A 288358-nucleotide genomic window follows, 5' to 3' on the forward strand; every position below is an offset into this window, starting at 1 on the left:
GCAGAAAGTCAGTTTATTGTACACAATCGGTCAATTGCAGCTTGCCGTTGGCTGGAAACTGTACGTTTGTGTCACTGGAATGCACTAATCACCCAAAAAATATTACCGCCACCCGGCGTGTAAATGGATTTAACTCTTTGAACGTACAATAGTGGTTGTGAAGCAGAAAGTCAGTTTATTGTACACAATCGGTCAATTGCAGCTTGCCGTTGGCTGGAAACTGTACGTTTCTGTCACTGGAATGCACTAATCACCCAAAAAATATTACCGCCAGCCGGCGTGTAAATGGATTTAACTCTTTGAACGTACAATAGTGGTTGTGAAGCAGAAATCAGTTTATTTAGCACAATCGGTCAATTGCAGCTTGCCGTTGGCTGGAAACTGTACGTTTATGTCACTGGAATGCACTAATCACCCAAAAAATATTACCGCCACCCGGCGTGTAAATGGATTTAACTCTTTGAACGTACAATAGTGGTTGTGAAGCAGAAAGTCAGTTTATTTAGCACAATCGGTCAATTGCAGCTTGCCGTTGGCTGGAAACTGTACGTTTATGTCACTGGAATGCACTAATCACCCAAAAAATATTACCGCCACCCGGCGTGTAAATGGATCTAACTCTTTGAACGTACAATAGTGGTTGTGAAGCAGAAAGTCAGTTTATTTAGCACAATCGGTCAATTGCAGCTTGTCGTTGGCTGTAAACTGTACGTTTATGTCACTGGAATGCACTAATCACCCAAAAAATATTACCGCCAGCCGGCGTGTAAATGGATTTAACTCTCTGAACGTACAATAGTGGTTGTGAAGCAGAAAGTCAGTTTATTTAGCACAATCGGTCAATTGCAGCTTGCCGTTGGCTGGAAACTGTACGTTTCTGTCACTGGAATGCACTAATCACCCAAAAAATATTACCGCCAGCCGGCGTGTAAATGGATTTAACTCTTTGAACGTACAATAGTGGTTGTGAAGCAGAAAGTCAGTTTATTTAGCACAATCGGTCAATTGCAGCTTGCCGTTGGCTGGAAACTGTACGTTTATGTCACTGGAATGCACTAATCACCCAAAAAATATTACCGCCAGCCGGCGTGTAAATGGATTTAACTCTTTGAACGTACAATAGTGGTTGTGAAGCAGAAAGTCAGTTTATTTAGCACAATCGGTCAATTGCAGCTTGACGTTGGCTGGAAACTGTACGTTTATGTCACTGGAATGCACTAATCACCCAAAAAATATTACCGCCACCCGGCGTGTAAATGGATCTAACTCTTTGAACGTACAATAGTGGTTGTGAAGCAGAAAGTCAGTTTATTTAGCACAATCGGTCAATTGCAGCTTGTCGTTGGCTGTAAACTGTACGTTTCTGTCACTGGAATGCACTAATCACCCAAAAAATATTACTGCCAGCCGGCGTGTAAATGGATTTAACTCTTTGAACGTACAATAGTGGTTGTGAAGCAGAAAGTCAGTTTATTTAGCACAATCGGTCAATTGCAGCTTGCCGTTGGCTGGAAACTGTACGTTTATGTCACTGGAATGCACTAATCACCCAAAAAATATTACCGCCAGCCGGCGTGTAAATGGATTTAACTCTTTGAACGTACAATAGTGGTTGTGAAGCAGAAAGTCAGTTTATTTAGCACAATCGGTCAATTGCAGCTTGACGTTGGCTGGAAACTGTACGTTTATGTCACTGGAATGCACTAATCACCCAAAAAATATTACCGCCACCCGGCGTGTAAATGGATCTAACTCTTTGAACGTACAATAGTGGTTGTGAAGCAGAAAGTCAGTTTATTTAGCATAATCAATCGGTCAATTGCAGCTTGCCGTTGGCTGGAAACTGTACGTTTATGTCACTGGAATGCACTAATCACCCAAAAAATATTACCGCCACCCGGCGTGTAAATGGATCTAACTCTTTGAACGTACAATAGTGGTTGTGAAGCAGAAAGTCAGTTTATTTAGCACAATCGGTCAATTGCAGCTTGCCGTTGGCTGGAAACTGTACGTTTATGTCACTGGAATGCACTAATCACCCAAAAAATATTACCGCCACCCGGCGTGTATATGGATTTAACTCTTTGAACGTACAATAGTGGTTGTGAAGCAGAAAGTCAGTTTATTTAGCACAATCGGTCAATTGCAGCGTGCCGTTGGCTGGAAACTGTACGTTTCTGTCACTGGAATGCACTAATCACCCAAAAAATATTACCGCCAGCCGGCGTGTAAATGGATTTAACTCTTTGAACGTACAATAGTGGTTGTGAAGCAGAAAGTCAGTTTATTTAGCACAATCGATCAATTGCAGCTTGCCGTTGGCTGGAAACTGTACGTTTCTGTCACTGGAATGCACTAATCATCCAAAAAATATTACCGCCACCCGGCGTGTAAATGGATCTAACTCTTTGAACGTACAATAGTGGTTGTGAAGCAGAAAGTCAGTTTATTTAGCACAATCGGTCAATTGCAGCTTGCCGTTGGCTGGAAACTGTACGTTTATGTCACTGGAATGCACTAATCACCCAAAAAATATTACCGCCAGCCGGCGTGTAAATGGATCTAACTCTTTGAACGTACAATAGTGGTTGTGAAGCAGAAAGTCAGTTTATTGTACACAATCGGTCAATTGCAGCTTGCCGTTGGCTGGAAACTGTACGTTTGTGTCACTGGAATGCACTAATCACCCAAAAAATATTACCGCCACCCGGCGTGTAAATGGATTTAACTCTTTGAACGTACAATAGTGGTTGTGAAGCAGAAAGTCCGTTTATTGTACACAATCGGTCAATTGCAGCTTGCCGTTGGCTGGAAACTGTACGTTTCTGTCACTGGAATGCACTAATCACCCAAAAAATATTACCGCCAGCCGGCGTGTAAATGGATTTAACTCTTTGAATGTACAATAGTGGTTGTGAAGCAGAAATCAGTTTATTTAGCACAATCGGTCAATTGCAGCTTGCCGTTGGCTGGAAACTGTACGTTTATGTCACTGGAATGCACTAATCACCCAAAAAATATTACCGCCAGCCGGCGTGTAAATGGAATTAACTCTTTGAACGTACAATAGTGGTTGTGAAGCAGAAAGTCAGTTTATTTAGCACAATTGGTCAATTGCAGCTTGCCGTTGGCTGGAAACTGTACGTTTATGTCACTGGAATGCACTAATCACCCAAAAAATATTACCGCCACCCGGCGTGTAAATGGATCTAACTCTTTGAACGTACAATAGTGGTTGTGAAGCAGAAAGTCAGTTTATTGTACACAATCGGTCAATTGCAGCTTGCCGTTGGCTGGAAACTGTACGTTTATGTCACTGGAATGCACTAATCACCCAAAAAATATTACCGCCAGCCGGCGTGTAAATGGATTTAACTCTTTGAACGTACAATAGTGGTTGTGAAGCAGAAAGTCAGTTTATTTAGCACAATCGGTCAATTGCAGCTTGCCGTTGGCTGGAAACTGTACGTTTCTGTCACTGGAATGCACTAATCACCCAAAAAATATTACCGCCAGCCGGCGTGTAAATGGATTTAACTCTTTGAACGTACAATAGTGGTTGTGAAGCAGAAAGTCAGTTTATTTAGCACAATCGGTCAATTGCAGCTTGCCGTTGGCTGGAAACTGTACGTTTATGTCACTGGAATGCACTAATCACCCAAAAAATATTACCGCCAGCCGGCGTGTAAATGGATTTAACTCTTTGAACGTACAATAGTGGTTGTGAAGCAGAAAGTCAGTTTATTTAGCACAATCGGTCAATTGCAGCTTGACCTTGGCTGGAAACTGTACGTTTATGTCACTGGAATGCACTAATCACCCAAAAAATATTACCGCCACCCGGCGTGTAAATGGATCTAACTCTTTGAACGTACAATAGTGGTTGTGAAGCAGAAAGTCAGTTTATTTAGCACAATCGGTCAATTGCAGCTTGTCGTTGGCTGTAAACTGTACGTTTATGTCACTGGAATGCACTAATCACCCAAAAAATATTACCGCCAGCCGGCGTGTAAATGGATTTAACTCTTTGAACGTACAATAGTGGTTGTGAAGCAGAAAGTCAGTTTATTTAGCACAATCGGTCAATTGCAGCTTGCCGTTGGCTGGAAACTGTACGTTTCTGTCACTGGAATGCACTAATCACCCAAAAAATATTACCGCCACCCGGCGTGTAAATGGATTTAACTCTTTGAACGTACAATAGTGGTTGTGAAGCAGAAAGTCAGTTTATTTAGCACAATCGGTCAATTGCAGCTTGCCGTTGGCTGGAAACTGTACGTTTATGTCACTGGAATGCACTAATCACCCAAAAAATATTACCGCCAGCCGGCGTGTAAATGGATTTAACTCTTTGAACGTACAATAGTGGTTGTGAAGCAGAAAGTCAGTTTATTTAGCACAATCGGTCAATTGCAGCTTGACGTTGGCTGGAAACTGTACGTTTATGTCACTGGAATGCAGTAATCACCCAAAAAATATTACCGCCACCCGGCGTGTAAATGGATCTAACTCTTTGAACGTACAATAGTGGTTGTGAAGCAGAAAGTCAGCTTATTTAGCATAATCAATCGGTCAATTGCAGCTTGCCGTTGGCTGGAAACTGTACGTTTATGTCACTGGAATGCACTAATCACCCAAAAAATATTACCGCCAGCCGGCGTGTAAATGGATCTAACTCTTTGAACGTACAATAGTGGTTGTGAAGCAGAAAGTCAGTTTATTTAGCACAATCGGTCAATTGCAGCTTGCCGTTGGCTGGAAACTGTACGTTTCTGTCACTGGAATGCACTAATCACCCAAAAAATATTACCGCCAGCCGGCGTGTAAATGGATTTAACTCTTTGAACGTACAATAGTGGTTGTGAAGCAGAAAGTCAGTTTATTTAGCACAATCGGTCAATTGCAGCTTGCCGTTGGCTGGAAACTGTACGCTTATGTCACTGGAATGCACTAATCACCCAAAAAATATTACCGCCAGCCGGCGTGTAAATGGATTTAACTCTTTGAACGTACAATAGTGGTTGTGAAGCAGAAAGTCAGTTTATTTAGCACAATCGGTCAATTGCAGCTTGACGTTGGCTGGAAACTGTACGTTTATGTCACTGGAATGCACTAATCACCCAAAAAATATTACCGCCACCCGGCGTGTAAATGGATCTAACTCTTTGAACGTACAATAGTGGTTGTGAAGCAGAAAGTCAGTTTATTTAGCATAATCAATCGGTCAATTGCAGCTTGCCGTTGGCTGGAAACTGTACGTTTATGTCACTGGAATGCACTAATCACCCAAAAAATATTACCGCCAGCCGGCGTGTAAATGGATCTAACTCTTTGAACGTACAGTAGTGGTTGTGAAGCAGAAAGTCAGTTTATTTAGCACAATCGGTCAATTGCAGCTTGCCGTTGGCTGGAAACTGTACGTTTCTGTCACTGGAATGCACTAATCACCCAAAAAATATTACCGCCAGCCGGCGTGTAAATGGATTTAACTCTTTGAACATACAATAGTGGTTGTGAAGCAGAAAGTCAGTTTATTTAGCACAATCGGTCAATTGCAGCTTGCCGTTGGCTGGAAACTGTACGTTTATGTCACTGGAATGCACTAATCACCCAAAAAATATTACCGCCACCCGGCGTGTAAATGGATCTAACTCTTTGAACGTACAATAGTGGTTGTGAAGCAGAAAGTCAGTTTATTTAGCACAATCGGTCAATTGCAGCTTGACGTTGGCTGAAAACTGTACGTTTATGTCACTGGAATGCACTAATCACCCAAAAAATATTACCGCCACCCGGCGTGTAAATGGATCTAACTCTTTGAACGTACAATAGTGGTTGTGAAGCAGAAAGTCAGTTTATTTAGCATAATCAATCGGTCAATTGCAGCTTGCCGTTGGCTGGAAACTGTACGTTTATGTCACTGGAATGCACTAATCACCCAAAAAATATTACCGCCAGCCGGCGTGTAAATGGATCTAACTCTTTGAACGTACAATAGTGGTTGTGAAGCAGAAAGTCAGTTTATTTAGCACAATCGGTCAATTGCAGCTTGCCGTTGGCTGGAAACTGTACGTTTCTGTCACTGGAATGCACTAATCACCCAAAAAATATTACCGCCAGCCGGCGTGTAAATGGATTTAACTCTTTGAACATACAATAGTGGTTGTGAAGCAGAAAGTCAGTTTATTTAGCACAATCGGTCAATTGCAGCTTGCCGTTGGCTGGAAACTGTACGTTTATGTCACTGGAATGCACTAATCACCCAAAAAATATTACCGCCACCCGGCGTGTAAATGGATCTAACTCTTTGAACGTACAATAGTGGTTGTGAAGCAGAAAGTCAGTTTATTTAGCACAACCGGTCAATTGCAGCTTGCCGTTGGCTGGAAACTGTACGTTTATGTCACTGGAATGCACTAATCACCCAAAAAATATTACCGCCACCCGGCGTGTAAATGGATCTAACTCTTTGAACGTACAATAGTGGTTGTGAAGCAGAAAGTCAGTTTATTTAGCACAATCGGTCAATTGCAGCTTGCCGTTGGCTGGAAACTGTACGTTTATGTCACTGGAATGCACTAATCACCCAAAAAATATTACCGCCAGCCGGCGTGTAAATGGATCTAACTCTTTGAACGTACAATAGTGGTTGTGAAGCAGAAAGTCAGTTTATTGTACACAATCGGTCAATTGCAGCTTGCCGTTGGCTGGAAACTGTACGTTTGTGTCACTGGAATGCACTAATCACCCAAAAAATATTACCGCCACCCGGCGTGTAAATGGATTTAACTCTTTGAACGTACAATAGTGGTTGTGAAGCAGAAAGTCAGTTTATTGTACACAATCGGTCAATTGCAGCTTGCCGTTGGCTGGAAACTGTACGTTTCTGTCACTGGAATGCACTAATCACCCAAAAAATATTACCGCCAGCCGGCGTGTAAATGGATTTAACTCTTTGAACGTACAATAGTGGTTGTGAAGCAGAAATCAGTTTATTTAGCACAATCGGTCAATTGCAGCTTGCCGTTGGCTGGAAACTGTACGTTTATGTCACTGGAATGCACTAATCACCCAAAAAATATTACCGCCACCCGGCGTGTAAATGGATTTAACTCTTTGAACGTACAATAGTGGTTGTGAAGCAGAAAGTCAGTTTATTTAGCACAATCGGTCAATTGCAGCTTGCCGTTGGCTGGAAACTGTACGTTTATGTCACTGGAATGCACTAATCACCCAAAAAATATTACCGCCACCCGGCGTGTAAATGGATCTAACTCTTTGAACGTACAATAATGGTTGTGAAGCAGAAAGTCAGTTTATTTAGCACAATCGGTCAATTGCAGCTTGTCGTTGGCTGTAAACTGTACGTTTATGTCACTGGAATGCACTAATCACCCAAAAAATATTACCGCCAGCCGGCGTGTAAATGGATTTAACTCTCTGAACGTACAATAGTGGTTGTGAAGCAGAAAGCCAGTTTATTTAGCACAATCGGTCAATTGCAGCTTGCCGTTGGCTGGAAACTGTACGTTTCTGTCACTGGAATGCACTAATCACCCAAAAAATATTACCGCCAGCCGGCGTGTAAATGGATTTAACTCTTTGAACGTACAATAGTGGTTGTGAAGCAGAAAGTCAGTTTATTTAGCACAATCGGTCAATTGCAGCTTGCCGTTGGCTGGAAACTGTACGTTTATGTCACTGGAATGCACTAATCACCCAAAAAATATTACCGCCAGCCGGCGTGTAAATGGATTTAACTCTTTGAACGTACAATAGTGGTTGTGAAGCAGAAAGTCAGTTTATTTAGCACAATCGGTCAATTGCAGCTTGACGTTGGCTGGAAACTGTACGTTTATGTCACTGGAATGCACTAATCACCCAAAAAATATTACCGCCACCCGGCGTGTAAATGGATCTAACTCTTTGAACGTACAATAGTGGTTGTGAAGCAGAAAGTCAGTTTATTTAGCACAATCGGTCAATTGCAGCTTGTCGTTGGCTGTAAACTGTACGTTTCTGTCACTGGAATGCACTAATCACCCAAAAAATATTACTGCCAGCCGGCGTGTAAATGGATTTAACTCTTTGAACGTACAATAGTGGTTGTGAAGCAGAAAGTCAGTTTATTTAGCACAATCGGTCAATTGCAGCTTGCCGTTGGCTGGAAACTGTACGTTTATGTCACTGGAATGCACTAATCACCCAAAAAATATTACTGCCAGCCGGCGTGTAAATGGATTTAACTCTTTGAACGTACAATAGTGGTTGTGAAGCAGAAAGTCAGTTTATTTAGCACAATCGGTCAATTGCAGCTTGACGTTGGCTGGAAACTGTACGTTTATGTCACTGGAATGCACTAATCACCCAAAAAATATTACCGCCACCCGGCGTGTAAATGGATCTAACTCTTTGAACGTACAATAGTGGTTGTGAAGCAGAAAGTCAGTTTATTTAGCATAATCAATCGGTCAATTGCAGCTTGCCGTTGGCTGGAAACTGTACGTTTATGTCACTGGAATGCACTAATCACCCAAAAAATATTACCGCCACCCGGCGTGTAAATGGATCTAACTCTTTGAACGTACAATAGTGGTTGTGAAGCAGAAAGTCAGTTTATTTAGCACAATCGGTCAATTGCAGCTTGCAGTTGGCTGGAAACTGTACGTTTATGTCACTGGAATGCACTAATCACCCAAAAAATATTACCGCCACCCGGCGTGTATATGGATTTAACTCTTTGAACGTACAATAGTGGTTGTGAAGCAGAAAGTCAGTTTATTTAGCACAATCGGTCAATTGCAGCTTGCCGTTGGCTGGAAACTGTACGTTTCTGTCACTGTAATGCACTAATCACCCAAAAAATATTACCGCCAGCCGGCGTGTAAATGGATTTAACTCTTTGAACGTACAATAGTGGTTGTGAAGCAGAAAGTCAGTTTATTGTACACAATCGGTCAATTGCAGCTTGCCGTTGGCTGGAAACTGTACGTTTCTGTCACTGGAATGCACTAATCACCCAAAAAATATTACCGCCAGCCGGCGTGTAAATGGATTTAACTCTTTGAACGTACAATAGTGGTTGTGAAGCAGAAAGTCAGTTTATTTAGCACAATCGATCAATTGCAGCTTGCCGTTGGCTGGAAACTGTACGTTTCTGTCACTGGAATGCACTAATCATCCAAAAAATATTACCGCCACCCGGCGTGTAAATGGATCTAACTCTTTGAACGTACAATAGTTGTTGTGAAGCAGAAAGTCAGTTTATTTAGCACAATCGGTCAATTGCAGCTTGCCGTTGGCTGGAAACTGTACGTTTATGTCACTGGAATGCACTAATCACCCAAAAAATATTACCGCCACCCGGCGTGTAAATGGATCTAACTCTTTGAACGTACAATAGTGGTTGTGAAGCAGAAAGTCAGTTTATTGTACACAATCGGTCAATTGCAGCTTGCCGTTGGCTGGAAACTGTACGTTTGTGTCACTGGAATGCACTAATCACCCAAAAAATATTACCGCCACCCGGCGTGTAAATGGATTTAACTCTTTGAACGTACAATAGTGGTTGTGAAGCAGAAAGTCCGTTTATTGTACACAATCGGTCAATTGCAGCTTGCCGTTGGCTGGAAACTGTACGTTTCTGTCACTGGAATGCACTAATCACCCAAAAAATATTACCGCCAGCCGGCGTGTAAATGGATTTAACTCTTTGAATGTACAATAGTGGTTGTGAAGCAGAAATCAGTTTATTTAGCACAATCGGTCAATTGCAGCTTGCCGTTGGCTGGAAACTGTACGTTTATGTCACTGGAATGCACTAATCACCCAAAAAATATTACCGCCAGCCGGCGTGTAAATGGAATTAACTCTTTGAACGTACAATAGTGGTTGTGAAGCAGAAAGTCAGTTTATTTAGCACAATTGGTCAATTGCAGCTTGCCGTTGGCTGGAAACTGTACGTTTATGTCACTGGAATGCACTAATCACCCAAAAAATATTACCGCCACCCGGCGTGTAAATGGATCTAACTCTTTGAACGTACAATAGTGGTTGTGAAGCAGAAAGTCAGTTTATTGTACACAATCGGTCAATTGCAGCTTGCCGTTGGCTGGAAACTGTACGTTTATGTCACTGGAATGCACTAATCACCCAAAAAATATTACCGCCAGCCGGCGTGTAAATGGATTTAACTCTTTGAACGTACAATAGTGGTTGTGAAGCAGAAAGTCAGTTTATTTAGCACAATCGGTCAATTGCAGCTTGCCGTTGGCTGGAAACTGTACGTTTATGTCACTGGAATGCACTAATCACCCAAAAAATATTACCGCCAGCCGGCGTGTAAATGGATTTAACTCTTTGAACGTACAATAGTGGTTGTGAAGCAGAAAGTCAGTTTATTTAGCACAATCGGTCAATTGCAGCTTGCCGTTGGCTGGAAACTGTACGTTTATGTCACTGGAATGCACTAATCACCCAAAAAATATTACCGCCAGCCGGCGTGTAAATGGATTTAACTCTTTGAACGTACAATAGTGGTTGTGAAGCAGAAAGTCAGTTTATTTAGCACAATCGGTCAATTGCAGCTTGATGTTGGCTGGAAACTGTACGTTTATGTCACTGGAATGCACTAATCACCCAAAAAATATTACCGCCACCCGGCGTGTAAATGGATCTAACTCTTTGAACGTACAATAGTGGTTGTGAAGCAGAAAGTCAGTTTATTTAGCATAATCAATCGGTCAATTGCAGCTTGCCGTTGGCTGGAAACTGTACGTTTATGTCACTGGAATGCACTAATCACCCAAAAAATATTACCGCCACCCGGCGTGTAAATGGATCTAACTCTTTGAACGTACAATAGTGGTTGTGAAGCAGAAAGTCAGTTTATTTAGCACAATCGGTCAATTGCAGCTTGCCGTTGGCTGGAAACTGTACGTTTATGTCACTGGAATGCACTAATCACCCAAAAAATATTACCGCCACCCGGCGTGTATATGGATTTAACTCTTTGAATGTACAATAGTGGTTGTGAAGCAGAAAGTCAGTTTATTTAGCACAATCGGTCAATTGCAGCTTGCCGTTGGCTGGAAACTGTACGTTTATGTCACTGGAATGCACTAATCACCCAAAAAATATTACCGCCAGCCGGCGTGTAAATGGATCTAACTCTTTGAACGTACAATAGTGGTTGTGAAGCAGAAAGTCAGTTTATTGTACACAATCGGTCAATTGCAGCTTGCCGTTGGCTGGAAACTGTACGTTTGTGTCACTGGAATGCACTAATCACCCAAAAAATATTACCGCCACCCGGCGTGTAAATGGATTTAACTCTTTGAACGTATAATAGTGGTTGTGAAGCAGAAAGTCAGTTTATTGTACACAATCGGTCAATTGCAGCTTGCCGTTGGCTGGAAACTGTACGTTTCTGTCACTGGAATGCACTAATCACCCAAAAAATATTACCGCCAGCCGGCGTGTAAATGGATTTAACTCTTTGAACGTACAATAGTGGTTGTGAAGCAGAAATCAGTTTATTTAGCACAATCGGTCAATTGCAGCTTGCCGTTGGCTGGAAACTGTACGTTTATGTCACTGGAATGCACTAATCACCCAAAAAATATTACCGCCACCCGGCGTGTAAATGGATTTAACTCTTTGAACGTACAATAGTGGTTGTGAAGCAGAAAGTCAGTTTATTTAGCACAATCGGTCAATTGCAGCTTGCCGTTGGCTGGAAACTGTACGTTTATGTCACTGGAATGCACTAATCACCCAAAAAATATTACCGCCACCCGGCGTGTAAATGGATCTAACTCTTTGAACGTACAATAATGGTTGTGAAGCAGAAAGTCAGTTTATTTAGCACAATCGGTCAATTGCAGCTTGTCGTTGGCTGTAAACTGTACGTTTATGTCACTGGAATGCACTAATCACCCAAAAAATATTACCGCCAGCCGGCGTGTAAATGGATTTAACTCTCTGAACGTACAATAGTGGTTGTGAAGCAGAAAGTCAGTTTATTTAGCACAATCGGTCAATTGCAGCTTGCCGTTGGCTGGAAACTGTACGTTTATGTCACTGGAATGCACTAATCACCCAAAAAATATTACCGCCACCCGGCGTGTAAATGGATCTAACTCTTTGAACGTACAATAGTGGTTGTGAAGCAGAAAGTCAGTTTATTTAGCACAATCGGTCAATTGCAGCTTGTCGTTGGCTGTAAACTGTACGTTTATGTCACTGGAATGCACTAATCACCCAAAAAATATTACCGCCAGCCGGCGTGTAAATGGATTTAACTCTCTGAACGTACAATAGTGGTTGTGAAGCAGAAAGTCAGTTTATTTAGCACAATCGGTCAATTGCAGCTTGCCGTTGGCTGGAAACTGTACGTTTCTGTCACTGGAATGCACTAATCACCCAAAAAATATTACCGCCAGCCGGCGTGTAAATGGATTTAACTCTTTGAACGTACAATAGTGGTTGTGAAGCAGAAAGTCAGTTTATTTAGCACAATCGGTCAATTGCAGCTTGCCGTTGGCTGGAAACTGTACGTTTATGTCACTGGAATGCACTAATCACCCAAAAAATATTACCGCCAGCCGGCGTGTAAATGGATTTAACTCTTTGAACGTACAATAGTGGTTGTGAAGCAGAAAGTCAGTTTATTTAGCACAATCGGTCAATTGCAGCTTGACGTTGGCTGGAAACTGTACGTTTATGTCACTGGAATGCACTAATCACCCAAAAAATATTACCGCCACCCGGCGTGTAAATGGATCTAACTCTTTGAACGTACAATAGTGGTTGTGAAGCAGAAAGTCAGTTTATTTAGCACAATCGGTCAATTGCAGCTTGTCGTTGGCTGTAAACTGTACGTTTCTGTCACTGGAATGCACTAATCACCCAAAAAATATTACTGCCAGCCGGCGTGTAAATGGATTTAACTCTTTGAACGTACAATAGTGGTTGTGAAGCAGAAAGTCAGTTTATTTAGCACAATCGGTCAATTGCAGCTTGCCGTTGGCTGGAAACTGTACGTTTATGTCACTGGAATGCACTAATCACCCAAAAAATATTACCGCCAGCCGGCGTGTAAATGGATTTAACTCTTTGAACGTACAATAGTGGTTGTGAAGCAGAAAGTCAGTTTATTTAGCACAATCGGTCAATTGCAGCTTGACGTTGGCTGGAAACTGTACGTTTATGTCACTGGAATGCACTAATCACCCAAAAAATATTACCGCCACCCGGCGTGTAAATGGATCTAACTCTTTGAACGTACAATAGTGGTTGTGAAGCAGAAAGTCAGTTTATTTAGCATAATCAATCGGTCAATTGCAGCTTGCCGTTGGCTGGAAACTGTACGTTTATGTCACTGGAATGCACTAATCACCCAAAAAATATTACCGCCACCCGGCGTGTAAATGGATCTAACTCTTTGAACGTACAATAGTGGTTGTGAAGCAGAAAGTCAGTTTATTTAGCACAATCGGTCAATTGCAGCTTGCCGTTGGCTGGAAACTGTACGTTTATGTCACTGGAATGCACTAATCACCCAAAAAATATTACCGCCACCCGGCGTGTATATGGATTTAACTCTTTGAACGTACAATAGTGGTTGTGAAGCAGAAAGTCAGTTTATTTAGCACAATCGGTCAATTGCAGCGTGCCGTTGGCTGGAAACTGTACGTTTCTGTCACTGGAATGCACTAATCACCCAAAAAATATTACCGCCAGCCGGCGTGTAAATGGATTTAACTCTTTGAACGTACAATAGTGGTTGTGAAGCAGAAAGTCAGTTTATTTAGCACAATCGATCAATTGCAGCTTGCCGTTGGCTGGAAACTGTACGTTTCTGTCACTGGAATGCACTAATCATCCAAAAAATATTACCGCCACCCGGCGTGTAAATGGATCTAACTCTTTGAACGTACAATAGTGGTTGTGAAGCAGAAAGTCAGTTTATTTAGCACAATCGGTCAATTGCAGCTTGCCGTTGGCTGGAAACTGTACGTTTATGTCACTGGAATGCACTAATCACCCAAAAAATATTACCGCCAGCCGGCGTGTAAATGGATCTAACTCTTTGAACGTACAATAGTGGTTGTGAAGCAGAAAGTCAGTTTATTGTACACAATCGGTCAATTGCAGCTTGCCGTTGGCTGGAAACTGTACGTTTGTGTCACTGGAATGCACTAATCACCCAAAAAATATTACCGCCACCCGGCGTGTAAATGGATTTAACTCTTTGAACGTACAATAGTGGTTGTGAAGCAGAAAGTCCGTTTATTGTACACAATCGGTCAATTGCAGCTTGCCGTTGGCTGGAAACTGTACGTTTCTGTCACTGGAATGCACTAATCACCCAAAAAATATTACCGCCAGCCGGCGTGTAAATGGATTTAACTCTTTGAATGTACAATAGTGGTTGTGAAGCAGAAATCAGTTTATTTAGCACAATCGGTCAATTGCAGCTTGCCGTTGGCTGGAAACTGTACGTTTATGTCACTGGAATGCACTAATCACCCAAAAAATATTACCGCCAGCCGGCGTGTAAATGGAATTAACTCTTTGAACGTACAATAGTGGTTGTGAAGCAGAAAGTCAGTTTATTTAGCACAATTGGTCAATTGCAGCTTGCCGTTGGCTGGAAACTGTACGTTTATGTCACTGGAATGCACTAATCACCCAAAAAATATTACCGCCACCCGGCGTGTAAATGGATCTAACTCTTTGAACGTACAATAGTGGTTGTGAAGCAGAAAGTCAGTTTATTGTACACAATCGGTCAATTGCAGCTTGCCGTTGGCTGGAAACTGTACGTTTATGTCACTGGAATGCACTAATCACCCAAAAAATATTACCGCCAGCCGGCGTGTAAATGGATTTAACTCTTTGAACGTACAATAGTGGTTGTGAAGCAGAAAGTCAGTTTATTTAGCACAATCGGTCAATTGCAGCTTGCCGTTGGCTGGAAACTGTACGTTTCTGTCACTGGAATGCACTAATCACCCAAAAAATATTACCGCCAGCCGGCGTGTAAATGGATTTAACTCTTTGAACGTACAATAGTGGTTGTGAAGCAGAAAGTCAGTTTATTTAGCACAATCGGTCAATTGCAGCTTGCCGTTGGCTGGAAACTGTACGTTTATGTCACTGGAATGCACTAATCACCCAAAAAATATTACCGCCAGCCGGCGTGTAAATGGATTTAACTCTTTGAACGTACAATAGTGGTTGTGAAGCAGAAAGTCAGTTTATTTAGCACAATCGGTCAATTGCAGCTTGACCTTGGCTGGAAACTGTACGTTTATGTCACTGGAATGCACTAATCACCCAAAAAATATTACCGCCACCCGGCGTGTAAATGGATCTAACTCTTTGAACGTACAATAGTGGTTGTGAAGCAGAAAGTCAGTTTATTTAGCACAATCGGTCAATTGCAGCTTGTCGTTGGCTGTAAACTGTACGTTTATGTCACTGGAATGCACTAATCACCCAAAAAATATTACCGCCAGCCGGCGTGTAAATGGATTTAACTCTTTGAACGTACAATAGTGGTTGTGAAGCAGAAAGTCAGTTTATTTAGCACAATCGGTCAATTGCAGCTTGCCGTTGGCTGGAAACTGTACGTTTCTGTCACTGGAATGCACTAATCACCCAAAAAATATTACCGCCACCCGGCGTGTAAATGGATTTAACTCTTTGAACGTACAATAGTGGTTGTGAAGCAGAAAGTCAGTTTATTTAGCACAATCGGTCAATTGCAGCTTGCCGTTGGCTGGAAACTGTACGTTTATGTCACTGGAATGCACTAATCACCCAAAAAATATTACCGCCAGCCGGCGTGTAAATGGATTTAACTCTTTGAACGTACAATAGTGGTTGTGAAGCAGAAAGTCAGTTTATTTAGCACAATCGGTCAATTGCAGCTTGACGTTGGCTGGAAACTGTACGTTTATGTCACTGGAATGCAGTAATCACCCAAAAAATATTACCGCCACCCGGCGTGTAAATGGATCTAACTCTTTGAACGTACAATAGTGGTTGTGAAGCAGAAAGTCAGCTTATTTAGCATAATCAATCGGTCAATTGCAGCTTGCCGTTGGCTGGAAACTGTACGTTTATGTCACTGGAATGCACTAATCACCCAAAAAATATTACCGCCAGCCGGCGTGTAAATGGATCTAACTCTTTGAACGTACAATAGTGGTTGTGAAGCAGAAAGTCAGTTTATTTAGCACAATCGGTCAATTGCAGCTTGCCGTTGGCTGGAAACTGTACGTTTCTGTCACTGGAATGCACTAATCACCCAAAAAATATTACCGCCAGCCGGCGTGTAAATGGATTTAACTCTTTGAACGTACAATAGTGGTTGTGAAGCAGAAAGTCAGTTTATTTAGCACAATCGGTCAATTGCAGCTTGCCGTTGGCTGGAAACTGTACGCTTATGTCACTGGAATGCACTAATCACCCAAAAAATATTACCGCCAGCCGGCGTGTAAATGGATTTAACTCTTTGAACGTACAATAGTGGTTGTGAAGCAGAAAGTCAGTTTATTTAGCACAATCGGTCAATTGCAGCTTGACGTTGGCTGGAAACTGTACGTTTATGTCACTGGAATGCACTAATCACCCAAAAAATATTACCGCCACCCGGCGTGTAAATGGATCTAACTCTTTGAACGTACAATAGTGGTTGTGAAGCAGAAAGTCAGTTTATTTAGCATAATCAATCGGTCAATTGCAGCTTGCCGTTGGCTGGAAACTGTACGTTTATGTCACTGGAATGCACTAATCACCCAAAAAATATTACCGCCAGCCGGCGTGTAAATGGATCTAACTCTTTGAACGTACAGTAGTGGTTGTGAAGCAGAAAGTCAGTTTATTTAGCACAATCGGTCAATTGCAGCTTGCCGTTGGCTGGAAACTGTACGTTTCTGTCACTGGAATGCACTAATCACCCAAAAAATATTACCGCCAGCCGGCGTGTAAATGGATTTAACTCTTTGAACATACAATAGTGGTTGTGAAGCAGAAAGTCAGTTTATTTAGCACAATCGGTCAATTGCAGCTTGCCGTTGGCTGGAAACTGTACGTTTATGTCACTGGAATGCACTAATCACCCAAAAAATATTACCGCCACCCGGCGTGTAAATGGATCTAACTCTTTGAACGTACAATAGTGGTTGTGAAGCAGAAAGTCAGTTTATTTAGCACAATCGGTCAATTGCAGCTTGACGTTGGCTGAAAACTGTACGTTTATGTCACTGGAATGCACTAATCACCCAAAAAATATTACCGCCACCCGGCGTGTAAATGGATCTAACTCTTTGAACGTACAATAGTGGTTGTGAAGCAGAAAGTCAGTTTATTTAGCATAATCAATCGGTCAATTGCAGCTTGCCGTTGGCTGGAAACTGTACGTTTATGTCACTGGAATGCACTAATCACCCAAAAAATATTACCGCCAGCCGGCGTGTAAATGGATCTAACTCTTTGAACGTACAATAGTGGTTGTGAAGCAGAAAGTCAGTTTATTTAGCACAATCGGTCAATTGCAGCTTGCCGTTGGCTGGAAACTGTACGTTTCTGTCACTGGAATGCACTAATCACCCAAAAAATATTACCGCCAGCCGGCGTGTAAATGGATTTAACTCTTTGAACATACAATAGTGGTTGTGAAGCAGAAAGTCAGTTTATTTAGCACAATCGGTCAATTGCAGCTTGCCGTTGGCTGGAAACTGTACGTTTATGTCACTGGAATGCACTAATCACCCAAAAAATATTACCGCCACCCGGCGTGTAAATGGATCTAACTCTTTGAACGTACAATAGTGGTTGTGAAGCAGAAAGTCAGTTTATTTAGCACAACCGGTCAATTGCAGCTTGCCGTTGGCTGGAAACTGTACGTTTATGTCACTGGAATGCACTAATCACCCAAAAAATATTACCGCCACCCGGCGTGTAAATGGATCTAACTCTTTGAACGTACAATAGTGGTTGTGAAGCAGAAAGTCAGTTTATTTAGCACAATCGGTCAATTGCAGCTTGCCGTTGGCTGGAAACTGTACGTTTATGTCACTGGAATGCACTAATCACCCAAAAAATATTACCGCCAGCCGGCGTGTAAATGGATCTAACTCTTTGAACGTACAATAGTGGTTGTGAAGCAGAAAGTCAGTTTATTGTACACAATCGGTCAATTGCAGCTTGCCGTTGGCTGGAAACTGTACGTTTGTGTCACTGGAATGCACTAATCACCCAAAAAATATTACCGCCACCCGGCGTGTAAATGGATTTAACTCTTTGAACGTACAATAGTGGTTGTGAAGCAGAAAGTCAGTTTATTGTACACAATCGGTCAATTGCAGCTTGCCGTTGGCTGGAAACTGTACGTTTCTGTCACTGGAATGCACTAATCACCCAAAAAATATTACCGCCAGCCGGCGTGTAAATGGATTTAACTCTTTGAACGTACAATAGTGGTTGTGAAGCAGAAATCAGTTTATTTAGCACAATCGGTCAATTGCAGCTTGCCGTTGGCTGGAAACTGTACGTTTATGTCACTGGAATGCACTAATCACCCAAAAAATATTACCGCCACCCGGCGTGTAAATGGATTTAACTCTTTGAACGTACAATAGTGGTTGTGAAGCAGAAAGTCAGTTTATTTAGCACAATCGGTCAATTGCAGCTTGCCGTTGGCTGGAAACTGTACGTTTATGTCACTGGAATGCACTAATCACCCAAAAAATATTACCGCCACCCGGCGTGTAAATGGATCTAACTCTTTGAACGTACAATAATGGTTGTGAAGCAGAAAGTCAGTTTATTTAGCACAATCGGTCAATTGCAGCTTGTCGTTGGCTGTAAACTGTACGTTTATGTCACTGGAATGCACTAATCACCCAAAAAATATTACCGCCAGCCGGCGTGTAAATGGATTTAACTCTCTGAACGTACAATAGTGGTTGTGAAGCAGAAAGCCAGTTTATTTAGCACAATCGGTCAATTGCAGCTTGCCGTTGGCTGGAAACTGTACGTTTCTGTCACTGGAATGCACTAATCACCCAAAAAATATTACCGCCAGCCGGCGTGTAAATGGATTTAACTCTTTGAACGTACAATAGTGGTTGTGAAGCAGAAAGTCAGTTTATTTAGCACAATCGGTCAATTGCAGCTTGCCGTTGGCTGGAAACTGTACGTTTATGTCACTGGAATGCACTAATCACCCAAAAAATATTACCGCCAGCCGGCGTGTAAATGGATTTAACTCTTTGAACGTACAATAGTGGTTGTGAAGCAGAAAGTCAGTTTATTTAGCACAATCGGTCAATTGCAGCTTGACGTTGGCTGGAAACTGTACGTTTATGTCACTGGAATGCACTAATCACCCAAAAAATATTACCGCCACCCGGCGTGTAAATGGATCTAACTCTTTGAACGTACAATAGTGGTTGTGAAGCAGAAAGTCAGTTTATTTAGCACAATCGGTCAATTGCAGCTTGTCGTTGGCTGTAAACTGTACGTTTCTGTCACTGGAATGCACTAATCACCCAAAAAATATTACTGCCAGCCGGCGTGTAAATGGATTTAACTCTTTGAACGTACAATAGTGGTTGTGAAGCAGAAAGTCAGTTTATTTAGCACAATCGGTCAATTGCAGCTTGCCGTTGGCTGGAAACTGTACGTTTATGTCACTGGAATGCACTAATCACCCAAAAAATATTACTGCCAGCCGGCGTGTAAATGGATTTAACTCTTTGAACGTACAATAGTGGTTGTGAAGCAGAAAGTCAGTTTATTTAGCACAATCGGTCAATTGCAGCTTGACGTTGGCTGGAAACTGTACGTTTATGTCACTGGAATGCACTAATCACCCAAAAAATATTACCGCCACCCGGCGTGTAAATGGATCTAACTCTTTGAACGTACAATAGTGGTTGTGAAGCAGAAAGTCAGTTTATTTAGCATAATCAATCGGTCAATTGCAGCTTGCCGTTGGCTGGAAACTGTACGTTTATGTCACTGGAATGCACTAATCACCCAAAAAATATTACCGCCACCCGGCGTGTAAATGGATCTAACTCTTTGAACGTACAATAGTGGTTGTGAAGCAGAAAGTCAGTTTATTTAGCACAATCGGTCAATTGCAGCTTGCAGTTGGCTGGAAACTGTACGTTTATGTCACTGGAATGCACTAATCACCCAAAAAATATTACCGCCACCCGGCGTGTATATGGATTTAACTCTTTGAACGTACAATAGTGGTTGTGAAGCAGAAAGTCAGTTTATTTAGCACAATCGGTCAATTGCAGCTTGCCGTTGGCTGGAAACTGTACGTTTCTGTCACTGTAATGCACTAATCACCCAAAAAATATTACCGCCAGCCGGCGTGTAAATGGATTTAACTCTTTGAACGTACAATAGTGGTTGTGAAGCAGAAAGTCAGTTTATTGTACACAATCGGTCAATTGCAGCTTGCCGTTGGCTGGAAACTGTACGTTTCTGTCACTGGAATGCACTAATCACCCAAAAAATATTACCGCCAGCCGGCGTGTAAATGGATTTAACTCTTTGAACGTACAATAGTGGTTGTGAAGCAGAAAGTCAGTTTATTTAGCACAATCGATCAATTGCAGCTTGCCGTTGGCTGGAAACTGTACGTTTCTGTCACTGGAATGCACTAATCATCCAAAAAATATTACCGCCACCCGGCGTGTAAATGGATCTAACTCTTTGAACGTACAATAGTTGTTGTGAAGCAGAAAGTCAGTTTATTTAGCACAATCGGTCAATTGCAGCTTGCCGTTGGCTGGAAACTGTACGTTTATGTCACTGGAATGCACTAATCACCCAAAAAATATTACCGCCACCCGGCGTGTAAATGGATCTAACTCTTTGAACGTACAATAGTGGTTGTGAAGCAGAAAGTCAGTTTATTGTACACAATCGGTCAATTGCAGCTTGCCGTTGGCTGGAAACTGTACGTTTGTGTCACTGGAATGCACTAATCACCCAAAAAATATTACCGCCACCCGGCGTGTAAATGGATTTAACTCTTTGAACGTACAATAGTGGTTGTGAAGCAGAAAGTCCGTTTATTGTACACAATCGGTCAATTGCAGCTTGCCGTTGGCTGGAAACTGTACGTTTCTGTCACTGGAATGCACTAATCACCCAAAAAATATTACCGCCAGCCGGCGTGTAAATGGATTTAACTCTTTGAATGTACAATAGTGGTTGTGAAGCAGAAATCAGTTTATTTAGCACAATCGGTCAATTGCAGCTTGCCGTTGGCTGGAAACTGTACGTTTATGTCACTGGAATGCACTAATCACCCAAAAAATATTACCGCCAGCCGGCGTGTAAATGGAATTAACTCTTTGAACGTACAATAGTGGTTGTGAAGCAGAAAGTCAGTTTATTTAGCACAATTGGTCAATTGCAGCTTGCCGTTGGCTGGAAACTGTACGTTTATGTCACTGGAATGCACTAATCACCCAAAAAATATTACCGCCACCCGGCGTGTAAATGGATCTAACTCTTTGAACGTACAATAGTGGTTGTGAAGCAGAAAGTCAGTTTATTGTACACAATCGGTCAATTGCAGCTTGCCGTTGGCTGGAAACTGTACGTTTATGTCACTGGAATGCACTAATCACCCAAAAAATATTACCGCCAGCCGGCGTGTAAATGGATTTAACTCTTTGAACGTACAATAGTGGTTGTGAAGCAGAAAGTCAGTTTATTTAGCACAATCGGTCAATTGCAGCTTGCCGTTGGCTGGAAACTGTACGTTTATGTCACTGGAATGCACTAATCACCCAAAAAATATTACCGCCAGCCGGCGTGTAAATGGATTTAACTCTTTGAACGTACAATAGTGGTTGTGAAGCAGAAAGTCAGTTTATTTAGCACAATCGGTCAATTGCAGCTTGCCGTTGGCTGGAAACTGTACGTTTATGTCACTGGAATGCACTAATCACCCAAAAAATATTACCGCCAGCCGGCGTGTAAATGGATTTAACTCTTTGAACGTACAATAGTGGTTGTGAAGCAGAAAGTCAGTTTATTTAGCACAATCGGTCAATTGCAGCTTGATGTTGGCTGGAAACTGTACGTTTATGTCACTGGAATGCACTAATCACCCAAAAAATATTACCGCCACCCGGCGTGTAAATGGATCTAACTCTTTGAACGTACAATAGTGGTTGTGAAGCAGAAAGTCAGTTTATTTAGCATAATCAATCGGTCAATTGCAGCTTGCCGTTGGCTGGAAACTGTACGTTTATGTCACTGGAATGCACTAATCACCCAAAAAATATTACCGCCACCCGGCGTGTAAATGGATCTAACTCTTTGAACGTACAATAGTGGTTGTGAAGCAGAAAGTCAGTTTATTTAGCACAATCGGTCAATTGCAGCTTGCCGTTGGCTGGAAACTGTACGTTTATGTCACTGGAATGCACTAATCACCCAAAAAATATTACCGCCACCCGGCGTGTATATGGATTTAACTCTTTGAATGTACAATAGTGGTTGTGAAGCAGAAAGTCAGTTTATTTAGCACAATCGGTCAATTGCAGCTTGCCGTTGGCTGGAAACTGTACGTTTATGTCACTGGAATGCACTAATCACCCAAAAAATATTACCGCCAGCCGGCGTGTAAATGGATCTAACTCTTTGAACGTACAATAGTGGTTGTGAAGCAGAAAGTCAGTTTATTGTACACAATCGGTCAATTGCAGCTTGCCGTTGGCTGGAAACTGTACGTTTGTGTCACTGGAATGCACTAATCACCCAAAAAATATTACCGCCACCCGGCGTGTAAATGGATTTAACTCTTTGAACGTATAATAGTGGTTGTGAAGCAGAAAGTCAGTTTATTGTACACAATCGGTCAATTGCAGCTTGCCGTTGGCTGGAAACTGTACGTTTCTGTCACTGGAATGCACTAATCACCCAAAAAATATTACCGCCAGCCGGCGTGTAAATGGATTTAACTCTTTGAACGTACAATAGTGGTTGTGAAGCAGAAATCAGTTTATTTAGCACAATCGGTCAATTGCAGCTTGCCGTTGGCTGGAAACTGTACGTTTATGTCACTGGAATGCACTAATCACCCAAAAAATATTACCGCCACCCGGCGTGTAAATGGATTTAACTCTTTGAACGTACAATAGTGGTTGTGAAGCAGAAAGTCAGTTTATTTAGCACAATCGGTCAATTGCAGCTTGCCGTTGGCTGGAAACTGTACGTTTATGTCACTGGAATGCACTAATCACCCAAAAAATATTACCGCCACCCGGCGTGTAAATGGATCTAACTCTTTGAACGTACAATAATGGTTGTGAAGCAGAAAGTCAGTTTATTTAGCACAATCGGTCAATTGCAGCTTGTCGTTGGCTGTAAACTGTACGTTTATGTCACTGGAATGCACTAATCACCCAAAAAATATTACCGCCAGCCGGCGTGTAAATGGATTTAACTCTCTGAACGTACAATAGTGGTTGTGAAGCAGAAAGTCAGTTTATTTAGCACAATCGGTCAATTGCAGCTTGCCGTTGGCTGGAAACTGTACGTTTCTGTCACTGGAATGCACTAATCACCCAAAAAATATTACCGCCAGCCGGCGTGTAAATGGATTTAACTCTTTGAACGTACAATAGTGGTTGTGAAGCAGAAAGTCAGTTTATTTAGCACAATCGGTCAATTGCAGCTTGCCGTTGGCTGGAAACTGTACGTTTATGTCACTGGAATGCACTAATCACCCAAAAAATATTACCGCCAGCCGGCGTGTAAATGGATTTAACTCTTTGAACGTACAATAGTGGTTGTGAAGCAGAAAGTCAGTTTATTTAGCACAATCGGTCAATTGCAGCTTGACGTTGGCTGGAAACTGTACGTTTATGTCACTGGAATGCACTAATCACCCAAAAAATATTACCGCCACCCGGCGTGTAAATGGATCTAACTCTTTGAACGTACAATAGTGGTTGTGAAGCAGAAAGTCAGTTTATTTAGCACAATCGGTCAATTGCAGCTTGTCGTTGGCTGTAAACTGTACGTTTCTGTCACTGGAATGCACTAATCACCCAAAAAATATTACTGCCAGCCGGCGTGTAAATGGATTTAACTCTTTGAACGTACAATAGTGGTTGTGAAGCAGAAAGTCAGTTTATTTAGCACAATCGGTCAATTGCAGCTTGCCGTTGGCTGGAAACTGTACGTTTATGTCACTGGAATGCACTAATCACCCAAAAAATATTACCGCCAGCCGGCGTGTAAATGGATTTAACTCTTTGAACGTACAATAGTGGTTGTGAAGCAGAAAGTCAGTTTATTTAGCACAATCGGTCAATTGCAGCTTGACGTTGGCTGGAAACTGTACGTTTATGCCACTGGAATGCACTAATCACCCAAAAAATATTACCGCCACCCGGCGTGTAAATGGATCTAACTCTTTGAACGTACAATAGTGGTTGTGAAGCAGAAAGTCAGTTTATTTAGCATAATCAATCGGTCAATTGCAGCTTGCCGTTGGCTGGAAACTGTACGTTTATGTCACTGGAATGCACTAATCACCCAAAAAATATTACCGCCACCCGGCGTGTAAATGGATCTAACTCTTTGAACGTACAATAGTGGTTGTGAAGCAGAAAGTCAGTTTATTTAGCACAATCGGTCAATTGCAGCTTGCCGTTGGCTGGAAACTGTACGTTTATGTCACTGGAATGCACTAATCACCCAAAAAATATTACCGCCACCCGGCGTGTATATGGATTTAACTCTTTGAACGTACAATAGTGGTTGTGAAGCAGAAAGTCAGTTTATTTAGCACAATCGGTCAATTGCAGCTTGCCGTTGGCTGGAAACTGTACGTTTATGTCACTGGAATGCACTAATCACCCAAAAAATATTACCGCCAGCCGGCGTGTAAATGGATTTAACTCTTTGAACGTACAATAGTGGTTGTGAAGCAGAAAGTCAGTTTATTGTACACAATCGGTCAATTGCAGCTTGCCGTTGGCTGGAAACTGTACGTTTCTGTCACTGGAATGCACTAATCACCCAAAAAATATTACCGCCAGCCGGCGTGTAAATGGATTTAACTCTTTGAACGTACAATAGTGGTTGTGAAGCAGAAAGTCAGTTTATTTAGCACAATCGATCAATTGCAGCTTGCCGTTGGCTGGAAACTGTACGTTTCTGTCACTGGAATGCACTAATCATCCAAAAAATATTACCGCCACCCGGCGTGTAAATGGATCTAACTCTTTGAACGTACAATAGTGGTTGTGAAGCAGAAAGTCAGTTTATTTAGCACAATCGGTCAATTGCAGCTTGCCGTTGGCTGGAAACTGTACGTTTATGTCACTGGAATGCACTAATCACCCAAAAAATATTACCGCCAGCCGGCGTGTAAATGGATCTAACTCTTTGAACGTACAATAGTGGTTGTGAAGCAGAAAGTCAGTTTATTGTACACAATCGGTCAATTGCAGCTTGCCGTTGGCTGGAAACTGTACGTTTGTGTCACTGGAATGCACTAATCACCCAAAAAATATTACCGCCACCCGGCGTGTAAATGGATTTAACTCTTTGAACGTACAATAGTGGTTGTGAAGCAGAAAGTCCGTTTATTGTACACAATCGGTCAATTGCAGCTTGCCGTTGGCTGGAAACTGTACGTTTCTGTCACTGGAATGCACTAATCACCCAAAAAATATTACCGCCAGCCGGCGTGTAAATGGATTTAACTCTTTGAATGTATAATAGTGGTTGTGAAGCAGAAATCAGTTTATTTAGCACAATCGGTCAATTGCAGCTTGCCGTTGGCTGGAAACTGTACGTTTATGTCACTGGAATGCACTAATCACCCAAAAAATATTACCGCCAGCCGGCGTGTAAATGGAATTAACTCTTTGAACGTACAATAGTGGTTGTGAAGCAGAAAGTCAGTTTATTTAGCACAATTGGTCAATTGCAGCTTGCCGTTGGCTGGAAACTGTACGTTTATGTCACTGGAATGCACTAATCACCCAAAAAATATTACCGCCACCCGGCGTGTAAATGGATCTAACTCTTTGAACGTACAATAGTGGTTGTGAAGCAGAAAGTCAGTTTATTGTACACAATCGGTCAATTGCAGCTTGCCGTTGGCTGGAAACTGTACGTTTATGTCACTGGAATGCACTAATCACCCAAAAAATATTACCGCCAGCCGGCGTGTAAATGGATTTAACTCTTTGAACGTACAATAGTGGTTGTGAAGCAGAAAGTCAGTTTATTTAGCACAATCGGTCAATTGCAGCTTGCCGTTGGCTGGAAACTGTACGTTTCTGTCACTGGAATGCACTAATCACCCAAAAAATATTACCGCCAGCCGGCGTGTAAATGGATTTAACTCTTTGAACGTACAATAGTGGTTGTGAAGCAGAAAGTCAGTTTATTTAGCACAATCGGTCAATTGCAGCTTGCCGTTGGCTGGAAACTGTACGTTTATGTCACTGGAATGCACTAATCACCCAAAAAATATTACCGCCAGCCGGCGTGTAAATGGATTTAACTCTTTGAACGTACAATAGTGGTTGTGAAGCAGAAAGTCAGTTTATTTAGCACAATCGGTCAATTGCAGCTTGACCTTGGCTGGAAACTGTACGTTTATGTCACTGGAATGCACTAATCACCCAAAAAATATTACCGCCACCCGGCGTGTAAATGGATCTAACTCTTTGAACGTACAATAGTGGTTGTGAAGCAGAAAGTCAGTTTATTTAGCACAATCGGTCAATTGCAGCTTGTCGTTGGCTGTAAACTGTACGTTTATGTCACTGGAATGCACTAATCACCCAAAAAATATTACCGCCAGCCGGCGTGTAAATGGATTTAACTCTTTGAACGTACAATAGTGGTTGTGAAGCAGAAAGTCAGTTTATTTAGCACAATCGGTCAATTGCAGCTTGCCGTTGGCTGGAAACTGTACGTTTCTGTCACTGGAATGCACTAATCACCCAATAAATATTACCGCCACCCGGCGTGTAAATGGATTTAACTCTTTGAACGTACAATAGTGGTTGTGAAGCAGAAAGTCAGTTTATTTAGCACAATCGGTCAATTGCAGCTTGCCGTTGGCTGGAAACTGTACGTTTATGTCACTGGAATGCACTAATCACCCAAAAAATATTACCGCCAGCCGGCGTGTAAATGGATTTAACTCTTTGAACGTACAATAGTGGTTGTGAAGCAGAAAGTCAGTTTATTTAGCACAATCGGTCAATTGCAGCTTGACGTTGGCTGGAAACTGTACGTTTATGTCACTGGAATGCAGTAATCACCCAAAAAATATTACCGCCACCCGGCGTGTAAATGGATCTAACTCTTTGAACGTACAATAGTGGTTGTGAAGCAGAAAGTCAGCTTATTTAGCATAATCAATCGGTCAATTGCAGCTTGCCGTTGGCTGGAAACTGTACGTTTATGTCACTGGAATGCACTAATCACCCAAAAAATATTACCGCCAGCCGGCGTGTAAATGGATCTAACTCTTTGAACGTACAATAGTGGTTGTGAAGCAGAAAGTCAGTTTATTTAGCACAATCGGTCAATTGCAGCTTGCCGTTGGCTGGAAACTGTACGTTTCTGTCACTGGAATGCACTAATCACCCAAAAAATATTACCGCCAGCCGGCGTGTAAATGGATTTAACTCTTTGAACGTACAATAGTGGTTGTGAAGCAGAAAGTCAGTTTATTTAGCACAATCGGTCAATTGCAGCTTGCCGTTGGCTGGAAACTGTACGTTTATGTCACTGGAATGCACTAATCACCCAAAAAATATTACCGCCAGCCGGCGTGTAAATGGATTTAACTCTTTGAACGTACAATAGTGGTTGTGAAGCAGAAAGTCAGTTTATTTAGCACAATCGGTCAATTGCAGCTTGACGTTGGCTGGAAACTGTACGTTTCTGTCACTGGAATGCACTAATCACCCAAAAAATATTACCGCCACCCGGCGTGTAAATGGATCTAACTCTTTGAACGTACAATAGTGGTTGTGAAGCAGAAAGTCAGTTTATTTAGCATAATCAATCGGTCAATTGCAGCTTGCCGTTGGCTGGAAACTGTACGTTTATGTCACTGGAATGCACTAATCACCCAAAAAATATTACCGCCAGCCGGCGTGTAAATGGATCTAACTCTTTGAACGTACAGTAGTGGTTGTGAAGCAGAAAGTCAGTTTATTTAGCACAATCGGTCAATTGCAGCTTGCCGTTGGCTGGAAACTGTACGTTTCTGTCACTGGAATGCACTAATCACCCAAAAAATATTACCGCCAGCCGGCGTGTAAATGGATTTAACTCTTTGAACATACAATAGTGGTTGTGAAGCAGAAAGTCAGTTTATTTAGCACAATCGGTCAATTGCAGCTTGCCGTTGGCTGGAAACTGTACGTTTATGTCACTGGAATGCACTAATCACCCAAAAAATATTACCGCCACCCGGCGTGTAAATGGATCTAACTCTTTGAACGTACAATAGTGGTTGTGAAGCAGAAAGTCAGTTTATTTAGCACAATCGGTCAATTGCAGCTTGACGTTGGCTGGAAACTGTACGTTTATGTCACTGGAATGCACTAATCACCCAAAAAATATTACCGCCACCCGGCGTGTAAATGGATCTAACTCTTTGAACGTACAATAGTGGTTGTGAAGCAGAAAGTCAGTTTATTTAGCATAATCAATCGGTCAATTGCAGCTTGCCGTTGGCTGGAAACTGTACGTTTATGTCACTGGAATGCACTAATCACCCAAAAAATATTACCGCCAGCCGGCGTGTAAATGGATCTAACTCTTTGAACGTACAATAGTGGTTGTGAAGCAGAAAGTCAGTTTATTTAGCACAATCGGTCAATTGCAGCTTGCCGTTGGCTGGAAACTGTACGTTTCTGTCACTGGAATGCACTAATCACCCAAAAAATATTACCGCCAGCCGGCGTGTAAATGGATTTAACTCTTTGAACATACAATAGTGGTTGTGAAGCAGAAAGTCAGTTTATTTAGCACAATCGGTCAATTGCAGCTTGCCGTTGGCTGGAAACTGTACGTTTATGTCACTGGAATGCACTAATCACCCAAAAAATATTACCGCCACCCGGCGTGTAAATGGATCTAACTCTTTGAACGTACAATAGTGGTTGTGAAGCAGAAAGTCAGTTTATTTAGCACAACCGGTCAATTGCAGCTTGCCGTTGGCTGGAAACTGTACGTTTATGTCACTGGAATGCACTAATCACCCAAAAAATATTACCGCCACCCGGCGTGTAAATGGATCTAACTCTTTGAACGTACAATAGTGGTTGTGAAGCAGAAAGTCAGTTTATTTAGCACAATCGGTCAATTGCAGCTTGCCGTTGGCTGGAAACTGTACGTTTATGTCACTGGAATGCACTAATCACCCAAAAAATATTACCGCCAGCCGGCGTGTAAATGGATCTAACTCTTTGAACGTACAATAGTGGTTGTGAAGCAGAAAGTCAGTTTATTGTACACAATCGGTCAATTGCAGCTTGCCGTTGGCTGGAAACTGTACGTTTGTGTCACTGGAATGCACTAATCACCCAAAAAATATTACCGCCACCCGGCGTGTAAATGGATTTAACTCTTTGAACGTACAATAGTGGTTGTGAAGCAGAAAGTCAGTTTATTGTACACAATCGGTCAATTGCAGCTTGCCGTTGGCTGGAAACTGTACGTTTCTGTCACTGGAATGCACTAATCACCCAAAAAATATTACCGCCAGCCGGCGTGTAAATGGATTTAACTCTTTGAACGTACAATAGTGGTTGTGAAGCAGAAATCAGTTTATTTAGCACAATCGGTCAATTGCAGCTTGCCGTTGGCTGGAAACTGTACGTTTATGTCACTGGAATGCACTAATCACCCAAAAAATATTACCGCCACCCGGCGTGTAAATGGATTTAACTCTTTGAACGTACAATAGTGGTTGTGAAGCAGAAAGTCAGTTTATTTAGCACAATCGGTCAATTGCAGCTTGCCGTTGGCTGGAAACTGTACGTTTATGTCACTGGAATGCACTAATCACCCAAAAAATATTACCGCCACCCGGCGTGTAAATGGATCTAACTCTTTGAACGTACAATAATGGTTGTGAAGCAGAAAGTCAGTTTATTTAGCACAATCGGTCAATTGCAGCTTGTCGTTGGCTGTAAACTGTACGTTTATGTCACTGGAATGCACTAATCACCCAAAAAATATTACCGCCAGCCGGCGTGTAAATGGATTTAACTCTCTGAACGTACAATAGTGGTTGTGAAGCAGAAAGCCAGTTTATTTAGCACAATCGGTCAATTGCAGCTTGCCGTTGGCTGGAAACTGTACGTTTCTGTCACTGGAATGCACTAATCACCCAAAAAATATTACCGCCAGCCGGCGTGTAAATGGATTTAACTCTTTGAACGTACAATAGTGGTTGTGAAGCAGAAAGTCAGTTTATTTAGCACAATCGGTCAATTGCAGCTTGCCGTTGGCTGGAAACTGTACGTTTATGTCACTGGAATGCACTAATCACCCAAAAAATATTACCGCCAGCCGGCGTGTAAATGGATTTAACTCTTTGAACGTACAATAGTGGTTGTGAAGCAGAAAGTCAGTTTATTTAGCACAATCGGTCAATTGCAGCTTGACGTTGGCTGGAAACTGTACGTTTATGTCACTGGAATGCACTAATCACCCAAAAAATATTACCGCCACCCGGCGTGTAAATGGATCTAACTCTTTGAACGTACAATAGTGGTTGTGAAGCAGAAAGTCAGTTTATTTAGCACAATCGGTCAATTGCAGCTTGTCGTTGGCTGTAAACTGTACGTTTCTGTCACTGGAATGCACTAATCACCCAAAAAATATTACTGCCAGCCGGCGTGTAAATGGATTTAACTCTTTGAACGTACAATAGTGGTTGTGAAGCAGAAAGTCAGTTTATTTAGCACAATCGGTCAATTGCAGCTTGCCGTTGGCTGGAAACTGTACGTTTATGTCACTGGAATGCACTAATCACCCAAAAAATATTACTGCCAGCCGGCGTGTAAATGGATTTAACTCTTTGAACGTACAATAGTGGTTGTGAAGCAGAAAGTCAGTTTATTTAGCACAATCGGTCAATTGCAGCTTGACGTTGGCTGGAAACTGTACGTTTATGTCACTGGAATGCACTAATCACCCAAAAAATATTACCGCCACCCGGCGTGTAAATGGATCTAACTCTTTGAACGTACAATAGTGGTTGTGAAGCAGAAAGTCAGTTTATTTAGCATAATCAATCGGTCAATTGCAGCTTGCCGTTGGCTGGAAACTGTACGTTTATGTCACTGGAATGCACTAATCACCCAAAAAATATTACCGCCACCCGGCGTGTAAATGGATCTAACTCTTTGAACGTACAATAGTGGTTGTGAAGCAGAAAGTCAGTTTATTTAGCACAATCGGTCAATTGCAGCTTGCCGTTGGCTGGAAACTGTACGTTTATGTCACTGGAATGCACTAATCACCCAAAAAATATTACCGCCACCCGGCGTGTATATGGATTTAACTCTTTGAACGTACAATAGTGGTTGTGAAGCAGAAAGTCAGTTTATTTAGCACAATCGGTCAATTGCAGCTTGCCGTTGGCTGGAAACTGTACGTTTATGTCACTGGAATGCACTAATCACCCAAAAAATATTACCGCCAGCCGGCGTGTAAATGGATTTAACTCTTTGAACGTACAATAGTGGTTGTGAAGCAGAAAGTCAGTTTATTGTACACAATCGGTCAATTGCAGCTTGCCGTTGGCTGGAAACTGTACGTTTCTGTCACTGGAATGCACTAATCACCCAAAAAATATTACCGCCAGCCGGCGTGTAAATGGATTTAACTCTTTGAACGTACAATAGTGGTTGTGAAGCAGAAAGTCAGTTTATTTAGCACAATCGATCAATTGCAGCTTGCCGTTGGCTGGAAACTGTACGTTTCTGTAACTGGAATGCACTAATCATCCAAAAAATATTACCGCCACCCGGCGTGTAAATGGATCTAACTCTTTGAACGTACAATAGTTGTTGTGAAGCAGAAAGTCAGTTTATTTAGCACAATCGGTCAATTGCAGCTTGCCGTTGGCTGGAAACTGTACGTTTATGTCACTGGAATGCACTAATCACCCAAAAAATATTACCGCCAGCCGGCGTGTAAATGGATCTAACTCTTTGAACGTACAATAGTGGTTGTGAAGCAGAAAGTCAGTTTATTGTACACAATCGGTCAATTGCAGCTTGCCGTTGGCTGGAAACTGTACGTTTGTGTCACTGGAATGCACTAATCACCCAAAAAATATTACCGCCACCCGGCGTGTAAATGGATTTAACTCTTTGAACGTACAATAGTGGTTGTGAAGCAGAAAGTCCGTTTATTGTACACAATCGGTCAATTGCAGCTTGCCGTTGGCTGGAAACTGTACGTTTCTGTCACTGGAATGCACTAATCACCCAAAAAATATTACCGCCAGCCGGCGTGTAAATGGATTTAACTCTTTGAATGTACAATAGTGGTTGTGAAGCAGAAATCAGTTTATTTAGCACAATCGGTCAATTGCAGCTTGCCGTTGGCTGGAAACTGTACGTTTATGTCACTGGAATGCACTAATCACCCAAAAAATATTACCGCCAGCCGGCGTGTAAATGGAATTAACTCTTTGAACGTACAATAGTGGTTGTGAAGCAGAAAGTCAGTTTATTTAGCACAATTGGTCAATTGCAGCTTGCCGTTGGCTGGAAACTGTACGTTTATGTCACTGGAATGCACTAATCACCCAAAAAATATTACCGCCACCCGGCGTGTAAATGGATCTAACTCTTTGAACGTACAATAGTGGTTGTGAAGCAGAAAGTCAGTTTATTGTACACAATCGGTCAATTGCAGCTTGCCGTTGGCTGGAAACTGTACGTTTATGTCACTGGAATGCACTAATCACCCAAAAAATATTACCGCCAGCCGGCGTGTAAATGGATTTAACTCTTTGAACGTACAATAGTGGTTGTGAAGCAGAAAGTCAGTTTATTTAGCACAATCGGTCAATTGCAGCTTGCCGTTGGCTGGAAACTGTACGTTTCTGTCACTGGAATGCACTAATCACCCAAAAAATATTACCGCCAGCCGGCGTGTAAATGGATTTAACTCTTTGAACGTACAATAGTGGTTGTGAAGCAGAAAGTCAGTTTATTTAGCACAATCGGTCAATTGCAGCTTGCCGTTGGCTGGAAACTGTACGTTTATGTCACTGGAATGCACTAATCACCCAAAAAATATTACCGCCAGCCGGCGTGTAAATGGATTTAACTCTTTGAACGTACAATAGTGGTTGTGAAGCAGAAAGTCAGTTTATTTAGCACAATCGGTCAATTGCAGCTTGATGTTGGCTGGAAACTGTACGTTTATGTCACTGGAATGCACTAATCACCCAAAAAATATTACCGCCACCCGGCGTGTAAATGGATCTAACTCTTTGAACGTACAATAGTGGTTGTGAAGCAGAAAGTCAGTTTATTTAGCATAATCAATCGGTCAATTGCAGCTTGCCGTTGGCTGGAAACTGTACGTTTATGTCACTGGAATGCACTAATCACCCAAAAAATATTACCGCCACCCGGCGTGTAAATGGATCTAACTCTTTGAACGTACAATAGTGGTTGTGAAGCAGAAAGTCAGTTTATTTAGCACAATCGGTCAATTGCAGCTTGCCGTTGGCTGGAAACTGTACGTTTATGTCACTGGAATGCACTAATCACCCAAAAAATATTACCGCCACCCGGCGTGTATATGGATTTAACTCTTTGAACGTACAATAGTGGTTGTGAAGCAGAAAGTCAGTTTATTTAGCACAATCGGTCAATTGCAGCTTGCCGTTGGCTGGAAACTGTACGTTTATGTCACTGGAATGCACTAATCACCCAAAAAATATTACCGCCAGCCGGCGTGTAAATGGATTTAACTCTTTGAACGTACAATAGTGGTTGTGAAGCAGAAAGTCAGTTTATTGTACACAACCGGTCAATTGCAGCTTGCCGTTGGCTGGAAACTGTACGTTTCTGTCACTGGAATGCACTAATCACCCAAAAAATATTACCGCCAGCCGGCGTGTAAATGGATTTAACTCTTTGAACGTACAATAGTGGTTGTGAAGCAGAAAGTCAGTTTATTTAGCACAATCGATCAATTGCAGCTTGCCGTTGGCTGGAAACTGTACGTTTATGTCACTGGAATGCACTAATCAACGAAAAAATATTACCGCCAGCCGGCGTGTAAATGGATCTAACTCTTTGAACGTACAATAGTGGTTGTGAAGCAGAAAGTCAGTTTATTGTACACAATTGGTCAATTGCAGCTTGCCGTTGGCTGGAAACTGTACGTTTCTGTCACTGGAATGCATTAATCACCAAAAAAATATTACCGCCAGCCGGCGTGTAAATGGATTTAACTCTTTGAACGTACAATAGTGGTTGTGAAGCAGAAAGTCAGTTTATTTAGCACAATCGGTCAATTGCAGCTTGCCGTTGGCTGGAAACTGTACGTTTATGTCACTGGAATGCACTAATCACCCAAAAAATATTACCGCCACCCGGCGTGTAAATGGATCTAACTCTTTGAACGTACAATAGTGGTTGTGAAGCAGAAAGTCAGTTTATTTAGCATAATCAATCGGTCAATTGCAGCTTGCCGTTGGCTGGAAACTGTACGTTTATGTCACTGGAATGCACTAATCACCCAAAAAATATTACCGCCACCCGGCGTGTAAATGGATCTAACTCTTTGAACGTACAATAGTGGTCGTGAAGCAGAAAGTCAGTTTATTTAGCACAATCGGTCAATTGCAGCTTGCCGTTGGCTGGAAACTGTACGTTTATGTCACTGGAATGCACTAATCACCCAAAAAATATTACCGCCACCCGGCGTGTATATGGATTTAACTCTTTGAACGTACAATAGTGGTTGTGAAGCAGAAAGTCAGTTTATTTAGCACAATCGGTCAATTGCAGCTTGCCGTTGGCTGGAAACTGTACGTTTATGTCACTGGAATGCACTAATCACCCAAAAAATATTACCGCCAGCCGGCGTGTAAATGGATTTAACTCTTTGAACGTACAATAGTGGTTGTGAAGCAGAAAGTCAGTTTATTGTACACAACCGGTCAATTGCAGCTTGCCGTTGGCTGGAAACTGTACGTTTCTGTCACTGGAATGCACTAATCACCCAAAAAATATTACCGCCAGCCGGCGTGTAAATGGATTTAACTCTTTGAACGTACAATAGTGGTTGTGAAGCAGAAAGTCAGTTTATTTAGCACAATCGATCAATTGCAGCTTGCCGTTGGCTGGAAACTGTACGTTTATGTCACTGGAATGCACTAATCAACGAAAAAATATTACCGCCAGCCGGCGTGTAAATGGATCTAACTCTTTGAACGTACAATAGTGGTTGTGAAGCAGAAAGTCAGTTTATTGTACACAATTGGTCAATTGCAGCTTGCCGTTGGCTGGAAACTGTACGTTTCTGTCACTGGAATGCATTAATCACCAAAAAAATATTACCGCCAGCCGGCGTGTAAATGGATTTAACTCTTTGAACGTACAATAGTGGTTGTGAAGCAGAAAGTCAGTTTATTTAGCACAATCGGTCAATTGCAGCTTGCCGTTGGCTGGAAACTGTACGTTTGTGTCACTGGAATGCACTAATCACCCAAAAAATATTACCGCCAGCCGGCGTGTAAATGGATTTAACTCTTTGAACGTACAATAGTGGTTGTGAAGCAGAAAGTCAGTTTATTTAGCACAATCGGTCAATTGCAGCTTGCCGTTGGCTGGAAACTGTACGTTTATGTCACTGGAATGCACTAATCACCCAAAAAATATTACCGCCAGCCGGCGTGTAAATGGATCTAACTCTTTGAACGTACAATAGTGGTTGTGAAGCAGAAAGTCAGTTTATTGTACACAATCGGTCAATTGCAGCTTGCCGTTGGCTGGAAACTGTACGTTTGTGTCACTGGAATGCACTAATCACCCAAAAAATATTACCGCCAGCCGGCGTGTAAATGGATTTAACTCTTTGAACGTACAATAGTGGTTGTGAAGCAGAAAGTCAGTTTATTGTACACAATCGGTCAATTGCAGCTTGCCGTTGGCTGGAAACTGTACGTTTCTGTCACTGGAATGCACTAATCACCCAAAAAATATTACCGCCAGCCGGCGTGTAAATGCATTTAACTCTTTGAACGTACAATAGTGGTTGTGAAGCAGAAAGTCAGTTTATTTAGCACAATCGATCAATTGCAGTTTGCCGTTGGCTGGAAACTGTACGTTTATGTCACTGGAATGCACTAATCACCCAAAAAATATTACCGCCAGCCGGTGTGTAAATGGATCTAACTTTTTGAACGTACAATAGTGGTTGTGAAGCAGAAAGTCAGTTTATTGTACACAATCGGTCAATTGCAGCTTGCCGTTGGCTGGAAACTGTACGTTTGTGTCACTGGAATGCACTAATCACCCAAAAAATATTACCGCCAGCCGGCGTGTAAATGGATTTAACTCTTTGAACGTACAATAGTGGTTGTGAAGCAGAAAGTCAGTTTATTTAGCACAATCGGTCAATTGCAGCTTGCCGTTGGCTTTAAACTGTACGTTTATGTCACTGGAATGCACTAATCATCCAAAAAATATTACCGCCACCCGGCGTGTAAATGGATCTAACTCTTTGAACGTACAATAGTGGTTGTGAAGCAGAAAGTCAGTTTATTTAGCACAATCGGTCAATTGCAGCTTGCCGTTGGCTGGAAACTGTACGTTTATGTAACTGGAATGCACTAATCACCTAAAAAATATTACCGCCAGCCGGCGTGTAAATGGATCTAACTCTTTGAACGTACAATAGTGGTTGTGAAGCAGAAAGTCAGTTTATTGTACACAATCGGTCAATTGCAGCTTGCCGTTGGCTGGAAACTGTACGTTTGTGTCACTGGAATGCACTAATCACCCAAAACATATTACCGCCACCCGGCGTGTAAATGGATTTAACTCTTTGAACGTACAATAGTGGTTGTGAAGCAGAAAGTCAGTTTATTGTACACAATCGGTCAATTGCAGCTTGCCGTTGGCTGGAAACTGTACGTTTCTGTCACTGGAATGCACTAATCACCCAAAAAATATTACCGCCAGCCGGCGTGTAAATGGATTTAACTCTTTGAATGTACAATAGTGGTTGTGAAGCAGAAATCAGTTTATTTAGCACAATCGGTCAATTGCAGCTTGCCGTTGGCTGGAAACTGTACGTTTATGTCACTGGAATGCACTAATCACCCAAAAAATATTACTGCCAGCCGGCGTGTAAATGGATTTAACTCTTTGAACGTACAATAGTGGTTGTGAAGCAGAAAGTCAGTTTATTTAGCACAATCGGTCAATTGCAGCTTGCCGTTGGCTGGAAACTGTACGTTTCTGTCACTGGAATGCACTAATCACCCAAAAAATATTACCGCCAGCCGGCGTGTAAATGGATTTAACTCTTTGAACGTACAATAGTGGTTGTGAAGCAGAAAGTCAGTTTATTTAGCACAATCGGTCAATTGCAGCTTGACGTTGGCTGGAAACTGTACGTTTATGTCACTGGAATGCACTAATCACCCAAAAAATATTACCGCCACCCGGCGTGTAAATGGATCTAACTCTTTGAACGTACAATAGTGGTTGTGAAGCAGAAAGTCAGTTTATTTAGCATAATCAATCGGTCAATTGCAGCTTGCCGTTGGCTGGAAACTGTACGTTTATGTCACTGGAATGCACTAATCACCCAAAAAATATTACCGCCACCCGGCGTGTAAATGGATCTAACTCTTTGAACGTACAATAGTGGTTGTGAAGCAGAAAGTCAGTTTATTTAGCACAATCGGTCAATTGCAGCTTGCCGTTGGCTGGAAACTGTACGTTTATGTCACTGGAATGCACTAATCACCCAAAAAATATTACCGCCACCCGGCGTGTATATGGATTTAACTCTTTGAACGTACAATAGTGGTTGTGAAGCAGAAAGTCAGTTTATTTAGCACAATCGGTCAATTGCAGCTTGCCGTTGGCTGGAAACTGTACGTTTATGTCACTGGAATGCACTAATCACCCAAAAAATATTACCGCCAGCCGGCGTGTAAATGGATTTAACTCTTTGAACGTACAATAGTGGTTGTGAAGCAGAAAGTCAGTTTATTGTACACAATCGGTCAATTGCAGCTTGCCGTTGGCTGGAAACTGTACGTTTCTGTCACTGGAATGCACTAATCACCCAAAAAATATTACCGCCAGCCGGCGTGTAAATGGATTTAACTCTTTGAACGTACAATAGTGGTTGTGAAGCAGAAAGTCAGTTTATTTAGCACAATCGATCAATTGCAGCTTGCCGTTGGCTGGAAACTGTACGTTTCTGTCACTGGAATGCACTAATCATCCAAAAAATATTACCGCCACCCGGCGTGTAAATGGATCTAACTCTTTGAACGTACAATAGTGGTTGTGAAGCAGAAAGTCAGTTTATTTAGCACAATCGGTCAATTGCAGCTTGCCGTTGGCTGGAAACTGTACGTTTATGTCACTGGAATGCACTAATCACCCAAAAAATATTACCGCCAGCCGACGTGTAAATGGATCTAACTCTTTGAACGTACAATAGTGGTTGTGAAGCAGAAAGTCAGTTTATTGTACACAATCGGTCAATTGCAGCTTGCCGTTGGCTGGAAACTGTACGTTTGTGTCACTGGAATGCACTAATCACCCAAAAAATATTACCGCCACCCGGCGTGTAAATGGATTTAACTCTTTGAACGTACAATAGTGGTTGTGAAGCAGAAAGTCCGTTTATTGTACACAATCGGTCAATTGCAGCTTGCCGTTGGCTGGAAACTGTACGTTTCTGTCACTGGAATGCACTAATCACCCAAAAAATATTACCGCCAGCCGGCGTGTAAATGGATTTAACTCTTTGAATGTACAATAGTGGTTGTGAAGCAGAAATCAGTTTATTTAGCACAATCGGTCAATTGCAGCTTGCCGTTGGCTGGAAACTGTACGTTTATGTCACTGGAATGCACTAATCACCCAAAAAATATTACCGCCAGCCGGCGTGTAAATGGAATTAACTCTTTGAACGTACAATAGTGGTTGTGAAGCAGAAAGTCAGTTTATTTAGCACAATTGGTCAATTGCAGCTTGCCGTTGGCTGGAAACTGTACGTTTATGTCACTGGAATGCACTAATCACCCAAAAAATATTACCGCCACCCGGCGTGTAAATGGATCTAACTCTTTGAACGTACAATAGTGGTTGTGAAGCAGAAAGTCAGTTTATTGTACACAATCGGTCAATTGCAGCTTGCCGTTGGCTGGAAACTGTACGTTTATGTCACTGGAATGCACTAATCACCCAAAAAATATTACCGCCAGCCGGCGTGTAAATGGATTTAACTCTTTGAACGTACAATAGTGGTTGTGAAGCAGAAAGTCAGTTTATTTAGCACAATCGGTCAATTGCAGCTTGCCGTTGTCTGGAAACTGTACGTTTATGTCACTGGAATGCACTAATCACCCAAAAAATATTACCGCCAGCCGGCGTGTAAATGGATTTAACTCTTTGAACGTACAATAGTGGTTGTGAAGCAGAAAGTCAGTTTATTTAGCACAATCGGTCAATTGCAGCTTGCCGTTGGCTGGAAACTGTACGTTTATGTCACTGGAATGCACTAATCACCCAAAAAATATTACCGCCAGCCGGCGTGTAAATGGATTTAACTCTTTGAACGTACAATAGTGGTTGTGAAGCAGAAAGTCAGTTTATTTAGCACAATCGGTCAATTGCAGCTTGACGTTGGCTGGAAACTGTACGTTTATGTCACTGGAATGCACTAATCACCCAAAAAATATTACCGCCACCCGGCGTGTAAATGGATCTAACTCTTTGAACGTACAATAGTGGTTGTGAAGCAGAAAGTCAGTTTATTTAGCATAATCAATCGGTCAATTGCAGCTTGCCGTTGGCTGGAAACTGTACGTTTATGTCACTGGAATGCACTAATCACCCAAAAAATATTACCGCCACCCGGCGTGTAAATGGATCTAACTCTTTGAACGTACAATAGTGGTTGTGAAGCAGAAAGTCAGTTTATTTAGCACAATCGGTCAATTGCAGCTTGCCGTTGGCTGGAAACTGTACGTTTATGTCACTGGAATGCACTAATCACCCAAAAAATATTACCGCCACCCGGCGTGTATATGGATTTAACTCTTTGAACGTACAATAGTGGTTGTGAAGCAGAAAGTCAGTTTATTTAGCACAATCGGTCAATTGCAGCTTGCCGTTGGCTGGAAACTGTACGTTTATGTCACTGGAATGCACTAATCACCCAAAAAATATTACCGCCAGCCGGCGTGTAAATGGATTTAACTCTTTGAACGTACAATAGTGGTTGTGAAGCAGAAAGTCAGTTTATTGTACACAACCGGTCAATTGCAGCTTGCCGTTGGCTGGAAACTGTACGTTTCTGTCACTGGAATGCACTAATCACCCAAAAAATATTACCGCCAGCCGGCGTGTAAATGGATTTAACTCTTTGAACGTACAATAGTGGTTGTGAAGCAGAAAGTCAGTTTATTTAGCACAATCGATCAATTGCAGCTTGCCGTTGGCTGGAAACTGTACGTTTATGTCACTGGAATGCACTAATCAACGAAAAAATATTACCGCCAGCCGGCGTGTAAATGGATCTAACTCTTTGAACGTACAATAGTGGTTGTGAAGCAGAAAGTCAGTTTATTGTACACAATTGGTCAATTGCAGCTTGCCGTTGGCTGGAAACTGTACGTTTCTGTCACTGGAATGCATTAATCACCAAAAAAATATTACCGCCAGCCGGCGTGTAAATGGATTTAACTCTTTGAACGTACAATAGTGGTTGTGAAGCAGAAAGTCAGTTTATTTAGCACAATCGGTCAATTGCAGCTTGCCGTTGGCTGGAAACTGTACGTTTATGTCACTGGAATGCACTAATCACCCAAAAAATATTACCGCCACCCGGCGTGTAAATGGATCTAACTCTTTGAACGTACAATAGTGGTTGTGAAGCAGAAAGTCAGTTTATTTAGCACAATCGGTCAATTGCAGCTTGCCGTTGGCTGGAAACTGTACGTTTATGTCACTGGAATGCACTAATCACCCAAAAAATATTACCGCCACCCGGCGTGTAAATGGATCTAACTCTTTGAACGTACAATAGTGGTCGTGAAGCAGAAAGTCAGTTTATTGTACACAATCGGTCAATTGCAGCTTGCCGTTGGCTGGAAACTGTACGTTTGTGTCACTGGAATGCACTAATCACCCAAAAAATATTACCGCCAGCCGGCGTGTAAATGGATTTAACTCTTTGAAGGTACAATAGTGGTTGTGAAGCAGAAAGTCAGTTTCTTTAGCACAATCGGTCAATTGCAGCTTGCCGTTGGCTGGAAACTGTACGTTTATGTCACTGGAATGCACTAATCACCCAAAAAATATTACCGCCAGCCGGCGTGTAAATGGATCTAACTCTTTGAACGTACAATAGTGGTTGTGAAGCAGAAAGTCAGTTTATTGTACACAATCGGTCAATTGCAGCTTGCCGTTGGCTGGAAACTGTACGTTTGTGTCACTGGAATGCACTAATCACCCAAAAAATATTACCGCCAGCCGGCGTGTAAATGGATTTAACTCTTTGAACGTACAATAGTGGTTGTGAAGCAGAAAGTCAGTTTATTGTACACAATCGGTCAATTGCAGCTTGCCGTTGGCTGGAAACTGTACGTTTCTGTCACTGGAATGCACTAATCACCCAAAAAATATTACCGCCAGCCGGCGTGTAAATGCATTTAACTCTTTGAACGTACAATAGTGGTTGTGAAGCAGAAAGTCAGTTTATTTAGCACAATCGATCAATTGCAGTTTGCCGTTGGCTGGAAACTGTACGTTTATGTCACTGGAATGCACTAATCACCCAAAAAATATTACCGCCAGCCGGTGTGTAAATGGATCTAACTTTTTGAACGTACAATAGTGGTTGTGAAGCAGAAAGTCAGTTTATTTAGCACAATCGGTCAATTGCAGCTTGCCGTTGGCTGGAAACTGTACGTTTGTGTCACTGGAATGCACTAATCACCCAAAAAATATTACCGCCAGCCGGCGTGTAAATGGATTTAACTCTTTGAACGTACAATAGTGGTTGTGAAGCAGAAAGTCAGTTTATTTAGCACAATCGGTCAATTGCAGCTTGCCGTTGGCTGGAAACTGTACGTTTATGTCACTGGAATGCACTAATCACCCAAAAAATATTACCGCCAGCCGGCGTGTAAATGGATCTAACTCTTTGAACGTACAATAGTGGTTGTGAAGCAGAAAGTCAGTTTATTGTACACAATCGGTCAATTGCAGCTTGCCGTTGGCTGGAAACTGTACGTTTGTGTCACTGGAATGCACTAATCACCCAAAAAATATTACCGCCAGCCGGCGTGTAAATGGATTTAACTCTTTGAACGTACAATAGTGGTTGTGAAGCAGAAAGTCAGTTTATTGTACACAATCGGTCAATTGCAGCTTGCCGTTGGCTGGAAACTGTACGTTTCTGTCACTGGAATGCACTAATCACCCAAAAAATATTACCGCCAGCCGGCGTGTAAATGCATTTAACTCTTTGAACGTACAATAGTGGTTGTGAAGCAGAAAGTCAGTTTATTTAGCACAATCGATCAATTGCAGTTTGCCGTTGGCTGGAAACTGTACGTTTATGTCACTGGAATGCACTAATCACCCAAAAAATATTACCGCCAGCCGGTGTGTAAATGGATCTAACTTTTTGAACGTACAATAGTGGTTGTGAAGCAGAAAGTCAGTTTATTGTACACAATCGGTCAATTGCAGCTTGCCGTTGGCTGGAAACTGTACGTTTATGTCACTGGAATGCACTAATCACCCAAAAAATATTACCGCCAGCCGGCGTGTAAATGGATTTAACTCTTTGAACGTACAATAGTGGTTGTGAAGCAGAAAGTCAGTTTATTTAGCACAATCGGTCAATTGCAGCTTGCCGTTGGCTTTAAACTGTACGTTTATGTCACTGGAATGCACTAATCATCCAAAAAATATTACCGCCACCCGGCGTGTAAATGGATCTAACTCTTTGAACGTACAATAGTGGTTGTGAAGCAGAAAGTCAGTTTATTTAGCACAATCGGTCAATTGCAGCTTGCCGTTGGCTGGAAACTGTACGTTTATGTCACTGGAATGCACTAATCACCTAAAAAATATTACCGCCAGCCGGCGTGTAAATGGATCTAACTCTTTGAACGTACAATAGTGGTTGTGAAGCAGAAAGTCAGTTTATTGTACACAATCGGTCAATTGCAGCTTGCCGTTGGCTGGAAACTGTACGTTTGTGTCACTGGAATGCACTAATCACCCAAAAAATATTACCGCCACCCGGCGTGTAAATGGATTTAACTCTTTGAACGTACAATAGTGGTTGTGAAGCAGAAAGTCAGTTTATTGTACACAATCGGTCAATTGCAGCTTGCCGTTGGCTGGAAACTGTACGTTTCTGTCACTGGAATGCACTAATCACCCAAAAAATATTACCGCCAGCCGGCGTGCAAATGGATTTAACTCTTTGAATGTACAATAGTGGTTGTGAAGCAGAAATCAGTTTATTTAGCACAATCGGTCAATTGCAGCTTGCCGTTGGCTGGAAACTGTACGTTTATGTCACTGGAATGCACTAATCACCCAAAAAATATTACCGCCAGCCGGCGTGTAAATGGAATTAACTCTTTGAACGTACAATAGTGGTTGTGAAGCAGAAAGTCATTTTATTTAGCACAATTGGTCAATTGCAGCTTGCCGTTGGCTGGAAACTGTACGTTTATGTCACTGGAATGCACTAATCACCCAAAAAATATTACCGCCACCCGGCGTGTAAATGGATCTAACTCTTTGAACGTACAATAGTGGTTGTGAAGCAGAAAGTCAGTTTATTGTACACAATCGGTCAATTGCAGCTTGCCGTTGGCTGGAAACTGTACGTTTATGTCACTGGAATGCACTAATCACCCAAAAAATATTACCGCCAGCCGGCGTGTAAATGGATTTAACTCTTTGAACGTACAATAGTGGTTGTGAAGCAGAAAGTCAGTTTATTTAGCACAATCGGTCAATTGCAGCTTGCCGTTGGCTGGAAACTGTACGTTTATGTCACTGGAATGCACTAATCACCCAAAAAATATTACCGCCAGCCGGCGTGTAAATGGATTTAACTCTTTGAACGTACAATAGTGGTTGTGAAGCAGAAAGTCAGTTTATTTAGCACAATCGGTCAATTGCAGCTTGCCGTTGGCTGGAAACTGTACGTTTATGTCACTGGAATGCACTAATCACCCAAAAAATATTACCGCCAGCCGGCGTGTAAATGGATTTAACTCTTTGAACGTACAATAGTGGTTGTGAAGCAGAAAGTCAGTTTATTTAGCACAATCGGTCAATTGCAGCTTGACGTTGGCTGGAAACTGTACGTTTATGTCACTGGAATGCACTAATCACCCAAAAAATATTACCGCCACCCGGCGTGTAAATGGGTCTAACTCTTTGAACGTACAATAGTGGTTGTGAAGCAGAAAGTCAGTTTATTTAGCATAATCAATCGGTCAATTGCAGCTTGCCGTTGGCTGGAAACTGTACGTTTATGTCACTGGAATGCACTAATCACCCAAAAAATATTACCGCCACCCGGCGTGTAAATGGATCTAACTCTTTGAACGTACAATAGTGGTTGTGAAGCAGAAAGTCAGTTTATTTAGCACAATCGGTCAATTGCAGCTTGCCGTTGGCTGGAAACTGTACGTTTATGTCACTGGAATGCACTAATCACCCAAAAAATATTACCGCCACCCGGCGTGTATATGGATTTAACTCTTTGAACGTACAATAGTGGTTGTGAAGCAGAAAGTCAGTTTATTTAGCACAATCGGTCAATTGCAGCTTGCCGTTGGCTGGAAACTGTACGTTTATGTCACTGGAATGCACTAATCACCCAAAAAATATTACCGCCAGCCGGCGTGTAAATGGATTTAACTCTTTGAACGTACAATAGTGGTTGTGAAGCAGAAAGTCAGTTTATTGTACACAACCGGTCAATTGCAGCTTGCCGTTGGCTGGAAACTGTACGTTTCTGTCACTGGAATGCACTAATCACCCAAAAAATATTACCGCCAGCCGGCGTGTAAATGGATTTAACTCTTTGAACGTACAATAGTGGTTGTGAAGCAGAAAGTCAGTTTATTTAGCACAATCGATCAATTGAAGCTTGCCGTTGGCTGGAAACTGTACGTTTATGTCACTGGAATGCACTAATCAACGAAAAAATATTACCGCCAGCCGGCGTGTAAATGGATCTAACTCTTTGAACGTACAATAGTGGTTGTGAAGCAGAAAGTCAGTTTATTGTACACAATTGGTCAATTGCAGCTTGCCGTTGGCTGGAAACTGTACGTTTCTGTCACTGGAATGCATTAATCACCAAAAAAATATTACCGCCAGCCGGCGTGTAAATGGATTTAACTCTTTGAACGTACAATAGTGGTTGTGAAGCAGAAAGTCAGTTTATTTAGCACAATCGGTCAATTGCAGCTTGCCGTTGGCTGGAAACTGTACGTTTATGTCACTGGAATGCACTAATCACCCAAAAAATATTACCGCCACCCGGCGTGTAAATGGATCTAACTCTTTGAACGTACAATAGTGGTTGTGAAGCAGAAAGTCAGTTTATTTAGCACAATCGGTCAATTGCAGCTTGCCGTTGGCTGGAAACTGTACGTTTATGTCACTGGAATGCACTAATCACCCAAAAAATATTACCGCCACCCGGCGTGTAAATGGATCTAACTCTTTGAACGTACAATAGTGGTCGTGAAGCAGAAAGTCAGTTTATTGTACACAATCGGTCAATTGCAGCTTGCCGTTGGCTGGAAACTGTACGTTTGTGTCACTGGAATGCACTAATCACCCAAAAAATATTACCGCCAGCCGGCGTGTAAATGGATTTAACTCTTTGAAGGTACAATAGTGGTTGTGAAGCAGAAAGTCAGTTTCTTTAGCACAATCGGTCAATTGCAGCTTGCCGTTGGCTGGAAACTGTACGTTTATGTCACTGGAATGCACTAATCACCCAAAAAATATTACCGCCAGCCGGCGTGTAAATGGATCTAACTCTTTGAACGTACAATAGTGGTTGTGAAGCAGAAAGTCAGTTTATTGTACACAATCGGTCAATTGCAGCTTGCCGTTGGCTGGAAACTGTACGTTTGTGTCACTGGAATGCACTAATCACACAAAAAATATTACCGCCAGCCGGCGTGTAAATGGATTTAACTCTTTGAACGTACAATAGTGGTTGTGAAGCAGAAAGTCAGTTTATTGTACACAATCGGTCAATTGCAGCTTGCCGTTGGCTGGAAACTGTACGTTTCTGTCACTGGAATGCACTAATCACCCAAAAAATATTACCGCCAGCCGGCGTGTAAATGCATTTAACTCTTTGAACGTACAATAGTGGTTGTGAAGCAGAAAGTCAGTTTATTTAGCACAATCGATCAATTGCAGTTTGCCGTTGGCTGGAAACTGTACGTTTATGTCACTGGAATGCACTAATCACCCAAAAAATATTACCGCCAGCCGGTGTGTAAATGGATCTAACTTTTTGAACGTACAATAGTGGTTGTGAAGCAGAAAGTCAGTTTATTGTACACAATCGGTCAATTGCAGCTTGCCGTTGGCTGGAAACTGTACGTTTGTGTCACTGGAATGCACTAATCACCCAAAAAATATTACCGCCAGCCGGCGTGTAAATGGATTTAACTCTTTGAACGTACAATAGTGGTTGTGAAGCAGAAAGTCAGTTTATTTAGCACAATCGGTCAATTGCAGCTTGCCGTTGGCTGGAAACTGTACGTTTATGTCACTGGAATGCACTAATCACCCAAAAAATATTACCGCCAGCCGGCGTGTAAATGGATCTAACTCTTTGAACGTACAATAGTGGTTGTGAAGCAGAAAGTCAGTTTATTGTACACAATCGGTCAATTGCAGCTTGCCGTTGGCTGGAAACTGTACGTTTGTGTCACTGGAATGCACTAATCACCCAAAAAATATTACCGCCAGCCGGCGTGTAAATGGATTTAACTCTTTGAACGTACAATAGTGGTTGTGAAGCAGAAAGTCAGTTTATTGTACACAATCGGTCAATTGCAGCTTGCCGTTGGCTGGAAACTGTACGTTTCTGTCACTGGAATGCACTAATCACCCAAAAAATATTACCGCCAGCCGGCGTGTAAATGCATTTAACTCTTTGAACGTACAATAGTGGTTGTGAAGCAGAAAGTCAGTTTATTTAGCACAATCGATCAATTGCAGTTTGCCGTTGGCTGGAAACTGTACGTTTATGTCACTGGAATGCACTAATCACCCAAAAAATATTACCGCCAGCCGGTGTGTAAATGGATCTAACTTTTTGAACGTACAATAGTGGTTGTGAAGCAGAAAGTCAGTTTATTGTACACAATCGGTCAATTGCAGCTTGCCGTTGGCTGGAAACTGTACGTTTATGTCACTGGAATGCACTAATCACCCAAAAAATATTACCGCCAGCCGGCGTGTAAATGGATTTAACTCTTTGAACGTACAATAGTGGTTGTGAAGCAGAAAGTCAGTTTATTTAGCACAATCGGTCAATTGCAGCTTGCCGTTGGCTTTAAACTGTACGTTTATGTCACTGGAATGCACTAATCATCCAAAAAATATTACCGCCACCCGGCGTGTAAATGGATCTAACTCTTTGAACGTACAATAGTGGTTGTGAAGCAGAAAGTCAGTTTATTTAGCACAATCGGTCAATTGCAGCTTGCCGTTGGCTGGAAACTGTACGTTTATGTCACTGGAATGCACTAATCACCTAAAAAATATTACCGCCAGCCGGCGTGTAAATGGATCTAACTCTTTGAACGTACAATAGTGGTTGTGAAGCAGAAAGTCAGTTTATTGTACACAATCGGTCAATTGCAGCTTGCCGTTGGCTGGAAACTGTACGTTTGTGTCACTGGAATGCACTAATCACCCAAAAAATATTACCGCCACCCGGCGTGTAAATGGATTTAACTCTTTGAACGTACAATAGTGGTTGTGAAGCAGAAAGTCAGTTTATTGTACACAATCGGTCAATTGCAGCTTGCCGTTGGCTGGAAACTGTACGTTTCTGTCACTGGAATGCACTAATCACCCAAAAAATATTACCGCCAGCCGGCGTGTAAATGGATTTAACTCTTTGAATGTACAATAGTGGTTGTGAAGCAGAAATCAGTTTATTTAGCACAATCGGTCAATTGCAGCTTGCCGTTGGCTGGAAACTGTACGTTTATGTCACTGGAATGCACTAATCACCCAAAAAATATTACCGCCAGCCGGCGTGTAAATGGAATTAACTCTTTGAACGTACAATAGTGGTTGTGAAGCAGAAAGTCATTTTATTTAGCACAATTGGTCAATTGCAGCTTGCCGTTGGCTGGAAACTGTACGTTTATGTCACTGGAATGCACTAATCACCCAAAAAATATTACCGCCACCCGGCGTGTAAATGGATCTAACTCTTTGAACGTACAATAGTGGTTGTGAAGCAGAAAGTCAGTTTATTGTACACAATCGGTCAATTGCAGCTTGCCGTTGGCTGGAAACTGTACGTTTATGTCACTGGAATGCACTAATCACCCAAAAAATATTACCGCCAGTCGGCGTGTAAATGGATTTAACTCTTTGAACGTACAATAGTGGTTGTGAAGCAGAAAGTCAGTTTATTTAGCACAATCGGTCAATTGCAGCTTGCCGTTGGCTGGAAACTGTACGTTTATGTCACTGGAATGCACTAATCACCCAAAAAATATTACCGCCAGCCGGCGTGTAAATGGATTTAACTCTTTGAACGTACAATAGTGGTTGTGAAGCAGAAAGTCAGTTTATTTAGCACAATCGGTCAATTGCAGCTTGCCGTTGGCTGGAAACTGTACGTTTATGTCACTGGAATGCACTAATCACCCAAAAAATATTACCGCCAGCCGGCGTGTAAATGGATTTAACTCTTTGAACGTACAATAGTGGTTGTGAAGCAGAAAGTCAGTTTATTTAGCACAATCGGTCAATTGCAGCTTGACGTTGGCTGGAAACTGTACGTTTATGTCACTGGAATGCACTAATCACCCAAAAAATATTACCGCCACCCGGCGTGTAAATGGGTCTAACTCTTTGAACGTACAATAGTGGTTGTGAAGCAGAAAGTCAGTTTATTTAGCATAATCAATCGGTCAATTGCAGCTTGCCGTTGGCTGGAAACTGTACGTTTATGTCACTGGAATGCACTAATCACCCAAAAAATATTACCGCCACCCGGCGTGTAAATGGATCTAACTCTTTGAACGTACAATAGTGGTTGTGAAGCAGAAAGTCAGTTTATTTAGCACAATCGGTCAATTGCAGCTTGCTGTTGGCTGGAAACTGTACGTTTATGTCACTGGAATGCACTAATCACCCAAAAAATATTACCGCCACCCGGCGTGTATATGGATTTAACTCTTTGAACGTACAATAGTGGTTGTGAAGCAGAAAGTCAGTTTATTTAGCACAATCGGTCAATTGCAGCTTGCCGTTGGCTGGAAACTGTACGTTTATGTCACTGGAATGCACTAATCACCCAAAAAATATTACCGCCAGCCGGCGTGTAAATGGATTTAACTCTTTGAACGTACAATAGTGGTTGTGAAGCAGAAAGTCAGTTTATTGTACACAACCGGTCAATTGCAGCTTGCCGTTGGCTGGAAACTGTACGTTTCTGTCACTGGAATGCACTAATCACCCAAAAAATATTACCGCCAGCCGGCGTGTAAATGGATTTAACTCTTTGAACGTACAATAGTGGTTGTGAAGCAGAAAGTCAGTTTATTTAGCACAATCGATCAATTGCAGCTTGCCGTTGGCTGGAAACTGTACGTTTATGTCACTGGAATGCACTAATCAACGAAAAAATATTACCGCCAGCCGGCGTGTAAATGGATCTAACTCTTTGAACGTACAATAGTGGTTGTGAAGCAGAAAGTCAGTTTATTGTACACAATTGGTCAATTGCAGCTTGCCGTTGGCTGGAAACTGTACGTTTCTGTCACTGGAATGCATTAATCACCAAAAAAATATTACCGCCAGCCGGCGTGTAAATGGATTTAACTCTTTGAACGTACAATAGTGGTTGTGAAGCAGAAAGTCAGTTTATTTAGCACAATCGGTCAATTGCAGCTTGCCGTTGGCTGGAAACTGTACGTTTATGTCACTGGAATGCACTAATCACCCAAAAAATATTACCGCCACCCGGCGTGTAAATGGATCTAACTCTTTGAACGTACAATAGTGGTTGTGAAGCAGAAAGTCAGTTTATTTAGCACAATCGGTCAATTGCAGCTTGCCGTTGGCTGGAAACTGTACGTTTATGTCACTGGAATGCACTAATCACCCAAAAAATATTACCGCCACCCGGCGTGTAAATGGATCTAACTCTTTGAACGTACAATAGTGGTCGTGAAGCAGAAAGTCAGTTTATTGTACACAATCGGTCAATTGCAGCTTGCCGTTGGCTGGAAACTGTACGTTTGTGTCACTGGAATGCACTAATCACCCAAAAAATATTACCGCCAGCCGGCGTGTAAATGGATTTAACTCTTTGAAGGTACAATAGTGGTTGTGAAGCAGAAAGTCAGTTTCTTTAGCACAATCGGTCAATTGCAGCTTGCCGTTGGCTGGAAACTGTACGTTTATGTCACTGGAATGCACTAATCACCCAAAAAATATTACCGCCAGCCGGCGTGTAAATGGATCTAACTCTTTGAACGTACAATAGTGGTTGTGAAGCAGAAAGTCAGTTTATTGTACACAATCGGTCAATTGCAGCTTGCCGTTGGCTGGAAACTGTACGTTTGTGTCACTGGAATGCACTAATCACCCAAAAAATATTACCGCCAGCCGGCGTGTAAATGGATTTAACTCTTTGAACGTACAATAGTGGTTGTGAAGCAGAAAGTCAGTTTATTGTACACAATCGGTCAATTGCAGCTTGCCGTTGGCTGGAAACTGTACGTTTCTGTCACTGGAATGCACTAATCACCCAAAAAATATTACCGCCAGCCGGCGTGTAAATGCATTTAACTCTTTGAACGTACAATAGTGGTTGTGAAGCAGAAAGTCAGTTTATTTAGCACAATCGATCAATTGCAGTTTGCCGTTGGCTGGAAACTGTACGTTTATGTCACTGGAATGCACTAATCACCCAAAAAATATTACCGCCAGCCGGTGTGTAAATGGATCTAACTTTTTGAACGTACAATAGTGGTTGTGAAGCAGAAAGTCAGTTTATTGTACACAATCGGTCAATTGCAGCTTGCCGTTGGCTGGAAACTGTACGTTTGTGTCACTGGAATGCACTAATCACCCAAAAAATATTACCGCCAGCCGGCGTGTAAATGGATTTAACTCTTTGAACGTACAATAGTGGTTGTGAAGCAGAAAGTCCGTTTATTTAGCACAATCGGTCAATTGCAGCTTGCCGTTGGCTGGAAACTGTACGTTTATGTCACTGGAATGCACTAATCACCCAAAAAATATTACCGCCACCCGGCGTGTAAATGGATCTAACTCTTTGAACGTACAATAGTGGTTGTGAAGCAGAAAGTCAGTTTATTTAGCACAATCGGTCAATTGCAGCTTGCCGTTGGCTGGAAACTGTACGTTTATGTCACTGGAATGCACTAATCACCCAAAAAATATTACTGCCACCCGGCGTGTAAATGGATCTAACTCTTTGAACGTACAATAGTGGTCGTGAAGCAGAAAGTCAGTTTATTGTACACAATCGGTCAATTGCAGCTTGCCGTTGGCTGGAAACTGTACGTTTCTGTCACTGGAATGCACTAATCACCCAAAAAATATTACCGCCAGCCGGCGTGTAAATGGATTTAACTCTTTGAAGGTACAATAGTGGTTGTGAAGCAGAAAGTCAGTTTATTTAGCACAATCGGTCAATTGCAGCTTGCCGTTGGCTGGAAACTGTACGTTTATGTCACTGGAATGCAGTAATCACCCAAAAAATATTACCGCCAGCCGGCGTGTAAATGGATCTAACTCTTTGAATGTACAATAGTGGTTGTGAAGCAGAAAGTCAGTTTATTGTACACAATCGGTCAATTGCATCTTGCCATTGGCTGGAAACTGTACGTTTGTGTCACTGGAATGCACTAATCACCCAAAAAATATTACCGCCAGCCGGCGTGTAAATGGATTTAACTTTTTGAACGTACAATAGTGGTTGTGAAGCAGAAAGTCAGTTTATTGTACACAATCGGTCAATTGCAGCTTGCCGTTGGCTGGAAACTGTACGTTTCTGTCACTGGAATGCACTAATCACCAAAAAAATATTACCGCCAGCCGGCGTGTAAATGGATTTAACTCTTTGAAGGTACAATAGTGGTTGTGAAGCAGAAAGTCAGTTTATTTAGCACAATCGGTCAATTGCAGCTTGCCGTTGGCTGGAAACTGTACGTTTATGTCACTGGAATGCACTAATCACCCAAAAAATATTACCGCCAGCCGGCGTGTAAATGGACCTAACTCTTTGAACGTACAATAGTGGTTGTGAAGCAGAAAGTCAGTTTATTTAGCACAATCGGTCAATTGCAGCTTGCCGTTGGCTGGAAACTGTACGTTTATGTCACTGGAATGCACTAATCACCCAAAAAATATTACCGCCAGCCGGCGTGTAAATGGATTTAACTCTTTGAACGTACAATAGTGGTTGTGAAGCAGAAAGTCAGTTTATTTTGCACAATCGGCAAACTGCAGAACCAACTTTGCACGACAGCCACCAAAAAAAAAAAGGGTGTATGTCACTTTAAATTTTCGATTCTTTGATAGCTGTGGCCCTAAGTAACGATTCTGTGTCCCTGAGTAACGATTCTGTGTCCCTGAGTAATGATTCTGTGTCCCTGAGTAACGATTCTGTGTCCCTGAGTAACGATTCTGTGTCCCTGAGTAACGATTCTGTGGCCCTAAAGTCTCTGTGGCCCTAACTCTGTCCCTTAATACACACAGGTCTGTCTCTCTTGATTGACCGGAGGCTAATGGAGAATTCTAAGATGGCCGCGATTTATAGCTCCACCATTACACAGTGCTGGCTGGCTGCTGATTGGCTAATGCGATCACATGTCATGAATGCATTATGGGTCAGCGCGCCTTGTCTGCGCGCCTTCCCAGAGATCCCCGCCCCATCTTCTCTGTCCATTTTCTCTGTCGCCACACATGTCGCCGCCATTTTTGGGAAAATTCGATTCGTGCATCCGAAGTTTGCTAATCTTCGGATTTGTCGCGAATAGAATTTTTCCAAATCTTCGGAACGAATTCCACTTCGTCATGTTCGATTCGCTCATCTCTAATCACAATACTCACTGTCAGGCACAGGGGACATTTATGACAGAAGAGACCTCTAGGGTCTCTTCTGTTATAAATACCACGTCTGTCAGCGGTTTTTCTAATGTATGACTTTACTACCACATTAAATGTGATGGATGCATTAGTTTCCTTTTTTAGTCTTCCTTTCTTCTATTTTTATCTGGTAATCCAATCAACAGGTCTGTTTTTTCCAGAAGCATAAACTCTCTAGCAGAATGTATCAGTTGCCATGAATGAGACAAACCACTTAACACTGGCAGGGGTGGTTAAAATCATTATATTTTATTTATTCATGAAAACCTTTATCCTAAAAGGACAAGAACTGTTTGCTGTAACTGATTATAAAGTGTGAGCTAGAGTTTGGCTTCAATTTGTTAGTGTAGTTAAATCTGCTAATACATTTAACACTACCCTCCCCCTAGACTACCAATGCTGCTGTCTACTGTGCCTCCTGTGCTCATTCATCCAAACTGGTGTCTCACTAATACAAGAGGTGTGTTACTGTTACTGACCAGATCACCAGGTAAAAACAGAGGTAAAAAAGCCAAAGAAAAGAAAACGAATACAGCCACCACATTTAATGATAGGTAAGCTGCAATATAATACCATTTTGGTTGTGGGTTTAATACCGCTTTAATAAGTGCCTGTCATAGGTCTGTTAACCCTATTAACCCCAGCCGCACCAGAAGATTGTGGGGTTCGGGGATAACGTTTTTCTGATAGCGAAACAAATGTGCATGGTATGGGCTCTGAGGGGGGGACATAAAGGTGCGTGGGCGATCTCTAGGCATGATGCAGGAGCCGGTAGCCTCCCATTGCTTTCGATGGGCTGCCTTTCACAGCTAATCACAGGAACCCCTGCTGGGATTCTCACCTGTAATCAGACTGCGGATGCATTCGCAAGTGTGAATGCACCCTTAGAGCAGTATTAAACCCAAAAGCAAAAGTATTATATTGCAGTTTACCAACGTGATGGCTTCATTAGTTTCCTTTTTAGGCTTTCTTCTATTTTCATCTGGTGATCTGTCCTGTAAGTCTGTTTTATTTTCAACAGAACAGTTTGTCTTACAGTTACAAGGATGAGACAAATCATTTACCACTGGCAGGTGAGCTTAAAATGATCAGCTTTTATTTATTTTTGTACAACCTTTATCCCATTAGGAAAAAAAATTAAATGTTTGTTGTAACTAATTATAAAGTGTGAGCTGAGATTCAGCTTCAATATGTCACTGTATTTAACTCTGCTAGTACATTTAACACTTTCCCCCCCCCCAGACTGACAATGCTGTCCAAAGGTGCCCCTGTACTTATTCATCCAGAACGGTGTCTATCTAATACAGGAGGTGTGCTACTGGCCAAATCACCAGGTAAAAACAAAAAAGACAAAAAAAGTAAACTATTGCGGCCACCACATCTAATCATTGGAAGCTGCCATAAAATACATTTTTAGTTTGGGGTTTAATACTGCTTTAACCACTTGCCCTCCAAAGGATTATCCCCCTTCCTGACCAGGCCATTATTTGCCTTACAGCAGTGTGTTATTTTAACTGACGTTTGCGTGGCCTTCAACACTGTACATAAATAAAATTCATGTAATTTTTTCCCCCACAAACAGAGCTTTTTTTTCAGTGGTATTTGATCACCTCTGAAGTTTTTATTTTTTGTGCTATAAACAAAAAAAGACCGACAAGTTTGAAAAAAAAAAACAATATTTTTGACCTTTTGCTATAAAACATATCCAATAAATTAAAAAAAAATAAAATTTCTTCATAAATTTAGGCCAAAATGTATTCTGCTATGTCTTTGCTAAAAAAAATCCCAATACATGTAAATTAACTGGTTTACGTAAAGTTATTGTGTCTACAAATGGCAGTATATATACTGAAATTTTTTTTTCTATACTAGTAATGGCAAAAATCAGCGACTTATAGCAGGACTGCGGTGAGCATTCTAACACTGGGTGGGAACTGACATCCCCAGTGACACTAACATGGTGATCAGTGCTAAAGAAAAAGCACTGACACTGTACTAATGATACTGGGCAAGAAGGGGTTAACATCTGGGATGATCAAAGCGTTAACTGTGTGCTGGGTGTGTTTTACCATGGGGCTGTGTCTGTGTGCTTCACTGTAAGCACACTGCTTTGCATGGCTGTGCACACAGTAAACCCCTTGATTCAAAGAAGCGTGCACCAGCTGACAGGGAGGAGAACTGTTTTGTTTACCAACAGTTCTCCCCCCGTTGGAGATCCTCGGCAATCACCGGGCGCCGGCGAGTAATCATTGTGTGCTGTGTGTGTTTACACACAGGTCTCTCTCCTATCAGCTTTCCCTGACGATCGCCGAGTGCTGGCCGAGATTCGCCTGGTGATTGACATCTGGACCTGGTGACTGACATCTCTAGCCGCCAATAGCAGCATGGGTAGGGCGGCGCGCATGCATGCCCCCTACCCGGGAATGCAAATCACGTATATATACGTGATTTTCTGCAGCCCTGTAGCAGTACTTCTGCATTAGGGTGGAGGGCAAGAGGTTAAACAGACAATTTGTATTGCAAACATTTTTAAACATTTTTCACACATACTTCTACTATTACAGGTGGAATTACATAAAAAGCATGATGGATACAAAACTTATAGCACACACACAAAGGGAACAGGAAACTATTGATTAAACTAAAGAGAAACAGTTACGCAATTGCTCCATAAGCACAATAAAAAACCTTTAACCGGATACAAAAGAGCATTAGTAAGCAAACAATATAATGGGGCTATAATCGTATAAGTAAACAATGATATTATTTAATGTGGTGTGCACGTTATTCCACATGGTTACATCCTCATGTATTGGGATTGACATAAAGCAAGTCTGAAATGCTCCTGTTTGTGTCATGCTTCTCTCATCTGTAATTAAAAATATTTTTTTCCCTTTTAATGGTTGAACTAGATGGACATATGTCTTTATTTCAACCAGTCTAACTATGTAGCTGTAATTTATGGTTCAAGTTTGCAAATCAGAATTGTTTTATATGGACTTACATGACAGTTAGTCTGTGGACATGTACTGATAAAACCTTGGAATGAACACTATGGATTCTGGTATATACAATATGTGGGACAAAATGTTGACTCAGGAGACTGACCACATCTTTTCAAATGTATTGGGGGCAGCCCCATTATAATATATATATATATATATATATATATATATATATATATATTGTGGGAACTCGCTTCAACTGGTAGAGCTTTTCTTGTTTAAGCACACAGCAACTCGCTTCTTTAAGGGCTTTTTTGCCCACTTTTATTTAAAGAAAGTTCAAATAACACAAATGCTTCCCACGCAGGGGTATCCACCATCAAGAAATACCAACAAAGATTCAGCCTCCTGGATTGTACACAGTTCACTGTCTGTCTCCTGCAGACTCTTCCCAAATTATGGCCACTAGCACACAGCTAGTCTGGCTTTCACCTGACTCCAAGGCAGAGACCTCCTGTCTGCCGGGGTGGAGCCCTCCTGACTCCGTCTGCCGGGGTGGAGCCCTGCTGACTCCTAGCTGCCGGGGTGGAGCCCAGAACCATGGTTAGGCCTCTATAAAAAGGCCTGCACACACCTGTGCAATCAGTCTCCTGGCCTATCCCAAAACCTGGTCCCAGGATTGGAGATTTCATCCCTCCCAGATCTCTTTGAAATCTCCAGGCTCCAGATCCCAAAACAAACTTAATGAACAAATGATGAAACTGAAAAGCCAGTTTCCTCTGCAATAAATCAACTCTCTGGAGCCCCTCAACCTGCCTGGTTGAGAATCCAGGGTTTTCAGCTTTATTTTTACCGTGGCAGGACACCGCACTGCCACAATATATATATATTATAATATATATAATATATAGGTTTTTCAACCTAAGGTAAGCATTAAAGCATAAGTTTAGTCACAGGTACTCATCAAGAGTGCCTCACTATGCCCACACTTTCTGCCCACCTCCACTATTCATGGAAGCTGTACCATAGCGTCTATGAATGAAACTTGATCTATGATTGGAGAGGGAGGACTTTTCAATCATTTGCACAACCTTCAAACACAGATCAGATTTAGGAGCTGTAGTGCACATTATATGAATAGAAAAGCTGGGTGGAAAAGGGCATGCATAGTTTGGCACTCTTAAAGTGCCATTAAAACCAAAAGCAAACATTTATTTTGTAGCGCTACTCCTATAGGAGCTGCAGGTATACTGTCCAGGTCCTCCCTAGGTACTGCTAGGAGGCGTGGATTTGTCAGGTTGTAGAACCTGCGCTGCATACTGCTGACGGGGAGAGTATGCAGAAGAGGTCCTGCAACCCCACAAAGCTTGAGCAGAAACCATCCCTGCAGTGAGTCTGGGGACTAAAGCTGCAGGCCAGAAAGAAGTCCTAGTGGGCTGATTGTGGCCTGATGGCCGTAATTTGAAGACCCCGAATCTAGGCAAATATGGATTTTCTGCATCTAAATCATTGAAGCCATTGTGGTGTCTTATAAGCCCTTAATACAATAAATAATTGTGTAAGTAGTCTGATACTGGAAAAAGAGACGAGAGAAATACTCTGTCAAATAGTGGTCCAGTTTCCATTTTCTTATATCATGTATTGACGGGACAGTGTAAGACACCAAGATGGTGGACTGATGAGAACAAAGCTGTAAAAGCTGTTATTTTACGTAGCTAAATAACAAGTAAGAGAATGTAGTGAATATATACAATTTATCGAGAAATACAGAGCATACTGAATTTGCCCCATTACAGAATTGTTCTGCAATGTTCATCAGTACATCAGGCATGTAGGCAGGTGCTGTCTGCTTCCTCCACTGTAGGTGGTGCTCAACCGGAGCAGTTCTGCAGCTGGAAAGGAAGTCAGGAGAAACCTGGCTTCTCTATGATTCCCTGGGCCTCTGGGGCAATGTTTTGGTTGGCTATGCTGCATCCAGGTGACCCCTGGAGGCCATCTTGGGTCAACAGGGCCTTTTTACATTCCTGCCCCCAGGGTTTGGTGCGTATTTTGCACAGTGGACAGTGCAGTGAAAGAGCACCCGTCTGACAAGGAAAGTGATCAGTGGCAGGGAGAGGATCCAGATGAGTAGTAACAGGCTATGGATAAGCCACCTTCTTTGGAAGCCCCCCATTGAGACCAGATCAGCCAGACCACATTGCATTTTCTGAGACAAATTCTGTTGGTGCATCTGAACCTGCTCTACCTTCATGCTGCACAGAACTGCAGTGTTTCTTGGCATGGTGCTCTCCCCGCTGGGCTGCTTGTGAAGTTGAGCAGTTCCTTTAATAAAAGTTTTCATTTCTCTGCAACTGGACTTTGTGGAATTACTGATGCAGCTATGTGCTGCACCCACCCACAGGTATAGCTAACGTCATCCCCCTCGGACCTCAGTCTCTGTTGCCTTTTCATTAAGCTGAGCCTAAGAGCTAGAGTCATAAGCCTCTGTGGGTCAGAGAGTGTCAGGAAATGCCTTCCAGTAGTACAGGTGAAGCTCCGCGGCGCACGAATATACGATTACGCCTTGTCTGGCAAGCCGAACAGATGTGCGGGTGCCTGGACAGAGGCGTGCGCAGCTGCGCTTATGCCCGTGCATGCACCCTTACACAAGCAGGTGCCCGCCTGTCACTTATGCTGCCGCCAAGCGGGCTATTTAAACTGGCTGCTGTGGATGTCTCATTGCCGTATGGTCTTTTCCCCTGCTTGTGTTCCTGACTTCTGTGATTGTTCCCTGTTGCCGAAACCAGCCTGTTCCTGACTTCCAATTAATCGTCTCCTGCCGTGACTTCTGGCCTGTCCTTGGATTACTCTTCTGCCTGCTCCTGATTGATTGACCTCCGGTTGCTGAACCTGGCCTGTGATCTGACTATTCTCCTGCCTGCCGTCCATGCCTGATCTGTCTTGTCTAATACCGAACCCGGCCCGTCTGACTCTGCTTCTCGCTACACAGTGCACCCGCATCCATCCATCCTGCACGGATCCATCTGCACCCTACTCTGGTCTGCTACTCATCAGTCCAACAGCTATCACCCGGACAGATCCCCAGGCCCTCTTACCCCCCCGAGCTCCTGCGACCGCTGTTCCACTCCCAGGAGGTCCCCGAGCCGGGGTTGTACGAGAGGTCTGCCTCTTCACGTCAGGCTCACTATCCAGGTACGTGACAGAGAGTTGCCAGGCAGTGCCTTCTTATTGCTGCCTTTTTAAATTGAAGCAGCTCTTGGCCACACAGTCTATAAAATAAACTTGTAAACAGCTGCTGCAGCCTGTTGGACACCTCGATTATTTGTTTTCTTGTATACCTTTTTAAGTAAATAGGCCCATGGAAAGCAGGCATATTATTATTATATTATATTATTATTATATAATTGTAGAGCCCTGATATCACACACGTCTCAATTTCACTTCGTTAGGAGGGGTCCTTCACCTCCTGCACCTCACTACTGGTCTATGGATAGCCTGTGTAAATGACAGTTGTAAGAGCAGGAATTAGGATAGGACAGTACAGAGCTTGCCAGGAGGAAGGGAAATCAAGCTTTGTATAATGAGGTGCCCAAGGTTTCCTGGCTTTTAGAAGATATCTAAAGGCAAGTCTGCTTTTTTCATACCATAGGTGTAGCATACAGATACTGTATGCAGTATATAGTACACTTTAAAAGAACATTAAATAAAACTCAAGGCCACCCAATACTATGGGCCAGTATGGGTTATAAACTTCTTAGCCTTGCTCCTTTGCTGATCCATTCTTTTCAGTTGTCCAGTCAAAATCCCAGCATATGCAGATATGGAGAAACATAAAATGCCACCTTGCCTCCCCACATTGCAGAGCTCAAGTCCTGGCCAGTCAATTGCTAGATGCAAGAAAGTAGGGAGTGTGCTAAAAAGCTTGCAATTACTAACAATTTTTGATATAGGAATAGGCAACAGAACTGTACTAAGGGTAAGTTTCAGCATCTGAGAGTGACTACCGCACTGTAAGTTTTTTCCTAACAGTCCTCCTCCTTTAACGCAGTGGTCTCCAAACTGCAGCCCGGGGGCAAGATGCGGCCCTTTGCTTGCTTTTATCTGGCCTTTGGGACACTATTTAATCCACTGACACCAATGAATTCCTCTCAATGATATTAACAATGGGGCACAGTTTATCCCAATGATACCAAGAATGGGGTCCAATGACACCAATGATGGGGCACAATTTCTCCCAGTTACACCATCGATGGGGCACAATTCCTCTCACTAACACCAAAGATTGGGCATTGTTTACTCCCACTGATGCTGGGACATTTTCCGGTCTGGCCCTCCTAAAGTCTTTAGGATAGTAAACTAGCCTTTTGCTTAGAAAGTTTGGAGACCCCTGCTTCAAAGCAACCCCTACTTACGGATTCACAGTTGGCTTCCCACGGTGCTTCCCACTGTGCAACCTAGGTGGTTGGAGCGGATTCTAGATACCCTGCCCCCCCTTCCCCCCCAAACAAATAACTCCAAAAGTGGGAGAGGAGGGGGGAAGGAGGTGTTAAAACAGAACCTAGCTTTTAGGGTAAAGTTGAACAGCTGAGTGGTCACTTTAACCTTCTTTTGTTATTGGGCCCTGTAGTCACATTATCTGCAACCTACAGGATTATTTTTATATCATGTTGTATGTTGTTTGCTATTAGCTGCAGTTACAAAATATTTATAGTAATAAAGATGCCAAACAACCAGCCAGAGCATTCAATACTGAATGAGTTGTGAAAGATTTTCTTGGACTCTTTGTGGTGTCAGTAGTAAAAAAAATTGATCTTGTGAGTGTCCACATTTCCCTAGAGTACAAAATAAGAAAGAGTCATGTACTATAAGTAATTTTTTCCCCATAATAAGATAACAAACCTATTTGTTACCACATAGTGCTCATAAATAATTTATTAATATAGACTGCATTTAAGAACCAAAAGCCTTTCAGCATACATGTTTCATGAGTGCACTGCAGTTCAAAACTGGTCCCTATAGGAATACAAAATCAATATTGTTATAGGGTATAAGAAAGGAATAAAGGGAAAATCTCCCCAATGGGATATAGCTAGAACCCCCCCCCCCAAAAAAAAAAGAAAACAAGTTTTGGACATACACAAGACTTAACTTATATTTTTTGTTAGGTCATACAAAATTGTCAAGAATGTTTTTTTTTTTAAATTATGTGATCTGAAACAATATATTAACATGCTATTCTGTCTTTTAAAATCAGAAGTTGATATTCTTTCTTCTCTGACTTTTATTTACTGACCTTCAAATGGATATATTCTGGCAAGGAAGATAGTCATGCAGCAAGTTCTGGGAATGCAGTGCTAAATGGGTCAACAGTGGATAGCTATAAGGTTGGCGACAACATTGCATAGATGCTAAATATGTAATTCGGTTATCTATCTATCTATCTTTTTTTTTTCCATATACACTTCATTGAAACGTCATACAGAATCCAACATATAAACAAAGAAATATACAATCGAGGGTATAGGGCACAGCAAGCCCTCAGAAGACAGCTCAGTCACAATGTACAATATATCAAAGCATGTGAAGTACTTGTTTGCTGGTACAAAAAAGTAAGCAGTAAATGACACTGGAAATGTAAAAACAACAAATAAACAAAAAAAAAAAATCATAGAACCTGGGGAAACATGAAGGGAGATTCAGGCTCCAGGGAATGTGCAAATTAAACTAGCATACCTCCGAGCCCAACTGTATAACAAACATGCACATGCCAATTCCCAAGAAACCATGCGGGCTACAGCTAACAATATGATTCCCCGGTGCCTGTCAAACAAATGAAGAATAAGTCATGGGTAGTGGAAGGATGTTTCCTGGGGGGAAGAACAGAGCCAATAACAAGGGTTGCACAAAAATCAACAACAGGTTCAGCTGGGCGGGTGGGAGTGATAAACCTGGGAAATGAAGAGCGTAGCAAGAGAAAAAATAGAGAAAGAGAGGAAGAAAAAAGAATGGGGGGGAAGAATGGAGACAGATTGAATAAAATTGTAATGAAGGAGTCCACTCACGACTCCCCCCCCATCCCCCAGTCTGCACCCAGACTGCCCAAGCGTGTACAATGAGAGAAGGGAGTCAATGAGAGAACCATTTGAAAGTGCATCCAACATACCCAGGTATTTTTACATTTCGGGACTGTATCCTGTGAATCATGAAGCAGTTCTTCCATTTCCACTTTGAGCGCAGTTCTCATAAGCCATTCCTTCACAGAGGGAGCACATTTAGAGAGCCAGGTGACTAGGACACATACCTTGGCTACATTAATCATATGCATCATCACTGGTTTATAATATAAGAGAGCAGGCAGAGTGGAGAAGTGGAGAAGATAATGAGCCAGAGGAACCTCTAATGGGAGCGTTGAGAACCGTGTCATGTACTGTTCTCCAAAAGCACTGTATCTCTGGGCACGTCAAAGTAAAAAGCCCTCCTCCTGCTCCTCACATCTCCAACATCGGTCGGAGTTTGCATCCTGACAGTAGGCATCCTGCACCTGTGTGATCTAAGTTTATAACAATTTGCTTGTACAGTAACATTAAGGATGATTTATTTCTGTCCAATCATCATTTAGGTTCTGACCAAGATCATTTTCCCAAGCCTCACAAGTTGGCTCGATTTTGTTGAGTAACAGCTGAACTGCAAGCGATAAATTGTTGATATTAGCTGTTTCTGTGTGGTAATTGTCTCGTACAGAGCGTTTTGAAAGAGGTAAGCAGGTGCATAAAAGAAGACCAGTTGCCTCTGTCATTCAGAAAGTGTTGGATTTGCATATACGACCAAAACAGAATGATGTTGTGTTAGAGAGAACTGAAAGCGCGCTGAGACTCGCAAAATGCCCTTTTTGAAAAAATTGCTGAGCAATCATATTGTTATGGGGCCATTAAACAGCCAGATAGACATTCGAGATGCCAGAAGGAAAAGTCGGTTGAGCCTGACTGGGGTAAAGGGGCTAAGGGTAGATGATAACTCAGAAACTTTAAAACTTTTATGGAGGCTACGCAGGGTAGAACTGGTAGTCGGAGGGTCTATTACAGTTGCAAGAAAAAGTATGTGAACCCCTTGGGATTATGTGGAGTATTGCATGAATTGGGCATAAAATGTGCTCTGAACGTCATCTAAGTCACAACAATAGAAGAACACAGTCTGCTGAACATAATACTACACAAACATTAGATGTTGCCATGGTTTAATTGCACATAACATGTAAACATTCACAGTGCAGGGAGGAAAAAGTATGTGAGGCCCTAGCTTAATGACTTCTCCCAAAGCTAATTGGAGCCAGGAGTGAGCCAACCTTGACTCCAATCAGTGTGATGATATTGGATGTGTTGCTGACAGCTGTCTTGCCCTTAAAAAACACACACCTGTTTTGGGTTTACTGGTTTCAAGAAGCACTGTCTGATGTGAACCATGGCTCGCAGAAAAGAGCTCTCAGAAGACCTACGATCAAGAATTGTTGACTTGCATGAAGCTGGAAAGGGTTACAAAAGTATCTCCAAAAGCCACGATGTTCATGTGTCCACGGTAAGACAGACTGTCTACAAATGGAGAAAGTTTAGCACTGTTGCTACTCTCCCTAGGCATGGTCGTCCTGTAAAAATGACTGCAAGAGCACAGCGCAGAATGCTGCATGAGGTAAAGAAGAATCCCAGAGTGTCAGCTAAAGACCTACAGAAATCTCTGGCACATGCTAACATTTTTGTTGACACATCTACAATAAGGAAAACATTAAACAAGAATGGAGTACATGGGAGGACACCACGGAGGAAGCCATTGCTGTCCAAAAAAAATATTGCAGCACGTTTGAAGTTTGCAAAAGAGCACCTGGATGTTCCACAGCACTACTGGCAAAATATACTGTGGACAGATGAAACCAAGATGGAGTTGTTTGGGAAGAACACACAACACTATGTGTGGAGAAAAAAAGGCACAGCACACCAACATCAAAACCTCATCCCCACTGTATTTATTTCTGTCTCTGGTTCCTGTAAAAGCTTCTCATTTAATTTCCACATGTTAATTCCATTCTGCTCCCCTCCCAGCCATAATCTCATTGTGACAGGTGCATGGTCAAATATTGAGATTACCTCGATGTTGGATTTCACCAAAGACTCCAAGAGTCTATGTTCTATCATTATATAGTCCAACCTTGAGTATACCCCATGTGCAGAAGAGAAGAAGGTGTAATCCCTTACTCTTGGATGTTTAATTCTCCAGGAGTCCATCAATTGACACTGACAACATTTTTTAAGTGACTTAAGACTTTTACCTTCCCCCTCTGCACAAGTGATGTTGTGTCCAACCCAGGATCCATGCAGAAATTAAAATCTCCTGCCACAATCAGACTACCACTCTTAAAGTCTTAAAATTTTCTCAGCAGATCCTCAAGGTATACCACTGAGTTCTTATTAGGGCAATAGATATTTGCTAATGTACATTCTAATCCCTGTAGTTTCCCTCTCAGGAATAGGAAACGACCCACTTGGTCTACCAATCTATCTTTAATAGTAAATCTTACATTTCTTCCTAACCATATTGCCACTCCTTTTGCCCGTTTTATTGGTGAGTCAGCATAATACCAAATTGGATGGGATTTAGAGTATAGCTTAACATTTGTATCCTGAGATATGTGTGTCTCTTGTAGAAACACTACATCAATGGAACGTTGATGTATTTCGCTAAGGATCTTATGCCTTTTAATCGGGGTATTCAATCATTTCACATTATGTCATAAATGTGATCACATTCATTTCTTCTACTAATTCTATTCTCTGTCTATATGCCAATTTAGGAGTGAAGATATATACATTTTTGGACAAGAGGATATCTTCAGAGTAACCTTTTCCTCCCCTCCCTCCCTTCCAGATCCCCTCCCACTCCCCCAACCTCCCCTCCCTATTTTTTTTTTTTTTAACCCTTTGGCCCATACTCTAACCCAGATGTGGATTTAATCACACACTCAATTCCTCTTTCAGGGTGAGACTTGCAACACATACACCTATCCAGACCACTATCTTCAATCTTTGGGTCACAAAACCAGTGACATGTTGAGCCTTCTGATGTCCCACCATAGATTTACTAAGAAGATTAGGAGAAAGATTAAAACTCTACTTATCTTCCTCAAAATACCTTCCTTCAACTTCCCCCTGCCCTGTCCTCCTTCTATATTGACCAATATACCTTACATATATCCTCTATTTCCTCTCTGGTCTCTGTTTGGGAACTCAATGCCACTTATCTTTTTCTAAATCTGCACTCTCCTTAACACATTCAAACCATCCTGGAATATGTGTTATCTGTAAATCTAGTCTTTCACAAAACACGTTTAGATCTTCTGGGAATAGCAACCTCGCTGATTGTCCATCCTTCCACCTAATCAAGCATGCTGGGAAACCCCAATTATACATTACATTTTTTTTACGCATCTGATCTAATAATGGTTTCAGAGATCTTCTTCTAGTCAAAGTCTCTGGTGTCATGTCTGCAAAGATTTGCACAGAGACTGGGGATTTAATAGACTTTTCTGCTGAGGAGGAACAACCAATTGAGCCTCCAGCAGAAGAGCTGGAATCAGAGCAGGCTTTGTTTTTCCCCAGGGGCAGATGTGAGAGGTCCTGTCGACAGAATGTGTGGAGTTATAATGCCCGACTAATTCAGATACAGACCAATTAGTGGTCTTGGGACCTGGTTTATCTATCTTTGGGAGGGTGGGGGGGTGAGAAATGTCACAGATACCACTGTGACTTGGGTTCTTGGAGGGCCTAGGGGGCCAACCTGCTTCCTCCCAACTATGGACCCATCACTAAAGAGATCCCCCGTCTTGGGGTTACAAGGAACTTTTCCTTAAGAGAGTTACAGTATATCATTTCCCTGGGTACCTGGCTGGTCATAAATTATACCATCTACCCTTTACATGCAATTTGAGCTGGAGGAACTGATTCTGGGACCCTTAGCATACTGGGCATAGTGGAACTACCTTCCTGGAGCGATGTGTTATGTGCAGGGGGTAAATTCCAGCATACAGTATGTGGGGTTAAGATTTCCTGGCATCAGCTCTTGTTAACTGTAATTAGGTTTAGGTGATAAGTTCTCACTTTGTTTAACCACTTGCCCTCCCTTCCTGACCAGGCCATTTTTTGCATTTTGGCGCTGCATTACTTTAACTGACAATTGCGCGGTCGTGCAATGCTGCACCCAAATGAAATTTACATCCTTTTTTTTCCACGAATTAAGCTGATCACATGTAAACACGGAAATGCTGATTATCGGCATTTCTCTCCTCTCGAGCTGTCACGCGTCCTGATGATCAGTGTGGCACCAGAAGTGCCACCTGTCAGTGCTCATCAGTGCCACATGCCAGTGCCCATCAGTGCCACGTGCCAGTGCCCATCAGTGCCACATCAATGCCACATATCAGTGCATACCAGTGCACATCAATGCCACATATCAGTGCCCATCTCAGCTGCCTTTCAATGTCACCCATCAGTGCCACCTATCAATGCCAATCAGTACCACCTATCAGTGCTGCCTATCAGTGTCAGTCAGTGTCGCCTATCAGTGCGCATCAGTGCCAGTCATTTCCGCCTATCAGTGCCAGTCAGTTCCGCCTATCAGTGCCAGTCAGTGCTGCCTAACAGTGCCAGTCAGTGCCGCCTAACAGTGCCAGTCAGTGCCGCCTATCAGTGCCAGTCAGTGCTGCCTATCAGTGCCACCTATCAGTGCCATATATCCTTGTTTTATTGATTGCATGTAATATTCTAATTTTCTGAGATTGTGGATTTGGGGTTTTCATGAGCTGTAAGCCATAATCATCACAATTATGACAAATCGCGGCTTGAACTATCTTGCTTTGCATGTAATGGGTCTATCTCATATATTAGTTTCACCTTTTAAGTTGCATTACTGAAATAAATGAACTTTTGTGCAATATTCTAATTTTTCGAGTTTCACCTGTATGAGTCTAGGGGCTGTCCCAAGAAATTCAGGACATTTGGCTCAAATGACCTTCCATCAATGCCTCTCTGGAGGCACATCCCCTGAGTCAAGTATAGATTGCTGATTTTGCCTGTGAGGGCTAGACATGCGTACGCCAGAAATGTTCATTTCCTTTCGGATGCATTTGTTCATTGAAGAATTTCATTTCATCATATTTGTTATGTTGAATCTATTCGTTTTCAGAATTAATTTAGTATCTTTGGCATTCATTTCGTATTTTTCAGTTTTGTTTGAAAGATTTCTATATATTAATTTTCAGTTTTGATATTTAGGGTGCATTTGTTATTTGTATATCAAAACTTTGATATTGTTGGACGCAACAGAAAAAATATAAGGAAATATTCATCAGCCCAGAATTTTTCAAACCTAAGAATTGTATTAGACTGTGGTACTGATCTGACTGACTGGGGTTGATTTACTAAAATTGGACAATGCAAAATTTGTTGTAGCTCTGCATAGAAACCAATCGGCTTCCAGGTTTTTTCGTCAATACTTAATTGGACAAGCTGAAGTTAGAAGCTGATTGACTTCCATGCACAGCTGCAGCAGATTTTGCACTCTCAAATTTTAGTAAATCAACCCCACCTTGATGATTACAAATTCAATTTAAATCACAAGTTTATTCAAATCTGAATTATCAGACGAATTAGAAAATGTATTTATTCCCCCATGGTCCCTAACTACTATCACATCATGCCATCTGAATGAAACAAATTAAACAAATGCTATAACTTTTTTGGATTTGTTGACATTCTCTACTATGTCCTGTATACATCCGAATCTCTGAAAATCAAATTGATTTGTAACAAAACGTACATGTCTAGTAAGGGCCATTTCAGTGGTAACCTAGGTTGTCCCTGCAGTCCTGTATAGGGGTGAACCTAGTCAAAAGTGGAGCGAGTGCTAATATTCTAGGGGATGCTCCCGACAAGTAATGATTTTTAATAATTAATGCATGTTTATTTGTAAACAGGCCCTATCATGAGCATCCTCCCTGACTGCAGTTCCAGAACTGTCATCACATTTGCAGTAATGGATATTAAACATACCGTATGTCCGGACATAATGGTAATATTATCACCGCTATTAATAGACTGTGAAATCCAGTGATCTTTAATTTTGTTTTTAACAGTACTGAGAGGAACGCGAGGATATCAGCTGTGTTTCGGAGGATCTGTATGCAGGATGGACTCCCAGTCCCGTGGTGGGACTGATAGGAAAGGAGCTAAGGAAAACATCAACATTCCCCTGCATCCAAGTTCATACGCAGAATTCTACTCTTCTATGATCCTAGAGGGACTGAGCAGACAATGGAGGAAGATTTACATTAGCAGAGTACAAGGTCAGTTTCTGTACATTACTGGGGATTGTACAGTAACATACATTAATAACACCAACATCATTCCTATTTACTTTCATAAATGAGGATTGCTAAGTGATCTGTACTGGAGACATCACAAGGGCTGGGTGAGTGTGGCCAGGCTACATTCACATGGACATTTGTATCTGATATCAGCTAAACACCAATAATCTGCACTTTAAAGAATTGAAATATTTCCTGCAGATACTTGAAGTTTGACTTTAGCTGCAGATAGCTGCGTTTAGCTGTGTCAGCATTTTCAGGCTTATTTTTTTTTGCAGAGCAAAGCTAGCTGCTGCCAAACTCATCCACCTTACTAAACGTTCCGTATCTGCCATCCCTCTCTGCCAATCCCTCCACTGGCTTCCCATTGCCCAACGAATAAAATTCAAAACATTAACAATAACATATAAAGCTATTTATAACTCTGCCCCAAATTACATCACCAATCTTGTCTCCAAATATCACCCAAACCATACTCTCCGCTCCTCACATGACCTCCTGCTCTCTAGCTCCCTTGTCTTTTCCTCCTATGCTCATCTCCAGGACTTCTCCAGAGCCTCCCCCATCCTCTGGAACTCTCTACCCCAATTTATCAGACTATCGCCTACTCTGCTCACTTTTAGGCAATCTCTGAAAACCTATCTCTTCAAGGAAGACTATCCTGCCCTCAGCTAAAAATGGAATCTTCTACTCCTCCTACCAGTCCATCCCCCACAGTTACTACCCTTTTTACCACTAGCCTCTCCCTCTTAGATTGTAAGCTCCAAGGAGCAGGGCCCTCTTGTATTGAACTGTATTGCTGTATTGTCTCCCGTTATATTGTAAAGCGCTGAGCAAACTGTTGGCGCGATATAAATCCTGTATAATAATAATAATAATAATAATAATAGTGTTTACCATTGTGTGCCTGCTTGACAGGGGAAGAAGATTGAGGGTCAGTGTAAAGGCACAGCACTACTGTAAAAGAACGCACTGCATCAAACTGCATGGTACTACTGTTTTGTGCAATTTGGTGCTTGTAGACGCACTGCGTTGTGATCTGTGAGGTGGCGTTAAAATTATTTGGCACACACATGCAGATTGTAACAGCGGTTTGGTCACCTTCAGTGCAGGAAATATGCCTTTTCTACACCGTGCTCTGGTGTGAGCCAACCCTGAAGCTGCTAAAGAGGCAAATAAAGTGAAGATGGGTACATCTCCTAACAATACAGGATATAACTAGGGGATACATTTTTTAAGCTCCAAGAAGCTTTTATCAGCATTTTGTTCTGCTCCTAGAAGCTAGTGTTATCCTATGAGTCCATGCACACTATTTTAGGCTAGTAGCATTTTTCAAGCTTCAGTATTTAGGAGCTGAAAAAATTATTTTTGTCGAGTTTTTGGGAGCATTTCTCCAGCAGAAAATCTAAATGCTCCTAAACACTGCTAAAACGCTCCTAACAGCTTTTTTCTAGCTTTTTTTCCATGTACTGTAAAAATTCTAATAAAACACTAATGCTCCTAAACGCTACTAAAAAAAGCTATTACCACTGTCTTTTTTTCCACCGTTTTTTAGTTAAAACTAGTGTTGAAGGAAATGGATGGAGGAAGGAATGAAGGAAGGAAGGAAATGAAAGGAGGGGAAGGAGGAAAGAATGAAGGGAGGGGAAGGTGGCAGGAAGGAAGGAATGAAAGAAAAGGAATGAAAGGAGGGAGGAAGGGAGAAAGGAAGGATTGAAGGAAGGGGAGGGGAGAGGGGAAGGAAGGAATGACTGAAGAAAGGGGACAGAAGGAAGAAATGAAGGGAGGGGATGGAGGAAGGAATGAAGGGAAGGAAGAAAAGGGAGGGAGGGAGGGAATGAATGAAGGAAGGGGAGGGAAGGAAGAAGGAGAGGGAGGAAGGAAGGAAGAAAAAGGAGGGAGGAAATGGATGGAGGAAAGAAGGAAAGAAGGGGAAGGGTGGGGAGGGAGGGAGATAGAGAGGAAGGAAGGGAGAGATGGAAGGAAAGAAGAGGAGGGAAGGAAGAGGAAGGAAGGAAGGAAGGGAGGTAGGGAAGGAAGGAAAGAATGAAGGGAGGGGATGGAGGAAGGAAGGGAAGGAAGAAAAGGGTGGGAGGGAATGGATGGAGGAAGGAAGGAAATGGATGGAGGAAGGAATGAAGGAACGGGAGGGAAGGAAGGATGGAGGGGAGGGAGGAAGGAAGGAAGAAAAGGGAGGGAGGGAATGGATGAAGGAACAAAGGAAGGAAAGAAGGGAAGGAAGTAAGAAAAGATAGGGAGGGAATGGATGGAGGAAGGAATGAAGGAAGGGAGGGAAGGAGGAAGGAAGGAATGAAGGAAGGGAAGGAAGGGAGGATCGGTGCAGTGGAGGGACGGTGACAAGCACCGATCTCCCTGTATAGATTTCAGTGAAGCAGCTGGAAGCCGTTTCTCCTCCTCTCCCTCCTGCGGCTTTCAGCTGCTTCATTGAAATCCTTGCAGGGAGATCGGTGCTATCACTGTCCCTCCACTGCACCAATCACCCCCAACTTTGTTTCTGATGCATTTCATCCATGGGGTCAGGGGGGGGGGACACCCCGCACCCATGGATGATACGCCTCTCACCTTCTCACTTCCTACTGGCTCCATCACCAGCACAGTGTCCGGACTCGACTCAATCTGCCACCATGTGAAATGACAGGTGAGCTACGTCTGGGTCGGGATCTGCGACTGCCTTCTCCTTCGCTCCCCACACTTTTACTGGACAGTGAGCCTTTCAAGGGGGGCCCCCTACTGACCTCGGGCCCTCAGGCAATGCCCAAAAGGTCAGTCCTCCCCTGGCTGTAGCGATGATCGAATGAAACATTTCCAACATTCCTGTTTGAGTGCAACCAATCTTTAGATGCACGTCTCTCTAGTGGGAATGGTCATAGATGGATTTAAATTTGGCCAGTCACTGCTGAACCGCTCGGATTCCGATCCATCTATGGCCAGCTTAATACTGGAGGTGTGTTACTTGCCAAATCACCAGATGAAAACATAGGAAAAAAGCCTAAAAAAAGACAACAAAAAAATAGCCACCACATCTAATGATTGGTAAGCTGCAATATAATACATTGTTAGTTTTGGGTTTTGTCCCGCTGTAAGAATTTGCAATCCTCTTTTTCCACGGCAGCGGCAATGAGTGTGATGATGCATCCCAGGGGGCAATAATATGAGTTGAAAGATACTGTTGTTTAGCCTTGAAGAAGGCGTTATTCAAGACCTCCATTAAAAAGGTTGAGAAATGCCGCTCTAAGACTAAACAAGCTACTAACCCTGACTTTATGTTTGGGTGATGTGCTCAAGAAACTGGAATGTTAATGCTTACTGAAGCATCAGCTTTAAATCTTGATTATGTGAAATAGAGAGGCCCTTTGTATACATGATTTCCTAAGTATTTTTTTTAGCGTTTTATTAAACCTAATTATATATTTTTAAATATTGTAAAATGTAGGAGTTTGTAGCATGCAGCCGTATTAAACTCGAAACTAAAAATATAATATATTGCAGCTTATCAATCATTAGATGTGGTGACTGCATTAGTTTTCTTTTCTTAGGCTTTTCTCCTCTGTTTTCACCTGGTGATCTGGCCAGTAACACACCTTCTGTATTAGAGTGCCCCCAGTCTGGATGAAGGCGCACAGGGGTGCCTTTGGATAGGAACATTTGTCAGTCTGGGGGGTGGGAAGTGTTAGATGGACTAGCAGAATTCGATACAATAAAAAATGAAGCCAAACTCCAGCTAATATGTTATCAGCAGCTTTTTTTTCCTTTAGGGACAAAGGACCACTCTTTGGCCCTCTTAAAATTGATTTGCCCCATTTGCTTTTCAGAGGGCGGTAAACCCTGCTGCCTATGTGGAAAAGTCTTCACACTATAAAGGGGAGGGAGTCTGTTGAGGTGTGAAATAGCATTGATTTTGTCAACTTAGGACAATTTTAATGAGTGTACCAGGCTAATACCAAACAATGACAAAAAAGCATTCAGTCTTTAAACTGCTGACAAGCACAGTTCAGCCTGTTGATTGAGCTCCTGATGTGTCCTTGAGCAGGTGATGCGTCTTTCCACTACCAACTAAATATACAAATACAAATTTGACATGTTTTTCCAGTTGTAAAATGAGCTTTCATGTATATTTAAAATATTTGCAAATTTTGAACTTCAAAGACTCCAACCATCAAGTCACTATGGCCAGCAAGAGCACGTAGTGTTGATTCCAACTACTTGCAGATTGTGAATTCATTTTTAATTTATCTTTAAAATTTTTTTAATATAACTTTTGTTGCTATCACAAGGGATGAACAACACCCCATTGTGATAGCAGGAGTAGTGACAGGCGCTCTTTACTGAGACAGTAGACCTCAGATCTCTCCTCTGCCCTTAAAAGTGTCTGATCAAACCAAGATCTGTTTAATCAGATGCTTTAACAAGCTGGTAATAGTTTGTTTACATTTGAGTGAAACCAGAAGTGATGAAACCCTCGTCGCTTTCGGTATCTTAGACCACAGAGATGATTGGAGAACACCTGAAAGAGCTACTGTATATACAGTGGGGATCGAAAGTTTGGGCACCCCAGCTAAAAACTTGTATTAATGTGCATAAAGAAGCCAAGGAAAGATGGAAAAATCTCCAAAAGGCATCAAATTACAGATTAGACATTCTTATAATATGTCAACAAAAGTTAGATTTTATTTCCATCATTTACACTTTCAAAATAACAGAAAACAAAAAAATGGCATCTGCAAAAGTTTGGGCACCCTGCAGAATTTATAGCATGCACTGCCCCCTTTGCCAAGCTGAGACCTGCCAGTGTCATGGATTGTTCTCAATCATCGTCTGGGAAGACCAGGGGATGTCAATCTCAAAGGTTTTAAATGCCCAGGCTCATCTGACCTTGCCCCAACAATCAGCACCATGGGTTCTTCTAAGCAGTTGTCTAGAAAACTGAAGCTGAAAATAGTTGACGCTCACAAAGCTGGAGAAGGCTATAAGAAGATAGCAAAGCATTTTCAGATGTCAATATCCTCTGTTCGGAATGTAACTAAGAAATGGCAGTCATCAGGAACAGTGGAAGTTAAAGCAACATCTGGAAGACCAAGAAAAATATCAGACAGAACAGCTCGCAGGATTGTGAGAAAAACAATTCAAAACCCACGTTTGACTGCAGGATCCCTCCAGAAAGATCTGGCAGACACTGGAGTTGTGGTACACTATTCCACTATAAAGAGATACTTGTACAAATATGGTCTTCATGGAAGAGTCATCAGAAGAAAACCTCTTCTACGTCCTCACCACAAAAATCATCGTTTGAACTTTGCAAATGAACATATAGACAAGCCTGATGCATTTTGGAAACAAGTTCTGTGGACTGATGAGGTTAAAATTGAACTTTTTGGCCAGAATGAGCAAAGGTACGTTTGGAGAAGAAGGGGCACAGAATTTAATGAAAAGAACCTCTGTCCAACTGTTAAGCATGGGGTTGGATCAATCATGCTTTGGGGTTGTGTTGCAGCCAGTGGCACAGGGAACATCTCACGAGTAGAAGGAAAAATGGATTCAATAAAATTTCAGCAAATTTTGGATGGTAACTTGATGCCATCTGTGAAAAAGCTGAAGTTAAAGAGAGGATGTCTTCTACAAATGGATAATGATCCTAAACACACCTCGAAATCCACGGGGGATTACATCAAGAGGCGTAAACTGAAGGTTTTGCCATGGCCTTCACAATCTCCTGACCTCAACATAATTGAAAATCTATGGATAGACCTTAAAAGAGCAGTGCGTGACAGACAGCCCAGAAATCTCAAAGAACTGGAAGACTTTTGTAAGGAAGAATGGGCAAAGATACCTCAAACAAGAACTGAAAGACTCTTGGCTGGCTACAAAAAGCGTTTACAAGCTGTGATACTTGCCAAAGGGGGCAGTACAAGATATTAACTCTGCAGGGTGCCCAAACCTTTGCAGACGCCATTTTTTTGTTTTCTGTTATTTTGAAAGTGTAAATGATGGAAATAAAATCTAACTTTTGTTGACATATTATAAGAATGTCTAATCTGTAATTTGATGCCTTTTGGAGATTTTTCCATCTTTCCTTGGCTTCTTTATGCACATTAATACAAGTTTTTAGCTGGGGTGCCCAAACTTTCGATCCCCACTGTAGATCGTTACAGGTTAAGTTCACCTTTAGAATATGTTACATGTTACATCAATGTAATGCCCTCCAGGTTTTAGTTAGTTAGGCTGTTTGTTTTTTTTCTTTCTAGGCAGAGGCTGAGTAGCAGCCTGGGATGAGTCAGCCTGTGAGTGAGGCAGGAGTTCACCTCAGGACAGGCTAGCGAGGTTCTGAAGGTCACAACTTCTGGAGCCCTGCCACCTCCCCAGAAACCTGAGAGCTTTCTGGATGAGGGTCGCGGAAGGGCAGGAGGCTCAGATCTGCATTCTTAAGGGATCCTGGCCAATCCCCTGGCAGGAGGCTGGGCACGGTGACCAAAACAACCCCTATCACAGAGCCTGGGAGCAGAGTCAGTGAGTGTTAGCTGGAAGATGGAGTAAGGAGCTGGAGTATGGAGCTCCGGGAGGGGGCCCCAGGGAGGGGAGCCCACCTGCAGGCAGGATTTTGGAAGGGAGAATATCCTCTGTCCCATCGTCTCCTTGGGAGGACAGTCTGTGAAGCAGGGTAGGAGCCAGCCCAGCATAAAGCCTCAAGGCAGCCACCAACCCACCAAGCTAACATGGAAAGACAGAGTGAGTGCTCCTACACCCCCTGGGCCAGATAAGGGGAGAGGGCGGTCAGGTGCAATACCCAGCTAGTCTTCATCTGGGACTGTGCTATATTTACATCTCTTGGGCCCCCTTGCTCAGGGATACCCTCCAGGCAGCTGGGTGAACAGGAGGAATCATCCAGGGTCTGAGGAGGTACACCAGAGAGTTATTTGGTGCTCTTAACGAAGAGACTGTTGCTATACAAATTTTTTGTACATAGTTGCTAAGGCGTTTGTCCTCAGTTTCTGCTGTTCCTCGGGCATCCCATATACTCCTAGGCCCCATCCAAGTTCTAAGCCCAATAATAAAATCACAAAACCAAGCTCAAAGACTATGTAATGACTCCTGTGTGCAAAGTGTGGATGAAAATGCATGTTGCATGGCTGTGCATAGCTTTAGGGTGACCCATAACTCAGTGACTCCTTAGGGACCCTGACGAATTAAGTGCATTTTTTTTTCTAAAGATGAATGTGACAAACTAGAGCGCAGAGAGAGAGCACACCAAGACAAATACCACAGACCCTGACATGCGGGCATTTATTGGGAGATTTTGATATATGGGTGGATAGTTCAGTAAGACATGGGTCTACAGATAGCAATCCAGGAGGAATAGAGGGCACACAGCAAGTTCATGATATAGCAGTATGATCCAGACAGGGAGCTACGTTGGAACGAAGAGGTATGTCCACAATCCACAGGGCAGCAATATGGCACAACAGGGGGAAATAGTCCACAGGTCAGAAATATGGCACAAGGGGAAATAGTCCACAGGGCAGAAATATGGCACAAGGGGAAATAGTGGAAATATGGTACAAAGACCAGTAAGTCCAGGTGCACAAGGGGCAATCCAGGGAGAACAAGGGACAAGCAACAGGGACACAGGGCAGTAAGGACAGGATATCAGTAATAGGGCAGCATTTCACAAGAAAGCAATCAAAGGAAAGTGGTTTATAGGGCAGGAATTACAGGGCATCTAAAGTGGCTTCTGATGGTCGTAGAGTTTCCAGCAGCAGGTGAAGAGTCAGAATGGGCACCAGGGACCAGTTAAGCAGGAAGGGCAGGTCCTATGAATCTTGGAGAACACCCAGGCAGCAGGGCAGCAACAGGGTCAGAGGACAAACAGCAGGGTGATGGCTGGCAGAGTCCTGCTTGGTGAGGTTGCTCGATTCGGGGAAAGTTGGAGGTCCGGGTTGACCTTTATGTGGCACTGGGAAGAGGGCCTAGGCAGGCAGAGGAGGGAGATCCTGGAGGATAGATTGCAGTCTTGGACCCCCACAGGTTCTGCCAGCAAGTGTCTCCAACAGAGACGGGTCTACATGGTAGGGGAAAAGGGGAGTCCCAGTGCCCTGAAAGCAGCAACAGACAATATGGGACTAGAAGTCACAGCAGTCCCAGTATCCAGAAAGCAAAAAACAGCCAATACAGAGCTACAAGATCTACAGAAATCAGCCGAGATTCAGAACTGCCAGTGCTGAGGTGTCTGGTTTTATCCTGGTACATAATACACTTCTGTGCTCCCTGCTGATAGAAGCCTCATCTCCTACCCCCTGGAGTATTTACTTCACTAATTTGGCATGCTGTAATAACTGTAGGTAGACTCCACTACATACAATATACAGCGCTATGTTGCGGCAGTGGGACTGGGATTTTGTGTCTTGGTCAAGAGTCAAGCTGAGCGCTGCTCAGCCATTCATGGGATGTTTTAGATTCTATGAATGAATACAAAGATTCCTCTGATTGGCCGAGGCTGAATTTGTCATCTGCTTGCCTCTCCACCTCAGCCAATCAGAGGAAGATTTGTATTCATTAATAGAATACAAAACTCCCCATCAATGGCTGATCAGCGTTCAGCCTGACTCTATTTTGTAACGGGAGTAGGATAGGAAGTCTCTGTTCCACTTCCGGAACACAGAGCTGTATAATGTATGTAAGTGAGGCTACATACAGTTAATACAGCACACCCAGCAAAGGCACCTGTTAGCGCAGTAAATAGATTGTTTGGGCCAGATTGTAAGCTCGTAAGAGTAGGGCCCTCTTACCCCTCGTACATTGTTTGTTGTTGTTGTACTGTGCCATGTATTGTCCCCCCTATTGTACAGCGCTGAGCAAACCCTTTGGCGCTATATAAACTCGTAGTAATAATAATAATAATAAGGTGATTGAAAAGGATCTTTTTTTTTTTTAATAATGTGTTATAATTATCTGCTCTGTGCAATAGTTTTGCGCAGAGCAGCCCAGATCCTCCTCTTCTCAGGTCTCCTGCTGGCGCTCCGGGCTCTTCCCTCCACTCCATAGACACACATAGCGTGGCTCAGCCCCACCCCTCCTCACTGACTCTGATTGACTGCAGCAGGAGGCAATGCTCATACTGCTGTCACTGAACCAATGAGGATGGAGAGAGCTGAGAGAGTTGTTGCTCACATGTACAGCGCTGGATTGAGATCAGCTCAGGTATGTATTTGGGAGGGGAGACTGCATGCAGAAGGTTTTATACGTTATTGCATACAATACATTAAGGTAAAAAAAACTTATGGCTTTAGAACCACTTTAAAGGGACAATAGACATGGAGTTCAGCATTAAAATAAACTCAAGGCTTCAGTAGCAGTCCTGAGCGTTTTAGTTTTATACAACCTTCTCCAGCCATTTATTTAAAAGTAATATGAGGCGGGTCCCTTTGAGAACGTGCGTGTGCAAGGAACGCATCAGAGAGGAGCTGACGTCATGCCGCCGAGTCCATGCGATGGTCCGACAGCCATCTTTGTGAGTGATTGTTGATTGTTTCATGCTCCACGTGGATGTTTTGCATTTTTATAGAATAAAATACTACACTATATACTGTTGTCTCTGGGCTCTGTTATTTGAGCTTTTTTTTAGGATTTGCCACTTCTGGATTGATTGCTGACCAATGTAGGGGAGATCCATCTTAAGGAATGCCCATATAGAGCCCAGTTGCAGTGGACGTTATTTGGCCATATATCTACTTCCTGCAGTGGAAAGGTTACATCTCCTGGAGGGATTTCTGTTTATTTCTTGCTTCTGGTGAGTGCATAGTAGTGAAGGATTGTCACAGATGTACCCTTCACAGATGTCACCTTACATCGTTGATCACCAATGATTCACACATTATTGTTGGACATTGCACTCTTTCTTTTGGACTTTATTTATTATTCATGTTATGTCATTATTGGATATTAGTTCACATATTTGTATAATAGATCGATACTAGCGCTGCACCTTTGTTTATATGTTTATGCTTCAGTGGATCAGGAGGGTGTGCCACTTTGTGCTAGCTGCTTTTTTATCATTTTCTTTGTGCTTACTATATATCTTTTTAATACTGTTAGGTGCCTCATTTACGGTTAAATCTAAACTGATAAGCTGTACAGGTGTATGAAGTGTCACCTATTGATTTTGTGTGCCCTGATTTATTGCCATTTTTTTGGTGCACACTGTTTTAAGGCTTGACATATTTGCTTTTTATTTATTAACTTCATCTTTCATTTTTGCTATTTATTTATTAATTTCATCTTTCATTTTGTACAAAAAAATATTTGGGATTAATTTGTGTTTGTTTGCAACAAAATCCATTTTAGTGTATTGTTTGGTGAAAATATGGATATGATAAACAGATTTAAGTTGTTTTATAGCCAAAATGCTGATTTTAACAAGTGTGAAAAATAAAACAGATTGCTTCAGAATGGAAGTGATTAAGTATCAGAATTGGAAGAGGCATTTGCATTGACTTTTTGCCAGCTCTTTGTGTTAAACAGCTATAATACCAATTGCCTCTTTCCTCGCTGATGCAATTTGACCTGACTGCTCACTTGTCTACTGCCTTACCTCACGTCTCTTCTGCTGTTTTTCCCATCACTGACCTGGACTTCTCTGACCTCTCTTCTACTATCTCACCTGTTGTCAAGCTCCCTCTGCTTGATGTCCGTGTGGCTGTTTTATCACATTTAAAGTGTTACTAAACCCAGGACCCTGCATTCACTATATCTGGTCTCCCATGGTACACATGGAAGTGCAATTATTTTAGTAAATATAAACTGCTAAATACCTTTTCTCATCAGCAGTTAGAACAGTCTTGTGACATCTATCAGTGTCCTGTTGAGCACTGATAAAAGGAGTTTTCATTCTCCCCTGATTGTCCTATGAGGCTGCAGGACCCCTGACCCTCTCTCTGGACAGTGCTGAGTGGCCCGGTGCTAATCACATGCACTCTCCCAAGGAAACTAAAAAATCTCTAGCAATACACACCAAACTGAGCATGTGCAGCTTTCCCCAAGGCTCTATCAGCAGATGGATTACGGACAGTAGAAGAGGAGGATCAGAGAAGACAGGATCAAGCATCTCTTTTACACAATGAGGAGGATTAACACCTTAGATTCCACAGCGAGCATAATAAGCATGCTTTACTGCATATACAGACTGATTTTACTGTTGTGGGTTTAGTAACACTTTAAGAATGAAGGTGACTCTTAGGATGTGTGGCTGTCCAGATCTGAGCTGAGCTGGCACTCTTATTCTTGGAATAACATCCTTGGTGTGGCTTAGCCTGTAGCAGTGTTTTTGCACTCCACCCGTTGTCAGTCTCTGCCTGGATTTGACCATTTTCCAATCAGTCCCCAATGTACCTTCTCCAAGCCATAGTCTCCCTGTCCCTGCTTACCCCTTGGTGGTGCAATCCGGAGGGCCACAAACATGTCACAAGCACCCAGAAAAACCCACCTCCACCATCAGGAGCTCTGGTGAAAACCAGCTAGTGCTTAGACTTTAGGCCTTGAGTGAACTGTGTCACCACCAGGTAGGTGTAGCCATAAGAGGCTCGCAGGGTAGGAGACCAGATTTTTCTTTGCGGCCATAACACTTTTGGGTCTTGTTGCTCCTCTAGCCTGTGACTGGGCAGTGAAAGAATAAACAGCAGATTGATGAGCTCATTTCGCTTACTATGTTCTCTTCTCCTATCAGGTGAACGTCTTTGTCCTTCTACCTCCCTCCAGTCTGAGCTTTGCTGTGTTGTACAAGATGCTGATGTGATGAGACTTGTGCAGTAGACTTCAAGAGGCTGATTCAGGTACCTACACTTCTTGCATTTAAAATTTTGTCCTTTTTTTTATTGGTATGAAGTTCAGGTTTAACCATTTCCCACCCACAGACTTCCCATCTTATCCGTACATCCTTGAATGGGAAGGGTTGAATCTCAGTCATTGCTGCAACTGCAGCAATGACCGACATATGATTTTTTAGAGCTGTTGATGCTGAACAAGGTAAAATTAATCCAAGCAGTAAAAGAGCCGCTGCATTACTTTTAATGGGGTCCCCTGCCGCTGCCTTTACTGGGTTTTCTTCAGCGATTGGGGAGCCCGGCAAGGATGCAGGCTGTGGCATCCAGTTCCTTAGACACAGTGAGAGGAACGGATGTCATTCCTCCCACTGTGTGATACCAGAAAACAGAAGCAAGAAAATTCCAGTCTCATGCAGGGGTGGACTGACCATTTGGAAACTCGTGCACTGCCCGAGGGCCCTGGGTCAGTAGGGGGCCCCATGAGATGCCCCTGGTACATTTTTCATAGGCTTTTTTTGAGTTTGGGCAAGGACACAGGGGCCCCATGATCCCCTATTGCTCGGGGGCCCCATGAGTTGTCAGTCCACCCCTGGTCTCATGTCAACAGTCTCATTCCTGGCTTGTAAAAGCTTCAGATCTTGGTTTGATCATATGCTTTGGAGGTCAGAGGAGAGATCTTGAGTCTATTAGACCTCAGATCTCTCCAAAAAGGAGGACCTGTCACTGCTCATGCTATCACAAGGGATGTTGTTCATCCCTTGTGATAGCAATACAAGTGATAAAAAAAAATAAAGTTATAGTATATATAGTAGTTTATACAGTATAAAATAAATAAATAAATACATTTTTAAAAAGAGCCCCCATTTCTGTGTACTGACACGCAAATGCAAGCCTTAGGGGCAGTCCCACACGCTTATGTAAACAGAAATTGCACCACACATGTGAGGTATCACCCCGCACATCAGAGCGAGAACAATAATTTTAGCACCAGACCTTCCGTGTAACTCTCAACTGGTAACCCGTAGAGGCTTTTTAAAGCAACACCTCTGGAGATTTTTAGGTAACGAAGTTTGGGGCCATTCCACTGGCGCATACAATTGTAAAGCGTGACATGTACAGTAGTATCTATTTACTCGGTGTAACATTTTTAAAAACACTTCACCCATAATTGAGTATTTGTATTGTGTTTTTTTTTTGCATTAAAATTCATTAAAGTATATATTTTTTTCAAAATAATTGCCTTTGAAAAGCTGCTGTGCAAATATTATGTGACATACAAATATGCAACACCCACCATTTTATTCTCTAGGGCCCCTGCTTACAAAATTATGTAATGTTTGGGGGTTCTAAGTTTTTTTTTGGCAAAAATGTATATGTATTTTACACATTCCGAATTGGCCCAGACTTTAAGTGGTTAAAGGAGAAGTATAGCCAGACCTCTTTTGGCTCTACTTTTTCCTGGGGATCACAGGGATGCACTTAATTTTGCACTCCTATGTCCCATATTTAGCTGACAGTGGGCTATAGCTCACTGAAGACCAAGCACTAAGTGGTCGGTGGTCTTTGATCGCTCAGTTAACAATGTAGAGGTGGCAGGGGACATATGCATCATTGGATAAATGCTGCATCCACCTAAGGAAGTATACATTTTTTTTTTAATCCTGAATTTTTCTTTTAACCGCTTCCTGACCGCCCTATAGCAGAACTACTACTACAGGACGGCAGGGCTGCACAGAATTGTGTGTGTGTGTAATATATATATATATATATAAAAATAATATGTGTGATTTTGTATTTCCGGGTAGGGGGCGCGCGTGCGCCCTACCTGTGCTGCCATTGGTGGCTACAGCTTTTGATCACTGGGTACCCATCAAAACCCAGCGATCGACGAGTATCACTGATGGGGGAGAGGGCTGTATGTATGCAGAGCAATACAAAGCAGCATGTTTACACAGTAAATTGCAGCACATAGTACACACAGTAAAACACACACAACACATAGTTAACCTTCTGATCTCCCCAGATGTTAACCCCTTCCTGCCCAGTGTCATTAGTACAGTGTCAGTGCTTTTTATTAGCACTGATCACTGTATTGGTGTCACTATGGATGTCAGTGACAGTTAGTCAGTTCTGCCCAGTGTCAGAATGCCCGCCACAGTCCCACTATAAGTCGCTGATCGCTGCCATTACTAGTATAAAAAAAAAAAAAAAATTCCAGTATATATACACCACCATTTGTAGACACTATACCTTTCACGTAAACCAATTATTTACCTATATTGGGATTTTTGTTTTAGCAATGACATGTAGCAGAATACATTTTTGTCTAAATTAATGCCGAAATTTGATTTTTAAATCTTTTTACTGGATGTGTTTTATAGCAAAAAGTCAAAAATATTCTTTTTTTTTTTCAAAATTGTAGGTTTTTTTGTTTATAGCGCAAAAAATAAAAAAGCTCAGGCGATCAAATATCACCAAAGAAATCTCCATTTGTGGGGAAAAAAGAACATAAATTTCATTTGGGTACAGCATTGCATGACTGCACAATTGTCAGTTAAAGTAACGCAGCGCCCTATCCAAAAAAAATGGCCTGGTCGAGGGGTTAAAGAGAGGTGACTTTCAGAATTCAGTGTTATTCAGGCATGTGAGTGCAGGTTGCTATTGGCTTTTCTGAACCCTAGGGGGAGCTAGAGATCAGAATGGGATTTGTCAAGGCAGGTGCACTGTACAGGTCATGTTTGTTCTTTTGTTATAACAAGATACATCTCAGTGCAATACTTGTCCTTGTGCTGGTGCCAGGGAGTCAGGAGTGAAGGATTACCGTTAAAGGTAAATTTATCAACAGAAGGGATTACCATTTTTCTAAACATTTGCTGTGTTTTTAAATCTTGTATTTTTTGATGTACTATAGTCCATGTTCTTATTACTGTTGTATGTGTTTGCATTTTATTGTGGATGTCAAGTTGTTATCAGAGATGATCTGTATGCGGCCTTATTCACACTGAGGTGATCTGGAAAAGCAGTAACAGCCTTCTGTGTTTAGATCTTCCTGCTTTAAACCAGCCATACATGGGTTGAATGCCGAAAGAATTTTCTTTTGAAAATGTTTTCTAAGAATGTTCGTTCGAATTTCGCACTATTATCGGGCCACAGCAACAACTGATTTTCGAGCGACCATCGAATTTGAGTGATTGGGCATGTTGGAAATTTTTTGAAAAACGAACAAATTTCTAATCAATGATGGGAGAAATTTAATTGAAAAAGAAAAAAGCATGAGCTGTGACCTGGAAAGAAAAGAAAATTCTTGGCCAAGAAAATTCTTTTCTGTAGCAACATGAGGTGAAACTAAAAGCTTGGTTGATCGAATTTGGAAATCAATGGTGGCATTGTCGGATTACAAAATGCACAAAATTTCGCATTTTTTAAAGAAACAATTGAGTACTGACGTGATACTTTTTTTATTTGCACTAACATACAATTTTGAGGACAAGCTTTCAGGGTATGTCCCCTTCTTCAAGGTCCAGGCAGTACTATTTCACAAAGTTTTAGCAGAATGTTTAAAGATATGTTGAAAGAAAAAAGAGAAAAAAAACCCAGAAAGAAACACACACAAACAAATGTACACAAAACCTTTCTGTTTTTTTCCCTCTTTTTCTTTCAACATATCTTTTAACATTCTGCTAAAACTTTGTGAAATAGTACTGCTTGGACCTTGAAGAAGAGGACATACCCTGAAAGCTTGTCCTCAAAATTGTATGTTAGTGTAAATAAAAAAAGTATCACGTCAGTACTCAATTGTTTCTGTCGCAAATGCACTAATACGGCTGCAATCACCTCAAGCAATTTTTTAAAGAAAATTCGTTTGGAATTCGACCCATGTATGGCTTGCATTAGGCTTCATTCACATGAGCGTAAAACAACGCACATACAAGTGTTTTTTAATTACGGATCTGAAAGCAGCTGTGTTGTTTTCAATGGAGCCATTCATACAGGTGAGTAAATATGAGCTACTTTCAGATCTGTAACACAGAATCCAAAAATCTGCATATGCGTTTCTAAGCATGTAAATTAACTCTAAAGCAAAAGGCAAACATACATCATAAAAGCAAGTTATGTACTCATCTTTACATGTCTTTACACATTTAAAAGCATTTATACACAAATATTTTAGTGATCATTATGCAGGAGCTTTTCTGTTAGAAAACACATGTAATAACATCAGTAACATTTTTATGGCCCAAGGCTTCTTTCATACAACCATAAAAATGTTACTAATGCTATTAAAAGTGTGTTTTCTAGGAGAAAAGTATACAAGTATGTAAATTGCATGTTCTTAGGCACAAATTTTTGGATTCTGTGTTATAGATCTAAAAGCAGCTCATGTTTACACACCTGCCTAAATGTCTCCATTTAAAACAATGCATCTGCATTCAGATCCGTAATGACAAAACTCTTGTATATGCGTATTTTTACAGCCATGTGTATGAAGCTATAAAGTAACTTTAGACATGTTTAGGTGGGTTTACATGCATGTAGCCATGTTTAGAATATCTAATTGGATCCTGGATGCACACAATTATAATTTTTGTAAACACCGCTAAATTGACTTCTTCTTGACGCATGTACATGCATTGTGTGAATGGCACCAACAAAAAATCATTTATATACATTTAGTCTAGGTTTACACCTATGGTTTTTTCATTGCGTTTTGAAGAAACACACAGCAGTCCATGTAACATGATTTCCTATGGGGCACGTTCACATCTCCACATTTTTAAATGTAAAACGTTGTGTTTTTGGTTAGACTTCAATCCAGATACTGCAGAAATGTATGTAGTGTATTTTTTATGCGTTTTTGATGCATTTTTTAAATGTGTTTTGCTTTTTAATCTGCCCAGCAACAGTTTGGAGAGAAAAAAACGCGAAACGCATAAAAAATGCTTAACAAACGCAGTGCAAAAATGCACCGCAAAAATGCACTGCAGAAACAGATCAAACACAAACTGCATAGGTGTGAACCTAGCCTTAGAAATGTCCTTTAATGCAGTTCAGCAAGCATTTGGCTCTGTATTCTAACACAGCCTTTCTCAACCCAGGCACCCTGGGGTGCCTTGAGGTTTCTTCAGGGGTGCCATGGCAAAATTTCTAAAAAATGCCCAAAACCTGTATACAAGCCAACGGGTGGAACAAGCCTGCATATTAATTTTCATTGTGCACCGTTACGACCTTCTAGCCGCCGGCGTTCTGACAACCAATGACATCATCAGTTGATAAGGAGGAAGTCAGTGGCCTGCACAGCATCCTAGTTTGACCCTCCCCTGCCCCTCTCCATCAGTGCTGGGGTCACATTAGCTCAGTGATGGAGAAAAACTGAGGGAGAAGAGAAACACTGGTATACTAGTCAGTACCAGTGTGCAAAAGTGTATGTGCTTTGGAAGAATAAATTACCTCTAATGATGGGTGTCCTACATGTGTGGATGTTGCTGCATAATGTAAAACAATTACAATAGTTTTTCACATTTTAGAATGGGGTCCCTCAAGACTATCCATAATTTTAAAGGGTGCCTTGACTGAAAAAAGGAGAAACACTGTTCTAACATACAATTTAAAAAAAGCCTCTGCTGGTCATATGATATGCTGCATTAAAATACAGCAAAGGCACCTTCTGTGTGTTTAAGACCTGGTTCACACCTATGCGGTTTTTTGTGCATTTTGCAGAAACGCACTACAGTCCACTTAACATGAATTCCTGAGACAATTCACATCTATGTGTTTTTCAGCTGCTACGTTTCTGGAAAAAGTCAGGGACTTTTTTCAATGGAGAACAATGCTTTTTTGGTTCAATAGACTTCAATGGACACACAGTAGAAACACATTTAGTTCGTTTTTGATGCATTTTGCAAAATGCAAAATGCTTAAAAAAATGCATGAAAAACGTGTGCAAAAATGCAAAACGCACCGCAAAAAGCACTGCAGATAAAGATCAAAAGCAAACTGCATAGTTGTGAACCAGGTCTTACGGAATTATAATTTTTTTCTGTGGACTCCAAAGTGCGTATTTGAAACAGTAACATCTTGCAGGCTGCAGTTTCCATAACACACTCTATTAGGGCATAAGTATATCAACAGGGCTGATTGACATGGATTTACAAAAGGCAAATAGACTTTGCACTCTTTAACCACTTGCCAACCGTGCTATAGCCTAATGACGGCTACAGCGCGGTTGTCCAGTTCTGGGAGGGTGTCATATGATATCCTCTCAGAACGCGCTCTCCCGCACGCCACTGTGGGGCACGCACCCGGCAATCTCCATGATCGCTGTGTCCTACAGACACAGCTGATCAGGTGAAGTGATAAAAGGCCATTTGCAGCTGCCTTTTACCACGTGATCAGCTGTGTCCAGTGACACAGCAGATCACCGGTAAATGCAGTTGTCGGTTATTGGTTGCACTTTCCTCACGCTGTTACAGTGTGAGGAAAGTACTGCCGATAACCGGCAATTGTCAGAGGACGGATCGGCACCGATCATCAGTGCCCTGATGATCAGTACCCAGCAGTGCCACCCACCAGTGCTGCCCACAAGTGCCCAGCAGTGCCACCCACCTGTGCCCGACAGTGGCACCACCTGTGCCCACCAGTGCCCCCCATCAATGCCACCCATCATTGCTGCCCAGCAGTGCCACCCATCAGTGCCCAGCAGTGCCGTCAGTCAGTGCCACCCATCAGTGCTGCCTATCAGTGCCCATCAGTGCTGCCTATCAGTGCCCATCAGTGCTGCCTATCAGTGCAGCATCATCAGTGCCAGCTCATCAGTGCCACGTATCAGTGCTGCCTATCAGTGCAGCATCATCAGTGCCAGCTCATCAGTGCCACGTATCATTGCTGCCTATCAGTGCCCATCAGTGCTGCCTATCCGTGCCACCTCATCAGTGCCACCTATCAGTGCCCATCAGTGCTGGCTATCAGTGCAGCCTCATCAATGCACATCAGTGAAGGAGAAAAATTACCTGTTTGCAAAATTTTATAATAGAAACAAAAACTTTTTTTTTCAAATTTTTTGCTCTTTTTTTTTGTTTATAGTGCAAAAAATAAAACACCCAGTGGCGATTAAATATAATCAAAAGAAGGCTCTATTTGTGTAAAAAAATGTAAAAATTTCATATGGCTACAGTGTTGCATGACCGCACAATTGTCATTTAAAGTGCGACAGCGCTGAAAGCTGAAAATATGCCTGGGCAGGAAGGGGATATAAATGCCCGCTAGGCAAGTGGTTAAGTGCATTGCATGTTCCTCAGAGTTTAGTAAATATGGTGAAGTTTCACTTTGTAAAAAAACACCCCCATCTACGGAAGGAAAATAAGAAAAACAGCATTTTGGCTTGCACATGATTGGATAATGGAAATCAGCAGAACTTCAGCATATTCACTAAGTTCTGGGGAAAATAAGAGCAACTGTATTTGTAAAGTACACAGTCTATTTGCCTTTAGTAAATCCACCCCCAATGATTATTTCCTTAGCTGACTGTGGTATAGTGCTGCAAATTGCATGTCCATAATCATAGAAACATAGAAAAGTGATGGCATAAAAAGACCAAGTGGTCCACCGAGTTTGCCTGTTTTTTTTTTTTTTTTTTTTTGGGGGGGGGGGGGGGGGGGTTGTCTGTTTTTTTTTTTGTTGTCTGAGTGTAGATCCATGCTTGTCCCAAGCATGTTTGAAGCTATTTACTGTTGACTGGCTCACTACCTCTGCTGGACGTTTATTCCAGGCATCAACTACTCTTTCAGTAAAATAGTACTTTCTGAGATTAGTTTTAAACATTCCTCCATTTAGTTTAACCTCTTCACACCGGCTGCACGCAAATGTGTGGCCTCCCGGCGTCTGGGCCTAGACACCGAGCGGCCGCACAGTTGCGCTCTAATAAGAAAGGACATATGTGTCGAGAGCACGCTCCCTGCGCGCTCCCAGCACACATGTCCGGTACTCATGGAAAGGTCCTGATCTCCTCTTTCGATCGGGACCTTTCCCAATCATGTGACCACCGTGACAGTGTGTCACGGCAGTCACATGACCCTAAACCTCGCCCCGCCTCCCGGCTTCTGAGAGGCGCCGGCATGAGGGGGTTAAGGTCATGTCCCCGTGTTCTTGATTTTGATTTTGTGTTGAAAATCCTGCCCTCCCGAACCTTTTTCACCCCCTTGATGTATTAAGAGGTTTCAATCATGTCTCCCCTTTCCCTTCTTTCCTCCAGATTGGACATGTTAAGTTCCTGAAGTCGCTCTTGATATGTTTTATCCCCCAGACCTTTCACCATTTTTGTTACCTGTAATCGCAGCTGAATAAGCGCATTGTGCAATAATTGCACTCATCCTTTCTTTTGGAAATTCAGGAAAAATACTTGTTCTAGTTGCTCTCTGTGTGATGAAGTATTTTAGAAGGTGTTTTTTTCAGGTTTGTGAAATCTTTTAGGTTTCTGGGCCTGGTTAGCAGTGTTTCTGCCCATTGTGCAACTTTCACTTCCACCTTGCTTGTAAACTCTTTGCTATAAAAGTTTTGCTTGTCCCATCTTGTTTTGTCTTATCATATATTGGCTTCCGAATAAAATAACAAACCGTGTATACAACAGACTTTGGGTACAACTACTTAGTAGTTTGTTAAATGTGGAAAGTCATTTGAGACCTTATGGAGTGTAGGTTGCTCCGGGGAGGCTGCTGTCAGCAGAAACAGAGACTTCCCCCAGAGAATAAGATCAAAAGTCCATAATCTTTTATAATTTGTGTTTGATCATGACAAGGAAACCTAGACAAGCCAATGTTTTTTGGGGGTGCAGATGCTCCCCCCTTTCATCAAGGCTGCAGTGGAAACAAGAATACAAAAATGGAAATAGTTGTAAAATTTGCAGAATGCATCATTAGGACCCATTCACATGGTGGAATTCAATGCGGTGCAGGAAACCTGCGTTCCATGCACGTTTCTGAAAGAAATTAAATTAATCAAATTAATGATTCGGCACTTATATTGATGGCAAGCTTGCAAAATATTTGGTTTTTATGATTAATCATAATTAATATTAATATGTTTGAATGGACGCCTTACGCCAATGATATTATTTAATTCTTCAGTAAAGTAAGCTGAGATATAAGTTATAGCTGAGACCGAAAGATATGAGTTAGTTAAGCTGAGACCAGCTATCCAGCTGAAGGCTGAGTATTCTATATTAAGGCACAGCTGGTTAGAAGTCTCTAGTAAATGTCTATTAGAAGTGACTTACTATTACATAATGTATTTTTAATAGTATCTGTGTGTATTTAGTATAAGTTGCTAATATTGATACATATATAGATTAGTGATTATACATTGATATGTTGTAAAGATCTTAAGTTATATTATAATTTAAATATGATAGTTGAGGTTACATCATCAACATATGTACCTGTCCATCAAATCTCCATATATATACAGCGTCCCCTGCCTTCTATGAAATGGCTTTGCCAAGCAGTACTGACTTCCATGCAAGGTATTAAGAATCTCAAGCTATGACGCTTATTCGTTTCATAAAAGGTCCATAAGGGACAGTGGACTCTCTTCCACACACACATGTCTGAGAACCTTCTGAGAAGTTGGAACAGGTGCATGCTGTAAGACAAGATCGTCACTTCCGTCTATTTCCGGCTTCTTCTCAAAGTCTTGAGAAGGACAAGGAGAACATGGAAGGTGCACATGGTCAGACAGCCATGACAATAATGATGACTTTTCTTTAAACTTCTGCTTGATATTTCTACAGTAGTTTTATCTGCATGGAAGTGTTCATGATACGCTTTATATTGTTATTTTAAGCCATTGTGTGATAAAATAAAATCACACTTTATTTTTTATTTCAACGGCTCTTTCATTCATAATCGCCTCAAGACACTAAAGTATTATATGTGTCTAAAATCCAACAGTTTCCCACAACCACGTTCAAAAGACAGTGACGTTGTGATCTGCACCAGGTATTGATGTTTATTTAACAACACTCCAAACACCTCAGGGTAGAGAAGAACCATGTGATCCAGTTGCAGCGAGTTTCCAAAAGTAATGCATGCACTAACTCTGGGGCAGTGCAGTGCAAGAATGGGCTCAAATTGCACCACACTGAATCACACGTAAATCACACAGGAATGTGTAGCATGTTTCTGTGTGACTCCCACTTTGAACTGGCTGTGAAAGAAAAGGAAATCCACAATGTATTATACAAAATAAGCTAAAATATAATTCATCATCCATAATTGGAAGCAGTTCATGTAGGCCCCTTTCACACTGACGGTCTAATCGGGTCCACCTGTCTGGGGCAGTGCAATTTGAGTTCAGGAATGGGCTCAAATTGCACTGCACTGAAACGCATGTGAATCACACAGGAATGTGTAACATTTTTCCTTGCGACTCCCGCTTTGAACTGGCTGTGAAAGAAAAGGAAATCCACAATGTATTATACATAATAAGCTAAAATATATTCCATCATCCAGAACTGGAAGCAGTTCATATAGGCCCCTTTCACACTGACTGTACAATCGGGTCCGCCTGTCAGTTTTTCAGGCAGACCCGATCAGACCATCCGTAGACTTCTATGGATCTGCGGGTGTCAGCGGACAAATGTCCGCTGAAACCAGTCGGAATCTGATGATCCTGTACACCAAAAACAAACGGATGGAGATCTGTTCCCCATCTGTCTGGTGGATCGTATCATATCGGATGACAGTCAGGTGGAAGCGAACAGATGGTCCGTTTCCATCTGACCACCCATAGTAACAAGCAGGCTGTGTCTATGTCTGCTCTGTAGCAGCAGAGCAGACACAGACCTGTCATCCACTTGCTCAGCAGGAATCAGCGGGAAGATCCCCCGCTGAGCAAATGAATCCACTGGCGGGTCCCTCCCATCTGAAAGGGGCTTTACATATCTATACTCTGTTGCACCTAGCCCCCACTTGTTCATAAAGACATGCTGGGGCAGATTTACGTGTGCACTCCGGATCTGGTGCAACTGTGCATGGTAGCCAATCAGCTTCTAACTTCAACTTGTTCAATTAAGCTTTGACAATAAAACCTGGAAGCTGATTGTTTTCTCTGCAGAGTTGTACCAGATTTTGCAGTCTCCAGTTTAGTAAATACCTCCCTGTCTGACCATACCCAAATAGCCACAGCAAAGCCATTCTACCAGCAAACGACCAGGAAAATCATGTCCAATTTTATCATAATCCCTCACTCTTTCTCCAACATATGTTGTTATACTACCAGTGATCATTCCCATCTCATACTAAATTGTAATTTCTTGGATAGACAAGGTACACTTCCCACCCCATCACTCCTTTATTGTGTTAAATGAGCATTTGGGTATCCTGTATTCATTGATGATTACAGATGCATTAAAGTACAACTAAAAGGCAAAACTTTTTTTATTAGTTTTGGACAGAGCGGAGATGGCCACAGCAATTGTTATTGCTATCTCTGCCCGTTGGCACATCAGGTCTGGGAGGAATCCTCAATGGCATATAGAAGGAAACAAGGTAACCAAAGCGCAAGAATTAAACAAATATCCAGACTTCCATTCAAGTAAGAGAAGTGCTGCTTGGATGTAGAAGGAAATGACAGTGTGTGCCTGAGAATGATGAGCCCGGTCTACAGACTGGCTACACCTGTCATCCTCAGGAAACCGGACCTGCCGTGTACGGATGGAAAGCTGAAGCATCAATGGCCATCCTCAACAAACATGGCATCCACTGGGAAGAAGCGAAGAAGGGGCTTGTACAACGCGTTTCAGAGGCCCTGCCTCCTTTATCAAGTACCTGTTAAGTGAATGCCATGGTTGTTGAGGACGGCCATTGATGCTGCTGCTTTCCATCCTTACACGGCAGGTCCAGTTTCCTGTGTTTGACAGCTGTAGCCGGTCTGTAGACCGGGCTCATCATTCTCAGGCACACACTTTCATTTCCTTTTACGTCCAAGCAGCACTTCTCTTACTTGAATGTACGTTTCCATTTTTGTTTGTTTAATAAAATACACATTGTTTTTACTAATTCCTGCACTTTGACTACCTTGTTGTCTTCTAAATTCACAAGTTTTGTTTGTCTTATTTACCATTATCATTAAAGTAAAATAAATCAAAAATTTTGGGTTGTTTCCAGAAAAGTAATAGAGGGGAAATCGTCCAATGGGGACACCAGTTCTGGTGACCTGGGGGTCCCCTAGGGATTCCTTTAATTTGCAGGGATTTGCTCTCACTTCTTGTTTTGGCTATGGGACATTGGACATTGGGCTGGTGGAATTCTCCCCAATGGGAAGCAGATGGCAAAAAACATACTGACAGGGTTATAACCCTCCCTTACTTTATCCAAAAAAAAATGTTTTGCCCTTAGTTCTAGTTTTAAGACCTGTCAATTAAAGTGGTTGTAAAGGCTCAAGGTTTTTTACCTTTATGTATGCATAAAGGTAAAAACCATCTGTGTGCAGCACCCCCCCTCCCCAGCCCACCTTAATGCCCTAATGCTTACCTGAACCCCATCGCAATCCAGAGATGTGCACGAGAGCCGCTGTTGTCAATCAAAGCCAGTAAGATAATGAGGAGAGATTGGGGCTGACCGAGCCGTGGCTCTGTTTGTGAATAGACACACAGAGCAACAGCACAGGAGCGAGCCTGCTTGGGTGCCCCCATAGCAAGCTGCTTGCTGTGGGAGCACTTAGCAGGACTGAGGGGCCAGGAGTGCTGGTGAGGAACCTGAGAAGAGGATGATTGGGCTGCCCTGTGCAAAACCATGGCACAGATCGTGTAAGTATGACCTGTTAGTTACTTAAATAAAAAAAATTGCTTTTAATATCACTTTAATCTGCATGACATAATTAACAAAACTTGATAAGCCGATTTTCCCAGAGGGACATTCCAGTATATATTCTAGGTAATGAAGATGCAATAGTACATTTACACCTGTTATGTGCTCTGTATTATGTACTTGTTTTTCTCAGAAACATCCTCAATAATATGTATGAAAATGACAGTTTAGCACTTGAACTGAATAGGCAGAGCTAGCAGAGCAGATTACAGGTAAATAGAAACAGGCTGCAGACCATGCACCAGCTTTTTTCTACAGTGCTCCATAGTTTATATCGGACACTGGACACCAATACCAGTGCCAGCAATGCATTCTAATTTTTTTTTGCTACTGCAGCTACCCCAAGCACAGAGCAATGAGCAGAAGTATGCACAAGCACTTATGTCTGCACTTGTTTCTCTTATATGAATTCCCTTAATATAAGAGTTTTAGTAGTTTCACTGTATAATGCTATACAGTGCCTTGTGCAGTGCTATATAAAGTGCTATACAATGTTGTATTGTGCTGCATTACTTGAATTGCAGTGTGGTGGGCTACATATTTTTGTGTACCCTCTACTGTGTTCACAGTGCATAGACCCAAACCCCACTGTGTTCACAGTACATAGATTCAACAGTCCTTACTTGGACTTTCTTTTTATGTGTCAGCAACAACTTGTAAAGCAGCTACTTTTTTAATGAAAGTTTTTCCATATAAAACTGAATTCCCCACCTCCTCTTTCCCAGAAACTTGTTGTACAAAGAACAGCAGGTAATATTAATTAGTAGGGTTTTATCCATTTTACAACAATATTAATGTTATTTATTTTAAGCATTGTAAATCATTGACCTGACAGATAATAGAAGGAACATGGGGACAGTATTTCGTTCAAAGTAATCGAACAAACTTTTACCATGCCATGCCACGTCTGACTACAATTATTATGCTAAGCCGCACCTATGGTTCCATGGTCTTAATAAGGTAACTTGGGAAATTGGATCAACATGTGTACGTGTGTTTAAATGTTTTCGTAGTTAGTTACCTTGGCCCCATGGGTTATCATTATTATTAGAATATAAGGGTGTGAATTGAATCGATGTTAAACCCACAGTTCCTAACCACTTGTAGCAGTAGAGCATTAACTGAGTTTTTCCACATCTCATGGGTTGGAGAAGCGAGAGATCCATTTTTGTGCTACCAACTTACAGGCAACAAACAACAGTCATTCAAAGCATAGTTCTCCTCATATAATAAGCCTAGAATGCAGATTTTTGGGTGCGCAGATGTATCATTGATAAAAACTACATTCATTTTGTCACCAGTATCTGAATAATTGTGGGCATTTCTATAGTACATCAAACAGAGTACGCAGCTCTGTTTCACAACTAGAACTTCTATAATATCTCTTCTATACCATCATGTGATAAGATCTCTGTATGATAAAAAGTTGTGTGAGTTTCTGAGTTAGGGAAGGTGATACCATCAGGACATTACTCAGAATGTCTGCCTGTGATGATGATGTGAACTGGGCACCCCAAAAACTGTGTGAAAAGACACAGGGCAGCCATGTTGCTCAAAATTCATAAGGTAGCCATGACATTTTTTAGAATATATAGTGTATGTGTGATGTGCATTGTCTTACACAAGGCTAATTGATGTTGTAAAGCCATTTAGGCCTGATTTATACTGATAACTATCTTTCTTGACCTGCAAAAGACCCCTTCAATTCACAGGCTCAGGCTGGCCATACATTATACAATTTTCTTGTACAATTTTCCTTTAGATTTACCAAAACCATATATTATGAGGTCAAACCTAAACACTTTCAATTTGGGTGCAATCGGGCAGGCCCTTGTACTACATAGTTGAAGGTACAGTAAATCCAAAGGAAATTGAATAATAAAATTGTATAATGTATGGCCAGCCTCAAAAGCTACATGTAAGTATGTTAAAACCTGCTTAAGTGAGTTAGATAATGGCCCAGGATGGGTTGAGTAAGGGTTAGTTCTTGGCCACTGGTTCTCGGGCTTTTTGGGTTTCAGCAAGACCACCTGTAGTATAAATTCCTGGTAGGCCGACACTTGAGGAGTCACTGATGGAACTGCTTAGGGAGGCACTTGTGGAGTTGCTATGAATTGGTTGGTTGGAGACTAATATCTATGTTGCTGCTGATCACAACTACCAGAGAATATTAACTATACCTAGACTTCTGGGTTGCCACGAGTCATGGACCATGTCTCTGATAATGGACTTGCCACAATACATGAACTTTAACCAATTGCAAGGTATACCTGGGCCAATTCATAGTTAGTCAGGGATGTAAAGAACTGTTCGTAATTTATCCTGTATTATGTTGGTACTAAAAAAGACGAGTAAAGACCTTTTTTTGGGCCTGGTCTGAAGTTGTTCCTAAAGGGATACATAAAGGAGATGACGTATACAAAGAACCTGGGCCTGCACTAAGGGGTATGACGTTTATGGTATTACAGTACAGCTGCACTTGATGAAGAGCAAGGTAATTGCTTATGACAACCAAGTCAAGTTGCAGAGTCGCAAGCAATCAGTGGAGGTGTGGTAGGTACCTGGGGAAGGTTGGGTCGCTGGGTGGGCCACCTTTCTAATGGTCCATCTTCCATAGGAACCGGGAGCAGACCAACTTTACGGAGATCCCTATCCTGACTAATAGTTAGGAAAAGAAAGGAGTACACGCAGGCACGCATGAGACCCGTTCTTTGTGTCCGGTGGGATTTCACTCCATTACTGGGAGTGAGTTAGTGGAGGTACTCTGGCTGGTTGAGTGGTGTAGTTTGGCCCACCACCCCGAATGCAATACATTGAACACACTGGGAGTAGAGCAAAGGGACAGCTCTTGGCAGAGAGAAATATGGCATTATGCTACGTGCAGTGTCAGCTCAACTCTAAGTCAGTATGCCTTAATGTTAGACTGTACACATGAACACTAGTCCTGTGCATTGATGAGTGCGCCCTCTGGCAGATGTACCCCTAGTGCATGGGTGTGGTAGGCCCTGCCCACAAAATGGCATAGTCTGCAATACACACCCAACCAACCCCACATACATATAATCCATAAAAGTATATATCAGAAAGCTATAATACTACTGATTATATATTTGAATGTGGAAGAAAATACTGAACTGATCAAGGTCACACATGAGTAGGTTGTCATATATGGGATGCAGAATAGACATCTTCCACCTCTTGGGTGACACACCTATCTTAGGTATATCATTATTACAGTCTCTGGAATGGCAATTTCATACTGCACAATAATATATGGGATACCAGATCCCGACATTTGGTGTACTTGAAATATTAATGCATTTAGGAAACTGTATCTGAGGGCATGGCAACCGCATGATCATAAAGACTATGACATTCTATCGGCCACTGCTTAGCTTAGCCAGATCATACCTGTCCACACCCTCCTCAGGAACCAAAAAGATATACTGCATTAGCAGTCTAGAGCTCTCCATTACCATCAAACAAGGAAAATCAGCCAAGAGCTATGAGCGCACACTGATCCATCTTGCTCATTGACTGGACTTTGCCGAAATCACAAAACCAGGACTTTTTAAAGTATTTTCACTTTTAAACCCTTTTTGTTTTCTGTTGCATCATTGCCTCTTTTATTTTGTAATACATTTCTTCTGTAAATATTTTGTTTGCACCATTTTACCTGTTTTTTTTTAATTAAACAATATTTTACAATCATTAATATTGTCTCTATTGGTACTAAACTAGAACGTAAAAAATCCCCGTTTCTTTAAAGAGGACTACTATGCTGTGAATCTCTGGAATATTCCTGCCTGTGGTGACAGTGTACAGTATATTAAAGACATTTATTAAAGCGGAGTTCCACCTGAAAAAAAAAAAAAAAGTCAGCAGGTGTAGCTGCTGACTCTTAAAATACAGACACTTACCTGTCCCTCGGTCCAGCGGTGTCCTCACCACCTCTGGTTTCACCGGCCGTCTTCTCTCCCTGGTGCCAGCATCTTCAGTGTGGGCACCCGGCTGTCATGGCTTGTGGCTTCACAGCCGGGTGCCCATTGCACATGCGCGAGAAGCGCTGCACTTTGTGAATGGCCCTGTAGTCTTCTGGAACCTGTCACATGTCTCAGAAGACTATGGGGAGGGAGGAGGGGAGGACAACTTCCGCTTCTGATCGCCTAGGCGATTGCAGCGGAAGTGGGAGCGGGTACATGTCAAATTCGGGTACCCCTCCCCCCATGCCCAACAAAGGTGCCAATCCTTAATGGGAAGCAGGGGACAAAGGCTTAAAGCGGAACTTCCCCTTTTGGGTGGAGCTCCGCTTTAAATGTCATAATTGCTATTGTGATTGGTTGATAGGCCAACAAGCTATCTGGTGGCAGTTTAACAAGTCTAAATCAAGTGTATACCAATCTCAGTCTGCTGTCACTTAGATTGATGTCCCGTGAGCTGGAAAATCTTTGTGCGGGGTTGAAAGTGTCATTGTCGCATATCAGGCAGCGCATTTTGAGTTCGACTAGCCATTTGTCGCAAGTTGATGAAGGTGGCTGGGGTCTGACAATGCCTTCTTCACAACGCCCAGTCAGAGTCTGACAAAATACCTACTTCTGTCTCCTATCAACTTTTACATTGGAGGGCAAGACTCCACACACTGTTCTATGCTAAGGTTTTATAAATCGAACAAATTAGACGTCGCTGCTAATATTTGAGTGTTAGTGTGCTTTATATACTTAAAGTGACATTCAACTCTATATCTTTTACAATAAAATATAAACTCACCAGCCACTTTATTAGGTACACCTGTTAAATTGCTTATTAACACAAATTGCTAATCAGCCAATCACATGGCAGCAACTCAATGCATTTAGGCATCTAGACTTGCTGAAGACGACTTGCATAAGTTCGACCGAGCATTAGAACTCATTAAAAGTGACTTTGAATGTGGTGTGGTTGTTGGTCAGATGGGCTCATCTGAGTATTTAAAAAACTGCTGATCTACTGGGATTTTCATGCACAACTATCTCTAGGATTTACAGAGAATGGTCCGAAAAAGAGAAAATATCCAGGTCAAAGGTGAATGGGCAGACTGGTTTGAGATGATAGAAAGGCAACAGTAACTCATATAACCACTCGTTACAACAAGGTATGCAGAATGCCATCTCTGCCATGAAGAATTAAAGCAGTTCTGAAAGCAAAGGTGGGTCCAACCCAGTACTAGCAAGGTGTACCTAATAAAATTGCCAGTGAGTGTATAATAATAATATCACTTACATGTATGCTGTTTTTTCCCCAACAAATTATAAAACATTAAAGCAAAGCAGATTGAAAAGAAAAGTAAATTTTTTATAATGTCTTTTTAAAATAGGGCGTATGCCACAATTGTATATGATATATGTATAAAATATGCACACAGCGGGTAAAATAAATATTGCACATGTCACCTTTTATCTTGTTAAATATATTTCTAAAGGTTCTATTGACCTGAAATTTTGACCGCATGTCAGTAACAACTTATGAAATCCATACATTCAAAGAAACCAAAACACATAAGTTCAGAAATGAAGTTATGTGTAAAAATATGGAATGACATAGGGAAAAATTATTGAAAACATGAAGAAAGGGAGGTGCAAAAAGGCATGGAAAGCCAAGACACCAGCTGAAATATATCAGTAATTAGAAAGCAATCCTGCCCCTCCCGTCAGTGCAAATTACTATCAGCTGGTTCAGTCTCAACTGATGACCTATGAAAAGGTGACTCATTACTAAGGTGTTAGCAAGAAACATCTCATGATGGATAAAAGCAAATAGCTCTCACAAGACCTTTGCAACCTTATTGTTGCAAAACATACCAATGGTATTGGTTACAGAAGGATTTCTAAACTTCTGAATGTTCCAGTGAGCACTGTTGGAGCCATAATCTGGAAGAGGAAAGAACATTATTTCACCATAAACCAGGTGCTCCTTTCAATATTTCTGAGAGGACAGAGGAGTGAAAAGAATTATCAGAAGAGTTGTCCAAGAGTCAAATACCACTTTTGGAGAGCTTTAGAAACAACTGGAATTAGAAGGTACAATTATTTCAAAGAAAACAATAAGTAATGCACTCAACCACCATGGCCTTTATGCACGCTCAGCACACAAGACTCCATTGCTGAAGAAAAAGCATGTTGAAGCTTGTTTAAAGTTTGCTGCACAACATTTAGACAAGCCTTTGAAATACTGGAAGAATATAGTCCGGTCAGATGAGACAAAAACTGAACTCTTTGGATGCCATAATGCACACCATGTTTGGAGGTCAAATGGCACTACACATCACCCCAAAAACACCATACCAACAGTGAAGTCTGGAGGTGGGAACATCATGGTGTGGGGCTGTTTTTCAGTATATGGTACTGGCAAACTTCACGTCGTTGAAGGAAGGATGAATGGAAAAATGTACTAAGACATTCTTGATAAAAATCTGCTGCTGTCTACAAGGATGATGCAGATGAAACGAGAGTGGACATTTCAGCAAGACAATGATCCCAAACACAAAGCCAAGGAAACTCTCAACTGGTTTTAAAGAAAGAAAATAAAGCTGCTAGAATGGCCCCGCCAATCACCTGACTTGAATTCAACAGAGAATCTAAGGAAAGAACCATAAATCAGAGTTCATAGAAGAGGCCCACGGAACCCTCAAGATTTGAAGACTGTGTGAAAGAATGGGCCAAAATCACACCTGAGCAATGCATGCGACTAGTTTCTCCATACAGGAGGCATCTTGAAGCTGTCAATACCAACAAAGGATTTTGTACGAAGTATTAAATAAATTTCAGTTAGCGTGTTCAATACTTTTTCCCTGTGTCATTCCATTTTATTACACATAACTTAATTTCTGAACTTATTTGTTTTGGTTTTTTTGTATGTATGGATTGCATGGGTTATTACTGACATGTGGTGAAAATTTCATGTCAATAGCACCTTCAGAAATATATTTACCTAGAAAAATGGGGGCATGTTCAATACTTATTTTACCTTCTGTAATTATATATATATATATATATATATATATATATACGGTATATATATGTATATATATGTGTGTGTGGTTTTTTGTGTGACATTTTTTCCCACGAAAGTAGAGTTACTCTTTTAAGTAGAACTGAAAGTAAAACACCTTTTTTCATGTTGGATAAAACGGGGGATTATAACCCCAGGTTTTATTTTTGCCATCTCTCTCCCACTGGAGAGCTTTACATTCACTTCCTGTTCCATAGCCAAACTAGGAAGTGAAAAGAAATCCCTTCAAAGTGAGGGAATACCTTCTTGACATTAGGGTCACCAGGACTAGTGTCCCTAGTGTCCCCACTATTGGATCATTTCCAGTTCTGGTAACAACCCAAATGTTGGGATTGTCTTTCACGTTGACTTTTAGTGATAACTGTAAACATGACAAATAGAGAGGGTAATTCTCCCTAAGGCTAGGTTCACACATATGCAGTTTGCGTTTGGACCATTTCTGCAGTTCGTTTGTGTTTTTTCACATGCGTTTTTTTACGCGTTTTGCAGGTTTTTTTGCCAACTTGTTGCCGGGCAGATTACAAGTCAAAACGCATCAAACACATCAAAAATGCACTACATGTGTTTCTGCAGCATCTCTATTGAAGTCTATTGAACCAAAAACGCAACATTTTAAATTTAAAACAATCCCTGACCCTTTCCAAAAAATGCACCGAGTGAAAACGCGGAGATGTGAACTTGTCCCATAGGAAATTATGTTAAATGAACTGCTGTGCATTTCTGCAAAACGCAACGGAAAACACATAGGTGTAAACCAAGACCTGTGAAAACGCCCTGGAGGAGGAGCGAAATGCGTTGATGCATTTCTGGCTTTGCCGTCCAATGTACCGCATCACTTCCGGCGAGTGAAACGCACGCCGGCATGTGCCGTTCCCAGGGGCCATGTTGCTTGTGGGTAATTCTTTTGCTGTCATCTGTTGCTGACCGTGAGATCTCAGAAATACCCTGGTGATGTGGCATTTTGGCTCCATTTGAAATACAATAAATGCTGACTATACTTTTTAAGATTGTGAGTGGTTTGGTACTTGGAAATTGATTCTGCCTGAGTATTGCAGTATTACACTATATATTTGGTTTTTTTCCCTGCATTATTCAAAACTTTTTCTTGGAGAGTGGTGTCTGGTGATCCTGGAGGCTGGCTATATTCCTGTCTGGAGTAGGAGAGATCCATTAATACCTGGTGATTGGAGGCTTACTGACCAGGTCTAGGATCCCAAAAAAACTAAAAGGCGTTTTTTCACCAATATCTGGTGAGTGCGGTGTGGTATTTGAGCACTATTTCGGTGGAAACACGGGTCAAAAGTTTTTTTGGAAAAGGACTTTCATGAATATGTTTTTTAATTTTTTTTCACTTTATTGATATGGAGTGGGACTTATTACTTTTCATTTTTATTAATTATTTATTAAATTTTTCACCGGAGTGTATATTTATTAATTATATTATTAATTATTTTTATTATATATTTGCGCTGTTTTGATGTCCTATATAAAATCTTCATTATGCTATTCAAAATAAAAAAGTTTGAAATTCGGAAGCATCTCATTTAATTTTGGCCTGAGACTGGTTACCAAATCACTTAAGTTTGCTTGTGCTGTTCAAGAGGTTGAATGCCTCTGCTCTAATTCCTAGAGAGATAAATGAATCTACAGTTTTAATTTGAGAAGCATCTATTGGGAGGGTCTTTAGAACAGGATCCAAAAAAAAACAGGGCATCATCCACGTAAAGGGTCAATCTCTTTGTTCTCTCCTCTTCTGAATCCTACTATATTAGGGTCACAGCAGATGACTCAGGCTAATGCCTAAAGGGCAAGAGTGAATAATAATGGGGAGAGTGGACACCCCTGTCTGGTACCTCTTTCTTATGCAAATGGATCTGATAGAGAATAATTTACCTTAATTCAGGTTGATGACAAAGTGTAGAGTAATTGGATCCAAGCAAGGAAGTCTTTGCCCAAATTAAAGATTTCTGTGTGTTAACAACAGTAGATTTATTCAGGAGATAAATCATGATTGATCCAAGTGCATCAATTTGTGTATAATTTGAGATAGGCAGTTGGAGAGAACCCTGACAAGTAGGAAAAAGGTTTGTGATTAGTTTGTGATTAGTTGGGATATTTCTCTTTACAAGTCTAGGCGTGTTGAGTTTATCCTTAACTTAGGTAATATAAGTAATGTGCCTCAGGCACAGTTCTTTGGCAGCTGAAATAGGAATAAGCATTTCTTTATAGATTTTATATATCTTGCTCGGGAGAACATTGTATCCTGATACTCTATGTAGTTCCTCCCAAGTAACTGTAGTATGTAGCTATCTCCTATCTGCGTCCTCCACTCAGGAAAGGACAGCATTCTGTAAGAATGCAAGCAATTCCACATCATTGTGTGTAACCCTCGTGTCACACAGAGATTCAGAGTAATGTCCAAGTCTCTGCGAAGTAGAAAGAGTGTCTGTTGACTCCTGATTCAAATCTGAGAGTATGGAAGTCACATCTGAGGGTCCCATATTAGATCTAGCATTCATGGCCAGGAGATTGCTAGTATGTTCTTCAAAATATTTTCACACAGTAAAGAGTATTTCTTTTGCAAGAGAGTTCCTACAATATACCTGTTGAAAATTATGCCATGTCTGCTTATTTTCCATAATTGGGTTTGAGAGGAAAGTCAGCTCATCTGCCTCTACACGATGTGTAATATCATGTTCCCACTTCCTCATAGCAGTTTTACCCTTCAAGATTACTTTCGTACATACAGTATGTCTCTATAGAATGCCTTCAGAGTACCCCACATAATGCAAAAACTGACCTAAGATATCTTGTGTTTGTAAAAAGGGTTAACCGGAACGGGCTCAAATTCCATATGGCTTTGGGTGTGTAAACAGCACTGTCCACAGTTAGGAGTGGTGTGAAATAGTCTAAAAGACCTCTAAGTGCATAATGGAATTGTGGTGAGTATTGTAGTGTTAGATCATTGCCTAGAGCAAAGCAGGGCAATCCTTGAAAGAGTCAGGTGTACATGAGGGAAGCACGAGAATTGTATTTTAGTTGGGTGACACCTTCTCCATGAATAATAAAGGCCTAATTCTAAGAGCGAAAGACATCTCATCAGATATAGCCTGGGACCCAGTTGCTCTGTTGTTTATCAAGGGTAGAGTTTAAATAATTATTATAGTCACCTACAGCATAGATTGGACAATGACGTTTGTTAATGAGGAATTGAAGCAGCCACTGTAGTGGCTACTTTAATTCCTCGCTAACAAACTTCATTGTCCAATCTATGTTATAGGTGACTATAATAATTATTTAAGCTCTACCACTATATAATAATTACCACTCTATAATAATAAACTCTACCACTATATAATAATTACCACTCTATAATAGTAAACTCTACCACTATATATTAATTACCACTCTATAATAGTAAACTCTACCACTCTACAAGAATTATTTAAACAATAGTGCTTCCATTAACAAATATACCTAATAAAGGTTGTCATTTACAGAGCAAGAAAATAAACCTTCCTAGCTTATCAATATACCCCTGATTACAGGAAATGTATGTTTGATTAAAGGAAATTCACCTACTGCTAAAAATAGCCCAGACCTGAATTAGCAATGGGGAAAGAACAAAGAGAGGGCGCACAGGCCTAGTGCATTACCATAAAAAATGTTTAATAAAAAATAAAGTAGGTGTTGTACTCACAAACGACAATATAGTCAAGGCACATCATAAAAGAACAGCTGGGTCAACACCGCGCTGAGTAACAGTCCGTAATGGGGAGTTTCGACATCCAAAACTGACGCGTTTCGAGGACTTGCCTCTTCCTCAAAGCCAACTGACCAAATGTCTGCTCCCTCTTTTATATGCTCACTACTGGTTAAACCAAAGGTCACATGGGCCATCCTGGACACTCCCCTGTGCAGGTGGAGGAGTCACAGGGGCAATCGACATAGTGTAAGTAAACACGAAAGGTCTATAAAAAAAAAATATATATATATATATATATATACATGTGTATAAATAAAACCATTGAAACTAGTGACAATCATAAAATCATATGAACCATAAGAAGTGTGCACAGTGAAAAATAAATAAATGGAAAGTTACACATATATATAAAAAATAATAAAAATCCTTCCCTGGTGATGCACTGCACTGCTTGCCTTTAAATAAATGGATGGATGGATGAGCAACGCTACGAAGCTGCCTAGTGCTCTGCTTGCCATAGACAACCATGGGACATGGATTTAATATAGAGAGTAGATCTGAAACCCAGCAGAGACACTTATTAATTCATAGAGATGCAGCCTACAGGGTGTGTGCTTATCATTCTAGTATAGTCATATGATGAGACGTAGGCATGTGTGGCAATGTAGTGCACCATGGATGGATATGCATATGTGATACTATATACAAGAACAAAGGAGATAAATCACTAGTAAAACATAAATGTTGATATAAAACGTTACAAAAAACTTCTTAATATGGTTCACAAAGTTTAAATAAAATAAAATTAAATAAGTATTGTTACAATATAGTATAATATCTGGTAAAATTGGTATAGTGTATGGTATATGTGTGTATGCATAGACATGGAAGCATAAGAAATATAAATATATAGGAAAAGAAAAAAAAATTATAATAATTAAAAAAATAAATAAATAAAATTAATAATTATATAAAAAATGTATAAAAGATGTATATGTGTGTTATATATAAGAATTATATAAAAATGTCAAAGGCGTTATGGAACAAGCACTTGCAGGATGAGAAAGCAGTGCTCGAAGAGAGCTCACTGGACAACATGCGTGCGCACATTTGTGTGTAACACGTCCACATGAGCAACTGTTTTTTAGTAAAAAACATGTCTATACATACACACATAAACCCACACACACATATGGAAACTGAATGAAAAAATGGGTGACCAATGAATGACCCATAGACACAAGCGCATGGGAATGCGGTCATACGCAAGCGCGTAAGGGTGACACAATAAATATGAAGTTAGCAACCTAATGTGTAAGGATGCAGGGTAATGGTAGCTATACTGATGATACTATAGTAATCATAGCTGATGAAAATGAATATATCTAAAGCATACATCTGTAGTGGATGGTGTACCCACTATAGGTCACAAGGGAAATGATGGAACTAGCACTAAAGAGGGGGGGGGGGAGAGAGAGAAAAAAAAAGGGGAGGGGGTTTGGGAGAGAGACAAAAAGGATGAGAGTAGGACTCTAGGGAACATGTGCAGCTCAGCAGAATGACCCCATGTATCTCAAGATCTTCATTAAGCCCAGTGGGTGAGAGGGAATCCAGAGTAAAGATCCAATAGGTCTCCCTCTTACATAGTCTTTGGCCACACATGCCTACGTTTCATCATATGACTATACTAGAATGATAAGCACACACCATGTAGGCTGCATCTCTATGAATTAATAAGTGTCTCTGCTGGGTTTCAGATCTACTCTCTATATTAAATCCATGTCCCATGATTGTCTATGGCAAGCAGAGCACTAGGCAGCTTCGTAGCGTTGCTCATCCATCCATTTATTTAAAGGCGAGCAGTGCAGTGCATCACCAGGGAAGGATTTTTATTTTTTATATATATGTGTAACTTTCCATTTATTTATTTTTCACTGTGCACACTTCTTATGGTTCATATGATTTTACGATTGTCACTAATTTCAATGGTTTTATTTATACACATGTATATATATATTTATATACATATATATATATATATATATATTTTTTTTTTTATAGACCTTTCGTGTTTACTTACACTATGTCGATTGCCCCTGTGACTCCTCCACCTGCACAGGGGAGTGTCCAGGATGGCCCATGTGACCTTTGGTTTAACTAGTAGTGAGCATATAAAAGAGGGAGCAGACATTTGGTCAGTTGGCTCTGAGGAAGAGGCAAGTCCTCGAAACGCGTCAGTCTTTTGGATGTCTAAACTCCCTATTGCGGACTGTTACTCAGCGCGGTGTTGACCCAGCTGTTCTTTTATGATGTGCCTTGACTATATTGTAGTTTGTGAGTACAACACCTACTTTATTTTTTATTAAACATTTTTTATGGTAATGCACTAGGCCTGTGCGCCCTCTCTTTGTTCTTTCCCCATTCAGTATATTTGGATTCCCCCGGTCCATTTGAGGGCAGCAAGGTGTGCATGTTCCAGGACATTCTTAATGTGGTTGTAGCCTGCATCGAGTCCATCCCCAAGCGCAGGAGCATTTGTGTTTGCTGGTTCTTTGTTCTCTCAAGGGGACTCCAGCTGCTCGGGATCCAGAGACTCAATCATTATAATCATCGTCTGCACAGCAGTATGGTATTATCCATTGAAGAAAGAGAATTAAGACGCCTGTCCTTAGCAAAGGGCTTTACGAACAGCATCAACTCCTATGAATTACCCAAAGGAAACCATGACATTCCAACTACCAGTTTTGACTCTCCTAGCAGAGAGGAGACTATGATTTTGTTATTTCATAAACTGAAGCATACATTGGAAAAAGAAATGTCACAATGGTGGGACATGCTCGTGCTGGTAAAATATTTAGAAGTCAATAGAATCCCAAGGGGACTCAGACTCACTAAGATGTGTACCTGGCTAGAGGATGATTTGAAAACTGAATGGATTGATAAACTTAGAGAATGTAATAAAATACTCCTCAGGTCCATTATAGCACAGAGGGAAAGGAATCTTTGCAAAATCTTAAAGATCTGCAAGATGATCTGGCCACTTATTCAGACCTTGATTCCTTCAACACTTGGGATAATAATATTAATGATGACATAGTTCACTTTGAAACAGATCTAATCAGTAAAAAATCTGGGAAATTTGAGAGAGACAGACTGGACTACCAACTAGGGCGGGAGTTCAACTGGAGCAGGGTTTTTCCCACACATCATTCAGAAATGGATAAAGGGGTCAGAGCTGCAGCTCCTAAGCACCATTTTGGAAGCAATAGTACCCATGGTAAAGGGAAACGGGGTGGCAATCAGAAACGTACAGAGTCCAACAACAACAACATCCACAAACACCACCACAACTTTCACAATAAGCCACAAACCTCTTCCACTCTATATTACCACAGGAACTCCTCCCACCTTACATCTAGAGACCCCCATAGGGGTCCCCCCCTCAGGAGCACCTATCTGCACGGGCACCAAATGGCAGCACCCCTCCCCTAGACCACCCTCATCCTGGCACATCAGCTTCCCTCTCATCCTACCATCATACCAACATCAAAGAGGGTACCCATGCCAACATCAGAAACATTTCGCCCTGCAATTCACCTAGCACCAACCACCCACCCAGTTCCCCCTCTTTTTTAGAGAGAGGTATTGCAGGGAATTCCACCCCCGCACCTGTCCATCAACAGAGTCCTGTCATATCCAAAAGTTTGGGGAGAAAGAGAGAAGGAGGACTAGGAGGGGAAAGAGAGGAGGAAAGAATAACAAAAAGAGGAAGGAGGTAACCACTACACACTCCACCATTAAAATCTATAATCTATCCAGTGCGGTGTTTACAGACACAGAACTGAATTTATTACGGAAAGGCCTCAATTTTGCTCCCAAAAATCCTCCTAATCTATTTGAAATATTTATAGATCTCAACAAATATGTCAGAAACCTCACTGTCAAGAGGTATTTCACCCTCAAAAAAGAACCTCTAATGACTGCAGTTCCTCAGGTAGAGCAGTTACCTAATACCAGCTCCATTAGCAATGATCCCGCACTTCCCTTGCTGGAAAGTTTACTACAGGAAGGTGAATGTGATGGGTTTGCGCTGGTCCTTGATGATCACGTGTCAACAGTTAAAGACAGCATCATTCACACAACCTTCAAACCTGCCTCCACCTTTTATCCACATTGGGTTAAAGGGAATTTCATCCCAACTTTTTATGAAATGGTGTTTGAGGATATCAAGAGGATATGCAAACGTAACAAACATCATAGCATTACAAAAAACATCTCACACTGTTTTGGGGGCGAGAACCTTGACATCACTATGACTCGCATACAAAACGGAGATTATATTATCATAAGACAAGCTGACAAAGGGGGTGGTCTGGTCATCCAGGACAAAGATGTATATCTTTTGGAAGCCTTTAGACTGATAGGAGATTGTAACACCTACGAACAGCTCCGCAGAGACCCCCTACCGGAATACAAAGATGCTTTAAAAGGGTTGCTGGATGAGGCTCTGACCAATAAAATACTATCAAACAATGAATATCAATTCCTGCTCAAACAAAACCCACTGACCCCTTATTTTTACCATATACCAAAAATTCACAAAGAACTGACTAATCCCCCTAGTAGACCCATCATAGCTGGCATTGATAGCATCTCCAGCAATTTGGGATGCTACATTGATTATTTCCTCCAAGAACTAGTCGTGAGTCTACCATCCTAGGTCCGAGACTCTGGGCATATGTTGGAGATCCTATCTTCCTCGAAGTGGTGTCCAGAATATAAATGGTTATCCTTGGATGTCACTTCACTTTACACATCCATCGAACATCAATATGGCATGTTTGCCATCAAACACTTTTTGGACAATAGTGACATACCTCCCATTCAAGTAGCTTTCCTACAAAAAGCCATCCATTATACCCTCACACATAATTACTTCTCCTTTCAAGGGAACTTCTACAGACAAATTAGAGGCACGGCTATGGGAGCTAGATTTGCCCCTAGCTATGCAAACCTCTTCATGGGGTATTGGGAGGAGGAATCAATATGGAACAACAACCCAAATCGGGGCAATCTGGCCCTGTACGCCAGATATATAGACGATATCTTAATCATCTGACAAGGGTCAGACGAGGATCTGGATGGGTTTCTTGCAAAATAACCCCTTTGGAATCGGCTTCACACATGTGGTGGATGCCAACAGTCTGGTATTCCTAGATCTTGAACTACAGACAGACTCTGATGGCAACATCTTGTCAGAGCCTAGAATTGAACCTGGGCCTTCTGCAGTGAGAGACAGTGTTTCTTCTCACTGAGCCACCTGGAATGCTGGACAGCTCCCTTGACAATTCTTTGGATGATCCTGCTTTTGCCCTGTTTTGTCTTGAACCTTGAACTCCTTGCTCCTCCCATGAACGTCCTATAAAAGTCATGTCTCTGCACTTCCTGGTTGCCAGATTATTGTGCCTTACCAGCCAATATCCTGCTTACTGTTCCTGCCTTCATCTACGTTACCGACCTTTGGCTTGCTACTGACTACGATTCTGCCTCATCCTATCTACTACAATTGGTGACTGACCCTTGGCTTGTGACTGACTCCGCTTCTGTTTGATCCCTGAACTGTTTGATCCGCTTTGGTTTCCAGCCTACTCATTCCCTGGTGGGGTGAACCTGAGATCTGCGACCTGGCATTCACACGCAGCCAAATCCATCTCCACCATTAGGAGCTCTGGGGAAGACCGGTGGATGCTTAGACCCCGCACCTCAGGTGAGCCTGCGTTATTCCCAGGGTGGGCTGCTGGTGTACCAATCCTGCTGGTTTCAGGTAAGCCTTACAACTGCTGTAGCAACTGGTCTCTGAACCTGACCCAGATCGTGACACATCTGCTCTAAAACATATTTTAAGCCTAGCGCAGGCAATTTCTACTTGCACGCTAGTAGCCATCACCACCCCAAATGGATCCGTAATGTCCCTTTTGGTCAGTACTGCAGGTTAAGGAGAACATGCACCACCAGAGGTGATTATGAGGAACAGAGCACCATCTTGAGGACCAAGTTCCTTGAAAAAGGCTACAGTGAGGTCCACATCGAGGAAGCATACCAGAAGTATTGGGGCCAATATGAAGAGAGTCCACTGCATATACCACACACAGCTGCCAAAAAAGCCACTAAAGACCCCAACAATAGATTTAATAACCAGGTCAGGTTTTGCACCAGGTTCAACACTAAAGCCTTCGACATATAGCGAAGCATCCAAAAGCATTGGAAAATTCTTAAGCAGGACCCAGTTCTTGGTCAGAGCCTTGCCCCCAGACCCGAAATTGTGTTCAGGAAACCTAGGGATCTCAGGAGTCACATAGCACCCAGTAGAATTAAGAAGCCTCTTGCTGGTGCCAGTAATACGGTCAATCCTTGATGTGCCCTGTTTGATCAAAGGGGCAGTTTCAAATGCGGTGTGAGCAATTGTGGAACCTGCAAATACATGTGCCACAGAAAGAAAGAGGTGGCTGCCACCAATGGCCGTACATATAAGATTAAGCAGTTCATCAACTGTGGTACTTCTTTTGTGATCTATGGGCTCATATGCCCCTGTGGCCTCCTATATGTTGGCCGAACCATGCGCCCCTTGAGGGTCAGGTTTGGCGAACACAAATGTAACATCATTAATTACAAGGAGAGCAATAAAGGCAAAAACAAATATTCCGTACCACGGCACTTTCAGGAGGCACACAGTGGTGATCCATCAGGCATGAAAGTATTTGGGATTGAATCCATCACAGGAGATTCAGATGGTGGAAGAAATTTCCAAAGACTATGTAAGAGGGAGACCTATTGGATCTTTACTCTGGGTTCCCTCTCACCCACTGGGCTTAATGAAGATCTTGAGATATATGGGGACATCCACTGACTCCCCGTTATGCATAGGTACCTTCTGCTGAGCTGCACATGTTCCCTAGAGTCCTACTCTCATCCTTTTTGTCTCTCTCCCAAACCCCCTCCCCTTTTTTTTTTTTTTTTTTTTTTCTCTCTCTCTCCCCCCCTCTTTAGTGCTAGTTCCATCATTTCCCTTGTGACCTATAGTGGGTACACCATCCACTACAGATGTATGCTTTAGATATATTCATTTTCATCAGCTATGATTACTATAGTATCATCAGTATAGCTACCATTACCCTGCATCCTTACACATTAGGTTGCTCACTTCATATTTATTGTGTCACCCTTAGGCGCTTGCGTATGACCGCATTCCCATGCGCTTGTGTCTATGGGTCATTCATTGGTCACCCATTTTTTTTCATTCAGTTTCCATATGTGTGTGTGGGTTTATGTGTGTATGTATAGACATGTTTTTTACTAAAAAGCAGTTGCTCATGTGGACGTGTTACACACACACATGTGCGCACGCATGTTGTCCAGTGAGCTCTCTTCGAGCACTGCTTTCTCATCCTGCAAGTGCTTGTTCCATAACGCCTTTGACATTTTTATATAATTCTTATATAACACACACATACATCTTTTATACATTTTTTTATATAATTATTAATTTTATTTATTTTTTTATTATAATTTTTTTTTTCTTTTCCTATATATTTATATTTCTTATGCTTCAATGTCTATGCATACACACATATACCATACACTATACCAATTTTACCAGATATTATACTATATTGTAACAATACTTATTTAATTTTATTCTATTTAAACTTTGTGAACCATATTAAGAAGTTTTTTGTAACGTTTTATATCAACATTTATGTTTTACTAGTGATTTATCTCCTTTGTTCTTGTATATAGTATCACATATGCATATCCATCCATGGTGCACTACATTGCCACACATGCCTACGTCTTATCATATGACTATACTAGAATGATAAGCACACACCCTGTAGGCTGCATCTCTATGAATTAATAAGTGTCTCTGCTGGGTTTCAGATCTACTCTCTATATTATATCCATGTCCCATGGTTGTCTATGGCAAGCAGAGCACTAGGCAGCTTCGTAGCGTTGCTCATCCATCCATTTATTTAAAGGCGAGCAGTGCAGTGCATCACCAGGGAAGGATTTTTATTATTTTTTATATATATGTGTAACTTTCTATTTATTTTTCACTGTGCACACTTCTTATGGTTTCATATGATTTTATGATTGTCACTAGTTTCAATGGTTTTATTTATACACGTGTGTGTGTGTGTGTGTGTATATGTATGTATATATGTGTGTATGTGTGTATGTATGTATGTATATGTGTGTATATATATATATAATTTTTTTTTTTTTTATAGACCTTTCGTGTTTACTTACACTATGTCGATTGCCCGTGACTCCTCCACCTGCACAGGGGAGTGTCCAGGATGTCCCATGTGACCTTTGGTTTAACTAGTAGTGAGCATATAAAAGAGGGAGCAGACATTTGGTCAGTTGGCTCTGAGGAAGAGGCAAGTCCTCGAAACGCTTCAGCCTTTTGGATGTCTAAACTCCCTATTGCGGACTGTTACTCAGCGCGGTGTTGACCCAGCTGGTTTTTTATGATGTGCCTTGACTATATTGTCGTTTGTGAGTACAACACCTACTTTATTTTTTATTAAACATTTTTTATGGTAATGCACTAGGCCTGTGCGCCCTCTCTTTGTTCTTTCCCCATTCAGTATATTTGGATTCTCCCGGTCCATTTGAGGGCAGCAAGGTGTGCATGTTCCAGGACATTCTTAATGTGGTTGTAGCCTGCATCGAGTCCATCCCCAAGCACAGGAGCATTTGTGTTTTGCTGGTTCTTTAATTTCAGTAAGCTGCCCTTGCAATGGTTGTATCCAGTTGTATCCGGTTGTAGTTTAGGTAATTTGATGTCAGATTACCATTTTCTGATGAAGGGAGGCATGTAGGCCCATAAGGAGTTTATAAGGGCTCTTAGACTGTAAGCTCCAAGGAGCAGGGCCCTCCTATCCCTCTTGTATTGAACTGTATTGTTGCTGTATTGTCTCCCTTTTATATTATAAAGCGCTGAGCAAGCTGTTGGTGCTATATAAATCCTTTGACAGACATGCATAAAAATGGTGGTCGGATGGAGAGTGCTTCTTTGTGGCATCTTAGCTAGTACCCATTTCTGTTTTAACTACTTCAATACCAGGCAATTTCACCTCCTTCCTGCCCAGGCCATTTTTTTGGCTTTTGGTGCTGTTACAGTTTGAATGACAATTGCGCAGCCATGCAACACCTGTAACCCTATGACATTTTTATCATTTTTACAGATAGAGCTTTCTTTTGGTGGTATTTAATCACCACTGGGTTTTTATTTTTTGCTAAACAAATGGAAAAATAAAAGTTTTAGTTAAAAAATGTACCTGTTCCAACTTGCATTTAAATTCAACTAAAGAACAAACGTACAGTACTTGTTCATAACCCGGGGACTGCCTGTATATATCAAACCAGAGTTTCACAGTACTGACACATAAATATCATACCATTACATTATATCTATTAATTGTGATAAAACAATCTCTACTAAAAATGTGAACTAATTCTCAGTTAATGGAAAAAAAAAACTGTCCACTGTGTCCATATCCCTTATACAACTTCACCCAATTAAAGCCACAACGTGACATAAAGTACATCCACAAATGTTGTGCGTTCTTGTAGATGTATTTCTGTGATGTTCTTTTACCTTAAGTGTATATCCCTTCATCAACACTCCAAAACTCTCACCTTGTGTATTGATCCAATACATATCAAGTCTCATGCGCTTTCCTTTTAAAGGGTCTCCCAGGTTAGGACTGCTGTTTACTCTGTTCAGTACCCAGATGCCAGTTTAATCCAACTCCTTCCTCCGCAATCCTTAGATTGCTATTCATGTAAAGCCTTTAGCCTCCAGAGTCTGCTGCTGTGCTAAATCAGCTCCAATCCTGGCCTTTCCTACTAAGCCACCCGTGACACTTAGGATGTACAAGGAAGCGCGTAGCAGGAAACTTTGCTGCCTGGGGCCTAAACTAGGCTGCATCTGTTTTCCTCTATCTGCCTGTGTAGGGTTGTCAAAAAAAAAAGAAAAAAAACGGTTTACAATTGATGTAAGCATGTATAAACAGCCCAGAATGTTTAACCCCATTCAAACATGAACATTCCATAAACGCGTGCAAAATCACATTTATGAATCGCAGGAAAAACACACATTGCACTTGCAGTGCCTTTTATTGTTGATGGCACCCCAAACTCAGCAAGCAGACGCACTTTTTTCATGGAGAAATTCGCACAGTAAATGTGTTTAAAATGTGTGGTTGCAAACTGTGCAAAGTTCAAGGTGCAAAAAACTACGAGTTACTTGACCATGTTTGTCAATGTAGGGCAGCCCTTTAATTTCAGTATGAGGAAAGAACAAAGAGAGGGCGCACAGGCCTAGTGCATTACCATAAAAATGTTTAATAAGAAATAAAATAGGTGTTGTACTCACAAACGACAATAAAGCCAAGGCACATCATAAAAGAACAGCTGGGTCAACACTGCGCTGAGTAACAGTCCGTAATGGGGAATGTAGACATCCAATAGGCTGACGCATTTCGAGGACTTGCCTCTTCCTCAGAGCCCAGGGCTTTTTATGATGTGCCTTGACTTTATTGTCGTTTGTGAGTACAACACCTATTTTATTTCTTATTAAACATTTTTTATGGTAATGCACTAGGCCTGTGAGCCCTCTTTGTTCTTTCCTCATTCAGTATATTTGGATTCTCCCGGTCCATTTGAGGGCAGCAAGTTGTGCATGTTCCAGGACATTCTTAATGTGGTTGCAGCCTGCATCGAGTCCATTCCCAAGTGCAGGAGCATTTGTGTTTGCTGGTTCTTTAATTTCAGTAAGCTGCCCTACACTGACAAACATGGTAAAGTAGCTTTTTGCACCCACACATTTTGCACACAGCGCTTGACTGCCTACAAAACGTTCACAAATGGCACCCGATTTTGTATGCATGTTCAATACACCTAGCTGTGAATGAGGCATTTAGAGACACATTGTCAAAATGATATTTGTGTACCTGTCACGACTGTGGCAACATACTGTAATGATGTCATGTCAAAATATCTCAATTCCTGTGGCTAACCTGTACAAGCACCAAGCCTCCAGCTCTTGTTTTTTGTTCTTGTTTGGTTTATAGACCTTTTTGTACACAGTTTGACTTATGGGCAATGATTTTTCAGTGATGTGCCCAGAAGCAATGTAAATCTGTAGTGTTTGCCGCAGAAGTCTTCCACAAAGTCTGAAAATTCAATATGCATTCTTCACAGTGAGTATGCTTTAGCAAAAAAAAAAAAATGCTTTGCCAAGGATGGAATTACAACTATCAGTGATGCAAAACTATAATTTAGTGAAAACTGGATTTCTACGGTAAATGTAAACTCTACGTAGATAGCATTTAGCTTTCTAAAGCCCTGTGTGTCATAAACAATTTTTGTATTTTTTGAAAATAATTTGCTTGTTTTTAAATTTTTTTTTATGTGTGCTACAAACTTCCTAAAGCCTTTTTGTAACCACTTCCTGTACACATGCAGTACACACTCCAGCAATGGCTGCATGACATTTGGGTTTCCTGAAACGACAACAGATAACCATGTGTGCATAATGCGTGTGAAACAGACGGTTAAAGTCTTCATGTGACAGGGTGACAAATAAGACAAAGAAAGCTAACACATTAAAGCTTATGTGAGATTTTACTAATGGGGCATACATCTACTTTAAAGTTCAACTAAAGGCATTTAAAAAAAAAAAAACAACTTTTGGAAAGAGGTGGAGATGCATTAGAGCACCTGTCATTATTTTTATTGATGTCTGTGCCCTCATTACGGAGTTTTACCCTTACGATTCATCGAAAGTGAAAGAAAATCCCAAATTTCGGGTTGTCCACAGAAAGGTAATAGAGAGGAAATCTTTCAATTGGGTTGCTAGTTCTGGTGACCTGGGTTCCCCAAAAAATGTGTTTCTCAACCTTTTTTCAGTTAAGGCATGCTTTAAAATTATGGACAGTCCCTAGGCACCCTTTAAAATTATGGACAGTCTTGAGGCACCCCATTCCAAAATGGGGTGCCTCAAGACTTTCCATAATTTTAAAAGGGCGCCCCATTCTAAAATGTGAAACTATTCTAAAGGTTTTATATAACACAGCAACATCCACACACGGAGGAGAAACAACAATAGACGTAATTTTTTTTTCTTCCAAAGCAAATAGACTTTTGCACATTGGTACTGACTAGTATTCCAATGTTTTCTTTCTCCCTCAGTTTTTCTCCATCACTGAGCTAATGTGACCCCAGCACTAATGGAGAGTGGCAGGGGAGGGTCAAACTAGGATGCTGTGCAGGCAGCTGACATCCTCCTTATCAGCTGATGATGTCATTGGTTGTCAGGACGCTGGTGGCTAGAAGGTTGCAATGATGCACTATGAACCTGTGGCTTTGTGTATCTAACAGGCAGGCTTGTTCCACCCATTGGCTTGTGTACAAGTTTTGAGCAATTTTTAGACATTTTGCCAAGCCCTGAAGAAACCTCAAGGCCCCCCCGGGGTGCCTGGGCACCCTGGTTGAGAAAGGCTGCCCTAAGAAATTTTGTATTTCTGGGTAAGGGATGTGCACGCCCTACCTGCACCGCTACAGCTGTCAATCACCAGGTCCTGGCAGGAGATTTCCTGCTGGCACCCGTGATTGCCAACTATCACTGATGGGGGAGAAACTTGTATGTAAACAACGCAGATCTCTCCCCTGTCAGCTCCAGCATGCTGCTTTTGTATTGCTCTGCATAGCAGAGCAATACATAGCAGCATGCTTACATATTAAAACACACACAGCACACAGTAATAATGCACAGTTAACCCTTTGATCACCCCAGATGTTAATGCCTTGCTGCCCCGTGCCATTAGTACAGTGTCAGTGCTTTTTATTAGCACTAATTACTGTATTAGTGTCACTGGGGATGTCAGTGACAGTTAGTCAGTTACCCTTCAGTGTCAGAATGCCTGCTGCAGTCATTGATTGCCACCACTAGTATAAAAAAAATAAAAATTCCAGTATATATACCGCCATTTGTAGATGCTATAACTTTCACATAAACCAATTAATTTACATGTACTGTGTGTTTTTTGTGTTTTTTTTTTTATAGCAAAGACATGGAGCAGAATACATTTTGATCTAAATTTATGACGAAATTTGATTTTTGCAAATCTCTTTATTGGATATGTTTTATAGCAAAAAGTTATATATATATATATATATATATATATATAATTTTTTTTTTTTTTTTTTTCAAAATTGTTGGTAATTTTTGTTTAACGCAAAAAAATAGAAAACACAGAGATGATCAAATACCACTGAAAGAAAGCTCCATTTGTGGGGGAAAAAAAGGACACAAATTTAATTTGGGTGCAGCGTTGCATGACCGTGCAATCGTCAGTTAATGTTATGCAGAGCTGTATTGCAAAAAATGGCCTGGTCAGGAAGGGTGGTAAATCCTCTGGAGGGCAAGTGGTTAATTTGTAGGGATTGCCTCTCATTTCCTGTTTTAGCCATGGGACAGAAAGTGAAAGGAAATGTCCCCAATGGGACACGGATGGCGAAATATAAACTGGGTTATTATCCACCCTTACTCTATCCAAAATGGAAAAAAAAAGTTTTGCCTATAGTTCTACTTTAGTTATCTGTATTTACTTGGATATTGATAGTATGAAAAGCCATTCCCAATAAACTGACCTTACCAGGCTTCTTTCATGTAAAGGGAAACTATAAGGCCTCATGCACACTGAGTGTTTTAAAAACACTGGTAGTGTTAGCTTTATAAAGTCGCATTAAAAAACTTGAGTTTTTTTAGCATTTTTGCATTCCTGTTCAGCCAGGTTTTTCCACATTAGTGTTTTTTTTTACACTAAAAATATTATCTAAATTCTGGCTCAAAAAAACTGGTTTGCTGCGTTTTACAGTGTTTACCAACATAAGAGCATTTTTTTTACAGCTACAAAACTCCTATAGAAAGCCACTAGTTTTGTTTTTTCTTCCAGCCAAAAAATGCCCATGCCAAACAACGCTGATTAAAGTCTTTGTGTGCATGACCACATAGGATAAGATGCCGAGGAGTTTACTGGCTGTAGAAAAAACCACCAAAAGCCAAAAACATCAGCTAGAAAAACATTCAGTGTGCATGAGGCCTAATGGTTTGAGGTCAATTTTATTGTATTTAACATAAAAAAAAAAGCCTGAAAGGCATGTAAAAAAAGCTGATGATGGCTCTACTAGCTTACTGGGAATTATTTTGATCAGTGATGTGGGGAAATGTCCTTATTCATTGCTTTGCTGGTGCTCCAGAAAGAGGAGCACTCCCTCCCTCCTAGATTGTAAGCTCCAAGGAGCAGGGCCCTCCTATCCCTCTTGTATTGAACTGTATTGTTGCTGTATTGTCTCCCGTTATATTGCAAAGCGCTGAGCAAACGGTTGGCGCTATATACATCCTGTATTATAATAATAATAATGATGAGCTACCGCAGTTAGTGCCCCTGTCAGTTCTTTACATTTCACCATTTTTTCTTGTAAGTACCAAACATTCCAGGACATCTGCAGCTTTCACTGATTATATCAATTGATGGTTAGGTGAAACAGGGGACTGAATGCAGCTTGAAGGATTAATTTAATTTAAATGCAGACAACATTGATAGCGAAAGACTATAATGCAAACAATAAAGAGAAATGACAGGGAAGCAACCAACACAAAGTAAACAAAAATGGCATTCCATTGGCTTTAGCTCAGCTCACAAGGCACATTTCATTGCATTTCCCTGGGCCTAGAGTCAAACATTTACAGATACAATGTATGTATGCTGCTCCGGTCAAGGGATCATGGTGGACTTTGAGATCCTTAGGACTTATTTGTATTTGAATGGGAGGGATGATAGGGACAGGACCAAAATGAAGCATTTTCCCCTCTTTTAGCAAGCCCTTCCCCACTGTTCATATTTGGTTTATCTTTAACAGGTAACCAGAGAAACAAATATGTTCCTAAGCACAATCATAGCTTATCTGGCCCACAACTATGCAAACAAGCAGTCTAGTGATTTTTTTTTTTTTTTTTATTGATTCCCTTCTATGACTCTATAGCTTGATGCACATTTTCCCTAAATTTACATACTGCCCATAAAATATTGGTTGTCATTTTTTATTTCAATAGAGATTCACCATCAGTGTTCCATATTGACAGCCTATTCAGAGCAGCCGGTGTTTGTCTGTGGCCACTGTTTGCAGGTGCATATGTGAGTGGTATGGTCACTGAAACACCTCCTGCTCTGCACAAGAAGTAAAATATCACGTGACTATGCTGTCATGTGTAGCACTACCCCCAGGTGAGTCGCTTTTATTTTTGCCCTTTCTTCGCCTCGCAGCCAGGCACAAAGTACCATATTTTTCACTCCATAAGACGCACCTAGGTTTTAGAAGAAAAAAAAAAAAAACAGAACCAATGGACTGCAGACATAGTACAGGAAATGACCAGAGACTGCAGACACAGTACGGGAGATGACCAAAGACTGCGGACATACTATAGGAGATGACCAGAGACTGCAGACCTTTGGGGCGTGGGGTGGGGGGGAGTGGGTACCCGAATTTGACAGGTACCTGCTCTCATTTCCGCGGAGTTGTCCTCCCTCCCTGTCTTCTTGGACACGTGACAGGTCCCAGAAGACTGCTGGACCATTCACAAAGCGCAGCACTTCTCGCGCATGCGCAGTGGGCACCCTGCTGTGAAGCTGCAAGCTGTCACAGCCAGGTGCCTACACTAAAGATGCTGGCATCGGGTAGAGAAGACAGCGAGGACACTGATGGACCGAGGAACAGGAAGGACCGAGGAGTAGGTTGTGCTGCACAGAAGAGCCGAGCGGCTGGCCCGGTATTCTAACACGGCAGCGGTGGGAATACTGGGCTGGCCACTCCACATTTGCTCCTTAAGACGCACAGACATTTCCCCCATTTTTTTTTTTTTTTTAATGGAGCGAAAAATACGGTATTTTCCACAACCAGTTACACACACTTGCTTGTTGTCCAATCTAGGGGATGTTTGTTTTTGGAGTTTTATTGTAGAACTGGGAGTAGGGAATTGGGCATTGTAGTAGGATACTCCAAAATACAACTATTCACACTAAGGACATCTAGCTGATCTCTTGGTTGAGCACTGTGAAGTCCTGGGCAAAAGCAGATAGCAGACTTCTCTTTAAAGTGTAGCAACAAGTAGTTTATGCGTGAGCAAAGTCCCAGTAGTAGTAGTTGCAAGGCTGAGCTCCTCAGGTACAGGCCTGTTACGGCAGTCTGTTGCAGTCCAAAAGTAATAGAACTGAGCACAGTTCTTTTGCAGTAGCAACAGTTGGACAAGCTCTTCAGAACACCAGCCAGTGTTCCCTTTGCTCAGACCCACGCTGACTATCAAGTACCAAAGCACACAGAGTCTCCAAGATCTCTGTGTCTGTACTCACAGCCCAAGGACAGAATGGCAACCTCCCTCCAATCTTCCAAGCGACTCTCTCTCCAGTGATACCAGACAGATCTTTGGCAGATGGCTTCCTTCAGTCAGCGCACTGTAGAACTAGGGTCACTCTTCCTAACTTCAGGCCCTCAGGTCATCCACCTGAGGCCCGCATGGCAGCAAGTGCCAGACGAGGCAAGCCTGCCTCCAGCCTGGCTTGGTGCAATCCTCTCCTGGGAAAGACGCTGAACCCATGTGCTCACAAAATATAAATACCACTCCAAGCATGCAATAGGGCCACCTTCCCCTGCAATTGCCTAGAGCTGCATGCATATTTATGCTGTTCATTTGCCTAGCTCCTACCCATGTTCTGGAAGGCTCTCACAGCTTCCTGAAGCTCAGACAAACTGAAACAACATCAGAGCATCATGACAATCAATCAATCACAGCACTTTGTCGAACAGAAAACCACCCTGAATTCACCTAACAGCCTCTCTGTTAAGCAGAGAAACACAGATATACTTGTCCTAACTATACAAATCCTAGCACCTAACGAGAGGGGTGCTACACATCTACACATGTACGTGGGACACCAACCACATTTCACATACCTGGTGGAGGAGCTTGAAGAAAAGAGGACGAACTGTCTTACACCTCCAGCTCAGAGCCCCTGGTAAAGCAAACAGGTGGGAGGATACAGGATAGCACAAGTGCAGTGTAGTTCTTGCCAGATGCTGCTACATGTAGACAGGCCTATCTGGACCGGTCAGCACTGTGTAGCTCCCCCTCAGGATATGATGGAAAGGAAACTGGGCACAGGAATACCACAGCAGCAAGTGACAATCAGTGGATGGGTGGCAGACTGATGCGCTCCCTGTGGTCTGGGACAGGTATGTAGGCAGTAGCGTGGTCTGAGAGACCTCAAACTACTGGTAACCATGGCACAGAATTGTAGGAGTGGTGCAAAGTCAGGCAAGCTGGGTTAGCAGCTGGTGATCAGATCAGGTACAAAAAAGAGAAACAGAAATGAGGTATGTGTTTAGGCCAGAGTCGGAAATGGACAAGCAGGTCAGGCACTGAAGGAACAGACAGAATTGTCGGTCCAGGCTATCAGGAGAAGGTCAAGGCAAGCCTGGTCAATAACAGGTAGTCAGGCACAAAGCAACAGATCACAGGAAACAATATAGACAAGATAACACTTGCTATGTGCAGATGACCAGTTTAAATAGCCTGTTTGGCCCAGCATTGGGCCAAAGGCCAATTGGCGACAAGCATGTGTGCTTATTCTTGCACAAGCACATGCATGTATGCATGGCTAGCTAAGATGAGGCTACAAGCCAGCCTGTGCATGAATATTCACATAAATACTCCGTTCTGTGTACTGACATGACCTCCCTGATATCCCTATTCTCAACCAGTTCCATAACTATGTCTAGGCAGACAGCATGCCAAAATAACAAAGTTTGCAGAATAATTTGGACCACTTAGAGGTATTCTTTAATTTGTTACTTGGGATGAACATGAACATAGGTGATCACAATCTCCCTTTGCAATTGAAGAGGATGGAAACTGCTACATATGTACCAATAGATGGCATAGAATCCAGCACTATCTATCACTGGAATCCTAGTTCATTGCTGGAAATAATAATTGCACAATACAGTGTCTTGTCTATATAATTTAGTTTATAAATTGCTACAATGAAATTATGGAATTGTTTGTGATGGTAACAAGGGGTGTCATAGTCAAAATTCATATTCATAAAAAGAAAAAAATTGTGCGCTGCCACTATTGCAGGTATTGCGCTGCTCTGTGTCAACAATAAATAAATGCTGAACGTGTATAAATAAACATGTCAAGTGAACAAGTCTCTGATGAGTGTAAACTCAAATAATTCCAAGGTTTCCCTCCAGCCACTATTAGAAGTGTCTTCTTGTTGGTAAGTGAACTCACAGTCCCGGTGCTGTCAATCTCCAACTCTTGTGCACCACCCCAAAACCATGATTTCAGATGAACCCTCACATTCATAAATTGACCTACAGGCTATAATAGGCCACAATGCACCTCTCCCCTTGCACCGGGGGGGGTGACCAAAACTTTCCACCGGTCACAGTCCTCCTCACACTGCAAATCACTTCCTGGGGGCCTCTATGTCCTCAGTGTAATCACATATAGCTCCGTCTTGCTTCTATGGATCAAACTCACAGCCACAGAAGAGCACCCTTAGTGTAGTATTTAAAACCAGAGATAATATTTATTAAAAATGATAATAGCGTAGATGGGGAAGGAATCACTGCTGGACTACCTTGGTAAAGAGGTTAGTTTGTACCTTTTGGCACCTCCTGCCTGCTGTATTCTTTAGACCTAATTATCGTTAACTTGAGTGAGTCTCACTATTCACAGAGCCCGTTTTAGATTGACCCGAGGCAGTGATACCAATTGAGGGACCTTGAAGGGAACAGGAGCAGGAACCTGACCATACCTGGGAGGGATTGCTCTGGCTGACCGGATGAGACAAAAGTGATCTCAAATGCATGTTTATAGCGCACATCTGGTGAGTGCGCAATTCGCTTATTTCCAGTCACATCATCTGTCACTCCTGATTTAGAGGAATTGAGCACCTTTAGCTGAGATGTGCTACGATCTTCAAGTTCATTGCTTGGACTTTTTTACATACTTGCCACTATAACCACTCATTTGTGGTCTTCTATGTTCTTTTGCACTTTATATTTATTGCATCTATGACATAATGTTGTGGCAGTATTTGCATGATTTGCACTTTATATGAATTAAGATATACTATTAATTTTATATTAGCATTTTCTGCACATTCATTTAACACCGCTGCACTGTCTTTTATGATCATTTGTTGCAAACTACAGATCGAGATGTCTCCTCTCCCCTGTACAACTGCTCCCAGCTCCACAGTCTGCAGACATTACCTGCCCTCCTGGCTGCTCTGAAGATTTCCCAGGACAAGAATAAAGGATTAAGCACAGTGCTGTCCTTTGAAAGCTTGCTACATGTGGCAGTCTCTCCCCTTGTGACTCCCTGGGTGTGCTGATGTACCCACTTTGTCCTCCTTGCTCCTACTGCTCCCAGGCCTGGATCCTATTCATGCCATGATGCTGAATGGACCCTCCTGAGCCAGCCCGAGCCCAGCCTGGAGGCTAGCCCCCTAGACCCAGGGGACCTCTACCAGGCCACCAACAGTCTTCTCAGCACTCCATCTTCCACCCAACCCCCTTGCCAACCTGACTCTCCCATGTTTATGAATTGTCCTCATCACTCTTCCAGGACCTCCAAACCTGGGACTGGTTAGACACCCATAAACATGCAGATTAGGTCTGCACCCCGACTGCCCACTGGCTTCCGCAAGGTTCTGTTATCCTCCAGAGCCAGGTGGCGGCAATAGAGTCCCAACCTTTGAAGCCTTCCAGCCTGACCTGCAGTAGTCCAACCTGATTACAGACTGACACAGTTACCATGAGTCCTACACAATAGAGGGTGCTACACTAGGAAGGATAGCATGCCCCTATCCTGTCCCTACTCATCCGGAACCTTTCCCTATTGCCATTCACTTTCCCTAACAGACGGGTAACCTTCCCCTACACCGTCCACTCGCAAAATCCATGCCAAGCCAGCACTATGTTTGGAGAGGGGTCAACAAGACCTAGAGTGACAAGAATACCATCCCCACTGTGAATCATGGTGGTGGCTCACTCATGTTTTGCGGGTGGGTGAGCTCTAAAGGCATGGGGAATCTTGTGAAAATTGATGGCAAGATGAATACAGCCTGTTATCAGAAAATACTGCCAGACAATTTGCATTCTTCTGCATGAAAGCTGCACGTGAGACGCTTTGGACTTTCCAGCATGGCAATGACCCTAAGCAACACTGTATATCGCTGCTCCAGGTAAGTAGTCTCTAATGATCTCTTCGCAACTCCTCAAGTCAGGTGCCAGCCCAGCTCGCATGCTGCATAATGGAAGACAAGGAAAATCCGGTCGGCTGCACTCCAACAATCAACTCTATTCGGTATAAACATAAAAACCAAATTACAGATGGGACAAGTACAGCGGGGGACAAGCAGGTAGATGTGTTTCACGCTGAACTTAGCACCTAATCATTACCAGTGGATCCACGTAACAAACACCATTTTTAAAGTTCGATAACAGCTGTCATGAATCACAGGCAAAGTGTCCACCTCCTACTGCCTTGTGCCAGGTTTAAACTAAAAGCCGGCTCCAAAACTCAGTACAAGATGTTGTCACACATGTTCTGAGCATAATACAACCCGCATCCAGTTCCACAAGAATGTATCAACCAAAAGAATGTTGATCAGCAAACAGGGAGAGTCAAAAATAACAAAAATTAGTGATATAAAAATGAACAGCCCACACAACAAAACACACAGTAGGACAGAACTGTATTGTACTTGATCAACTGCTTAAATCTGCAAGTTTAATTTAGAGACAAAAACAATTCCACAAGCAACCACATCTAATGGTGTATGATAAGTAGTGGAAAAACAGCAAAAAAAGACAGGAGACAAAGAAAACAGAAAGCAAAAAAGGAGGGCTATACCTGTGGCAGGAAGAATGCTAACATTATTCAAAATATTATAAAAAAATACATATATTAACATTATCAGAAATATGAATGATATAAATGAATAAATACAGTAAATAAACACCTGACCGGGGAGGGGAGGAAGACAAAGCAGGGTGCAGAGAGACCGCGCAAACAAGTCACTCATGAAAATGGGTGAGATCCCACTCATAATTTAACCCATTTGGGATCTGTGTGCGAAAATAAAAGATCCAAAATACATCTTGCCCGCACAGCAATCTAAAGCTATGTCCCCCGCTGCGAGGCTTTCTAACTCTCTCAATCCCCTGTATATGTAAGGCAGTGAGATCGTCTCCATGTACACCATTGAAGTGATTGGTAACATTAGTGGAATGATTTTTCTGGATATCATACACATGGTCATGGAGACAATCTCGTAGCCTCCTAGTCGTCCTGCCTATATATTGTATCCTACAGATTTTCCAAGTGATCAGATATTTGGTGTTACAATTGATGAAATCTCTAATTCTATCACTTTACCCACTGACTGTCCCGCCTCTGCAGGCGAGGACAACAGGGATACCCACCCATGCCACACCTGTAATTTCCTTTAAAACTAAGCCATGTTACCTTGTGTGCCTTGGAAGATGTTGTGATGAACACGGATGTTAGAACCCTGCCCTTCTCACCAACTCGGGACAAAGGACTGGCTGGTCTCACATCGCGCTTGCACCTACGTAACAATGCCACTCTCAGCTGCACCCTGCACAAATATTTTCCAGCGTTCAGGACCATAATCTAGGTACCAACAGCCTGAGAGCGATTGCCACGGAGTTAAGTTAATTAAGCAGCTAACCCTTTAAATGCCACCGCTGTTTACAGAGATGGAGGAAACTCACAATCTTAGCAATAACAACTATGATTTTAGAATAAACGTCTGCAACACGCACTGTCACCACAGAAATATATGTCCAGAGATTTATACTCCAGTAGCATTTCTTTAAGAGACAGGGATTCTTTTAGTTTGCATTAACAGCTTTAGAGACAGTTTCAACACTTTTCCAAATATTGTTCAATAATGAAAAAGGTCAAAATAGTGCAAATTGAATATTTACAGAAAAAAGCGTGTTACAAGGAAACAAAGAGACAATAATGTGACAGTTTTATTAGGGTTTCCAGACGAAAATTGTGGGTTGGGTAAAGGAGAGGTCTGTGTGTCCCATCAATGGATTGATAAGAAAGTCCTGGTATCAGTTAACAGTTGTGTATTGTGCCAGATGGCTTCCTGGGGGATGTAAAAGGAGACCACCGCTGCCATTAGGTCTCCTTGGGTTTCAAACTGTCATGGGTGAACATGGCTGCCAAACACACAGCTATTCATGTGCATAGTACGCACAACCAGGGGCGGACTGACCTTTCGAGCACTCGGGCATTGCCCGAGGGCCCGGGGTAAGTAGGGGGCCCCATAAAATGCCCCTGGTACCTTTTTATAGGCTTTTTTGGATGTGTTTTGAGTGTGGGAAAGGACACAGGGGCCCCATGATCCCCAACTGCCCGGGGGCCCCATGAGTTGTCAGTCCACCCCTGCACACAACCATTACAGATGTAAAATAAATTAAAGAGAGCAGATTACACAACGTGGGCACATGTATCCTCTAACCACTTGCCGCCCGGCCGCCATTTGACCCTCCGGGGGGGGGGGCGTCATATGGCGGCCGTCCCAGATTGCGCTTTGCGAGATCTGTCACAGGCTGTGCACCTTGGATATGGCCGATGACAGATCTGTGTACCAGCCCCGCTGCCAGTACCATGTGACCTGCTGTGACCAATCACAGCATGTCACATGACAGTTGTATACAATGGATGGCTAACTTTCATGCCATCCATTGTATACAACTGTGCCTAGCTGTGAATGGTCACAGCGATCACATGCACAGGCTGGGCCAATCACAGCCCATCAGTATCATGTGATTAGCCATGGCCAATCACAGCTAATCACAACAAAAAAAAAAACCTGAATGAATCGATTTCATTCAGTTAAATGCTTGCTTATAGCAAATAAATTATTTACTATCAGCAATCAAATTGAGTAAAAAAAAAAAAAAAAAAATACTGATCTCTTCCCCAAAGTAGTACAATGTTACCATGGTAACATTATACTACTTTGGTCATAGTGCAATATGAAATTTTTTTATAAAAAATAGTAATAAAAAGAAAATTATAATTTATTTTTTTCGCACTGTCACTAGTCAGTGTCCTTGATCACTGCCACACCAGTTATATACTGATGCTGTACTGCACTGGTGACAGTATATAAAAATTGTGCAAATATTTTTTTTAATTTCTTTATTTTTCGAAAAATTATGACAATAAAATTACAACTTTAAAAAACTCGCCATGCCTGTTCTGACATTTTTGGGCCTCAAGAAATTAGATTGGCTATCAGTACTTCAGGATTGATCAATTTTCAGATATATCCCACAGTTTGTGAACTCTATAGCTTTCCTACAGACTAAATAATAAATACTGATTTGGGTTATTTTCACCAAAGAAATGTAGCAGAATACATCTTGGCCTAAATGTATGAAGAATTATTTATTTGCAAACTTTTATAACAGAAACAAAGAAAAACGTGTTTTTTTTCATAATTTTCGATTTTTTTTTTTTGTTAATTTAGAAAAAATTAAAACACCAGTGGTGATTAAATACCACCAAAAGAAAGCTCTAGTTGTGTGAAGAAAATAACATTTTAGTTTGGGTACAGTGTTGTATGATCGCACAATAGTCATCGAAAATGTGAAAGCACTGAAACATTAAAATCGTGCCGGTATTAAGGTGGTTAACCTTGGATACATGTTGTTAGCTGCAAGTTGCCTGAGAGCTTCATCTTTGTATGTTTTAGTATCCTGGACCACAACCTCGCCCCCTTGTCAGAATTTTTTATAACAATAGAACAATCTGTACTAAACTGTCTCAATGACTATCTTTCATGGGTGTTAAGATTGTCATCTGGGATGGTGTCACCAGACACAGCATATGAGGCCAAATTAGTCAGTTCCTGCTCTACAATTTTTTTTAAATCAGTCCATCTCTTTTCCCCTGGTGTGAATGGGGTAAACGTCTGACCAATGTTTAACCACTTGCCTACAGGGCACTTATACCCCCTTCCTGTCCAGACCAATTTTCAGCTTTCAGCGCTGTCACATTTTGAATGACAATTGCACGATCATGCAACACTGTACCCATATGAAATTTTTATCATTTGTTTCCACACAAATAGAGCTTTCTTTTGGTGGTATTTAATTGCCTCTGAGTGTTTTATTTTTTGCACTATAAACAAAAAAGGAGCAAAATATTTGAAAAAAAAAGTTTTTCTTTGTTGCTTTTATAAAAGTTTGCCGACAGGTGATTTTGTAATTTTTATTTTTCACTGATGTGCATTGATGAGGCTGCACTGATAGGCAGCACTGATAGATGGTACTGATGGGCACTGATGGGTGGCACTGACTGACGACACTGACTGGTAGCACTGCTGGGCACTGACTGGCGGCACTGCTGGACATTGATGGGTGGCACTGTTGGACAGCACTGATTGGTGGCACTGATGGGAGGGCACTGTTGGGTGGCACTGCTGGGCACAGGTGGGTGGCACTGCTGGGCACTGCTGGACACAGGTGGGTTGCACTGATGGGCACAGGTGGGTGGCATTGCTTGGCACTTGTGGGTGGCACTGTTGGGCACAGGTGGGTGGTACTGGTGGGCAGTGATCATCAAGGCACTGATCATCAGTGCCTTGATGATCAGTGCCAATCTGTTTTCTGATAATTGCCGGTTATCAGCAGTACTTTCCTCACACTGTCGCATTAACCGGCAACTGCATTTACCCGGTGATCTGCTGTGTTATTGGACACAGCTGATTACGTGGTAAAAAGCCGCTGTAATTGGCCATTTACAACATCGCGTGATCAACTGTGTCCATAGTCGTCATTTGCCATAGAGCGGTTGGCAAGTGGTTAAGTAGCATAGGGGTTTTTAATAAGTTTCAGCTGCTTTGGTGTTAATGAAATTGACAACAGGTGCACTAGATGGGCAATGAGGCAACCCACAAAACAGGAATGGTTTTACAGGTGGAGGCCACTGATATTTTTTTCCCTACTTATCTTTTCTGACTGTTTTTTACTAGTTTTGCAGTTGGCTAGGGTCAGTATTATTATTGGTAGCATGAGGCGATACCTGGACCATACAGAGGTTGCACAGGAAGTCCATTACCAGAAGGTTTGCTGTGTCTCCCAGCACAGTCTCAAAAGCATGGAGGAGACAAGCAGTTACTCTAGGAGAGCTGGACAGGACTGTAGAAAGTCCTTAACCCATCAGCAGGACCGGTATCTGCTCCTTTGTGCAAGGAGGAACAGAATGAGTAATGCCAGAGCCCTACAAAATTGCCTCCAGAAGGCCACTGGTGTGAATATCTCTGACCAAACAATCAGAAGCAGACTTCATGAGGGTGGCCTGAGGGCCCGTCGTCCTCTAGTGGGCCCTGTGCTCACTGCCTGGCATCATAGAGCTTGATTGGCATTTGCCATTGAACACCAGAATTGGCAGGTCCGCCACTGGCGCCCTGTGCTTTTCACAGATAAGAGTACATATGACAGACATAAAACGGTCTGGGGAAGCCATAGAGAATGTTATGTCGCCTGTAACATCGTTCAGCATGACCGTTTTGGTGGTGGGTTAGTGATGGTCTGGGGAGGCATATCCATGGAGGGACGCACAGACCTCTACAGGCTAGACAATGGCACCCTGACTGCCATTAGGTATCAGGATGAAATCCTTGGACACATTGTCAGACCCTACACTGGTGCAGTGGGTTCTGGGTTTCTCCTGGTTCACGACAATGCCTGGCCTCATGTGGTGAGAGTATGCAGGCAGTTCCTGGAGGATAAAGGAATTGATACTATTGAATGGTCCCCATGCTCGCCTGACCTAAATCCAATAGAACACCTCTGGGATATTATGTTTCGGTCCATCCAACACCGTCAGGTTGCACCTCAGACTGTCCAGGAGCTCAATGATGCCCTGGTCCAGATCTGGGAGGAAAAACCCCAGGACACCATCCATCGTCTCAGTAGGAGCATGCCCCAACATTGTCAGGCATGCATACAAGCATGTGGGGGCCATACAAACTACTGAGTACCATTTTGAGTTGTTGCAATGACATTTCATCAAAATGGACTAGCCTGCTGCATCATTTTTTCACTTTGATTTTCTGGGTGTCTTTGAATTCAGTCCTCTGTAGGTTAATAATTTTCATTTCCATCAATCAATGATGCATCCTTATGTTCCTAACACATTACCCAGTCCATATCAGTATAGATATCCAGCATGAGATTTTTCCCCAATGAAATATCATGTGTTTTCAAAGTGTTCCTTTAGTTTTTTTGAGCGGTGTATTTTCTTAGTCCCTGTGACATCCTTTCTTATTTTAGCCTTACACAGGACTTTGGAAGTGTGCTGCTGCAGTCAGTTAGAAAGTGCATATTATAAAGCCTAGTACACATTATGAGAAAACTGAATGAACAACCGATTTTCCATGAAGGTGTGCATCCTGATAATGGTATTAACTTGTATGAAAATTCTTGACCTACGTAGGCAAATGTTCTTTCTTGTGTATGATTTCTATGTTCGTTGCCACCTTCTTCTGGGTCAGTCTTTGCTTCTGATCAAGCAAGTTTTTTCTGTTCATTTATTTACATATAATTACTGTACACATTGAGCGAAAATATTGTGTTCATGTACAATAAACATTTTCTAGCTTGCACCTTTGTTTTGCTTCTTTTTTTTTTTGTCCGAACAGTTGGAATCGGCTGTCAAAAGCACTATACTAATGGTCCTGCATACAGAAATTTTCATACGATTTTTCTTATTGGGCCTTTAGTTATCTGTATGTGGCACAGTTAGTGGAATGTGAGCCCTTTAGACTGAAAACATAGGAAATTTCTGATACACATACAACTGCACAGAGTCAGTTTGATTTCTTCCACTCAATAGTAAACCTGCAAGTAATACTTTGGAACGCTCATTGATTATATGGCTGTCTGGAGAAATCTGTTAGAAACTCTGTATATAGCTCTACAGAGCAGACAGTGCACAGTCCACATGCACTTTTCTGCTGCACAGGAAACTATTCAGAGAAAAGACATAGAGTATACCATAGATCAGGGGTGGCTAACCTGTGACTCTCCAGCTGTTGTGGAACTACATTTCCCATGAGGCATTGCAAAGATGGGAAGTTACTGACTTGCAGAGGCATGATGGAACTTGTAGTCCTGCAGCAGCTGGAGAGCCGCAGGTTGGCCACCCCTGCCATAGATGCAGCTACAAACTTATAAACAATGCTATCTACTGGTTAAGGAATATATTTCTACTGAATACTGATGTAGCTGTTGTATATCAACAATCTATTCCATGACCCCTACTCAACAACTACTCCTGATATTAGTCCCATTTTGGATCTCAGGTCTATAAATCTGTTTCAGTTCACTAAGAGATGTCATCTCTTCAACAGAAGCTCTGATACACTTTTGTTTCCCATGGGTTGGAAGTCTTTGCATCTCATCCCATGAATCTGGCACAGGTTTTAATGCTACATAAGCAACAAAGACTGACGTTTGGTTTAGATGCCTTTATTACTTCTGGTGGATTTCCTGATTTGAAGCCTCTTGTGGCCTGGTTTTTTCTTTTCCAGTATTTGGATTGTCTGCATTAACCACTTGCCAACTGTGACATGGTAACAGGCCAATCACAGCGGCCTTTTACCACGTGATCAGCCGTGTCCAATGATACACTGATCACCGGGAAATGCAATTGCCGGTTATTGGCTGCACTTTCCTAACGCTGTCACAGCGTGAGTAAAGTACTGCCGAGAACCAGCAGCTGTCAGAGGAGGGATCAGCACCGATGAACAGGGCAATGATGATGAGTGCCTTAATGATCGGTGCCCAGCAGTGCCACCCACCAGTGCCACCCACAAGTGCCCAGCAGTGCCATCCACCTGTGCCCATCAGTGGCCACCAGTACCAACCACCAGTGCCCATCAGTGCAGCTCAGCAGTGCCGCCCATCAGTGCTGCCAGTCAGTGCCCATCAGTGCTGCCAGTCAGTGCCCATCAGTGCCGCCAGTCAGTGCCCATGTGTCCCGCCAGTCAGTGCCCATCATCAGTGCTGCCTATCCTTGCCACCTCATCAGTGCCGCCTATCAGTGCCCATCAGTGCTGCCTATCAGTGCCCATAAGTGCTGCCTATCAGTGCAGCCTCATCAACGCAGATCAGTGAAGGAGAAAAATTACTTGTTTGCAAAATTTTATAATAGAAACAAAGAAAAATTTTTTTTTTCAAAAGCAGCGAATAAATACCACTAAAAGAATGCTCTATTTGTGTGAAAAAAATGATAAACATTTCATATGGGTAAAATGTTGCATGACCGCGCAATTTTCATTCAAAGTGCAACAGCGCTGAAAGCTGAAAATTGGCCTGGTCAGGAAGGGGGTATAAGTGCCCGGTAGGCAAGTGGTTAATTTCTGTTTCACTTTGTTGCTTATCTTCATGTGACACTGATGTGGAATTTCCCTCAGTTTGAAGAGTTAGTGTAAGTTCATGAAATTTTGAACACACAGAAGTTTCATTAAAAATTTAACTTCTGCTGATGGTTACCTTGTTTATGTCTTGGTGTAGAATTCTGTATTTCTTTTAGCGATTCACTGTACCTCACAAGTCAAAAATATTTCACACATAAAAAATGGCTTTGGGTCAACATCTGAGACCCAGAATATTTGAAATATCAAGAGAAAAATCTAATTTGTGATTAAAGTATTGACAGAGACCATTGACAGCAATAATGAACTTTTATTAATTAATATAACACACAAACACAGTCACATAAACCCAATGTTAAAAGAATGTTCTGGGTCAGAGGTAGTAACCCTGGATCTAATGAATCAAATGTCATCCATACAATATGCTTCATTAATAATCACACTCTATAAATATATTAATTGGACTGAGAGCTCTCAGAGAAGATGGACAGACATAGAGAGTAAAGAAATATATACAGTATAGGAAAAAGAGTGGCCACTAAAAAATGCAGCTACTGTATTGATGTGTCAATGATGTATCCTCACTGTCCGTTGCTCATCTTGTGTAAAGGTATGCTGAATAAACCATAAGGATCCCAGATGTAATAAAGATCAAGGAATAAACTGGTGGATATAGAGATCACCAAGTAGTAGTTTCACTGGAATGGTTGCATTAAAGCCATCCTTAATAAATATCTATATAGGGTTAGTGTGCTGGTCAGGAAGGGAGCAGCTGAATGTAATCCAGAGGAGGAAAATTAAATATAAACACTACCTATGGATGTGGATCCACTCATATATGTATAGACAGATATCTCCCTCATACATAAATCCATCATACATAATCTCAAGCCACCCCTTAAAATTCTACACAATCTCAAGCCACCCTTTAAAATTCTACACAATCTCGAGCCACCCTTTAAAATGCTACACAATCTTGAGGCACGAATTACAAAATGTAAAAAAACTAAACTAATAGTTTTACATAATACAGCAACATCTGCACATGTAGGACACCCAACATCAGAGGTGATTTATTCTTCCAAAGCAAATACACCTTTGCACACTGGTACTGACTAGTATTCCATTGTTTCTCTTCTCTCTGTTTCTCTCTCTCACTCAGCTAATGTGACCCCAGTGCTGATGGAGAGTGGCAAGCAGGGATGCTGATCAGGTGCCCAATGTTCTTCTTAGCAACTGATGACATCATTATTTTTTTATGTTATCAGTGGCTAGAAATTTGTAATGGTGCACAATGAAAACCTGTGGCTTTGTGTAACTAAAAGGCAGGCTTGTTCCACATTCTGGCTTGTATACATTTTGTGGCAATTTTTAGGCCAAGGCACCCCTGAAGAAACTTGAAGGCACCCTGGTTGAAAAAGACTTACATAGAGTATGGTTTATTCTTTCTGCAGCCTCATTTTGTTCTGCGTTGTATGGTACAGTAGTTTGAAATATTATGCCAATGTTTTCTGAAAATAAAATGTGTGTTATCATCTGTATATTCAGTTCCATTGTCTGTGCGCAATACATTCGTCATTATGCCAAATTTGATCCAAATTCTGTTCAAGTTTCTATGTTTGATCACATGGACTAATTTTTATTCAACTTACATAATCATTCTCAGTTAATTTCTTTATTGCGTCAGGACACCTGTGCCCAAGTCGTCTGTGCCATGTGTGAATGCAGTTTGAATGGTTTTCCTCCTTGGCAGTATTAACCACCTCATTGCAGTTCAGCTGATACAGTTCATCTGCAATTTTAGCCTTTGTAAGTAAGATAGCAGCTTTTTGTGATGGCACAACTGACACCTTGGAAGGTCACTACATGGCTGTGTTTTGTGAGCTTCTTCACTGGTAAAAGATTAGTTTCAAGAGCAGGGACATACAGGAAATATTTCTCAGGTATCTTTCTGGTGACACTGGGAAATAGGACAGTAAAGAAAACCGTTGCCTATTTCTTCTGATTCCATTTTTTGCCTATGTGGTGATTTTTTTCTGTTTTACTCTGCTCAAGGTGAATAAAGAAATTTCTGTCATTTTGTCATGTGACACGTAGCTCCTGAATCAACATACCATGCCTGCAAAGATTAGGTGCAATTTTTGGATTGGAGAACATATTCATTATCTGAAGAAAAATCAGTTTCTTCCTTCACACTTATGGCCTTCTGTAGTTTAGTTTGTTTTTGCACTCTAACTTTCCAGATTCTAAAATCTTCCTTGAAATTGCCTTCTTTCTTGCACTCAAATCATTCACATGTTTCTTGTTGCATGTTACTGTTTTTATTCCTATTTTACATCTTTAAAGCAGATTCTGTGGCAGAAGCACCATCACTATTAATGTTTTCTGTTTTACGCTTATATTCATCCACAAGCTTGCTCTTAACATATTCCAATTTCTGTTCATCATCTGGATGTGCATCAAGTGGTGAGACAAGTATTTCATAACTTTCTGGTAAACCACTAAGTAACAATGCTGCAACATGAAAATCTTTTATTTCTTCTCCTTTACCTCTCAGGCATTCAACTATTTCCACGGTGTGCCTTATGTAATCCTACATATCTTGACCTTTCATCAGCTTGGTTTGGTATAGCTTTCTAATAAAGTACAATTTATTGCTGAGATTAGCTCTTTATTCCCCTTTTGTAATCCTTCCCACATTTCTTTAGCAGTTTCACTTACATATATGTAGAATTTGATCATCTTCACTGCTAAGAGAGATTGTGCTCTAAACCTTCTGGTCTTTCTCTATCCTCTCATCTGAAGGGTGTTCTGGCTTGAAATTTATACATATCAACATACCTTCTCTTATTAGCAGCATTTTCATCTTGAATTTCCAAGACTGCTAGTTCTGGTTTGTCAGGTTTGCAGCTGTATTGCAAGCATTGTTCCAGCTGTATTACTTGTCATTTCTCACTTATTCTGTTGCAGTCTTATTTCTGTTTCTGTATCTTGCACTTCTTTGCTGTAGTTGGCTACAGTCATGGCCGAAATTGTTGGCACCCTTGATATTTTTCCTGAAAATCAAGTATTTCACACAAAAAAGGTATTGCATTAACACATGTTTTGCTATACACATGTTTATTCCCTTTGTATGTATTGGAACAAATATAAAACAGAGGCAGAAAAGCAAATATGACATAATGTCACACAAAACCCCAAAAATGGGCTGGACAAAAGTATTGGCACCCTTAACTTAATATTTGGTTGCACACCCTTTGGAAAACATAACTGAAATCAGTCGCTTCCTATAACCATCAATAAGCTTCTGACACCTCTCACCCGGAATTTTGGACCACTCTTCCTTTGCAAACAGCTCCAGGTCTCTCTTATTGGAAGGACACCTTTTCCCAACAGCAATTTTAAGATCTCTCCACAGGTGTTCAATGGGATTTAGATCTGGGCTCATTGCTGGCCACTTCAGAACTCTCCAGCGCTTCTTTGCCATCCATTTCTGAGTGCTTTTTGACGTATGTTTGGGGTCATTGTCCTGCTGGAAGACCCAGGATCTTGGACGCAAACCCAGCTTTCTGACACTGGGCCCTACAGTGCGACCCAAAATCCTTTGGTAATCCTCAGATTTCATGATGCCTTGCACACAGTCAAGGCACCCAGTGCCAGAGGCAGCAAAACAACCCCAAAACATCATTGAACCTCCACCATATTTTACCGTAGGTACTGTGTTTTGTTCTTTGTAGGCCTCATTCCGTTTTCGGTAAACAGTAGAATGATGTGCTTTACCGAAAAGCTCTATCTTGGTCTCATCTGTCCACAAGACGTTTTCCCAGAAGGCTTTTGGCTTACTCAAGTACATTTTGGCAAACTGTAGTCTTGCTTTTTTATGTCTCTGTGTCAGCAGTGGGGTCCTCCTGGGTCTCCTGCCATAGCGTTTCATTTCATTTAAATGTCGACGGATAGTTCGCGCTGACACTGATGCTCCCTGAGCCTGCAGGACAGCTTGAATGTCTTTGGAACATGTTTGGGGCTGCTTATCCACCATCCGGACTATTCTGCGTTGCAATCTTTCATCAATTTTCCTCATCCGTCCACGACCAGGGAGATTAGCTACAGTGCCATGGGTTGCAAACTTCTTGATAATGTTGCGCACTGTGGACAAAGGCAAATCTAGTTCTCTGGAGATGGACTTGTAACCTTGAGATTGTTGATATTTTGCCACAATTTTGGTTCTCAGGTCCTCAGACAGTTCTCGTCTCCTCTTTCTGTTGTCCATGCTTAGTGTGGCACAGACAGACACACAATGCAAAGGTTAAGTGAACGTCTCTCCTTTTTATCTGCTTTCAGGTGTGATTTCTATATTGCCCACACCTGTTACTTGCCCCAGGTGAGTTTACAGGAGCATCACATGCTTGTAACATTCTTATTTATCCGCAGTTGTGAAAGGGTGCCAATACTTTTGTCCAGCCCATTTTTGGAGGTTTGTGTGACATTATGTCGAATTTGCTTTCTTTCCTCCCTTTTTTTGTTTTGTCCCAATACACACAAAGGGAATAAACATGTGTATAGCAAAACATGTGTTAATGCAATACGTTTCGTGAGAAATACATGATTTCCTGGAGAAATATCAAGGGTGCCAACAATTTCGGCCATGACTGTATGCCTGGGTGTTTGGGGCCCATAACCTGTTAGAGATTCTGTATATAGCCCTAGAGAACACACAGTGGCACAGTACACATGTGTTTATCTGCTGCTTCTCTGCAAACAGGAAACATGAAACTTTATTATCCAGAAAAGACATAGAGTTTAACCATAGCTTCAAACTCACTGCCATCTAATGGTTGAAGAGTATATCTCTATAATGTGAAAATTATGTACAGTTGCAAGAAAAAGTATGTGAACCCCTTGGGATTACGTGGAGTTTTGCATGAATTGGGCATAAAATGTGCTCTGGACGTCATCTAAGTCACAACAATAGAAGAACACAGTCTGCTGAACATAATACTACACAAACATTAGATGTTGCCATGGTTTAATTGCACATAACATGTAAACATTCACAGTGCAGGGAGGAAAAAAGTATGTGAGGCCCTAGCTTAATGACTTCTCCCAGAGCTAATTGGAGCCAGGAGTGAGCCAACCTTGACTCCAATCAGTGTGATGATATTGGATGTGTTGCTGACAGCTGTCCTGCCCTTAAAAAACACACACCTGTTTTGGGTTTACTGGTTTCAAGAAGCACTGTCTGATGTGAACCATGGCTCGCAGAAAAGAGCTCTCAGAAGACCTACGATCAAGAATTGTTGACTTGCATGAAGCTGGAAAGGGCTACAAAAGTATCTCCAAAAGCCTTGATGTCCATGTGTCCACGGTAAAACAGACTGTCTACAAATGGAGAAAGTTTAGCACTGTTGCTACTTTCTTTTTTATTTATAATCCTGTTTTCACAGCCTTTACGAATAATTATCTTAAGTGATTTCTTGAAAGGTCCCAGAGGATTCTTTTTCAGCAAGAGATATGTGTCTTTATCACTTTAGCACCAAATGTGATTAACCCCCCAATTAGTGCAACTTTCTTTGCTGAGATGAAGGGTTTCTTCCCCTGCAACAAATGTGTAATCTGCCTCTGTAACAACATAAGGAAAAAGAAAATTGACAATTTCATCTCTACAACTACAGGAAAGGCACATACAATAGATAATTTAATTTCATGCAATAGCAAACATGCCTGTTCAAAAAACAATATGTCGAACCACAAGAAGATTTAGAGACGGCTTAAGGGAACATGTGAACAGCATCAAAAAGGGCTATAAAGAACACTCCCTTTCTAAACATTATCATTTATGCCATAACAGTGACCCTTCCTCATTAAAATTTATAGGCATAGATGTCATAAAAACACACTGGAGAGGAATGAATAAAAGATGGGCAGTTTCTCAGCTTGAATCTAAATGGATATTTGAACTGGATACCTTATATCCCAAAGGACTCAATGTTGAGTTCGATATCAATTGTTTTATAGATAATAGCTAAATTCACATTTTCTGCTTTATTATCATGAGTATTTTTATCTTCTTTATTCCCACCAGCACTCCTCTTTTTATTGTCAATGCAATTTTAAAAGCATTTTAGAGTATACTATCTTATCCTAGTTTTCATAGCTATTCTATTCTATCTTTTAGGGCGCACGTGCAAGGTAGCCGACAGCATGGCGCGGGTTGTACCGCGCATGCGTGAAATAGCGGGCAAAATGGCGGACACGATGCACACGCGCGCCATTTTTTGCCATATATAGGACATACCAGACGTTGGACATTTGCAGGCACACCCCCTATGACTATGTGCTAGAGCATGAAATGCATAAGGGAGGAGCTGCAGCGCCCTGACGTCACGCCGCCGAGGCCCCTACTGGTCCGGCGGCCATCTTTACTTCCAGTATATGGTCAGTTTTTTTGTGATTTTACTTTGTTACTTACCTGTGATTGGATTAATAAAACCCTCTGAAGCAGTATCACGCTATTCTGGCATCCTTTCTTGGGGCTCTTGATGAGCCTTACCACCCACAGAGCCTATTACAGGAAGAGGTGAAAGGTGCTGCATCCCACTGATGACCCAGAGGGGAGTCCGTACCAGGGTATAGATGTCCATAAGAGGATCCGGCTGGCCCATTGAGATATATATGTTCTCAAATGCATGATGTTGTCGCGCATCTGGTGAGTGTGTAATTCTATTATTTATATATCACCAGAAGACACAAAGAGGATCACCTTTATCTGAGACTTCACGTTTATTGATTGATATACAGACTTTGTCACCTCAATAGCACTATTAATCACTTTAATGAATGAGCATTTACACTGTGTCACTTTATATATCTGCCTGTGCTGATTGAATTGTCACTTTAATTAGCACTATTTTCACTTTATAATCAATAAGTTGTTCGATTAACTTCATTATTGGTTCTTGAAATTTCATTATTGGTGATTTCATTGCACTTTATTGTATTCAGAGATTCTACAGAATTTTAGCGCTGCACCTTGTTTTATCATATGGGATATATCTGAAAATTGATCAATCCTGAAGTACTGACAACCAATCTAATTTCTTGAGGCCCAAAAATGTCAGAACAGTACAGATGTCCCCCAAATGACCCCTTTTTGCAAAGTAGACAGTCTGACATATTTCATAAGAGGCATGGCGAGTTTTTTTGAAGTTGCAACTTTTTTGTCATAATTTTTTAGAAAATGAAGAAATAAAAAAAATTTTGATTATTAGGTTTTTTTTTCATACTGTCACCAGTGTGTAGTACAGCGTCATCATATAACTGGTGTGACGGTGATTAGGGACACTGACTGGTGACATTACGAAAAAAAAAAATATATATATATATATTTTTTTTTAATTTTAATTTTATTTTTTTTATATTTTTTATTTTTTATTGCATTTTTTTCTCTTTTTTTGAGATTTTTTTTTTCATATTACACTATGACTAAAGTAGTGTTACCATAGTAACATTGTACTACTTTGGGGAAGTGATCAGTATTTTTTTTTTAACATAATATGATTGCTTATAGGAAATCATTTCTTTGCTATAAGCAATCATTTAACTGAATTAAATCGATTCATTCAAGTTTTTTTGTTGTGATTAGCTATTGGCCACAGCTAATTACATTACACAGAAGGGCTGTGATTGGCCCTGTCTGTGCATGTGATCACTGTGACCATTCACAGCTAGACACACTTGTATACAATGGATGGCATGAAAGGAAGCCATCCATTGTTTACAGCTGTCATGTGACCTGCTGTGATTGGTCACAGCAAGTCACAAGGTACTGGCAACAGGGCTGGTACACAGATCTGTCTTTCGGCTGTGTCTGAGGTACACAGCCAGTGACAGGGCTCGCCACAGCACAGCCCTGGGGGCACGCGCAATGCGTGATCAGGGCCAGATCGACTAGAGTGGTTAATAGCAAAAAGTAAAAAATATAGTTTTTTTTTCAAAATTGTTGGTCTTTTTTTGCTTGTAGCACAAAAAATAAAAAACACACAGGCAATCAAGTACCACCAAAAGAAAGCTCTATTTGTGTGAAAAAAAGAATGGAAATTTCATTTGGTTACAGCGTTGCATGACCACGCAATTGTCAGTTAAAGTATTGCAAAAAATGGCCTGGCCAGGAAGCGGGGATAAATCCTCTGGAGGGCAAGTTGTTAAGCAAGAAGAAAAATACATTTTTTTTTAGCTCAAATCCTTGTATGTAAAGGGAGGGGCACAGTCTTTAGTGAGCAGACATTTTACAGATGTAGTCCTTTCTATTTCTTCTTCTATTGCTAATGATTGCTTCTACAGTATTATGATAAATACAGTATATATCTTTTTAAATGATTTTTTTGATCTAGAGGTCTCAAGGGTGGCTAATAAGAATATACAGTATGTAAGGGCATGGTCTTGGTTCTGCTATGTAGTAACGTACTGTCTTTGTGCTTTGTGGTTGTAACGTGTTTTGCATGATAAGAAGAGGAACACATCCAAAAGTTTGCTTCCTCCATACCACCTGACACATTGCTTCTTCTGAATTCAGTGTCATCGGTGACACCATGAAGAAATATCTCTGCTAATTTTTTCCCCCTATACACTAAATATATATCACCAAGCACATGCCCCTTTTACAAGTACTTCTAAAAGGCTCTTCTAAAATGGATCACTTGAATTTCTAGGGTATTATCTCATCGTTGGAGGGACAATAACTGAAGTCATCTCAGAAAGTTGTTCTCAAGAGTTAGAAGAAAATGAAGAGAATGCTGTTCCCCAGACATATTATAATAGGAGCTACAATGATTCTGGTGCTGTTTGTTGCAGGCTTCTGGTAAGTCACTTTGTTCCTTCTTATTTTTCTGTTTTAAATTTTATTGAATGTCCTGGGCATTAGTTTTGGTACAATGTTGTGTTTATGTCTTGCATAAACCTTTACTGACTCCAAATGTGCTGAAATGTTTTGTCACGCCATCATTAAAATTTTTCTTTCGTGCCTTTTTTTTAAATTGAAAATTTCACCCTTTTACAGTGATGTTCACTGTTTATAATCACTGCATTAACTCAGCATGAAATCTAGTCCCGTCAGACAGAATCCATTCATCCGACAACATTGCAAGAATAGACTCATTGATAAATGGTGCTTATTATGAAGCAAGTTATATACTTGTAGTTTTTGGTGCAGTTTCTGTTTGATATCTTATGAAAAGTATGAAGTGACGTGCAATCTCTTTAGTAGGAAATATGACCTGATGTTGAGTCACAGTACTAGGATAAGCCTGCTTCAGGCTTGAATTGTATTACTTATGATGTACCATCACAGTCAAAAAATATTGGAATAAAATTACACTTTTATCATGTTATATTAACCTCCCTAGCAGTCTAATTATGTCAGTGTTTCTGTGCTCAAAGCGGCACAATGTTTTCAATGGAAATATGTTGTTTTTTTATTGTAGGACTGTAATTCTTAGGAATAACTCAATGAAATCTGTCCGAACAAGAGTCTAGTAAACATCCTGGGTATGATAAAATTTTAAACACAAAATCATAAATTATAATATAATAAATAATCATAAAAAATAATAATATAATAATAATTGTAATTCAATAATATAATCAAACCAAAAACACTGAAATTTGAAATAGAGCGCCAGGTTCGCACATCGCTGAGCAAAGTCGCAAAATCATTTTCAGGGTCTGATGACGAATTTCCCCATGAATCATTATCACTCAATTCTGCAAGTGAGTCTAATTTACTATCGCTGTTCTCTAGCTGATCTAAAATTATGACCTAAAGGGACGCTTTTTGGAGGCCATGGACGTTTCTCAGTTTCCAGGCAGAACGAACAGTAAAAATGCAGGCAGGGCACAGGACAGATCACTACGGACAAAATGTATGTGAAATGGTTTGATACAGTAATGTATTACTATGTGATTTTAGTGTATTGAGTGAATGTCACATTTTTGAATTTCCCGCCGGTTCCATCCCCTGTATGTCCCGTACTTCCCGACGCTTGCAGGGAACAGAACCCGGAAGATGGATGCCGGCATCGGCCGGAGGACATGGTCAGGGACGCTGCAGGAGGGACATCGCTGGAGCTCAGGACAAGGTAAGTGCTGGAGGGAATCCCTGAGCAACGCTGCATGGTATTCCTGAGTGTAGCTCGGGGTTACTGCTTCTGATACTGAAAGTTAACCCCGAGCTACACTCGGGAATACCGCCAGGGGGGTCAAAGTGGTTACTAAACCCAGGACCCTGCATTCACTATATCTGGTCTCGCACAGTACACAGAACATGTAAATGCAATTATATTAGTGAATATAAACTGCTAAATACCTTTTCCCATCAGCAGTATATAGCAGTCTTGTGACTTCTATCAGTGTCCTGAGCACTACTTAATCTTGTAGGAGGAGTTTTCATTCTCCTCTGACTGTCCTATGAGGCTGTATGACCCCTGACCCTCTTTCCAGACAGTGCTGATTGGCCCTGTGCTGAACACATGCACCCTCCTAAAAAAAATCTTACTATGGCAGATGTTTGGGGACAGTAGAAGGGGAAGTTCAGAGAAGACAGGATCAAACAGCTTTGGGTTCCACAGTGAGTACAAGCATGCTTTACTGCACATACAGACTGACCTTACTGATGTAGGTTTAGTGACACTTTAAAAGCAGCTAGGCAAAAACATACATATAAAAAACACATTTTTCCTAATTTTTGTTATAACATTTTGCAAATAAAAAATTGTTCTTAATAAATTTAGGCCAAGATGTATTCTGCTACATTTATTTGGTGAAAAAAACCCAAATCAGTATTTATTATTTCTTCAATCCTGAAGTACTGATGGCCAATCTAATTTCTTGAGGCCCAAAAATGTCAGGACAGTACACATATCCCCCAAATGACCCATTTTTTCAAATTAGACAGTCTGAGGCATGGAGAGTTTTTTGAAGTTGTAATTTTTCAGCATATTTTTTGGGAAAATGAAGATACTTAAAAAAAAAAAAAAAAAAAAATTTTTTTACGTACTGTCACCAGTGCAGTACAGTGTCATCATATAACTGGTGTGGCGGTGATCAGGTACAATGACTGGAGATTATGGCTTGCAGTATGATCAGCTATACTGACTCTGAACAGACTGAAAAACTCAGAAAAAAAAGAATCTTCCCGGTTTCCTAAAGTCTCTGTAGAGTACAGAAGAGAAAGGTGGTTACTTTAGGTCTCACAGATCTTTAGAAAGAGCATAGGGAACACAAAGTACCCCAAAGAAACGTCATGTGCCTTGACATGTTTCATCTTTAGGATGGCTTCCTCAGAGGGTGTGGTTACGAAGATTATTGTGTTGCAGCCTTACAAGATTCTTCAACAAACTTTATTCATAATGAACAAAGTATCTCAGTATAAACTTTAACAATAATGAAGTAAAAAATGGAGGACTCAGAGGTGGATTTACTAAGACTAGAGAGTGCAAAATCTGGTTCAGGTGCCCATGGTAGCCAATCATCTTCTAGCTAAAGCTTGCTCAATTATGTTTTGACAATAGAACCTGGAAGCTGATTGGTTTCCATGCAGAGCTGCACCAGATTTTGCACTCTAGTTTTAGTAAATCAACCCCACAGCCTGGGCTGCTGTCAGAAACCATGGGGCCCCATACAGCTAACCTGGCAGGGTCTTCTCCCCCCCCCAAACAAAAGACAGTTTACTATGCTACAGTTATGAATGAACACAGTGAGTGCCACTAAAAAGGTAAATGTGACATATTTACTGGATCCTTCCCCACTCTCCATCCTGAAAGATGTGATTATGTGTTTGCAGCTGCCCATGGGAAGGCGAGGAGGGAAGGCAGCAGCACTGTGGGGGTACACAAGGGGCCTGGGCAGCAGGGCAAAATGTATGGTGCACAGGGAGGGTGATGGTTGCAGTAGGGGGCAATTACTGGAACCAATCCCCTCTGTGTCTCTCTCTGCAGCAGCTGAAAGCCAGCGGGAGGAAGAGGAGAAGAAGCCAGCTTTCAGCTTCTGTAGATATCCCATACAGGGGATCAGTTCGTATAATTGCCCCCCCTACCATGCCGATCACCCTCCGTGTTCACATCTGATTCACCCGGCCTGGGCCCCCCTGCTGGCCTGGGCCCCGTACAGGAGGACTGGTGGAACCCCCTTATCCATGGCCCTGCCCACAGTGTATATGTATGTAGACAAATTCAACCCTGAAGATTGCTGCCAAGCAGAGGAGGATATGAAAGCCAAAACTGGAACATGGAGGGGTGACTAGGGCTTTTTTAACATTCTTAAACCGATGAAGGGGGGACTGTGGAGCTGCCAAAGGTGAAGTTGGGCTTTTAGACCTTTAATAGCACCTTTAGCACAGTGTTAGAGGATAGAGAATTTAGTCATTTATGGTATAATTTAACAAAAATGCTACATCTTTCCCTGCACTATACACAATAGGTTTGATTTACTAAAGGAGTAGAGCGTGTGTATTTTTACTTAGCTTTGCGAATAAAGTACAGCTGTATCCATGTTGATTGCTCAATCGTATGCAAGGAAAAAATAACATACAGAAAATCAACCAAATTTCAAATCCACATGCTACAAATATACCTACAAAAGCCAGAGTAGGGGAATATGTTTAGAGCCATCATTTAGGTTTAACGCTGAACTGACTTTTATTCTGTAAAATGTAGTTTTTTTCCCTATTTTACAAGAACATGTAATTTTAACACGGAATATGTATATTTGTTAAAGTGAAATAGTCTCATCTGTTACGGTTATTTTTCAGATCATATTGCTTCCATGCAGTAACAAAAAATAATGTCCTTGTTAACAGAATACATAGGTTTCAATAACATTGCACACATACTGTGGGACATACAAAATGAGAACTACCATCCTTTTTCTTCTTCAGGTCATTTGCTTTTCAGAAAATTTCCAGTTTTGGGAATTTTAAAGTTTATGAATAGTCATACAGATCTGGATAGAGTAAAGGAGGAATAAAAACCATGTCAGTTTTTTTTTTCTTTGCCATCTCTGACCCGTTGGGAGATTTTCCTTCAGTCCCTGCCCTGGAGAAACAACAGGAAGTTGGAGGAAATCGTTACAAAGTGGGTAGAATTTTCCAATTGCACAGTTATCACAGCAGCGGGTGACCCTAGTAAAAGATTTACCCTTACCTTTTGTTCTGGTGACATTTGCAAAATTTTGGGTTTCCCATTACTTTCTGTCATGGTGACAAGTAAAGACAAGTAAAGAGGGTAAAACTACTTAGCAAGGATGCAAACAGCAATAAAACCTGAAATGGGTTTTAAGCATTCCGTACACTACAGTATTTAAAACTAATAAAAAAATACATACACTTTAAGCAAATATTTAGGTTGTATGATGAGCAATTTAGGATGTGAGTGTAAAAAATGGAAACATTAGTAATAATAGCAAATTGGTTAATAAACAGACATGGGACATATACCAACTATTTACGTATGGCTATTAGGGATTGGTGCCGATACTGAACATTTTCACGAGTACTCGTAAAAATGCTCCTGAAACCTATACTTTGTGGTGCAATTTGTGTCTTTTCAAAATGTATGGATGCAAATTGCACCACAAAGAATACCATGCAGTTTGAACAGGAACGTGGTGCGTTTCCTGTCCAATTCACATTTGGTTTCCCCACTGCTCCTGCTTGAGTTCACACAGGATCAGTGCAGGAAACCTCCCTGAACCGATCCCATGTTGTCACAAAAAGAAAATCCGCTTCACAGATCTGGGGATATGAACTCCCCATGGCTTTTTCTACCTCTTCGTGCAGGGATGACAGTACTGGCTAGACGACTTCTGATTGGTCAGCACCATGACGAAAGTATCGGTACTTGTACTTACCATTCAAAAAAGGGTATAGGTGCATCCCTAATAATAGTAATAACATAGGCTATTTATGCTTCTTATTATGGATAGAGTGGGGAAGATTAAAACATTTTATTGCTGTCTATTAACCCATTAGGGAGATTTTCCATTTTCTTTTTGAAACAACAAGAAATAGGGAAGCAGTTATCACTGGGACAGGAAGTCTCAAATAGCCGTAAAAACATTGTCAACTGTTCCAACATCTCCTCATTCTACTAAGAAAATCTATATATATATATTTTTCTTTATTTTCCAGTTAAAGAGATTCAAATCCCTTTTGCCCTGATGGCAAGTAAGGGAAATTCTCCCCAATAGGTACACAGATGTCAATAAAAATCTGACAATCTCTCATTCTGATCATAAAAAAAAATGTGTTGGCTGGAACTGCACCTTATCAAACATCTTCACTTTCATGTATTCAGGAAGGATTAGTTAAAAAGAACACTACTTAAGATCATTGCTCAACACACATCTACTGGGCCTGAAAAGCACATCAACTCATCCAAAAATAGAAAGTGCAAACGTGAACTTGCACCTTTTTTTTTTGCTGTGGTTCCTATTGTGTAACTTCTAGTCTTTGTTAACAGTTAAACAGAAATACTGTAGATACAATTTTGTTACAGTTCTGTTATGTGCTATCTAGGTTTTCTTTTGCCATATCCTTTGGTAAATGGTGATGGGTGTGTTCTGTAATCTGTCAGGAAACATTCAGGTTAGGATGTACAAATTGCTGTGAGTATTTTATAGACAAGTGGATGAAAATTATTCTGTATATCCATTCAGCATGATGCAAAGTGATTAAGATTGTTATTTTCAACCCAGTATAAATATCTCATGATCCTTCATGTACAGCGTGCACAACCTGATCTTAGTTGCTTGTAGTAAAGACTTATGAAAGATCTGAAAGATTAGTGGGCTGTTTATTAATCTGACTCATTAACTCCTGTTCCCTAGAGCAGTAATGCATTCTTCCAGTTTATTGGTGCAGAAAAAGACTGGAAATTGTCTGATAAAAGCAGAAAGAACCAGTCCTTGTTTACATACTTTGAGAAGTAAAAGAATTATTGGATGTATGGCAGTGTTGGGCTGGAATTCCGAATTGTTTTTGGTAGTCAATCAGGAGTCCAACTTTGGGCTTCTCATATAGGTTGCCGTTGTGTTCTTGTGAGGGTCCTGGATTGCTTGACTGCTGGTGATACTGGACAGGTTGCTGGTTTCTCAGACTTGAAGCTTTTGTTTGTGTGTGCAGTGAAGATATTTACCACTCTGAGAAAACCCAGCTACTTTCAAACACTTGGGGTAGATTTAGACGTGCATCTAAATCTCCCTTTCCTCTAAAGCCTGATCCATGTTCGGATTGTCAAAGGTCACTGACAAGCAGTGAGAAAGTGATGCGATGCCACCTCAATGCCTGTTGCAATCCCATTTTTGATGACAAGCGCAATGTAACTGCATGCATTGCACGCAGTTGAAGGACATTTCTGGCATTTCCCCATTTGCTTGAATGTGTAGCATTCACTACATGTCAAGTAAACTTTGCATTGGATGTAAAAAGAAGCTCTAAGGGGGCTATGTCTTAACTTAACTTTTTGGATGGGGGGGGGTGAGAATAGCCAGTTTATCATAACGTTTATAATTATAAAGGATTAAATTATATTAATATATGTAGAGCTAGTGAAAATAAGCACAAAAGCCATTTGGTGAAGTTCTGTAGCAATTTTGTTAAGGTACTGAAATGTTACAACAAAATAAATGTTACTGGTACAATAGAAGTTATTACAACTGTAGCACCCTCCTAGGTAGCTAGGGGGAGTGAAGTTAATTTTTTTTTAGATAGAGGCTGAGTAGCAGCCGGAGAGAGATAGTCAAAGTGGGGTAAGATTTTGGCTGAGAGGCTCTGCAGATCAGCTCTCTGGAACGTCCCCCTGATCTAGGGACTTGGAGACATTTCTAGAATTCAGTGGGTGGGGGTGGGGAGGATCTCGTCTGAACTCTCAAGGCATCCTGGCCAATCCCCAAGCAGGAGGCTTGGCATGGGATCAGGACAGCCCTTAAGGGTGACTGAGCCTGCTCAGCAGCAGGATAGTTTGGGTGGAAGGTGGAGTGAGCAGGATGAAGTGTGGAGCCTGGGAGGGAGCCAAGGAGAGGGGCCTACCTACAGGTGGAGATGCTGGAAGGGAGGATCTCTCAGCCTTGTCGTCCTCCAAGAGAGGACAGCCTGGAAAGCAGGGAAGGAGCCAGCCCAGCTGAAGGCCTGAAGGCAGCCACCAACCCGCAAAGGTTGCAGTAACCCCACACAGGGCCGCTGTTAGCTATCACAGGGCCCCATACAGCCTACCTGGCAGGCTCCCCCCCAACCGCCAGAGAAAATATCACAATTATATTTATGGTAAAAATACACTAAAAACTTTATTAATGTAAACAAGCCCATCAAAATTCCTGTTAAATCTAAATGATAAAACTGTACTGAGTTAATAAATAAAGCTGTGTGTGTTATTGAGGTCTTGGGGTGCATTCAGATGGGTGCTGTGGCCTGTAGAGTGAGAATCAGTGGTTTGTTTATGTGGCTGGAGCCGCTTGGAGCTGTTTGCAGGCAACCTATGTTACACTATGGAAACACTGCAGGTACTAATTTGACAGGCATATGGGTGCAGGTGTACAGCCCTGAACTCAAACAGTGAACATTCAGGGCCACTTCCCCTCGCCTGTACACCTGTCAGATTAAAACCTGTGTTCACACAGCTGCTGTGTCCCCATTGCGTAACAGGTGGCTCCGGCCACGTGAACAGCCCACTCATTCATGCTGTATAGGCCAGAGGACCTGTGTGAATGTGGCATTTTTGACAATTTTTTTCTTCAGCCCATTAATTTCAATGGGCTGCCTAACGTGTGGGAACATGCAAAAATACTGCAGGCATAATATTTTAAAATATTGCACCTAACCACACAGTAGTGGGGTGTCATGCGTTTTGTTGGCTGTGAATGCGTCTATGTTTACTTGATGTGTGGAGGTGCAATTAAGTATTCATGGTACCTGAGCACATCTGCAAAGGGTATTGCTTTTCTTTGCAGTGCAGGAAAATTCATGCTCTTGCATGCGTTTCTGCACCACAAATGGTGTGAACAAGTTCCTAAGGGCCAGTTCACACTATAGAAATGCAGTCTAGAGGTGTTCCGGATGCATTTTTGATGCGTTTGTGACTCATTCCAGTTAATTTTTTTTCTTTTTCTTCAATTTAATTAGGGACATATGCGTTCCAGTGTGTTTTTGGTGAATTCTGGAGCGTTTTTGATGCGTTTTACCGTGTTACAGTACAGTTCTGTGCAGAAAAGAATGCAGCATGTACTACTTTTTTTTTCTGCAACCAGAAAGCTCTGGAACTGCAAGCACTGATGTGAACTATGACAATAACCTCCCTAACGGTATTCCCGAGTGTAGCTCAGGGTAAAATGTCTGTACCAAAAGCGGTAACCCCGAGCTACACTCGGGCTTACCATGCAGCGCTGCATAGGGAGTCCCTGCACCACTTACCTTGTCCTTCGCTCCCGCGATGTGTCCCCTGCAGCGTCCCCGGCCATCTCCTTTGGCAGATGCCGGCATCCGGCTCCTGTGTTCCGGTCCCTGTGACGTCGGGACGTACGGGTGCTGGCGGTGGTGGGAAATTTGAAAATTTAAAAAAAAATTCATTTTTTTCAAAACGATTTTTCATAGTAAAACATTGCTGTTTCAACCCATTTCACATACATTTTGTCCCTAGTGCTCTGCCCTGTCCCCTGTCTGCATTTTGAATGTTCTTTCTGCCTGGAAACTGAGAAAAGTCCACGGCATCCAAAAAGTGTCCCTTTAGGTCAAAAGCAGGTTTAGACCAGCTAGAGAACAGCGATAGTAAATCAGAACTACTTGCAGAATTGAGTGATAATGATTCGTGGAGAAATTCGTCATCAGACACTGAAAACAATTTTGCGACTTTGCTCAGCAATGTGCGAACTTGGCGCTATATTTTTTAAATTTCAGTGTTTTTGGTTTGATTATATTATTGAATTAAATGTAATATTATTATATTATTATTTTTTATGATTATTTATTAAATTATAATTTATGATTTTGTGTTTCAAATTTTATCATGTTTAATAGACTCTTGTTCGGACAGATTTCAGTGAGTTATTCCTAAATATTACAGCCTACAATAAAAAAACGACATATTTCCATGCAGAATAATAATACCGCTTTCAGCACCAAAAATCTGAAATAATCATACCGCTAGGGAGGTTAACAAACATATAACCTACTTTCTGTGCACTTTGGTTGCAGAAAAAAAGCTACTGAAATACATGTAGTGTGAAATGGCCCTGAGGGCTGGTTCACACTATAGAGACGCAGTCCGGATGCGTTTTTGCATGTGCATTTTTGGCTCTTTCCGGTGCATTTTTGGTGCAATTTTGATGTGTTAATAAAATCTAAAGGGAAAACAAGTTCAAGGACTGCTTACTGTCTGTAGAGTGTAGAGTGTAGAGAAGGTCTGAAGGAAATGTGTGTCGCATGGCTATGCAGGACTAGAGGGGGACCCAAATCTCTAGCAACTCCTAAGGGGGTAGTGCTACACAACATTGGATTATATAATACTAATGAGATGATTTTCAAAGTCTTGCTTTACAGAGTGAATTTTGACTTGGTCTTGGTGAATTAGATGAAACAAGTCAAAACTGAAACCCAATTGAATGCAAGGAAAATTAAACTAGTTGTAAAGGCTCAAGGTTTTTAGGTAAAAAACCTTCTCTGTGCAGCAGCCCCCCTAATACTCACCTAAGCCCCCTTTCGATCCAGTGATGTGCACTTTAGTCTCGGCTATCCTGGGACTCTCTTGGCTGAGACAGCAGCTAATGAGAAGAAAGAGGGGGCAGGGACGAACCGCAGCTCCATGTGTTAATGGACACATGGATCAGCAACTGAGGAGTGCGCATCCTCGGGGGCCCCCATAGCAAGTTGATTGCTGTGGGGGCGCCTGACAGGAGGAGCGCTGGTGGGGGAATTGTGAAAAGGAGGATCCGGGCTGCTATGTGCAAAATCACTGCACAGAGCCGCTAAGTATAGACATGTTTGTTATTAAAAAAAAAGAAAGAAAGCCTTTTAATCACTTTAAAATAAGTTTTGTACTTGCACTAAAAACTCATGTGTGTGTATATCCAATACATATGTCAGTTCCGAAGATGGAGCAGCTAAGGTTAAATACATCAGTACCACAAACAAAACTAACAGTTTCGCCTATTCACCTACATGTTTCCGGTTTAGCTGTACATACACATGAAAAAGGGAAAGTACAGGCATAATTTATCATCGCTTGATTAAGTTGATCTAAAATGTATTTAGCACTACCCCCTTAGGTGTTGCAATAGAGATCTCGGTTCCCCCTATACCCCTGCACAGCCAGGCAACACACATTCTCCAGGAGTCAGAGATCAGTCCTTATGCTTTGTTTTTGTGATTTGATTTCATTGGGGGGAATTTGAACTGGGATAGGGTTAGCGGTGTACAGGATGCCCAAGGGAACTGATGAACTGAGGACGACTTCCTGGAACTATTTACAAGCCTCCATATATAGCACAGTCTTTATTGGAGAGCTAGCTAGTGTCTCCTAATGTTCCACCTAGACCCCAGATGAGCTTCTCTTCCTTCACCCAGCAATCTGGAGGTATCCCTGAGCAGGGGATCTGGTGCCTGTCACTTTAAGAAACTGGATAGTCCCAGATAGGTGGTGAATCTGGTCTCCCACCAGCAGGGCTGATGCTAGACTATTTTGCAACCTAGGCAAGACCAGCTACTTGTGCCCCCCCCCCCCCAAAAAAAAAATTTTTTTTAAAACAGTAGAAAATATTAAATCAACAAAACATGAAACTGATAAATTTATTTTAATTTGCAAAAATAAGTGCCATAAGATGCTACCAGCACCAATATTAAAGACAAAATCAGTGTCACGGACGGACTGTATCTGTGGCTGGAAGTGGCAGGGTAACAGTTACAGTGAGTGGAAGATGATGGATCCATGCTCTGACAGGTTCCCTGCTGGAATTTCCCAGGCAATGGGGGGAGATAAAACACTGTGACAGCAGGCAGCCCAGTCCACACACACAAAGAGAACACCTGAAATAAACGATCCCACACAGTGTCAGATCCTTCACAACACACCACCACCAACACTGACACAGATCAGCAGGCCCAGCAGGTACTAGAAGAGCAGGCTGTAGGATCAGGATGATGTCATCACTCACTGACACATTGCACATGTGATGGATGTCCGGCCGGCTGGGTCACACTCACACAGACACAAGACATCAGAATGAGACATTACCTTCCTCCACAGGCGCAGCTCTGCCTCCACTGATGAATGGGAAGAGAAGGGCTGGAACTCCACAGTGATCATCAACAGCTGCCAGCCTGCTTGTAGTAAGGGACTGAATCTGAGAGGAACACTGGAAGGAATGCCAGCTCAGCTGCTACCCTGGCCCCAGACACCGGGCATCTTCCTCTGTCCTTTCTTTCTCCCCTCTGCCACCTCTCCCCTCAGCTGAAAGATCATTTATGACCTGGCGGCGTTCCACACAGAGAGAATGCTGGCCTGTGCTGTGCCCTAGGCGGCCACCTAGTTTGCCTAGTGGAAACACCGGCCCTGCCGACCAGAGTGCTCCTTCCCTCTCTGCCCACGGGGTGAAGGGGTACACACTCATATCCTCTCCTGTACCACTGATGGGTTGGTGGCTGCTACCAGGCCTTCTAGCTGGGCCACTCTTTCCCTGCTGTACCCAGAGCGGTCCTCGCTCTGGGGGCCAGTGAAGCTCTGAGCTTTTCTCCTTTCCCGCTCCACTGCCTGTAGGTGAACCCCTCTCTCCAACTGGGCCCCCTCCCAGGTTCCTTCCTTCAGCCTCACATCTCTGTCTTCCACCTGAACTCTCTCTTGCAGCTGAGCAGGCTCAGAAATTCTTAAAGGATGTCTCAGCCCCTTTCCAAGAATCCTGTTGGAGATTGGCCAGGATCTTTCAAAAGTTCAGGCCAGCCACTCCTAAGATCTGCCCACTACTTCTAGACCTTTTTCCAAAGATCTGGGGCAGGGGAAAATTCCAGAGGGCTGGTCTGCAGAGCCTCACAGCTCCTGACCTAAATTTGGCCTCCAGACTGTTGCACACAGGCTGCTTCTCAGCCCTGCTCCCTAAGCTAACTTAGCTAACTTGGAGGGTGCTACGTGTATCATTTGATTAGTTCACAAATAGTATTGTGTAGTTGGTGCACTAGAATAACCAGCCAAATATATCAAACAGGTCAAATCAAAATTTTTTTTTACTTGTAAATTTATAGCAGGGTTGCTCAACCATTTGAATTGTGAAGGCCACTTTAGTGATTTGGTAACTGGCCACAATGAAATTAAATGGTTAAAAATTTTGAATTTTTTATTTTGTATAGCATAATGAACATTTTCCTCATGCATCCGCTGACTTCTGACAGGAGGGAGAGGAGGAGAAGTCGGCTTTCAGTGGTTGCAAGAGAAAAACGGAGAGGATCGGTTCATGTATATGCCACCCTCTCTGTCTAAGTGTAAAACAGAATGTGATGGGGAGGCCATTTGGGCTCCCTGGAGCATTGGGTAGGGTCGCTATTGCGACCCCTGGTGCTACACCAGTGGTTGGGGGGATGTGGTAAAAACATGTCTCAACTATAGGGTTTTACTACCTCCCACACTGCAAATGTTAACAAGCCCTTACTGTCCTGGGCCCCCTATAAAGCTGCTTTCACACTGATGAACTGCTGGCGCAGCTCAGTGCACCAGTAGGTTTCCTGTGGGTTAGCTGCACTTTGCCATTTACTTCTATTATAATCTTGCGGGTGTGGTGCACTTTCTGAAAGCTGAAACCTGCAAGATATAATAGAAGTCTGTAGCTCAGTGCAGCTAAGATGCAGGAAACCAGCAGGTGCGCTGCACTAGTAGCCTAATGGTGTTAACCCTATTATAGGTGCTAATATGCCCATAGCAAAAGCACAGTGCATGTGGAAGGCTCCCCCTTCCCGATCCACATCCAGTGGGTTCAATGAAAAAGATGAATCATGTATGGCCTACCTTCGTTTGTACAGGGGGAAATGTAGCAAATTTTCCTAAACTCCTTCTGGCAAGGAATACTCGATTTTCCATTTATCTTCCAAGTCCATATCACCCTAATTTATATGAGATAACGGGGGTTTGTTTACCTTCAAGATTTCAACCAAGAGTCTAAGTCCCTCAGAGCTTTAAAATCTTTTTTAATGAACTGTATCCAGTCTTCCAGTCCACGTTTGTCCTTCTGTAGTTTCTTATTTTCTTTGTTCTTGTGGGGATGGGGGGTATAGGACCATCAATGTAAGATTTCTAACAAATAGTTTTGTTGTTAACCAGTTCAAATGTATCCATCTTTTAAAATGAACAAAAACTCATTATCTCTATCATTCATCAATTAACATTTGTATCATACTATGTGAAGATGTCTTTAACCTATTCGACCATTGTGCTGCAAATTCCTTGCTACTTCCCTACAGCCAATGGCGCAACTGTTTTGAGAATTGTGGTTTTCAAAGGGAGGTAAATTTGATGCGAGATAGGCTCCTTACCAGAATCTATGAAAACAAGAATTTAAACCCCAAAAGGAAAAAAACATCTTTTGCAGATATAACCACCGAACACACACGTAGGTAGGCGGAATGAATAGGTGAGCCAACTGGTTGGCCTCCCCTCTGATGATTTGCTATGCACGAAAGGCCTAAGGAGGAGCCAACAGAGCGTGACGTCACAGCCGCCGGAGCCACGAGGGTCATCTTAACTAGGGTCAGTACTGCTGCATAACTCTGCATTATAATACAGTTATTGGAGTTTTTACTACCCTGCTTTTATATGTAACTTTTTGAATAAATATATATGATCATACTACACTATGGGCACCTGTTTTTTGGCTCCCATTGGAGCTAACTAACTTGCAGGATACCCCTATTGTGATCCACAACTACCAGAGGGAGGGAGCCCTGTATCCAGGTTGAGCACCCATCCATCCTTAAGGGGACCTCTGGACCTAGCAGTTTCACTACAAACCTCCTAAGACTGGATGACCAACCCATAGATGGAAGCTCACCTATTCATTCCGCCTACCTAAGAGATCCTAGTGGTTATTGATTATATGTGCATTATCCATGAGCGTCCGGTGAGTGCGCAATTCTATTATTGGATCTCGCCACAAGCCTGTCTTGGAAAACTGCTATAGTAGTGGATCATCATAATTATATTTTACGAACTATTATCGTTTGGATATATATTTACTATATACATCCTATTATCATTTCATTATTTATTACTTTTTTTTAGCGCTGCACTGTATTTATTTGGCTATTTTATAAGGTTTGCTGTGATTACTAGAGATGAGCGAATCGAAGTAGGCGAAGTGGAATTCGTTTCGAATATTGGAAAATTTTCGATTCGCGCCGAATCCGAAAAATAGCCTACTTCGGACGCGCGAATCGAAATTTTTCCTAAAATGGTGGCGGACATGTGCGGCGACGGAGCGGGGATGTCTGGGAAGGCGCGCAGACAAGGCGCGCTGACCCATAATGCATTCCTTAATGACATGTGATCGCATTAGCCAATCAGCAGCCAGCCAGCCAGCACTGTGTAATGGTCGAGCTATAAATGGCAGCCATTTTAGAATTCTTCATTTGCCTCCAGTCATTCAAGAGAGGCAGACCGCTCTGTATTAGGGACAGAGTTAGGGCCACAGAAACGTTACTTGGGGACAGAGAAACGTTACTTAGGGACAGAGAAACGTTACTTAGGGACAGAGAAACATTACTCAGGGACACAGAATTGTTAGTGAGGGCCACAGAATCGTTACTTAGGGCCACAGAAACGCTAGTTAGGGCCACAGAATTGTTACTCAGGGACAGACAGAATTGTTACTGAGGGCCACAGAATTGTTACTTAGGGCCACAGAAACGTTACTCAGGGCCACAGAATTGTTACTGAGGGCCACAGAACTGTTACTTAGGGCCACAGAAACGTTAGTTAGGGCCACAGAATTGTTACTCAGGGACAGACACAGAATTGTTACTGAGGGCCACAGAATTGTTACTTAGGGCCACAGAAACGTTACTCAGGGCCACAGAACTGTTACTGAGGGCCACAGAACTGTTACTTAGGGCCACAGAAACGTTAGTTAGGGCCACAGAATTGTTACTCAGGGACAGACACAGAATTGTTACTGAGGGACACAGAATTGTTACTGAGGGCCACAGAACTGTTACTTAGGGCCACAGAATTGTTACTCAGGGACACAGAATTGTTACTGAGGGCCACAGAACTGTTACTTAGGGCCACAAAAACGTTAGTTAGGGCCACAGAATTGTTACTCAGGGACACAGAATTGTTACTGAGGGCCACAGAACCGTTACTTAGGGCCACAGAATTGTTACTCAGGGACAGACACAGAATTGTTACTCAGGGACACAGAATAGTTACTCAGGGACACAGAACCGTTACTTAGGGCCACAGAATTGTTACTGAGGGACACAGAATTGTTACTGAGGGCCACAGAACAGTTACTTAGGGCCACAGAATTGTTACTCAGGGACAGACACAGAATTGTTACTCAGGGACACAGAATTGTTACTTAGGGCCACAGAAACATTACTCAGGGACACAGAATTGTTACTGAGGGCCACAGAACCGTTACTTAGGGCCACAGAATTGTTACTCAGGGACAGACACAGAATTGTTACTGAGGGCCACAGAACCGTTACTTAGGGCCACAGAATTGTTACTGAGGGCCACAGAATTGTTACTGAGGGCCACAGAACCGTTACTTAGGGCCACAGAATTGTTACTCAGGGACAGACACAGAATTGTTACTGAGGGCCACAGAATTGTTACTGAGGGCCACAGAATTGTTACTTAGGGCCACAGAACCGTTACTTAGGGCCACAGAATTGTTACTCAGGGACAGACACAGAATTGTTACTGAGGGCCACAGAATTGTTACTTAGGGCCACAGAAACGTTACTCAGGGACACAGAATTGTTACTGAGGGCCACAGAACCGTTACTTAGGGCCACAGAATTGTTACTCAGGGACAGACACAGAATTGTTACTGAGCGCCACAGAATTGTTACTGAGGGCCACAGAATTGTTACTGAGGGCCACAGAATTGTTACTGAGGGCCACAGAATTGTTACTGAGGGCCACAGAATTGTTACTTAGGGCCACAGAAACGTTACTCAGGGACACAGAATTGTTACTGAGGGCCACAGAACCGTTACTTAGGGCCACAGAATTGTTACTCAGGGACAGACACAGAATTGTTACTTAGGGCCACAGAAACGTTACTCAGGGACACAGAATTGTTACTGAGGGCCACAGAACCGTTACTTAGGGCCACAGAATTGTTACTCAGGGACAGACACAGAATTGTTACTGAGGGCCACAGAATTGTTACTTAGGGCCACAGAAACGTTACTCAGGGACACAGAATTGTTACTGAGGGCCACAGAACCGTTACTTAGGGCCACAGAATTGTTACTCGGGGACAGACACAGAATTGTTACTGAGGGCCACAGAATTGTTACTTAGGGCCACAGAAACGTTACTCAGGGACACAGAATTGTTACTGAGGGCCACAGAACCGTTACTTAGGGCCACAGAATTGTTACTCAGGGACAGACACAGAATTGTTACTGAGGGACACAGAATTGTTACTGAGGGCCACAGAACCGTTACTTAGGGCCACAGAATTGTTACTCAGGGACACAGAATTGTTACTGAGGGCCACAGAACCGTTACTTAGGGCCACAGAATTGTTACTCAGGGACAGACACAGAATTGTTACTCAGGGCCACAGAATTGTTACTGAGGGCCACAGAACCGTTACTTAGGGCCACAGAAACGTTACTCAGGGACACAGAATTGTTACTGAGGGCCACAGAACAGTTACTTAGGGCCACAGAATTGTTACTCAGGGACAGACACAGAATTGTTACTGAGGGCCACAGAATTGTTACTTAGGGCCACAGAAACGTTACTCAGGGACACAGAATTGTTACTGAGGGCCACAGAACCGTTACTTAGGGCCACAGAATTGTTACTCAGGGACAGACACAGAATTGTTACTGAGGGCCACAGAATTGTTACTTAGGGCCACAGAAACGTTACTCAGGGACACAGAATTGTTACTGAGGGCCACAGAATTGTTACTTAGGGCCACAGAAACGTTACTCAGGGACACAGAATTGTTACTGAGGGCCACAGAACCGTTACTTAGGGCCACAGAATTGTTACTCGGGGACAGACACAGAATTGTTACTGAGGGCCACAGAATTGTTACTTAGGGCCACAGAATTGTTACTCAGGGACACAGAATTGTTACTGAGGGCCACAGAACCGTTACTTAGGGCCACAGAGTTGTTACTCAGGGACAGACACAGAATTGTTACTGAGGGACACAGAATTGTTACTGAGGACCACAGAACCGTTACTTAGGGCCACAGAATTGTTACTCAGGGACACAGAATTGTTACTGAGGGCCACAGAACCGTTACTTAGGGCCACAGAATTGTTACTCAGGGACAGACACAGAATTGTTACTCAGGGCCATAGAATTGTTACTGAGGGCCACAGAACCGTTACTTAGGGCCACAGAAATGTTACTCAGGGACACAGAATTGTTACTGAGGGCCACAGAACCGTTACTTAGGGCCACATAATTGTTACTCAGGGACAGACACAGAATTGTTACTGAGGGCCACAGAATTGTTACTTAGGGCCACAGAAACGTTACTCAGGGACACAGAATTGTTACTGAGGGCCACAGAACCGTTACTTAGGGCCACAGAATTGTTACTCAGGGACAGACACAGAATTGTTACTGAGGGCCACAGAATTGTTACTTAGGGCCACAGAAACGTTACTCAGGGACACAGAATTGTTACTGAGGGCCACAGAACCGTTACTTAGGGCCACAGAATTGTTACTCAGGGACAGACACAGAATTGTTACTGAGGGACACAGAATTGTTACTGAGGGCCACAGAACCGTTACTTAGGGCCACAGAATTGTTACTCAGGGACAGACACAGAATTGTTACTCAGGGCCACAGAATTGTTACTGAGGGCCACAGAACCGTTACTTAGGGCCATAGAAATGTTACTCAGGGACACAGAATTGTTACTGAGGGCCACAGAACCGTTACTTAGGGCCACAGAATTGTTACTCAGGGACAGACACAGAATTGTTACTCAGGGACACAGAATTGTTACTCAGGGACACAGAATTGTTACTCAGGGACACAGAATCGTTGAATTAAAGAGTATGTCAGACAACATGCAGAGGAGTGGCAGAGGAGGCAATGTTTTAGGAGCGAGCAGACGTGGCAGCAGAGGAAGGGGTCGAGGCAGCACTATTCGCAGCCAGAGGCTAGTGCTCCCGGTGTCATCCAGCGGTCGTGTCTCCACCGACAACCCTGCCATCATCGATTGGTTGGCTCGGTCGTCTTCCTCTTCCCAGGTCACCTCTGACACCTACAGCCAACGGTCGGTGGGTACGTCAGACACAACCGTTAGTTGGCATGGCCCGGGACCAAGCCCACTGAAATCACGTGTCCTCTACCTGCCCCTGTCCTTTGGTGTTCCCTCACCAAGCGAAGTATCGCATGCTGTGGGCTCAGCCCCACTGTACAGTGAGGAAGAGCTAACAGAGGGCGGTCAGGAACGGGGGGAGACATCCGCCTTTTCAGCAGCCAGGCGAAGAAGTACTGGCGAGGAGAGTGGCTCGGTAGCCGGTCTAGAGACAGGTCTGTCTCCTGACCCAGACGCAGCCGAGGGGGCTAGTAGTGAGGCGGAGACCCTACTTGATGATGAGGAGGTTGATCGCACTTGGCAGCCTCGTCGTCATCAGGCAATTTCTTCCGCATCATCAGGAGAAGAGGGTGGCAGCTTGGCAGCGAGCGAAACAGTCGGTGGGTTGCCCAGGAGGCAGCAGGGTCGCAGCAGTGTCAGTGGAGCCAAACGGCCACGGAGTAGAGCACCAGCTCCACTGCAGCCTACCACCACGGCCAGTAGTGGTGCCAGTGTGCACGGAGGAAGCAGCAGTCAGCCAGTGAGGAGTATCGGGGGCAAAGTTTCCTACTCGGCGGTGTGGCAATTTTTCGTCAAGCCGCCCGAGGAAGTAAACGTAGCCGTATGTCGACTATGTGGCCAGAAAGTCAAGCGTGGCCAGGGGGCCCATGTTGGGACTACAGCGTTGCGTCAGCATATGCAGCGTCGCCATTTGGTGGCCTGGGAAAACCGTGATAAAGATACGGCGGTTCTGCCTGCCCCAGCCCCCGCTCCATCACCCGCTCCGTTACTTGCTCCGTCACCCGACGTCAATCGCCCTCCATCAGCCAGTCAAGGCTCCAACACCTCTGCTGAGGGGAGTTGTCGCTCGTTGGCATCTTCCGCTCGTTCAGATGCTCCTTCTCCTGCTACTCCTCTTCACGGATTCCGTCAGCAGTCTTTCTTGGAATCCGTTTCCAAGAGGCAACAGTTTGCGAGCACGCACCCGACGGTGCAAAAGCTGAACGTCCTCCTGTCCAAGTTGCTGGTGCTGCAGTCCCTCCCTTTCCAAGTGGTGGACTCAGCACCTTTCCGAGAAATGATGGCTTGTGCCGCGCCGCGGTGGAGAGTGCCAAGCCGTCATTTCTTCGCCAAAAAGGCAGTGCCAGCCCTGCATTCACATGTAGAAGACATGGTGGGCCAGTCTTTGAGCATGTCGGTCTCTGCCAAAGTGCACGGCAGCGCCGACGTGTGGAGCTGTAACTACGGTCAGGGACAGTACATGTCATTTACGGCCCACTGGGTGAACGTGGTGCCGTCACAGCCGCACCAGCAACTTGGACAGGTCACGCCGCTTTTGCCTCCACGTTTGCACGTCCTTGGTCCACAAAAGATGTCCGCCTCTACCACCTCTTCTTCCGCCGTGTCCTCAGCCGCCACCCCCGTGCCAAGTCCCATTACCCGACCGGCATATCACATGTGCAGGGCGCAACGGTGTCACGCTGTTCTGCACCTGGTATGCCTTGGCGAACGTAGTCACACAGGGGAGGAACTTCTCAGTGTAATGAACAGAGAAATCGACAGATGGCTGTCTCCGCGCAAACTGAAAATCGGAACCATGTTGACCGACAACGGAAAGAACATGGTGTCTGCTCTGCGTCAAGGAAGGTTGTGCCATGCGCCATGCATGGCTCACGTGTTCAATCTGGTTGTCAAGCGGTTCCTAAAATCCACCATCCCACTGCAAGACATCCTTAAAATGTCACGTAAACTTTGCATGCATTTCAGCCATTCCTACACCGCAAAGCACACCCTCCTTGAGCTGCAGCGGCAGAACGGAATTCCACAGCATCGCCTGATCTGCGACGTTGCAACAAGGTGGAATTCAACCCTACACATGTTAGACCGCCTTTACGAACAGCGAAAGGCAATCATCGATTTCCTGATGTTAAAAGCGGATAAAGGTACTCCCCTGTGTAACTTCGATGTCAGCCATTGGCAGCTCATGCGTGACACCTGCCACTTGCTCAGGCCCTTTGAGGAGGCCACGCTATTCGTGAGTCGGCAGGACTATGGGATGAACGACGTCATTCCTCTGTTGCACGTCCTGGAACAAATGCTGTTAACAATGGCTGGTCAGGGTGCGGTAGACGTGGCGCACAGATCTCAACGCCACATGACCCCTGTGGGGGCAGGACAGGAAGAAGAGGAGGAGGTAGAGGAGGACATTGGTGCTCAGGAATTATTGAGTGAAATGGGTGGTTTTTCCACTCAGCGGACAGGAGTGGAGGAGCAGGAGCATCTGGTAGAGGAGGAGGAGGAGGAGACAGAGGACCCAGACGCACCGTGGCAGTATGCTGTGGAGATGGAGGCAGGGAGTCCCTCGCATTCCTTGGCACAAATGGCCCATAGCATGCTCGGTTGCTTGCGTAGCGACAGCCGAATAATAACCATCAGACAGAGGGATGACTTTTGGCTGTCCACCTTGTTGGACCCTCGCTACCGTTCCAAAATGGTGGCCTTTTTCACACCTGCTGAGAGGGAGGCCAAAATAACGTACTATAAAAACCACCTATGTAGTCAGTTGGTCTCTGCCTTTGTGCGCCAACGTCCATCCTCAGACACTGTGGGCCCTGTGCGCTCGCGTTCTGCTGCCATGGCAGCAGGGGAGGGGTGGGGTGGTAGGAGCAGTGGCAGCTCCACCAGCAGCGGCTGCCTCAGTCTGCAGTCGATGATGAGTAGCTTTCTTCACCAGCGCAGTGAGGAAACTACTAACCAGCCGCAGCAGCAGCAGCATCAGGTGGACCTGGAGCAGGAGCTCAAACAACAGGCTTGGGCCTACTTGGACAGCACCCTGCCAACCGAGGTAGACAATCCCCTTGACTACTGGGCAACGAAACTTGACCTTTGGCCCCAACTAGCTGAATTTGCCCTTGAAAGGCTGTCATGCCCGGCCAGTAGCGTGGCATCGGAGCGCGTGTTTAGTGCGGCAGGAGGTATTGTAACTCCGCGGAGGACACGACTGTCCACCCAAAGTGTGGAGAGACTCACGTTTGTGAAAATGAATCAGGCGTGGATTAGTCTGGATTTCAAACCACCAGTTCCTGACACAACTGACTAAATCTGCCATGAATCATGCCCCAAACATGTGCCACTTTCAGGTCTCCTCACACTGCTGGTGTGTTGAATTTTTTGACATAGGGTGCTGGCAGATTACGGTCCTCCCATAGCTGCTGCCAGGCCCCTAATCTGCCATGGGCCCCTATATACCGCCTCCTCATGCTGCTGCCAGGTCCAGAGTCTGTCATGGGTCCCTGTACGGCCTCCCATTGCTGCTGTCTCCATCGCCACACTCTGCCATGTGCCACTTTCAGGTCTCCTCACACACTGCTGTTGTGTTCAATTTTTTGACATAGGGTGCTGGCAGATTACGGGCCTCCCATAGCTGCTGCCAGGCCCCTAATCTGCCATGGGCCCCTATATACTGCCTCCTCATGCTGCTGCCAAGTCCAGAGTCTCTCATGGGTCCCTGTACGGCCTCCCATTGCTGCTGTCTCCATCGCCACACTCTGCCATGTGCCACTTTCAGGTCTCCTCACACACTGCTGTTGTGTTCAATTTTTTGACATAGGGTGCTGGCGGATTACGGGCCTCCCATAGCTGCTGCCAGGCCCCTAATCTGCCATGGGCCCCTATATACCGCCTCCTCATGCTGCTGCCAGGTCCAGAGTCTGTCATGGGTCCCTGTACGGCCTCCCATTGCTGCTGTCTCCATCGCCACACTCTGCCATGTGCCACTTTCAGGTCTCCTCACACACTGCTGTTGTGTTCAATTTTTTGACATAGGGTGCTGGCAGATTACGGGCCTCCCATAGCTGCTGCCAGGCCCCTAATCTGCCATGGGCCCCTATATACCGCCTCCTCATGCTGCTGCCAAGTCCAGAGTCTCTCATGGGTCCCTGTACGGCCTCCCATTGCTGCTGTCTCCATCGCCACACTCTGCCATGTGCCACTTTCAGGTCTCCTCACACTGCTGGTGTGTTGAATTTTTTGACATAGGGTGCTGGCAGATTACGGGCCTCCTATAGCTGCTGCCAGGCCCCTAATCTGCCATGGGCCCCTATATACCGCCTCCTCATGCTGCTGCCAGGTCCAGAGTCTGTCATGGGTCCCTGTACGGCCTCCCATTGCTGCTGTCTCCATCGCCACACTCTGCCATGTGTCACTTTCAGGTCTCCTCACACACTGCTGTTGTGTTCAATTTTTTGACATAGGGTGCTGGCAGATTACGGGCCTCCCATAGCTGCTGCCAGGCCCCTAATCTGCCATGGGCCCCTATACCGCCTCCTCATGCTGCTGCCAAGTCCAGAGTCTCTCATGGGTCCCTGTACGGCCTCCCATTGCTGCTGTCTCCATCGCCACACTCTGCCATGTGCCACTTTCAGGTCTCCTCACACACTGCTGTTGTGTTCAATTTTTTGACATAGGGTGCTGGCAGATTACGGGCCTCCCATAGCTGCTGCCAGGCCCCTAATCTGCCATAGGCCCCTATATACCGCCTCCTCATGCTGCTGCCAGGTCCAGAGTCTGTCATGGGTCCCTGTACGGCCTCCCATTGCTGCTGTCTCCATCGCCACACTCTGCCATGTGCCACTTTCAGGTCTCCTCACACACTGCTGTTGTGTTCAATTTTTTGACATAGGGTGCTGGCAGATTACGGGCCTCCCATAGCTGCTGCCAGGCCCCTAATCTGCCATGGGCCCCTATATACCGCCTCCTCATGCTGCTGCCAGGTCCAGAGTCTGTCATGGGTCCCTGTACGGCCTCCCATTGCTGCTGTCTCCATCGCCACACTCTGCCATGTGCCACTTTCAGGTCTCCTCACACACTGCTGTTGTGTTCAATTTTTTGACATAGGGTGCTGGCAGATTACGGGCCTCCCATAGCTGCTGCCAGGCCCCTAATCTGCCATGGGCCCCTATATACCGCCTCCTCATGCTGCTGCCAGGTCCAGAGTCTGTCATGGGTCCCTGTACGGCCTCCCATTGCTGCTGTCTCCATCGCCACACTCTGCCATGTGCCACTTTCAGGTCTCCTCACACACTGCTGTTGTGTTCAATTTTTTGACATAGGGTGCTGGCAGATTACGGGCCTCCCATAGCTGCTGCCAGGCCCCTAATCTGCCATGGGCCCCTATATACCGCCTCCTCATGCTGCTGCCAAGTCCAGAGTCTCTCATGGGTCCCTGTACGGCCTCCCATTGCTGCTGTCTCCATCGCCACACTCTGCCATGTGCCACTTTCAGGTCTCCTCACACTGCTGGTGTGTTGAATTTTTTGACATAGGGTGCTGGCAGATTACGGGCCTCCTATAGCTGCTGCCAGGCCCCTAATCTGCCATGGGCCCCTATATACCGCCTCCTCATGCTGCTGCCAGGTCCAGAGTCTGTCATGGGTCCCTGTACGGCCTCCCATTGCTGCTGTCTCCATCGCCACACTCTGCCATGTGCCACTTTCAGGTCTCCTCACACACTGCTGTTGTGTTCAATTTTTTGACATAGGGTGCTGGCAGATTACGGGCCTCCCATAGCTGCTGCCAGGCCCCTAATCTGCCATGGGCCCCTATATACCGCCTCCTCATGCTGCTGCCAGGTCCAGAGTCTGTCATGGGTCCCTGTACGGCCTCCCATTGCTGCTGTCTCCATCGCCACACTCTGCCATGTGCCACTTTCAGGTCTCCTCACACACTGCTGTTGTGTTCAATTTTTTGACATAGGGTGCTGGCAGATTACGGGCCTCCCATAGCTGCTGCCAGGCCCCTAATCTGCCATGGGCCCCTATATACCGCCTCCTCATGCTGCTGCCAAGTCCAGAGTCTCTCATGGGTCCCTGTACGGCCTCCCATTGCTGCTGTCTCCATCGCCACACTCTGCCATGTGCCACTTTCAGGTCTCCTCACACTGCTGGTGTGTTGAATTTTTTGACATAGGGTGCTGGCAGATTACGGGCCTCCTATAGCTGCTGCCAGGCCCCTAATCTGCCATGGGCCCCTATATACCGCCTCCTCATGCTGCTGCCAGGTCCAGAGTCTGTCATGGGTCCCTGTACGGCCTCCCATTGCTGCTGTCTCCATCGCCACACTCTGCCATGTGCCACTTTCAGGTCTCCTCACACACTGCTGTTGTGTTCAATTTTTTGACATAGGGTGCTGGCAGATTACGGGCCTCCCATAGCTGCTGCCAGGCCCCTAATCTGCCATGGGCCCCTATATACCGCCTCCTCATGCTGCTGCCAGGTCCAGAGTCTGTCATGGGTCCCTGTACGGCCTCCCATTGCTGCTGTCTCCATCGCCACACTCTGCCATGTGCCACTTTCAGGTCTCCTCACACACTGCTGTTGTGTTCAATTTTTTGACATAGGGTGCTGGCAGATTACGGGCCTCCCATAGCTGCTGCCAGGCCCCTAATCTGCCATGGGCCCCTATATACCGCCTCCTCATGCTGCTGCCAGGTCCAGAGTCTGTCATGGGTCCCTGTACGGCCTCCCATTGCTGCTGTCTCCATCGCCACACTCTGCCATGTGCCACTTTCAGGTCTCCTCACACACTGCTGTTGTGTTCAATTTTTTGACATAGGGTGCTGGCAGATTACGGGCCTCCCATAGCTGCTGCCAGGCCCCTAATCTGCCATGGGCCCCTATATACCGCCTCCTCATGCTGCTACCAGGTCCAGAGTCTGTCATGGGTCCCTGTACGGCCTCCCATTGCTGCTGTCTCCATCGCCACACTCTGCCATGTGCCACTTTCAGGTCTCCTCACACACTGCTGTTGTGTTCAATTTTTTGACATAGGGTGCTGGCAGATTACGGCCTCCCATAGCTGCTGCCAGGCCCCTAATCTGCCATGGGCCCCTATATACCGCCTCCTCATGCTGCTGCCAAGTCCAGAGTCTCTCATGGGTCCCTGTACGGCCTCCCATTGCTGCTGTCTCCATCGCCACACTCTGCCATGTGCCACTTTCAGGTCTCCTCACACTGCTGGTGTGTTGAATTTTTTGACATAGGGTGCTGGCAGATTACGGGCCTCCTATAGCTGCTGCCAGGCCCCTAATCTGCCATGGGCCCCTATATACCGCCTCCTCATGCTGCTGCCAGGTCCAGAGTCTGTCATGGGTCCCTGTACGGCCTCCAATTGCTGCTGTCTCCATTGCCACACTCTGCCATGTGCCACTTTCAGGTCTCCTCACACACTGCTGTTGTGTTCAATTTTTTGACATAGGGTGCTGGCAGATTACGGGCCTCTCATAGCTGCTGCCAGGCCCCTAATCTGCCATGGGCCCCTATATACCGCCTCCTCATGCTGCTGCCAGGTCCAGAGTCTGTCATGGGTCCCTGTACGGCCTCCCATTGCTGCTGTCTCCATCGCCACACTCTGCCATGTGCCATTTTCAGGTCTCCTCACACTGCTGGTGTGTTCCATTTTGTCATAGGGTGCTGGCAGATTACGGGCCTCCCATTGCTGCTGCCAGGCCTGTAATCTGCCATGGGCCCCCGTACCGCCTCCTCATGCTGCTGCCAGGTCCAGAGTCTCTCATGGGTCCCTGTACGGCCTCCCATTGCTGCTGTCTCCATCGCCACACTCTGCTATGTGCCACTTTCAGGTCTCCTCACACTGCTGGTGTGTTCCATTTTTTGTCATAGGGTGCTGGCAGATTACGGGCCTCCCATTGCTGCTGCCAGGCACGTAATCTGCCATGGGCCCTTGTACCGCCTCTTCATGCTGCTGCCAGGTCCAGAGTGTGTCATGGGTCCCTGTACGGCCTCCCATTGCTGCTGCCAGGAGGCAGCAGGGTCGCAGCAGTGTCAGTGGAGGCAAACGGCCACGGAGTAGAGCACCAGCTCCACTGCAGCCTACCACTACGGCCAGTAGTGGTGCCGGTGTGCACGGAGGAAGTAGCAGTCAGCCAGTGAGGAGTAGCGGGGGCAAAGTTTCCTACTCGGCGGTGTGGCAATTTTTCGTCAAGCCGCCCGAGGAAGTAAACGTAGCCGTATGTCGACTATGTGGCCAGAAAGTCAAGCGTGGCCAGGGGGCCCATGTTGGGACTACAGCGTTGCGTCAGCATATGCAGCGTCGCCATTCGGTGGCTTTGGAAAACCGTGATAAAGATAAGGCGGTTCTGCCTGCCCCAGCCCAGGGTTCCATTTTGTCATAGGGTGCTGGCAGATTACGGGCATCCCATTGCTGCTGCCAGGCCTTAATCTGCCATGGGCCCCTGTACCGCCTCCTCATGCTGCTGCCAGGTCCAGAGTCTGTCATGGGTCCCTGTTCGGCCTCCCATTGCTGCTGTCTCCATCGCCACACTCTGCCATGTGCCACTTTCAGGTCTCCTCACACACTGCTGGTGTGTTGAATTTTTTGACATAGGGTGCTGGCAGATTACGGGCCTCCCATAGCTGCTGCCAGGCCCCTAATCTGCCATGGGCCCCTATACCGCCTCCTCATGCTGCTGCCAGGTCCACAGTCTCTCATGCCATGTGCCACTTTCAGGTCTCCTCACACTGCTGGTGTGTTCAATTTTTTGACATAGGGTGCTGGCAGATTACGGGCCTCCCATAGCTGCTGCCAGGCCCCTAATCTGCCATGGGCCCCTATATACCGCCTCCTCATGCTGCTGCCAAGTCCAGAGTCTCTCATGGGTCCCTGTACAGCCTCCCATTGCTGCTGTCTCCATCGCCACACTCTGCCATGTGCCACTTTCAGGTCTCCTCACACACTGCTGGTGTGTTGAATTTTTTGACATAGGGTGCTGGCAGATTACGGGCCTCCCATAGCTGCTGCCAGGCCCCTAATCTGCCATGGGCCCCTATACCGCCTCCTCATGCTGCTGCCAAGTCCAGAGTCTGTCATGGGTCCCTGTACGGCCTCCCATTGCTGCTGTCTCCATCGCCACACTCTGCCATGTGCCACTTTCAGGTCTCCTCACACACTGCTGTTGTGTTCAATTTTTTGACATAGGGTGCTGGCAGATTACGGCCTCCCATAGCTGCTGCCAGGCCCCTAATCTGCCATGGGCCCCTATATACCGCCTCCTCATGCTGCTGCCAAGTCCAGAGTCTCTCATGGGTCCCTGTACGGCCTCCCATTGCTGCTGTCTCCATCGCCACACTCTGCCATGTGCCACTTTCAGGTCTCCTCACACTGCTGGTGTGTTGAATTTTTTGACATAGGGTGCTGGCAGATTACGGGCCTCCTATAGCTGCTGCCAGGCCCCTAATCTGCCATGGGCCCCTATATACCGCCTCCTCATGCTGCTGCCAGGTCCAGAGTCTGTCATGGGTCCCTGTACGGCCTCCAATTGCTGCTGTCTCCATCGCCACACTCTGCCATGTGCCACTTTCAGGTCTCCTCACACACTGCTGTTGTGTTCAATTTTTTGACATAGGGTGCTGGCAGATTACGGGCCTCCCATAGCTGCTGCCAGGCCCCTAATCTGCCATGGGCCCCTATATACCGCCTCCTCATGCTGCTGCCAGGTCCAGAGTCTGTCATGGGTCCCTGTACGGCCTCCCATTGCTGCTGTCTCCATCGCCACACTCTGCCATGTGCCACTTTCAGGTCTCCTCACACACTGCTGTTGTGTTCAATTTTTTGAAATAGGGTGCTGGCAGATTACGGGCCTCCCATAGCTGCTGCCAGGCCCCTAATCTGCCATGGGCCCCTATATACCGCCTCCTCATGCTGCTGCCAAGTCCAGAGTCTCTCATGGGTCCCTGTACGGCCTCCCATTGCTGCTGTCTCCATCGCCACACTCTGCCATGTGCCACTTTCAGGTCTCCTCACACTGCTGGTGTGTTGAATTTTTTGACATAGGGTGCTGGCAGATTACGGGCCTCCTATAGCTGCTGCCAGGCCCCTAATCTGCCATGGGCCCCTATATACCGCCTCCTCATGCTGCTGCCAGGTCCAGAGTCTGTCATGGGTCCCTGTACGGCCTCCCATTGCTGCTGTCTCCATCGCCACACTCTGCCATGTGCCACTTTCAGGTCTCCTCACACACTGCTGTTGTGTTCAATTTTTTGACATAGGGTGCTGGCAGATTACGGGCCTCCCATAGCTGCTGCCAGGCCCCTAATCTGCCATGGGCCCCTATATACCGCCTCCTCATGCTGCTGCCAGGTCCAGAGTCTGTCATGGGTCCCTGTCGGCCTCCCATTGCTGCTGTCTCCATCGCCACACTCTGCCATGTGCCATTTTCAGGTCTCCTCACACTGCTGGTGTGTTCCATTTTGTCATAGGGTGCTGGCAGATTACGGGCCTCCCATTGCTGCTGCCAGGCCCGTAATCTGCCATGGGCCCCCGTACCGCCTCCTCATGCTGCTGCCAGGTCCAGAGTCTGTCATGGGTCCCTGTACGGCCTCCCATTGCTGCTGTCTCCATCGCCACACTCTGCTATGTGCCACTTTCAGGTCTCCTCACACTGCTGGTGTGTTCCATTTTTTGTCATAGGGTGCTGGCAGATTACGGGCCTCCCATTGCTGCTGCCAGGCACGTAATCTGCCATGGGCCCCTGTACCGCCTCTTCATGCTGCTGCCAGGTCCAGAGTGTGTCATGGGTCCCTGTACGGCCTCCCATTGCTGCTGCCAGGAGGCAGCAGGGTCGCAGCAGTGTCAGTGGAGGCAAACTGCCACGGAGTAGAGCACCAGCTCCACTGCAGCCTACCACTACGGCCAGTAGTGGTGCCGGTGTGCACAGAGGAAGTAGCAGTCAGCCAGTGAGGAGTAGCGGGGGCAAAGTTTCCTACTCGGCGGTGTGGTAATTTTTCGTCAAGCCGCCCGAGGAAGTAAACGTAGCCGTATGTCGACTATGTGGCCAGAAAGTCAAGCGTGGCCAGGGGGCCCATGTTGGGACTACAGCGTTGCATCAGCATATGCAGCGTCGCCATTCGGTGGCCTGGGAAAACCGTGATAAAGATAAGGCGGTTCTGCCTGCCCCAGCCCAGGGTTCCATTTTGTCATAGGGTGCTGGCAGATTACGGGCATCCCATTGCTGCTGCCAGGCCTTAATCTGCCATGGGCCCCTGTACCGCCTCCTCATGCTGCTGCCAGGTCCAGAGTCTGTCATGGGTCCCTGTTCGGCCTCCCATTGCTGCTGTCTCCATCGCCACACTCTGCCATGTGCCACTTTCAGGTCTCCTCACACACTGCTGGTGTGTTGAATTTTTTGACATATGGTGCTGGCAGATTACGGGCCTCCCATAGCTGCTGCCAGGCCCCTAATCTGCCATGGGCCCCTATATCGCCTCCTCATGCTGCTGCCAGGTCCACAGTCTCTCATGCCATGTGCCACTTTCAGGTCTCCTCACACTGCTGGTGTGTTCAATTTTTTGACATAGGGTGCTGGCAGATTACGGGCCTCCCATAGCTGCTGCCAGGCCCCTAATCTGCCATGGGCCCCTATATACCGCCTCCTCATGCCGCTGCCAAGTCCAGAGTCTCTCATGGGTCCCTGTACGGCCTCCCATTGCTGCTGTCTCCATCGCCACACTCTGCCATGTGCCACTTTCAGGTCTCCTCACACACTGCTGGTGTGTTGAATTTTTTGACATAGGGTGCTGGCAGATTACGGGCCTCCCATAGCTGCTGCCAGGCCCCTAATCTGCCATGGGCCCCTATACCGCCTCCTCATGCTGCTGCCAAGTCCAGAGTCTGTCATGGGTCCCTGTACGGCCTCCCATTGCTGCTGTCTCCATCGCCACACTCTGCCATGTGCCACATTCAGGTCTCTTCACACTGCTGGTGTGTTGAATTTTTTGACATAGGGTGCTGGCAGATTACGGGCCTCCCATAGCTGCTGCCAGGCCCCTAATCTGCCATGGGCCCCTGTACCGCCTGCTCACGCTGCTGCCAGGTCCACAGTGTCTCATGCCATGTGCCACTTTCAGGTCTCCTCACACTGCTGGTGTGTTCCATTTTTTGTCATAGGGTGCTGACAGATTACGGGCCTCCCATTGCTGCTGCCAGGCCCCTAATCTGCCATGGGCCCCTATACCGCCTCCTCATGCTGCTGCCAGGTCCAGAGTCTCTCATGGGTCCCTGTACGGCCTCCCATTGCTGCTGTCTCCATCGCCACACTCTGCCATGTGCCACTTTCAGGTCTCCTCACACACTGCTGGTGTGTTCCATTTTTTGTCATAGGGTGCTGACAGATTACGGGCCTCCCATTGCTGCTGCCAGGCCTGTAATCTGCCATGGGCCCCCGTACCGCCTGGTCACGCTGCTGCTGGGTCCACAGTGTGACATGGGTCCCTGTACCGCCTCCCATTGCTCCCACTCTGCCATGTGCCACTTTCAGGTCTCCTCACACTCCTGCTGGTTTCCATTTTGTCATAGGTTGCTGGCAGATTACAGGCCTCCCATAGCTGCTGCCAGGCCCCAAATCTGCCATGGGCCCCCGTACAGCCTCGTCACGCTGCTGCTGGGTCCACAGTGTGACATGGGTCCCTGTACCGCCTCCCATTGCTCCCACTCTGCCATGTGCCACTTTGAGGTCTCCTCACACTCCTGCTGGTTTCCATTTTGTCATAGGTTGCTGTATGGCCTCCCATTGCTGCTGCCTCCACCGCCACACTGTGGCTCCAAACACTGTTTTTGACCCCGTGACTGGCCAAATGAGTGAAGTGTGCGGTGATTCTAAGATCGACGGCACTCATCTGCATGTCATACTGACTGACAGTATTATTTCTCTTCCCCAGCAGACTCCAAGGGCATTTAAATTAAAGGTACAGTGTTCTGCACTAATATTAAGTCTCTCTGAAGCCTAGAAACACCCTTTTTTAAGTTAAATTCACAGCGAATATATTCGACTCGAATCGAATATTGTCCACGAATTCGCCGAATCAGTCGAATCGAATTTTTGAATACTTCGCTCATCTCTAGTGATTACCTTTTAGCCGCTGACATAAGAGCGCTCACTTTTATATATTATATTGTATTGTCTTCCTTTATTATTTGCATTTTTCTTGTCATTTTTAGAGCAATTTCCTACTTCCTGCAGTACGATACTGTCCAAATAGGAGACCATAGTAGCACAGTCTGTTTCAACACTGCTTTTAAAAAGACAGAAAGCTTGTGAGTAATGAACAAAAGTTGGTACACCTGTAGAAATTGCTAGCATAAACTTTACTTTGAGTATTACTACTTCCCTGAAAAAGGCCTTTTTGTACATTTTGCTAATTTATTTTTCAGCTTTTTTTAACCTAAACTTTTTTTTAATTTCCTGTCAGTTTACTGCTTACCTTTGTAGCATTTCAGGTTATTCACTGGACTTAAACTTTTTAAATTTCAATAAAAACTGTATCAATTGAATACTGTCCATGATACTTTTTTATTTGCACTAACATCCAATAAATGTGGATGTTAGTGCAAATAAAAAGTATTGCAGACAGTGCTCAATTGTTCTTGTTGCAATTGCACTAATATGGCTACAATCACCCCAATAAAAGCTGGGAAAATGGAGGTGTTCTAAAACTCAGTATAATACTCATCATATTACCTAATGGTTCAGTTGATTGTCAAACCATTGGGGTAATTTACTATATGCTACAATGCAAACTGAAGCAAATATGCTATGCATTGCGGAAAACCAAGTGCCTGATTTTTGCAGGATTTATGATCACATGTACTCTGGCAGTATTGGTGATTTGTCAGTGCCAGTAGGTAGACATGACGCACTGGTGCATCAGTATGATACATCCAGCATCTCTTTTTTTGTCCTCAAGAGGGTTCATCAAAATCTGATGGGAGCTATTGCTCAAAATGGAATCAAAATGGATATACAATTTTAAAGTCACATGTAAACCTGTCCTCAATGATTGCACGAGTTTCAAGCCATTTTTTTAATTGGCACTTCTTGCTCATAGTATATTTAAAGAGTCAAAGGATCAAAGGCAAAACATCCCATTAGAAATATATATTTGTTACAGAGAAAGAAAAGGGACCTTTAAGGTGCCACAACACAAAACGCACACATGTTATATCATAAAAATTTACAGTAATTTTATTACAAAAATGTTAAAAGTACTATCACAATGTTGATTTAAAACCACAACAAATTTCTAATGTGGCTTGAAGATCTGTGCAGTATAATTCAGCTCTACATGTTTCGCCACAATTTTGGCTTCCGCAGGAGACTTATGAAATATTGCAAGAAATACCACTCAAAATGACTAGAGGCTGTATTTGGTGCTAAAGGTGCTTCAACAAAGTATTGAGCAAAGGCTATAAATACTTATGTACATGTGTTTTTTTTGTTTTTTATTTTTAATAAATTGCAAAGATTTCAAAACGAACTTCTTTCACATTGTCATTATGGGGTATTGTTTGTAGAATGTTGAGGAAAAAAATTAATTTAATCCATATTGGAATAAGGCTATAACATAACAAAATGTGGCAAAAGTTAAGCGCTGTGAATACTTTCTGGATGCACTGTATATGTGCATCTGCTTTGGGGGTAAGTACATTGTGAATTACCCATGGACTTTCACAGGGATGATATGCACTGCTCATAAAATTAAAGGAACACTTTGAAAACACATCAGATCTCAATGGGGAAAAGTATCAAGCTGGATATTTACAGTTAGGTCCATATATATTTTGGACATAGGCACAATTTTACTTTTTTCAGGTATTTACCAAAACATATTCAAGCTATAGTTATATAACGGATATGGGCTGAAAGTGCACACTCTCAGGTTTAATTTGAGGGTATGTACATTCAAATTGGAGGAAGAGTTTAGGAATTACAGCTATTAAGAGTAGCCATCCCCCCTCTTTCAATTGGATAATTGAATCAAAAGCTGTTTTATGGCCAGGTGTGGGCTACTCCTTCGTTATTTCTTCATCAATTAAGCAGGTAAAAGGTCTGGAGTTGATTCTAAGTGTGGTATTTGCATTTGGAATTTATTGCTGTGAACCGACATCATGCGTTCAAAGAAGCTGTCCATGCAAGTGAATCCATCAGAGAGATAGCAGCAACATTAGGAATGGCCAAATCAACATTTTGGTACATTCTGAGGAAAGAAGAACACACTGGTGAGCTCAGCAACATAAAAAGGCATGGACGTCCATGGAAGATAACAGTAATTGATGACCGCAGGATCCTTTCTATGGTAAAGAAAAACCCATTCATAACATCCAGACAAGTGAAGGACACTCTCCAGGAGGTGGGCGTATCATTGTCAAAGTCTACAATCAAGAGAAGACTTCACTAGAGCAAATACAGAGGGTTCACCACAAGGTGCAAACCATTCATAAGCCTGAAAAATAGAAAAACCAGATTAGACTTTGCCAAAAAACATCTAAAAAAGCCAGACCAGTTCTGGAAAAGCATTCTCTGGATATATGAAGCTAAGATTAATCTGTACCAGAATGATGGGAAGAAAAAAGTGTGGAGAAGGCTTGGAACAGCTCATGATCCAAAGCACATAACGCAATCTGTAAAACATGGTGGAGGCAGCGTGACGGCATGGGCATGCATGGCTTCCAGTGGCACTGAGTCTTGGTGTTTATTGATGATGTGACAGAAGACAGAAGCAGTCGGATGAATTCTGCAGTGTTTAGAGATATACTGTCAGCCCAGATTCAGCCAAATGCAGCAAAATTGATTAGATGGTGTTTCACAATACAGATGGACAGTGATCCAATACACACTGTAAAAGCAACCCAGGAACTTTTGATGGAAAATAAGTGGAATATTCTGCAATGGCCAAGTCAATCACCTGATCTCAACCCAATTGAGCATGCATTTCACTCTCTGAAGGCAAAACTAAAGGCAAAGAACAACTGAAGACAGCTGCAGTTAGAGCCTGGAAAAGCATCAGAAAGGAGGAAACCCAGTCTTTGGTCATGTCCATGGGTTCCAGACTTCAGGCAGTCATTGCCAGTAAAGGATTCTCAATGTTCTGCTTCGTGTTATTGAACTGTTGTATAACACTAGTCAGACAGTCTAACAATAATTCAGAAGTCAAGAAACATGAGACATCAGATCTGTATGTATTCTTTGTTCTGAATAACTTTGTAAAACTACAACATAAACACAAACAAAACATATGTGTCAGTACATTAAACATTATACAACAGCTTCATCCCATCAGTGAGTGTACTCATGGACAATTCCACCATAAGTCCAGGAATAGCTTGGAGCTCCACTCTATGCTACTTGCTAGATTCAGAAGCAGTCATGAAATGGAGGACAGGAACTTCCAGGTTAGAGGTTATTGCCTCTATGTGAAAATTACCACTTCCTGACATCCTGATATAACTAACTCTGACCACTAGATGGCAGCAACATAACATAACATTGCAGTATAATCCATTACATACATTTATTTTCAACAATATGGGCAGAACACTCAACAAAATATTAAAAATGAACATTTTATTTATGATTATATTCAATTGTCCAATTACTTTTGGATGCTTGAAAAAAGGGGGGATGGCTACTCTTAAGAGCTGTAATTCCTAAACCCTTCCTCCAATGTGAATGTACATACCCTCAAATTAAACCTGAGAGTGTGCACTTTCAGCCTATATCCATTATATAACTATAGCTTGAATATGTTTTAGAAAATACCTGAAAAAAACTAAAATTGTGCCTGTATACAAATATATATGGACCTAACTGTATACTGATATGGACTGGGTAATGTGTTAGGAACGTAAGGATGCCCGATCGTTTGATGGAAATGAAAATGATCAACCTACAGAGGACAAAGACACCCCAAAAATCAAAGTGAAAAAATTATGCAGTCCATTTTGCTGAAATTTCACTGTAGCAACTCAAAATGGTACTCAGTAGTTTGTATGGCCCCCACATGCTTGTGTGCATGCCTGGCAATGTCAGGGCATGCTTCTAATGAGACGACGGGTGGTGTCCTGGGGTATTTCCTCCTAGATCTGGACCAGGCCATCACTGAGCTCCTGGACAGTCTGAGGTGCAACCTGGTGGAGTCAGATGGACTGAAACATGATATCCCAGAGGTGTTCTATTGGATTTAGATCAGGCGAGCATGGGGGTCATTCAGTGGTATCAACTGCCTGCATACTCTCACCACATGAGGCCGGGCATTGTTGTGCACCAGGAGGAACCCAGGACCCACTGCACCAGCGTAGGGTCTGACAATGGGTCCAAGGATTTTATCTTGATACCCAGATACATCCCAAATGCAGCTAATAGCTCATTCACAAATGCAGCAGACACTACTGCTCCTCTGCAAAGCGATCAGAGGGTGTTTGACAGATGGTGAGGAGGCGATATGTTGCCTCCTCACCACCTGATTTAAACCCATGATTGCCAAGCAAAGCACACAATTGTGACACAGTAGTACTGCAATTAAAGGTTTAAATTAGGTGTGAGGAGGTAACACTGGCTGACACTATGCCCGGTGATCTTTTACTTCTCCCATGTTGTTCAGGTAGATCTCCACCTCTTTAAGGTTGCCTACCCCTGCTCTAGCGCCTTCGGAAATCTATTAACATTATTGATTTCTTGTGAGTTATTTATGTGTTATATGTGTGTAATTATTTGTTTAATGCTATATATTATTATTGATAGATGTGTGTATTCATGTTAATTTCCACAGCACAGTGTTATTAGAAGTTTATTATTGGCGTACATTAGCAATTGTTCCTATTATGTTAGAGAAAAATTAGATTTAACTTTGCTAAAGCTTGGGCTTGCTCTTCAATGGTTAAGAGACACTTTGATTTAAACAGATGACAAAGGTCAAACAATAGTTTGAGACTATACTAATTCACAATGTAGTTTTTATACCTCAGATGTCTTACATTTCAGTTCACATGGAGCAAACCACACTCCATTAGGTCTTATTGTAAGTAGTAGTGAAGTATCACATGTGCTATTAAGGATCAGCGTGGTGACAAAATAGCAAAAGATAAAAAAAGATTTATGATACAATAGAGCCCCTAATAGATAAATGTTTACTACATGTGAAACAATAAATATTACATACCCTGGTTGGCAATTTAATGCTTTTAGGAGAAGTTATTAAATACCCCTCCAGCCCATAGAAAACTACCATGCACACCACAAAGAAAACAGTCAGATCCTGCAGGCTGCTTTTCTCACATAGCTGAGACTGAGTGCAATTATTTCGGTACAGAAAAATCTACAGACAACCTCCCTTAACTATTTTCAAAAATAGTTTTTGCAGTGGCTGAGGATACTTGCCAAATTTCATGCCACCAAGAGAACATGTTAACCACTTGACCTTTGGAAGATTTACCCCCTTCATGACCAGGCCATTTTCTGTTTTTTGGCACTGCGTTACTTTAATGCACAAATTCATGGTCATGCAATGCTGTACACAAATGAAGTTTATATAATTTATTTACACAAATAGAGCTTTCTTTTGGTGGTATTTGGTTACTGCTGGTTTTTTTTATTTTTTTGTGCTATAAATGAAAAAAGATAAAAAAAAAAAGAAAAAAAAAGGTTTTTACTTTCTGCTATAAAACATATCTAATAAAAAAAAATTTAAAAAATCAAATTTCTTCATAAATTTAGGCCAATATGTATTCTGCTACATATTTTTGGTAATCCAAATCACAATAAGCATATATTGATTGGTTTGCATGAAAGTTATAGCAGCTACAAACTATGGTATATACCAGCAATGGGCAAACTACGGCCCGCGGGCCGTATACGGCCCGGCGGACCTTTTAATCCGGCCCGCGGAGAACGTGAGGGGAGCTAGGCTCCTCTCACAGTCCGCCCTGAAGACCGGTGTAGCATGAAAATCTGTCTCCTATGAGGATCTGTCCCCCTCGACGTATCTGCGCATGTGCCGGAGATCGCCGATCGGCTGCTAATGCCTGAAACTGGCACATGCGCAGGTACGTCGAGGGGGACAGATCCTCATAGGAGACAGATTTTCATGCTACACCGGAGAACACGGCGAGAGGAACGTGTGGAGCAAAGGTAAGTGAATTGACACAGGGGGGACTTGGGGACATAATATGGGGGATGAATTAATAGGAGGGATGAATTACTATAGGGGGGACGAATTACTATATAGGGGATGAATTACTATATGGGGGATGAATTACTATGGGGGATGAATTACTATATGGGGGATGAATTACTATGGGGGATGAATTACTATGGGGGATGAATTACTATATGGGGGATGAATTACTATGGGGGATGAATTACTATATGGGGGATGAATTACTATGGGGGATGAATTACTATATGGGGGATGAATTACTATATGGGGGATGAATTACTATGGGGGATGAATTACTATATGGGGGATGAATTACTATATGGGGGATGAATTACTATTGGGGATGAATTACTATGGGGGATGAATTACTATATGGGGGATGAATTACTATGGGGGATGAATTACTATATGGGGGATGAATTACTATGGGGGATGAATTACTATATGGGGGATGAATTACTATATGGGGGATGAATTACTATGGGGGATGAATTACTATGGGGGATGAATTACTATATGGGGGATGAATTACTATATGGGGGATGAATTACTATGGGGGATGAATTACTATATGGGGGATTAATTACTATGCTTACTATGGGGGAATATTACTATACTTACTTGGATGACACATACACATCATTCATCTACTCTTGGTCCGGCCCCCGGGTCCAATATATGAACCCATTGCGGCCCTCAAGTCAAAAAGTTTGCCCACCCCTGGTATATACTGTAATTTGTTTTTCTTTTTTTAATACTAGTAATGGCGGTGAGCAGCAATTTATAGTGGAACATTCCAAAAAAGCTCAGTACATGGACTTTTTAGGTGCCCCAAAGAGTAACACACAAAACATTTATGGTTAAAATAACAAGGGAGAATGCCTCCCAAGTTATACTTTATTTATTCAAAAAGTTAAAAATAGTAGAAAAATACAATAAAATGTCTTAGCAGCAAATGCTACCATATTGTAATTTGATCCAATATCACAATACTATTGGAGCATTAACTCTTAGTTTGGAAAGAAACTATGAAGTTTATATCTCTTTTTTCACACAAATAAAGCTTTCCTTTGGCGGTAATTGAATACCAGTGGGGTTTATATTTTTTGTGCTATAAATGAAAAAACAAATAAACAATAAAAAAAATGTTTTTTTTTACTTTCTTCTATAAAACAAATCTAATTAAAAAAAAAGAAATTTGTCCCCTGTGATGAAGAAAAATAGTTAAACATTTTTTTAAATTGTGAAAAAAAATTTACACCCAAGCACATAAAATCCCCCCTACAAAAACTTTTGAGGCCCCCACCCCCATGCACATGTGAACTTAAACAAACATGTCGGGGGCACCTATGCATGAACACATCGATTGTGATACACATGTTACATATAGCTGCACACGCTCAAGTGAAAGCAATATTTTTAGCATCAGACCTCCTCTGTATCACTAAACTGAAGACCTATAGGGGGCTTTTAAAGCTTCACCAATGGAAAAGTTAGAGTAGTGACGTTTTTTGTCATTTCAAGGGCACATGCAAATTTAAGGTTTGAAATGTTGGGTATTTATTTACTTGGTGCAACCTCGTCTTTTATATTTGCCAAAATAAATGGGTAACTGAATGCATTTGTGCTCCCTAAAATTAAATTAAATTAACATTTTTAGCTGAAATCTTTGTGGTAATATCATGTGACAAAAAAATTGGAACTACAAACATTTTATTCTATAGGGTGTCTGCTTTCAGAAAGTATATAATGTTTTGGGGTTTATGTACTCTTCAGGCCTAAAATGATTTGTCAAACATGGGTGCAAGAAACTCAAAAAAGGATCTGGCAGTGAAATGGTTAAAGGATTGCTTTAAGTGTATATAAATCCTAACTATGAACGTCTTCGTAGCTTCCTTTGGTCTGTTAAATATACCATTAAAGGAGTTTTGTTGTATAAGTGCCAAAAATATCTGTTAACGTGGTCAGAAATTCAGTGATGTCCTGTCCACACTTCCTGTGGTATCCCAAGAAGCCTAATTAGCTCTCCCATTCTACATCAATTAGTCCTTATATTGTGGAGATGAGAAGAAGAAGAAGCGTGATTCAGTAGTTTATCAAAAGAAAACAGGGCAGGGCTGACACCACTAAGCCTACAACAGGATTTAGGAACTGAGTACATGTGTGCCACATCAACGGGTATTTTTCTGTACTTGCAAAGTCTGTAAAAAGATAAAACATGGGGAAATGTGCAACTGCTGCAGAGATGTACTAAGTATGTTTTTATATTTTTAACTTTGCCCTGGCATACACTTTAATGAAACCCGTTCCATTCCTTTTTTTAAGTGTATCCAAGTCATGTAAAAGCATTACCTCCAAAGACATCTTTTTCCATGATCTCAAATTAGCATAGAGTGCCACTATTTTCTTTCTCATCTCAGTGGTACCCAACAGACATTGACACTTCTCTCCTTTGATGCGTTTGCCTCATCCCATGCATGTATGTTGCAGAAAGTTGGGAGTGCTTATATCCTCACCATGGCAACTTTTTCAATCATGAAACTGTGACTAAGGAAAAGCAAACAGACCAGCTGCTTATCAAAGAATTAAAGTTTGAGCTCGCCGGGTATCAATGCGCCCTCTTTTATGGTGCTTCAGGCCTGTCAGCTGAGGTTTTGCCCAAAGGGAAAGGAAACGTTGGAGGAGGGTGGGGGAGCTGTGGTATGGAATTAAAGAGCTAGAAACGCAACACTCTGTTGAAGTTTTGAATTTCCTAACATGTTTAAAACCACACCTTTTATATATTAACTTTTTAAAGTGGAACTTTACCCATAACAACCTGATAACAAAAATCATATTCTTTAGCAAGGAACATACATTCCACATTAATAATTATGCTACCAAAAATTAGTGTGCGCTGTAAATTGCCTCCAACATTGTACCTTTTTCTTCTTGCTGGTAGCTGCCATTTTGCTGAAGCCCAGAGCCTCTGAGCAGCAGTAAATTTTTAGGCTGCCAGCAGATCTCCCTCTACATTTTTGTCACGGTGCCAAAAAATAGAGAGCAACTGAGTGCAGAGCAGGGTGAAACAGTGTATTACTGGATTTTAAACAGTATAGGCACTTATTTGTATTATTTTACATAGCTATACCTGCATAAGGGGCCAGCATGAAGTAATCTAGTTTTCTGACTAAAGTTTCACTTTGCTTCTGCTGCTTCAGTGTTAGGAATTTGGTTTAAAGGGTCTGAAACATAAGGCATACTTAGACATCATTCACATTGACTACCATGGCATGCATTTTGCTATAGACCAAAAAGTGGGTAAAATGCATAGATACTAAAAAACATTGGGGGCATTTTTTTAAAAACTGGAGCAGACAGAAGCTGATTGGTTGTCATGCACAACTGCTCCAGATTCTATTTTCAGACTGTTCAGTTAAAGTGGAACTTTAGTCAGAAAATTAAGTCATGCTACTGTAGATCACTTCATGATGGCCCCTTTTGCAAGTATAGCTATGTAAAATATTAAAAATAAGTGCCTATTCTGTTTGAAATCCAGTAATACATGGGCTCACCCTGCTCTACACATGCTCAGTTGCTCTCTAATTTTCTGCACTGTACTAAAAAATGTAGAGGCCAATCTTCATTTACTGCTGCTCGTAGGTTCTGGGCTTCAGCAAAATGGCAGCCTCCTGCAGGAAGAAACAGGAGCAATGCTGGAGCCAATTTACAACACACACTCACAGGCATAATTATTCATGTGGAATGTATGTTCCTTGCTAAAGAACATAATTTTTTATCAAGTTGCTCTGGGTAAAGTTACACATTAAGGTTTGAAATGAAAGATAGAAGCTGATTGTTTGCTATGCACAGCTGCTCCAGTTTTGATCAATGTTCCCTACTATTTCTAATTAGGGTCCTTTCGGAACAGCGGCAACCATTCTGGTCCATGAACAGATCCACCTAAAAAATGGAATAGAATGGAACAGTTGTAATTTTTGTGACATCAGTGTCTGTTCAGGATTTTCCTCTAACCTTGAAACTGAACCCATATTAGGTCTATGGGCAGGTGGATGTATAAGATGTACGTACATTTCCTCCGGTCTGTCACACTTGGGTCTGAAAGGAACAGAAAAGGGTGCAAATTTTTATTTTTTTTTTATTTACCTGGACTGACATGGAGGTAGTCTTTTGTAAATGAACAAACCATCCTTTTACATCTGCCTGCCCATACACCTAACACTGAGCTTCTGTTCAGATCTGCCTGGATAACTTAAAGACAGTCTGATCGAAATGATTTTTGACAGGATTCCTAGGTTTGTTCACACCATTGACTTCATTGCAGTGTACAAGTCAGCATGTTTGATAAAGACTGTAGGGTTTGTTCATAAAATGCCTGGAAACATATACGTGCGTTTTGCATGTTTTCAATTCACAACTGAGGATGTGCCATAGTGGAAAATGACATAAAATGTGTAGGTGGGAAATTGCATGGCAACATGTTGGGAAAAGTCATTTTATTCTCCAGGGCCTCTTATTTCAGAAAATATATAGGGGGAGATTTACTACAACTGGAGAATGCAAAATCTGGTTCAGCTGTGCATGGCAGCCAATCGGCTTCTAACTTCAGCTTGTTCAATTAAGCTTTGACAAAAAAAACCTGGAAGCTGATTGGTTTCTATGCAAATCTGCACCAGATTTTGCACTCTCCCGTTTTAGTAAATTAACCACATAATGTTTGAGGGTTCAAAGTAATTTCCTTTGCCAGAAAATTAATTTTACCATGTATATGAAAAATGTGGTTAAACAGACCCTGCCACTCCCTGGTACGCCCTAAACATATGGCTTGGAACTTGTAGATAAAGGGAAACCGGCAGCTCGATCTTCCACAATAAATGATTCTGTTAATCCAGATGTAGTACAAGATAATACCAGGCTTATGCATTTTGATGTGTAGCCTTAGTTATAGTCTAGCTTTGATGTGTAGCCTTAGTTATAGTCTGGCTTTGTTGTGTAGCCTTAGTTATAGTCTGGCTATGACTAAGGCTACACACCAAAATGCGTAAGTCTTGTAGTATTTTGTACCACATCTGGATTAATAAATTAATTTATTGCAGCATAGATATCTGTATTGTAAAGCTACATCAAAATCAACACTTCCAAGAGATTAGCAGAAGAGAGTCTTTCAAGCCCCCAACATAGCTAACCCCCCATCCCGAGCCCTATATCACCACAGCATTTAAACAGCATACAAAAGACTCTCATATGATCCTCAATAAAAGCTGCTGCACAGCAGACTTACTATGCTTTTAGTGTGAACCATTAGAGAAGCATGATCTTCATATGCTACTATCTGGCAGATGTTCTTATGCTCACAAATCAGTTTTGTCTGAGATAATCTTGTGCATAATAGGTGTTGCCAATAAGATGAAATGGCTGCCATTTTGTTTTGGAGTTCAGGTAAGTTTAAGTTCATACCTGGAGACCATATTGGTATAAAATAATAAAATGTGAGAATGGTCTAAAGCTAAACTGAAGTCCACTCTAAAGAAGGGCAAAAACCTTTAATATAGTTCTAAAATTTGAATTGCCCAGCATTATTGCTTACAGTGCTGGTGTTCCGCTAAGCAATGGCCACAGGAACACACAGAAGTATTGATGCCCTCTGTGATAGAGTGGCTGTGTCTGTACAGGGATCTTCCATAACCCAGCTATAGCACACCAAAAAGGGTCTGACTGGCAACTTTTGGCCAAGGGGGTAAGTACAACCCAGAGGACGATGCAGCGACTCAGCCCCCCTACCGCTCTTTCTCTTCCCTGCCTCCCCCAGACCCCCACCTGCCACTTTTGTCATCCATGTAAATTAAAACACAAGAAAAATAATGAAACAATAAATCACATTTAGGACTGTTAAAATAAACAGCTGTATAACTCTTTAATCTCGTACCCACAAAATACTGTACAATTACTGTACTATGAGTGAGAGACTTACTTACATAAACCTACATTTAATTAAAAAAATCCTGCCATGTATACACTCAGAGTCAGGGGCTGAGGAAAACTTTGTTACCAGTACTAAACGAAGTATATTTAGTCCCCTTTTATATTAGAATTCCCCCCTTCACATTTGGAGTCCCCCTATACATCAGGAGCTTCTGCTTAGCATCTGGTGTTCTCCTTTACACCAGAGTTCCCTTTACATCAGCAGTGGCCCCTTAAAATGGTTGTACAGACTCAAGATTTTTAACCTTTTTACCTTCTGTGTGCAGCCCCCCCTAATACTTACCTGAGCTTCATTGCAATCGTGCACAGGAGCCTCGGCTCTCTGGGGACTCTGCCTCCTCATTGGCTGAAACAGCAGCGGGAGCCATTGCCTCTCAATGCAGTCAGTCACAGCCAGTGAGCCAATGAGGAGAGAGAGAGAGAGGGGAGGTGGGGCTGAGCCTCTTTGTGAATGGACACACAGAGCAGTGGCTCAAGAGCAAGCCTGCTTGGGTCCCCTATAGCAAGCTGCTTGCTCTGGGGGCACTCGGCAGGAGGGGGGGACCAAGATTGCCAGAGAAGGACCTGAGAAGGGTAGGATCTGGGCTTCTCTGTGCAAAACCACTCCGCAAAGCAGGCAAGTATAACATGTTTGTTTTTTTTTGTTTGTTTTTTTTTAATTGCCTTTAATATCAGTTTACATCTGGAGCCATCCTTTCACATCACGAGTCCTCCCTTCACATCAGGAGTCCTCCTTTTACATCAGGAGCTCCCTAAATAGCATCTGGAGTCCACCTTTACGATCAGAGTCCAGCTTTATATCTGGAGTCTCCCAATACATCAGGGTCCGCAGAGTTCCCCCTTGCACTGTAAAGGGAAATCTTGCAGACTGATGTAAATGGGAAGTCTAAGGACACTGATTTTAAAGGGAAATGCCTGATGTGTGTGTGTGTGTGTGTGTGTGTGTGTGTGGAGCATGACCACAGACCACCTTCCACAGAGTGAATACACTAAGGTAAGGGGGGGTCACTGATATAAGGGGGGACCTTTATATCAGTACCAACCCCTACCCTACTGTATTCACTTCCCCTTACATCAGTGACACACCCCTCCTCCCCAGACTGGCCTCGCGGCCCTGGTGCTGACTTCCTCTCAGGTGCAGCATACAGGGCTCAGGCAGATGGCTCTCTGGCAGCTCTGGTTTCATCCTTTATTTTCTTTTTCACAGTCCACACATGTCTGACTCCTCCCAAGACCCCCGTTTTGGTGGTGCTCCCACACTTGACTCCAGGCTTCCCCTCAGAGACTGACAGACATGATATAAGACAAGAAATGGCCAGAGATTGTGGACATGGTATAAGAAATGGTCAGAGATTGCAGACATGATACAGGAAATGGTTAGAGACTGTGGACATGATACAAGAGATGGTTAGAGATTGCAGACATGATACAGGAGATAGTTAGAGACTGCGGACATGATAAAGGAGATGGTTAGATACTGCGTATATGATACAAGAGATGGTTAGAAATTGTGGACTTAATGTATTCTTGATGTATTCATTTACCCCACTTTTGTGTTATCTTGCAGGTTATACTACCCAGAGTTAGTGTATCATCTCAGACAAAAAATTTACTGGTTTCAGAAAGTGGATGACTGCTCACAGGAAGTGGAAGACTACTCACAGAAGCTGGGCATCTGCTCACAGAAAGTGAATGGCAAGTCCGTAGAATTGGAACATTGTGAGAGGAAACTACTGAATGATGTAAAGGGAAGGTAGGATCCGACATTTTTAGACTTAATTTACACATATAGCCATAGATACGATAAGTTGGCCATAAATATTACTTGAAATTAATGGCAGCAGGCCAGGGCCAAAATATAACTCTAGAAAGGCAGTGTGTGATTTTGTCCATAGCAAGGTAAGACTGAGAACTTGTATTAATGTGTAACTCCCTCTTTCATCCATGTCAACTAGGAACTGTTAAGCTTCCCTTCCCACCATATTACTTATAGGCAGTGCATGCCTTATAGTGGCATTGAACTCAAGGATAGCTTGAGCCAGCTATGATGCCCAGTTTGTCAAAACCAGATTATGAGTCCCCAGTGAGTTTGCAGAATAAAATGAAGGGAAGCTGAAACTGTGTTTTGTTCCCCAATTTAAGCCCATCGCCCCTTGATTTGAGGCAGTTTTAATAACCTGCATTAATACTGGTTGAAGGATGTGAATTAACCACAAGATGTCAGTGTTCCGTGGTTCAGTTATCCAGACTGTATGGAAGTAAAGCCTTGTTGGACTTATATGCTGCTAGCAGGACTTATGTAAGGAGTGAACAGACTACATTTCCCAGGAGAGCTGGAGGGGGGGGGGGTGTGAATATAAATTGAGAAGCCCTGGGAACTTGGGGGGGAAGGAAGTGAATAATGAGAGAGATGGAGGGCGGTGTGTAGTGGGCTGTGTGGGAGTTTGGAGATCCGGGCTGGTTTGAGATGCAGAACGATGAGGTACAGAAGGACTTCAGACTGCTGGTATCGCTGATGACCAGGACAGTCAATCCTGCAGGAAGATGGATTGTAGTGCTGTTGTCAGCATCGTTCCTTAACAGAGGGACCAAAGAACACGGGGGCCCACCAACAAAGAGACTACCTCTTATGCTGCAAGGGCTACAGATCGGGTGAGAGGGTTTCATACCTAGATCATCATAAGTTGCAAGTGACTGTGTACATTTCAATAGTTCAATTCAGTACAGGGACGGACTGACAACTCATGGGCCCCCCGGGCAATAGGGGATCATGGGGCCCCTGTGTCCTTGCCCAAACTCAAAAAACCTATGAAAAAGGTACCAGGGGCATCTCATGGGGCCCCCTACTGACCCCGGGCCCTCGGGCAGTGCCTGCGTTTCCAAATGGTCAGTCCGCCCCTGGTTCAGTATACCCTACACCACAGATTATCACAATAAGGCCCAGACTGTCCAGCCCACTCTGTATTGCGGCCTACTGCTTTAGTGCCTCACTAAGACCCTGAAACCACAGAACTCTGGCTATAGCATATGCTCCTTGCAGACAGGATAACCCTTACCAGCAGCTGAGAACCCAAAAGGGATTTAGCCTGACAGCTTGAGAGTTCACTCCAACTCACTTGGGGAGAGACATCTTCTGATTCTGCAGGACATTTGTGGTTGCCTAAAGTGATAATGTGCTTTATTGCTTTGTTGAACCTTGTAGAGTGTTTAACTTTTCTTTTATGCACATCCACTGTCATTCATGTTGCACTTGCACTCTTTATCTTCTGACCTCAATATAACCAGAATATTTACTCAGTTTAAACTGTGTATATTTATTTTATGGTTCAAAGCCAGGGAGTCCTCCTGGTCAAGATTCACAGTGGCGTCAGCAGAGACTATGCTTTCAAAGCAGGCTCAGGACAGACCGGGAACCCAAAAAAAAGGGTAGTGATACATACACTTCTTATATTCATTGCAGAAATTATTGCTATGGTATCACATGTTGACTAATCACATTCTAAGTAAATGTAAATATATGGCAAGCGCTGATATGAAAAAAAAACCAAGCTGCTAGCACAAGAGACAGTGCCAATGGATCTCATAAACAAACATATAAAAAAGTGCAGCGCATAAATGTATAATAAAAGAAATTATATCGCCAGTGCAAGTTATAGGATATGAATCACACAAAATGTAAACTAAATGTGAAATGATCAATCCATAAGCTAAATAATACAATTAGCACATAAATAGCATCCAAAAATAAATCAGTGTGAATAAAGTGAAGTAATGTGTCTGTGGCACTACACAACACAGCAAACACAGCAGTGTTCAGTTCCAGATAAATCAATCTAAGTGACAAAAATAATGTATCCGTGGCAGTACAAGGCACAGTAGTGTTCAATTCAAAATTAGTGCTGTGGAATCCAGTGAGACAATCCACCACCACTATGCATTCACCAGAAAGCTACTGGTATAGCAGCAATGTATAAACTCTGAGATGGAAACTTGAAATCTTTATCCAGAAAGGACTTCTCCAGAAAGCTACTGGAATGGCAGCATTGTAAAACCTTTCTCAGATGGAGACTTGGAATCTTTAACCAGAAAGGACTTCTAAGGAAGAAAGCTCACCACAGGAGCCCAGAAATCGATATATAGTGTAGTAATTTATTTTTATGAGGATAAAACATTCCACGTGGAGATATAAAACAAAACTGTGTCTTTACACATACCAAGATGACCACCACTCCTGTTCACGGACGCGGCGTCATGACATCAGCACATAGGCTCCACCCAATACGTGGAGATTTTCTGTTTCAATGTTTTTATTGAAAGTTAAAGTGTTACTAAACCCAGGGCCCTGCATTCACTATACCTGGTCTCGCACAGTACACAGAACATGGAAATGCAATTATTTTAGTAAGTATAAACTGCTAAATACCCTTTCTCATCAGTAGTTAGAGCAGTCTTGTGGCTTCTATCAGTGTCCAGCCGAGCACTAGCTAAAGCTTGTAGGAGGAGTCTTCTTTCTGCTCTAGGAGGATGAAAAACCCCTGACCCTCTGTCTGACCAGTGCTGATTGGTCCTGTGCTGATCACATGCACTCTCCCAAGAAAAAAAAAAAACCTTTCTAGCAATACACACCAAACCGAGCATGTGCAGAATGGCTACGGTTCAGTCTTTCTTATCAGGAGATAAGGAAAGAGGTGGTCACTTGAAAAAGGGGAGGAACAGAAAAGAAAGGGTCAAATGTTCTTTTTACACGATGCAGATGATTAACCCTTTAGGTTCCACAGTGAGTATAACAAGCATGCTTTACTGCATATACAGACTGATTTTACTATTGTGGGTTTAGTAACACTTTAACATGCGAATAGTTAATGATACAGCCAGAAGCTCTTGATGGCCATGCCAGGTGGAGCTTGCAATGCAGGCGAGACACAGAGAAAAAATAAAAGTGCTATACATTTACAACGTGTAAAGTTGGTGCAGTAAACCCGAATATCCCAGTCCACCCTCAATGGGAAAGTACTAAAAAAAATCAAAAACAGGAATAAAAGGATGTAAATGCTGACTCTGCAGGAGCAGTCCTAATGGATCAGAGCCTGAGATCTTCTCCAAATTGTATCAGGCACAAAAGATTTTAAATCAGGTTTTCAAAGTTCACACACAACATTCATGAAGAGTGGACACGTATTTCAAAACATTGATTATGTAGAGTAGGCTAAGGCCACCCAGACAGGGCCAGGAAAACATATAGCAAAGCTAGAAATTATAAGCCAGTGAATAAAGTAACAATGGCTTATGCAAGAAACAAGTTGTCCTTTGCAAAGTGATGGAAAAGTGAATAGAAAAGACAAAGAAATAAGTAGGTGGCTAAGGTAGGGTAAGAGGAATGTAGGATGGTTTCGAGGGGGGTCTATCCTGTAGTGGGAAGGCCACTAGTGGCAGTAAAAGTCTGGAGCACATCATTATGGCTCAAACAACATAAAACACAAAATAAAAATCAGCAGGAAGAAATTGTATCGATCTACGGCTGCCAGGTTTTGGTATATTTGGGGACACAGTTGTGTTGAGTGACATCAATCTTGCATGGACCATGGCTCATGTAACTTGATCTTTGACTGCAAGTATACTAAGAGTAGAGGTTTTCCAGGCAGCTGACACTGTCTGATTAGCAGCTGTTATAATTTGTAAAAAGAAGCTTAAATTGGGCAGTGGTAATATCTGGAGTGTGCTGATTTAGAATAGCTATAGCAAGGTCTGGAGCAATAGAGTTATCCAGCACTGTGGAAAGAAGATCAAACGTCTTGGTCCAAACCCTATGGGCTACAGGGCACATCCACCGAGCATGTAGGTATGAATCCTTTCAGCTCTTAAAGCACCCAGAAGAACAGTTTGGTACAAATTTAGAGATGCACTCTGGAACAAGGTACCAGCGAGGTACCAGGACCTTGTATGAGGCTTCCAGTGCGGCAACATTCACAGACATAGTGTCCCTCCATATAGTAGTCCAATCTTCTGGCCAAAGAGTGACACCAAGATCAGACTTTTATTTTCTAACATAAAATGGAGGCCATGGGAAGCTTGGAAAGCATCAGAATGTACAGGGTGGAAATCTGTCCTGGACTGTGGGGGTCTTTCTCACAAAGATGTTCAAATGTGGTAAGTTGATCTATGGATGAGTGGGAGGAAGGGCTAATCAGGAACAAATATTTAATTTGAAAGTAGTGAAAAAGTTCTGATGGTGGTGTTGACATAGCATTGGGAAAGGGAGAATCCCATCAATGCCCTCTATTCAGTGCAATCTAGTTAGAGATAACACAGGTACAGAAGAAGGCTGGAGAGGTGTAAGCCAGGAAGAATTATAGTTTCTGTGTGACAGATAATATAGGAAAGCGAGCTTAGAGAAGCCTGCATGCTGTTTAATGTGATCCCAAGGGGTGGGAGAATGTGAGGTGGTGGGGTTTCTGATGAATCTACACTCTCTCGGGGTCAACCAAAGGAGCTTAGTAATAGCCAATGGGTTGCACTCTGCTGCTTCCAGACTCACCCATAGAGGGCCTTCCATTGTTGCATGCTATTTAGTCAATTGGACAATCTGAGCGGCTTTATAATACTTTGTCAAATGGGGGAGCCCCAGACTGCCTCGTGTTTTAGCAAAAAAAAAAAAAATTAAGGAAAAAGGTGAGCCTAGGAAATCTCGGACGAACCCTTCACTAGGTAAACTGAAACAATTGTTGCTGAAGTATGCGCAAATAATGTAAGGGTAAATTAACCAGTGGGACATGGAAAAGGTACAGAAATTTGGGGAACTGGGTCATTTTAACTGCTGTGATTTTGCTCACCCATGAAATACATAGGAGGTAAGTTTGGTCAGCATGGATGGGTAGTTGGCCGATATAATGAGTCGCATGTGGTCTTCAGGCGAGTGCCCAAATATGGGATGGAAACAGTGGACCAGAGAAAAGGAAACAAGGTTTGTAGGGAAGCAAAGTCTTGTGGGGAGGAGAGTCAAAGCCTTTGATTTGGCTTGATTGAACTCCAAGCTGGAGACTACAGAAAACTGGACAAGGATCTGCAGTAAGTTGGGGGTAGTAACATCGGAGTAAGTGATGAAAAGAAGAACATTGTTGGCAAACATAGTGGGCTTGTGGTGGTGTGCGGCTAATTTGATGCCTTTGATGTTGGGGAAGAATGGATTAAATAGGCCAGAGGTTCAATGGTAAAGGCAAATAAAATAAAAGTGTAATAAGGGGCAGCCTTGTCTCATGCCTTGAACTATAAGGAATGGGTCACACCTACAGAATCTCCGGAGTATTTAAAACAGGATTAGGGGAAAGTTCAAAGAGATAAAATTCACTTGAGGAAATGTCTCAGAATGTAGTGTAAATATGGTCAGAAGTCTGAATCGAAGACCTTTCTAATGTCCAATGAAAGCAAGTTTGCTGGAATACGCCATATCCGTAGTATTTTCCCAAGAATAGAGGCATAACGAATATTGTCACTCGCTCGGGAGAAGGGGAATGAGCCCGACTTGATCCCTGTGTATCAGTCATCCTATAATGGGGTTTAGGTAGGTAGTGAGGATATTAGCCAGCAGTTTCATATTGAAGTTCAGTAAGAAGATGGGCCTATAATTCACCAGGTGTCATTGTCAGTGTTGGGCTTCGGAAGCCTAGAAAGAATGGCAGCAAGGGCCACCTGATGGAGTGTCTTGCCTTTCAGAAGACTGTTAAAGCAGTCACCAAGAGGGGTGCCAAGAGATCTGCAAATTTATGGTAATATATTGCACGGAAGCTGTCAGTACCCAGTTTCTTATGCGGTTTCAAAGATATGATAGCTAACTAAACTTCCTCCACGGTTATGTTTCTTTTGAGTCTGAGGCAAATTGAGAAAGGAGTTGCTCTCCAAAAGGCAGACTGTCCATCCTGGACTGAAAGTACCTGTTGTTGCATAAAGCCTGGAAAGATGTTTGCTAAATACCTCCAGAACTTTAATGAGATTACTCTGAGTGCTGATTTTTTAATGTTGTTGATCTAATAATTTTTTTCTGTCATTAGAAAAGCTGGTCTGAATGCCATCACGTCTTGGCTTGCTCCAATCATCTGGGATGGACTATATGATTTAAACACTTTAAATGAACAACACAAGGACACCAGGATAGGACTGTTTGTATTTGCTGTAAAAAAGTAAGTATGAGCCAATGTACTTGTTTATGTGTGATAAGACTGCTTTATCAGACATCCTCAGTGTTGAACAGTTACAAGAAGTATTAAGAAATATAAGATAAGAAAAACTGAAAAGTGAACTGTAATTGTAAAATTCAGATGTAGACAAACAAGAACTACCGCTGTAAAGCTCCTATCACTGATATCAGCCAACATGACATGTATTGAATTGGTGCAGATTGTATAAAACAGCTTGTCAGGCTACAATATGCTACAGAAAAATGGAAACCGATCGCAAACAGGACGCTGAATCACCGTAACCAAAACTGTAGCAGGTAATGTAATATGGCTGCAGCTCTTCTCTCCACCTGCAGGAGAGGTCCCTCGGATGCATTTTGCCCTCTAGAGGGCATAATTGTTGAGGCCAATGATTAAGCAAACTAGGGGGTGAAACGCGTCTAAGGGCCTCTCCTGTGGGTGGAGAGCAGAGCTGAAGCCTTCTTACATTACCTGGTTTAGTTTTGGTGACAGCAAGAGAGTCGGCGTTCTGTGTGCAATCAGTTGACATTTTTCTGTAAAATTAAGATGTTTTTACTTTAGTTTAACTGCTTGAGCCATTTTCTGACACTTTTGTTTACATATAAAAATCAGTATTTTTTGCTAGAAAATTAGTTAGAACCCCTAAACATTATATATTTTTAAAAGCAGATGACCTAGAGAATAAAATGGTGGGTTTTGCTATTTTTTATGTCACGTGGTATTTGCGCAGCAGTGTTTAAATTATTTGTAAAAATACACTTTGGAATTTTTATGTACAATACATAACCAAATTTTTGTAACATGTAAAAGATGATGTTACGCCAAGTAAATAGATACCAAACATGTCACTCTTTAAAATTGTGCATGGCGGCAAACTATGTAAATTTTACTATCCATAGGCGACACTTTAAAAGCCTTTACAGGTTACTACTAGAGTTACAGAGGAGGTCTAGTGCTAGAATTACTGCCCATGATCTGCCGTTTGCGGTGAAACCTCACATGTATTGGACAATCGCTGTTTGCGTCTCTGCAGGACCGACGCGTGTATTTGCCTATGCGCACAGTCATGGGAGGGCATTATAAAATCATTTTTTAATTATTAATTTATTTTATTTTTACACTGTTATGAATAACACAATGAGAATAAGCGAGCGCTAACAAAGCTAGCAGCTAAATGCACCAAAAGGTACTACAAGTCCGCTCATAAAAATCAAATGTATCACGAATAAGTGCAGCGCATAAAATAAACCAATGAATAACTAAGGTGATCTAAAACATGTATGTTCCTCAATCAAAATAAAGACATAATCATCATGTAAAAAATCAATACATGTGAGCACATAGGTGAGTCCCAATATATAAATTATATGGCGAGAGGGTGCTATTCAAAGTGAAGATCCAGCAGGCTGTGCACATATATTCTGGATATCAGGAATCAACCATAAAGTGGAAGGTGATTATCATCCGGTGGTGTGTGATAGATTAGTAGGATTGCAAACTCACCAGAAGCGCAATCATAATGCGCATTAATTAATATTAGCCAGCCTGGAGGTCTCCCTTCAATGGAACCTGGTCTGGTCTGGGATACTCCCCCTCTGATGGTATGGGCGCTTAGGGCGATGTCAGTCAGAGGTCCCTCTCATGGATGGTATGAAATGGTCTGGTCATAAGGAAGTTTATTCCATCCTCCGAGTCGGATGGAACCTGGGTCCTGAGGGTTTAAAAGCTCATAGTAGAGCAAAACATAGGGGATATATCATCCAACTATGATCAGGTAAACGAAGTTGAATAGCTCTGTATACAATCAAATATAAGTAGCCTTTGCTGCCAATGTTACTGACCAGTCAGCTAGTTATGGTGGCCACCGGACCTCCGTGATCCAGCAGCGTGATGTCTTTGGGTAGTGGGGCTCCTCCTTGATGCGTTTCGTATGAATATCCTTCCACAGAAGGGGTTATTCGTGATACATTTTTACACTGTTGCTTTTAGCTTTTTGCTTATTTATTTTTGTTTTATCACTTTTATTGCTGTCAACAGGAATATAAACATCCCATGTGAGAGCAATAGGTATGTGACAGGTACTCTTTATGGAGGGATCTGGACCAAAGATCCCTCCTCTGCACTTAAAACCATTCAAAACACCAAGAATGCTTTCATTTTTCAAAAAATGGCACCGATTGTTTCCAAGTAAACCAGAGGTGATGTTAGGTCATCGATTCCAGTTTACTATAAGGAAGAGCAGATCAAAGCCGATTCTGTCTGTCTGGCCAGCCGTGGGGACAGAAAAACAAGCAAACAATGTAGCCACCAGGATTGGTAAGCTGCAGTATCATATTTTTTTGTTTTGTTTTTGGGTCTACTATTGTTACTACCTGTTTACTAACGCTTTAACATCTACACCCAGGAACAAAAACACTTCGGGGGTTGTTTACTAAAACTGGAGATTTCAAAATCTGGTGCAACTCTGCAGATAAAGCAATCAGCTTCCAGGTTTTAGGCTGGCCATACCTTATACAATTTTCTTGAGAATTTTGCTCATAACCATATAATATGAGGTCAAATCTAAACAACACTTTTAATTGTATCCAATTAGGCAGACCCTTGCACTACACAGTTGAAGGTAAATCTAAAGGAAATTGGACAGAAAATTGTAAGAAAATTGTATAATGTATGGCCAGCCTTATTGCCAAAGCTTAACTGAACAAGCTGATCTTAAAATCTGATAGGCTACTATGCACAGATGCACCAGATTCTGAGTGATTCAGTTTTAGTAAATCCACGCCTTCATGTCCTAAGGTGACAGTGCTCACCCACTGTACTATATCTATGGGGGAACCTATTGTCACCCTAGAACAGGGGTCTGCAACTTTTAAGACATAAAGAGCCACTTGGACCCGTTTCCGAAGGGAAAAAAAAGACTGGGAGCCGCAAAACCATTGCAACATTTAAAACAAATTGTCGCTCTTTTTTGGTTTATAGCGTAAAAAATAAAAACCGCAGAGGTGATCAAATACCACCAAAAAAAGCTCTATTTCTTTGAAAAAAATTTTGTTTGGGTACAACGTCGCACGATCACGCAATTGTTAGTTAAAGTGACGCAGCGACAAATTGCAAAAAGCGCTCTGGTCATGAAGGGGGTTTAAGGGCCCAGTAAGCAAAGGGTTAATCAGGGCCACAGTGTATCGTCATAATCACAATCATAGCCTTCGGTAAATATGAGGGCCCAATGTAATCCAAATTATAAATACATTATTATATTATTGTCACTTTTCTATTAATATTTTTTTAACCCCCCCTCAGAACTACTTTTCATAGAAAACGTTAAATTAACTTACCTTTTTTTGTTCTTCACTCCCGCGCAGTGCTGTGTTCTTCTTCACGCTCATGCAACGCTAGCTCACGCTGGTTTCGGCTCTGTCACTCCTCCCCCTCGCACACAGGAGGCCTGACGTCACCAGGCACTGTACTCGTGGCGAGGCGGAGCTGAACCACGTTGAGTAGCTACGCCGTATAGTAATTCATCCCCCATATAGTAATTCATCCCCCATAGTAATTCATCCCCCATATAGTAATTCATCCCAACACGTAGTAATTCATCCCCCACGTAGTAATTCATCCCCCCTATAGTAATTCATCCCCCCTATAGTAATTCATCCCCCTGTAGTAATTCATCCCCCACGTAGTAATTCATCCCCCACGTAGTAATTCATCCCCCACGTAGTAATTCATCCCCCACGTAGTAATTCATCCCCCATAGTAATTCATCCCCCCTGTAGTAATTCATCCCCCATAGTAATTCATCCCCCACGTAGTAATTCATCCCCCACGTAGTAATTCATCCCCCACGTAGTAATTCATCCCCCACGTAGTAATTCATCCCCCCTGTAGTAATTCATCCCCCACGTAGTAATTCATCCCCCACGTAGTAATTCATCCCCCATAGTAATTCATCCCCCACGTAGTAATTCATCCCCCACGTAGTAATTCATCCCCCATAGTAATTCATCCCCCACGTAGTAATTCATCCCCCACGTAGTAATTCATCCCCCACGTAGTAATTCATCCCCCACGTAGTAATTCATCCCCCACGTAGTAATTCATCCCCCACGTAGTAATTCATCCCCCATAGTAATTCATCCCCCACGTAGTAATTCATCCCCCACGTAGTAATTCACCCCCCCCTATAGTAATTCATTCCCTATATTGTCTCAATTCACTTACCTTTGCTCCGCGCGTTCCTCTCGCTGTGTTCCCGCGCTGTGTTCCGGTCTTCAGGGCGGACTGTGAGAGGGGAGGAGTTCGTCACGCTGCCCCGCCTACATCCTGGCTGCCCCGCCTACATCCTGACAGCCAATGTTCCACGATCCGCGGGCCGGATTAAAAGAGTCCTGACTTTTGAGGCGGCCGCCCGAGAGGAGGGAGGGGAGCGGGCGCCCGGCACACAGAAGAGCCGCATGTGGCTTGCGATCCGCGGCTTGCCGACCACTGAAACCCTATTGCCTGTCACCTGGTGGGCAGTGTGCTCCGGAGCCGCAGCAAAGATGAAAAAGAGCCGCATGCGGCTCTGGAGCCGCGGGTTGCCGACACCCGCCCTAGAACAAGACATGTTAGGACCACACAACTCTTTCTTCTCATCTCCATAAAAATTGCAAACTGACAGCACTCAACAGAGGTGGTACACACAGGAAGTGATTGGTTTACAAGATTTCTGTCAGGATCAATTGGTATTTTTTTTTTTGCTTTTCAGTAGTATTATTAAAAGACCAAAGGGTAACAATGAAAGAAGTTAGAAGTTACATACATTTTAATTGCAGGGACATGTGTTTCCCTGTTGCTCACTGTCATGGAAGTTTTAGAAGAATGTGTTACTGGTTTTTCTCTCAAGTGACCTGATACTATCATGCTATGAGTTTATCAGATAAATACAAAGGGAACATAAAATGGTTAGTAGAATATGTAGCAGTACCCCCTTAGGGATTGCTGATGAATTTGGGCCCCCCTACAGTCCTGCACAGCCAGTCAATTAGCATTTTCCACACAGCTTTCATCCACAAACAGAAATCAGGCCTTTAGAGTTGAGGTATCTGCCCAGGGGTTGCACGTGTATTCCCTCAGATCCTTTCCTATACAGCTTGTGGAATGGCTGCTGCTACCAGGCCTACAAGCTGAGCTGCTCCTTCCTTGCCACACAGGTGGTCATCTCGCAAGGGGCCAGTAAGTCCTGAGGTCTCCTTCTTTCCAGCTGCAGGGTTGCAGGCAGGCCCCATCCCAGCAGGCCTCCTGGCAGCCTTCCTCCTCCAGCCTCACATCTTCCTGCTTCTTACTCCTCTCCCACCACCTTCCAACACCAACTAGTGCTACTGTGCAGACTCTAACACCTCTTAAGGGAGTCCAGCCCCTTGCCAAGCCTCCTGTTATGGACTTGCTGAGGTCCCTCAAAGGTGCAGCCAACTACTCCTCAGATCCACCCACTGCCACCAAGGCTCTCCTCCAAAAGCCTCAGAGCAGGGGGAAATTCCAGAGGGACTGTCCTGCAGAGTCTCTCAGCTCTGACCTAAATTTGGCCCCCCTGCCTATTGCACTTGAGCTGCTATTCAGCTCCTGTCTAACCATTGGTGATCTAGCTCCACCTATTGTAACTAGGGGGGTGTTACAAATACTATGCAGCTTTATTCGATGTTATAGGATGTGTTTTCATTTATTTTAGAGTATTTGTTAACAATGGTATTGTTCTTTCCAGGTACATCCGGTTTCTTGGTCCACTCCTGGAATCAGCAGAACGTTTCTTCATGGTTGGCCATAATGTTACATATTATGTTTTCACTGACAAAGTCGATGATGTAGTTAAGCCCAAAATGGGTGAAGGTCGAATTTTGAAGTTTCATGAAGTGTCCGCCGACAAGCGATGGCAAGATGTGTCCATGCGACGAATGGAAATCCTGACTGTCATGACAAAGGAGCAGATGCCAAATGAGATTGACTACTTGGTATGTGCTGATGTGGACATGGTCTTTAATGACCACATGGGAGTGGAAATCCTTAGTGACCTATTTGCCACACTGCATCCAGTATTTTTCCTTTCTGAACCACAAGCATTTACATATGAGCGACGGCCCATTTCCGATGCTTATATACCTTTTGGTAAGGGAGACTTCTATTATATGGCAGCGTTGTACGGTGGGAAGGTAGAAGAAGTTCATAAGCTTAGCATGGCTTGCCAAAATGGGATCAAGAAGGACAAGAAAAAGAACATAGAAGCCATTTGGCAGGAGGAGTCCCATCTCAACAGATATTTGGTATACAATAAACCTACCAAAGTGCTTTCTCCAGAATATATTTGGGACACAGATTTGCCCCATGGTGAACTAATAAAAAGGAAGAGATTCATAGCAGTACATAAAAACCACGTGGAAGTAAGAAACTAAAATGTCCTGACTGATTCACATGTGTAAAAATGTATTATCGTTCTACAAAATGAGGACCTCAATAAAGGGACATTGCTTTTTTTTTACAGAATATGTCAGTGCAAAATGTTCCTAATATGTGCCTGTTGTACCATGTATATATCAAAAAGTATCCTGTTCTCTTTGTATTGCTTTCTTTGTGCGAAATCCCTGGTGTTCTGGCCAATCCCTATGATTTCCTATTAAAAAAACTGAGCATGCTAGGCAGGAGAGCACAGTGTGGTCAGTTTTCTAGCTGTGCTGAGAACTCAGCCTATGCTCCTCCAATGAAAAGACTTGTGCTGACACACTTCCCCTTCCTTGCATATCCATTCACTGGGATGGCCAGTGTCCTGCTGTTTCTCCCCCAGCTCTCTAAGATTCTTGTACAGCTGATTACAGGGGGTATGTGATCACAAATGCTTTTTATATGTACACAAATGTTTTGCTTTTCTTTTACACTGAATGGGTTGTTTTACAAGGTAAGGGTATACATATGGTATACTCCTAATATGGAAGCTTCATGCTACATTTGATCATAAAATAATCAGGTTTATTAGTTTTGTGGTAATGAACAAATGTCATTGCTTTGAAGTTTGAAGAACAAACCTGATCTCTTCCCTATAAAATAGATTAGATAGATTTTTTTTTCTTACCTGTAAAATCCTTTTCTTGGTGCACATCACTGAACAAAGGCTGGTAATTCATTCACAAAGGGGTTAAGCAGCTACCTTCAAATGATTGGACACTGGCAAATCAAAGTTGTAAGGACAGCCCAGCTTAACCCTTGCTAATGCCAGCATGCCTTTAGTTTTGTAGCAAGCAATACAAATGCAGAGGGGGAATGTGTTCTGTGATGTAACCCTATTTTCTTGCCGGTATTTCAGTCACTAATGGGACATCCCTTAGCAGTCCAACTGAGGTGTGGGCAACACACCTTACAATGGCTAACAAGCTCAAACAAGAACAAGCAAGGCCCAACAGGTCACAGGGTCACCTGAAGGACCTTATGGCCAGGTTCACATCCAACGAGATTTGAAAAGTGAAGCGGGATGCTGAAAAACCTCAAAAGCACAAATACTTCTAGCGGAGTTCATTTTGAATGATGAGCTATTGATGAGTTGCTGAATCCAACAGCAGAAGTGAAACAAGAAGCAGCTGACCCTTGCAGGGTTTTTCAGAAATGAAAGTCAGGATGTCAAAAAGAGGCTATAGCCCGAGAAATAAATGCAAATAGCGTGCACTACATTCAAATAATGTGGCTTTTCCTGTTTAGGATACTTAGGCATAAGACACAGGGAATTGCTTTGCAGGTAAGCTCCGCAGACCGACATTTCAGCCAAAGAACCTATCCTGGATACCTGAAGTAGAATATCCACCAGCCCAGGGACACAATAGTGCAGGGTCATAGGGAAGAACTCCTACTGCTGCGGGACAGAAGGATATAGTCAATATGGATCCAGTTTCTCTGACCATGGTGGATAAAGCCTGGCAGACAGTGAAAGAGTCAATTGCAGGCTGCAAATCCAGACCACCAGAGCAAATTAGGCCCTAAAGAGGGTTTCTAAACTCTCGTCTACAGGGTTCTTAAAAAGAGGAACATCTACAACAGGAATCGTTAAGGTATATTTAAAGCAGGAAATAGCTGGATCCACAGTGAGAACAGCTTTTTTCTTTAAGAACTCCTACTCAAAAGGATATTGTTGAGCATTAGGTTTAGGTTGGGGGGCTTATCAGAATGAGAGCCAGCTCACAATACAGGCTGAAGCTACAAGTCAGTAGGGAAAGACGTTTTAGAATAAGGCCCCTTTAAGGGACCCATTCTGGTGACATTTGGCATGGTTGATGCATGTAACTCTAGTTATAAACATGTGCTTATTGCATTATCCCTAAAGTGGTTGTAAACCTTAGACATGAAATATGAACAAAGCACATCCTACTATAGTGTGTGCTTGTCTCAATACGGAGCGCTAAGTGTAATTTCTGTCTGCTGCTCCATTCAACTACTATCAGCATCAGTCACTTCTGATGAGTTTCGCTGACAGAAAGAGAAAAATGGTGACAGGGGAGAGCACAGCTTGTGATTGACAGCCTCTGATTTTCTCCTGTGTGCTGTTTGAAGGGGGGCATGTCCCTTCCCTCCAATCAGCATTCACAGATCCCCCCACTGATATAGCTTCAGCTCCTCGCCCCCTGCTTTTCATGGCGGAGAGATCCTGTGTAAATGCTGCACTTTGAATGGATGTGGGGGACAGGCAGCTGTAGATAAACAGGTACAATTTCCTTCCTAGATAAATATCTGGGGAGGGGCAACAGGCTAGGCTAACCATGTCAGGATCCCAAGATCCCAAGTTGAGGGGGCTATCCAGTGGGATGGGATCCCAACCGTGATTACATAATCCCTGCATCACCCACTTAAAGGTCCACTGGAAGGTGCTATGATGGGATTAAACATATAAATAGATTGAACTCTTCTCTGGTTTTTCTGCAACTGAAGGAGTTACAGTCAGCACTCCAGGTTCACCCTTAACCACTAGCCTACAGGACACTTATACCCCCTTCCTGCCCAGGCCAATTTCCAGCTTTCAGCTCTGTCACACTTTAAATGACAATTGCGTGGTCATGCAACACTGTACCCATATGAAATTTTTATCATTTTTTGTGACAGCTTTATTTTGGAGGTATTTAATCACCTCTGGATTTTTTTATTTTTTTCTTAAACAAACCAAAAACCACTGAAAATTTTGAAAAAAAAAGTTTTTTCTTAGTTTTTGTTATAAAATTTTGTAAATAAGTGATTTTTCTCTTTCACTGATGTGCGCTGATGAGGCTGTAGTGATGGGCACTGATAGGCTGCACTGATGGACACTGATAGGTGGCACTGATGGGAACTGATGAGGAGGCACTGGTAGGTGGCACTGATGGGCATTGACAGGTATCACTGATGGGAACTGAAAGGCAGCACTCATATATGGCACTGATAGGCGGCACTGACTTGCACTGTTAGGTGGAACTGACTGGCACTGTTAGGCGGCACTGATAGGCAGCACTGATGGGCACTGATAGGCGGCACTGATGCACACTGATAGGTGGCACTGACTGGCACTGATAGCTGGCACTGACTGGCACTGATTGGCAGCACTGATAGGTGGAACTGACTGGCATTGATAGGTGGCACTGACTGACATTGATGGGTGACACTGAAAGGCAGCTCAGATGGGCACTGATATGTGGTATTGATGTGCACTGGTAGGCACTGAAATGTGGCACTGATGGACACTGACAGGTGGCACTGCTGGGGCTACACAGATCATCAGGGCACACTGATCATCAGTGCTCTGATGATCTGTGTACATTTCCCCTCTGAGGAATACTGATCACCGGCTCTCCTCTCCTCTCAAGCTGTCAGCGTGACAGCTCGTGAGGAGAGAAATGCCGATAACTGGCATTTCCCTGTTTACATGTGATTAGCTGTAATTGGACACAGGTGATCACATGACCGAGCCGACATCTGCTCTTTCCTTTGATCGGTAATCCGCTGTGTCCGAGGGACACAGCGCACCGCCGATCGCCGTACTGCGTGCTCCCTGAGTCGCGCATGCGCGGTTAGAATGGGAGGACTTCATATGACATCTTCCCAGAACGAGAGAACCACCTTGCGCCCGTCATTGTACTATATGGTGGGCGGGAGGCGATTAAAGGGCCAGGCCACAATTACACAATGGGCACCATGCACGGCAATAAGCCCAAGCTTACCTGAATCCAGGGACACAGGCCACCACAACCAGATCCTCGCCCTCTGGGTGGGTTCACCTCATAAAGGGGTCTTCAGCGACAGGGTTCGACTGCCAGATGGACCACAACCCTAGACCTGAATAGCGCCCTGTAGTTAACTGAATGCCATGCTAAGGTGAATGCTACAGTAAATGCAGCATCTAGTGCCGGAAGCTACATTACAGGCTTGCCCCACATTTTCTATCTGGTGGGGTCTGGGTACAGGTCCCCCAAGGCACTGCCTAGGCTTCACCCAATCCTGAAAGCTCCTGAGAGAGTGCTGTGTTGGCAATATATTAACTAGAAGACTTGCTAGAACAGATTTAATAATAAGAAATGAGCAAGTTTCTACTAAAGGGAAAGAGACAGGCATCCATCACCTAAGGGCAGTAGCAAAAAAAAATGAAGGCATGCTGGGGTGGGAGGATTAAGCTGGGTTGTCCTCACAACATTGTCTTGCCTTTTCCAATTAATGGCTGCTTAACCCATCAGTGACTGAATTACCAAATGACATGGAATATAGTCACAACACCTAACTGCATTCCTTAGATAACTATATACTTTTTGATGTAAAAAATGTACATTAAATGGATTTTTTCTTTAAACAGTTCCATCGTGAATGAGGAAGAAAATAATCAAGTTTGCTCTTTCAACATGATGGTTGCAGTCTGCAAAATCAGGTTCCTGTTTAAAAGATAAAACTAAAATAGATAAATTACAGCCCTATATTGTAAGAAAAAAAAGGGTCAGCAAAAAAGTATTAAACTCAAAAGAAAACATTTATTCTATTGCAGCTTACCAATTTTTAGATGCGATGGCTGCGTTAGTTTCCTTTTTTCGGATTTCTTTCTTCTATTTTCATCTTGTGATTCAGCCAGCTATTCTGCTGTTTTTCAGAAGATCAAGTTCTCCAGCAGAATGTACCAGTTTGCATGGATGAGACAATCCATTTAGCAAGGGTGATTAAAATGATCATCTTTTATTTATTCATGTACAACCTTTATTCCAAAATGAAAAAAAAACATTTGCTGTAATTGATTATAAGATGCGAGCTGGAGTTTGGCTTCAATTTGCTATTGTATTCAAATCTGCTAATACATTTAACACTCCCATTCCCCAGACTGACAATTCTGCTGTCTGCTGTGTCCTGTGCTCATTCCTCCAGAGTTGTGTCTCACTAATACTGAAGGTGTGTTACTGGCCAGGTCACCAGGCGAGAACAAAGGGAAGAAGGTATACAAAAAGAGAACCGATGCAGCCAACACACCTAATGATTGGTAAGCTGCAGTACAGTATAATACAGTTTTTGGTTTTGGGTTTAATACCCCAATTGTAAAGTATTTTTTTAAAATAAAAACATGTTATACTCACCTGTTCTGTGCAATGAATTTGCCGCTTGCTATGGGGGCACACATGCAGGCACAATCTATAGATATGCACAACATGGCTCGGCCCTGCCCCCCTTTCCCTCCTCTCGTTATTTGGCTGGCAGCGACCGGAGACAATGACAAGTCAAGCTTATGAGAGGACGGAAAGAGAAAAGAAGAACTAAAACCGCTCACAGTGCTGGATCGATACAGGACTCAGGTAAGTGTTAGGAAGGGGGGCTGGGGGCATTGCTGTTGAAAGGTTTTTTACCCTAAAGTGTTACTAAAAGAGTGCGCATGCGCGCGGCGGCAGGAATGGACATGCTCTGACTGCGCTCTGCATGCCCCGACCTTCTCTGCTATAATTAGAATTTTGGGGTGCAGGATGAAGCCCACTGCAGGCACAGACAGCTGGAGGAGGCCAAGATGAACCACAGGAAGGCGGGAACAGCTAAAAAGAAGCCTCCACACCCGCAACAGCAGCCCCGCTCCACGTGCCAGTCTCCCTCACATATACAGCAACCTCAGGTGGCCAAGATGGCACCGGTACAGCCTGTGCCATGAGGCAGCTTGCCACCACAGCAAACTTCGCTCCTTCCGGCGCTGACAAGTCCAGGGAAGATGCTGTGCGGGACCCTTATGCTTCCCAGTCCCAGGAGGAGAAATTCCCATCATCCCCAGGTGAGATGCCGCAATTCTCTCCCTCCTCTGCTTCTCCAGGGGGAAGACATAGATGGGGATGTCCCTTCACCTGTTTCCTCTATGGGCAAGAACACTTCTGAGCTGGCCGAGATAGCTTTAAGCCAAACTAGCTCTGTGACTGATCAGATGCTGTACTCATCGCCAGATTTTCTGCCCTTCTGGAATGAGAATTATCAAAGGCTTCTGCACAATCATCAACATCAAACAGATATCAAGAGTGACTTTCAGTCTATAGGTGAATGCCTTGATTCCATTGAGTCTAAGATGGGCGGTACAGTGAAGAGAGTGAACCAAAACACCAAAATTATTATTTCTACTCAGGAGCAGCTAGACCAGGTGAATGCCAAAATTAAGGACCTGGAGAACATATCTCGTTGCTATAATTTTAGAATCGGGTTTACCTGAAACCATTATAGATCTGGAATCAGCTATACATACATTGATGCGAGATCTCATCCCAGATCTTTCCCCGCATCAATTGGAATTGGATTGTTTTCATCGAGGCCTGACAGTTTGCCCAGAGATGTGATCATTAAACAACACTTTTATAGGATCAAAGAGAAAATTATGATGGCTGCTAGATCCAGAGGGGATATTTTTTTACTAGGACATACCATCCAAATATTTGTGGACATATCCCAACTGACCAGCCAAAGGAGACATTCCCTAAAACCTCTACTTTTCCATCTGACAAACCATAAAATTAAATACCACTGGGCTTTCTCGTTTCCCCTATCCTTTATGTACAAAGTGAAGGTGCACTTCTTTACAAGCCTCCAGGATGGTGAAGAAGTGTTACTAGGACTTAGCCTGCTTTTATTATTATTATTAATATTATTATTATTAGTATTATTATACAGGAGTTATATAGCGCCAACAGTTTGTGCAGCGCTTTACAAAATGAAGGTAGACATTACAGTTACCATACAATTTGGTACAAGAGGAAACAGAGGGCACTGCTCATTAGAGCTTACAACCTATGAGGAAGGGTTAGGTGATCCAAAAGGTAATAGCTGTGGGGGATGAGCTGATGGAGGAAATAAATAGTAGTTTACTAGGTAGAAGCAGGATAGGCTTCTTTAAAGAGAAAGAATTTTAGGGATCGTCTAAAGGTGGATAGATTAGGAGAGAGGCGGACAGATTGGAGTAAGGAGTTCCATAGGATTGGAGAAGCTTGGGAGAAGTCCTGGAGGTGAGCATGGGAGGAGGTGACACGGGAACTAGAGAGCAGAAGGTCTTGGGAGGATTGAAGAGAGCGGTTTGGTTGATATTTTGAGACTAGGTTGGTGATGTAGCTGGGGGCAGAGTTGTGGATGGCTTTGTAAGTTGTTAGTATTTTGAATTTTATTCGTTGGGCGAGTGGAAGCCAGTGGAGGGATTGGCAGAGAGGGGTAGCAGACACTGAACGGTTGGTAAGGTGGATGATCCTAGCAGCAGGATTCCTGATGGACTGGAGGAGGGATAGTCAATGTAAAGGTAAGCCAATGAAGAGGGAGTTGCAGTAGTCGAGGCAGAGATATAGGGAGTGAATTAGGAACTTTGTAGTATAATTGGTTAAAAAGGGGCGTATTCTGGAGATGTTGTGGAGGTTGAGGTGGCATGATTTGGACAGGGATTGGATGTGGGCCTGAAAGGATAGTTCAGAATCCAGGGTTATACCTAGCACCTTGGCATGCAGGTATAGGTTGATAGCGGTACTATTGATTCTGACCAAGAAATCAGAGGAAGAGGCACGTGGGGGAGGAAATATTATGAGCTCAGTTTTGAATAGATTGAGTTTTAGGAAGTGGTATGACATCCAGCCTGATATGTCTGTTAGTAAATCGGTGATACGTGAGGAAGCTGATGGGGTGAGCTGAGGAGTAGAGAGATAAATTTGTGTGTCATCAGCATAGAAATTGTATTGGAAACCATGGGAAGCTATCAGCTGACCCAAGGAAGAAGTGTAGATCAAGAATAGGAGAGGTCCAAGGACAGAACCTTGGGGGACCCCGACAGTAAGAAGAGTAGGAGAGGAGGAAGTAGAGTTGTAAATGACACTTAAGGTGTGGTGAGATAGGTAACATTCTAACCAATGGAGAGTACAGTCAGGAAGACCAAGTAAATAGAGTTTTTTGAGGAGGAGAGGGTGGTCAACTGTGTCAAAGGCAGCGGAGAGGTCCAAGAGCAAAAGTACGGAATAGTGACCATTGGTTTTAGTGGTTAGTAAGTCGTTTGTTAGTTTTAGGAGAGCAGGTCCTGTGGACTTTTGTGGGTAAAATCCAGGCTGAAGGGGATCGAGAAGGTCATTTTCAAAAAGGTGGCAGCTCAGCCGGTTGTAGACTAGACGTTCAAGGAGTTTGGAGGCAAAAGGGAGTAAGGACATGGGACTTAGGTTGCTAAGATTGATGGGGCCAATGAGGCTTTTTAAAGTATATGGGTGACTAGGGCATATTTTAGAGTGTTGGGGAAGATGCCAGTAGAAAGGGAGGGATTGAAGATATGAGTTATAGAATGAAGGATAGAGCCAGAGGGTGCCCATAGTAATTGTGAGGGAACAGGGTCCAGGGGGCAAGGTGGTTTGGTTAGCTTCTCATCACGAATTGTATCAATTTTATTTTTGAAGTGATTAGCAATCTCCTGGGCAGTGAGTGAGTTAGTGGGTAGAGGTAAAGAAGGATGATGTAGAGAGTTAAAGGTAAAAAAGAGTTGATGGGGATTGCGTGAGAGGGTGTTAATGAGAGTGATAAAATAGATCTGTTTGGCAGTGTGGAGACAAGAATTGTATTTTTGAAGGGCAGATTTATATTGGTCGAAGTCTTGCTGGGTCTTAGTCTTACGCCATAAACACTCCAGAGCACGACTACGTTTATTGAGGCATCTGGTATTGTCTGTTTGCCAGGGCTGTAGCGGTTGGGGCCTACTTCTGTGTGTAGTGAGTGGGGCCAATGTGTCCACGGTGGATAACAGTAAACTGTTGTACACAGAAGTGGTCAGGTCGGGGCAGGATAGGGCTGAGATTTTGTCATAGAGACAATCTGTTGCCGAAAAAAGAATAGAAGGGTTAAGATAACAAAGGTTTCTACGGGTAACTGTTTGGTAGTTGGAAGACAAGGAGGAGGAAGTCAAGGAGAGAGTGAAGCTAATATGGGAGTGATCATAGAGAGGAAAAGGAAAGTTGGTGAGGTTGCAAGGAGTGCATAGGTAGGGGAATACAAGGTCGAGGCAGTTACCATTCGAGTGAGTAGAAGCATGTGTCCATTGTTTTAGGTCAAAAGAAGTGGTTAGAAGGATACCGGTCTAGGAGGCTGATAGATCACAGCAATTCATAAAGAAACTGGAGAGAACAGATGAATACAGTGAACTTCAAATGAAGAGAAGGAGGTGAATGAAGGACCTGAAAAGTGCTTTGAGGGGATAGGAGGATTCCAACTCTGCTTTCATGCAGATCCCCATCCAGGCCGACCTCGACACCACCATCTAGACCGATTTCACCTTTGTGGTCTCAACCTCAACGACCAGCATCAAGAAAGTCTCTATCGAACACTTGAAAATTTCCTGGGTTGCAACTTCTACGCCCTGTCTCCTGGCGACAAGCCTGACATGACAGCATCCAGCTTCCTCACCTTACCTGCTTGGAACACCCGCTGAGCGTGTTCCTCATTTCTAGAGGAACCTCTGTGCAGAGGATTACTACATAAGCCTACAGGCCTAGGCTGTGCACTAGGAGGGACACATATTATCCCACTACCCCTTCTACCTTTCCCTTCCTCCACCTCTTGCCTTTCCCACCTCCCCTCCCTTCCCCCTCTCATGGTAGCAGGTCTGTTTCTTGTTCTAACTTACTTTAACCTCAGCTATTTCTGACAGTTGGTATTATATTTACTACCTCCTCGTTATTTAGTTCAGTCCATGGTTCATTGATGCGAATGTTATTATAATAGTGGATTTTCTGGTTTCATGGGGTCCTCCTCACCCCAACCATTTCTTTTATCAGTGGCACTCTTTCTAAAAGGAGGAGTCGGGGCGGAACCACATGCCACTCTGGGTGACTTTGCCACACTCTCTAGGGAGGGTGTCAATTTCACATAATGGGGTAATGGCCCCCTCAACTAGTCACTGGTCTGTCTGGATTATTATGTATTGCACAAGTTATTTGTTTTGCTCTTGAGCGTAAGCAGGCGCGGACTGTATTTTTGTTTAATCTGTTTGATATTCCTATTTTTCCTTTTTTTTTAGTTGCTTTTCTGTGCAGGTACTCTCTCCTCTCTCTGACAACAGCATCCGGGAGGTGGTCGGATCTCTCATTCAGGGTTCAGCGGGATCCTTCAACAGGCAAGTGCAATCAGCTGAACCATTATATCTTCCACAACAGCCTCTAAATTTAGAATTTTGACCTACAACGTGCAGGGCCTCAACTCCCAGACGAAGAGAACCATGACCTTCTAATAATACCACATGGAGAAGTATCTCCATGCTAGATATCCCCACTTCTATCTGTCAAACAGTCCAGACAAAAAGAGAGGCGTGGCCATATGCTTGGCTAAACGGGTGCCGTTTACTCCCCGGACGGTCATACGGGATAAGGAGGGAAGATACCTTATGGTGGGAGGAAAAATTAATGAACATGAAGTTACCTTTATGTACTATTATGCTCCTAACATTGGTCAGTTTGCATTCTTTACAGATATGCTTGCGGTCCTGATGCCTCATGTGGCGGGTCATGTCATTTTGGGAGTCGGTAATGTTCCCCTAGACAAAATATTGGGCAAATCTAATTCCCTTAAGATGATACTGAAATATGCTCCTAGACAAAGCACAAAATTGGCTAGCTTACTTCACACCTATGACTTAGTGGAGAGATGTCCATCCCACGGCAAGGGACTACACTTTCTATTTTCATGTACACAAAACCTATTCTAGAGTTGATCAAATGCTCACCTAGTCTACACTGTTCCCTTTTGTCAAGTTTGCACAAATTTTAACTACCCCATGGTCTGACCATTCCCCAGTCCAAATGACAGTAGATGAGTTGTGGACTAGACCCTCCTCTTGGCGCCATAACGCCTCTTTGCCTAATGATGCCACCAGGGTGGATAAAAATCAATGATTTTTTAAAAAAAAAAAAAAAAATCGGATTTTTTTTATTTAAATCAGATTTTTTTGAATAAAATGCTTTTTGAGAAAAATATATTACCATCCAAAGGTTATTCCATCATGAAATAAAGATTGTTTTTTTAATTATGTAGAATAAGGCTGTATATGTTTAATTTTTTTGGTAAATAAATTCCATTAATCCATTCACAATGTCATGCTCTTCCAGAGGTTTTTGTAAGATTATTGGGCAGTTTTCTCACAGATGCTTGGTTTACTTTTGCAGTTCTCAAAACTGAATTTGACTCAGCGGAGATCACATGCCTCTTCTTCACAGCAAAAATGTTATAACATGAACAGAGTTAAGAAAAAGACCTTAATCCTAACTTCTACAAACCTATGAATACAGAATCAACCCCTTCAGTGCTAAATTTCAAGAAGTTCCGTGAATAGAATAGAAACAATATTTTTCTGATTGTTTGGAGTGGAATAGATCTGCACAAGAAGAAAGTGAAACTAAGTGTGAGGAGGAAGGGGCTGACAGTCTACGTTTCTTAAAATATATATATTTTGGTTAGCCAAATTAGTTAACAAACATGGATGTTTGTTTAAGCAAATAACATATGCTGTAATGTTATTGTTTCAGTTGAATAAATCTATTTAAATTGTTATTATTAAGGTAATGATTATTTTTCTCCTTCCTAAGTACAACAGAAAAGTTGTCCAAATATGAGTGATTAACCTATTAAACTGGGGATAAAAAAACTTATATGAAAACTATGATTTAAATCAAGCCTTACTGACTAGTGATTTAAATTGTGATTTAAATCAATTTGATTTAAATCAAATCCACCCTGGATGCCACCATATTTCACGAAGTCGAAACCGAACTTCAACAATATTTTAGTGAAAATGCTCCTGCTGATACCTCTCTATCAACTAACTGGGCAGCCCATAAGGCTACTGTTCTGGGCAAGTTAATTCAAATTGGAAAACGAACCAAGCAAAATCATGAACTACTCATTAGTAAACAAGAGACTGCTCTTAGGATTCTTTTACGGGAATAGAGATCTTCCCCCCACTTGGATCTTAGGTAAAGGACAGACGCAGCATGTAATGCTTTGAATTTAAGCTTGACTACTAAGGCGGAGAGATCAATGCGCTGGTATAGGCATCGCTATTATACAATGGGAGACACACCCAATACATTGCTGGCCAGGAAATTGGTGCCACGCACATATGTTCCCGCCTTGCCAAAACTGCGTCTACACAATGGACATTTGACCCAAAATCCTCAGTTGATCTTACCTAGTTTTTTTTACTTCTACCCGAAACGTTATGCGCCCTTGACGCAATCTTCCGCATCCCAGACTTTTTTCAGCTCCTTCCTCTTCCACGGGTCTCTCAAGAACACGTGGAACTCATGGAGGAGGAATTCATGGAGGCAGAGGTGGCTGGAGTGATAAAATCTATTAATCCCTCCAAGACTCCAGGACTAGGTAATTTTAAGGGCCATTACTATATGAAATATATGGAGATCCTGACTCCTCACTTATGCTTGTTTTTCAATTATATCAGATAGGGTAACCCTTTGCCTAATCATTATTATTATTATTATACAGTATTTATAAAGCGCCAATAGTTCGCTCAGCGCTGTACATTACAAAGGGGGACAGAACATGTGACAGAACAATACCAATACAATGCAAAACATGAGGGGATTGAGGGCCCTGCTCTTTCGAGCTTACAATCAACAACACCTTTATTCATGTGATTCCCAAACCAGGAAAAGACTCTGGTGACTGTGCGAATTACACTGTTCAACAGGTAAAAAGTTTTGGGCATAAAATTAGCTAATCTTACATAATTTTGGGGTGCTGAAAACGAAAATGACCCTAAAAAATGTTGATTGGCTCTAGTTTCCATGATATATTCACCCATCTAATGACGTAAGCCATTCAGAATTATGATGCAACTTCAGCTGCATATTGCGCAATTGATACTGGTGACCAATAGAAAATTGCATGTATACTGAGATGATGCAATATTAGCCTTTAATTGCATCACTTCACTGCATAAAAGCTGCAGTATCTGTAGGTGATTGTAGTTCGACAGCGTCTTTACATTTCGTTTTATGCTTATATAGGCTACTCAGTAATGCCTCGAACTTGTGTGAATAAAGCAGATAATTTCTGCTATATCTGCGGTGAAATAACTTTTATCTCACAAAAAAGGAGGATAACAGGAATGATTAAGAAAGCCTACAACTTGTATTTTGGCTGCAAGATAGGAGACCAGGACAAGAGCTGGACACCACATATATGCTGCAATTCTTGTGGGACGGCACTGGAGCAATGGTTGAATGGAAAAAAGGCATCTATGCCTTTCGCTGTGCCAATGATTTAAAGAGAGCCAACAGATCATGTTAGTAATTGTTACTTTTGTATGGTGCCTCCAATTGTAAAAGGGCTAAATAAGAAAAAAAAGTTATCTGTGCACTATCCAAATATTCCATCGGCAATACGTCCAGTTCCTCATGGAGAGGGGCTACCAATTCCTAAAGCACCAGAATCCTTCGTGGTTGAGTCAAGTGAGGAAGAACCTGAAGCGTGTAGTCACGTGCAGTTGTAAGAGATAGCCCTTTCCTCGAATACAAGAGAAAAGCCAAGAGAAGCAAAACCGACACAAACTGAAGACAAAACTAGTGAGAATCCTAAGTATTAAAATGATTCAACTTAGCTTATGGCTATAATTTTTCTTGGTAATCCTATGCAATATATTATGCCATTTAGGCTTTGTTATGTAGTCAATATCACTTGCTTTATATTTGTGGAAAGACATCTATCTATATAATTATTGTGCATTATGTAGTCATTACGCCTATAGTAGAAAACTTTCCGTTTACAGAAAAACTAGAGCCAATTTACAAATTTCATTGTTATATTTGAACTCAGAATGTGAAATTCATTAAGAAATGGATCCTTTTCTTTCCAAAACTGGCAAAAAATAAAAATTTGTTGAACAGTTTTACCGCTCAATATCACTTATCAATGTAGACCTTAAAATATTGACTAAAATATTGTCGAACAGGTTGAACTCATTACTTTCTACATAAATCCAACCTGACCAGGTGGGATTTGTACCTAGTAGGCAGGCCCCCGACCAAACCAGATGCATTATAGATGTAATTTCGGCACTGTGATCAAATTGGGACAACAACAGTACCAGAAAAGTTATGCTATTGTCCCTTGACCTGCACAAGGCATTTGACTCCCTGTCTCGGGATTACCTCTTTTAAGCTTTGCAACGGTATGGTTTTGGACAGAACTTTCTTAACACACTTCATGCTTTATACAGCTCACCAAGGGCTCGCTTGTCTGTTAAGGGCTATAGTTCAGACTTTATCACCATCCACAGGGGCACCTGAACAGGATGTCCATTATCTCCCATTCTGTTTATATTGACCCTTGAACCGTTAGCTATTAATCTTCAAAACAATCAGAATATTCAGGGAATTCCTTGTGGGAATAGGATACATAAATGTGCTCTATTTGTAGATGACCTTCTGCTGTTACTCACATTGCCTATCACAACAATCCCCAATTTGTTCACAGGCCTACACACTTTCACCCTTATATTAGGCCTCAGAGTCAACCATACAAAATCGTTAGAACTTAATCTGACCCTAGATGACTGCACAGTTATTACCTTGCAACAGGCTTTTCCTTTTAAATGGCAATCTGATTCTTTACCCTGCTTGGGTATTCTGCTGAACCCTTCTCTAGAGACCCTGTACCGGAAAATTACCCTCCATTGTACAAGAAATTGTCAGGAGACCTGGATAGATGGGCTTCCAGTCCCCCCTCTTGGTTTGGCAGGTTGCACTCTGGTAAAATGAACATTCTACCCAAGCTGTTGTATTTGTTTGTTGTCTGATTTTACCCTTTTCCAAAGGAAACTTTTAATGTTTGTGTGGGGCGATAAAATGCAGAGAATAAATAGGTGCACGTTATATACCCCCAACATTAAAGGAGGTTTGGGACTGCCAGATTTGTCAAAATGTTTTTACGCAGCCCAACTGGCGCAATTGATTCATTTCCACTCTAGGCTGCCCCTCCCCCAATGGATGAGGTTAGAGTCCTCTTCCCTCCCTACAAAACAGATCAGTCATTTGATGTGGTTGAGAGCACGAGATAAGAGCGATCATACTCTACCCAATGCTATTGTTTTCCCTTAGCCTCTGGGATAGATTGGCAGCCCAACACAGTTTTAAATCCCCACACACACCCTTGGCACCGATACTGGGCAATACCACCTTCATCTCAGGTCTCAACCCACATACTTTTGACTGGTGGACCAGCAAAGGATTCCTCAGCATTGCGAATCTATGCAACCATAAGAGTGCTCTGTCAAAACAATCCTTATTGAATCGTCACCAGCTCCTGCCCACGGAAATGTACCAATACATTCAAATAGCACACTATTTAGCAACCCTAAAGCGTACAGGGGATCTGACCACCTCCACACCAATGGAACACCTATGCAAGAACTATGATAAGCATAAAGGATTTATATTTAAAATCTATGTCTTATTATATTCCAACTCTTCTAAACTACCTTACATGGAAAGATGGGAGCAAGATTTTGGCGAGCAGATGGATAAAGCAGAATGGGGTAAACTAGCTCAATATTCCTCTCAGTCTCTTATCAACACATCGTAGATAAAAGCAAATTATAAGGTCCCCTGAGATGGAACATGGTACCTGTGTGGGTGGTGTCCTGTGTTCCGGATGCCTTGCCCCTTTGCTTTAGAGGTTGTGGCCAAGTGGGGACAGTGTTCCATGTTTGGTGGATGTGACTGAAAGTCAGGTAGTTCTGGATACGCACATATAGCTTCGTCTATTCTCTCTCTCTATGAATCTCAGGAAAAGCCCTCAACAGGCCCTACTGGGAAGCCCAGTGGAGGGGGTGCCAAGACCAGTGTGACGGCTGATAACATTTATTTTCACAGCAGCTAGAATTTCCATTATGCATTCTTGTAAGTCTCCTGCGATTCTATTTTATTTTTTGAGGGCCAAGTTGACATGGATCATGACAAATGAACTCCTGTTGGCAATCCTACAAGATAAGATGGCCCTCTTTGAAAGGATCCGTGGAGCAGATACCTGTCGGACTCCCAGTGAATCAGACAGTCTACCTGTCCAAGATGATATGAGAGCGTACCTCTCCCCCCGCCCCACACATTTTTTCTTCTCTTTCTATTCTTTGGTTGAGTTTATTGGCGGCATACCACTCTGTGCAATGTCAGGACTTAATGATGTGCCTTTTCTTCTGCCTGTTATACTGATGCATGCCTAAATGCCTCTGTTGTTGGAATTGTTATATGTTTTTTTTTTCTTTCTCCTCCCTAATGTTTCGTTGAGGTATTTGTACTTTAGTGAAAAATTTATAAAAACCTATTGAAAGTAAAAGTGTTACTAAACCCACAACAGTAAAATCAATCTGAAAATGCAGCAAAGCGTGCTTGTTTTACTCACTGTAGAACATAGGGGTTATTCATCTGCATTGTGTAAAAAGGATGTTTAATCCTGTCTTCTTTGATCCTCCCCTTCTTCTACTGTCCCCGCGTCATCTCCTGATTGAGCATGTGCAGCTTGCCCCAAGGCTCTGTTCTGTTTGGTGTGTATTGCTGGAGAGTATTTTTCTTCCCTTGGGAGAGTGCATGTGATCAGCAGAGGGCCAATCAACACTGTCCAAACAGAGTGTTAGGGGTCCTGGAGTCTCATAGTTCAATCAGGGGAGAATGAACTCCTCCTACAAGCTTTAACCAGTGCTCTGTTGGACACTGATAGAAGTCAGAATACTGCTCTAACAGCTGATGAGAAAAGCTATTTTGCAGTTTATATTTACTAAAATTATTGCATTTCCATGTTGTGTGTGTACTGTAGGAGACCAGATATAGTGAATGCAGGGTCCGGGGTTTACTAACACTTTAATGCAGATACTACATTAAGGTAAAACTTTTAGTTTCCTTAATTACTTTAGGAGGGAAAAAAAGTCTGTCTCTAATGTGATCACAGTCACGTCTAAAGTTGGAATTATTTTTTGTGGTGTGCTGAAAGTGTTACTAAACCCAGGATGTGCATAACAAATATCAGGAAGCAGCTGCGGTGTGTGTTTTTTTTCTGCACGTATGCCCCTTATGAGATAAAAAAGTATTTCTGTCACAGACCACAAATGAGTTCCCAGCCCAGGAAAATACCATTTTGTTGCAGACAGTATTTTCCTGGCGTTACAGACCTTTTAGTAAATCCATGATGAGAAGGGGGACAATGGTATACAGATATTTGTAAAACATTTTATATTACTGAGATTTGTATTGCCTAGAGCTTAATTTTTAACATCCCAACAAAGCAAAGTAAAGGTTAACATATCCTCGAATTACTTTATAAGTAAAGTATTTCTAAATAATTATATGTCAAAGAAGATCCAACTCTTTTGAGATTATTTATCAATCCTTTTAGTTCAGATCAAAACATTCTCTTAAATAATTAAAAGTTCACCTGAATCCAAAACTATTTTAGTAGTGAGGGGTTTTTATTATGGCTCCTGCCACAAATATTTTTAATATTTTTCCTTGCATTGCTGTGATTGAGACCTAAAAAAAAAAAAATCAAAAATTTTGAGTTAGTAGAAAAGGAATACAGGGCAAATATCCCAAAGGGGCACCTGTTCTGGTGGAGACTGTCTAAAATGGGATTTTTATCCCTTTGGAGAGATTTTCTCTGGCTTCCTGTTGTGTCTACAGCACAGGAAATAAAGAGAAATCAGCCCAATGGTACAGAAAGGGGTAAATTAAAATCCCACATGAAGACCTTGGTAACCCCACATATGCTCCCAGCTGAAGCCAACGCCGGACACTGCCTTCGTTTGCCATGGTGACACCACCCAGGACGCTGGTACGCTGACACCACGTGATTTGAAGTCGACAGGAGCATTCTTTGATCTCAGCTCCCCTCAGAGCGGACGGGCCGTCCATTGGAATCACACTGTCCACTTCAGGCTGGTTAATTTTATTATACTTGCTACTTTATCTCACCCAATAAAGATGCACCTCCACTAAGGTGCTTGTCTGAGAGCATTTTCCACAGCGCCTTTTTTTCCAGTTCTCTGTGTAATGTGAAGGGATGCCAGATTTGCAGGGGGTTATGTAATGTGAAGGGGTGCCAGAGATAATTTATTTATTTTATTTATTGCAGATACTTATATAGTGCTGTCAATTTACACAGCGCTTTACATATATATTGTCAGTTCCTAACCCTCAAGGAACATACAATCTAAGGTCCCTAACTTACATTTATACAAGCACATACTAGGGCCAATTTAGACAGGAGCCAATTAACCTACCAGCATGTCTTTGGAGTGTGGGAGGAAGCTGGAGTACACAGAGGAAACCCACACAGGCACAGGGAGAACATGCAAACTCCAGGCAGGTGGTGCTGTGGCTGGGATTTGAACCAACGACCCTAGTACTGCCAGGCTAACCATTTGGCCACTGTGCTGCCTGGGGGACCAAGGGGCTATGTAATGTGAAAGGGTGCCAGAGGTGCAGAGGGTTGTGTAATGTGAAGGGGTGACAGAGTTACAGGGGGCTATGTAATGTATAGGAGTGCCAGAGGTACAGGGGGCTGTGATGTGAAGGGGGCAGAGCTGCAGGGGGGGAGGGGGGCAGAGGATACCGCTGTGGAGAGGTGCTGTGAAGGGAGGCAGAGGACATCGTTGTGAAGGGGGTTCATAATATTACTGTGAAAAGGAGACTGTGATGTGAAGGGGGGATTGTGATATGCAGGGCGACCTGAGGAAACTGATGTAAGAATGGGATTATGAAATAAAACAGGGGGGCTGTAATGTGACAGAGTCATCACACAAACATGTGATTCAGGCCACCACTAAATAAAGTTTTACTGATCGATCCCATGTGAATTTGAATTCAGTACTCTGGGTATATGCAGAGGGAAAAAATCCAGAAGACAAACAGTTTACACATTTCTGCCCTCAGGGGGCTGCCCAAGGTGCTGGCCTACTTCTCTTGGTCTCATTAGATTTTTTTTTTGTTATTCTTATTTTATATTTTTATAAATTAACATGTTTGTCTGCCTGGTTATTGTTTTTAATTGTTTTATTGTATTGTTTTTTGTTGTCTTTTTATATGCAATGTTGTATATTGTCTTTGCTGTTTTTCTGGCATATAATGAACTTGCTTGCCCCAGGCTCCAAGGAGTTGACTGCTGATTACTGCCCCTGGAGAATCAGTGTGGTTATAAAGTGAAGTGTGTTATCGATGTTTGTAACTATGATTAAGGCCCCCTGAGGGCAGAAATGCACAGGCTGCTACTCTTCTGTTTTTTTTTTTTTTACCTCTGTCTATGCTAAATAAATGGATTTTATGCTATTAAGGGTCTGATTTACTGACTGGATGTGTTTCATATCTTCATCACTGCAGCCTGCTGATCGGTTACCAGGGGACAGTCTTTTCTACTGATATGCATTATTGAGGTCGTAGCAGAGGCTTCCCTAGGGTTGGTGCGGTAACACTTGGTGACACCCCCTCCGACGATCCCCGCAGAATGGATCAGATCTGCGGATTGAGCATAATGGATAGGACTCCGATCCATTATGCTCAATCCGCAGATCCGATCCATCCTGTGGGGATCGTCGGCTTTCTTTACAACTTACCTTTTCTTCGAGCGGGTCTGGTGTCACCCCATATAGGTTGCATACCGATGTCCCCGCAGGATGGTTCGGATCTGTGGATTGAGCAGATCTGATCCATCCTGCAGGGATCGTCGGCATGCATCCTATCAGTGGTGTATTTAAATTTTGTGCTGCCCCCTAGGCAACACAAACATTTTGTGCCCCCCCCCCAATGAGAGAGCGAGAGAGTCAATAAGTGTGTGTATGTATATATGATTCTCTTTCTCTCCCTTTCTGTCTCTTCTCTCCTTCTCTCTCTCCCTCTCTCTTCTCCCTCTCCCTTTTCCCTCTCTCTCTTTCCTCTCCCTCATTCCTTCTCCCTCTCTCTCTTCCTTCTCTTTTCCCTCTCTCTTCCCTCCCTCTCTCTTCTCCCCATCTCTCTTCCCCCCTCTCTCTTCCCTCCCTCTCTCTCCCCCCCTATCTCTTCCCTCCCTCTCTCTTCCCCCCCTCTCTCTTCCCTCCCTTTCTCTCCCCCCTCTCTCGTTTCACTCCCTCTCTCTCCCCCCCTCTCTCTCTCCCCCCTCTCTCTTCCCTCCCTCTCTTCCCCCTCTCTCTTCCCCCTCTCTCTTCCCTCCCTCTCTCTTCCCCTCTCCCCTCCCTCCCTCTCTCTCCCCCTTCTCTCTTCCCTCCCTCTCTCCCCCCCCCTCTTCCCTCCCTCTCTCTTCCCCCTCTCTTCCCCCCTCTCTTTTCACTCCCTCTTTCTTCCCTCCCTCTCTCTTCCCCCCTCTCTCTTCCCTTCCTCTCTCTTCCCTCCCTCTCTCTTCCCCCCTCTCTCTTCCCTTCCTCTCTCTTCCCCCCTCACTTCCCCCCGCTCTCTTCCCTCCCTCTCTCTCCCCCCGCTCTCTCCCCCCCTCTCTCTTCCCCCCCTCTCTCTCCCCCCTCTCTTCCCTCCCTCTCTCTTCCCCCTCTCTCACCCCCCTCTCTCTTCCCTCCCTCTCTCTTCCCCTCTCTCTTCCCTCCCTCTCTCCCCCCCCTCTCTCTTCCCTCCCTCTCTCCCCCCCTTCCCTCCCTCTCTCTTCCCCCTCTCTCTCTTCCCTCCCTCTCTTTTCTCTCCCTCTCTCTTCCCTCCCTCTCTCTTCCCCCTCTCTCTCTTCCCTTCCTCTCTCTTCCCCCCCTCACTTCCCCCCGCTCTCTTCCCTCCCTCTATCCCCCCCGCTCTCTTCCCTCCCTCTCTCTCCCCCCTCTCTTTTCCCTCCCTCTCTCTCCCCCCCTCTCTTTTCCCTCCCTCTCTCCCCCCCTCTCTTCCCCCCTCTCTCTTCCCCCCCTCTCTCTTCCCTCTCTTCGTTTCTTAGATCATATGGGGCTGCACACACACAACTGCACCAAGGGCTGCTGATCTCCGGACAGCAGGAAGGACGGGGGGGGGGGGGGGGTGCAGCCCCATATGATCTGTCAGTGCAGGGAGGGAGTCAGGGAGATCCCACAGAACACAACACAGTTCACCTCCTCCGGGCTCTCCTCTTCCTGCTCCAGGCTGTCCCCTGGTCCCAGCTCATCAGCTGCTGGAGGGAAAGGTACAGGAGCATCGCTCTGCAACTGTCCTCCCCCACATCGATCCTCCTGTTGTCCGAGCCACTGAAAGAGTACCTCTGATGGTGGCTCTGCATGGCTCTGTCCGCCGCTGCTCACAAAGTCCTTTCTTCCGGGGGGCGGTGCCGCCCCCTAAAAATTGCCACCCTAGGCAAACGCCTTGTTTGCCTCGTGGTAGATACACCCTTGCATCCTATACGGGGTGACACTGGATCCGCTCCAAGAAAAGGTAAGTTGTAAAGAATGCCAACGATCCCCCCAGATGTCGGCTTGCTTTACAACTTACCTGTTCGTGGAGAGGGTGCAATGTTACCCCGTGCGGTCGGTGTCCCCCGATGCAGGTCGCACCCCCCCCGCACCTGCCTCGGGACGCCACTGGGTAGTAGCGCTGTTTTTAAAGCTGAATTTCTGGAAAAGCCAAGAAGTATTCTTCTTGAATCATGGTGAGCTTTGTGTCTTTCTTTAAGATCTGTGCAGTAATCCAGTGTCAGACTTTACCTCTCTGCATGAGCTTCCTGTAAAGAAGACTGGTCACTGCTGCTCTCTTGTTTTGTGCAGGGTGACTGGCCTTGTATCTGCCCCTCCTTTAGTTTTCTGTAGTGAGTGGACATTCTAGACTCTTCCCACAGCTCTGATCTGGCTCTGATGGGGTCACAAATGTGTGGGGAGACTTTCATGGGGACACCAATTTGCGAGGAGACTCTGATGGGTGATGGGGACACAAAGTGTGGGAGGCTCTGAAGGAGACACCAATTTGCAGGGAGACTATAATGGGTGATGGGGACACAAGTGTGTGTGTGTGTGTGGGGGCTCTGATGGGGAAACCAATTTTCAGGGAAATTTTGATGGGTGGTGGGAACACAAATGTGTATGTGGATCTGATGGGAAACCCAATTTGTGGGGACACTCTGATGGGTGATGGCGACACAAATGTGTGGGGTCTCTGATGAGGACACAAATGTGCAAAGAGACTGCGATGATTGATGGGGACATAGATGTATTGGGAGACTGCTTGGGATCTAACATCTCTGTTCTTGACACACACTGGAAGCTTACCCCCCCCGGCATTATGCTCCATTTTGGTGCAGGTGGAGGATACAGGTGCACTATCCAGCCAAATTTTAAACTATTTCACTGCTGCAGATGTATTTATAAACTGTTTTTTGGACTGCAAACGTGTAAAATATATGATGTGGCCCTTGAAGTGAAATGTTTGGAGACCCCTGATCTAGAGGAACAATTTGGAGCCCATGTTGCCAAAAAATGATTCAAGGTTCTTTTTTTTTTACTTGATGAATTGATCTCTGCTTCTTTTTTTAATTAAATGGGCCCCATTACGGTTTATGACATAAGTGCTAGCATGTGCCTGTAAGGGACCGCCTGGCGGTACCACTAGCACTCCACTGAATAGGCGTCCCCAGCGCACGGAATCTAAGTCCCAGGGTGCTTGTTCACCAGGGCCCCTGATGGTGGGGATGGACTTGGAGCTCCCCGAGACCAGGTCGTGACTACTGGGTGCGTCCGTCAGTGGTAGTAGTATGCGCCAAGGGCTCCCACGGGGAAGAGTCTGATGTGAGGAGGTCAGAAGACCCCACTGCAAGGGATGGATGGATGGATGAGCAAGGTCAGACGGGCCGGGTCGGTAACAGAGAGGACGGCAAGGTACAAGGCAGCGGGCATACAATGGTCGGGTCACACGCCAGGTCAGCAACAGCAGGTCAAATCCAATCAGGGGCATTCAAGAGAGAGGTCAGGCAAAGCAAGGGTCAGAACAGGAGAAAGCAGCAAGGTCAGGTACAATCCGGGTCAAAAATTACAAAGGTACAGGTTCACAGGTTCACAGGATGCAGGGAAGACCAGAAGGCACTGAATGACAGCTCAGGGCCATTTAAATATCCCGCCCTGCGCTGCCATTGGTGCCCAGCGGGCGGCCGCGGCTTCTACTGCGCATGCGCAAACTCGAACGCCGCGCCCGGCCCGGACCTAGTGCCCGTGTCCCTGCACAGGGCGGTGCACTGCGCCTGCGCCGGGACCATCGCGGCAGGGATCGAGGAGATCCCTGACAGTACCACATATTAGCATATTATGACAGATTTATCTGTCAAACGAAGCCCTTCAGCGTTGAGCTGTCACTGCTCCTGTTGACCATAGGCACTTCCATTTTCACCCAGTCTTCCTTCTGGGTTCGCTCTCTCAAGCCACATAAATGGTCAGGCCACGATGACATTAAGCCCACACATATGCACGGGAGTAACATCATCACGGCACAGAGTGTTTTTGTAAATGCACGCTGTACTGCCCATGTGCAGCTCACTGTACATTACAGCTGACAGGCAAGGAGAAGAATTTGTGACATTGATGGTGTCGATGAGACCAATGGGGTCTCTTCTGCCATAAACACCCTACCTGTCAGCAATTTTTAAAAATGAGAGTTTAATTCCATTTTAAAGAGGAATTCCAGTTAAGTCAAACTGCCAGTAAACCTGTTTGCAGAGGCTAATTGTGTTTAAAGCACATACTAGAAAAATTGTGTTGCAAAAGAGTTTTCTTGCTGAACCCTTTGTGTTTCTGACAAATTGTAACCTCATGTCAAAAAGACAGGTAATTATAATTAGTTATCTTCCAAACTTTTTTTATTTCTGAAATTTGTTTTGTTTAAGGTTTTACTGTATTTATAATCAGAACAAAGCAATGTAAGGCCCCTTTCACATAGACCAGACTCTGCTTGACTCTGGTTTGCTCAGCAGGGGATCTGTCTGCTGATCCTCCACTGAGCAGAGCAGAGCGGTTGGATGAGCCATTAGTGTCCACTCAGTTTATGTAGAGTGGACATCGACCTGCTATGCTTTTTGGGTGGCTGGAAGTAAACAAACTCAGCTGTCCATTTACACCCGACTGCCCTCCGATCCACTAGACCACGGGTGTCAAACTAGCGGCCCTCCAGCTGTTGCCAAACTACAAGCCCCATGAGGCATTGCAAGATTGACAGTTACAACCATGACTCCCAAAGGCAGAGGAATGATGGGACTTGCAGTTTCGCAACATCTGGAGGACCACTAGTTTGACACCTCTGCACTAGATGGAAGGGGAATGGATGCCCTTGCATTTGTATTTATTTTGAGCAGATTGGATCAGATTGGAGATAGGCAGGTATAGATAGACACAAGTCTGTCTACATCCGCTGATCCAAAGAAGTGAATGGAGGGTCCAATTGGGTCTTACTGAAAAACGGACAGGTGTACCTGATTGGACCAGTCGTGTGAAAGGGGCCTTTGTGTAAAAATGTCCTTGAAGTGACTTTGTAAATCAAAGTTTCTATATAATTAAATGTTAAAAGAAGATTCATTACTTTTAAAAATACTTCATTTATTGACTGGCTTCCAAGAGCTTATTGAATTTTCAGACATACTTTGAAGGATAATTACACTTATTATTACAATTGTACTGAGAATTATAAAGATGTAAATTTCATTGTAACTTTTCTGTATTAAAATCCACCTTTTTACCTTTCATCTTGTTTGTGTATGTTTTTGCCTTGTATAGTTAAACAGTTGCAGAGTTCTAGGAACTGTACGCTACGTGGTTCCAACAGGCAGATTTGTGGTGTGTATGCTCTGGCTGAAGGATATTTTCAGCTGGTTTGTTGTGTAGTGTTAAGAGATTGTACTTTTTAAACCTCCAAGCTCTAGAATTTGAGAATGAGGGACACTTTAGGGAGTAGTGTACCTGAGGAACATGTGTGCTTCTTGCTGAAAAATGGGCTTGGTTAAATTATGCTGAATATTAGGCCTGGCTTAATAGATTCTGATTAGAAACAAGTACAAGCCACCTGGGAACTGGCCTAAGATAAAGTCACCAACTGTGCACAGTGTCCCCCTTTTCCTTTGCACACACTACCCCTCCCTCTGTACACACTGCCCCATTTTTCCCCCTGCACTTGCTTCCCACCCTGTACACACACTGTCCCCCTTGAATATATTACACCCCCCACAACATGTCCTATTTTAGCCTGCGCACTTTGCCACCCTCCCTGTACACACGCCCCTCTTTCCCTGCACACTTTGCTCTTAGGTTTTGTTCTCATCACCATGACCCACGACAGGGCTGCCCTACCCGAAGAAATATGAGTAAGGAAATCCCTGCCCCTTTTTGTTTTAATATCATCTGTAGTAATGTGCAGCATGGTGTGCGGGCAGTGAACGCACAGTCCAAACTAGAACTTACTGTATATTCACTATATTGCCAAAAGTACGGTATTTGGACACCTCTCCAAATCATTGGATTTAGGTGTTCCAATCACTTCCATGGCCACAGGTGTATAAAATCAAGCATCTAGGCATGCAGACTGCTTCTACAAACATTTGTGTAAGAATGGGTTGCTCTCAGGAGCTCAGTGAACTCAAGCGTGCTACCATGATAGGTTATCCACTGTGCAGTAAGTCCATCCTTATATCCTTGCTACGGTTGACTGCTAGTGGCATTATAACAAAGTGTAAGCAACTGGGAACAACAGCAACTCAGCCACGAAGTGTTAGGCCACGCAAAATTACAGAGCAGGGTCACTGCATGCTGAAGCGCACAGTGCGCAGTAGACACCAACTGTCTGCAGAGTCTATTGCTAAAGACCTCCAAACTTCATGGGGCCTTCAGATTAGCACAACAACAGCACATAGAGAGCTTCATGCAATGGGTTTCCATGGCTGAGCAACTGCATCCAAACTTTACATCACTAAGTGCAATAGAAAGCGTCGGATGCAGTGGTGTAAAGCACGCAGCCACTGGAATCTAGAGCCGTGACATGTTCTCTGGAGTGAGGAATCACACTTCTTTGTCTGGCAATCCGATGGACGTATCTGCGTTTGGTGGTTGCCAGGAGAATGGTGCTTGCTTGATTGCATTGTGCGAAGTGTAACATTTGTTGGAGGGGGACTATGGTGTGGGAATGATTTTCAGGGGTTGGGCTTGGCCCCTTAGTTCCAGTGAAGGGAACTCCTTAGGCATCAGCATACCAAGACAATTTGGAAAATATCATGCTCCCAACTTTGTGGTAACAGTTTGTTCCAACATTGCACAAAGTAAGGTCCATAAAGACATGAATGAGCGAGTTTGGGGTGGAGGAACTTGACTGGCCTTCACAAAGTCCTGACCTCAACTCAAAAAAACACCGTTGGGATGAAGTAGAGTGGAGATTGTGAGCCAGGTCTTCTCACCTGACATCAATGCCTGCCTTCAAAATGCGCTTCTGGAAGAATGGTCATACATTCCCATAGACACCCTCCTAAACCTTGTGGACAGCCTTCTCAGAAGAGTTGAAGCTGGTATAGTTGCAAAGGGTGGACCAACTCAAAATTGTACCCTACGGACTATGACTGGAATTTAATAAAATTTTATGTGTGTAAAGGTAGGCGTCCCAATACTTTTGGCAATATAGTATGTGCGTGTATGTATGTATGTATGTATACATATATATATATATATATATACAGTATATACTGTATATAATATAAAACACAATTCCTATCCATGTGCTTATACATTCAATACAGTGAAGTAGGTGTAGTCCATAAATAAAGTGCAGTCCATAAACAAAAGTGCAATTGTGCAAAAGTCTCTTTGTTGCAGGGATTGTGCTGTGCTCCCCTCATTTGTATCCCCACTCACCGAATGATGTGGACTCTTGATCACCAAGAGTCAAAATCGCTTGAATAAGGAATTTTTCTAGATGTAAATTCTCCTTTCTTCCATTTCTCCAATACTTTGTTAAAATTCCCAGGTATTGGTATGTAAAAGGATCATAAGACATACATAGCGTAATACCGTAATATTTTATTAAAAAAATAAAATAAAAATTGCATACACAAAGTAAAGTAAGGATTAAGCCTGTATTTCAGTCCGGGAATCCTGCCACAGTGTGCACTCCACCGGCCGGATGTGACCTCATCGGAAGTCCCTGGCTCACATGTTTCACCACTCTCACAGGACGTCTTCAGAAGCTGAAGCTGCTGGTGATAGGTGCTGCTTTTATCTCGCTCGCCGACGACGTTTATTTACATAGATAACTCATATCCTTTTTTAATATTGTTTTTTTAATACCCTCTAACCAAATTGATACAATACCATGTTAGCTCACTGTGTAAATATATATATTAGTAAAACATATAAAGTACACGTGTCATGTATAGTGGAAACCATGTCTGACGATTGTTTGATCTATGGTCTCCCTCTCATGAATGGCACCTACCTTCCCTTGGTTAATAACCCATTGATAATACATATAGCACATACTGTATATTATATTGTACACACAAACATGACATGTCTAACATAAGTACATATATCCTTTCCATATATATACAGTCATGGCCGAAATTGTTGGCACCCTTGATATTTTTCCTGAAAATCAAGTATTTCACACAAAAAAGGTATTGCATTAACACATGTTTTGCTATACACATGTTTATTCCCTTTGTATGTATTGGAACAAATATAAAACAGAGGCAGAAAAGCAAATATGACATAATGTCACACAAAACCCCAAAAATGGGCTGGACAAAAGTATTGGCACCCTTAACTTAATATTTGGTTGCACACCCTTTGGAAAACATAACTGAAATCAGTCGCTTCCTATAACCATCAATAAGCTTCTGACACCTCTCACCCGGAATTTTGGACCACTCTTCCTTTGCAAACAGCTCCAGGTCTCTCTTATTGGAAGGACACCTTTTCCCAACAGCAATTTTAAGATCTCTCCACAGGTGTTCAATGGGATTTAGATCTGGGCTCATTGCTGGCCACTTCAGAACTCTCCAGCGCTTCTTTGCCATCCATTTCTGAGTGCTTTTTGACGTATGTTTGGGGTCATTGTCCTGCTGGAAGACCCAGGATCTTGGACGCAAACCCAGCTTTCTGACACTGGGCCCTACAGTGCGACCCAAAATCCTTTGGTAATCCTCAGATTTCATGATGCCTTGCACACAGTCAAGGCACCCAGTGCCAGAGGCAGCAAAACAACCCCAAAACATCATTGAACCTCCACCATATTTTACCGTAGGTACTGTGTTTTGTTCTTTGTAGGCCTCATTCCGTTTTCGGTAAACAGTAGAATGATGTGCTTTACCGAAAAGCTCTATCTTGGTCTCATCTGTCCACAAGACGTTTTCCCAGAAGGCTTTTGGCTTACTCAAGTACATTTTGGCAAACTGTAGTCTTGCTTTTTTATGTCTCTGTGTCAGCAGTGGGGTCCTCCTGGGTCTCCTGCCATAGCGTTTCATTTCATTTAAATGTCGACGGATAGTTCGCGCTGACACTGATGCTCCCTGAGCCTGCAGGACAGCTTGAATGTCTTTGGAACATGTTTGGGGCTGCTTATCCACCATCCGGACTATTCTGCGTTGCAATCTTTCATCAATTTTCCTCATCCGTCCACGACCAGGGAGATTAGCTACAGTGCCATGGGTTGCAAACTTCTTGATAATGTTGCGCACTGTGGACAAAGGCAAATCTAGTTCTCTGGAGATGGACTTGTAACCTTGAGATTGTTGATATTTTGCCACAATTTTGGTTCTCAGGTCCTCAGACAGTTCTCGTCTCCTCTTTCTGTTGTCCATGCTTAGTGTGGCACAGACAGACACACAATGCAAAGGTTAAGTGAACGTCTCTCCTTTTTATCTGCTTTCAGGTGTGATTTCTATATTGCCCACACCTGTTACTTGCCCCAGGTGAGTTTACAGGAGCATCACATGCTTGTAACATTCTTATTTATCCGCAGTTGTGAAAGGGTGCCAATACTTTTGTCCAGCCCATTTTTGGAGGTTTGTGTGACATTATGTCGAATTTGCTTTCTTTCCTCCCTTTTTTTGTTTTGTCCCAATACACACAAAGGGAATAAACATGTGTATAGCAAAACATGTGTTAATGCAATACGTTTCGTGAGAAATACATGATTTCCTGGAGAAATATCAAGGGTGCCAACAATTTCGGCCATGACTGTATATATATATATATATATATAGTATATACATATATATACAGTGGGGATCGAAAGTTTGGGCACCCCAGCTAAAAATTTGTATTAATGTGCATAAAGAAGCCAAGGAAAGATGGAAAAATCTCCAAAAGGCATCAAATTACAGATTAGATATTCTTATAATATGTCAACAAAAGTTAGATTTTATTTCCATCATTTACACTTTCAAAATAACAGAAAGCAAAAAAATGGCGTCTGCAAAAGTTTGGGCACCCTGCAGAGTTAATATCTTGTACTGCCCCCTTTGGCAAGTATCACAGCTTGTAAACGCTTTTTGTAGCCAGCCAAGAGTCTTTCAATTCTTGTTTGAGGTATCTTTGCCCATTCTTCCTCACAAACGTCTTCCAGTTCTTTGAGATTTCTGGGCTGTCTGTCACGCACTGCTCTTTTAAGGTCCATCCATAGATTTTCAATTATGTTGAGGTCAGGAGATTGTGAAGGCCATGGCAAAACCTTAAATTTACGCCTCTTGATGTAATCCCCCGTGGATTTCGAGGTGTGTTTAGGATCATTATCCATTTGTAGAAGCCATCCTCTCTTTAACTTCAGCTTTTTCACAGATGGCATCAAGTTACCATCCAAAATTTGCTGAAATTGTATTGAATCCATTTTTCCTTCTACTCGTGAGATGTTCCCTGTGCCACTGGCTGCAACACAACCCCAAAGCATGATTGATCCAACCCCATGCTTAACAGTTGGACAGAGGTTCTTTTCATTAAATTCTGTGCCCCTTCTTCTCCAAACGTATCTTTGCTCATTCCGGCCAAAAAGTTCAATTTTAACCTCATCGGTCCACAGAACTTGTTTCCAAAATGCACCAGGCTTGTCTATATGTTCATTTGCAAAGTTCAAACGATGATTTTTGTGGTGAGGACGTAGAAGAGGTTTTCTTCTGATGACTCTTCCATGAAGACCATATTTGTACAAGTATCTCTTTATAGTGGAATAGTGTACCACAACTCCAGTGTCTGCCAGATCTTTCTGGAGGGATCGTGCAGTCAAACGTGGGTTTTGAATTTTTTTTCTCACAATCCTGCGAGCTGTTCTGTCTGATATTTTTCTTGGTCTTCCAGATGTTGCTTTAACTTCCACTGTTCCTGATGACTGCCATTTCTTAGTTACATTCCGAACAGAGGATATTGACATCTGAAAATGCTTTGCTATCTTCTTATAGCCTTCTCCAGCTTTGTGAGCGTCAACTATTTTCAGCTTCAGTTTTCTAGACAACTGCTTAGAAGAACCCATGGTGCTGATTGTTGGGGCAAGGTCAGATGAGCCTGGGCATTTAAAACCTTTGAGATTGACATCCCCTGGTCTTCCCAGACGATGATTGAGAACAATCCATGACACTGGCAGGTCTCAGCTTGGCAAAGGGGGCAGTGCATGCTATAAATTCTGCAGGGTGCCCAAACTTTTGCAGATGCCATTTTTTTGTTTTCTGTTATTTTGAAAGTGTAAATGATGGAAATAAAATCTAACTTTTGTTGACATATTATAAGAATGTCTAATCTGTAATTTGATGCCTTTTGGAGATTTTTCCTTCTTTCCTTGGCTTCTTTATGCACATTAATACAAATTTTTAGCTGGGGTGCCCAAACTTTCGATCCCCACTGTATTTAAAAAATGTAAATGGTAATAAAATAATGAATAATAATTAGACTTACTCTTTTAAATGTATTTTAGGGGAAATCTATGTGAACCCAGTACATTACAATACTAATCACCTATTACTATTGATCCTGATTTTTTAAAAAGTGGTTAGGAAGCAATTGATATAATTTCTACATTTAAACCTCTAGGTGCCATGTGATCTAAATAATAAATCCACTTAGTTTCATTTTGTGAAACTGCTATTTTCATATTAGTACGCCTGCAATGTTTTTGAGTTCTATCTATGCCACAAAATCTTAGTTGTGTTGGATCCTTATTATGAAACCAGCGGAAACAATCTGATAAACTATGGTAACAAAAGCCCTTCTTTATGTTATTAATGTGTTCCCTTGACCTAATTCTCAGTTCTCTTGTCGTTCGTCTTGTAATCCACACGTACATTAAAGCAGATAAGTAACGTGTGTGCTACTACACGTAATGAACTTTCTGATATTATATGTATTGCCTGTAAAATTAGACTGAAATTGTGTACTTTTTTTATTTTTGTTTGCAAGTTCTACAAGTTGAACATCTTTCACATCTATAAAAAACAATCGGATCTAAAAAAGTAACTGTTTTCCTTGGCGGGTCTAATATATTTTTGACAATTGTATCTTAATATCTTTGGACGTCTATAAATAAATTTTGGATGTTTGGGAATACCTTTAGCTAAGGTTGGATATCTTAATAAGATCGGCCAGTGCTTTTGTACTGCCTTTTCTATCAGTTTGTATTGCCTGTTGTATTCCAAGGTAAAAACTTTTCCATAATCCTCCTTTTTTAGATTGGTTTCTAATAATTGTTCACTACTCATACCCTAACTTAGTTTTTTACCTTATATAAGCTTTCTTTTTTGTATCCTTTTCCTACAAATCTATCAGTAGTAGTAGTTTATATTGACAGTAGTAAAAGGAGTTTGAAATGTGTGTTACTTCACAACAGAAATATATATATGGCTCAGTCTGCAACCCCTGTAGTTTTGCCCCAGTTTCAAGGGTTTCTCAGGAGTAAAGAAAGTTTAGAAAGACTGTTCTAGTGGGTGTCACTGAGCCCTCCCTCCACCCAATGAAAAGAGCTAAAGGGTTGGAAGTCAGGGTGCTGAAATGTGTGATTGTACTTTATTGACCACTCCAGTATTTCAGAATAGTTACACTTAGGCAACCAACAGATTACAATACAGAATTAAGTCACAAGTTGATAGAGACTAAGCCTGAGGTATCTCTTGTGTGTTGCTTCCTCAGAAGAATTAATGTGCCTCACTAACTTTCCACACTGCTTAGTACAGGGATATTTGGTACCTATGTGATCAATATTTTCTTAGACATTTGGAAATATTAATGTACAGTAGCATGACTAGGGATTTTGCGAGAGGGTGACTTCAGGTCAAGTGGCCAAGACTGCTAGTATGGATTATGCCTAAATGGCTTTATGATGTCAATTATGATTTGTGCTTAGAGACTTGAGATTTTATTGCATGCTAGTGTAGCACTTCCCCAAAGGGGGCCGTTTGGTAACTTGGATCTGTTCTTTGCTTCAACTAGGTGAATGGCCTCAGTCCCTCTAACACACCAGGTCCCTCTGTACTCTGATCCCCTGGTGTAGGCAGCAGGTCCTTGCTCCACAATGCTCTCCCAGAACTCTGATTAATTGCCTAGGAAAAGTCCTGAGTCCTCCTCCTTTTTATGCAGGGCATTTTGGGGGCTGTAGCTCACTGTCTGTTAGTCTCCACGGTGCAGTGTTCCTCAGGGACTACATGTCCCATGATCCTTTTCTGTTGCATCAACACAGGGGAGGGTGAAAGGAGCGACTGTGATCCCAGGTTCTCGTTCTCCTCATTGATCTCAACACTGCTGATGGGTGGGGTGGGCACAATAACACAGCCCACTCCTCCTGCCAGCATGGCAGCACATGGCTACACTAGACCCCAGATAATGCATTTGATTACCTGTGCCACGATCATGCCAAAGCCTCTGTAAACAGAAATATTTTAATGACAAGTTTTATGGTATACTGTATGGCTAAGTGCAGATTACTGCTAAAAGCTGTTAATAGCCATGTGAAAAAATCCTTGGAAGCTTAATGGAAGGTCTGTGTGTATTTACATTGATCTGCCTGGTCACAAGTTAAGTTAGATATAGTATTGCAGAGCTGTGATTTCTTGGGACAATGCTCTATTCACCACTCAGTGTTGGAGACCTCTGCAGTCTGGCTGTCAGTTCTCCCTTCTGTCACTAGGTGTCACTGGCACTTCTGGCACTAGTAGGAGGATTCATAGTAAGTCTGCGTTATGAATATTTATATCTTTCCTCCAACCACTAGGAGTGTCCTGTGTCCGTGGTGCAGGCTGGGTAAAGATATAAATCTTTGGGATGAACTGATGCAAGCACTCTTTCCCCTGGGCTATGGCCTAGGGAGGGTGCATGTTGTGGAATTCCTCTTTCAGGTCTGCCTGCCTGAAGAGGCCTACATGAAAATGGGTTCTGGGTTTGCCTATTGGAAAAAATGTGCCTCCACCCACTTTGCAATTTTATCATCCACCTAACTTGCAAGTGCACACTCTAGGTGATGTAAGAGTTCAAATGCCTCATCATAGGTAAGCTTCAGAATAAAAACTGAAATGTACATCAGAGGTGCAACTCTGGACACAAAACTTATTGGTGGTTTGTTAATTGTAGAAAGTCACTCAAGCTCTTATGGAGCACAGTAGCTTCAGCTAGGCTGCTTTCAGCTAAAACAGGGTTCCCCCTAGCTTGGCGACCCAGCTTATAAGATCCATGTGTACAAAGTCTTGTTGCTAGTCTTGTTAGTGAACCAGACCCAAAATCTAAAATTCCAAAATCTATTATTTATTGTGCTCGCTTATATCAAGGAAACACATAACTCCAATGCGTTTCGAGGCCACTGACATTCCCCCTTTATTGGGGCTACAGTGGAAACAGAAAAACAAAAATTCTGGTGACACCTAGGGATTTTTTTACGTTTGTGGAATTTCCATCCACTTCCAGTTTTGGCTATGGGATAGGAAGTGAAGAGCAATCTCACCAGTGAGACACAGATGGCTAAGAATATAAGCACTGCAAGTGTAATCTCTATAACTGATTCAATTGTGGAAAGATAGCTGTAACCTACAGTCTCAGTAGAATTAGCAGAAAGAGACTCGATCCAAATGACATCTTTCAGATCATAGAAAGCTTTAACCCACAAACTTGTGCAGATCTTTACAGATGAACATCACATAAGTAAAAAACTATAGTATGTCTATCTCCAGCAATTACTCATGCTCAAAACAGAGATTTAGGCACACTGAAGAAGGGTGGAACTAGCTATACAGAGCATCTCCTAGCTGCTGAGTGAGGAGGACACATTAGTTAAAGGAAAACAAACAACAATGCATTTGTACAATGATAAGCATTGTAATAGCAATACAAACAATAGTTATCAAGGTAGAGTAAGCAAGCGCTAAAACCAAAAAGCAGCTGATACACCAAAAGGTAACCAAACACAACCTTCAGGCAAATATAATATAAATAGGTGCAGCGCTTGAGATATGTAAACACTAAAAATTAGAAATGCTAAGCAAAATCTACAGAGCCCATATTTGGAGGAAAGCTGAGGTACTGCGAGATATCCAGGGAAGGGGATCTTTCTGACCAGACCTGGCTGCACCTATCCTATATGAGGAAAAGGGGATCTTTCTGACCATACCTGGCTTATATCCTTAAGGGGACCTCCGGCTGACAATATACATATACAAATGCATATTATGAGTATGCATCTGGTGAGTGCGTAATCTCAACATATTCTTTGCACCCCACTGAGTATCATATAGCATTTGGAGCACCTATTATGAGACCATTCAAGGATGGATCTCCAATAGTAGCACTTTATGAACATTAATAAATCATTGAACTCTGATACTATAGCACTTGATGTGCTCACGACCATCACTGTCTATAGCACATTATTATGCTTATGGTTTTTCAGCACTTTTTTTTAACTTTGTCACTTTATATCTGATTATTGACTTTTGTGCATTTCTTTGTGATTATGTACTATTGATGCTGCACCTACGTTATGTATTTATCTGAGCACATTGCCCTGGAATATTTAGTGTTTACATATCTCAAGCGCTGCACCTATTTATATTAAAAACAATAGTTATATTTGACAATCCAATATAAGCTTACCTGAAAAATTTCTTTTATGTTGTGAGTTCTACCTGTCTGTTGGCCGTCTCTTTCCACAAAACAGGGAATAAAACCGGCTAGTAAAAGAACCTCACAGTACAAACACAAAGCACTGTTAGGCATATACATGGGCAGCACAGTGGCTAAATGGTTAGCACTTCCGCCTGGTAGTACTCAGGTCGCTGGTTCGAATCCTAACTATGGCACCACCTGCCTGGAGTTTCCATGTTCTCCTTGTGATTGCGTGGGTTTCCTCGGGGTACTCCGATTTCCTCCCACACTCCAAAGACATGCTGGTAGGTGAATTGGTTCCTGTCTAAATTGGCCCTAGTATGTGTATGTATGAATGTGAGTTAGGGACCTTAGATTGTACACCCCTTGAGGGTTAGGAACTGATGTGAATGTACAATATATGTATGTAAAGCACTGCGTAAATTGACAGCACTATATACAGTTGTGTCCAAAATTATTCAACCCCCAATGCTGTAAAGGGGTTTAGGGACTATAGTGTACATTTGGAATTGTATTCAGAATCAAATCCTACAAGGACGTTGTAACTACCCAAATGCAACTAAAATGACATCAATTGTTTATGTAATACAGTAGTAAATGGTTCTTATGTGGTTTCTTCATTGCCACAATTATTCAACCCCTTAAAGACTACCACTCTGAAGAACAGAGGTTCATACAGGTGCTTTCCATCAGGTATTGAAAACACCTGTGGATGTCACCGAGCAGCAATCAAGCATAATAAGCACCAATTAGGCAGCTTTAAAATGACTGTGATACTCAGCTCCTTCTAGACATTTACTGGTGTGGTTACAAACATGGTGAAGGCAAGAGAATGGTCCAGGAAGACAAGAGAAGAGGTGATTTCTCTTCACAGGAAGGGCAATGGCTATAAGAAGATTGCAAAGATGTTAAACATACCAAGAGACACCTTAGGAAGCATCATTCGCAAATTCAAGGCAAAGGGCACTGTTGAAACGCTACCTGGTCGTGGCAGAAAGAAGATGCTGACTTCGACTGCTGTGCGCTACCTGAAGCGTAGAGTGGAGAGAAGTCCCCGTGTGACTGCTGAGGAACTGAGAAAAGATTTGTCAGATGTGGGTACAGAAGTTTCAGCCCAGACAATAAGACGCACACTGCGTAATGAAGGCCTCCGTGCCAGAACTCCCAGGCGTACCCCCTTGCTGTCTCCAAAGAATAAGAAGAGTCGACTGCAGTATGCCAAAAGCCATGTGGACAAACCACAAAAGTTGTGGGATAGTGTTCTGTGGACTGATGAAACAAAATTAGAACTGTTTGGGCCCATGGATCAACGCTATGTTTGGAGGAGGAAGAACAAGGCCTATGATGAAAAGAACACCTTGCCTACTGTGAAGCATGGTGGAGGGTCAATCATGCTTTGGGGCTGTTTTGCTTCTGCAGGTACAGGGAAGCTTCAGCGTGTGCAAGGTACCATGAATTCTCTTCAGTACCAGGAGATATTGGATGGAAACGTGATGCAGTCCGTCACACACCTGAGGCTTGGGAGACGTTGGACCTTTCAACAGGACAATGATCCCAAGCATACCTCCAAGTCCACTAGAGCATGGTTGCAGAGGAAAGGCTGGAACATTTTGGAGTGGCCATCGCAGTCACCAGACTTAAATCCGATTGAGAACCTCTGGTGGGACTTAAAGAAAGCAGTTGCAGTGCGCAAGCCTAAGAATGTGACTGAACTGGAGGCCTTTGCCCATGAAGAATGGGCGAAGATACCCGTAGATCGCTGCAAGACACTTGTGTCAAGCTATGCTTCACGTTTAAAAGCTGTTATAACTGTAAAAGGATGCTGTACTAAGTACTAAGATTGAATGTCACTTGGGGGTTGAATAAAACTGATAATGCTGTGAGCACAGAAAAGACATTTGTGGTTATTTCATTATAACTGTTATGTTATATTTGTCTGACCTACAAGTGCCTCTTTAATGTAAATGTAAGCAAGATGACTGAATGATCAAAAGCAATGTCAAACTGGCCAAAACACTCAATTTCAGTGGGGGTTGAATAATTTTGGACACAACTGTAAGTACCTGAAATAAATATACTTAACTCTTTGATTGTCCCTAGATGTTAACACCTTCCCAACAAGTGTCATTAGTTCAGTGTATATTATTAGCACTGATCACTGTATTAGTGTCACTGGTTCCCACAAAGTGTCACTTAGTATCAGATTGACCGCTGTATTATTACAGTCCTGCTATAAGTCGCTTATTGCCGCCATACTAGTATAAAATAAATATAAATTCCACTATATATCCCATAGTTTGTAGACGCTATAACTTTTGCACAAACAAATCAATATACAGGTATTTGGATTTTTTTGGAATAGAAAAAATATATGACAAAAAACATTTTGGCCTAAATATATGAAGAATTTTCATGTTTTACTTTTTTTTGGGATATATTTAGCAGAAAGTAAAAAATATTGTTTTTTTTTCTTTTCAAAATTGTTGTTCTCTTTTCATTTATAGCGCAAAAAACAAAAACCGCATTGGTGATCAAATACCACCAAAAGAAGTCTCTATTTGTGTGAATTATATAAATTTCATGTAGGTACAGTGTTGCATGACCGCACAATTGTCAGTTAAAGTAACACAGTGCAGTATAGCAAAAAATGGCCTGGTCAGGAAGGGGGTAAAATCTTCAGGAAGGCAAATGGTTAAGGGTTCATTTTAGCTTTAGGGCCAGCTCACATGCATTCTGCTGTCTCTGGCGTTTCAGTTTTGACAGCGTATTCATTTGAATGGGCTGCCAGATGGATGGGAACAGGAAAAAAGTAGTGCAAGCACGACTTTTGCAATTAGTGCCATACCACCATGCAGTTTGATGGTCGCAAATGTGGTGCCATGAACAATTAATGGCATCCATGTGCATTTTGCAAGGGCAGCATGTTCACGTGCAGGAAATGCATACAGAATCTGCCATTCCTGCATTGCATTCTTTTGTGAACCAATTCTTTGTGAAGGTAACACTGACAAAGATGGAACGTACGGCTCTCTCTGTAATAAAGAGAAATGCCACAGAAAAAAAAGTCAGAAAATGGCACTCACTGTATTTAGTTCAGCTTAAGAAGTATATATTTTCTTGCATTTTTCCTGGGCCTGGAGTCAAACATTTACAGATATGATATATGCATACTACTCAGGTCAAAGGATCATGTGTGGACTTTGAAATCTTGAGGACTTATTTATTTGCACAGGAGGGGTGATAGAACAGGACCAGATTGTAGCTCTCTTCCTAGTTTTCAGCAGACATGTTCCCCACTGTTCCTATTGGTTTATCTGTAACAGGCAACCAAAGAAATTAATCTACGGCACAACCAAGGCTAATCTGGCACACAAAAATGCAAACAAGCAGTCTGGTGATTATATTACAAGGGCTGATTGACTTCTCTCATTGGCTCTGTGGGCCAATGCGTTTTTTGCCCCAGATTTAAACACTGTTCATAAAATGTTGTTTTGTTTTTTTTTGTTATGACAAAGCAGTGTTTCTCAACCTTTTTTCATTCAAGGCACCCTTTAAAATTATGGACAGTCCGAGGCACCCTTTAAAATTATGGACAGTCCCGAAGCACCCTTTAAAATTATGGACAGTCCTGAAGCACCATTTAATATGGACAGTCCCAAGGCACCCCATTCTAAAATGGGGTGTCTCTAGACTGTACATAATTTTAAAAGGGCACCCCATTCTAAAATGTGAAAAGCTATTCTAATATTCAAATACGCAGCAACATCCACAAGCGTAGGACAACCAACATTAGAGGTGATATATTCTTGCAAAGCAAATACATCTTTGCACACTGGTATAAACACTAGTATTCCAGTTTTTCTCTTCCCCTTCAGTTTTTTTCCATCACTGAGCTAATGTGACCCCAGAACTGATGGAGAGGGGCGGGGGAGGGTCAAACTAGGATGCTGTGCAGGCAGCTGACATCCAGCTTATCAACTGATGATGTCATTGGTTGTCAGGTCGCTGATGGCTAGAAGGTTGTAATGGTGTACAATGAAAACCTGTGACTTTGTGTAACTAAAAGGCAGGCTTGTTCCACCCGCTGACTTGTATGCAAGTTTTGGGCAATCTCTACACATTTTGCAAGGCACCCCTGAAGAAACCTCAAGGCACCCCAGGGTGCCTGGGCACCCTGGTTGAGAAAGGCTGTGGTAGAGATCCACCATCAGTGTTCTCTATTCATCGCTTATTCAGGGCAGCAGGGGGCACTATTTGCAGGAGAATAGCACAGTACGGCTCTGCACAGTACAAGAGGTAGAGGGTCATGTGACTTTGCGATAATGTAAGTGACATACTAATCCTTCCTCTCATCCAGCTTTACAATTATGTCTAGAGAGACAGCATGGCTAAAGAAAAGCTTTGCTGAAGCATCTAGCAACTTTTTTGGAAGGTCAAGAGGCACTGGCATGTGCTGATCGATGTATGACAGCACATTTACATTACACTGCAGAAGCAATGAATTTCAATAACAACAGTTGACACCAATGCTTTGTGCGAATGTGCCCTCCCTGCTCTGAAAAAAAAGTAGAAACTGCCTTACTTTGTTTACCACAATGCGACGCAACCCGTGTAAATGCATTTAAGTGCACTGCAATACAAATATATGCCATCATTCGAGGCTACAAAACAATCAGTTGAAGTTAAAAATAAAATTAAAAAAAGTATTGCATCCTAACACAAAGCATGGCCAATACATTTCAATGCATGTGCTTTTACATGCGCTTAAAGCACAGACCACAACGGGATCGGACTCTTAGACTCCAGGTACACGGGACACTTCTGAACGATGGAAACTGACTGCTGGAAAACGTAGGTTAAAAACTTTTAGCCATGTTTGCATACCGCGTTTATGAGCGTTTGCATTTAGAAGCGTTTTTTAAAGATAACCTCAGGAGACCTTCCAAAATTCCCAGAATGTGCTGAAAAACAGTAAAAAATTAACTATTTCAGGCATTTTGAGAGAAAGAGAGAGCAGAAGCAGAGAGCAGTGTCTAACAGATTTTCTTTCATGCAAAACCTCAAAGTTTGGTGTACCAAGTCCATTTGAGTATTGGGAAAACACTTTGCATGCATTTTTCATGATGAAAAAAGGTTCTGGACAGCATCTGGAAATAGAAGAGTTAAAAAAAATTCCAAATGCAAACGCTTATAAACGTGGTTAGCCGCGTTTACAAGCGTTTGGTGTTTGAAACGCTGATAAAATCTACTCCTGAGCGCAAGTTTGGTGCGTTAAAAAAAACGACTGTAAACTCAACTACCTGTAAACGACATAGTGTACATGGACACATAGGAAAACATTAGGGAGAGTTCAGGGGCTGCTGAAAAAAACGAAGAAAAGCTCCTAAACGTGAGTTTATCAGCTGCAGTGTACATGGAGCCTTAATCTGTTTTCTGTGATGGATAGGAGTACTGTATAGATGATAGCACTCTCCCTTTGTAAAGATAGAGGAAGCAAACAACTACATATGTAGCAATATCATCACATGACATATAAATCAGCAGAACTACTACTGGAACTCTTGTTCATTGCTGGGAATAATAATTAGAATTACACAATACCGTTTCTTCACTATATATTTTAGTTTGTTGGTTGATATCCTGAGATTACATGGTCATGATTGTACAAATGTGCTGCATTGAGCATTAGGAAGGTTAAGGGCCCATTCAAATATATTCATCCCCTTGCTGTGCCTTACAAAGGCATATTAACAAATTTTTTGTCATATATGAATGAGTCTTGCATTAACTTGTGTTTTTGCAGTCAAATTCGGCTAACATCGCCTTTATATGTGTTACCTGTCCCCATTCACATAGCATAACTTAAAACAAAGTCAAAAGTTTGCTGCTTACAATTTTAAATTTGCTTCACTGATAGCTTCAGCTGTGAAAAATCCTACTTAGTTCTCTTTCTTTATGAGGGGGATGGGGAGCCGTATTTGCTGTAATTAACCCTGTCTGTACTGTGCAGGCAGATCTCATTGTCAGCTGTAAACTAAATTGGAACACTGTCCTAACAAAGAGTAAAGATGGAAGCAGGACTTTTTCACTGTATGGCCTTCCTGACCAGGCCATTTTTTGCGATACGGCGCTGCGTTACTTTAACTGACAATTGCGCGCTCATGCAATGCTGCACTCCAATGACATTTTTGTCCTTTTTTCCCCACAAATAGAGATTTCTGTTGGTGATATTTGATCACCTCTGTGTTTTTTATTTTGTGAGCAATAAAAAAAGACCACCAATTTTGAGAAAAAAACAATATTTGTGACTTGCTATTAAACATGTCCAGTAAAAAAGTTACCTAATTTTAGCCTTAGATGTCGCTGAGCTTTGGGTCCCCTTAAAGCTCTGCACAGACAGGCGACACACATTTTCTTCCACACTTTGCACTTTGGAGTCAGTAAACAGTCCTTGAGCTTGGTTTTGTGATTTTAATAAGGGGGCAATAACTTGGATGGGGTTGAGGGGTATATGGGATGCTCAAGCAAATTGCAAACTTGAAGACAAACTCCTTAGCAACTATGTACAGATGTGGACAAAAATAGTCTCCCCTTTAAGACCATTCCAGTTCTCTGGCATACCTCCTCAGACCCCAGATGAATCCTCCTCTTCACCCAGCTGCACTGAGGGTAATTCCTTGGCAAAGGGACCCAGAAATTGTCAATTTAGCACAGCAGCCACAGATGAGAAGCTAGTTGGGTTTTCCACCTGACTGCCCTCTCCCCTTATCCGGCCCAGGGGGTGTAAAATGACTCACACTGTACCTCCTGATAGCTTAATGGGTTGGTGGCTGCCTTCAGGCCTTTCGCTGGGCTGGCTCCTTCCCTGCTGCTCAGGATATCCTCCCTTGGAGACAATGGTACAGTGGAGATCCTCTTCTCCAGCACCTCCCTGTAGGTAGGCCCCTTTCCTGGACCTCCTCACAGGCTCCACACTCCAGCCTCTCACTCCATCTTCCACCCGACATTGCTCCCTTCAACCCAGGCTCTGCGATACAGCTCTTCTCACACTCACCCCTCCCATCCAGGCTGTTGAGTTTCTTCACACACAGGCAGCTTCTCTCCCCCTACTCCCCCCTCCCATCAAGGTCGTTCTGAGTCTGAGTTTTAATTACAAACATGCAGCTCCTTTCTCTCTCCTCCTTCCTTCCCCCGCCCATCCAGGCTGAGCTCTCACTGCCAAACTTTGTCAGTTCTCTCTGCAGAGTGAAGCAGAGAAGAAGCTGAAAAACATTTATTCATTCTTTTCTTGTACAGTCCAGTCTCCTGGAGTTGCACATACCTCAGCATACTGTTATGTGCCTCTGTTTCTTGCTGGCAGTGTGAAGTCATGGAAACAGAGGCACATGACAGGCAGGCATGTTCCAGCTTGTGTCTCTGTGAAGAAAGCACGGCACAGCTGAGAGCTGAAGGAGGAGAGGATGAGGGGGTGGCTCACTCCAGATGGAACCACCCACTCCAAACTTTCAAACCTGAAGAGGACTGTTACCAGGGCTTGGAATGAGGATACAGCAAAAATGGAGCAACATAGGAAAAAAAGAAAAACTGTTCTGTGGTAAGGGAAGTTAATGCTATCTATTTTTACTATCCCATACTGCTCCTTTAAGGGTTGCCTTGATCACCCTGCCTAGCCTACTGCTAGGGGATTGACCAAGGTTCCTCAAGTATACAGATCCGAGCTTCCCTCCCTCCTCCATCCCTCCTCCAGGAAACGCTCAAGTTTCTGGAGAGGTGGGAGGGCTCCAGAAGCTCTGACCTTCAGAACCTCCCTAGCCTATCCTGAGGTGAACTCCTGCCTCACTCACAGACTGCCTCATCCCAGGCTGCTACTCAGCCTCTGCCTAGAAAAATAATACAACTAACTTCTATCTGACTAACCTGGAAGGTGTTCCACTGTAATAAGTAGAAATATATTTGAGATAACATTCTCACGTGTCTGTGTTAATACTGAACTGTCTTAGAATGTTGTTAATAATAAACAGAAAGGATTTTGGGATCACTCACACTGTTTTGTGTGGTAAGCAGTCTTTTCCAGTTTATACTGCTTATTCTCATGTGACTGTGTGTAACTATAATACACATTTTCAGAATGTCTGGAGTTAAACCTGGACTGACAGGACTGACAATCTCTTACAGGTCATACTTTTAACCTCTAATAATACCTTAGTAATGTGTTCTACATTTCTATAAGTAAAAATAATGTATTCAATGTAAGGAAGTCATACATATAGTAAAAATGGTCAACATCACATTACATCTCTTGTATTTAGATAATAGCTTTCTAGTTAGATTAGCCGCTCAATAGAAACCCTGGGGATCCTCCAGAGGTTGCCAGGGGTTCCTTCAGCTGTGGTAATTGACCTCCCATATGCATATTTTTGCGCCAATGCCACTTGGCAGTTGTCTGTAAGGGTGGTATTTTGACCGCTACTGTATAGGGACCATGCTTCCTACTGACCACCAATGTAAGAGGCAACTTGTTCCACTAACTCCCCAATGACTTGTTTACAGAAGAGTTTCCCAAAGACCTTACATTTATATGAAGTGTTCAATGGCAGGTGCAAACTAGTTATTTTACACCACTTTAGTAGTTACTTTTGAAGCGCTTACCCCTGCAGGAGTCGCTGGTGATGATGCATTCTTGGTTCTGCTAGGACTGTCTTAACTGCTCGATCCTCTATGAAACACTTGGTCATAGACTAATGCAGGCCATACATGGGTCGTATTCCGAAATATTTTTCGTCTGAAAATCGAAAACGTAGTTTGCTCAGTAATCCGATGGTGCCATCAATGATTTTGAAAATCGACCGACCAAGTTCACCCCATATAACAGGCGAAACTTCTGTTCCTTCCAGGTCATGGCTTATACGCATATTCTTTTCAGAAAAACGATCGTACAGTTTGACTATCATTGAGTTGAAAATCAGTTGTTTTTCATGAATTTTCCAATATGCCCAATCACCGAAAAGGGGAGGAACCAGGAAATTCGTCCGGTGCCTTTGACCCACTAACAGAGCAAAAATCGGCCGATTATTCTTAGGTTCAATTTTCGGATGAAAAATCGGTTGAATTTTGACCCATGTATGGTCAGCATAAAAGCCAGTTACACCTTAAGGCCCCTTTCACAAGGGCGTTCTGTTTTTTTCATCAGTTCAGTCACGTTTTTCCAAGAAAAAAACGGATCAGTTCACATTAGTTTTTCATCAGTTCACATCAGGTTTTCATCAGTTTACGTCAGTTTTTCATCAGTTTACATGTGTTTTTCATCCATTTTTTATCAGTTTACACCACCTGGTCTCAGCTGTCCACAGGCCCTTACTATCTGGGGCAGCATGTAGCTTAGTTCACTTTTCCATCTCCCATGCAGGTGCATTTATATCAAGGTATCCACACTCAATTGCTCCCTCCAGTTGTCCGCAGCTGAGTCAGTTTCCACTCCCACCAATATGGGCTCAATGAGAAAAGCTTCTTTGGCTGCTTTGTCTGCTAAATCATTGCCCATGGCCTCCAAAGTCCTGTCTTTAGTGTGCACCTCAACCTTCAATATGGCTACTTTGACAGGCAATTAGAATGCATTAAACATTCTATCAATTAGTCATGCATGTCTCACCGGCTTACCTGGACTTGTCAGGAACTTCTTGGCCTGCCAGATGGGACCAGAGTCATGTGCTATTCTGAAGGCATACCTACCGTAGGTGTATATATTGATGACTTTTCCTTTTATCAGCTCACTTGCAGTAGCAAGGGCTTACAATTTAGCTTCTTAAGCTGATACCTTTGGACTTAAATCCCATTGCAACAAGATCTAATTTTCGGTTGTCACTGTGAAATCTGAATGCGGTTTACCATCCTTTCTTCAACACATTGTCAGAGTTAATTTACCAATCTCCTCCTTTCTCTCGGTTCTCACATCAGTAGGAAGCAAGGTAGCAGGATTTAAAGTAGTACAACGTTTGAAGGTGAGATGAGGAGAGGATAATATAGCAACTTCATATTTAGTAAATCTCATAGAAAAGTGCTTGGTCTGGGCCTTATTTAAAATCTCTTGAACACCATGTGATACAAATAGAATAAGCGGTGAATCAAACACAATATCAGCAACTTTTGTTAACAACAATGCACTGGCTGCTACTGCTGTAATACAACTCGGAGACCCCTTGATGACTGGATCTAACTGAGTAAATACATATATCAGGGGTCTTCTAAAGGTAAATCACTGGTTAGATACATGACACAAAACATAGCATACAAAAAGATAAACATACAGTACAATGCACTACATGTATTAACTCTTTGAACCTCTTTCTCTTTCTTTCTTTCTTTCTTTCTTTCTTTCTTTCTTTCTTTCTTTCTTTCTTTCTTTCTTTCTTTCTTTCTTTCTTTCTCTTTCCTTCCTTCCTTCTTTCTTCCTTTCTCTCTCTCTCTCTCTCTCTCTCTCTCTCTCTTACTTTCTTGTATTTTTATGGTATACCATACACATTCCAAGATATCCCCAAAAATGTAGTTCACCATGGTTCAATTGAGCAGCTCAAAAATAAATCTTTAGGTAAGTTACTAATTATTTACAAAAATGTTATACTTCACCACAATTAAAAAGTCTTCAAAATTGCCTCTAAAAAGCAAATACGTGATTACACATATCAATTTACTATTTACGGGTATTTCACTTTTCCTTTTAAAGTTAACTTGACTCAGTAAATTTGCATAACAGTACAATTATTTACACTCACAGGCCTTGCAATTATGGAGGGGGGTTCAGTTGTCAGTGGGTAGTCAGCAACTGAGACAGCGCCTCTAAGGCTGCAGGGGTGTCAAACTGACGGTCCTCCAGCTGTTGCAGAACTACAAATCCCATCATGCCTTTGCCTGTGGGAGTCATGCTTGTAACTGTCAGCCCTGACACCTGTGCTTTAGAGTAATGATATCAAGTTAAGTCAGACAACACAACATAAATTCCATGGATTTCACACAACAAACACACTCTCACAATTAGCTAGCTTAAAGACAAACTCTAGACACCAAAGATATTTATTTATTTCAGGTACTTATATAGTGCCATCAATTTACGCAGCGCTTTTCATATATATTGTACATTCACATCAGTTCCTAACCCTCAAGGGGCATACAATCTAAAGTCCCTATCTCCTAGATTGTAAGCTCCAAGGAGCAGGGCCCACCTTTCCCTCTTGTATTGAACTGTATTGAACTGTATTGTCTCCCGTTCTATTGTAAAACGCTGAGCAAACTGTTGGCGCTATATAAATCCTGTATAATAATAATAATAACTTACATTCTTGCATACACATACTAGGGCCAATTTATACAGGATCCAATTAACCTACCACAACAAGATTGACGCTATCCGTAAGGACATCGTCAACTTGCAATCTACCTCCCCACCTAGCCTCCTCGCCCCCGTCACCCCTTCATCTCCCCCCTCCTCTGCCCTCACAACCGCACTGCCCCCCTCCTCTCCCAATGCCCCGCCCACCATAACCCCCCCCGCACTGCACTCCCTCAGCCCTGCCACTACTGAGGAAGTCGCCAAAGTCCTCTCAAAAGCCCGCCTCACTACCTGCCCCCTGGACCCTATCCCCTCTCAACTCCTCCGGTCACCCCCCTCTTCCCTCATCCGCTCCCTCACCCACATCTTCAATCTCTCCCTCTCTACTGGCGTATTCCCCTCCCCCCTAAAGCACGCGCATATCACCCCCATCCTCAAAAAGCCCTCCCTGGATCCCGCGGACCCCAACAACCTCAGACCCATCTCCCTGCTGCCACTCACCTCCAAGCTCCTTGAACGCTTAGTCTACGATCGCCTAAGCTCCCACCTTACTGACAATAACCTCCTTGACCCTCTACAGTCCGGCTTCCGTCCCCTACACTCCACTGAAACCGCCCTCCTCAAAATCACTAACGACCTACTCAACGCCAAAGCCAAGGGCGACTACTCTGTCCTCCTTCTCCTGGACCTCTCTGCGGCCTTCGACACAGTTGACCACCCCCTCCTTCTTAATAAACTACTCTCCCTTGGCATCGGAGATGCTGCTCTCTCTTGGTTCTCATCCTACCTATCCCGACGCTCCTTCAGTGTCACCTACAATGGTGCCACCTCCCCCTCCCTCCCCCTCTCTGTTGGGGTCCCCCAAGGCTCTGTCCTTGGACCCCTTCTCTTCTCCATCTACACCTCCTCCCTGGGCAAACTCATACAATCTCACGGCTTCAACTATCACCTCTATGCTGACGACACCCAAATCTACCTCTCCACCCCTCACCTCACCCCCACTATCTCCGCCCGCATCACTCACCTCCTAAATGACATCTCAGACTGGATGTCGCTACATTTCCTCAAGATTAACCTCTCCAAAACCGAGCTTCTCGTCTTTCCCCCTGCCCACACCCCCCCCCCATCCTATCCATCATCACCAACAACTCCACTATCACTTCCGCCCCGCAAGCCAAAGTCCTTGGCGTCATTCTTGACGCGAACCTCTCCCTCCAACCGCATGTCAAATCACTCACAAACACATGCAGGCTCCATCTTCGCAACATTGCCAAGATCCGCTCCTTCCTCACCCCAGACACCACCAAACTTCTAGTACACTCCCTCATCATCTCACGCCTTGACTACTGCAACTCCCTCCTCACTGGCCTACCCAAGTGCAGGCTCTCCCCGCTCCAGACCATCCTGAACTCAGCTGCCAGACTCATCCACCTTACCACCCGCTCCACCTCTGCCACCCCCCTCTGCCTCTCCCTCCACTGGCTCCCGATTGCCCAACGCATCAAATTTAAACTCCTTACCCTGACCTACAAAGCCGTTCACAACACTGCCCCTGACTACCTCACCAATCTGATCACCAGGTACCACCCTACCCGTACCCTTCGCTCCTCACAGGACCTCCTTCTATCCTGCTCCCTGGTCTCCTCCTCCCATGCACGACTGCAGGACTTCTCCAGGTCCTCCCCCATCCTCTGGAACTCACTGCCCCAATCCATCAGACTGTCGCCTTCTCTATTCACATTCAGGCGCTCCCTCAAAACCCATCTCTTCAGGGAAGCCTACCCCACCCTCACCTAACGGCCATCCTCCCTCATTCCTCCTACCACTTCATCCCCCCCAGCCACTTCCTACTGTACCTTTACCCCCTCCCTCCTAGATTGTAAGCTCGTAAGAGTAGGGCCCTCTTACCCCTCGTACGCTGTCTGTCTTTGTTGTACTGTGCCATGTATTGTCCCCCCCTATTGTACAGCGCTGAGCAAACCCTTTGGCGCTATATAAACTCGTAGTAATAATAATAATACCAGCATGTTTTTGGAGTGTGGGAGGAAACTGGAGTACCCAGAGGAAACCCACACAGGCACAGGGAGAACATGCAAACTCCAAGCAGGTGGTGCCATGGTTAGGATTCAAACCAACAACCCTAGTACTGCCAGGCAGAAGTGCTAACCATTTAGCCACTGTCCTACCCAGTGATAGCAATATGTTTTACAGATAACTAAACTTTTCCTTTTTCTTTCCACTTCCATAAAATCTCTGTTGGAAGTTTGAATTTCTTTTGAAAACCCAACTCTTTCTAATTTTAATTGTTTATTCTTATTCTTTACCTTACTACATTGGGATGGGACCTGTGATCTAGGCTTTTCATACCTATTACACATAGGCCATATTCCCCAGAATGCTGATTGCACTTCAATATCACATCTCATTGTTCTATATGGATTATGTTTCACTACCTTCCCTTCCAGAAGAAGACAGGTGGACAAATAATCCACATGTGTAACATTTTATCTTTTCTAGAGTAGTGCAGCATCTCTTAACAAAAAGGCTTTCTCTTATATCTCCCTCTCTCTCTTTACCCTAGGGATGGGTCTCTTTTGCAGCCAATCAGGATAGATTTTAAAACACTTTTATCTAGCATACAATATATTTCAATGGAACATCACTGAAGATTTCTTAGCAATCACCAAATCAACTCTCTCACATTGATTGCACTCTTTCTCTAGGCAAACTCTTTATTCACTCGACAAGTTTTAGTGGTACTACAACTCACACATTCTCTCATGTATTCATACTCAGTGCACCTACTTACCACCAGGCAAGGTCCAGCTGGGATTTTGGGTAAACCTTGGAAACCGCTAGAGAGAGAAAGGGTGGAAGACAGAGACGTAAGATCTAGTAGAGGCTCACCTTACCAGTAGTGATTATGTCTGTGTTCCCCCTGTCCTCTGCAGGAGTAGTGGTTTCTTGTGGTGTCCATTTCTCTTTCCTGCCTGGCTCTCCAGGTAAACTGTTGTGGAAGATTGTCTGGTGGCTTTCATGGCATCACATAGGTGAGCATATACAGCACACAACTCAGAGTGTCTGCACCAGACTGAAGCTTTATTTCATCAGCACTGAATTTATAGTAGTGAGTTACATAAGCTATGTAGAAAAATAGCCTTCTTCAAGTCATAGAAACATTACTTTACATAAGTCCTGCGTTGGTCATATGACAATGCTTATGATACATTACAATCAGTCCACAAATTATGGTCTTCATAAAGTTAAGTGCAGGGGAAGACCTTACATAATCAATGCAATGGTTTCTCTTCACAAACTTATCATGTGATGCTGAACCAGTCTATATATGGAATAAGCTATTCATGATAAGTTAACCGTACAAATTGCTTCATAAATAATCTATGCAAAATGGGTCACATAGACAAGTCACAAGATAGTCATGTTGCTCTTTACAAAGATATATTTAAGAAAAATATATGAATATTAGATGTATATTACTTTAACCACAGTTTAATAGAACTCTAAATAATCTATATCTATAATTCCTTTACAATACTGATATGGACTGGGTAATGTGTTAGGAACATAAGGATGCCCCATCGTTTGATGGAAATGAATAATTATCAACCTACAGAGTACTGAATTCAAAGACACCCTAAAAATCAAAGTGAAAAAATGATGCAGTAGGCTAGTCCATTTTGTTGAAATTCCATTGCAGCAACTCAGAAAGGTCCTCAGTAGTTTGTATGGCCCCCATGTGCTTGTGACAAATGTTGGGGCATGTTCCTAATGAGACGATGGATGGCGTCTTGGGGTATTTCCTCGAAGATCTGGAACAGGGCATCACTGATCTCCTGGACAGTCTGAAGTGCAACCTGGCAGCTGGATGGCCCGAAATATGATATTCCAGAGGTGTTCTATTGGATTTAGGTCAGGCGAGCGTGGGGGCTATTTAATGGTAACAATTCATTCATCCTCCAGGAACTGCCTGCATACTCTTGCCACATGAGGCCGGGTATTGTCGTGCACCAGGAGGAACCCAGGAAACACTGCACCATCGTAGGGTCTGACAATGGGTCCAAGGATTTCATCCTGATACCTAATGGCAGTCAGGGTGCCATTGTCTATCCTGTAGAGGTCTCTGTGTCCCTCCATGGATATGCCTCCCCAGACCATCACTGACCCACCACCAAAATAGTCATGCTGAACGATGTTATAGGCAGCATAACATTCTCCATGGCTTCTCCAGACCCTTTCACATCTGTCACATGTGCTCAGGGTGAACCTGCTCTCATCTGTGAAAAGCACAGGGTGCCAGTGGCAGACCTGCCAATTCTGCTGAAAAAAGAGCAAACTGGAGGTGCACACCCCTAGTGCATTATCCAAGGTTTATTAAAGTATAAAAGGGGATGAAAACATACTCACAAACAGCATACATTTAAAGCTTAGTAGTTTTTACATTTATGCTATGTTTGTGAGTATGTTTTCATCCCCTTTTATACTTTAATAAACCTTGGATAATGCACTAGGAGTGTGCGCCTCCTGTTTATTCTTTTTTCAGTTGTTGATTTCCCTATCTGAGGAGGGCAGCATCTCCAAAAGGCTATCCATAGGCGAATTTGGTCCTGGTTCCCTTGGCTTTCCTGTGGCATTTGATCCCTGGAGTGCTGCAGAATTTATTCTGTTTGCCAATTCTGCTGTTCAATGGCAACTGCCATTTGAGCTCTATGGTGCCATGCAGTGAGCACAGGGCCCAGTAGAGGATTTCGGACCCTCAGGCAACCCTCATGAAGTCTGTTTCTGATTATTTGGTCAAAGACATTCACACTAGTGGCCTGCTGGAGATCATTTTGTAGGACTCTGGCAGTGCTCATCCTGTTCCTATTTGCACAAAGGAGCAGATACCAAACCTGCTGATGGGTTAAGAACCTTTTACAGTCCTGTCCAGATGTCCTAGAGTAACTGCCTGTCTCCTGAAATTTCCTCCATGCTCTTGAGACTGTGTTGGGAGACACAACAAACCTTCATATTGATGTGCCATCCTGGAGGAGTTGGACTGCCTGTGCAACCTCTGTAGGGTCCACATATCGCCTCATGCTACCAGTAGTGACACTGACCCTTGCCAAATGCAAAACTAATGAAAAACAGTCAGAAACGATGAGTAGGGAAAAAAATGTCAGTGGCCTCCACCTGTAAAACCATTCCTGTTTTGGAGGTTGTCTGATTGTTGCCCATCTAGTGCACCTGTTGTTAATTTCATTAACACCAAAGCAGCTGAAATGGATTAATAACCCCCTCTGCTACTTAACTGACCAGATCAATATCCCAGGAGTTTAATTGACTTGATGCTATACTCTGATTAAAAAGTGTTACTTTAATTTTTTTGAGCAGTGTATAACATAGTTGCAGGACAATTATGAGCTTAAATATCAGTAGAAAAACAGTCATGATTGTTAAAGAAAGACATAACTGAGAATTAGGGAAACTAAAAAATAATCAAGTCAGTTTGAAGAACATATTTGTTTGTGGGGAAAAAAGGGGAAGTTGTAAAATACTAAACTGTTGTAAAATAATCGTTTCCCTATTTTCATTTAAAATTAACATGTTAACATATTGTATCTACCTAATGAGAGAGATGATCTATTTATAGGTGGGAAAAAAGTGTATTTAACAATGAGGAAATATTGTATATTGATGAAATAGGCCCTACTAAACAAAACGTTTATGGCCCATTCACAATGCCTTGTCTCACGTGTCACCCTTGTGCAATGGTGTTCATTCAAGAAAAGTAGAACAAATGCCCCAGGACACAGAAGACCTGTATCAGAAGACGGCTTGTTCATTCTTCTCTGAATACATAGGGCCCTAAATGTGAGTACTACTCGGTAAAGCATTTAGACTCATCAATCTACAGCTTGCCACAGACTTTGCAAGCAGAAGGGTTAGACGCTGTATCTGTGTCTCCTGGGTGCATTAAAATGATGGGATGTACACACAGCAGTTAAGCCAGCCATAGATGGATAGAAATTTGATCCATCTATGGATAGGCTGGTTGTAATGAAGTCAATCTAACGATCGATTTCAGTACAACCAGCCTGGGTTTTTTTGTTTGATCACAATCGGTTATAGCTGCCAGCAGTGATCATTGTATTCTGACGGCTGGGAAACGCCCCACTGTCAGAATACAATAACGCAGCGGGATTCTGACTGTGTTGATGGGGGAATTGCGCAATTTTCTTTCCTTCAACCCGTAGTTGAAGGAAAGCAAATTGCATAATGTATGGTCTTCTTTAGACACCCCAGTATGCAATGAGCCTTCAGGATGTGTGGCATTGGAGGACTGAATAATAAAATAATTTACATGTTGTGGTTTATAACCACTTCCAGTCCGAACACTTTTACCCGCCTTCCTGACCAGGCCAATTTTCAGCTTTCAGTGCTATCACACTTTGAATGACAATTGCGTGGTCATGGAACACTGTACCCATATGAATTTTTTAGCATTTTTTTGAGACAGATAAAGCTTTATTTTGGTGGTATTTATTCACCACTGGGATTTAAATTTTTTTGCTATGTAAATGAAAAAGTCCAAAAATTTTGAAAAAAGTGTTTTTCTTATAAAATTTTGCAAATAAATAGTACTTCATCATAAATCTTGGCCAAAATTTATTTCGTTATCTTTTTAGTAAAAAAAAAAAAAATAACCCAAATTAGTTTATAACAAAAAATTATAATTTTTAAACATTTTTTTAAAAATGTTTTTTTTTAATATTATTATTTATGGTTTTTTTTTTTAACATACTGTCACCCTAGCAGTACAGTGTCACCATGGGGACACTGTACTAATTGTGGGGGGTGATGAAGATTTTTTTATCTTTTTTACACTGATTGCTTTTACACTCTTAAAGGCTGTAAAAGCAATAATTTCTCCTTCTCTCTAGCTGCATTCTTGCAGCCATTGAGAACTACTGTGTGAGCTCTGATTGATCATAGCTTGTCACAAGGTACAAGGCTGTTGTGAATAGCCTTGTACCATGTGACCTCTGAGATCATTCACAGATTTCACACGTAGCAAGCAATGATGTGACAAGTGACATCTTGCTTACTACTCTGCATGTGATCACTGATTGGCCAATCAGTGATCACATGATCGGGACCTCGCAGAGAGGTTCTGTCCGACGTCCGGTGTTCCACTGTGTCCGGAGGACACAGTGGGCACCGGATTGCGGTGCTGCGCGCTCCCAGGAAGCACGCACAAGCAGGGTGCGGGGAGGCCGTTTATAAACGGCCACCCGACCCTGCACTGCCACCTCCCGGCTGTTTATGTACATGCGTCGGAAGGGAAGTGGTTAACCACTTGCCCTCCAGAGGATTTACCCCCTTCCTGACCAGGCCATTTTTTGCATTATGGCGCTGAGTTACTTTAACTAACAATTGTGAGATCATGTAAAACTGCACCCAAATGAAATTTACGTTCTTTTTTTCCATGAATAGAGCTTTCTTTCCGTGGTATTTGATCACCTATTTTGAGAAAAAAACAATATTTTTGACTTTTTGCTATTAAACATGTCCAGTAAAAAAATTAAAAAAATCAAATTTCATCATAAATTTAGGCCAAAATGTATTCCGCTACCTGTCTTTGCTAAAAAAGAAATCACAATACGTGTAAATTAATTGGTTTGGATGAAAGTTATAGTGTTTACAAATGTTGGTAAATATATTGGGATTTTTATTTTTACTAGTAATGGCGGCGCCCAGCGACTTATAACGTGGCTGCGGGACTGCAGCAGGCATTCTGACACTGGGGGGAACTGACTTGGTGTCACTGGCATCCCCCGTGACACCAATACAGAGATCAGTGCTAATAAAAAGTACTGACACTGTACTAATGGCACTGGGCTGGAAGGGGTTAACATCTGGGGTGATCAAAGGGTTAACTGTGTGCTGTGTGCCATTTATAACTGTGTGCTGTGTTAGTGCTGCACTATAAGCACACTGCTTTGTACGGCTGTGCTATGCACAGCCATGCAAAGCAGTGTGCAGGAGCTGACAGGGGAGACAACTGTTTTGTTTATAAACAGCTCTCCCGCCTGTCGGAGATGCTTGGCAATCATGGTGCACTGGTGAGGGGGACCCGGTGATTGACAGCTGGGGTCACAAATGGCGGTGTGCGTAGGGCGCATGCACGCCTCATGCGTGCCCCCTACCCAGAGATGCAAAATTGCGTATATATACGTGATTTTGCGCACCTGTTCCAACCCCGTAGCAGTACTTCTGCTATAGGGCAGACGGGAAGCGGATAAAGAACAACAAGCCAGTCTTCTTTATGATTTATATTTATATCCCCAGAACAATCGACAATAAAATAAAAGAAACAAGCTAAATAAACCACAGTCAATACAGATATTAGTATATATAACACAATGTAGGACAGTGTTAATATTTTCCCAGCAGAATGAAACACAAAATCAGTTACATGCAGAAAATAAAAAAGCAAATGAACTTGTAATACTTAAAGCTTCCCACCCACAATCCGTATAATGATTGTAGCACCCTCTTAGTTTGGCTGTTAGTCAAATATATTTCTTTTTGGCTCCTCTGTACTCAGTTGTTGATTACTTTTGACTGTTCTAGATCTCACAGGCTGCAGGTTTGAGTGCTCTCCTCTGACTTCCAGAAGCTTCTGGAACATAGAAGGCTAAGCAAGGCAAATGGGTTATTGTGCTACAACCAATCCCTGGTGAGGTGTGCCCAGAAGCTGGCTGAAGAGGCACCTAAATAGTCTAGGATTTGGAGCAGCAAGGCTCTTCCTCTTTTTTTTGTTGGAGGGAATCTACCTGTCTGGATGGTGGTGTTGGTGGGGGTGTTCACCCCTACCTGCAGCAGCAGCTAACCTAAGTTAAGCCTTCTTTCCCAGCTGTGGAAGAGCTGGGGGAGCTATTTACTAGGATCTCTAGTCAGGGAACCTTTGCCTGGAACCTGGTCTAGAGAACTTACTGAAGAGTGCCCAGTGGAAGTTAGGAGTCTGGTTGTCCTGTGGAGTTGTGAGTAGACGTGCAGTTCATTTTGTTTCGAATAGAAAATCGTTCAAAAATTTAATTTTTTGGAGATTCGGATGTATCTGAATTTCTGAACTACAATAATAACGAATTTAAATGATTCTGAAATAACAAAACAAAATTTGGTTTGAAATCCGAATTGAATTTGAATCGAAATGTGAAAACAAAAACAAAGTCAAATTCCAAAACAAATTCAAAATATTTTTTTTTCATCGCATAATGGACACAAAGTCCCCTATGTGATGATTTTTAGGTGACAGATTCTCTTTAATGAGACATGCAGGGTCAAATCGCTTCTGAGCTCCTCTGGGCTGCACTGGATGTATTGCAATGCAGAAGACATTGCAATACATCTCTCCCTTGCTTTTCTAGCTGGGAAAAGTGACAGCTGTGACCCAGAGGTGATATCACACGCGTCACTTTCGGGGTCACAGCAAGAAGTGGAGGATAGATGATGTGTGTCTCCTCTTTCCCCTCCACCCGCTGGCACCCGCCCTGTCAGTCCCGGGCCTGCAGATGAGCAAGTGGAGCATGAAATACATGGCGGCAGTACGCACGGGGGAGGGGGGGCTGTGGAAGAAATCGGGTGGCAGTGCAGAATGCTAGAAATGACATTAAACCCCCAAACAATTGTATCATTTCTGAAAACAAAGAATAAAATAGTGGCAGTTGCAATTTTTTCTTTATTATCTCTTTATTATTTTCAACTTATCAACATACAAAACATCTCTCATTCACATACATTTAATATATCTACAATTCTCTACTTTTCTGTCACACTACTGGGACAAAACCCCTTTGACTTTTAACTTTGCACTCCATAACCTTGATTGAAATTACCATTTTACCTTCATTATCTACTCCACTCTCTCCAACCAATACTATGGGTCTCTCCCTTCTAGTCACTCAGTAGCATTCTGTTAACACAAGTCACCAACCTGGTGCTCCTTCATATAACTCTTTCACCACCACTGAGCCTCCACAAAATATCCTCATCCCTATCACAAACATAGCTACCTCCCTTTTCATATACCACACATATTCTTCTAATTTTTGGTTATCAGATCCACATACATTTCTGACCTCTTAAAAGTCATCTAAATTTCCCGCAGTTCAAAAAATCAACAGAATCTTTGTGCAAGTGCATGAATTATTGCATTAAATCTAAATTATCTACTTTTGTGATCAACTCTTTCATTGTAGGAATGTCCTGTGAACTCCAATATTTCGGAAAAAGCCATTTAGCTGCATTTAATAAATAAGGTATTAGTGATCTCTTGTATTGCGATACCGAAGTGTCTATGATATGGAATACGCTCCATGGCTCCGTATGCATGCACATTTCTGTTATTTTAAAAATATTATTGACTACTCCATTCCAAAAATGTGTATTTTAGGACACCTCTGGCATATATCTGCAAATGTTTCATAGGAACTACATCCCCTCCAACAGAGCAGTGATATTTCTGGTTGGACCTTATGCACTCTTATTAGCATTAAATGCCACCTAGCCAGCAATTTATAATTTATTTCAATAGTTTTAAGATCTACTGGTGGGGTAAATGCCAACTTCAATATTTGTTTTCTTTGTCTGTCCTCTGGTGTCAACTCCAACTCTTGCTCCCATTTACTTAAATATGGTGGTACTTTAGGTTGTGCTGCTTTTATGAATATGCCATAAATTCAAGAGATACAATGAGCTGGAGTGACCTTGGAATCTATTAATATATCTAGTGGAAACAAATTACTCGCTGCTCGTGGTGCTTGGGGCAATGAAGATATAAAATGGCACAACTGCCTATATCTCTACTCATCCAACGGCATAGAACCCAATTTTTTACATAGTTCTTGCAGTGTACAAGCCCTTATTCATATCATTACATCTTTTAATTTCAATGTATATCCCCAGTGAAAAAATGTTACTGAGGGCCACAGAATCGTTACTTAGGGCCACAGAAACGTTACTTAGGGCAACAGAAACGTTACTTAGGGCAACAGAAACGTTACTTAGGGACACAGAATTGTTACTCAGGGACAGACACAGAATTGTTACTCAGGGACATAGAATTGTTACTGAGGGACACAGAATTGTTACTGAGGGACACAGAATTGTTACTGAGGTACACAGAATTGTTACTGAGGGCCACAGAACTGTTACTTAGGGCCACAGAAATGTTACTCAGGGACACAGAATTGTTACTCAGGGACAGACACAGAATTGTTACTCAGGGACACAGAATCGTTGAATTAAAGAGTATGTCAGACAACATGCAGAGGAGTGGCAGAGGAGGCAATGTTTTAGGAGCGAGCAGACGTGGCAGCAGAGGAAGGGGTCGAGGCAGCACTATTCGCAGCCAGAGGCCAGTGCTCCCGGTGTCATCCAGTACAGTGAGGAAGAGCTAACAGAGGGCGGTCAGGAACGGGGGGAGACATCCGCCCCTGTGCCATGGGCCCCTGTACTGCCTCCTCATGCTGCTGCCAGGTCCACAGTGTCTCATGCCATGTGCCACTTTCAGGTCTCCTCACACTGCTGGTGTGTTCCATTTTTTGTCATAGGGTGCTGGCAGATTACGGGCCTCCCATAGCTGCTGCCAGGCCCCTAATCTGCCATGGGCCCCTATACCACCTCCTCATGCTGCTGCCAGGTCCAGAGTCTCTCATGGGTCCCTGTACGGCCTCCCATTGCTGCTGTCTCCATCGCCACACTGTGCCATGTGCCACTTTCAGGTCTCCTCACACTATGGTGTGTTCAATTTTTTGACATAGGGTGCTGGCAGATTACGGGTCTCCCATAGCTGCTGCCAGGCCCCTAATCTGCCATGGGCCCCTATACCGCCTCCTCATGCTGCTGCCAGGTCCAGAATCTGTCATGGGTCCCTGTACGGCCTCCCATTGCTGTTGTCTCCATCGCCACACTCTGCCATGTGCCACTTTCAGGTCTCCTCACACTGCTGGTGTGTTGAATTTTTTTGACATTGGGTGCTGGCAGATTACGGGCCTCCCATAGCTGCTGCCAGGCCCCTAATCTGCCATGGGCCCCTGTACCGCCTCCTCATGCTGCTGCCAGGTCCACAGTGTCTCATGCCATGTGCCACTTTCAGGTCTCCTCACACTGCTGGTGTGTTGAATTTTTTGACATAGGGTGCTGGCAGATTACGGGCCTCCCATAGCTGCTGCCAGGCCCCTAATCTGCCATGGGCCCCTGTACCGCCTCCTCATGCTGCTGCCAAGTCCAGAGTCTGTCATGGGTCCCTGTACGGCCTCCCATTGCTGCTGTCTCCATCGCCACACTCTGCCATGTGCCACTTTCAGGTCTCCTCACACACTGCTGGTGTGTTGAATTTTTTGACATAGGGTGCTGGCAGATTACGGGCCTCCCATTGCTGCTGCCAGGCCCGTAATCTGCCATGGGCCCCCGTACCGACTCCTCATGCTGTGACGTTGCAACAAGGTGGAATTCAACCCTACATATGTTAGACCGCCTTTACGAACAGCAAAAGGCCATCACAGATTTCCTGATGTTAAAAGCGGATAAAGGTACTCCCCTGTGTAACTTAGATGTCAGCCATTGGCAGCTCATGCGTGACACCTGCGCTTGCTCAGGCCCTTTGAGGAGGCCACGCTATTCGTGAGTCGGCAGGACTATGGGATGAACGACGTCATTCCTCTGTTGCACGTCCTGGAACAAATGCTGTTAACAATGGCTGGTCAGGGTGCGGTAGACGTGGCGCACAGATCTCAACGCCACATAACCCCTGTGGGGGCAGGACAGGAAGAAGAGGAGGAGGTAGAGGAGGACATTGGTGCTCAGGAATTATTGAGTGAAATGGGTGGTTTTTCCACTCAGCGGACAGGAGTGGAGGAGCAGGAGCATCTGGTAGAGGAGGAGGAAGAGGAGACAGAGGACCCAGACGCACCGTGGCAGTATGCTGTGGAGATGGAGGCAGGGAGTCCCTCGCATTCCTTGGCACAAATGGCCCATAGCATGCTCGCTTGCTTGCGTACCGACAGCCGAATAATAACCATCAGACAGAGGGATGACTTTTGGCTGTCCACCTTGTTGGACCCTCGCTACCGTTCAAAAATGGGGGCCTTTTTCACACCTGCTGAGAGGGAGGCCAAAATAACGTACTATAAAAACCACCTATGTAGTCAGCTGGTCTCTGCCTGTCTGCGCCAACGTCCATCCTCAGACACTGTGGGCCCTGTGCGCTCGCGTTCCGCTGCCATGGCAGCAGGGGAGGGGTGGGGTGGTAGGAGCAGTGGCAGCTCCACCAGCAGCAGCTGCCTCAGTCTGCAGTCGATGATGAGTAGCTTTCTTCACCAGCGCAGTGAGGAAACTACTAACCAGCCGCAGCAGCAGCAGCAGCAGCAGCAGCATCAGGTGGACCTGGAGCAGGACCTCAAACAACAGGCTTAGGCCTACTTGGCCAGCACCCTGCCAACCGAGGTAGACAATCCCCTTGACTACTGGGCAACGAAACTTGACCTTTGGCCCCAACTAGCTGAATTTGCCCTTGAAAGGCTGTCATGCCCGGCCAGTAGCGTGGCATCGGAGCGCGTGTTTAGTGCGGCAGGAGGTATTGCAACTCCGCGGAGGACACGACTGTCCACCCAAAGTGTGGAGAGACTCACGTTTGTGAAAATGAATCAGGCGTGGATTAGTCTGGATTTCAAACCACCAGTTCCTGACACAACTGACTAAATCTGCCATGAATCATGCCCCAAACATGTGCCACTTTCAGGTCTCCTCACACTGCTGGTGTGTTCCATTTTTTGTCATAGGGTGCTGGCAGATTACGGGCCTCCCATAGCTGCTGCCAGGCCCCTAATCTGCCATGGGCCCCTATACCGCCTCCTCATGCTGCTGCCAAGTCCAGAGTCTGTCATGGGTCTCTGTACGGCCTCCCATTGCTGCTGTCTCCATTGCCACACTCTGCCATGTGCCACTTTCAGGTCTCCTCACACTGCTGGTGGGTTCCATTTTTTGTCATAGGGTGCTGGCAGATTACGGGCCTCCCATAGCTGCTGCCAGGCCCCTAATCTGCCATGGGCCCCTGTACCGCCTCCTCATGCTGCTGCCAGGTCCAGAGTCTCTCATGGGTCCCTGTTCGGCCTCCCATTGCTGCTGTCTCCATCGCCACACTCTGCCATGTGCCACTTTCAGGTCTCCTCACACACTGCTGGTGTGTTCAATTTTTTGACATAGGGTGCTGGCAGACTACGGGCCTCCCATAGCTGCTGCCAGGCCCCTAATCTGCCATGGGCCTCTATACCGCCTCCTCATGCTGCTGCCAGGTCCAGAGTCTCTCATGGGTCCCTGTACGGCCTCCCATTGCTGCTGTCTCCATCGCCACACTGTGCCATGTGCCACTTTCAGGTCTCCTCACACTATGGTGTGTTCAATTTTTTGACATAGAGTGCTGGCAGATTACGGGCCTCCCATAGCTGCTGCCAGGCCCCTAATCTGCCATGGGCCCCTGTACCGCCTCCTCATGCTGCTGCCAGGTCCAGAGTCTGTCATGGGTCCCTGTACGGCCTCCCATTGCTGCTGTCTCCATCGCCACACTCTGCCATGTGCCACTTTCAGGTCTCCTCACACACTGCTGGTGTGTTCAATTTTTTGACATAGGGTGCTGGCAGATTACGGGCCTCCCATAGCTGCTGCCAGGCCCCTAATCTGCCATGGGCCCCCGTACCGACTCCTCATGCTGCTGCCAGGCCCGTAATCTGTCATGGGCCCCTGTTGTCGCTTGTTGGCATATTCCGCTCGTTCAGATGCTCCTTCTCCTGCTACTCCTCTTCACGGATTCCGTCAGCAGTCTTTCTTGGAATCCGTTTCCAAGAGACAACAGTTTGCGAGCACGCACCCGACGGTGCAGAAGCTGAACTTCCTCCTGTCCAAGTTGCTGCTGCCAGGCTCGTAATCTGTCATGCGCCCCTGTACCGCCTCCTCATGCTGCTGCCAGGTCCAGAGTGTGTCATGGGTCCCTGTACGGCCTCCCATTGCTGCTGCCAGGCCCGTAATCTGCCATGGGCCCCCGTACCAACTCCTCATGCTGCTGCCAGGCCCGTAATCTGTCATGGGCCCCTGTACCGCCTCCTCATGCTGCTGCCAGGTCCAGAGTGTTTCATGGGTCCCTGTACGGCCTCCCATTGCTGCTGTCTCCATCGCCACACTCTGCCATGTGCCACTTTCAGGTCTCCTCACACTGCTGGTGGTTTCCATTTTTGTCATAGGGTGCTGTATGGCCTCCCATTGCTGCTGCCTCCACAGCCCCACTGTGGCTCCACACTCTGGTTTTGGCCCCGTGACTGCCCAAATGAGTGAAGTGTGTGGTGATTCTAAGACCGACGGCACTCATCTGCATGTCATACTGACTGTCAGTATTATTTCTCTTTCCCCAGCAGACTCCAAGGGCATTTAAATTAAAGGTACAGTGTTCTGCACTAATATAAAGTCTCTCTGAAGCCTAGAAACACCCTTTTATAAGTTAAATTTGCAGCGAATATATTCGACTCGAATCGAAATTTTTCCACGAATTCGCCGAATCAGTCGAATCGAATTTTTGAATACTTCGCTCATCTCTAATAATAATCATAGTCGATTCACATAGAAGTAACTATGTGGTATCCTCGGGACCCAAACTTAGCATATAGGAAGAGAAAGGAAAACCTAGGGAAAGGAGACCCCTAGGTCAAGAAGGTCCAAAAAAGGACAAACAGCGGCTTAATTTAATGAAAATTTACAAAACATTTATTGCAGTATAATAAGCGGATAAAATACAAATTAGGGAAAAGGAAAAAAGGGGAGACCTCACCGCCACCAACAGAGACAAACAAAGTATGGGAATGATGTGGTTATCCCAGATAGCGCCAGATTGCCCGCCAGTACACCAGTAATCCCGTTTAACCCCTTGATCGCCCCCCCCCCCAGTTAACCCCTTCACTGCCCTGTCACCAGTGTCACTGATCAGTGAACCAATTTTTACTGATCACTGTATCAGTGTCGCTGGCGACTTCCGATAGTGTTAGCGCCCCTCCCAGATAGCGCCAGTTTGCCCGGCCAGTACACCAGTAATCCCGTTTAACCCCTTGATTGCCCCCCCCCCCCAGGTAACCCCTTCACTGCCCTGTCACCAGTGTCACTGATCAGTGAACCAATTTTACTGATCACTGTATCAGTGTCGCTAGCGACTTCCGATAGTGTTAGCGCCCCTCCCAGATAGCGCCAGTTTGCCCACCAGTACACCAGTAATCCCGTTTAACCCCTTGATGCCCCCCCCCAGTTAACCCCTTCACTGCCCTGTCACCAGTGTCACTGATCAGTGAACCAATTTTTACCGATCACTGTATCAGTGTCGCTGGCGACTTCCGATAGTGTTAGCGCCCCTCCCAGATAGCGCCAGATTGCCCGCTAATACACCAATAATCCCGTCTAACCCCTTGATCGCCCCCCCCCCCGAGTTGACCCCTTCACTGCCCTGTCACCAGTGTCATTGATTACAGTGAACAGATTTTTACTGATCACTGTATTAGTGTCACTGGCGACTTCCGATAGTGTTAGCGCCCCTCCCTGATAGCGCCAGTTTGCCCGCTAATGCACGGGATTTTTTTTTACCAAAAACATGTAGCAGAATACATTTTGGCTTAAATTTATGACTAAGTTTGAGTTTATGATATATTTTTTATAGCTGAAAGTAGAAAATATTGTTTTTTTTCAAAATTTTCGTATTTTTTTTGATTATAGCGCAAAAAATAAAAAGGTGATCAAATACCACCAAAAGAAAGCTCTATTTGTGTGAAAAAAAGGACGTAAATTTTGTTTGGGTGCAGCATTGCATGACCGCGCAATTATCATTTGAATTAGTGCAGCGCTGTATAGCAAAAAAAGGCATAAATTACAGTATCTATACCATAGTTTGTAGACGCTATAACTTTCACACAAAGCAATCAATATACACTAATTGGGATTTTATTTACCAAAAACGTAGCAGAATACATTTTGGCTTAAATTTATGACTAACTTTAAGTTTACAATATATTTTTATAGCTGAAAGTAGAAAATATTGTTTTTTTTCAAAAGTTTTGTGGTTTTTTTGTTTATAGCGCCAAAAAAAATGCGCACAGGTGATCAAATACCACCAAAAGAAAGCTCTATTTGTGTGAAAAAAAGGACGTAAATTTCGTTAGGGTACAGCATTGCATGACCGCGCAATTATCATTTGAATTAGTGCAGCACCAAACAGCAAAAAAAGGCCTGGTCATTAAGGGGGGTAAATCCTCTGGGGCTCAAGTGGTTAATGAATATTTAGTTGTATAAGCACTGTTTCTGAGAACTGCTGTACATCTGTGTTGCATGGAGTCAACCAACTTCTGGCACCTGTGAACAGGTATTCCAGCCCAGGATGATTGGACTACATTCCACAGTTCTTCTCTATTTCTTGGTTTTGCCTCAGAAACTGCATTTTTGATGTCACCCCACAAGTATTCTATTGGATTAAGATCCGGGGATTGGGCTGGCCACTCCATAACGTCAATCTTGTTGGTCTGGAACCAAGATGTTGCACATTTACTGGTGTGTTTGGGGTCGTTGTCTTATTGGAACACCCATTTCAAGGGCATTTCTTCTTCAGCATAAGGCAGCATGACCTCTTCAAGTATTCTGATGTATTCAAACTGATCCATGATCCCTGGTATGCGATAAATAGGCCCAACACCGTAGTATGAGAAACATCCCCATATCATGATGCTTGCCCAACCATGCTTCACTGTCTTCACAGTGTACTGTGGCTTGAATTCAGTGTTTGGGGGTCGTCTGACAAACTGTCTCCGGCCACTAGACCCAAAAAGAACAATCTTACTTTCATCAGTCCACAAAATGTTGCGCCATTTCTCTTTAGGCCAGTCAATGTGCTCTTTGGCAAATTGTAACCTCTTCAGCACGTCTTATTTTCAACAATGGGACTTTGCAGGGGCTTCTTGCAGATAGCTTGGCTTCACATAGGTGTCTTTTAATTGTAACAGTACTCACAGGTAACTTTAGACCTTCTTTGATCTTCCAAGAGCTGATAGTTGGCTGTGTCCTTGCCATTTGAATGGTAGTTTTTCGCTTTCTTCCACGTCTCTCAGGTTTTGGTTGCCATTTTAAAGCATTTGCTTTGCTTAAAGCATTTTAGCTGAGCAGCCTATCATTTTCTGCACTTCTTTATATGTTTTCCCCTCTCCAATCAACTTTTTAATCAAGGTACGCTGTTCTTCTGAACAATGTCTGGAACGACCCATCTTCCTCAGAATTTCAGAGAGAAATGCACTGTAACCAGCATGTACAACATTTGCTTCCTTCCTTCCTTAAATAAGGGCAATAATTGCCACCTGTTTTTCAAAGAATGAATGACCTCACTAAAAGAACTCCACACTGCTATTATTTTGAACATGCCCCTTTCAATTAGTGATTCAATTACACAGAATCAGCAGCATGCATGTCATGACTGTTGGTTCTGTTGGATTTCTATTACTCTACTACACCTCTAAGTAAATTATTTGCCATGTAGAAATATAATTTCTACCAAAAACAGTGATTGATCAGGTTAGTGATGTCTGACTGCTATTATTTTGAACACAACTGTATATTTTGGTGAAGCAATTGCAAACCTGCCACTTGCCAAACATTGATCTAGGATGTGCAGCAGTGAAAGCTGGCCCTTTGGTACCTTGTAGGAGTTTTCAGGGTTCCTCAACAATGTAGCCCAGGTGGGCATGCCCAGGTAATTGATATTAGTGCAGAGCACGGTGTAGCAATCATGCCCACAGAGATGGACGCGGTTCAACCATTTTGGCTCCAACCTCCATCTTGGCAAAGGATCAACCATCTTGTACAAACATATCTTTCATCATCCCCCCTTCCTCTCTGTTCAGCCACAGTGACATATGGCCTGTGTGTTGGCAGTGTCACAGGAGGCCAGAGCGCAGCAGGATGGTCCGAGCTATAAAACCCCCAAGGGAGCTGGAGCCTCGCTGTCTATAGAACCTTTGCAATCTGGCACATCATAAAAAGATATCCGAAGCCTTCCCCTGAGTTCAAAGACATTCCAAAGGAGTAAGGAACTGGATAACACTTTTAAAATCCATTTTTCCCCTATTTCTCATATCTTGGAATATGAGAGACTTACATAAAAAGGTATATCTTCGGATTGGTCACGATCAGACAAATCATTTGATAGGTCACACTCCCTGACTGGAATACCTAGGAAAGCAGAAAATCACATCTCTTGAACCCTTCCAGTATGTATTTCATATTTCATATCTAACTGTTCCTCAGAGGCGTCCCCATATTAATCTACCCGCGGGTGGAATGTTATTTGTGCCTAGGAAAAGTTATGAGCCAAAATATGAACTATGAGAGATATCTAGTTTAGGTCTCCGCCCAGACAATCCCTCCCCAAACGAGGCATTGGTCCTTGGCTTCAGAGACACCCCCTGCTGGGGGACAACAAAATAGGCTGTCAGGCCTAAGAGTGGAAGTTGAAGAATTCTCCCTTTTAACATCAGAACCACCTTGGGAGACCATGCCCTTTTGTTCTGAAACGATCTGCAAACCCAAGGCTGATTGGCAAGTACTTTAACCCTTTAACCTCCTTTCTGTTACCTCTTTGCTGTGCTATTGTTCTCTGTGTATTTATATTTATATATATTGGTTACATCTTTTTTCTGTGTATATTTTTATTGCACCCTTTTGACCTTTTAGTAATAAATCTTTCTTTCTGAAAGTGTTGAACTGTTTCTATAGCTCGTTAATGCAACTTACAAATTCCTGCCTCTAAAAGAGCGCTACTGTGTTTGTTTAACTCTCTGTATAACCTGCCTGCTGTGACAGTGCTATGCAGACGATTATCTCAACCATCCTAGTGTATTGCTGATATTGTCGAGTTTCCTCTTTCTCTGTACAAAGAGGAGGTAGTGGCAGTGTGAAGGGTTAATTGCGTAATTGTCAGGAATGGCCTCGCCAATGGTGGTGGGACTCACCTGCCTTGTGGGCTGCAGTACCAGGGCTGGCCAGCAGGTGCTCTCGGCAGCCAGAAGCTCACTCCTGCAATCAAGCCATCACCTGAGGCTGATTGCAGGAGGTGTATTTAAGAAATGGCCAGGCCTGCAGTCAGGGCCTTGGTGTATTGTTCCCATGAGCCCCTGTACCTGCATCTTGTCTGCTTCCTGCCTGATCCTGACTCTGCTTGAACTCTGCCTACTCCTGACCAATCTTCTGCCTACTCCTTGCCCATTTGCTACCGACCCGGCCTGCCTGACTACGTTGTGCTCCATATCTATATCTATATATATATATATATATATATATATATATATCAGTTAAGGTTTGGGTTTGTTGCATCTTGTTGTACGTATTTGTGTTAGTTTTGGGGTTGGTTTGTTGCACTGCGTTTATGTCTGTGTTGCCTTAATAAATTATATTGTTTTACACGCTATACCTGAAGTCTGTGTTTCCCTGTGTCGGGCCACACACCTCTGGTCATACCCGGAGCCCTGACAGTAATTAACCTGACCCAGTAACAATCGCATTCAGGCTGCCGGTACATTGATTGGTGGTCCATTAGCTGGAAAATTTAGATTGGCAAGTCCTTCGGTCACGAGTTTGGTGAGAAGGTCAGGGGTCTGACGCCGCAATCGTCACACATGCAGTAATGTAAGCCAGGTCATAATAGGTAGACTCAAAAGATTTGCAGAGTGTGAGGCACAGCGACTGGGTATTGGAGGCTTTGCAGAGAATGCAGCAGAGCAGCTGGATATAACTACATTGTAAGTAGCGTGGGAGATCAGATGACGTGCAGAGCCCCCTACCCGGACATGCAAATCACATACGTGTATACAGATTGTAAAACGATTGCAGACACAACTGCCAAAAGAATTGTTCGGGATACAAAGGGAAACCCATAGGTAACCACAAGAAAAATACAGGCTGCTCTGGAAAAAGACTGTGGTTGTTTTGAAGGAGCACAATATGATGACACTCGAACAAAAATGAGCTGCATGGTCGAGGTGCCAGAAAGAAGCCTTTACTGCATCAATGACACACTACATCAATGACACACTATTTGATAATAAATGGTTTGATATGATCATCATCCTTCAATTAAAGAGCATTTTTTGGCATGATCAGTCATATTTTCAATATCAATGCCAACATTTCACAATTTCTGTCAGGGTATGCAAACTTTTAAGCACAACTGTATACGTGATTTTGCGCACCTGTGCCACCCTGTAGCAGTACTTCTGCTATAGGGCAGAAGAACAAGCCAGTCTTCTTTATGATTTATATTTATATCCCCAGAACAATCGACAATAAAATAAGAGACAAGCTAAATAAACCACAGTCAATACAGATATTAGTATATATAACACAATGTAGGACAGTGTTAATATTTTCCCAGCAGAATGAAACACAAAATCAGTTACATGCAGAGAATATAAAAGCAAATGAACTTGTAATATTTAAAGCTTCCCACCCACAATCCGTATAATGATTGTAGCACCCTCTTAGTTTGGCTGTTAGTCAAAGTTATTTCTTTTTGGCTCCTCTGTACTCACTGTATCCTTAGCTGCTATATATACAGTATATCTTTTGGACTGGCACTTGACTCTGTATAGAGCAGCTTAGCCTGTTGTCTCACTGGTTACTGTTGACAGCTTTTCAGTCAGTGTTCAGCTCTCTTTGGTGCAGTTTTCCCAGAAGTCTCCTCACCTATTGCACCAAGCTCCGGGTTGCCACCTCTAGTTCTGTACAGAGCGGTACTGCTCAATGTCTATTTGATGTCTGTTTTTTGTGCTTGGAGATTTGAATATTGCCTATGTGGGATTTTTTTCATGTATTACACTGGGGACCTCTGTTTGTACGTGGCACTTATATTCATCTTTAGCTAGATCACCTGCTGTCTTTTCTGCCATGATGAGGAATAAACCAGATAAATCTAGAGGAGTGTAAGTGCCAAACTCAGATAAAAGGATATTTCTCCCAGGATGCATCAACAGATGGTTTGGTTGCAGGCAACTCTTGGCAAGCTACCCCTGAATTGAGTGCAGTAGGTAAACAAAGGGATCAGGGTACAGGATCATGGGGTGGAGCAGTAGCACCCGTACCTCCAACATAACAGGGACTCAATGGGAGGTGTTTCAGCAACTGATACCTCATTTGCACAGTTGCTGCCAACCACGGTCCCGTGGTGTCTCCCGCAGCCCGTTTCACCGGTCATCCTGTATTCCAGGAGGCTGGTATCTTCAGTGTGTGCACCCGGATGTGATAGCTTGCATCTTCACAGCCAGGTACCCACTGTGCATGTGTGAGTAGCGCTGCTCTTCATGAATGGTCCTGTAGTCTTCTGGCACCTTTCACGTGTCCCAAAAGACTACGGGAAGAGAGAGCACCTTCTGTTTCCGATTGCCTAGGCAATCGGACCGGATATGGGAGTGGGTACCTGTCAAATTCGGGTACCCGCTCCCCACTGCCCCCAAAAGGTGCCAATCCTTAATGGGAAGTAGGGGAGCAGTCCTTAAAGCGGGACTTCCCCTTTTGGGTGGAGCTCTGCCTTAAAAGCTGATATTGCAACCATACACACAGATTTGGGGCAGATGCTGAACTGAGTAGAGGAGATGGAGTAGAGAATGGATAAGCAGATTGATGACATTGTTAAGCTACAGGATAATGTGAAGAAACTATGGGGGGGGAGGTGGGGGGCGAATAGAGCAATGCAATACAAGGTGCAAGACAAAGAAAATCATAACCGCTGTACTAATCTGTGAATCGGGGAATTACCAGAGGCAACAAGAGAAAAGGACTTAATTACCACGATGAGAGGCATATTTAATCCATTGTTGGAGAGACTGGTCTAAGATACATTAAATATCGATAGAGTGGCAAGATCTCACAGTGTGCCCTCTGATGTCATAATACAGTTCCATTACTATGCAGAAAAAAAAAATCTGATCATGGGAAAACTGAAAAATATGCCATCAACTGATTTTGATGGGGCCATTTTGCAAGTGCTCTCAGATTTGGCACCAGAAACTTTTGTCCAAAGATGAGTGCTCAAACCTCTACTGGAGCAAATACGGGTGGGAGTTTCCATTATGCCTCATCGGGAAAAATGATGGACATTTGGCAATGCTTAGATCTACAAGACTTGTGCAACAAAATGGACATTCCAGGACTTCCAGCGGTTCCAGCGCTGCATGGATAGGAAGTGATCTGCACAGCTCCTCCAGAGACCACTGAATACCGCACCTTACAGGAAAAGAACTGAGCTGATAAACATACAGCTGACTTACCGCCCCATGCTGCAGTCATCCGGACTGTAGATGGAACGTTTCTCATTGAGAAGGAGGGGTAGATCTCATTCCCTCCCTCGTCGGCTCTTAAACACAACAGCCAACACATACTCCAAGATGGCCACCGGACGACGTGGAGAGAAAGCTGAGGAAGTGCACGGAGCCCCTGCTGAAATATTTCCAGTGAAAACGGCTAAGAGTGAGGACAAAACACACAATAAAATAGCCCATGCGGTGATGGATCTATTAACCCCAAAAATAACAGAGGCGGTGGACAAAGCAGTGTCACAGGGATTGGAGCAATTACATAGAGACATATCAGTGCATTCACAAAGGCTCACACAGAGGATAGAATTTCAACTCTAGAAGATGAGCTTCAAGAAGCTAACCTTACTATATCTAAACAAAATAAAACTCAACAATTTCTTCTGGATAAAGTGGAGGATCTTGAGATTTGTTCCAGAAGGAATAATTTGAGAGTAATTGGCCTCCCAGAATCATTTAAACCAAATTTACTTTTGGACATATGTTCTAAACACATTCCTGAGGCCTTAGGAATCAATAAATCATGTACAGTAGAAAGAGCACATAGAGTGGGCAATCTACAACAAGAACGTAAATCTTCTAGACCAGTTATTGTGAAATGTCTTAACTATATGGATAAAATGTCCATTTTGCAAAACCACAGGAAGCACAAATCATTACAACTGGATGGTCATAAAATTTTGCTGTTTGCAGATTACTCTGTAGAAGTAACGCATCAGCCTAAAGCTTTTGCACCAATATGCATCAATCTTTTTCAAAATCGTATAAAATTTACTGTGCCTTACCCAGCTATATTATATGTGCAATCCCCAATGGGTGAAAACCTATCTTTTAAATCTCCATCTGAAGCTGAAGAATATATTGAATCACTTACAAGTGAACCTCAAAGTCCATCTCATTCTTCTAAGAATATTGGAGATTCTGCACTACCAAGCATAACATGTTCACCTAAACAGCAACGCAGTCCTAGGAAAACACCAGCTAAGCGTGTCCGCCTTGTGGGGCAGACAGGACAATCAAAAGCCAGATATATAATTATCAACATTACGTTAATAGTGAGATAGAGTTGTGTTCTCTGTGCCTCCAAACTCAATGTGATATAATGTTATTTTGATTAAATGGTAATTCTGGAGTTAGAGTTTAGATCTGTGAGGAGTTTTTTTTTTCATGCAGAAAAAAGTGAAGTGCCTTAAAGGTTCTGGTTTTCTTTTTCTTTCTCCGTTTACATTACAATTTTTTCTTTTTCTTCTTTTTTATTATATGTCATGGGATGCAGTCTTGATTTGGATGGTTGTTATGATCAAGTCATTGATATACTTGCTATCTATAAATTTTAAAATGTACAGGGGTATTTGTTCTTTAATGTCATATCTGCTTATGTTGCTGATGGTAGGTGGAAGTCCTCTATTGAAAAAGTTTTTCACTATTTTCTAACAGTATGCAGATAATATCATGGAATGTCAAGGGGTTGAGATCTCCTAATAAGAGAATGAAAGTCTTGCGACATTTAAAACGTCTTCGTGCAGATATAGTTTTGTTGCAGGAAACATATTTTTTAGATTCAGATTTAAAACACATGAAGAAGCTATGGGTGGGAGAGGTCATAGATTCCTCTGCATCTAGCCGGAAGGCAGGGGTAGCAATATTACTACATAAAAATCTGCCTTACAAACTAAATTCATATGAAGTCGACGATACGGGACGTCTGTTGACAGCTCATTTATCCATATCTTCTTATCAATTTGCTATAAGGAATGTTTATCCTCCCAACTCCCCTGGAAAAAATTTTTTCAGAAGCTTACTGAGTGGATACTGAAAGTTCCTGAGAAATTACATATTGTGGGGGGAGACTTCAATTCTGTGATGGATGTTATGGAAGACAGGTCACTGTGCCAAGTAGGTTTACAGAAAAATCTTAATTCAGGACAAATGGCTCCTTCCCTTTTAAAGCAGACTATCTTTTTACTCGATTTTTCAGACATATGGCGATTAACACATCCTATAGATAAAGATTTTACTTTTCACTCACACCTACATAATTCCTTTTCTAGGATTGATTATTTTCTCGGCTCCTCTTTTTTATTGCCTTTAGTAACGTCAGCTGAAATAAAAGACATGGTTATATCTGATCATAGGCCCACATTATTACAACTGGAAATCAGACAACATATGGGAAATTTTAGGCATTGGAGATTGCCATCATTTATGGCCAAGAATGAAGATTTTCAGTCATATCTTAAGGAAGAATGGACTGAATTTGAGATGACTTGAATCAGAATTTGTTCTGGGAAACAGGCAAATCTTTTTTGAGAGGCAGGACTATAGCATATATGTCTAAATTTAAAAAACATACAATATGGGAATATAACAAGGCCAGTAACAACCTCAGAAAGGCACACAAATAATTATTAAAATCACGCAATATAGAAAACAAAAAACTTTGGCATGAGGCAAAAAGACAGTTTGACTTATGGGCGGAGCAACAGGAACTTGTGAGGAATTTATATTCTTCACTGTTCTTTCATAAATTTGGAAATAAATCAGGAACATTTCTTGCCAGATTGTATAAAGTTTCCTACAAACCTACACATATACTAGCATTAAAAAAAACTCTTTGGGTTCATTGACTAATTCCCCCACTGAAATTAATAATATATTAACTGAATATTATAGGAAGCTATATCCCATTGATGATGTCTTAGCATCTGACTTTCTAAAGAATATCGAATGTCTTAAAATAACAACAACACAGCTACAGATATTAAATGCACCTATTGAATTGGAGGAAATAACAAATACTATTAAATATATGGCAAGTAATAAAGTTCCTGGTCCAGATTGATTCACTGCGGAATTCTTTAAGATCTCACAAAATCATATAACAGACACTTTAGTGAGAGTCTTCCAAACAATTTGGCAAGGAAGCCCTTATCTTTCAACTGCTTTTCAAGCTTATATCAAACTGATTGAAAAAAAGAAGGACCCAACCGACCCAGCCTCATATAGACCCATTTCTTTGGTTAATTTGGATGCTAAGATATTGTCAAAGATAATAGCTACTAGATTGGCTGATGTGCTCTCAAAACTTATACATTCGGCAGAAACGGGATTTATTAGGGGCAGATCGGCAACTTTAAATATTAGAAAAACCATCATGGCACTGAAATTTGCTAGATCACATCCTGAATTAGATACAGCCATAATAACTTTAGATGTCGAAAAGGCCTTTGACAATATTAGTTTACAATGGCTATTCAAAGTACTAAGGGAAATGGGATTTGCAGGACCTATTATAAATCTTATTGAGAATATGTACTCCTCCCCTACAGGAAGACTATGTACTTCTGGATATATATCGGACACTATTAAACTCACAAAAGGAACTAGACAAGGCTGCCCCTTATCGCCTTTATTGTTTAATCTAGCTATAGAACCATTTTCTAGATATATAAATAAACATTCTAAACTATCAGGCATCAAGATAGGAGATACAATTATGTATTAGGTGCTATTTGTTGATTATATTTTAATCTTCTCATCAAACCCAAAAGCTGATATGTCAATTATTAAAGAAATGTTCAATAAATTCAAAATTTTATCAGGCTTAAGGATAAATTTCTCTAAAAGCAAAATTTTACCTCTAAATTTAACAAAAGCAAAAAGTTGGACCCCAACCTCTTTATTCTATGTGGCTAAACAATATATTACTTACCTGGGTAAAAAAATTGGTAATGACTCGGCATTCTTGTATTATCTGAACTATCCGCATCTATTTACAAAAATGTATAAAGAACTGGATGCTTGGATGAACTTACCAGTGTCACTTTTTGGGAGATGCTATATTGTTAAAATGATGTCTTTTGCCAAATTACTCTATCCACTTCAGACGATACCACTTCTGCTCAAACACTCTGATATTAATGCTTAGAATAAAGCCATAAACTCTTTTCTGTGGAGATCTAAAAAAAACAAGAATCTTTTTGACAAAGTTATATCTTCCAAAGTGTAAAGGTGGAATAGGACTACCAAATATATGGATTTACAATTTGGCGTGTTTTGCTTAGGTTTAGTGTTGACTGGTTGATAGAATGCTGTAAATATACTAATTATGATTTGGAATTGAAACTGGTTCTTCCACTTAATTTACCGCTGCTCCTACATAGCAAATTTAATGATCTCCCACCTTGCATGCAACATAGTGTATTGATAAGAGATACTTATATAACTTGGCATTCAACAAGAAGAATACGTGGACTTCCGCCAACCATTTCCAATCAGTTAGGGATGGATAATATCTATAAATCAGTTACAAACATGAGTGATGAGGATAGCAAGCTATGGATCACTAAGGGTATGATAAGAATGTCAGACATTTTTAGAACTAACTCTTCTCAGCTTAAATCTTTTAGGGAACTTGCTTCAGAATTTAAGATACCATTGTACCATGAACCTTACTACAACCAAATAATAGATAATATAAAAAAAAGTTTTCTCCAAAGAGGGATCCTTTGTTGATTTATTTTATTGACAGAGCAATACAGTCAAAATCATTATTATTATTATACAGGATTTATATAGCGCCAACAGTTTTCTCAGCGCTTTACAATATAACTTGAGACAACAATAAAGTTCAATACAAGAGGAATAGGAGGGTAGTAACTGTGGGGGATGGACTGGTAGGAAAAGTAGAAGATTCCATTAATAACTGAGGGCAGGATAGGCTTCCCTGAAGAGATAGGTTTTTCAGAGATTGCCTAAAAGTGAGCAGAGTAAATCATACTCTATATCTGATTTATATAAACCTTTGCTTTTTCATACATCAAAGTCACAAAGATCTTCTCTCCTAAAGAGTTGGAGTAAGGACCTACAAGAAGAAAATCTTCAAGAAAGAATATTGGAAGGTTATTTAAAATCCAAGACTCTCATTACAAGTGAAAATTGGAGAAAAACACAATTTAAGATAATTAATAAAGCTTTTATTCCTTTTATGATCCAACATTCTGATGATTCATTATCTGTTTGCTCATGGTGCAAGTTTTTCAGACCATCATTATTTCATCGTTTTTGGGACTGCATACAAATATCAAAATTCTGGACACAAGTTTTTAATTATATCTATGGAATCACTTCTATACGAATGATTAAATGCCCTTTAACATGTCTGTTTGGAAATACTCCTGAAAACACAAATAATCTACATAAGCAATCTATTCCCCCATGGGTCTGGTTATGCCTATTTACAGCATGGAAAGTCATCTTGAAATCTTGGACAGTGGCCGCACTTCCCAAGTTATCTATGGTTAAAAGAGATCTTAAAGCTCTGATGTACATAGAGACACTGGACACTGTTCCTCAATCTTATGGTTCTAAAGCTCCTTTTTTCAAAAGATGGCAATCTTTTATGGAACACACGTTATCAGATTCCGAAATTATCTCGCTTATGTCTATATTCTGCTACTCGAAATGATACTACCTAAAAAAATGTATACGGTTCTCTGGGTAGATTGAGGTTGGGATGAACCAATTTTGATGTTAAATTATGCAAGTTAGGCATTTGATGATGTATCTAGCCTTATCGCTTTATATCCTTGATGCAGGTAGAATTTGAATATAGGATTTGATTGCATTCCATGCTTATATTTTCTTCTCCTTTCTTTTTAATTATTCCTTTCTCTCTTTTTTCTTTTATTTTTAATTTTTGTCTCTTTTCTTTCTTCTTTTTTTTTTATCTCTATTATTATTTGAAAGGGATATTTTCCTACAACGGGTTATTAGTCACTGTTTAAGGATTGAGATTCTATTCCTTGATAATCAAGTGATAATATGATGACATATAACCAGTTGCTGAAGTAGCACTGTTCAGCTTATTGCTTTATGTCCCCATGGACTTGTGATGTCCATTTTGTTATATTTTGTTTGTTTATGTTGAAAATTAATAAAAAATGTACAATAAAAAAAATGGTCATTCCAGTGCCTGTACTACCAAGTTGGATTGACACAGAACCACTCTTGACCAATGAGAGGTGGCGAGATACTACTACCCATAAGACTTTTATTTATAGGGTTAGTTTGAGGAGAAGCAACATTAGTGAGATTGAGATTGAATGGGTGAGATTCCCTCTGATGTCAGTCCCACACATATAATGTAGGGGTATTGACGTATACAGGATGCTATATTCATATAAGAGGATATTCTGTAGCAACAGCGGGAGGGCCACTGCCAGCCTTGTTGCTAGGCTCCTCTTCACGAGTTAGAGGAGTGGGGAACTTGGCAATTGCAATTTTTTGCATGATATTTGCACAGCTATTTATCAAATGCATATTTTCAAGAAAAAATACAATAAAATGAGTTTTATTGCAAAAAAGCACAATATTATGCCTATGTTTTGGTTGATTACACTGTTCAACAGTTTAAAAGTTTTGGGCATAAAATTAGCTAATCTTACATAATTTTGGGGTGCTGAAAACGAAAATGACCCTAAAAAATGTTGATTGGCTCTAGTTTCCATGATATATTCACCCATCTAATGACGTAAGCCATTCAAAATTATGATGCAACTTCAGCTGCATATTGCGCAATTGATACTGGTGACCAATAGAAAATTGCATGTATACTGAGATGATGCAATATTAGCCTTTAATTGCATCACTTCACTGCATAAAAGCTGCAGTATCTGTAGCTGATTGTAGTTCGACAGCGTCTTTACATTTCGTTTTATGCTTATATAGGCTACTCAGTAATGCCTCGAACTTGTGTGAATAAAGCAGATAATTTCTGCAATATCTGCGGTGAAATAACTTTTATCTCACAAAAAAGGAGGATAACAGGAATGATTAAGAAAGCCTACAACTTGTATTTTGGCTGCAAGATAGGAGACCAGGACAAGAGCTGGGCACCACATAAATGCTGCAATTCTTGTGGGACGGCACTGGAGCAATGGTTGAATGGAAAAAAGGCATCTATGCCTTTCGCTGTGCCAATGATTTGGAGAGAGCCAACAGATCATGTTAGTAATTGTTACTTTTGTATGGTGCCTCCAATTGTAAAAGGGCTAAATAAGAAGAAAAAGTTATCTGTGCACTATCCAAATATTCCATCGGCAATACGTCCAGTTCCTCATGGAGAGGGGCTACCAATTCCTAAAGCACCAGAATCCTTCGTGGTTGAGTCAAGTGAGGAAGAACCTGAAGCGTGTAGTCATCAACCGTCAACCTCACATGACCCAGACTTTCTTCCATCCACACCCACTGAACCACACCTCATTACACAAGTGGAATTGAGTGATCTTATCAGAGACCTGGATCTTCCCAAGAACAAGGCAGAGCTTTTGGGGTCAAGACTACAACAGTGGAATCTCCTAGCAAGTGATGTTTGTACGTCTTTTCTCGAATACAAGAGAAAAGCCAAGAGAAGCAAAACCGACACAAACTGAAGACAAAACTAGTGAGAATCCTAAGTATTAAAATGATTCAACTTAGCTTATGGCTATAATTTTTCTTGGTAATCCTATGTAATATATTATGCCATTTAGGCTTTGTTATGTAGTCAATATCACTTGCTTTATATTTGTGGAAAGACATCTATCTATATAATTATTGTGCATTATGTAGTCATTACGCCTATAGTAGAAAACTTTCCGTTTACAGAAAAACTAGAGCCAATTGACAAATTTCATTGTTATATTTGAACTCAGAATGTGAAATTCATTAAGAAATGGATCCTTTTGTTTCCAAAACTGGCAAAAAATAAAAATTTGTTGAACAGTGTTATAAAAGGTGGGGTTGTGTTGAGTAAATAGATCAAACTTGTCAAGCTTTAAAATTGGGTACGTGTCAAACATGTCAAGGTTTGAAATTGTGAAAAACTACCATACCCATAATCTTTAATTTCTGATGCATTAAAAAGGTATTCGTTTAGAATTATTGCTCTGATTCTGATGGTAGCAGATCCCCATAAAAAAGATTGGGTGGCTCTAATGTAGCCTGGATCACTTTTACCTGATAACCCTTCGTTGGCTCTAAAAATCGATTCCAAACTCTCAGCTGCAGCAGCCATGAGCTAGCTTTACCACCTTGAATACCAGGATGTTTATAAACTTACCTTGTGTTGGATTTTTAGACACATATAATACTTCTTCTAGTGTCTTGAGGCGATTATGAATGAAAGAGCCATTGAAATAAAAAATGAAGTGTGATTTTATTCTATCACACAATGGTGTAAAATAACAATGTAAAGCGTATTATGAACAGTTCCATGTAAAATGACAAGCAAACGTTTAAAACAAAGTCACCATTATCTGTCATGGCTGTCCTTGCCATGTGCGTCTCATGTCCTTGTCCGTTCTCTGAGTCCGAGAAAGAAGACGGAAGTAGACTGAAGTGACGTTAATGACTATGTCTTGTCTTGCAGCACCTGTTGCAGCTTCTCAGACGTGTGTATGCAAGAGTGTCATGTTAGCGTAAGTGTGTGTGTGTGTGTGAGTGTCTCTCTCGTCCGATGTCTCATGGTCTTTTAAGAGGCAAATTTACATCATAGTTAGTGATCTTAATACCTTCTATGGAAATTATTACTGCTTAGCAAAGCCATTTCATATAAGGAAAGGATGCTATACATATGATGTTTGATGGACAGGAACATATGTATGCTGATATACCAATGATGTAACCCTCAGCTATATATAAAGAATATTATAGCTTAAGAACATATCAATGTATAATCACTAAACTATATATGTATCAATGTTAGAGTCGTATACTAAATATACACAGATACCATTAAAATACGTAATGTAATAGTAAGTCACTTCTAATAACCTTGACATAACTACCAAATACTTTTAACCAACTATATCTAAATATAGTCTTCAACTATCAGTTGGTATATACTATCTCAGCTTAACTTGTATATCTTTTGGTCTCAGCTATAATTGAAGAATAGTAAATACTACCATTTGTCAAAGACCACTTACACATATTAATATTAATTATGACTAATCATAAAAACCAAATATTTTGCAAGCTTGCCATCAATATAAGTGCCGAATCATAATTTAGATTTAACACCTTGGTAGACAATGGTTTAAAGAGACCTACTTTAAATTTGAAAAAATTGCAGATAAAAGCACAAAAACGAAGTATTTTAACCACTTGCCTTCCTGAGGATTTACCCCACTTCCTGAGCAGGCCATTTTTTGTGTTACGGCGCTGCATTACTTTAACTGACAATTGCGTGGTCATGCAACACTGAACTCAAATTAAATTTATGTTCTTTTTTTCTCACAAATTGAGATTTCTTTCGGTGGTATTTGATCACCTGTGCGTTTTTTATTTTTTGTGCTATTAAAAAAAAAGTCCGACAATTTTGAGAAAAATAACAATATTTTTGACTTTTTGCTAAAAAATGTCCAGTAAAAAATTTTTAAATATCAAATTTTGTCATAAATTTAGGCCAAAATGTATTCTGCTACATGTCTTTGCTAAAAAAAAAATCAAAATAAGTGTAAATTAATTGGTTTATTTGAAAGTTATAGCGTTTAAAAATGTCAGATTTTTTTTTTTTTACTAGTAATGGTGGCGATCAGCAACTTATAGCGGGACTGCTGCAGCTATTCTGACTTTGGGGGGAACTAACTTGGTGTCACTGAAATCTCCAGTGACACCAATACAATGATCTGTGCTAAAAAAAGCACTGACACTATACTAATGGCACTGGGCAGGAAGGGGTTAACATGATGGGCGATCAAAGGGTTAACTGTGTTCAGGGAATGTTTTACTGGGGGGTTTTGTGTGTGTGCTTCACTGTAAGCACATTGCTTTAGATGGCTGTGCTGTGCACAGCCATCCAAAGCAGTGTGCCTGAGCTGACAGAGAAGAGAATTGTTAGTAAACAAAACAGTTCTCTTCCCTGTCGGAGATCGTCGGAGATCATCGGAAATCACCGGGCGCTGGTGAGTAATTACTGGCCAGATTTTGCACACCTGTGCCGCCCTGTAGCAGTATTTCTGTTATAGGGCAGTCGGGAAGTGGTTAAATGATATTTGCAGTGTTTCTCATTTCCAAAAATGAGTTTTTATTCACTCGCAACGTGTCTCTGAAATTCCTAGAAAAATCTGGCTACTCCTGAAGAGTCAATTCCTTAGCACAACCTCCTCCTTCTGTGCACGTTATAGCCCTCTCCTCTTCTAGGAGCATCAATTTATTCTCTGTGCTGGCCCAGTTCCTCTACCTATCCCCTCACCTTCCCTCAGCTTTTATACTGCTACTGCTGACAGTTACCTGGCATGCAAAGGTTTCTTGCGGAGAAATCTAAAGTTTGCTGTTTGCTTAATTGGTACTGGCTTACTGCCCATATTGGTATATAAATGAAATGAGCTGCGACTGATAACAATCAGCGATTAGAGACTTTTACAACACGCCAACTTGGAAGCCATCCAGTCAGTCGCTGTTACAAATAGTAGATATAAAACAGACACATCAATATTAATTCATAGGTAAAAAAACTGATCAAGAAATGAGCATTGTGTATCATGGTATGCTATTTGTACAGAACTATACTGTGTGAGACCATACCTAAGGCTGCATAGACACGTGTCAAAGAAGTGTTAAAGGTGCACTGAAGTCACAAGATGACACAAGATGCTCCTGATATAGGATGTGGTGGGGGTCACTGCTTGACACAGGATACCTGGGGGTCACTGGTGGATACAGGATGCTCTGGGATCACTAGGTGACACAGGGTGCTCTGGGGTCACTGAGTGACACAGGATACTCTGGGATAAGTGGGTGATATAGGATGTTCTAGGGTCACTGGGTGACACAGGATGCTATGGGTTCATTGAAAGTCACATGGGGCTCTGGGATTACTACATGTCACAAGGTGCTCTGGGGTCACCGGGTGACACAGACTAGGGTCTCTGGAAGTCATAGTGTGTTCTGGGGTGGCAGTCATGGACAATGGCTAGCTGCACTGGTTTGGCAACACTGGGACTGGTGTGGCAGTGATGAGGAACACTATTGCTCGCTGCACTGGTCTTGTGACACTAAACTGGTGTGTCAGCCATCATGAACACTCTTGCTGGCTTACACTGGTCTGGTGACACTGACCCTGGTATGGCAGCAATCAGGAACACTGTTGCTGGCTGCACTGGTCTTATGTGGCAACAATCAAGAATGCTGGTGCTGCCTGAACTGTTATGGAAAATTCTGACTGGTGTGACAGTGATCAGGGATACTGTGGCTGGGTGAACTGGTATGGATACATTGTATTGGTGTGGCAGTGATCAGGGCCACTGTTGGTGGCTGCAATGGTCTGGCAACACTGTACTGGTGTGGCAGCAATCCTGGACACTGTTGCTGGCTGCTCTGCTCTGACAACACTGTACTGGTGTGGTGGTTATCAGGGACACTGGTTTGGTGGCACTCTAATGGAGCAGCTAGTGATCAGGATCACAGGCTGCCTGCATTGGTGACACAGTGTAAAAAATAAAAACTGGGACTGGTGTAGCAGTAATCAGGAGCATTGTTGCCAACTTACACTGTTCTGGTGACAATGGACCTGGTGTGACAGCAATCAGAAACAGTGGTGTTGGCTGCACTGGTGTGGTGACAGTTGGACTAGTGTGAAGGTGATTAGGAACACTGTCGCTAACTGCACTGGTTTGGTGACACTGTATGATGTGGTGGCGATCATGGACACTGTTTGCTGGCTGCACAGGTCTGACAACACTGCACTGGTCAGGGACACTGGCTGGCTGCACTGGTTTGGTAACACTCTACAGGGGAAGCTAATGATCAGGGACACTGTCTGGCTGCTCTAGTGACACTGTAAAAAAACAGAATAAAACTGGGACTTGTGTTATCAGTGATCAGGAACACTGTTCCAGTTTACACCAGTCTGGTGACTAGAGATGAGCGAATCGAAGTATCCGAAGTGGAATTCGAGTCGAATATCGGAAAAATTTCGATTCGTGCCGAATCCGAAAAATAGCCTAATTCGGACGCGCGAATCGAAATTTTTCAGAAAATGGCGGCTGACATGTGCGGCGACGGAGCGGGGATGTCTGGGAAGGCGCGCAGACAAGGCTCGCTGACCCATAATGCATTCCTCAACTACATGTGATCGCATCAGCCAATCAGCAGCCAGCCAGCACTGTGTAATGGTCGAGCTATAAATAGCGGCCATTTTGGAATTCTTCATTTGCCTGCAGTTATTGAACAGAGGCAGACCGCTCTGTACTAGGGACAGGGACAGAGTTAGGGCCACAGAAACGATAATTGGGGACAGAGAAAAGTTACTTAGGGACAGAGAACCATTACTCAGGGACACAGACTTGTTAATGAGGGCCACAGAATCGTTATTTAGGGACAAAGAAACGCTAGTTAGGGCCACAGAATTCATAATCAGGGACAGACAGAATTGTTACTCAGTGCCAGAGAATTGTTACTTAGGGCCACAGAAACGTTATTAGGGCCACAGAATTTTTACTCAGGGACAGACAGAATTGTTACTCAGTGCCAGAGAATTGTTACTTAGGGCCACAGAAACGTTATTAGGGCCACAGAATTTTTACTCAGGGACAGACAGAATTGTTACTGAGTGCCAGAGAATTGTTACTCAGGGACAGACAGAATTGTTACTGAGTGCCAGAGAATTGTTACTTAGGGCCACAGAAACTTTAATTAGGGCCACAGAATTTTTACTCAGGGACAGACAGAATTGTTACTGAGTGCCAGAGAATTGTTACTCAGGGACAGACAGAATTGTTACTGAGTGCCAGAGAATTGTTACTTAGGGCCACAGAAACTTTACTTAGGGCCACAGAATTTTTACTCAGGGACAGACAGAATTGTTACTGAGTGCCAGAGAATTGTTACTCAGGGACAGACAGAATTGTTACTGAGTGCCAGAGAATTGTTACTCAGGGCCCCAGAAACTTTACTTAGGGCCACAGAATTTTTACTCAGGGACAGACAGAATTGTTACTGAGTGCCAGAGAATTGTTACTCAGGGACAGACAGAATTGTTACTGAGTGCCAGAGAATTGTTACTTAGGGCCACAGAAACTTTACTTAGGGCCACAGAATTGTTACTCGCACAGACACAGAATTGTTACTCGCACAGACACAGAATTGTTACTGAAGGCCACAGAACTGTAACTTAGGGCCACAGAATTGTTACTCGCACAGACACAGAATTGTTACTCGCACAGACACAGAACTGTTACTGAGGGCCACAGAACTGTTACTTAGGGCCACAGAATTGTTACTCGCACAGACACAGAATTGTTACTCAGGGCCACAGAACTGTTACTTAGGGACAAAGAAACGCTAGTTAGGGCCACAGAATTCATACTCAGGGACAGACAGAATTGTTACGGAGTGCCAGAGAATTGTTACTCTGGGCCACAGAAACTTTACTTAGGGCCACAGAATTTTTACTCAGGGACAGACAGAATTGTTACTGAGTGCCAGAGAATTGTTACTCAGGGACAGACAGAATTGTTACGGAGTGCCAGAGAATTGTTACTCAGAGCCACAGAAACTTTACTTAGGGCCACAGAATTTTTACTCAGGGACAGACAGAATTGTTACTGAGTGCCAGAGAATTGTTACTCAGGGACAGACAGAATTGTTACTGAGTGCCAGAGAATTGTTACTTAGGGCCACAGAAACTTTACTTAGGGCCACAGAATTGTTACTCGCACAGACACAGAATTGTTACTCGCACAGACACAGAACTGTTACTGAGGGCCACAGAAACTTTACTTAGGGCCACAGAATTGTTACTCGCACAGACACAGAATTGTTACTCAGGGCCACAGAACTGTTACTTAGGGACAAAGAAACGCTAGTTAGGGCCACAGAATTCATACTCAGGGACAGACAGAATTGTTACGGAGTGCCAGAGAATTGTTACTCTGGGCCACAGAAACTTTACTTAGGGCCACAGAATTTTTACTCAGGGACAGACAGAATTGTTACTGAGTGCCAGAGAATTGTTACTCAGGGACAGACAGAATTGTTACGGAGTGCCAGAGAATTGTTACTCAGAGCCACAGAAACTTTACTTAGGGCCACAGAATTTTTACTCAGGGACAGACAGAATTGTTACTGAGTGCCAGAGAATTGTTACTCAGGGACAGACAGAATTGTTACTGAGTGCCAGAGAATTGTTACTTAGGGCCACAGAAACTTTACTTAGGGCCACAGAATTGTTACTCGCACAGACACAGAATTGTTACTCGCACAGACACAGAACTGTTACTGAGGGCCACAGAAACTTTACTTAGGGCCACAGAATTGTTACTCGCACAGACACAGAATTGTTACTCGCACAGACACAGAACTGTTACTGAGGGCCACAGAACTGTTACTTAGGGCCACAGAATTGTTACTCGCACAGACACAGAATTGTTACTCAGTGCCACAGAACTGTTACTTAGGGACAAAGAAAAGCTAGTTAGGGCCACGGAATTCATACTCAGGGACAGACAGAATTGTTACGGAGTGCCAGAGAATTGTTACTCAGGGCCACAGAAACTTTACTTAGGGCCACAGAATTTTTACTCAGGGACAGACAGAATTGTTACTGAGTGCCAGAGAATTGTTACTCAGGGACAGACAGAATTGTTACGGAGTGCCAGAGAATTGTTACTCAGGGCCACAGAAACTTTACTTAGGGCCAGAGAATTTTTACTCAGGGACAGACAGAATTGTTACTGAGTGCCAGAGAATTGTTACTCAGGGACAGACAGAATTGTTACTGAGTGCCAGATAATTGTTACTCAGGGCCCCAGAAACTTTACTTAGGGCCACAGAATTTTTACTCAGGGACAGACAGAATTGTTACTGAGTGCCAGAGAATTGTTACTCAGGGACAGACAGAATTGTTACTGAGTGCCAGAGAATTGTTACTTAGGGCCACAGAAACTTTACTTAGGGCCACAGAATTGTTACTCGCACAGACACAGAATTGTTACTCGCACAGACACAGAATTGTTACTGAAGGCCACAGAACTGTTACTTAGGGCCACAGAATTGTTACTCGCACAGACACAGAATTGTTACTCGCACAGACACAGAACTGTTACTGAGGGCGACAGAACTGTTACTTAGGGCCAAAGAATTGTTACTCGCACAGACACAGAATTGTTACTCAGGGCCACAGAACTGTTACTTAGGGACAAAGAAACGCTAGTTAGGGCCACAGAATTCATACTCAGGGACAGACAGAATTGTTACGGAGTGCCAGAGAATTGTTACTCAGGGCCACAGAAACTTTACTTAGGGCCACAGAATTTTTACTCAGGGACAGACAGAATTGTTACTGAGTGCCAGAGAATTGTTACTCAGGGACAGACAGAATTGTTACGGAGTGCCAGAGAATTGTTACTCAGGGACAGACAGAATTGTTACTGAGTGCCAGAGAATTGTTACTTAGGGCCACAGAAACTTTAATTAGGGCCACAGAATTTTTACTCAGGGACAGACAGAATTGTTACTGAGTGCCAGAGAATTGTTACTCAGGGACAGACAGAATTGTTACGGAGTGCCAGAGAATTGTTACTCAGGGCCACAGAAACTTTACTTAGGGCCACAGAATTTTTACTCAGGGACAGACAGAATTGTTACTGAGTGCCAGAGAATTGTTACTCAGGGACAGACAGAATTGTTACTGAGTGCCAGAGAATTGTTACTTAGGGCCACAGAAACTTTAATTAGGGCCACAGAATTTTTACTCAGGGACAGACAGAATTGTTACTGAGTGCCAGAGAATTGTTACTCAGGGACAGACAGAATTGTTACGGAGTGCCAGAGAATTGTTACTCAGGGCCACAGAAACTTTACTTAGGGCCACAGAATTTTTACTCAGGGACAGACAGAATTGTTACTGAGTGCCAGAGAATTGTTACTCAGGGACAGACAGAATTGTTACGGAGTGCCAGAGAATTGTTACTCAGGGCCACAGAAACTTTACTTAGGGCCACAGAATTTTTACTCAGGGACAGACAGAATTGTTACTGAGTGCCAGAGAATTGTTACTCAGGGACAGACAGAATTGTTACTGAGTGCCAGATAATTGTTACTTAGGGCCACAGAAACGTTATTAGGGCCACAGAATTGTTACTCAGGGACAGACAGAATTGTTACTGAGTGCCAGAGAATTGTTACTTAGGGCTACAGAAACTTTAGTTAGGGCCACAGAATTGTTACTCAGGGACAGACACAGAATTGTTACTGAGGGCCACAGAACTGTTACTTAGGGCCACAGAATTGTTACTCGCACAGACACAGAATTGTTACTGAGGACCACAGAACTGTTACTTAGGGCCACAGAATTGTTACTCGCACAGACACAGAATTGTTACACAGGGACACAGAACTGTTACTGAGGGCCACAGAACCGTTACTTAGGGCCACAGAATTGTTACTCGCACAGACACAGAATTGTTACTCGCACAGACACAGAATTGTTACTGAGGGCCACAGAACTGTTACTTGGGGCCACAGAAACGTTAATCAGGGACACAGAATTGTTACTGAGGGCCACAGAACTGTTACTTAGGGCCACAGAATTGTTACTTGCACAGACACAGAATTGTTACACAGGGACACAGAACTGTTACTGAGGGCCACAGAACCGTTACTTAGGGCCACAGAATTGTTACTCGCACAGACAGAATTGTTACTCGCACAGACACAGAATTGTTACTCGCACAGACACAGAATTGTTACTCAGGGCCACAGAACTGTTACTGAGGGCCACAGAACTGTTACTTAGGGCCACAGAATTGTTACTCGCACAGACACAGAATTCTTACTCGCACAGACACAGAATTGTTACTCAGGGAAACAGAACTGTTACTGAGGGCCACAGAACTGTTACTTAGGGCCACAGAATTGTTTCTCGCACAGACACAGAATTGTTACTCGCACAGACACAGAATTGTTACTGAGGGCCACAGAACTGTTACTTGGGGCCACAGAAACGTTAATCAGGGACACAGAATTGTTACTGAGGGCCACAGAACTGTTACTTAGGGCCACAGAATTGTTACTCGCACAGACACAGAATTGTTACTCAGGGACACAGAATTGTTACTCAGGGACACATAATCGTTTAATTAAAGAGTATGTCAGACAACATGCAGAGGAGTGGCAGAGGAGGCAATGTTTTAGGAGCGAGCAGACGTGGCAGCAGAGGAAGGGGTCGAGGCAGCACTATTCGCAGCCAGAGGCCAGTGCTCCCGGTGTCATCCAGCGGTCGTGTCTCCACCGACAACCCTGCCGTCGTCGATTGGTTGGCTCGGTCGTCTTCCTCTTCCCAGGTCACCTCTGACACCTACAGCCAACGGTCGGTGGGTACGTCAGACACAACCGTTAGTTGGCATGGCCCGGGACCAAGCCCACTGAAATCACGTGTCCTCTACCTGCCCCTGTCCTTTGGTGTTCCCTCACCAAGCGAAGTATCGCATGCTGTGGGCTCAGCCCCACTGTACAGTGAGGAAGAGCTAACAGAGGGCGGTCAGGAACGGGGGGAGACATCCGCCTTTTCAGCAGCCAGGCGAAGAAGTAGTGGCGAGGAGAGTGGCTCGGTAGCCGGTCTAGAGACAGGTCTGTCTCCTGACCCAGACGCAGCCGAGGGGGCTAGTAGTGAGGCGGAGACCCTACTTGATGATGAGGAGGTTGATCGCACTTGGCAGCCTCGTCGTCATCAGGCAATTTCTTCCGCATCATCAGGAGAAGAGGGTGGCAGCTTGGCAGCGAGCAAAACAGTCGGTGGGTTGCCCAGGAGACAGCAGCAGGGTCGCAGCAGTGTCAGTGGAGCCAAACGGCCACGGAGTAGAGCACCAGCTCCACTGCAGCCTAACACCACGGCCAGTAGTGGTGCCGGTGTGCACGGAGGAAGCAGCAGTCAGCCAGTGAGGAGTATCGGGGGCAAAGTTTCCTACTCGGCGGTGTGGCAATTTTTCGTCAAGCCGCCCGAGGAAGTAAACGTAGCCGTATGTCGACTATGTGGCCAGAAAGTCAAGCGTGGCCAGGGGGCCCATGTTGGGACTATTTGGGCCATGTTGGGACAATGGGAGACCTCCCATTGCTGCTGTCTCCATCGCCACACTCTGCAATGTGCCACTTTCAGGTCTCCTCACACACTGCTGGTGTGTAGAATTTTTTGACATAGGGTGCTGGCAGATTACGGGCCTCCCATAGCTGCTGC

General features: G+C 42.8%; 1 protein-coding gene across 2 annotated transcripts; it reads left to right on the forward strand.

Moving 5' to 3' along the window:
• Window positions 1–68888: 68888 nt before the first annotated feature.
• Window positions 68889–205449, forward strand: LOC149462799 (histo-blood group ABO system transferase 2-like). 2 transcript variants are annotated; one of them, XM_089676324.1, is made up of 6 exons: window positions 68889–69059; window positions 80815–80920; window positions 141867–142015; window positions 187238–187423; window positions 193716–193844; window positions 199603–205449. In XM_089676324.1, exons 3-6 carry the CDS (start codon window positions 141939–141941, stop codon window positions 200285–200287), a joined length of 1077 nt encoding a protein of 358 aa, XP_089532450.1. In that variant the 5' UTR covers window positions 68889–69059; window positions 80815–80920; window positions 141867–141938; the 3' UTR covers window positions 200288–205449. The 2 variants fall into 2 exon arrangements, with proteins under 2 accessions (XP_089532450.1, XP_089532451.1); XM_089676325.1 differs by lacking the exons at window positions 68889–69059; window positions 80815–80920 and adding an exon at window positions 83652–83740.
• Window positions 205450–288358: the final 82909 nt, after the last annotated feature.

This window comes from Staurois parvus, unplaced genomic scaffold (genome assembly GCF_062004578.1).
Source record: "Staurois parvus isolate SC_StPar_1 unplaced genomic scaffold, SC_StPar_1.0 ptg000166l, whole genome shotgun sequence".
Taxonomy (NCBI): Eukaryota; Metazoa; Chordata; class Amphibia; order Anura; family Ranidae; genus Staurois; species Staurois parvus.

Coding starts and splice junctions, on each gene's coding strand:
- LOC149462799 (XM_089676324.1), top strand. CDS start 141,939: ATGAAGAGAATGCTGTTCCCCAGACATATTATAATAGGAGCTACAATG. Junction 142,016..187,237: donor CTGTTTGTTGCAGGCTTCTG/GTAAGTCACTTT, acceptor GTTATCTTGCAG/GTTATACTACCCAGAGTTAG. Junction 187,424..193,715: donor CTGAATGATGTAAAGGGAAG/GTAGGATCCGAC, acceptor TTCTGTCATTAG/AAAAGCTGGTCTGAATGCCA.